Source organism: Xyrauchen texanus, chromosome 29, assembly GCF_025860055.1.
Source record: "Xyrauchen texanus isolate HMW12.3.18 chromosome 29, RBS_HiC_50CHRs, whole genome shotgun sequence".
NCBI lineage: Eukaryota > Metazoa > Chordata > Actinopteri > Cypriniformes > Catostomidae > Xyrauchen > Xyrauchen texanus.
This window is the reverse complement of record NC_068304.1, coordinates 27,817,463-28,073,014: the sequence shown is the minus strand read 5'-3', so window position 1 is coordinate 28,073,014 and position 255,552 is coordinate 27,817,463. Positions and strand designations below refer to the sequence as shown.

At 39.0% G+C, this 255,552-nt stretch overlaps 4 protein-coding genes across 6 annotated transcripts; 1 reads left to right on the top strand and 3 right to left on the bottom strand.

Moving 5' to 3' along the window:
- Positions 1-6,807: 6,807 nt before the first annotated feature.
- Positions 6,808-9,205, bottom strand: LOC127623213 (U1 small nuclear ribonucleoprotein A-like). Its single transcript, XM_052097543.1, has 7 exons — positions 9,124-9,205; positions 8,608-8,684; positions 8,343-8,515; positions 8,080-8,247; positions 7,787-7,951; positions 7,626-7,714; positions 6,808-7,476 (listed from the first exon to the last, which is right to left on the bottom strand). Exons 2-7 carry the CDS (start codon positions 8,678-8,680, stop codon positions 7,317-7,319), a joined length of 828 nt encoding a protein of 275 aa, XP_051953503.1. The 5' UTR covers positions 8,681-8,684; positions 9,124-9,205; the 3' UTR covers positions 6,808-7,316.
- A 15,073-nt stretch (positions 9,206-24,278) lies between these two features.
- LOC127622937 (inositol-trisphosphate 3-kinase C-like) lies at positions 24,279-49,313 on the bottom strand. The gene is made up of 7 exons (XM_052097127.1): positions 48,316-49,313; positions 36,421-36,520; positions 36,120-36,333; positions 35,658-35,862; positions 33,939-34,040; positions 27,341-27,412; positions 24,279-27,157 (listed from the first exon to the last, which is right to left on the bottom strand). Exons 1-7 carry the CDS (start codon positions 49,198-49,200, stop codon positions 26,936-26,938), a joined length of 1,800 nt encoding a protein of 599 aa, XP_051953087.1. The 5' UTR covers positions 49,201-49,313; the 3' UTR covers positions 24,279-26,935.
- A 623-nt stretch (positions 49,314-49,936) lies between these two features.
- LOC127622932 (ryanodine receptor 1-like) lies at positions 49,937-194,299 on the bottom strand. Of its 2 annotated transcripts, XM_052097115.1 has the most exons (108): positions 194,083-194,299; positions 157,137-157,256; positions 155,539-155,640; positions 154,956-154,976; positions 151,609-151,683; positions 150,792-150,870; positions 147,136-147,248; positions 146,923-147,022; positions 145,727-145,823; positions 145,306-145,380; positions 145,049-145,205; positions 143,986-144,153; positions 140,614-140,735; positions 139,945-140,131; positions 139,052-139,187; positions 138,514-138,609; positions 138,263-138,381; positions 138,030-138,163; positions 137,607-137,848; positions 137,329-137,521; positions 135,609-135,825; positions 135,394-135,498; positions 135,167-135,270; positions 134,977-135,060; positions 134,716-134,875; positions 134,413-134,560; positions 133,982-134,187; positions 133,655-133,829; positions 132,852-133,060; positions 128,797-129,149; positions 128,033-128,162; positions 127,788-127,948; positions 126,203-126,362; positions 126,000-126,086; positions 124,335-124,561; positions 123,321-123,765; positions 118,739-119,296; positions 118,326-118,526; positions 118,108-118,219; positions 114,878-115,021; positions 114,475-114,748; positions 114,165-114,279; positions 113,886-114,018; positions 113,625-113,719; positions 113,391-113,526; positions 113,094-113,277; positions 112,711-112,822; positions 112,125-112,245; positions 111,171-111,340; positions 110,789-111,009; positions 110,601-110,691; positions 109,949-110,089; positions 109,696-109,859; positions 109,467-109,545; positions 109,293-109,382; positions 109,015-109,149; positions 108,832-108,909; positions 107,990-108,065; positions 107,737-107,860; positions 107,514-107,629; positions 107,334-107,401; positions 106,153-106,274; positions 105,703-105,752; positions 105,145-105,205; positions 104,915-105,041; positions 104,718-104,826; positions 103,814-103,895; positions 103,502-103,632; positions 103,045-103,365; positions 99,547-99,787; positions 98,502-98,589; positions 98,238-98,330; positions 96,986-97,000; positions 93,029-93,199; positions 92,850-92,909; positions 92,633-92,767; positions 92,402-92,514; positions 92,191-92,287; positions 91,582-91,688; positions 91,420-91,471; positions 90,601-90,681; positions 83,795-83,894; positions 83,515-83,594; positions 83,254-83,330; positions 80,839-80,912; positions 76,304-76,384; positions 76,007-76,095; positions 75,164-75,292; positions 74,910-75,014; positions 72,902-72,928; positions 71,174-71,203; positions 70,840-70,921; positions 69,431-70,737; positions 68,994-69,073; positions 68,590-68,758; positions 67,651-67,737; positions 66,972-67,262; positions 65,798-65,928; positions 65,643-65,685; positions 65,419-65,552; positions 64,750-64,810; positions 64,491-64,637; positions 62,885-63,019; positions 62,649-62,805; positions 60,922-60,986; positions 59,293-59,393; positions 59,119-59,170; positions 49,937-58,564 (listed from the first exon to the last, which is right to left on the bottom strand). In XM_052097115.1, the coding sequence occupies exons 1-108, from the start codon at positions 194,128-194,130 to the stop codon at positions 58,469-58,471; spliced, it is 15,279 nt and encodes a 5,092-aa protein (XP_051953075.1). In that variant the 5' UTR covers positions 194,131-194,299; the 3' UTR covers positions 49,937-58,468. The 2 variants fall into 2 exon arrangements, with proteins under 2 accessions (XP_051953075.1, XP_051953076.1); XM_052097116.1 differs by lacking the exons at positions 71,174-71,203; positions 72,902-72,928; positions 154,956-154,976.
- Positions 194,300-197,915: 3,616 nt separating this feature from the next.
- On the top strand, positions 197,916-242,989 carry LOC127622934 (RAS guanyl-releasing protein 1-like). 2 transcript variants are annotated; one of them, XM_052097121.1, is made up of 17 exons: positions 197,916-198,410; positions 206,491-206,666; positions 212,724-212,833; positions 213,152-213,210; positions 213,295-213,426; positions 223,668-223,809; positions 224,445-224,618; positions 232,986-233,102; positions 234,386-234,661; positions 235,056-235,136; positions 236,551-236,655; positions 236,841-236,950; positions 240,259-240,409; positions 240,514-240,550; positions 240,650-240,787; positions 241,436-241,632; positions 241,829-242,989. In XM_052097121.1, the coding sequence occupies exons 1-17, from the start codon at positions 198,388-198,390 to the stop codon at positions 241,937-241,939; spliced, it is 2,139 nt and encodes a 712-aa protein (XP_051953081.1). In that variant the 5' UTR covers positions 197,916-198,387; the 3' UTR covers positions 241,940-242,989. The 2 variants fall into 2 exon arrangements, with proteins under 2 accessions (XP_051953081.1, XP_051953080.1); XM_052097120.1 differs by having other exon boundaries at positions 206,488-206,666.
- The last annotated feature ends 12,563 nt before the right edge of the window (positions 242,990-255,552 follow it).

Here is a 255,552-nt window from a genome sequence, read left to right as displayed (position 1 = left end):
AAGTGTGGATTCGCAAGCCGGTTGATACTGAAGGAAGGTTCAGTACCAAGTTTATTTGGATCAGCTTCCTCCTCCGAATCACAACCTGTAAGTATTATTAATAATTGTTGCTTTTATGTGTTTTTTAGCATGCTTAATAAGTATTTGTGTGTGTTGTGTAAGTTACGCTCAGCGCAGCTTCTAGGTCTCCAATGTCAATTCTTTTGAAATATGTGAAATGTTTGTCGATGTTATTGGAGTTGTCATATAGAATAGAGCAATAACTTGTAGGCTAGTAATGCAGTGCTTTACCAATATGTTTATGCGTTGGGCTAACGCAAACAATAACTGATTGGGTGTTTACCACCGAAATTTGGGCTATGATCACTAACATAAATCAACTCAAATTCCTTGTCTGATTTAGATTTAGATTAGAAGCGGTGATGGGCGTTCTGTTTCCGACAATCTCTGCACAGAGTATACAATCACAACTGACTGGGTCATCTGACCAATCACCGCAGATTAGCATCACGCAAAGGAGGGGTTTGGAAAAATTAGTCGTTGAACGAATCATTTGGGAGTCGGTGAGCAAATGATTCGAAAAAAAACATAAATGCATTTTATAAGACAACAAAAGTGTTTTTTGTCATTGCATGCATGTAAAACTGTTGTTGGGGACTCCCAAAACAATATTAGGAACATTTTAAATGCCATAATAGGTGCCTTTAAGGTTCTTTTTTTTTTTTTTGGTAAGACACAAATGTTTATTACTATTATTATTATTTTCTTTACAGAAATACGTTTGCTTACAAAAAAATTATATAATCTAGAGTTCTGACAAACTAATTTCCCACTCATAATTTTCACATGCAGATGAGCTTGCGATTTGCCATAAATGTTTACCAGAAGTTTGCCGCTCTTCAGTGGAGAACCTGCAGCAAACCTCTGGCGACAATGAAGAGTTTGACGCAAAGCTCGTTTCGAAGTTTGCCAGAACTCCCTCTTTTTGTAAGGGTTTGTTTTAAGGTGTGCATAATGGTTCCACTAACGTTGTCTTCACGGCTGAATTCCAGGAACCTCCCTGCAACTATATTGCAATATTACATAAATAGTCCTTGCAAACAAAGAATGTTCCCCTAAAATCAGTGTATTGTTCCCATATGGTAGACCAACTATTAACGTTATAGGAACAGTCTTTTTAGGTTTCTAACCTAACCTTCCCATAACAATGCATGGAGGATTTTTTGTGACAGCCTAATGATAGATTTTTAAAGAACAATAACCAATTTATTGGTATAACAAGTAATATTTGTAGGTTTTATTTTGCACAATCATGTTTTTTCCAGTAGCCTACTTTTCTTTATCATTGCATTATATATTTAATAATGTTTTGGCCATATGCAAATTTTTGACGATGCGGAGAGTCCTTACATAAAATCTAGAGTCAAGGCAAACTAGCCGCAAACTTGCCACAAATATGCCACCCATAATTTTCACATGCAAATGAGCTTGTGATTCGCCACAAACGTTTGCCAGAAGTTTGCAGCTCTTCATCGGTAATGAACCTGCAATAAACCTTTGCAGTAAATTGTCAATTGTTTCCAAAGCTCATTTGAATGTAAAACCGATCCGTGGCGAATATTGCTGCAAATTTGCAATGAACTATCGATTTTTGTAAGGGAGCTGTTTGACACTACAACGATGCTGTCAGATTTGTATTAATTTTCACAATTTATAACTGATTGAACTTAACAATAAACTTTAAATCGATTTTCTGCTGGCATGTATTCAACACAAGGGCGTAGATTCCAGTGGGCTGGAGGAATCAAGCCAAATATGCCCTTGATTCAACAGATGCTATCATGTAATGCACAGGACTGGTAGGAACATTATTGGTAGGGTTTCATTTCATGTGAACTCCCATGGTAGGAATATTGGGTCTCAAGCTTCACTTAATCTTTGAGCATGATCAAAGTGCTGCAGCGCCCATTAAGACCCTGTCAAAGGCCAGACAAAAGACACGGACAGAGGCCTGTTACATGCAAGACTCATGCGCAGTTAGGTTACTGCCGCATCATTAAAGTGGAGGCAGTGCGCATTCTCTGACTTAATGATTAGGTCTTAGGGTAAAGACAAAGCAATAAACACAAACTGGCTATTCAGGGTTTGGGCTGCTAAACTGTGTTCGTGAGGCCCTTTTACTTCCAAATTAATATGGATGGTTGAGCATTTTGTGAGAACTGACAATGTTTTTCTGTTTACAGTAAGATGTGTGTCCTTAGAGAAGACCACACACATTGTCTAGGCTCTTCATAGTTATACTGCTGAAGAAATAAACTAATACTGATTGCAAATAAAAATGAACTCTTTAAACAGCAGTTAGTCCTGGTCCTTGAATCTGATTGGACGAGAGGGATTCCAAGAGTGCTAATATACATTCCAGCCAACAATACTGGGGCGCTTCAAAATTTCTTCACTGCTACTCCATGTTCATGACTTTCCAAATAGTGGCAGAGATTTTGATTGTTGTTCATTTTGAACAGTCACCATTTCTGAAGATTGCATATTTATGGCAGTAGGTGTTGACAAATGAGCCCCTTTTCTTTAATGAGTCATTCAATGATTGACTATTGATTGATTTGTTAAAAATGCACCTTACAAATACGAGATGCTTTACCATCTCCCCACGCTGTCTGAATATGTACGTTATTTGACATTCACAAGTGTTGAATTGAGGTTGGCTAAAGTTGGCGTCACACTGGCAGACTCCAAACAACTTTACTTGTGCCTAGGGTGTCATACTTGCCAATACAAAATGATGGAGGGGTGACAGACTCCCCTCAAATATCTTTCTCTTATTCCCAATTACGCAAAGCTCACCAGAATAACAACAGGAGTACCACATGCGCATAAACAATTGTAATAGAGTGATGCAAATCATGGACTAACTTTACCTTGGGAAAGTGTGTGATTGTGTATTTATCCTTGAGGCTTGCCATAAAACGTGCATGTCCATATGCAGATTTTGGTGAATAATTAAATTACGTTCTGTAAAAACAGACTGCAGTGCCTCCACTTTCTGATTTCATAAGACATTTAATTGTAGATGAACCCCAGGAAAAACGCTTGGTGACAGAATCACTGTGGATTACAATCTGCATTTGCGATTACAGATGAAACGTTCAGATCAGCATGAAGTCTTCTCAGTTCGTCAGTAAAATAAGCGCATTGGTCACTTGTAGAGAACACAATAGCCTGCCTCTGTGACAAAGATTTTTTCAAATCATTTTGGTGTACTTTTCCAAGTGCTTGACCCATTAATTTAGCAGAGTCCCAATGGTCAATGGATTAACAACTTCCCAGTGGCACATGGTGATGCGTTCTCCATCTCTCACCTATTGGACAACTATTATATAAATGAAGCTTGCACTTGAAAATCACTGGAGACGTCGGCAAGAAGTGATTAAGCTTGTGGTAACATATTGCATGCATTCAAAACCTATGTATGTCTGCGGAAAAACAGTGAATGTTTACATCTGAGACAATCTTTCCTTTGAAAAGTTCATACACTAGATGGCCCAGTACATATGTACACAGTGAAAGTGCAGTGTAGCTACAGCGTGTATTTTAGGACACTAGTCATTCATTTCTAAAACTAGAATGCTATATATTGACCCATGTTTGAGCATTATGAGATTAGCGTTATAGGCTATCAACCGTATTGTACCTACTTGGCCAAGAAGTTTTTTTTTTTTTTTTTAAAAATTGAGTGAATCTTCACAAAATATTGCTCAAATTTGTAATAATTTAATTTCAGCAATTTTGTGTACAAATCATACAAGCTATACTAGAAGAATAGCCTATGGCATTGTATCGGCTTTTATTGAGAAAAAGAAAAAAAAAAACACCATCTATGAACCACTAGTTTCCACTGTGTGCACACATGTCGGCATGGATACACAGACCACTTCACAAAGAAACAGCTTTATGCTGAAAATATAATGAGACTGACGTGCACAGCCCTGGCAACCGGTTATTTCCCAAAGTAGAGTGACCAGGGGCCAGAACAGAGGGCTCTTTAAGTCCGGATGTGATTAGCATAGTGGCACTGACCTTAGCGAGAACTGAATTTTTAATGTATTTTAATCGCTTTATTCCCAGAGACTCTAAATCAGCCAGAGTTAAGAGCTGTTGTTGGGAGTTAATGTTCTGGAAAAAAAAAATCCTTGGGTTTTCATGATAGCGGGTTTTTTATCATTATCATTTACAGCCGTTGATGGGAGTTTCAACTGAACCCAACCAAGGGTGGCGCTGTGCTTTGAGAATGTGCCGCCATCTGGTGGCCATAGCTTGAACAGCAACTTGGTGCTTATAAACGTCAGAAAGGACAGATGCCCCCAACATTCTCACCTAAGATCACCTGCAAGCACATCCATTTGCTCATAATTTGGCGTGGTAATCATGTACACATTATAGCACATAAATTATCTAATTATAGTAGAAGCCTATATTTTTCACACATTATACTTTTGCATATACACAGTGAAATTATTTTTTTTTAATTTTCTCTGCATATCTCTGCTAAGCTGTGGTCAGAGCACAGGGTCAGCCTTGATACGGTCAAGGGCCTTGCTCAAGGGCCAAACAACCCCTGACCATCTGGTCAGTAACCCAGAGCCTTAACCTTTGTGCCACCACTGCCCCAAGTAATAAACATTTAAAATAAATATAAGTTATAAACATAATAAACAAAACCCATTACAGCTAATTTTGGAGGGTTCTGTTATGGGTGTAATAGGAATTATGACATAAATGTGCAGTGATAAAACAATGTACATATGTCATTTCTAAAACTAACCAACCTGTCATTTGATCACATGATCTGTGTGGGAGCAACTTTGTCCCACACATTGCTGGCATAAGATACAGTATGTGTCTGTTCTGTGACTGAAAAGGGGCAGTGTTGGTGGACAACAAACTGCTAGGCATGACGCCAATCACATGAAACACAACTGGCAGTAGTTAAGGTCAGTTTTTTCTCAAGGAAAAACAGCATAGCATGCAGATGCTTGGGAGAAATGCAGAGGAATGCACGTTTGTGTGCACAAAAAGAAGTTGACCTACTCATTTAGGTCACAGCACAATGTAACTGAAGGCAGCCCTTACTATACAGCTGACAGTCCAGAGTTCCATGAAAAAATGTAAATTACCTCTTCTTCAATACAGAGAAAGACACCTGGACCATGAGACTCGTTTTCTTTCTCTCACTGATCATTCACTACTAAAAATTAAAGTATAAGCTCAAATAAAATAAAAAATTGTGAATGTATTAGATTAATTAATTTCACTTTCATTCATCCAGAAATGGGGAAAAACTTCCATGCATTAATTATGTGCATTTGTAATCTTGGGGTTTTGGATACAAACTCAAAACACTTTGAATGCAACATAAATGTGGGAAAATGTAGAGAGAGAATTCTAAGTAAATAAACATGTGACATGTTTCACATCTCTTACAGCTGCTCTGAAAACAAAGTCATGACCTACTCACATTTTCACTTTAACACATTTAAATGCCTTTTCAGTGTTTGGTTGTGTCCCCACCTCCGCCTGCCCATAAGCCAATTTAGATGTTGTTGATCACGGAGATGGGGAACAGAGAACATCCCGCAAGCTGGCAAGCACTTCAAAAGGATGAATGACAGACAAGGACAACCACAAGTAACAAGGACTGGCACTTCTTACAGTGGTCACACACTAAAGATAGACAGGCCCGTGGCTGACATCTTTGTGAACTATGGTTAAGTTTCAATGGAAATGACGACTGTTTTATCACTTACTGCTTCTGAATACATGTAAAAAGTAGAAAGGTCTTGAAATACTATACCAAATCAAGGAAAGGAATGATCACCGATGTCGTCAGCCAAGACAGTAAGTGTACTGCTCATGAAGTTCAATTCACATTTGTATAAAGGAATTTTCTGAATGCAATCCAAGTCAGAAGTGTTCGTTTTGTTGGGCCACTGTGTAAATGCATAAAACTTTGTGTTCCACAATGTGCAAAGACTGGTTCACTTCCCTGTTCTGATCCATCTGAATGCCAACTGCATAAAAAGATCAGATCTAAACCTAAAATTCTATATGAAAACTACAAAGCCAGCATCAGTACTTAAAGGAACAGTTCACCCAAAAATTATTATAATTTTATTATAGTAAATGAGGACTTAAATATTCATCGGTTTCTCACCCACACATAAATTCACTTCAGAAGATATGGATTTAACCAAGTTCTATGGATTAATTTTATGTGCCTTTTGGAGCTTCACATTTCTGACCACCATACATGTTGTATGGACCAACAGAGCCGAGATCATACACATCTGGGATGGCATACGGGTGGGTAAATGAGAGAATTTTTGGGTGAACTATCCCTTTAAAGAAAATTAAACTTGTGTACCATTTAACTTTTTGAAAGGTACAGAATTAATTTGAAACAAAGAAAGATGAACAAACTCAAACGTTAAAGATGAAGTTCTGCACCACGAATGTCACAAAACAGATTTGCAAAAATACGTTTTCAAACAGCTTTTTCACCCACCTGCTGTTGATGAAATAAACAGCGGGACAGAGTCCTGCCCCAAACTCATGCCATTGGTCAAGCCAATGTAGTCATGTCGGGCTGGATGAGCCCCTCAAAACAAACAGGGCAATGTTTATAATGCCAAAAAAAGCACGGTTTACAGTTTAAGGAAATAAACCTATGAATGGCTTACCTATAGTCATGTCTGCATAATAAGATGGAATACTAGAAAGTATTTTAAAATAAAAATTAAACACCCTCATCTTTAAATTGTCTTAATTTGCAACCAATGATTCTCTTAATGTTCTGTACGCCGTGTCAAAAGCCACAATATTAAGTCTGAGTGAAACAAGCAATTAACAAAACAGGTAAAATGCAATATGTAAAACAAAGTAATTTAATTAAAACAATAAAGCTCCAGGTACAATGTCTGGGGACCAGACTCTGGGTGCAATGCTTTTCAATAATCAGAGTAAAAAAAAATCCAACATACTTACAAATTCACCAAAGCCGATCCTCGCAGAGAAGAGGAAATGACAACAAAAAGACGAAAATTAACATTTCACTCAGTCTTTACCTTGCATTGCGGAGTATAACTAAAATGACAATGGCAAGACTAGCCTAGTCACTTCCAAATAAAAAGGCAAATTTACAAACTTTCCTTTCTAAAAAGCCTGAAACCTGGTTAAAAAAATGCAGGCTTGTGTAACTGGCATTTGTCATAGGAGCTGCATGTAAGTGTGTGTGCGCATAGAGGTTATTTCTTTGCAAAGGAGATTTTCATAGCATTGTTCTGTGTGATCTTGAAGCCTTGCAAAGCTTCTCTGGCAGCACCCGCCTGCACCTCATTGTCAAACTCCACAAAGGCAATATCATGACGACCAGGAACAAGACGAACTTCTTTGAATCCAGGGAACCTGAGAAGACAGACATAAGAGAATATATTTTTTAAATGATCTGGAATTCAGAGCTATAATATGTTACCAGCCCCACTTTGATTAAGGTTCAACATCCACAGCTTTGGGAAAAAGCACAAGATTTGCAAACAAAGCATGCAAACACTCACTGGTTGAAAAGCATAGATAGCATAAGTTCGTTTGTCTCCTCTGGAAGATTGGTAAGAAACAGGATGTGGTTGGGAGGGTTTTCCGAAACCTACAAACAAAATAAATGTTATGAGAATGTATCAACTGAATACAGGGGATTTATTCTATTTGTAATACACACCTGCTGAGGCATCTGGCCTGGCATCATCTGACCTGGTGGCATGGCACCAGGAGGCATCTGACCGGGTGCCATGCCAGGTGGTGGCATCATACCAGGGGGAGGCATGTAGGGAGGCTGGCCGGGCATTTGCATCATGCGAGGGGCTTGACTCATCTGTGGCATTCCCTGTAAAAGACACACAAACATTAAATACGTACATCAATAACAGCCTTAAAAACAGTCAAGTGACACAAATTGAATTCTATATGGTTGACCAGTGAAGTCACCACTCCAAAGATCATAAATATACTAACAGGCACAGCTGCAGACACTCCAGCCATAGCAGGTGTGGCAGATGCATTCTTTTTCCCAGCAGCATCAGGGGCTTTAGGCTTTTTCTTCTCTTTCTTACGGTCACGCTCCACAAATGTACCCTTCATCTTCGCAATGATGTCAGAGTCCAGCTTTGCATACTGAATATGCTGTGAAATGGATTCCATAAATGCCAGACATTGTTTAATGTAATCAAACACAGATTGCTTTATTAGCACCTTATACAGGATTAATAAGATCATACCATAGGTTTATCATAAAATGGGAAGCCCTGCATAGAGCGGAGAGCGTTGGAAGCACTGTTGATCTCCTTAAAAATCACAAAGGCCTGACCCTTCATTTTCAGTGCAGTGGAAACAAGGATGTCCAGGATTTGACCAAACTGGGAGAATATAGCATAAAGTGACTTCTTCAGTTCTGTTAAAGGAGAAAAAGGACAGATCCATCAGAACATTAGTGTAAAATCAATGTAAAACAAAGTTAGATTACAGCCGAAGGAACATCCATACCATCTTTTTTGATCTTCTCGTTCAAATTGTTGATGTAAATAGTGTGGTTTAGACGCATCTCCTGGCCAGCCATGATTCTGTAATAGAAAAACACATATTGAAAACTCTCCTGGTAATATGAAACATCCACAATCAACCATCAAACAGCTGAAATGTAAAGAGAAAAGCAGCTCAATAAAACGACTTCTGAATGGCCAACTAAACTTCCCCCAACTTTATACTGAGAACACAGCAAAAGCTGGAAGCCAATCGAAGTATAGTCAAAAGTAATGAATCATGAAGATATAGAAAGTGATTTATTCTTAATTAAACTAGAGTAAACTGTAAAACTGCATGACCGACCGACCGACCGACCGACCTCGTTGCTAAAAGAGGAGCTAGCGAGTTAGCTAGCTGATTAGCACTGCAATGTTACTTTAATGAAATGCCATTTATCTAGCGAAAGCAAATGTGTATTTTGAAATAAAATAAGACAACGTGCATTCCATTGATTAAACATAGACTAAATGTACTCACATTATTAAACGAGTTCCAAACAGCGAGACACTCGAATAAATGAAAGCTACACTCAAAGAGAGGGAAAAAAAGAAGCATAGAAACCCCGCCTTCCCAAAAATATAAGGATCCGATTGGACAGAAGGTCTTTCAGAGAACCCGTCGATTGGTAGCCCAGTAACTTCTGGGTATTAGACCGATTTTTATTGGCTACTTTGGAGGAGGCGGTTCGTGTTGCTGTGAAGTCATTGGTGTATTGATAGCAAAGCGCTTTATTTGTTCGGGTGTCACTTTGAACTAGGGCTGTTCGATTGCAGACATTTGGAGATCGACTCCGATTACTAGTTTTGGAATCAATGGAATCGATTCCAAGAGTCGATTCAAGACTCATTTTTTTTAATGAAAAATTCCGGGAAAAAACTGGAGGTAAAGTTAAATCTCATAATTAATGGCATTTTGTACATTCACAGACATGCATACTTCCCCTCAATGAAATACACTCTCTACCAAAACATATTTTCTTAACGCTCAACTCATAAGGAGAAGGACATTTTCCCTGTGCGCCATCACTACAATTGGTGTTCATTGCACTATTTATAATATAATGAACAACATTTACTATTAATAGGTCCATTCAAAAAAAATTATCAGGGCCTATATGAACATACCAAATCCCATGAGGTACATTTGAGGGACGTTTGAGTAGATGCGTCTGTATTTCGAAGAACTACCACATAAAATCTTAAAAGCACCATCCTACATTGAAATTGTCAGTTATCACTCATGAGTTCTTGTTTAGAAAGATGTTTAAATGATTATGTCCATTTTATACACTGCATAAAATGTCCAAACAATACACCTTAGTTTTATTTATCAATCCAGGTTAGGCTATTGTGATTTATTTCATACATCCATCCATCCATCGTCAACCGCTTATCCTGTGTACAGGGTCACGGGGGGCTGGAGCCTATCCCAGCTAACATTGGGCGAAAGGCGGGGGACACCCTGGACAGGTCGCCAGTCCATCGCAGTTATTTCATACAATATATAAAATACCGGCCAACTATACTGAAAAGTAGAGGTTTTGAAGGGCTTGTGCTTCAAACAGATGAACAAATGGAGCGGATTAACAGATGCTGACGGACTACAAATTACTCAAGATGCAGTCATTTTCTAAGAAGTTTGTAAATTGTATTAGCGCTGTTGGGCTTCTGATATCAGTAGTAGATCAGTGGTCGAGGAAATAAACACAGTCCGTAAATATTAACCGGTTTCCCCGAAAGAAATCGAGTCGCCTTGGAGGCCATTCCAACGTTTCGAGTCGATTCTCAATTCCCAACGCCTCGGAATCGATTCTATTTGGAATCGATTCCCAGCCCTACTTTGAACAGAAACGTATAAAATGCTGCTTCTACGAAATATATCGTTCCATATATTGCATTTAACTTTATTTGTTAAGAGAGGTATAGTAAAATTTAAATATGTTAAACTTACATAGCCTGTATTTTTTGTAAATTGTTTGGACTCTCACGACCATTGGTTGATGTCCTTATTAGTAAATTCTCTAACCATTTACTCACTCTCATGCCATCCCAGATGTGTTGGACTTTCTTTCTTCTGCTGAACACTAACAAATGTTTTTTTAAGAATATAGGTCCATACTGTACAAAAGCAAGTCAACAGAGTCCAAAGCTCAAAATGCACATAAAGGCAGCATAAAAGTAATCAATATGACTCCAGTGGTTAAATCCATGTCTTTAGAAGTGATATGATAGGTGTGGGTGAGAAACATGAATATTTAAGTCCTTTTTGTAATATAAGTTCTCCTCCCTGACCAGTAGGTGGTGATATGCATAAAGAATGTTAATTTCTAGAAACAAAAGAAGAATGTGGAGGTGAAAGTGGAGAATGATAGTAAAAAAGGACTTAAATATACTTCAAACTGTTTCTCACCACACTAATCATATCACTTCTGAAGACATGGATTTAACCACTTTAGTCTTATGGATTACTTTTTTTGCTACCCTTATGTGCTTTTTGGAGCTCCAAATTACTGTTTACCATTCATTTGCATTGAATGCACCTACAGAGCTGAGATATTCTTCTATGAGATATTTGTGTTCAGTAGAAGAAACCAAGTCATTCACATCTGGCATGGCGTGATTAGAGAATTAAAATTTTTGGGTGTAAATATTAACCGGTTTCCCCAAAAGAAACCAGCTTTGGAGGCGATTCCAACAATTCGAGTCGATTCTCAATTCTTTCCCAGAACTTTCCCTTTAAGAATATTTGTGGTTTTGTAAAACATGCCAGTGCTTTTTTAGACATTTAAATGCTATAGCTTTTTTCCTTGTTTTTCTGTTGCTGTTTGGAATTAGCCAGTAACATGGACAGTCTGGCAGATGAAGTGTGTGGGTGTTGAGTTCAGAGGTTATCAGGGGGCATGACACCTCACTGGCAGGCAGCCTGTCCTCATACCGTATCTTTACTGCTTACGATTTTGATTGAGTCCATATTCACACAGAAATTTTTCATATGCATATTACACTGTATAATATTTATTTTATATTTATATATATTTATATATTTAATATTTTATTAATTATATTTTATTGTAGTTCTTTCCTTGACTGCTATGTCGATATGATAAGGATTTAAATCATGAGCCCTGTTTATGCAAAGGCCACAAAGCCCATTTGCAGTTGTCTCAGGTGAGACAAATTAATCAACCAACCAAACAACCAAAGACACAATTGTGGTGCAACCGAGGCAGATCTCTTGATTGGTTACAGCTATGACCAATCAAGTGCTTTGCTTCAGCGGTGCATGCAAAGTAAGAAGCGGCATTCATGAAACTTCTCATTCATAAACAAACTGAATGACCTGGTACTTGTGCCCAACTGGGCATGTTGTTTGTTTACTCTAGAAATGCAGCAACTTTGATGGTTACAAATGCAGATGGAACCTCAGTGTAGCCGGGATTCCTGAGTTTGAAGGGGAAAATGTTAAGATGATCATCGATGAGATATTCAGAAATCTCTCTCCATACAGCACAGAGAAGCTCCAGGACATGGTTGATATTGCACATCTGCTCGGTCCAAAGTTTAGTAACGTAAATCTTCGAAGCTTCATCGTGCAATTTCTATCCCGCACATGTCACGATGCAATATGGGCATCAGCCAAACGTTCAGAACTTTTGAAACAAAAGAGAATCTGTATCTTTGAAGATCTTACACAAGAGGACAAAGAGGCAAGAAATATACTTTGGCCGCTAGTGGAAAAGGCAAGGAAGGAAGGAAGGAAAGAGAGCTGGATTTAGTGGATCTGCGTTTATTAACGGGAAAAGTATTTCTGTTCACAACATATAGTATGGCATTGCAAGCTTATTAAACAGGCTTCTGCTGACATTTTTTTCCCTTAACAACTATTTAATTTAAGTTATTATAATTTCTACCATTTTGATTGTATTATTTTTCTTGTACGGGTCCATAATAGGGTATGTTGATCTGCCTTATTGCACTTGGGTTGGAGGTTTGTACCCAAAGTTTTGCATATCCTTTAAGAAGGGTTACATTAATTGTGTAAATTCATTAGACTCTTTGTAGTCTGTACTGTTCTAATGTAATGTTCTCGTTAAGTTTTTCTTGTTTTTCATTGAATGTTCGGGGACTACGTGATATTAACAAACGAATAGCCTTATTTTTGTTTTGTAAATCTAAGAAAAACGCTATATACTTTCTGTAAGAAAGGCATTCTGATGTAACCAGTGGGGGAGCACTGTTTTGTTCTGTCATGGGTCCAGTTCATCAGGAGGGGTCGCAGTGTTACTTAGTGGGTTTAAAGGAAAGGCCACTGAATCTTTTATTCTGGGACAGGGAGATGGTTAATTTTAGTGACCTATATAGATATTAGTATTTTTATAATGGTAAACCTATATGGGTTCAACAGATCTCCATTAAATGTAGCTCTATTTGATGATATAAATTCTAAAACAATTAATCTAAAAATGAAATATCCTTCTGCCTTTGTTTTACTTGGTGGTGATTTTAACAAGGCACCCAATTCGGTTGCTGATAGATATCCACCAAGAATGGTTTCTGATGGTGCTAACCCCCTTGTAGGAAAGCTTTGTCAGAGTTTAAACTTATTCAAATCTTATAGATGCTTACACCCTGGTAGTTACACGTACACCTGGTTTAAATCAGATTTTTTCAAAAATCATGAATAGATCTGTGGCTGATATCTGACTGTTTAGTACCTTATTTGACTTCTGCATAAAATTCACCCTCTTCTTTAACAGACCATGCAGCCATTGACATTATTCTGATGTCTGATGTTAGAACAATTCAAAGAAACAAGTTAAACCCCAGCTACTGGAAGTTAAATTGCTCTTTTCTTTTATCTGATACATATTTTCAGGAAATTGAGAAAATCGCAGAGAACATTAAATCTCTGGCTGGTGTCTCGGCCATCACTAAATGGGAGCAATTTAAGTACAAATGCAGGAAATTCTCTGTTAAATTTTGAAAAAAGAGAATGATGGAAAAAAATAAGGAATTTTCAAATGTAATTAAAAAGATGAATGAGATCCTGAAGAACACAACTCTTAGTGATGATGACAAGGAATCTCTTTATATTTTGCTAAATAGACTGGATGACATATATCTAGAAATAGCAATGGGTGAGTTTATCAGATCAAGAGCAAAATGGCTCGAGTTTGAAGAGAAAAATTCTGCTTATTTTTTAGCCTAGAAAAGAAACATACAAACAATAAGAAAATGTAATCTATTTACATTAATAATAATTTAACTAATGACCCTTATTTGATATCCTCTCATGCTTTTGAGTTTTATCAAAAACGTTATTTGACCCTCATGCTTCATCCGTTTTCTTTAGTAGGATTCAATCTGTCATTCCTAAAATTAATGATCACAACAGACAGCTCTGTGAGAAACCTTTTACTAAAGATGATCTTTATAATATAGTGAAAATAATGCCAAACAATAAATCTCCAGGGCCATATGGCTTACCTTTTGAGTTCTTTAAAGTCTTCTGGGGCTCTATTAAAGACCTTCTCTATGAAGCACTTAAAGAATGTGCTGTGAATGGCAAATTGGCAGAATCAATGAAGTAGGGTCTCATATCACTCATACCCAAAACTAATAAAGAATTAAAACACCTAGATAATTTTCACCCAATCACTCTCTTAAATTCAGATTATAAGATATTAGCATTCATGTATTCAGACAAACTCAAACCTTGTTTAGCAGATATTATGTCTAGAACCCAATCAGTTTTTTTTAAAAAGGTAGGCACATCTCCAACAATATTAGATTAATTTGATATATTCTAGATTATTCTGAATTAGTTAATAAGAGGCTATTATCTTTTTTATTGACTTTTATAAAGCCTTTGACACTGTTGAGCATTCTTTTATCTTTGAAGCACTGTCTAAATTTGGTTTTGGTAGTTCATTTATAAATATGATACGCACTCTTTATAATGGTATTAATAGTTCTGTTTCTTTAGCTTCTGGCACTTTTCCCCATTTTGCTTTTGGTCGAGGTATCCATCAGGGATGTCCCATGTCTCCCTTTCCTTTTCTTCTGGCCACAGAACTTCTTAGCTTATACATAAAAAATGTGTCCATTGAAGGTATAAAGGTTGGAGAAAACACTTTAACAATCAGTCAATTAGCTGATGATACATGCTTCTTTCTTGGAGATGAATCACAGGTTTCATTTGTTTTAAGTAGCTTTGATATTTTTTCTAAGGCTTCTGGGCTGGTAGTGAATCCCAGGAAGAGTGAACTCATTTATGTGCATGATTCAGACAAAATCTGTTTGTGGAATTAAGGTGAAACGTTGTGTCAGGTATCTTGGGATTGACATACAGTGCTTCACTTTTTCCACATTTTATGTTACAGCCTTATTCCAAAATGGATTAAATTAATTATATTCCTCATAATTCTACAAACAGAAGTTTGTTTGAAATCTTTGCAAATTTATAAAAAAAAAAAAAAAAAAAAATTCACATGTACATAAGTATTCACAGCCTTTGCCATGACACTCAAAATTGAGCTCAGGTTCATCCTGTTTTCACTGATCATCCTTGAGTTGTTTCTACAACTTGATTGGAGTCCACCTGCGGTAAATTCAGTTGATTGGACATGATTTGTAAAGGCACACACCTGTCTATATAAGGTCCCACAGTTAACAGTGCATGTCAGAGCACAAGCCATGAAGTCCAAGAAATTGTCTGTAGACTTCCGAAACAGAATTGTATCGAGGCACATATCTGGGAAAGGGTACAGAAAAATGTCTGTGGCATTAAAGGTCCCAATGAGCACAGTGGCCTCCATCATCTGTAAATGGAAGAAGCCAAACTGAGCGATCGGGGGAGAAGGGCCTATGTCAGTGACGTGACCAAGAACCCGATGGTCACTCTGACAGAGCTCCAGCATTTCTCTGTGGAGAGAGGAGAACCTTCCAGAAGAACAACCATCTCTGCAGCACTCTACATATCAGGCCTGTATGGTAGAGTGGATAGACGGAAGCCACACCTCAGTAAAAGGCACTTGACAGCCTGCCTGGAGTTTGCCAAAAGGCACCTGAAGGACTCTCAGACAATGAGAAATACAATTTTCTGGTCTGATGAAACAAAGATTGAACTCTTTGGCCTGAATGGCAAGCATCATGTCTGGAGGACAACAGGCACCGCTCATCACCTGGCCAATACCATCCCTACAGTGAAGCATGGTGGTGGCAGCATCATGCTGTGGGGATGTTTTTCAGTGGCATGAACTGGGAGAGTAGTCAGGATCAAGGGAAAGATGAATGCAGCAATGTACAGAGACATCCTTGATGAAAACATATTCCAGAGCGCTCTGGACCTCAGACAGGGGCGAAGGTTCATCTTCTAACAGGACAATGACTCTAAGCACACTGCCAAGATAACAAAGGAGTGGCTACGGGACAACTCTGTGAATGTCCTTGAGTGGCCCAGCCAGAGCCCATCTTGAACTCGATTGAACATTTCTGGAGAGATCTGAAAATGGCTGTGCACTGACACTCCCCATCCAACCTGATGAAGCTTAAGAGGTCCTGCAAAGATGAATGGGAGAAACTGCCCACAAATAGGTGTGGCAAGCTTGTAGCATCATACACAAAAAGACTTGAGGCTGTAATTGGTGCCAAAGGTGCTTCAACCAAGTCTAAACAGCACTGTTTCATTACAATTAATATTATTATTAAAATACTAGGATGATGTGAGCTCTACCATCTTTTCTCATATTGGCTGTCGCCCCCGAAAGTCGCTCTTCATTTGCATAAAGTTCAACATTTCTCAAATTTGTCACGTCGCTGGACATGCCGGAAGCTCATGTTGCCGGAAGTCACCAGCTCTCATTGAAAATGAATGAAATTGTTTTGTCACTGTGTGTTGCTGGCAGTGTGAACGCAGCTTAAGGCATAAGCTACGCCTTAACCACCAAAGCCTATACCGTAAATTTGATGTAGAAGTATAAATTGGCCTTTAGGGTACTTACTCACTAGGGCAGGGGTTTTCAAAGGCTGTGTCACGTTTTGAAGGCTGCGTCCTCCGGAGGTCGCATTTGTCGGCCGCATACGTCATCGAGGCTCTCTTGTTTCAGAAAAGCGAGTGGGACACTTTGAATGCGAATTTCTTTCACAGGAATTCAGAGGATGCATGAGATGTATCCTTCGTGGGCACTCACAACCCACAATTCTTTGCTTAAATGGAAATGTAAAAAAAATTATGCCAATTTGCCCGTAAATATGATCTTCAAATGCAAGGAATGTTAATTCCCAAGTTGAAGTACCTCAGTAGATGGGTGCATAGTATATAATATCCATCCATCCATCGTCAACCACTTATCCTGTTCAGGGTCGCGGGGGGCTGGAGCCTATCCCAGCTAACATTGGGCGAAAGGCAGGGGACACCCTGGACAGGTCGCCAGTCCATCGCAGGGCTAGTATATAATATGTTTAATTATATTAATATATAATTAAAATAAAGTATTTGACTAAAAGTACATTGTAAAGGGAACAATGGAAAGGAGGTGGTGAGAACCGGTTTGACAATATAAATAATATTTTAATGTAAAACTGAAACCAAAAGACACAGACACACACATAGGACGGAGAGCTGCCCGTAAACGTTCTCTCTCTGTTGCACCACCGTCCGCAGTCGGCCTTTATCCCTCTCGAAGGCTTGATTAGCCTGATAAGGGACCGGGTGTGTAAAATCACAACCTGGCCCCACCCTCCGCCCTGTCTCATTCCTCCCTCGTTCTCTCAGGCCAGGGAGCCCCCGGCATGATGTAACCCCCCCTTTCCCTGGAGGATGCCTTTATGCCCCTTCTGCCGGCAGGTCATCCCCACCTTCCTGAATCTGGGAGGGGACAAGGGGAGGGAAACAATAATGAAAAATAGGGGGTACTCCCTGTAACAGTGCAGTGCCCCCAACAAAAAAACAAAGTCAAATTTAAAAGAGAGGGAAAAGGCCAACGCGGAGCGGCAGTAAGAGAGAGAGAGGAGAGACACTTACTTGCCGGTTCTCCGATATGCCATTGCTTGGACCTCGGCCACTCCTCCACCCGTCTTCGTCCCTCCGACGTACCATCCCCTTTGAAATCAATGCATTCGTAGCATTCTCTGACGCAGCATAAACTCTAATCAGTGTGTAGGCACCCTAATGTGGATGACAAAGCGACATTTGAAGCTGGTGTTTAGTAGAGCTTTGACGCCTAGACTCAACTCATGTGAAATGCACTTTACAATGACGAAGGGACATCACTGAAACTCAAAATTATTGTTATTATGCTATTATTGTTGTCTTTTCTGATAAAAGTCATGTTCAGCAGTTTAAATAATGTAGGAAAACTATACAGTACATCTGCTTTGTTCTTATAATGCTTAAACATTCTACTGAAGTCAGTAGGTTTGACATGCAAATTTTAATATTGTAGAAGGTAAGGACGTAACTCATTATTATTAGACTATTATCGTTGTCTTTTTGGATGTAAAGTCAGGGTCGGCAGTGTGGAAATTATAGATCTGCTTTGTTCTTATAATGCTTAAAGTCTCTTGGCAGATTTCAGTCATGAACTTTTCAAATGATTCAATCATAGCACATTAGACTTTCTTTTTTTCCATCTTGTGGCATCTCAAGAAGGGGTCACTAGACTAATCAATTATTGAATCTAAACATATTTGTGAAACAGAAGCAAGCCACACCAAAATAGCCTACCCTTTATTTTATATTTACAGATAATTCTACACAATTTTGCAGATAATATTCTATAGTTGAATCATTAAAAAAGCTAAGTTGGTGCTTTTAGCTTATTCTTTAAAAAAATAACCCCAGAAAACATGTCTGTGGATTAGTGATTGTCTCAACTATTTGGACCCTCATGAGTTTGCATCCCTGTTAGTTATAAACTTTAGACAATGATGACAGTAGGACCTGTAAGGCGGGTGCCAATGTGTTTGCATTCAAAGGCAAAGAGCAAATGTATGATGTGTATTCTGTTTGGATATTTAAGGAAAGCTGGCCCAGAGCTCAGGGTTCTCTGTAGTCAGATGATCCCACACCTCAATGTGTGTAACTGTAATAATAGGAATTTGCATTCAAATTTCCCATGTTTTGCAATTACATGTAGTTTTCTCAACTGTCAGGTATGTTCTTTGACTTGTTTCTATAACTTATGTTTTAAATCCTACCTGGCAAATAAATTGTTACTTTTTGATTTATTCTGTATTCCTCTGAAATCATTTATATCAATACTGGGTCTTTAAAATAGGAGAAACTGCTCCGGAGGAACCGAGCAGGAGAATACCATTTTAAGAATCATTTATATCATAACTGAAGCTTTAATGTAGGAGGAAGCCACTTAAAGACTATCAGTTTGAATCTCATTAGAAATTGATCAAAAGGTAAATGAATAGAAGAGGATTTAGAGTAATCAATAACTGAAAAGTTTAAAATAAAAGAATGATCCGTAAGTAATTAGAGCCTTAATCTAAATTATAGGTCAACTTAAAATTGGAGTAAGATTAATATAAAATTGGAGTCAGATAAAAATAATAACGGGATGAATTCGTAAAGTGCAAATTATTAACAATAATTGCTTTACTTTAGTGCTCAGAAAAGACAGAACACCGCAGAGACCTTCAAGGGGCAAATCTATCTATTTTTAGCAGTTTTCCCTGCCTTTTTACAGACCACTGATTAAAAAATAAAAACAAAATTCACACAGGGTTCGTAGTGTGATGATTCTGCCTTTCTGTAATTCAATGATCGGAATCAGCTTATTCCGCAGTTACAACATGTATTATGCAGAAAACATGGAATATAGAAATGTAAAAATGCCATTAGCAATAAACCGCAGAATGTCATGGAACATGACATGCTGTATTTGGACGAAAATGAATGTTTGAATGTACATGTAAATTTGAAATATTTCCTAGTGTGATTATTAAACTAAAAAAGTGTCTGATTTAATTGAATAAATAAATAATCTGCAAGTGATGCACGCTTCAAAATATAGATCCGGCCGCTCATACACTGAAAACACCTCATCATGATCATCGTGCATACACTTGTGTGTGTGTGAGATGACAGAGAGCACTCTGAAGTGCACAGCACATACAGACTATGTATTTATTTAATTAAATTACTGATTTACGGGGATTAATGATCACACTATGCCATGGAGCATACTGCTTATATGGATGTGAGAAACTTAATAAAAGCTTGATTTAAATAGACACGTGTTTCCCTTAAATATTACACTTGTTGTGAGCATAAAATGTCCTTGGAAATTGTGGCTTGAAAAGAGTGGGAACCCTATTAGTTGTGTGGTGGTGCCATGTTTGAGTCAGTATTAGGAGTTAACTCAAGAACTTCTCTGACCAATTCAGCCAGCAAATAAATGTACTACTCATCTAGGGCAAAATAGCAAAATAAACAATATGAATTAATGGTGCGTCTAAGAATGATCATATTTACAAGATGAGCGCAAATGAACGCTACCACAAAGCCGTAATTACCAGTGCGATTTTCTTGGAGCCCCAGTTTCTAAGCTGAGGGCGTGTCAATTATAGAATCATGGCAAGAATCAAGCAAATTGGTATTGGACATAATTCTGTCTTGTGGATTTTGACTGTACAGTTAAGATTTTATGCATTTTTGTACCATTGATGAAGAATAAAGCTTGACATTGAGCTGGCTTATGAGGTGAGAGGCTTGTGAAACAAAACATAATTTATCAGTTTATGTAGTGGCACAAGAATTATAATATAAGGTTGATAAAGCAGCAATTAAACGCATTTAAACTATGTGAATAATTTTATTTAGTTGCAGTGGTGCTAGAAAAGGAAAAAACGGGTCTATTCTTTCCTAATAAAATCACTTGAACGAACATTACATCACAATTATAACTGCTGAACTCATAAGCAACCACCCACCCTAGCAACTAAATAGCAATGTTCTAAAAACACAGAGAACAACTTAATAACATCATAACAACAACCTGGCAACCACCCAGAATAGCCTAGCAACTGCATAGCAATGTGCTACAGACATAGAGAACAACTTAGCAACAGCATAGCAACAGCATAGCAACCACTGAGAACACACTAGCAATCACATACCGTAGCAATGCACTAAACCACACAGCAGAGCACCTTGGCAACTGCATAATATGCCCCAGCAACCACCTAGAACACACTAGTACCACACAATAGCAAAAGGTACTGAGAACAACTTATAGCAACCACACAGAACACCCTAGTTTTGCTTAGGTAAGCACCATTCACATCATCTTTAGAAAAATGTAGGATAAAAACAATTATTCTCCTGTTACTGTTTCAGGTTAAATGCGTTTCACAAATATTATTGTTAGAAATTTGAAGGACATGAGCACATATGGTCATTATTATTATTATTAACCTTTATTTAACCAAGATTAAGAGGAAGCAGAGGAAGTAATGACAGTATGAATAACTCCAGATGCTGTTTTTCTAAGTAATGACAAACCTAGACATGACATGTAATATATAATGGGCTTGTGTGACCATTTTTACAGGGATTATTTAAATTCAGAGTTGTTAAAACATTGATAATGATCTTTAATCCTTGTTAATAAATGATAAGTTTATGAGTAATAATTGTAGTAATATTGTATTAGCATCCACGACTGTGATTGCTAAAAACCATGTTTTTTTTAGTTTTTGATACAATTACTGTAGTATACATATGGTAACTTGGGTTTAGTAATCATATAATAATATAATAATAATATATATATATATATATATATATATATATATATATATATATATATATATATATATATATATATATATATGGTGTATTTTGAAGTTTTATATGTGGCTTATACTAACTAATTAAAGGGTAAACAAAGCAGCCTAATAATTTCCTGTTTAGGCCCATAAAGATATTTAAAAAATTAAGTAATAATAAAGTTACACATTTTATTCTAACAATTCATAAAAATTCAATTTAATTGGGGTATCGTTATTGCTATCGATATCGGCGATATTGACCTAATAGTACATGGTATCGAATCGGAACAAAAATAAGTGGTATCGCCCACTATCGTATCATCTGCATAAAGATACAATTTAGCTGTAGACATGTCCCTCCCAATGATGTTTATAAAAATAGAAAATAACACAGGGGCTAAAATTAAACCTTGGGGGACTCCCTTAGAGATTTCAAAAAAAGCTTGACTTCTATTCATCTGTGAATACAGACTGTGTTCTATCTGCACAGCAGTTCTGAAACCACTTTATAGTCTTGTCACCCAACACAACATCACTGAGTCTGTCTAACAGCAGCTCATGGTCAACAGAATCAATAGCAACGCAATAGGCAGGCTGGGTGATGAACATAAGCCAGGTCTCTGCCATCTCACTAGGTCTTCTAGAACCAAGCAGCTCCAGCAATAAATTCCACTCCGATTTGAACTGTTGAGAAAAAAGAAGAAGAAGAAAAAAAGAGAGTCCACCAAGCACTAGATATAAAATGGCCTTGGTTGGATTGTCACTATAAAACACATAAAACAAAAATCAAATGTAGAGCTCACATGCAGGCACACAAACAAATGACAGGACTGGCAGCCATATTGGATTATACTGTATACACACTGTAACTTGATTTAATGTAACAGCTAACTGCATTGAATGACTTGATATGAACAGGTGTCCTGGAAAGGTGGGAGACTGATCACACACTTCATTGTAATTTCACAGCATTCATAATTTTTAAATTAAAACTTTTCAAAGTCAAAACACAGAATAAAACTTACATGAGCATTTTCTTCTCTTCTCTAGTGGAGACGATGCAACAAGCATTGTTCGATGTGCACTTCCTTGTGATTTTGATTCAGATTTGTGATTCGCAAAACAAGTTTTGATTCAAATCATTTTTTCGTAAATCAAAAATGTACGCGGTCAAAGCACATAACTGGTAATCAGAAGGACACTGGTTTGAGCCCCACAGCTACCATCATTGTGTCCTTGAGCAAGGCACTTAACTCCAGGTTGCTCCAGGGGGATTGTCCCTGTAATAAGGGCTCTGTAAGTCACTTTGGATAAAAGCATCTGACAAATGCATAAATGTAAATGTAAATAAATGTAAACATCACTATGACCGATCCTCATGCTATTTACACATATAGTTGTCTTTTTGTTTTGTGGTAAAATTATGCATTTTCTCTTTAAAATGTAAAATGTTTATACTCAAGTAAAGTACATACAGTATATTCAAAAAACTTTACTAAAGTACAGAAATGTAAAAGTATTTGTTCTCGGTTACTATACACCCCTTCTGATCGCTTCAGAAGACATGGATTAAACCACTTGAGTGTTATGAATTAATTTTGTGATGCTTTTATGTATGCTTTTTGGAGCTTCAATGTTTTAGTACATTCGCATTGTATGGACCAACAGAGCTGACATATTCTTCTAAAAATCTTCGTTTGTGTTCTGTGGAAGAAAGTAAGTCATTCACATCTGGGATGGCTTGAGGATAGAGAGGGTATGAGAGTAAATGATGAGAGAATTTCCATTTTTGGGTGAACTATTCCTTTAAGTTCCTTCAAAACGTGGAGACACATGCAAAAGAGTGTAATTATATTATTTGCTCATGGACTGTATTCAAATTAGCGGCATATTACATTTTTGACTGTAATAAAAACAATGCTCTGAGGCACGTACGGTCTCTTCAATAGGTTGTACTGTTGTTTGTGGTGTTGATTGTTCTGCTGAAGAAACACTGAAAAAAAAAAAAAAAAATCTAGTACATTAAAAACTGACAAAAACACGGCCTTTGTACAGCTTTATACAGCTCATGCCATTGAAGAGAATTTACTTCCATTCCTTACAACCTGGTTTTCATTCCCATAAAAAAAATTATATTAGAGGGTTCAAAATTAGCTAGATTATAATTATTTTAGTCATAATCCTATACTTTTTTTTTTGTTGTTGTTGGTGTTTTTTTTTTGTAGAGGTTGTATTGAAAAGGAAATGCAATATTAAAGAACAAACTGGCCTTTTCTCCCATTTTCTCATTTGGAGATGCAGATGCTTCACTTTTATATTTGTGGTCCCCTGATAACTCATTAAAAGGTTGTGCAACTATTTGAACCTTTGACCATTTTATACATTTAAAAAAAAAAAAAATCTTTAAAATAATTTTATGACGTGTAAACCAGTGTTACGTAATCCCACTTGAACGTAAGGTTCAGCACAAAACAACCGGTGTTATGCAACCATTTATTTTTCCACAAATATGTTTGTACATGTCTTGCACTGATGACCTTCTAATAGGACAAAGTGTTATGATAATAGCTGTAATGCTATCCTGAGGTTTCAGAAATATTTCAGTTATGTTTTGCAACTCGAGGAAGTGCTCCTCTGAACAGGATATTATGACAGAGGAAACATCACATGGCAGGAATAGAACATTTACGGTAACCAGGTCAGTCATCAGTATCCTTGTAATTAAAATCTTAGTTGTTTTGATTACACTCTACCACTTATTCTCAAAAACCTTTTATTAAACAGCAGTCTCTCTTATAAAGTAATGTTGAATCAGGAAGAGCAACACATTAAATTATAATAGTTCCAGTTTATTGGATTGGCTTTGAAGACAACAGAGATTTAAGGACATTTGAGTACAGAAGCACAGAATGTCCCTATTGCAATTAAACTTTTGTCTCACCCTACAAAATAGGCCAAGACAATCCACAGAGGCAGTACACTAGCCAGTTCTCTTCCACTCATAAACCATCCATCCTAAAAACATGCAGTACAGTAGTTTGAAACAAGTTTGAACAATTTGAACAATGCATAATACTTAATATTATCAGTAAACAAGGCAATGGATCTCAGAAAGGAATGTTTGATTATGAGCACTGCCTCCACATTCAGAATGAACATACTAGAATGTTGACAGATAAACCAGCAGACAGTGTGCAGGTCTTCACAAGTCTAAAGATCTGTGAAGCTATAAATCTCTAAAGAAAAACAAAAGGTGGTAGAACATTATGTTTTATAAACAAACGTCAACATAACTCAAGCTGGCTAGGTGAGATTCTGGATTACAGCCTGTGGCATGAAGCTAACAGGAAGTGTCGATTGAAAAAAAAATTCTCTTTCTTTTTTTCCCCACACTTACACAGCACCTAATTTGAGCACAAATGTTGACAACACACTCACGGCTAAATCGTCAGCGTTCATATGACTTTTCTCAATTTGGCTAATTCGTATGATATCCGCGATTGCGCTTGTTTGAATTCCTACGACTTTCACTACAGCCAATGACGTCGCTGGACATCGTTTCCATCTAATACGTGACAATTAATTGCTTCTGTCACACACAACAGCTTCCTATCAGGTTTACACACTCTACTGATTGGTTAAGTTTGGATTTGGGAAAGGACATAATATAAATAAGTATGTCCTCAATGCCTCTTGCGCGGAACTCACGCTTACTTCCGCATTAGCCATCTGGGAATTTGCAAGTGATGAAGTCGTATGAGATTATGCGACCAACATCGTGTGAGACCATACAAAATAGCCAACTCATCAATTATGTATGAATTTTCATGAGATCAGTGGCCACAATTTTCATCAGCTGATATGGTACACAGTTTTCCATTAGATAGTTTCAGAGATTAACCTGTCGGAACTGGTCTCCAAACAAATACAATTTTTTTATGTCATCATGAACATCAAGCTGTATTCCAGGAGCGCCTGCTATGATGTGGAATGTGATGATGGTCGGAGATCATTTGGGCTAAGTGATGTACTAAACAAAAGCTAAGAAAGTGGTCTAGAAACATTTTGGCTTCTAAATGGTTGGTGGTGCAGATAAAGTGGGCGAACCTTTGAAACCCAATTATACTACATTTTATACTGCACACATTTGGCTAACACAGAAACTAATCCATGACTAAAACTGTGCTCAGCTATCACTGCAAACAGTCAGTCTGAGAGATCACCTCAGAAAACAAGTTACCAAGTGTAAAAAACAAAACTTAATTTAACAGATCAAACTAATCCATTGAAGGACATAGAATTGTAGAGTGTTGATGAGATCAATTATACTTGTTAGCTTATGTATCTTTGTTACTGTGGCTAGTTTTAAGAACTATAACACTGTACTATCTACTTAGTAAATAGTTTAAAATACAATCCTGATAAAGTCCTCTTTCTTTCGTTGTCATGGGAAAAGCTGTTAGATATAGAGCAAGAATGTTTCTTCTGACAAATTCTAAATCGTTACATTTTTAACTTCTATCTAGAGTTATATTAGTAATGTTTGGACAGCTATATAGACTGAACTTGTTAAAAGTAGAATCTACATTCTTTGTCTATAGGAGATATATGCATCATGGAAATATCTCACATCACCGGTATCAACCAAAATGAAGGTATCAAATAAATCTGGCTTGAAGTGAGAAGCTACATTGCAAACCTAAGGCTTCAGATAATGTAATGTGTTATCTCCCATTTGTTTAACCTTAAAACTGTTATTTAAAGCAGTTAGATACCATCTTTCAGAAATAAATGAGGTACTAAATTAGAGATTATGGGAATAAAATAAAATTGAAATGGAAGTTAACTTGCAGTTTGTCTTAACATCCCTCTGGTAAAAAAGAATCATATTAAACCCTGCTGTTTCAATATCATTAAATAAGTATTATTTACACAACCATGGAAACCCAGAGAGAAATGTACAAGAATTGCATTGAAGAAAAATAAATTGAGTAAAGCACATTTCCAGTAGTGTTTTCAACAAACCTTTTGGTAAAAAGGAAATAAAACTTTGCAAGAATTCAAGAATACAAATGGCTGTGTGTCGATAAAACAGTTCTCCATTGCCACTCCATTCCTAAAATGTTAGTCTCAGTACTAGTTAAAAAAGAAAGAAAGAATAAAAAGAAAGTCAAACAGTTTAATTTAGTTTTTCTTAACTAAATGTTTTGGTTCCGTATCTGAGTATTTTGACTGTTGAGGCATTTCTGTGTACAGTACGTGCACGGCCACTCAAACAAGAGAAAAATGCAGAACATGTGAACTTGCTGACCCAATTCCAAAGGATGGTCTACAACTCCAGTTTTTTCACCCTTTTGGGATTTGTTCTCACAACACAGAGAAAAGAGCACTGTCATCTTAGGCCTTACATCTTCTGTTTTGTGCATCTATTGAGAAGCAGCCATCACTCAACCAGCATGTTCCTCCATGTGATCTTTAGTGCTGGAGTAGGTTTGCTTTATCCATCAGGGTAAAGGACAGGTGGTGTCCTGTAGCATGTCACCAAAGATCTGAATTAGGTTGTCCAGACCCCACAGGTACCCATCCTCCCGGTTTCCCTCAACCCAGGGCGTGCGGTGGTCCAGGGTTTGGGGAGGTGGCAGTGGAACCGTTTTACCAAAGTCAATCATCCAAACTCGGGCCAGACCTGAAGCATCATGCACAAAAAGCAAAGAACTCCCAACCACCTGGACAGAAACAGAAAACTTTCTTAAAATATAATTTTTTAAACAAACAGGCCAAAGTTTTTGAGATTATGATAAATGACTTATTGTTTTCCAGAGATGAAAATTATTTGGCCCTGGCAGGAAAAGATTTCACCATATACGGATATCAGATTACAGTGTTGTAAATCTGAAGTATCTCCTCACCTCATGTGCCCTGAAGAAATCAGAGGTCTCCAGAGCGCTGCACAATTCCTCCAGTCTCTGCAGGTAATTCCTCTAAAGAAAGAGTATAAGAGCACTGAGAATCTGTGTATAATCAACTATATTTGATTTTATATTAGATTTTAAAACAGATGGCAAGTAGCTCTGGAGTGTGTAAACCTCACTCCCCTGGCCTCAACTGACGCTAGAGGCTATAGCGCACCCGCCTCCTATGCCAGCTGACACCGGTTCGAATCCCGCTCGGAGCGAGTCGAGCATGACCGGTTGAATTAGCCTCATATTGAGATAACTGCGCTAATTCCCTCAACAGAAATAACATATAACAAAAAAGTATCCAAACAGAATGACCCATTTTACATATGTGTGTTTGTGTGTGTGACTTCATCGCGAGACACACTTTGAGTTCTTTCGCATCTGTACTCTTTACAGAAAATAAAGTGATTTCTGGATCAACTTTTTCCTTGGATGATAGATGTAATTAATCAGATGTTTATCAAGAGTGGGTAATTTAACTTTTATTATACACTAAACCGTCATTAAATCTAGTTTACATGAGGGGAATATTGCGGGCCTGATACTGCGTGGTTAACTTGCATCAAGATGTCTTTAAGTCAATGAATGAGTATTTCAGTACAGTAATTTATGTTGAGTCATAAAAGCCTTTATTTTAAAAGATTGTTTTGATAAATAGGTTTTAATTGCATTTTTAACATGTTTGCGGAGTTCAGCATGTGCAATGTTGTTAAAGAGCGCTTTTTGGCACCTCATCTCATCTCTCCGGCTGTAGCACGGCGCACCACACGCGTGGCTCATGTGACCCCTTTAAACTGTAACCTGAAGACAGGCTACGCCCGAATACTGGAAAATGCTGCCCAACGAGGCATTATAAGGATGGATGAAGGTACGATGGTACTTTATGAACTCGAAGGCAACAAGGGGAAATGTCTCCTCGAATGCTCCATTCCACATTAGAGTTCTCATCTAGAAAGTTACTATGGGAAAAGTACCAGAACTGTAGGTGGAAAAGGGCCTATTGTTTAATACAGCATTCCAGCTGTGCTAAAGTAACAGATTTAATGTGAAACACCGGTTCACCTAGCTACTGTGTATAAAACTGCACAGCACCAATAGAGGCAAACTATTAACCCTAGTTTACATCAAGGACAATGGCGAGAAGTCACAAAAAGTGACAGCTTTATGTATTTGCACAAATATGGTGTTTTAGCACTCATTTCACTGAAGAAATTATGCAAATCATTTATCAGCAAACAGACTGTTATAAAAATTAGTGCTGAATGCAATTTGCATGCCGCAGTTCTCATCTTGTAGGCAGCTTCAGTGTGCTCGATTGTGGAGAATATAGCAGACTACCACCATCTGAGATGTTTTGAGATATACACACACACACACACACACACACACACACACACACACACACACACACACACACAACGTAATCACCTAGTCACTTATTTTTTATTTTTTTTACATTTTAGAATAATAGTAAAGTCATCGAAACTATGTAATAACATAAATGGAACTGGGAATTCTGTTGTGACAATAAGAATCCTAAATAAAACTATGTTATATTTTAGCATCTTCAAAAGTAGCCACCCTTTGCCTAGATTTTGCAGAAATTTACACTTGGCATTTTCTCAACCAATGTCTTGAGCTATCACACTGGGATGCTTTTTAAACAGTACTGAAGTAGTTCCTATCTATGCCTGGCACTTATTGGCTGATTTTCTTTATTATTCAATCAGTCATTCATTTCAAAAATATATATATATTTTTTAATACAATTTTAGTTTTGTAATGAAATCAATTAATATGTTGGCACAATTATATTTGTTGTATACATTTGAAACATTTAAGCATTGCCTTCAGATCAAAAGTTTTTAAGATCATGAGAAACATTTCAGTCAAGTGACCCCAAACTTTTGAACAGCAGTGTATATAAATGAATATTTGGTGAGACCACCCAATGCATTTAAAACAGCACCAATTCTCTTAGGTACATTTGTGCCCTGTTTTTCAAGGTTGTTGGCAGATATGTTGCTCTAAGCATCTCTGAGTTTTTGCCACAGTTCTATGTATTTAGGGTGTCTCAATTGCTTTTGTCTGATGTTGAGATATGGGCTTGGTGGGGGCCAAACCATCTGTTGCTGGACTCCCTGTTCTACTTCTATTATATCATTTTTTTCTCTTTTCTTTTTTTAAGAAAAGGAATGTTTGGAAATCTAAAATTGCAATTATTAGGGTTGGGCAGATTACTTTAAGAAAATATTCTGGGCTGAATACTCTCTCTTAAATGTATTCTGTAAAGTGTTCTAAATGCCTCAAATAAAAAGTATTCAGAATAAAATTATTCAGAATACAAGAATACTTTTTGAATACATATTTATAAAAGGCAAGGCACAATTGGAGGAATTAATTGTGATATGTCATTATTATCTTGCTACACCTCCACTATTAACTAAGTGAATCCGAATAGCTTGTTTCTTTAAATTAGAGGCAGTTTGTGGTCAACTACAATATTTTAACAGCATTTTAATCTTTTTCCAAACCCATTATTTGACTGGACTGATGACAAAATACATTTTGATAAACAATTAGATAAGAAATGCAAATAAACTATTTTTGAGATGATAACTGGATGCCATAAAGTAGTGAGGTCATGTGATAATGTAGTATAAATATTAGTATAATATTTTGGCCAATTTAATAATTTGGTTTTCTATCCAATTTATTACCTACACTTTTTTTTGGGTGATTTTGATTCTTTTAAATCTTCCTTTGTTTTGTTTTTAATTATAATTTATAAAAAACATTTGCGCATCACTTCGTATGAGATGTTTTTTGAGAAGTGAAAATTAACAATTTTTACCTATTCTTAATAGCCCATTATTGTCGTTAATAACTGCTATTTCTTAACAGATCTGCAAGTTTCTGACGTGGACGTGACTCCCCAAATGCTTATCATGAGCCATCTGTATTTACTCCGCCTATACACAGAAGCATTATCTGAAGCTGCATAAATGTATTTACACAGAAACAATCGTTTATATATATATATATATATATATATAATATTGGTCCAGCATCATTTGCTGTAGATGGACTGCAGGTCAGGGAGTTTGATGTGGGTGATGCAGTCAGCTGATCGCACCACTCTTGGTCATCAATCTTGTTTTGTGCAGTTTCCAAACCAGACTGTGAAGTTTCCTGTCAGTGGTGCAGGTGTAAAAGTTTTTAAGCACCATATAGTGCAGTTTAAATTCTTTTTAAGCACTTGAGGTAGTAAAGATGCTGACAGGTCTTCTTCACCATGGTGTTAATGTGGCAGGTCCATGACCAATCGTGTGAGATATGTATGTGTATATGTTCCTGTCGAAGCCATTTCCATTTTTATTAAAGTTGTTTTTAATAGAGGAATTTCTGTTGAAGACCTATACTATCCATGATCCAGCAGAAAAAGATCCACATATCAGAGAATCACAGCTAACAAAATGCACCAAAAGAGCCTGTAAGTGACCGCCCACTTCCATGATGCTGTACACAGTTTTGTACCTTAGTCTGATCATTTTTGTCTGATTTACAAATATTTTGCTTAAAATCCAAGTTTGTAATGTTGTGATTCACCTTGGAGCTGCTTATTTTGGTTCATAGCTTTGAACTCTTATTAAGGATTTTATGACTCTCTATAAAACAATTAATGGGAATAAATAATTCCAGAACCAAAACAGCAGATACTGTTGCACTTATTAATGTCTCCCCATTATTTGATGAGTCACTGCTGCCATGATCACTTAAAAGCGTATATTTTTTTATTTCTCCATGTTCCTCTGTGGCTGATTCTACAGTAAGAATAACTTGATTCTACAGAATAAAAGAGGCATCTATAGGTGAAATAAAAACAATTACTGACTGACAATATTCATCCATATTTTTATCCACGATTCATTGCACATTTGGTTATTTGTGTTGAAGTGAGAAACTATATTGAAATGTGCCCCGTCAGCAAATGCAGTGTCTACAACTTCATATCTTGTGAATAATAATAAAAAAAATTGTGAAATTTATATACAGTAAACAAAATCCTTATTCTGGTGAATATAGCAGGCTATAAAAAGCTCTATTTGGTAAATACTTAAATACAAAGCATTGTAATGGAGCCAAGTCTCCATTTCAAGATAACATCCTGAAATAAGTAAGTGCATTTTGGGCTTGTTCATAGTCCCATGATATGCTTCAGATAGTTATTTTCGGATATTATTAGGGCTGGGTATTGATACGATTTCGATTACAATTCACATGGGGATATTTCAGTTATAATGTCCCTTTTGCTTACATATGAAAGACATTATTTACCAGCTAATGCTGTTAATTATACCGGGGACCTTTTTACTATAGCTACATTCTGAAAATATACATTTTACTAATTCAATTTTATTAGTTTTTCATCATTTTATTCACATTTTTGCTTTTTAAAAATCAACAAATCCATGTATTCAGACAATAAATAACATATTATATTTAATATATTATTTTGTTAAATATATATATTGTATAATTTGTACTATTTACAAGTATTTACATTGAGTTGTTTAATGCGCTAAAACCGGCATTTCTGTAAAGAGCATCTGTAAATGAATGCATTTTAATGAAACGGCTTTATCTCATCTGTGCTATGCATGATTAGAATTAAGTTTTTCTTTTTTATTTAATTAATTTATTTTTATCCCCTTTTCTCCCAATTTGGAATGCCCAATTCCCACAACTTAGGTTCTCAATCTGGTGGCGGAGGACAAGCATCAGTTGCCTTCGCTTCTGAGACAGTCAATCCGCATATCTTAACACGTGGCTCGCTGTGCATGACACTGCGGAGACTCGCAGCATTTGGATGCTCATGCTATTATCCACGATTCTCCACGCACAACTTACCACACGCCCCATTGAGAGTGAGAACCACTAATTGTGATCACGAGGAGGCTACCCAATGTGACTCTACCTTCCCAAGTAACCGGACATATTTGGTTGCTTAGGAAACCTGGCTGAAGTCACTCAGTACACCCTGGATTCGAACTCGTGACTCCAGGGGTGGTAGTCAGCGTCAATTCTCGCTGAGCTACCCAGGCCCACCATCATTAGGGTTTAATGTGATCTCATGTTATGTTAAATGAGATCAAATGTCTATTCAACAACAAACATTTCTGTAGCCAATTTTTTGTTATTCTAATCATTTCAGCCCTACCTCAATATGATAGAAAATTTGTGGGCAGAAATTCAAGTATGTGTGAGCAAGGAGGCCTAGAAACCTGACTCAATTACACCAGTTCTGTCTAGAGAAATGGGCCAAAATTCCAGCAACTTATTGTGAGAAGCTTGTGGAATGCTACCCAAAACATTTGACCCAAGATGAACAATTTAAAGGCAATGCTACCAAATACAAATATGTAAACGTCCGACCCACTGGGAATGTGATGAAATAAATAAAAGCTGAAATAAACCATTCTCTCTACTATTATTATTATTATTTCAAATTCTTAAAATAAAGTAGTGATCTAAACTGACCTAAGACAGAGTATTTTTCTATGATTAAATTGTCAGCAATTGTGAAAACTGAGTTTAAATGTATTTGGCTAAGGTGTATGTAAACTTCTGACTTCAAGTGTAGCTTTGTGTCAGATGACATTGAGAGCATTGATGAGATGTGCATGTCAATTGCTTCAAAATAAGCTGCAGATGCCCACTGTAAAACTAAAAATGTCAGCTCTGCAGCAGGTGTTTCATCTAGGCAGCTGTTTTAATCATGAGACTGACGAAACATTATTGATAATTCTGATGCAAATCGGGATGACTCTGTATTCACAGTGATTAATTTTTTTTCACTTTGCTGAGAATGTACGGTATACTCATTGCAGAGAACTATTTGCCTTTAGCCTATTAAACACCTAAACCTTTAAACTCTAGGCCTAGTTTAAAATAGATTACATTCATGCAATGACTCCCTTATCGTTTATGTTCCCTGTTTGAAATCAGACGTTTTCAATTTATTTAGCCTATTATTATTGTTGTTGTAATTATTATATAAAAAACATATCTGATTATTATTGTAATAGATTATTTTTTTTCTCTGTTGAATATTTTCTCTGTAAAATAAAGATGAAATACCAAAATAATTGAATAATTGTAATAAAAACTAAATCGGTTCTGCAAATCGGTTATCTGTAATGTAAACATACAAATAATCGTTATCGTATCGGCCAAAAAAAAAAAAAAATCTATATCGGTTGATCTCTATACTTCACTACACTTTGTAGCTAGAAACTCTGTCGATGTTCACAAAAAAGTACAGCCTCTCATACTTTATTGCTTAATACTACAATGTCACTGGAGGTCAGAACAGCCCTTCACAGAGATATAGTAGCAACCCCCAAGCAAGCAAATCAACATTGCAGATTAACGATAAAATAGGTTACACACGGTTTATCCTCCAATTACTTAATCTAATAGGAAAGTCATTGCCTAAAGCTAATGAAATTAAAACTGAAGAACAATTTCCTCTTAAGCAACATACCAGTAACTGCGTGTTGCCATCCACAAAGTCATTCAAGGCCTTCATCACCTGCTCCTTATGCTTTGTTGTTTTGAAGTGGGTGTTGCATGTACCGTCTGATTTCTAAACAGAGAGAAACAGAGAGTGATGAGAGAGAAAATATTTTAAAAATGTGTAAAACAAATACATCTCTTTACAAACAGCATGCAAATTAACTATATAGCAACCTGTATTCATGCAAGTTGCTGTGACATTCATTTGGTATTTTTTTCTAGCCACCATGTATTTTAATATACACTGATGGCCAAAAGTTTGGAATAATGTACAGATTTTGCTCTTATGGAAAGAAATTGGTACTTTTATTCACCAAAGTGGGATTCAACTGATCACAATGTATAGTCAGGACATTCATAATGTGAAAAATTACCATTACAATATAAAAATAAAATAAAAAAAAAATACTTCAAAAGAGTTTATCAAAAAAATCCTCCACGTGCAGTAATGACAGCTTTGCAGATCCTTGGCATTCTAGCGTTCAGTTTGTCCAGATAGTCAGGTGACATTTCACCCCATGCTTCCTGTAGCACTTGCCACGTGGCTGTCTTGTTGGGCACTTCTCACGCACCTTACAGTCTAGCTGATCCCACAAAAGCGCAATGGGGTTAAGATCCATAACACTCTTTTCCAATTACCTGTTGTCCTCTCTAACGTTTTATTTTTGTGTTTCAAAAGTGGCTTTTTCTTTGCAATTCTACCCATAAGGCCTGAACCCCTGAGTCTTCTCTTCACTGTTGTACATGAAACTGGTGTTGAGCAGGTAGAATTCAATGAAGCTGTCAGCTGAGGACCTGTGAGATGTCCATTTCTCAAACTAGAGACTCTGATGTACTTATCCTCTTTTTTTAATTGTACATCTTGCCTTCCACATCTTTTTCTGTCCTTGTTAGAGACAGTTAACCTTTGTCTTTGAAGACTGTAGTGTTTTTTTTCAAGCATTGTAGCCTTCATTCCACAAAACAATGTTTGACTGATGAGTTTCAAGGGAAAGCGGTTTCTTTTTTGCCATTTTTGACCTAATATTGACCTTAAGACATGCCAGTCTATTGCATACTGTAGCAACTCAAAAACAAACACAAAGACAATGTTAAGCTTCATTTAACGAACCAAATAGCTTTCAACTGTGTTTGATATAATGGCAAGTGATTTTCTAGTACCAAATTAGCATGATTACTCAAGGATAAGGTGTTGGAGTGCTGGCTGCTGGAAATGGGGCCTGTGTGATTTTTTTACATCAGTAATGTCCTGACTATACTTTGTGATCAGTTGAATCCCACTTTGGTGAATTAAATTACCAATTTCCTTTCGAACCCAAAAAATCTGTACATTATTCCAAGCTTTTTGCCACCAGTGTAGATATATTTGCATGTTTTTCAATAGACTATTTTACTACATACAGATAACATCTCATTGGTATTCATATTTAGTCTTTACGGTTATCTCATTCATATTTAGCTCAATTAAAAAAAGATTTGATTGCAGATATTAAAGTTCTATTTACTAATAAAGCATCTGTCAACAGAACAGATTATATATATATATATATATATGACTACTTCAGATGGTTAACACATGAAACAGCCTCAAATCAGTAGATTAACTGATAATAAATGCGTTTAGCACAACTTTGGAGGATATTGAGGTTGGTGTCATAATCATGATGTAATTGCTCTAAACTTTCACCTTGATGCCCTCTATTCGGAAGCCAAGGGTGGTGGTTGAGCTTAGGGTCTCTCTCCACTGCATGTAGCGGGGTTTGAGAACAGCCTGCTTGCCTCTCTCCTCTGGAGTGGGCGCTCCTGGGTCCACAGCCACCATTTTCTCATACATGTCCTTTCTCGGACGAGGACGCTCACGTGCCTTTACCAGTTCTTCTTCCATGTATGTCCTTTGGTAAAATCGAAAATGACCCATTATTCACACCATTCATAGCCCTCAAATCAGTTTCTCTAGAACTCCAACCTCACACCCTGTCACTTCCTGCACTGTATCATATACAAATAACACATGGGTATTTTTTCCAATGCAGAATGGTAAAACAAGGTTGTTAAGGTGTTAATTACAAGTAACAACCAAACTGTAACCAATGGGACAGAATTAATCCAAATGACTACAGTAGAGTAACCAAAAGCTTCTCTCTCTCACCTGCTTCCCATCTTACAATCCATGATTGAAGGGGAGTCAAAGTGCACAAGCAGATCATCCATCAGGTTGTAGTCCTGGTCATTTTGCTGCACTACACCATAGTAACCAGGAACAAATGGCCTGAGTTGGTCATTCATCAGCTTCTGGAGACATTGATGCTCACATTCACAATACTTCTTCATTAGCTTTCCATACTCTCCTGCCTGGAAACTACCTGCAAACAGGCAAACACATTGTTTATTCCGTCAGGTCAAAATAATGAGAGTGATGGACTCAGGAATGGGACAGAAAGTGTCATTACCTGCATGACCGGCCAGCTGAACCCAAGGATATTGTTTATTTAAGGAAAACACAAATGGTGAGCATTGTACCATGGTCTTTAACTTCCTCCACGATTTAGTCTGAAACCAGAGGGAACACAGAAACATGCTCAGATAAGACCAACATACAGCATTTTCTTTCATTTAGGAGAGTCTACTCAAGCACAGAGCTCTGCAGTATTAAAGGAATTCTTCACCCAAAAATGAAAATTCTAAATGGCGTTCATTCACTAAAGGCGCAGTCACATTTATCATTGCACAGCGAAATTCCGTGGGCAAAGAGGGCATTGGTGGACGTTGAGCAGAGCATGTGTGAAACCAGCAAAAAACGAACTGACAACCATCCTCTTCTGAGAGAGAGAGAGAAGTTAAAAAGAAACTTGTTGTGAATGTTCACTGTAGCCATGTACAAAGTACCGCCCACACAGATGTTATTGCCAAACCTAGCAACTTCCTACTGGTCAACACGGCAAATTCGCCAGTCTAAGTTCACCAAAATAGAACCCCATGAGAAATCTGCTGGGGGAAATTCGGAAGTGCATTGCACGAAATTCACAATCGAACAGATTTGCATTGAGATGACTGCAATTCGCCCACAGAGTTTTGCTGTGCAAAGGTAAATGTGACCATGCCTTAACCCCATGTTGTTCCAAACTCGCATGGCTAGCTTTCTTCAATGAAACACAAAAGGCAGAATGTTAGCCTCAGTCACTATTAACTTTCATTGGCTAACATTTTGTGTAACATCTCATTGTGTGTTTCACAGAGGAAAGATACAGGTTTGGTACATTATGAGAGTAAATGATGACAGATTTGTAATTGTTGGTTGCTTTTAAATATCAAATCACTATTTTTCTGTACATGGATGGACTAGGCCTATTCTTCACTATATGCATAATACTTTATACATAATCTATTACCTGCTATATTAGTTGTTTTTTTTACTGTACTTTTTCAATTACAATGAAAACGGAGCACAATTAAATTTCATATTGAATACAAAAATAACACATTCTGCATCATTTAGGTGGTTGAAAGGCAAGGATCTCACAATGAAATCAGTCAGGTTCAAATACGTCACTATTATCAAGACAAAGTGCACATCTGATTGCACTTAGGTAGATTTTATCTAGCGAGCGACCAATAGATAAATCGGCAGATATTCAGACTTTTTTAATTATCGCATTGCCCACTAAATGTTCCTGTTTGGCCGATTTGTTTCTTGAGGGAGCGGAAAATTACCCACTTGCAAGTGAATCAACTGATATGTGTAAACGACCAGTCATGGTTCATTTTGTTGTTATGTGCCATTGGGTTATATACACAATGACAACAATAATAGACCGGTGTGCAACAGTCTCATTTAAACAAAACTTGAACAGATCCAGCATCCTGTGGAGCACTCATTTATTTACCTTTAAAGCATGTATTCGATAAGCCTCGCCTCAGCAGTTCCCTGTCACTTTAAATTCTTTTGTAATGATAAAAGGCAAATAACAATAAACCTTCTATTATATACCGTTTGCAAATATGCAGATATCTCATTTAAACAGATGTAATTCACGAACCTCACGAAAATCCACGAAAACCTGTTGAGTGCTCATCTAATATCTTCCTCTGATGCGCGTATTCAATCAGCCAGAATCAAAACTTTAGGATCAAAAGTCCCTCTGATTCACAAATCATGACAGTCACTCTGTGACAATCCAAGCAGGCGATCCAGGCCATTTAAACAGTCAGGAGACTGCTGCTCTCACTGGATGCACACGAGTGCAACTTCAAAGTAAAAGTGCTTCACGTGTGCTGTAAGTAAATGTCATATTCACTATGCACTGTATGTACAATTGGTTTGATTCAGTATTTTTGAGAAAATGTGATTGCTAACATGGAGATGCCATCCATGGTTGCTGGACTACTGTGTGTACTGTGTACTGTAAAGTTTTGTGTGAAATTTTGTAAATATAGTGTTAAATAAGATTTTTAGGCAATGTATTCGCCACCCTGATTTCTGGATATCAGCATCAGCCATTAAAAAACCCATATTGGTCGACCACTAGTTTTAATATTACTGGTGACTTGATTATTTTGACCCATTTTAACATTACATCTATCTTCCAACATGTTCAACTTCTATCAGATGAGGAGATTCATGTACAGACAGTTTATATGAGGTGGCGGAAAGCAGGGAGGGAACTGTAGCAGAGAGAGTCTCTGTATGTTGCACAGTGAGAATGGCCTAAAATCCTCCCACCAATACTGATTTTGTAAACAAAATCAAACGACATCTTTTTTTCTCTAATCAAACATTTAATGTCAAATTAATTTTTTTTATAGTTTCTTTATAAAAAAATACAATAAAACAGGACACCGAACATTATTGTCTAGGCATGGGAACCACAGTTCCAGGTGAGGAGTTTATTTATTTCTATTTTTGATGCCATATCAGCAGCAATGGCTATATTCATGGCAAAGGCATGTTTACAATAGTTTCACAGACACTAAAAAAATTAAATGTATATAAAACCAAAATAACAGCAGTAGTACTATCAATTATATAGAGTTTTTCAGTTTAGTATGTGAAAGGAATCCTGGGTATGTTAGTATGTGAGAGGGTCCTGGGGAGACCTTTTTAAAAATATCCATCAATATATTTTCTGAATTAAAGCATTTTCTAATATCATTTAGATATGGACATTCTATCAAAATATGTTTTATACTCAAGAAAGTCTTGCATAAATTATAAACCGTTTCCTCTTTCCCTTTCAACAAGTATGAATGAGCGAGTCTTGAATGAACAATTCAACATCTTGCATATACAACCTGGTCATATCTATTTTCAAAGAGGAAATAATAAACTCCTTGATTCAGTACTGGGTTCACTTCATGTAGTTTGTTATACATACACACATTCATTCCATTCGCCATTTGTTGTGAATGTACATATTCAATATGGGTTTAACATCAGATGCTGGTATATTACATACTGTCATGTCCAACTGAAGTGCTTCCTTAGCTGCTTTATCTGCCTTTTCATTGCCATTCAATCCCATATGGCCTGGTATCCAACAAAAGACAATATTAAAATCTTGTTTTTTTTAAGGAGTCCACTTTTACTATTATGCTAATAAGTGTAAGGTGTTCTGTTTTCAGAGCTTCGAATGCTTGCAGGCAGGATTTAGAATCTGTACAAATTAGAAAATGACGTTGCTGTTCCTTTTCTATTTGTTCTAAAGCTTGCAATAATGCACAAGCTTCTGCTGTGAAAATGTAACTTTGTCTAGGAATACACTTGCCATAATGTTTTAACCAATCACTACTGCTGCAGATCCATGATTATCTGACTTTGATCTGTCTGTGTACACTGGTACATTAGATGGTAAGCTACAGCTTATGTCCAGGAATTTCTCCTGGTAGATGTTTGGATTGTTTATCTTTTTAGTATACTGAGCCAGGTTCATCATGATAGTTGTTTTTTTAAATATTCCAGGGCAGTACAGGGCACAGATGTGTCGATTTTAATGTAGGAGTTGTGATGCACATGTTCTACAGATTACAGATATTTCATTAAAAACCTCTGATCGATTGGAATGTTTGAGTGTGGGAAATGACACAGCAAAATTGTTTGTAGTAGCAGATAAACCTCCTAAATGATGTCATACGATGACTCTCTTTCACATACACAGTGCCTGGCTGTTCTTTCACAGAAATAAAGAGAATTTCTTTCTCTCTTTTGAAAACAAAAAAATAAGCCCTGGCCAGAATTAATAGTTTCCAGGATATGCTTTGAGTGTTTTCATAGTACGTACCTATAAACAGGGATAGTTAAAGGAAATACTTTTAAAAAAATTGTGAATCTCCTGCAATGTGACATTTTATACTCATACAGCATTCTGCTAATTCTTTAATAATTATTTGGCATTGTGTTGTTTATCAATGAAATACTATTGAAATATTAATAATAATATTAAATGATATTAATCTTGAATAAAATAATATATTTGTCACATGGAAGAACCATTTAAACTTAACTAGTTACTTTGGATAAAGGCATCAGCCAAATTAATACATGTAAACTAGAAGGCAAAATGTTGATTAAAAACATATCCTTATTAACATTTATATAAATGTTCACCAATTTTTTTTTTTTACAATTATTATTATTTAAAAAAGGCTCATGGACGTGTTAACTGTCAATTACCCACAGACAGATGTGCATGCATAAATTTCAAACAGATGTGTTCACACTCAGTTCACCCACGTTCAGTCTCAATCTCTCCTCTTTCAGGCCTCTTTATCCCTCATTTATACTCCTCTATTCCCTTCCTCCTTCAACGCCATTCATCTTTCAACATCTACTCTCCAAAGATGATAGCTCGCTCTCCACACTTGGATGTAATTCAGTCACTCCTCTCAGTTAATGGCCCCCTTGATGACACTTTAGCCAATGGGGACAGATGACACCTCATCCAGCCACCAACCCTCTCTCTCTTTTGCCACTGAGTTCCCAGGTAATCGAACCCCAACTTTATAACTGTTGGAACTGCGGTCTACCAGCTGGGCTACAGGAACACAAGTTGAAGTTACCTTCAATTTCACGTTACACACAGAAACATTTTACATCTTGTATTATGGTCGCTATATACCTAGGTTATAGTGCACATGAAAAAAGTAAATAAAACCACAGTAACATTTTCTGCCTGAAAACTTCCTCGATCACATAGAACCCACTCATAGTTGCCACTTCAATCCTGATAATACAACAATATTAACTGTTCTCATGGTGATAATGGCCTTATAAGGTGTCACAATGAGATTTACCCACGGGTCAAAGGTCACACCCACCATGGACAAACAGAGCTCTCTCTCTCTCTCTCTCAAAAAAAAAAATTCTTACAATTGCCCTAACATAGAAACCTATGCAGAATTGTCAATTAGACACAATATCTCAATAGCCTTGAATGTGTGAGTGTCTCTCATCTGGCAAGTAACAGCTGTGACTAAGCAAGTAACTTTTTCAAAGCCAAATACACAGAAAACCAGTCTGCAAAACAGTCATGTAGTTCTACATTAAAACACACTTCACACAAGCATTGATACCCTCAAGTCCAGCACTGCCATGCAACCACACACACACACACACACACACACACACTTCTGGGAAGCAGACTGAGCCATTTAACACACTCGCATCATGAGCAGTGGAGCACTGATCAACTTACAATTCAGATAATGCATCTCTCTGTTTTCTGTTATTTCCAGGTCTCTCTCTCACATGGAATCTGCAGCACAACTGTCTATCTTACCATCTCTTCATCAGTTCTCTGTCTCTCCCTCATTAGTCAATCTCCTCCTTTATCAGATGTCCCCCCACACACAGTCTTACATCCCCAACCACCTTTGTTACCTCTCAAATAGCACTCTGACTCTCTATTTACACACCCACACAGAGGAAATGTGTAAAAGAACATGTAAACAATGTCATGATTTAGATCTGAGAAACAACCATTTAAAATGTTTTGAAGAATATGCAAATGGTGTCGCAACTATGCTACGGCGGATACTAGACTGGTTGACAGTCAACAAGCCATTTGATTTGAGGTAGGGATATCCCGATACCAACACTGGATATCTCGCTCATATACTTGAACTTGTGCTCGTAAATATATTCCAATATATATAAAAAAAAGTCTTAGTTTGATTTTTAAACTGCAAAGGCTGCGATTAAATGAGATTAATATATTCAGTAGTTTGCAAGTGCTGCGTGCTTCAAATGTGAGCACTTTGAACATGTTCAGCAAATCAGACTGCTCCTTTTAGAGCTCCTTGGGTCATACACTGAAATAAACACTATCATGAGCATCGCACACTCAGTTTTTTAGATGTCAGTGTGGCGAGTACTTATTCACTTTGTAGCACAGGGCACATACAGACTACATGTTTATTTAATTAAATAGCATCCTTTTGTGGTTTAATAATCACATTGGGTCACGTGGTAACCTGCTTTTGTGGAAGTGAGTAGCTACCATTAAAAACACACAAAAATGTAAAGGCCTTCAAAATAAAATCTACATTAAAATAAGACATACATATAGCACTAAAGTATAGTTATATAATATGCACTGTAATACTACTACTACTAACAATAATAGTAATAATAATAAATAGTAATTTTTAAGTAAAATCTCATATTGAAAATATATTGTTCCATTTAAAAAATTAAAAAATAAAATGTTTTAATGAATTCATTTATTAAGACACCAATATGATGATATATTGAAAAACTGTTGATATGGAATTCAGAAAAAAAAAAGAAATTCCATTAATCACATACAGTACAGGACAAGTTAAAAACCAGAAGTTTGATACTCAAGATTAAGGATTTTGTAAAATCCCTTATTGGTAGAACAGTGATACTAGTAGAACATGGTATAAATAATAATAATATGTTTATTTTATATAGCGCCTTTCCAGAGCTCAAGGATGCTAAAATGTTTTTTTTCTGGTCTTTTTGTGTTTAAACTCACTGTAAAAACCCCACCCACTGCCATCACCCACCTCCTGCCTCACTGTAGCTAGCAATTTTCCACTTCTTCCTTCCCTCTCTTTCTTTTGATCTCTCTCTGGCTCGCTCTCTTTTCGAAAAAGTTCCTAAAGCACACTGACATACATGGACACCAGAAAGCGTGTTATTGTGAGAAAGCAGCTTTCTTAATTACATGCACTGTAAGTGGCCTCCTTTTTTCTCCTGTATACATGTGGCTGTAAGCAGCTTTCTCCACAACAACGTAATCAACCCCGCAACGCTGGTGTAAATAAAAAACATGGTATGAGGAAGACTACACTATTACATTATCTGTTTCTTCGCTTTATTTGAAGATATTCCAGCGTTGTTGCTGTTTGTTTCCTTGCCTTTCTATCACTACCTGAGCGGAAGAACCCTGGAAATATCAGCCAGGAAGAAAAAAAAAACCTGGAATAACACGCTTTCTTAAGTGCATGTAAATGTGGTCACTGACACAAATAGAGGAGACAAACCTGTCCAGCAACTCAACACCCTCTCTGAGAGCAAAAGAGAGATCAGACCAGTCAGAATGTGTAAGGAAAACAGAGACAGCAACATGTATTAGGCTACATTCTTCTTGTAAAATGTCTGCATAACAGTATTTTGTTTGGAGTGTGTTGATTTATCTAAGAAGTGGTGGACTATGAGAAGGCGCATGGCTAGCTGTGATGTGCTTTGTTTAAATCCAAATTAAATTCTGTCATCATTCACTCAACATCATGTTGTTACAAACCAGTATGACTGACTTTTTTCTGTGGAACACAAAAGGACTATGGCTGTAAATATTTTTTTTTTTTTATTGAATACCAAATTAAATTTGATTCTGTTTACTAAATATGGGGCATGTGTCATATAGACTACTTTTATGATTTTTTTTCCCTTTTTAGAAGCTTGACAGCCCTTGGTCCCCATCCACTTTAAACTATAAAAAGAAAGCAGTTTGGACATTCTACTAAACTTCTCTTTTTGTGTTCCACAGAATATAGAAAGTTATTTTTGTGTGAACTATCCCTTTAAATCCCTCTCTCAGTGTTGTGTGTGATATTTGTATGTGTAATCATATTTCTTCTATACTTGTCAAATCAAGTCATTTGCTTGCACACACACAGCTGTAAACAAAGCAAACAAATAAATAAGAAAATATTCTACATCATGATCACTGAAGTAAGGCATGACACAGATTAAGAAAGAGATGAAGAGACAGACATGAGAAGCAACACCATATATGGCTTCATGGTTACTAAGCGACAAAGGAACCACCCACAATTCAATTTTCCATGACACGGTTGCAGTGATAGCTCAGAGACGCATCAGAGTGTGCATATGTGCATAGAGGTCTCTGTGGATGTCAGTGGCTGATTTAAAAGAGTCATGTTTGGTCATTCACTCACAGAAACCGAGAAACAAAATAAAGAAATAAAAAGCCCCAATTGGAGGCAAATACAAAGTAACAAGGCACAATGTACAGTCAGCATGGCATTATCGTAAAATAAACCCTAATAGTGTGATCAGGACCCTGACATGGAATGGATCACTCTGTAGGGTTTATATATTGTGAAAAACACTGGCTGATCAAACATTATACAACTTTTTGCAAGGCTACTTACCAAATAAATAAATGGACAAATAATTTATATTGTGTTGGGAGAAAAGGGACAGAGTGGGTGATATGAATGACATGAAACTAGCAAATACATTTAGAAAACTGGTTGAGTCAATATACAGTTTAGCGGTCATTACACAGTATATAATATTTGATGCAGAATGCTGTGACTGACTAATCAGAATCAAGTATTTCAGAGAGCTGTATGATAAAAAAAAATAAGACTAGGAAAAACAATGAGTGTGGCAAGAATGGAAAAAAATAAGGAGCCAGCAAACTTCCTGAGTCATTGTCTTCAGACTGATTCATCCTAATTCACAAAATACATACAAAGATGTTTATTCATTTGGATCATTGGGAGTGTGCAAATGGGAATTAGCACAGTATTGATGAGGAAATGACAACATATGTCAGAGTATTGAATGAGTAGTCTACTGAAACCATTCATATGACTCGCTTTGCTCTACCAATAGACATATAAATATCAAATTTCTGGCCTTTGGAACGCGGAAATGAACGATTGGAGGGTAAACTTCTGTAGCAGTGAACAAGAGACCACAGCAAATATTATTTTTGCTTACCCGTTGCCCAATAGAAAAAGTAAAAAATACACTATTACAATTCCTTGCCTTTCTACAGAAGGAAAAAAACACAGCAGTGGATTACAGCAGTCAAACAGAAGATATGCCAAATTTAGCCAACTGTCACTCCCTCAGAAGCCGGGTATACTTTGGTTTTGTGCGTTCCAGATCGAACCGCCCTCGGTCGACTGTGTTACCTTTCAAAGTATACTTCTCTAACCACGAGCGAATACGAATGCGTTCAACGCACACCCACTACAACTGATTTGTAATACTTTTTTAGTACGATCAATGGCAAGTGCGTGCACCAACGATGTACACAGATGAGAACGGTCTGCATGTTGAGAAAATCTGGGCTGGAAACATGTCATTAGAGTCTGTGAAAAGGGCCCATTGTGGTGCAGTACCTGACAAGCTTCTTAAATTCTGCTACTTCAATTCTCTGATCTTGGAATCATTAGGTCAATTTGTCTGTTTACATCAAGTTCAAGCTCATCAGAGTTATGAAGTCACTCAGAGTTTCAGTCTGCCAAAGCAAGTAAAAGAGGCCTGTAAATGCAACCCAGTTTTAGACAGATTTGTATTCATTTTAATGGATATTAAGACAGAGAAACTGGCTAAGCATTTTGTTTATGAGAGATGTAGGTACAGAGTACACAAACACCCTGGATTTTGGGAGTATCTGGTATTTTTGTAAGTACCTTTGTAAATAATGTGACAATTGAATTCCTCTAAGCCCTCAGTTTCAGACCAACAAAAGCTTTGCTCTTGATTTAGAAACAGCCCAGCTTAAATTTGGTTTATCTTAGTCACATTTTCGTTAACATTTAAAAAGGTACGTTTCTTGGGTGGACAGCCTACTACATTTCCACAGAAAAATCTCCAGCTTTCAACCGTTCCAGGAACATACAAATACTCGAAATATAATTCTGAAACTGTTTTACATGTTTACCAAACTGGAAGATCTTTGTCAGATAGAAATGAAACTACTCATTATGTCACTGATCTATATGTCTATCATGACTTTTGAAAGGACTTACAAGACATTACAATGGCTTTGATTTGCAGGTGTATGCCAATGCAGCCTTCAATCACCATATAACCAGCTCAACACTTAGAGCCATAAAAGATCACATGAGATTTTTAAACAGATAAGAAGCTAAAAACACAGATTTCTAATGAACAGGACACTGTATCACTGTTTACTTCAAGCATCATTATAATCCTCATCGTTTTACATGTAAACTAAAGCTATATTCCAATAACAAGTGCATTACATTACAGAGGTCGACCAATAGTGGATTTTGCCAATACAATAACCAATGTGGTAGAAAAGGCAGACAACCGATTAATCGACCGATAGTTTTTTGTTTTTTTTAATCAATTTATAGAATGCCAAAAAAATACAATTCTTAGTCATTCCTTACTATGACGGCTACAGACATAGAGGCTAAAAGAGTCCAAAGTAAATGAAATCCCAGATGCAGTTTATTCAGCAAACAAAATCACGCTAATAACCATAAAAACGAAGAAGTGGTGCATAACACGGGACTTTTATCTATAAACAAAAATGTTTTGTTTGTTTTTAATGACGGAGACTTTGCTCAGTTACAATGCTCTATATTAAAGAAATTACCAAGTTAAGCTTTCTCTAGACTCTATATTCACCAGATTAATGCATAACTAAAAGGAGGGCAGCCACAACGGTTGAACAAAAGATACCATAAAATGGACGTGGGCCCAAGGGGTGATGAAAAATGACTGAGGCCCCCAAGGAGGGGGCATGACAGGTTCTTTGCACTGGGGTATGTTAGATCCAACTTTACACTGGCGGCCATAAGTTACGAATAATGTACAGATTTTACTCTTATGGGAAGAAATTGGTCCTTTTATTCACCAAACTTAACTATACCACTTAAACTAATTCAAAGAGTTATCATCAAAAAAATACTCCATGTGCAGCAATGACAGCTTTGCAGATCATTGGCATTCTAGCAAACTAGAGACTCAAATGTACATATCCTCTTGTTTACTTGTACATCTTGCCTTCCTCATCTCTTTCTGTTCTTGTTAGAGCCAGTTGTCCTTTGTCTTTGAAGACTGTAGTGTACATCTTTGTATGAAATCTTCTTTTTTTTTTTTTTTGCAATTTCAAGCATTGTATAGCCTTCATTCCTCAAAACAATGATTGACTGAGAGACAGCCATTTCTTTTTGGCTATTTTTGACCTAATATTGAGACATGCCAGTCTACTGCATACTGTGGCAACTCAAAAACAAACAAAAGGCAAAGTTAAGCATCATTTAATGAACCAAATTGCGTTCAGCTGTGTTTGATATAATGGCAAGTGATTTTCTAGTAGCAATTTAGCATGATTACTCAAGGATAAAGTGTTGGAATGATGGCTGCTGGAAATGGGGCCTGTCTAAATTTGATCAAAAATGGCTTTTCTTTTTAAATAGTGATGGTGCTGTTTTATTTACATCAGTAATGTCCTGACTATAATTTGTGATCAGTTGAATGCCACTTTGGTGAATTAAAGTACCAATTTCCTTCTGAAAAATCTAAATCTGTACATTATTACAAACTTTTGCTGCCAGTGTATATATTGTATATCTATCTATTATTTATATCTATCTATTATTTATATATATATATATATATATATATATATATATATATATCTCTGTATGAGAGTAAGTTTGTATCACAAGATGAGTTTTTTTTTTTTTTTTTTTTGCTTAAAAGATGTGAAGTTTGAGACACGATGTATGTGGAGGAACAAGGAATATAGCTATAATGTATAACGCACTGGATCTTTATGTTGTTGTTTAAAAGTTCCTTAATGCAAATCATCAATCCCTAATCAATGTGCTATCTTGAAGAGACATTATTGGAAGACAGGAAGCACTAGATCACATGTCTGGCACAGGACTCCAATGTGCAACATGTGAATATGTGTCTTGATAATGAAGGTTGGCCCTTCCCCAAACCTTTGACACATAACACAATTCATTATGGAAAAACACACATACAAGAGTAAAATGTATAATGGGATCGTTAAATCTGAAGAACTAAGATAAAGTTATTTGAGCAGCATTTTAACAGACACGGGAAATTGGACACCTACCCCTGCCAGTTCATCAGGACTCCCAAACATGCTGCATATACTGGGGGACAGACTGTTGGGCTCAATGTCACTGCCTATGAAATCATCCTCCGACTCCTCAAACGATGAAGCAGAGGATAATCCAGCAGAAGAGGAGCTGGAAAGCTTTCGGTGGAGCAAAGAGGGCACAGGGGAGCCCCCACAGCCACTGTCCGAGCAGGGCGAGTCCTCGTCGGGATGCAGGTCCAGTGAAAACCCGCCCATGCCAAGCGTCAAATCACTGATACGTGGATTGTGCGCGCAGTCTTGGCCAGGACCCACATCATCAGAAGTGACTATTAGTTTAGGAATAGTCCCAGTAAACGGGCAAGAGGTTTGTTCCAGAGGAGTGTGGTGATTTGGCTCCTCTTCCCTCTGCGTAGAGGTGCCACTCCGCCGTCCTTGCACAGAGGTTTTCAGCGCACTCGTTTTGGTCATTTCTTTGGCTAATGTAGACGAGAAACTGAACATGCAAGCGTCTGCGGATTGCTCTAACTGGAGAAACTCTGGCGTGTTCAGGCATTGGGTCACACTTTCCTCCGCAACTGTGCCTGGAGTCACGGCACCTCCTTCCGACACTCTTTCCATGTCCCACCGCGAGACGCAACACTCATGGTTCTCCTCCAGCACTCCTTTCTCTCTTCTTCGGGAATCCGAGACGGAACCGAAGCTCGCATCGATGGATAAGTCTGTCTCCCGTCTCAAAAGTGTCAAGTTTTCGGGCACATGTTTTCGATTACCGGAAGAACGCTCGTTTGAAAACTCTCTGTTTAATATTTTCGGCTCATATACACTTACGCGAGTCTTCCCTACTGTAAAATCGTCCCGCCAGCACGTCTGAACGCTTTGCAGCTCCTTAGTTTTCATCGGATTCGCGTCTAAACTGTCACTGGTATGTGCCACTCAAACAACTCTAACGTGCGCTTGTCTAGCGCTCGATGTGCAGAGTGAATCACTACTACTGCTGTTGAAATAGAATGATTGGCCCATACCGCATACCGTACAGATCAGTCACACACAGCCCTTTAAACACCACACCCAATGTTAACACCGCTAATCTGTCTGTCAGATAACAACTGTGACGGACACTTTTTTATGTTACGGTATATTTACTTAGGGCACTTTTAGCTCTGTTGACTTACAGAAAGTAAAGTCTCATAAAAAAATAAAATAAATAAAAATTAAAAAAAATCACACTCTTGCTACTTTAAGTTTCAAATAATAATGTATTGGTACATGCATTCTTAGGATATCTGTTATTTTTGTTTTGAAAGTCGTGAAAGCCACCAGTGTTTTTTTCCACCACATCTCAAATTCTGTGTGCTGTTGACAGCCTTCCCGCGCAACCACTGGGCGGCGCCATGATGATTCTGATTGCCGCCAAAGAATGTTTAGCCCAAGACGGACCACTTGTAATAACATTTTTGGAAGAAATTGGAACGCCTAATATGGCAGATGTAGAAAAGTGTTTGGGGGTCACACTACTTTTCGTGCTGCATTCACTCCCACTCAAATGCATCCAAACGCGGGAGACAGGAAACGCAAGCTCATGCGAAGAAATTTTGAACAACGCTGCATACCAAAGTTCAAGCTTGGTAACCGTATTGCGAATCTGTAAGACGAGAGGATGCCTGACCAAAAGAACATTGAAACGTCATGCACTGACCTCTTTGAACCACAGTTCAAAGGATACATAATTGAAAGTTGTGTGTTACTAAACCAGAAACCCTCCATGTGACATCATATCCTGGTCTTTTGCTTCTAAAATTAGTTTTTTTTACATGTTCAAAGGCTAGTGTGACTGCCCCTTTACAGGTAAAAGAGCTAATCGCCTTTTAGATACAGACATTGCTAGTCTAGTCAGTCAACTCGAGAACGCACATGCGCATTAGCTGAACCAGCCTGAAAAATTGTTGTTTTAAGCTTGATCTAAGACAAAGAAGCACAATTTATGATACCATTGTTGTTAGATTTTACTGCTGGTTTGAAATATGTTTGATATCGGTCTACCCCATTCAAGCAGATAGAAGCTATATTTTAATGCTGCTTGTATCCCCAGAAAATTGCTGCCTGGTAGCATTCCAAAGATGGCCGCCAACACAGAGTGGACTGTCTTGCATTGAAGAAAACTTTGTTTCCGCTGGACTTTTTTCTCCAAGCAATGTAAAAACTAACAAAACGAGCTATCCAGATGGACAGCAGCCAGGTCAAGTATTAGTTAGAGTAAAATTAAGTTCAGGCTCAACTTGTGCAGTTGTTGGCTTTCATAACAACTCAAAGTAGTTGAAACTTTCGTGGGCCAGAACTTCATGCCAACTACCCACTACATAAACATTGACAGGAGAGGCACAGTCAAATGTATCACGTGCTTTTTATTTGGCATTTATCTACAAGTGTAATATGCTAAACCTCACATTATCTGCTAAAAACATACACTGAAAACACTGGATAATGGAAATGCCGGCTTCAACACTTCCGCGTTCCAGAAAAACAGATTATCTACACAATGAAATAATAGTTTCGTACTTTTTGCATTATTTGGCAAAATTGCAGCTTGATTGGAAATGGCACCCTATAACATAAAGAGATATTCATGTTTAGCATGCTTTTCACTGACACTTTAACAAGCAAGCCAACACTAGGCCTAACTTTTGGAGAATTTTTCATTTTTTACAATTGACAATATTGTTTGATGTAGTGGAAATTATGCCATGACAATTGTAGTTTTTGCTAATATTGATAGAAATCACTTTCCCGCTATAGCCTATTGTTTATCATTATTTCACTCTTTGTTTAGATTTTCATAGTTTTAAACATGTAATAACGTGTATTTTCATAGTGTAATTTCACAGTTTAAAATTAAAAGTCTGGGTAGGAGACATTTCAAAAACAATAAAAACTATATATAATGCATTTGAAAAGTACCCCAAAAAATTATGGAGGCCTGGAATAAAAGTTTCCAAGTCAGTTTTAATGTGACTTTCATATAAGGAAAGAAAATACTTGAAATGTGTTTATTTTAATAAAAATTAACTCATTAACTCAAAGTTAAACATCTCGTAATTCCTGTAACACACAGACTGTGACAAACCAGAGACTTCTATTGTTTTAAAATTATACAAGTATTTACAAGGGAATACGATTCACACTAACCCAATAGAAAACCTTTTGCATGTTAGGCAAAATACCCATAGACCAATGTTCATAAAAGTAAGCTAGTAGGTTAGAAACAAACAGACAAACAAAGCAAAGTGCATTAAACGTGACTCACCCAAGCATAATTACACACATGGCTTCTTTTTTTAATAAACACAAAGGTTGTAAAGATTAATAAGGGACTTTTCAATCCAAATCCAACACTTGTCATAAAATGCCATAAAATGTGTTGGAAATGTTTAACTAGCTTTGTCATTCGATTCTATAAGATAATGTTTTACTGCATGTTATAAACATAGGCTATATATTTTTAGGCCTGGGATTAGGACTGACGTGTATAACTAGAACAACTTTATATTGTTTTATTGACTTTTGTTACTCGCAATCCAGGTGTGCAAAATAAATAAATACATAAAAAAAAATCGGCATATTTGTCTCCCTCCAGTGTTTTAGGAGTGAAAGTACGACGTTTACAATGTGAAGAACTGTTAGAAACTGAACAGTCTTTGTAAACACTGCACTGCTCTGCACACATATAATCTACATAGACAGACATAATACAACAGGTGAAAAGTGCTGTTTTTCAACTACAAAATAACACAGGTATCAACTAACTTTTACAGTAAAGTCTAGTTTATGACTCGACAGAGAGTTTGACCACAGGGCTCTCTCAAGACCACATTTACCACAGTTGCACAAGTTATTTAATATAGGCCACAAAGGAGCAAGAAAATCATTCTGTAACATTTATAAAGATGTGAAGTACACTTGAAAATAGATTGCATTTTTTTTAAATATAAACTTTTTGCAAAATTCTAATTTAATCTAATAAAAACTTATGTACGATTTCTTTGGTAAGCTTTGCTATACTGCTGTAAGATTGTAACACAAAACCCACTGAGAAACAGGAAGTGAAAAGTGAATAACAGCTGTCACTTGCTGTGAGGTGCACAGACCACAATTATGACAAGCCTTTGTACATTCCTCATTGTCTGACATATAAACCCTGATGCTCAGTGAAAAAATCGGGGCACATCAATAAAAGTGTTTTGTTAGTGGGGAATCAAACACTTGTCACTTTCAGCAAACAGTCTAATTTCTAAAAACATTTGAAATGAAAACACAGAGAGTTAACAATGACTTGGAGATTAAATACCTGTTCTCAAACAAAATTGTATGTAACTTTGACCCGTATCAGGCAATCGTATGTTTTGCAAGAGAAAAGTTTACTAAACTGATTCATGAAAGGAATATTCCGGATTCAATACAAGTTATGCTCAAAGGACACAAATCAAGGTTATACAGTATTGAAGCTTTTAAAATGGAAGTAAATGGGGTCATTTTTTGTTGGGTTTAAAAGCAGGAATTTGAAGCTTAGGCCTATAATTTTATAATAGTACTAACATAAATAAGTCCCCTTTCTGTTGTTCAGATTGGATTGTGAAGGGGGTTAATACACTCGTGACCTATATGAGAGTGGAAAATTTGGTTCACCATTTTGGGATTCCCAGATCTCTAATTTATAAGTATTTACAGCTGCGCCACCTACTCTGCACTGTTTTTGGGAGTAGCATGCACCCCCCCTAGTGCGGCAGATACTCTGGGAGTGGTGATTGCTGCTTTTGGGAAGGGTTATGAGGCATCAGTGTATTACTCCCTGCTATATCAGAGTCTGGGAGATGGAGCTCTAAATTCTCTCAAAAGATTATGGGAGGAATATTTAAATTAGTTTTTGGAGGAGGGACAAGATTTTATATGATTTTACTGGACCCAAACTACATAGGCTTGGTCTTAAAAGACACACCCGCTTTGCCAGTCAGAAGTTGGAGACACAATTCATGTCTTTTGGGTGTGTGTTAAGATTCAAGATTTTTGGGAGAGGGTTCAAGATATTTGTGTGACTCAAGTTTTACTTTTTCATCAGACAAATTTATAGAAAATTGGATTCTGACAAGTGTCATGATTGGCAGACAATCATCGGACGGACGCAGCACCATCATTTCTGGGGTGGTGTGTGGAGATGGTGAGGGTGGCAGCTTTTGAAGAAGGGGTATTTAGAGGATTGGATAATTTGGATTTGTTTATGGGAAAGTGGGGCAAATATCTGGCATTTTTGGAGGGCTCTCGGGGAGGGACAATGGAGAGAGAGAGAGGTGTAGATGTTATGTGTGTGATTATTATATTTTATTTATTTAATATTTGTTTTTGTGTGTCTATAATCATGTGGAACCACTGGGGTGTTCTTTTGGGTGGGGTTGGGGATTGGGAGGGGGGTTCTTGCTTTTATTTGTTAATGTATGAATCAATAAAAAAAAATGTTAATCCAAAAAACATAAATGTTTTCAATTATCTATTCTCATTTGAGCTGTAATGTTGTTTAAATTATGTCAACAACACTGTAAAATTGGATATAAATTTAAACAGATTTTTTTTAAATGATTCCATTCACTTCCATTCTAAATGCCTCACTATAACCCAGATTTTCGGAATACTTTTTTGTATTTGTATTTTTTGCCCCACGATTGAGTTGAATTTGTATTGAACAGAGGTGGTGACATATTTATGTTATTAATGAACTCTTAGGGCTTGTTGTATCATGCGTGTTTAATCCCCATCTTCCCTATACTGCAAGGATGATACAAAATCAGAAGCTAAATCAAATAAAAGAGATTTTTGTTCTATGATGTGAAAACTAATGTGGAAAATCTATGACGAACAAATTCTCACAGGTCACAAAAGCAAGGATGACATGGAGATGATGACTCACTAGAACTTTAGAGACAGTTTCCTTATGCATCAGGTAATGTACATTATGTTTCATTAGAAATATCCAAAGTTACTCAACAAATACAGACATACTGTATATCGATGTCAAACGTGCATTAACATATTAAATGGATGGTGAAACAGGTCAATCACAGTGTCTCAGCAGGGAAGATCCAAGTCATACAAACAAATGTATCATCACCTCATTAATCCAGTTAGTTTTAAGAATAATTGAGAAAACATATTTAAAAATGAAAGTCTAAAATTAAAATTAAAGTCTAAAACAGTTAGTGACATTTAGTTTTAATTATAAAGTTAAGGATATTACTTAGTGTATTAGTGTCTTACCTTACATATTTCAGTCAAATGACATTTTTATTATTATTATTTAGTTTCCTTCCAGTTTTGTAATAACAGCTGTTTTGGGGGCCTGGGTAACTCAGTGAGTATTGACGCTGACTACCACCCCTGGAGTCCAGCCAGGTCTCCTAAGCAACCAAATTGGCCCGGTTGCTAGGGAGGGTAGAGTCACATGGGATAACCTCCTCGTGATCACTATTAGTGGTTCTCGCTTTCAATGGGGTGCTTGGTAAGTTGTGCGTGGATCGTGGAGAGTAGCATGAGCCTCCACATGCTGAGAGTCTCCGCAGTGTCATGCACAACGAGTCACATGATAAAATGCGTGGATTGACGGTCTCAGAAACGGAGGCAACTGAGACTTGTTCTCCACCACCAGATTGAGGTGAGTAACCGTGCCACGAGGACCTACAAAGTAATGGGAATTGGGCATTCCAAATTGGTAGAAAAGGGGATAAAAAGAAAAACAGTAGTTTTGTTTCAAAAGATAATTTTGGTCATCCTCTAAAAGCTAAAATGCAAAAAGGAAGAAAAAAAATAATAATTGTGCATGAAATTTAGATTAACATAATGGTATGTACTTGAAGGCCATTCATTATTTTTGTAATGTACGTACTTTTGATATTAATAACAAATTGTTGTTAATATTTATTTACATTTCACAATTAAGATTCAAACAGAGATGATATTTAAAGTGTTTGCAAAGCAGGTGAAACTACATCTCTCTCTCTCTCTGTCGATTTAAGAAGAGCTTCATCAGAAGTGGATGTACAGGAGAGCTGAATGTCTGCCACAATCTCCAGGATGTCCACCTAAGAAAAGGGTGTGAACTGGTAGAAGAAATATAATGAATGCCACCAGTTTACAAAGACCTTTAAGATCCTCCCATGAACCTCCCGGAGATACAGAGTGAGAGCAAACTGGTAACAAGCAGCAACACGTACAACCATTTATTTTCAGGGATTTTTTACAAGCCTTTTGGGAAGGTCTGAGAAACAGTCCAGATAACTTTTTATTTTAATTCTTTAATTGTCCTCATGTCAAGTCAGCTAGTTATGTAAGTGTTTCATCATGAAACTGTGGCATAGCTATAACAATAGGAGACAACACCCCTAAAAATAGAGCCTGTACTTTTTTCCCACTCCTTCCATTCGTGGTTATCAGCAACCGAAATACTAGAGGGATGGAACATTATGAAATGTCTAATATTATTATTTCAATTAATAGACTTCTTAACTTATTAATACACTGACTAGCTGGTCTGAATTGCTATGGTGCAGAACTGCACATAAGAACATTCATAGGCTCTCACAGAAACTACAGCAAACAACAAGGATACAAAGCTAAGACACAAAGTAACTTTTATGAGCTTTCATGGCTAAAGAACAGAGTTCAGACAGAGGTGCTCTTAAAATATTGTAATCTGTTTAATGTGCACTGAAACCGGATTCAGTCTGATACACAGATAGATGTAAAGATGATGATGGATTTCTTCCCTCTGTGAGCTTTCAGAGCAAAACACACCAAAAGACCTCAACACACACTCTTAATGTGCTGTTAAAACATGTCCGCAGAACACAAGGTGAAATATTACGCATTAGTTTATTTGCTCAAGTTTCGGTCGCTCTGAGACTTTTGATGCACAAATATCAGAGACCTACATCTACATACTTCATCTATATTTGACAGAAAAAGATTTGCCAAAAAGAAAACAATAAAAATCTAATGGCAAAACACATTGTCTTTGTTAATTCTACATGTTAACAATCTAGTTTGCACCCAACATTTCTAATTTTTGCCCAAAAAGGTACATAAGAAATACTCAAGAGCATCCAATTAATTATTTATAGCTTCAACAAAAAATATATAATCTATGTATTTAAGTTAATAAGTTGCAGTATGAACAGAATCATTCATGTCAAGGTCTTAAATGACAGTATAGATCTATTGCTTTCTGCACACACATTTGAACTGCACTGGTAATACTGAAACACCTGTGCATATAGATATGATAGTGTTTCTTTCCCATAATCAGAGTAAGAAGTCATTGTCTGGTATATCTTGAGAGGAATATTTGAATAAAACGAACGACCCACAAACTATCCCCACCTCTATATTTCTAATACAGCATTGTGTAGCAGGACACCAAGTGTATGCTTGGCATGGATAGAGTGTCCCACTATAAGACTATAGAGTGCAAAACAGGTGGCTTAACATGTTTTAAAAGTTAAAATTGCTCACAAGACAAGAACATACCTAAGACAGTTGCAAAAGTTGTTTTTGAATTTTCTGAAACCCAAAACAGAGGGGGAAAGAATTTTTGGGACTGTAATACTTTCCTCTCAAGAATAAAATAGTATTAAGATACACCGTTCAGCCTCAACATTAAAACCACCTGACTAATATTATGTAGGTCCCCCTCATGCTGCCAAAACAGCGCCAACTTGCATCTCACCACAATTGTACAGAGTGGTTGACTGAGTTAGCGTAGACTTTGTCAGTTCAAACCATTATGGCCATTCTCTGTTGAACTCTATTATCAACAAGGTGTTTCTGTCTGCAGAACTGCCCCTCACTGGATGTTTTTTGTTTTTAGCACCATTCAGAGTAAATTTTAGAGACTTATGTGTGTGAAAATCCCAGGAGATCAGCAGTTACAGAAACACTCAAACCAGCCTGTCTGGCAACAACAATCATGCCACGCTCCAAATCACGGAGATCAAATGTTTTCCCCATTCTGATGGTTGATGTGAAAATTAACTGAAGCTCCTGACCCGTATCTGTATGGTTTTATGCACTGCACTGCTGCAACATGATTGGCTAATTAGATAATTGCATGGATGATTGTTGGTGCCAGATGGGCTGGTTTGACTATTTCTGTAACTGCTAAACTGGGATTTTCACATACAAAAGTCTCTAGAATTACTCTGAATGGTGCCAAAAACAAAAAACTTCAAGTGAGTGGCAGTTCTGTGGATAAAAATGCCTTGTTGATGAGGGAAGTTAACAGAGAATGGCCAGAACGGTAACTCAGATACAATTAGCTCTGAACAATTGTGATGAGAAGAATAGCATCTCAGAATGCTATTCTGAGATGCGGGTTGGCGCTGTTTTGGTGGCACAAGGGGGACCTACACAATATTAAACAGGTGGTTCTAATGTTGTTGGTGATCAGTATATGTTTGTTGCACGCATTCTCACATTCGCACGAGGTCCCAGGTAAAAAGCCTGGCTTAATACTTAATAGCATGATGCTACAACTCATTTGATATATTTCTGTGGTATACATAAATAAATAAATAAATATAGACATAAAACCAAGCTATACTTTATAGGCTAAATTAAAGGTTCTAGACAGCTAGTGCTCAACACATAAAAAGATAGGTACAGACGATCAATAAAATCATCATACTTAAATTCTCACTGTAGTAGTAGATTGATATTAGGCACTGTGATACTTTTATGATTCAAAGTGACAGATAGACAAAACAGAGAGAGGAAAAGAAGGCTTTTTTAGGGGTGTTAGTTCATTTTAGCTTCTTTTATGGAGAAGTAAAGGCCATGTAGTGTATAAAATACTTTCTTCCTTATCTCTGAAACACAATGTTTGATCATTTTTCTCTCATTTAGTTAAACACAAGGGGAAATTGAAAGGGTTTAAGTATTATGAAGGAGTTTGTGTGGTCAGTGTGATGTGTTGGCTTATGATGAGGGTCGAGAGAACAGAATCAAGGCTACAGTCGGTCATTTATCTCTTGTTCCCTTCTTTTGGCTATTTTTCTAAATTTTCTCTCTGACCAGCGTAGCTGAAGTTATTTTCAGACACACAAACACACACACTTTCCAGAATGTGGAATTAGCCAAGTTGATCCTCATATTGCTTCCTGAAACAGTCACCAGCCGGGAAGAAGTCCCAGCATCGTTCCTGGTACATTTTCCATACATATGACTCCTGCAAAGAGAGAAAATAAAAGAATCAAAGAAAGAATACATTTTAAATTCAGCATTTTTTTATGTACCAAACTGTAAACATAAAGGGATGGTAATTCTCCCAAAATGTACAATTCTGTCATCACTTTCTCACCCTCATGTTTTTCGAAATCTTTATTACTTTCTTACTTCTATGGAAATCAAAATTTGTTAACATGTCAATGTTAGCCAGTTACCATTCACTTTGAATGCATATTTTTTTCTCTAAATACAATGAAAGTGAATGTGAAAGAGACATTCTGCCTAAAATCTACTTTTGTGTTCCATGGGGGAAAAAAAGACATACAGGTTTGGAACAACTGGAGGGTGGGTAAATGATGAGTTTTAGAGAAATGTGGGTGAACTAACTTTAAAGTTAAAGTTAAACTTTAAACATTTTACATTTTATTTTATTATTAATAATGTATACCTATTATTTAGAAGTAAACTGAATTTTGTGGTTATGTTTTTTTTATTTATTTTTTATTCAGAAAGACAATGAGATTGAACAGTGATAGGAATATAAACAACATTAACCTGTCCTGTGTGCTCGGTTTCATCTTTGTTGATTAAATACATCAGGAAGAACCTGCAAGGCAGAATAGAAAAGAGATTCAAAATAAGAAAACAAAATATTTCACAAATGTCACTGTTGTAGTAAATTATTTAAATGTCACTGTTGTAAATTTAATTATTTTGTAATCCACTTACATGTAATTGGCTAAATTGTGCTCCTCCAACGTATGCGTTTCAAAGCCATGCGGAGTCGAGTCAAAGTAGTCACTTCCAATTCCACAGATGAAGCACTTAGTCTATGAAAATACACACACACACACACACACACACACACACACACACACACACACACACACACACACACACACACACACACAGAATGGGTGGATTGAATACAGTATACATTAAATATCTAAAAATTGCAATCAGTAATGTAATCCCTTGGATTATTTATATATATATATATATATATATATATATATATATATATATATATATATATATATAGCACAGAGCATAAATGTGTGTGTATATTTGATGTCACATGCATTCAAGTGGTATAATCTATACTGTTTTGACAAAATATTCCATTAATGAATTAATAAAATTTATATAATCCAATTTTTTTTATTTATTTTTGTGTGCCAAGATAGCAGAAAATTATTCTTATTTAGAAGAGGATTATTTTGTAAAACTAATGCCTTCCAGGTTTAAATTTTTTTTTTTGTGTAGACTTCCAGAAACAATTATGAAGGTCACTGGAAATGATGAAGACAGAATTTCACAGCTATACATCAGCAATTTTTACTAATTAAAAGTATTCTTCATAAAAAGGCATGTGTGGTGATGTGGGCATGGCCAAGCGACGTCAGTGGAGAGCGAGGCAGGGAGAGGAAGAACGATAAGGATTGACACCTGTGGGAAATCACCTCAAACAGCTGTTTTTTGTTGCAGTGAGAGCTGGAGGGGGATAAAAAGGCAGTCCAAACTGCTGGAGGGGAGGGATAGATGCATGCAGCAGAGCTTATGTGTGCATTTATGTTACATTCATTAATTTAAGTTTGGTGTCACTGAAAAGTGTATTAAATAAAGAGATAGGTTGGATTGTTTAACTGGCTCCTGCTTCCTCCTTCATGAGAGAGCTAGTGATCTGTCACAGCATGGTCTAACGTTTATCAGCGGGCTAATTTAGAATGAAAAATGTAAAATATTTAAAAAAAGAAGAATAAGGGGAATCAATAAATTATGAACAATTAACTTATGTTGCCTAATTAATATGTGATCCATAAATGAGTAACTGTAATCTGATTATGAGTATTTTAAAATGTAATTGAATCTAATTACAAGTCTATGATTTTTGTAATCTGATTATGTATCAGATTACATGTAATCCATGACTACCCAGCACTGTAAATATATATTTCTCTCTTAAGATTCTAAAAGAATACTTTTTTCCTGATTTAGACTAAATGGACAGAATACATTAAACCCATGAAATGCTTTTGCACTGTGCTTTTCACTTAAGATTTATAAGGTTATAGCTCCCCATGTTAGATTGTATATAGTTGCTGTTTAATGTGGTAAAACATGTAAAACCTTTGGAATTTTAAGGATTGATGTTATTATTATATGCTAACAATGTGGTAACCGTGTCGCTCGTTCTGTATTGCTTTTGGCAAAATATCCTGAATTATCAAAATAACGATTATAATCCATTGTAGGAAGAATTTTTAAGACAGTATTTATTCATATTGGACATTTGAAATGTATAATACTGTGTGATGCTTGGGATGAGGTGTCTAAGTGTATAGTGAGCTGTTGTACCTCCATGTCTTCTCGGACCTGCTCCTGCTGATCTCTCAGCTCACCAAAGGCATCAATGATCAGACCTGCATAAATCACAAACATCAATTCACTCTGAAAAAGATAATGTCAAATCACCTGAACAATCATATTAAACACTACAGTCTGACTGTAGAGATACATGGCAATACATGTGTAAACACCCAAACATACAATTGGATAATTCATTTAAAAAACTATAGACATTAATAGGGTGTTGGTCATCCATTTGCTGTTATAACAGATTCCACTCTTCTGGGAAGGCTCTTGATGTTGGAACATAGCTCTAGGGAATTGTACCCACTCAGACAAAAGAGCATCAGCGAGATCAGGCACTGATGTTGGCCGATGGAGTCTGGGGGTCTTCAATTCATTGCAAAGGTATTCAGGTCTGGGATTTGTACAGGTCAATTTCTTTCACACAAGACTCTGTAAATTAATTCAAAAGAATGTCTATGGATATTGCAGGACTCCATTGTGAAAAAGGCCCAGCAGAGGTTGTACTTCCTTCACCAGCTGAGGAAGTTCAACCTGCAACAGGCGCTGCTGATTCTGAGTTCTACTCAGCAGTCAATGAGTCTGTCCTCTGAACTTCAATAACTGTCTAGTTTGGTTCAGCTATGCAATCGGACATCAGAAGACTCCAAAGGACAGTTCGGACTGCGGAGAGGATTAATGGTTGCCCCCTGCCCTCCCTTCAAGAACTGTAAACTTCCAGAAAAGGGCAGGAAAAATCACTCTGGACCCCACTCACGCAGCCCACTACCTTTTTGAACAGTTGCCTTCTGGATGGCGCTACAGAACCATCAGGCACAGGAACAGATTTTTCCCTCAGACTATCCATCTCATGAACAGTAAAAATGCCCTATTGAGCAACAATTATGTGCAATACACAGCTTAGTCTATTTATATTATCCAACATATCCTACCGCTTCTGCCATAAATTCCCTTGCATCTGTATATAACAAACTTGTATTTGTACATACATTATATATATATATATATATATATATATATATATATATATTTATTCACAGTTCTGTGCAAATGTCTTAGGCACATAAGATGCATAACAAAACCATTTGTCTTCAGATGGTTATTTATATTCAGCTTTAGTGTGTCAATAGGAAATATAAATTTTAGACTCCCAAACATTTCTTTTGCAAATAGAATAGAATAAAATAGAATAGAAGAACAGGGAGCCCTGTAACAGATGGCATGGTCATCACAGAGCCCCCCACTGAATATTGAGACATTCTGGGATTACAAGAAGAGACAGAAACAATTGAGACTGCCTAAATAGATAGACAAGAACTGTGGCAAATTCTCCAAGAAGCTCGGAACATCCTACCTACCAACAACCAAGAAATATTTTATCCAGGTGTACCTAGGAGAATTGGTGCTGTTTTGAAGGCAAAGGTGGTCACACCAAATATATATATATTATTTCGTTTTTTTTCTTATTGTGCATTTCTATATATACTTATATTTTCTATTCACTTTTTATTTTTATTCACTTATTTTTTTATTATTATCTCTGTCTTGTTGATGTACTGTTTCTGATACTGACACGCTTATTATAATGCACATATTCAAAAAGTGTGAAGATGAAATATCCATACTTGTTAATTACAGGGAGAATATTTATGACCATGTAGTGTAGATAAGGCAGAGAGTGATCGATTTTCTATAAAAATTCTGTTCCTCACCCTGAATGATGGCCAGCAGGATGACGATGACAAAAAAGAAGAAGGTGATATCAAAAACCACACGATAAAGCTCATACTCGTCACCAGCCGGATCTTCGATCTCATCTCCTATACCACCACCGGCCCTCACACCCACATACATATGGAATAGATAACACTGAGATAGAAGACAGAACATTAGAACGACAAGCAAAAACAAGGGAACTGGAACAAATGTTGGCATGTGTAACACTTACAGTCATCATGTCGTCACACTTCATATCCGGTTCACCTTCATCCTCACTCATGTTGTAGAACTTTCGGAAGAAGTTGAAGGCCACTACGGTGTAGAGGTAGACCACCACAGCCAGCAAACCAACAGTCATCATCAGCTAAAGCACAGACACAATCAACATCAAGCTCAAGATCAACTGATTTAAAGGAATAATTCACACAAAATTCTCAATTCTGCCATTATGTACTCACCCTGATGTCACTCCAAACCTGTATGACTTCACAGGGTTTATCTGCCATTTAATGCAAGTGAATAGTGACTCTGGTCTGTCAAGATCGAAAAAGAGGAAAAAAAACGCCCCACCATAAACCACAGTATAAGTAATCAATACAACTTGTGCAGTATATTCCAATTCTTCTAAAAAGATACATTTACATTGTTGTGATGAACAGAATTACATTTAAAATGACCCAGTGAAGTCTGAGGTTTGATGTTATCAATGTAAATGTTATATTTGATATCAGCACTGTATTAATGATTTGATTTGATCTAAGAGTAAATAACGACTTAAATTACATTCTGTTCATCAAACAAAGTGATCATATGGCTTTAGAAGACTTGGAATATAGTGCATGAGTCCTATTAATCAATTCTGCTTTGTTTTTATGTGGCTTGTAGCTTGACAGACCAGATTCACTGTTCACTTGCTTTACATGGCAAATAAACCCTGTGACGACTATTTAAAAATGTTTACCTTTTGTGTTCCACTGAAGAGAGGAAGGGGGTTTGGAGCAACATTAAGACAAGTAAATAATTACAAAGTTTCAATTTAGGTGTAAACTATTTCTTTAAGATAATTCACTACCTAATATTATATACCCAAAAATGAAAATTCTCTCATGATTTAATTCCTCATGACATCTCAGTGGTGTATGGCTTACTTTCTTCAGCAAAAACACAAAGATTTTTAGAGGAATATCTCAGCTCTGTAGGTCCATACAATTCAAGTGAATGGTGATACAGACCTTTGTAGCTCCAAAACTCACAAAGGAAACATAAAAGTAAACCATCTGACCATATCGAAGTGTTTAAATTCATATCTTCAGAAGCAATATAATAGGTGTGTGTGAGAAACAGAACAATATTTACTTTTTCACTCGAAATCTCCACTTTAAATTTCACTTTCAGATGTGAAACTAAATAGGCATCGCATGTGACTTTCAGATGTAAAAGTGGAGATTTAGAATAAAAAAGGACTTACATTTTTATCTGTTTCTCACCCACACCAATTATATTGCTTCTGAAGATATAGATTTAAACACTGGAGACTTATGGATTACTTCTCTGTTTCCTTTATGTGATTTTTGGTGCTAAAATGTCTGATCACATTCACTTGCATTGTGTGGACCTACAGAGTTGAGATAATCTTCAATAAATCATTGTTTGCATTCAGCTGAATACAGAAAGTAATACACATCTGGGACAGCTTGAGGGTGAGTAAATGATGAGAGAATTTACATTTTTGGGTGAATTATCCCTTTAAAACCATAAGTTAGTACAATAAGTTCATTCTGGGAGAGGAGTTCTATAAAATCTCAGTCAAATATGACCATCTCTCAGAGCTGTACCTGCTTGCCATTGTGGGTTACAGAGGACAGGATGGTGCGCAGGGTTTTGACACCCATTGCGATGTCCAGCAGATGACAGGCAAAGAAGAAGTTATTGTAGTGACCAAGCAGTGACATAACCGTATACCAAACCAGGTACAGGAAGGTCTGAGCAGAACAAGAGAGCACAACAAGAAACCAATGAATGACACTTAATTTAATTGTAAATATCCTTAACTGATTGAATTGTATATGAAAAGGTACATTTGCTGGAACTTACATTATCAGTGAACACAACACCAAATTTCCAGATGTGGTACTTGATATCAATAGACGTCAACCTGTGTATTCATGAGGTAAGATTTTTTTATCTTTTATAATGAGAAACAGAATCTCCATCATGTTACTAACACTATCATATCACTACCGTGCAGTACAAACTTATTTGAGTGATTATTCAAATTATTCTGAATAGACGATTGCATATGCCATGTTAAATGCAAATAATGAGAATAATTCATTGCTACTTTTATTATGTATTGTGTTTATTTTGAAAGCTGCAATGAAGAAACCGCATAATTCTATACTTCGAGTATATCATAAGTGTGCAGAGGCACACATGGACAATGCATCACAGCCATGTCAGTTTTCCATTTATTTTATGTATCTAAGTAAGCAAGAAAAAATAACATTCATCTCGTCTCATCATTTAGAACTTTCACTATAACCTGAACATTTGTGCAGGTCAGTCATGTTCATCCATACCACCACGTTAGTAGTCAATGAGCTCTTTGATTCTTTGAAGAAGATTGTGTGGCTGAATGCATGATGTTGTGCAACTGTTAGTCACAGTGTAGATGAAATGGCCAAACCTGTTAATTAGAAGGGGTTGTTCACATATGTTTGGCCATGTAGTCTACTTATCAGTGTGTAATGCATAAATCTTTACCAAGTAAACATTGAGGAATCAGGCTGAGCTTTCTTCTCGTGTGTCATAGCGCTGACGTCTAGAGCGGCTAGGTCCATTCCCAGCAGTTCAGCGATTCTCTCTCTACCGTAGATGTCACCATACTTCTCCAGCACCTGCAACACAAACAACCATAGAGACCCTCACCTAAACCTATCAATGCATGAATGAAATGTTTACACACACAAGTATAGCATGCACCTGACCTTTCTCTTCACAAATTTGTCCCAGTAGTTGTTGGGGAAACTCCTGGAGGGAAATAAAAGGGAAAGACATTTCAGATTGCACAATCGTAATGAAGACACCTTTGTTTACATCTATAAATTAAATACAGTATTATACAGTTTTTTTTTTTACTTACGGTGTATTGAGGACCAGTCTGTCCCATTGGCCCTTGATGTCATCATCCTCTGGCTGCTCAGTTACATACAGACCATCAAACTCCAGTTTACGGGCCAGCTCCTTCTCTCTCTTGAAGATGACCAAAGGAACCTGGACATATACAACACTTTAGCAATGTACACTGGCTTACTCACCTGTTTGCTTTTTAATATGCAGAGATATATATAGTGGCCCCAAGAAGTATTTGAACACTTAGGTCACACTTAAAAAAAATGCATTAGATAACAAATTATCAAACCAAGTGGCACTTATTACAAGAAAGATAGCACAAGCACATTTACCAAGCAAAAACATTTTTCACAAAAAAAGTTTTGGATTTTAAATGACTAAACAATATATTTATATAGATTTATATCTATATATATTCTGTTCAAAATGAGAGAAAGATTATGTGGACACTTGACACTTGTCAAACTTAGTGGAACATAATGTGATGAATTACACCTGTGGTTACTCTGCTAGGTAGGAAATCTGTGTGAACTCACTTCTTATATCCACTACAAATGACATTGGGACAAGTTTGTTTAAAGTAATTGGCTTGAAGTATACTCAGTTCTTAGAAAAGTTCTATCATAATTTATTTGCATATGCTACTTTATTTTATTGCAATGACATTTATACATTTTGTAGTGTGGCATAAGTGTTCAGATCCATTTTGTAACGATGCTGAAAGGCAATGACAGGCAGACGAAGATGATGATGATTATGATGATGAGAGCCCAAGTGCAGTTTATTTACATAAGTGTTAACCAAAAACATGAATCCAAAACAACCATAAACGACTTGACTATAAACTATGTTACACAAAACAATATCTGACAAAGGACGATGGCAAACATGAGGGTTTAAATACAAGGAAATGGGTAACCACATGATATAAACAACCAATGACGAGACTGAAATAATAACAAGATAACGAGACGATAAAACATGAACCAATGACATGACAAGACTGATAATGAGTTAACAAGACAATAAACCAATGAAAACAAGACACATGAACATGGAGGGAAACAGGACATCACATGACTAGGAAACCACATAACATGAACAGGAACTAAACTTACAAAATAAAAGACATGAACACAAAACTTGAACAAAACACATAAACGTGACACATTTTGGCTCCTGACCTTCAGACAATTGTAGCCGATGATACACAGAAAGGAAATAATGGTGTGTAAAATTGAAAAGAAGGCCATGGCAGGCTGCATATATCCAGTGCTCTCTTCCAGAAAGTAATAGACAAAACCTTCTTCATCATCTTCCTCTCCATTCTCCTCCATTCCGGAACCTTCAGCCTCTCCACCAGAGCCCTCAAAAACACCTGAGCCTTCAAATACATCAGAGCCCTCGAATACACCAGAGCCCTCAAACATAGCTGATCCCTCAAGCTCCTCCTCACCAGGGGGGCTGTCAGACACCTAAAGAAGTACATGGGTCATTACATTTTCTTAACTAAGATAAATTGATGTCTTATCACAGGGAATATTTTATTTATCGGATTTAATAAAGATTAAAAGGATTCGTGAATTACTTACCCTCAAGTCGTTACACACCTGTATAAATTTCTTTTTTCCATGGGACACAAAAGGAGAATTTAGGAAGAATGTTAGCCTCAGTCACCATTGACTTTAATTGTGTGTAAAAAAAAAAAAGATGCAATGAAAGTATATGATGACTAAAGCTTTCAATCTGTGTAACATCTCCTGTATCCATGAAAGAAAGAAAGTCATACAGGTTTAGAATGACGATAGACGATAGACCTGCCTTTTGGACAAAATAGCTGCTAATGCAAAGTATTGCACTGACCTTGTAGAAGAGTAGAATGAAGTTCAGGGCAAATGCAATAAACAGAGCCAGGAAGCGCAGGTTGTAGAAATTGCGAGACAAATAATTCTGGAAGAAGAGAAAGTTTGAATTTAAATCAATGTATATATTCTTTGGGGGCCTCGGTAGCTCAGCGAGTAAAGATGCTGACTACCACCCTTGGAGTCATGAGTTCGAATCCAGGGCATGCTGAGTGACTCTAGCCAGGTCTTCTATGCATCCAAATTGCCCGGTTGCTAGGGAGGGTAGAGTCACATGGGGTAACCCCCACGTGGTCACTATAATGTGGTTCTCGCTCTCGGTGGGGCGCGTGGTGAGTTGTGTGTGGATGCCGCGGAGAATAGAATGAGCCTCCACATACGCTATGTCTCCGCGGTAACACGCTCAACAAGCCACGTAATAAGATGCAGGGATTGAAGGTCTCAAACGTGGAGGCAACTGAGATTTGTCCTCCGCCACCCAGACTGAGGAGAGTCACTACGCCACCACGAGGACTTAGAGCGCATTGGGAATTGGGCCAAATTGGGGAGAAAAGGGGAGAAAAAATTTATATACACTTTGATTCCATACAAAACCCTTATATTAATTTTATGTACAATAGATAGCCAAAAGTATGTGGACAGTCTACTATACCTTTATGAAGCAAAGTCAAACCCATCAATTAGAAGGGGTGTGAACACACTTTTGGCCACATACACTGCAAAAACATTGGTACTGTGCAATTGTTACCTTAAGGAGCTATTTCTACCTGATCTAACTTAGTTTTGTTGGTGTAATCTAATGTAATCAGGTTAATTCAGGAATGTTAAATAATATGTTTTTTCAGCTTAGTGTAAATGTTCTCTATGTAAAATATGTAATCTAGTGTAGAGAACGGAGAGAAAACCACAGAATTTCAATAACAGACTTAAAAGAAATTACCATGAATTTGATTCTTTGGACTTCAAGTTCATTCCAGAGTTCAAAGCCCTTTTCTGCCTCTTTCTTGCCTTTCTTTGCTTTAGCCTTTGTCTTTTTCTCCTCTTGCTCATCTTGTTGTTCCTCTGGCTTGGCCTCTGCCTCCTTCCTAGCCTTCTCTCCATTTTCAGCACTTTGAAAGACAACGAGAAAGAGTTCTAACTAAAAAAACAATAGTATGGCAGAAAACAGCAAGTATTTAAACTGACATGAAAGTGATTTTGTAACTGTTCAAATATGAGGCACTGTACATTTACATTTCTGCAACATAAAATGCTCTTTGAAAAATGAATGCTGCTATTATTTCAGCACATGTTACAATGCATTCATTTATTGGACAATATATATCATAGTTCTCCATAACTTACTCTGCTTTTTCTGTTTCTGGGGCTGCTTCTTCCTCTACTTTCTCCTCCTCTACCAGCTCTCCTTCTCCTCCTTCACTCAACTAAAAAAAACACCCAACAAGCATCCAGGAGAAGACAATAATACTTAGATTAGTGTGTCTACAGAGCAATGGTGAAAAGTATCTTTCTATTTAAAAGTACAGTTCATTTCAGTACTCCATGGAAAAAAGACAGTTATCCGGGCTTGTAACATCATTTTGTTTGAATTTAAATTTTTGTGTGAACTATCCCTTTAATAGAACTAATGGATAACGGTGTGGATTATGCAAAGTATGGTGAGGAACAATCCACAAGCTGGATGCTCATCCAGATCAAAAATAGGAAAATATATTACAAATCACATATTGCATGGTGTATTGTGGGATTACAAGCACTCAACACTTCTGCCTTTGTCTCACCAGTTTCCTCTTCAGTAGTGGGCTGCCTTCTGGAGTTGGCGGCTCCTCTGGCTCAGTCTCTCCCATGTCTCCGAGTCCACCATGCGGACCAAACCCAGGCCTTCCTCCATCAGCCTCTTCTCCATCTTCTTCTTCTTCCTCTCCTCCACCTGCTCCCTCCTCGCCCTCCCCAGTTCCACCCGATTCTTGAACATTTCTTGCTCCAGGCTCAGGGGGCAGGTCACCGTGCACCTCATCCTGAGTTGGGTCGGGCATGTTAGTCAAAATCTCTGTCAACGTCATTTTCTTTGCTCCCTCCACCAGACCACCTCCAAAGAGTGTGTTCCAGATGAGCAAGAAGAAGCCTTTGCACACACTGTAGATGAAATGTAAAATGCCAAAGAGGACCGTATAGAGGAACATCACCAAGCCAACAATCATATCCTTTATGGTCATCTTCCTGATTTTGCGGTAACGGCGCCTGAGATTATGGAAAGTGAACAGGTTTAGGAATTTCACTATGCTCTTGATGAAATCAGCAAATGCTGAGCTGGATTGAGGTGGTGCTTCTTCTCCATTGCCTTCCTCTCCTTCTCCTTCTCTGTTTCCTACACCACCGCTCTCCTCTTCTTCCTCATCCTCGTCTTCCACAACCTCCTCTTCCTGCTCGGAGATCTGTGAGGCAATGTTCATCTCAAAGATGGTGTCCTCGCAGAAGTTCACAAAGAGCTCCATCTTCTCAGATTCCCCACCTTCGTTGACCACATCAAAGATGAACTGCCGCTTTGACTCTCTGACCTGAGGCATCTCCCACTGGTTGCGATTGGCCTCGCTGATCTCAAAGTAGATGCGCTCAATCCTCTTGCTGGCGCCCATGATTTCGATACGGCCCAGGAAGGGGCGGAAATAGTTCAGCACACTCTCAGCTTGCTCCAAGAAGTTCTGCAGGCGAGTGTCATGTGGAACATGCTCAGAGAGGTTGGTGAGCAGCACAGCAATGTTAAAGCCGATGTCTTTTGCTGGCTCTTGGAAGCGATCAGCATACTCCTCAAAATTTATCATCTCATTCTCGTCTGCCTCGGAGCAGGACAGCAGGAACTGAATCTCAGATGGTGTGTACTGCTTCTGACTGTCCATAGCCTTGGAGAAGTCCTTCTTGGAGATGAGGCCACGAGGGTCCGTCACATAGTCACGGAAGGCATCTGATGCCACAATATCCTTCAGTTTGAGGAACATGTCGAAGAACTTGAGAATCATCTCCACATTGCTAGATGACTCAACCAGCATGTCAACCATCTGGCGAGCGATTGTGCCATTCACAATGTTGCCTGTAAAAGAGTGACAACTTAGCACATAGATCATGACTCAAATGGCTCTTCAGGATTGTCAGTCATCACAAAACTTGAATTAGATGGACAGATATCTCTTACCCTCCAGTAGAGAAAGAAGCATGACCACCATGTCCTTCTGTAGATCCAGGAGCTCCTTCAACAGACCAATTTGACTGGAATCCTGTGATCAATGTACCAAATTCAGACAACAACAACAAAGTTATCCACAAATTCCCTCCGAGAGTCTGAGAGTATAAGAGTACCTTTTCCTTTAATTCACATTTTGTTTATTGCCTAAACCTGGCACACCAGCAATTTAATATAATATGCACCATCACCATTAGACAAGAATTCAGTTAACATTCTAAACAAAGTTTTTGGGGGTATAGAAGACAGCCCTACAAAGACAAAGTCCATCCTACTCTCAGCTTACCTCGGAGTGTGTTCTACTCCAGAAATGATCCTGAGTTTGCATTTATAAACAGACACAAACAAAGCATCACATATTGCAACCTATGGCAGAACTTAACACATGGATATCATATTAATAGGGTATAAAGATATAAAGCCAGGCAAGAGTCAAATGTACAAACATTTCCTCAAACAGTTAGATGCCATCTTATGTCATCAGTTTTCATGATGTTGTCATTAAGTGCCAAATCATGTCCCTATTATTTATTTTTCTTATTATACATATTTAGGAAAGGTTCTGTTGAAGCATATTTTATATGTGCCTAGCTGACCGTCGAAAATGCACAATGAAGAAAAGACGGCAGACACATAAACAGACCTATCACACAGACAATAGTACACTCACCTACATGTAAATACATAAGGGCAAAAAAGGTCTGCATGTACACATTAAGGATAATTCTGAGAATCTCAGAAAAATGAAAAAAGAGAAGAAATGGAGATAGGGGTTATTCGGGTGCTTAATCGCCATGAAAATGCAACAATGACAAAAATCTCTACAAAATGCTTAATTTTACTTTCACGGGGTGAAATACGACCCAGACCTGTTCTTGAAAGGCTTTGTGCTATTCGCCCAATTATCATAAATTTCCTAAAGAATGTTTGGCACAGGCCAAGGGAAATAAATTCCCTTTAAAGAAAGCAGGAACAAAATCATAGTGACACCTCCCTCAGCTCCAGTAATTCAAAATGTGAACCCTTTAAATGTCTGCACGGGACATTTTTTCCATTCCGCACCACCCCACTTCCGCAAGTTTCTATCCCGCACCTGAAAGCTCCCGCTGAATTTTCTCCATGTTCACCCATTTCTCTGCCCGCAGTGATTTTCTTACCATCCTCTCCCATTGACACAACCTTGCATTTGTTTTCCACATTGCACAAAAGCAATAAAAAAATACAACCAAGTGAACACAAAGAACGTTTTATTTGTCTGTTATTGCCATTATCAGATAGCAATGATAGCAGTGACATGATGCCCATCTGACTTGCCTGAGGTTGACTTCTTAACACTAAATTGACCATTTTCTAGTCCAAGTTTCACATCCTTTGATTTCACAGGGTGTCCACGCTTTGCATTCATCCAATCTAAAGCTACCTGCATAGCCTGCTCTAAATATTCGATAATTTGATGCAAGAGCTGTGTGCACATTTTACGATGCATTTTCAGTTTTTTGTTATTAAAAATAAATTCATTGTAAAATAAAATAATAATTCTTGTTTTTTTGCATTCATAAATTAATAAAATAAAAAAAGATATCCAAATCAGATTTTTCAGGCTATTGTCTGACCACCGCTCCAACCCACAACTTAATCCTGCACCATAAGAAATCGAATCGGGTCCCGTGGGTCCTGCGGGAGTTTTACAGGAATAAAGACCTCTACATTAAGGCTGCTTTGTAATGTTTTAAAATTAAAATTTAATCAGAGGAGATGTCAACGATAAACAAAAATGCAACATTTATAGTGTGGTGGGCAAATAAAATGTAAAGCACAGACAATGTCTTTTTTTCATAAAAAATAACAAATTAACGATGTTCACTATTAAATTGAGATAACATTTACAGGAAACGTGCCAACACATAAACTACTGTACATTGCAGGAACAGGAAGCAGAGAAGAGAAAGATGAAATGGGTGTGTAGGAAGCAGTGCAAAAGTGTGTAAGACGGAAGCAAAACAAGTATCCTTACGCCATTTCGGAGTCCTGGGTCAGGGATCTGGCAGGGTTACACATCAGAATAAAAATGTTACCCTTCAACATTTTTAATACATTTTTGTATTGATCTCATCTCTCCCTTTAGGACGCATCCACTTATTCTTGGCTAAAAAGAATTCAAATATAATTTAAGATACTCTCTCTGCAGATATCAGAGAATATCTAAAATGATATGTAGATTATTTTTTTATTAACCTATAAAATAACCCCTAAAAAGCACACATACAGTGGTACTTCTATGCAGACCATGGGCAAAGCTTTGTATTCAACTGAAAAATATCAAATAAAAATGTAATGATGAAAAAGGACAAGGAACGGAGTACATTGCAGTTAAGTTTGCTTCATCTCCAAAATAAAGCCCAAAGATGTCACTGTGTGGTTTTAAACACAATTTTGACATTTGGGAATGAATCTGTCACATTTCTGTATTACTATCACATATCACATTACCTGAATCTTAAAACTGGATAGGAGGAGGTATTTGATATTGAGAAATACAAAAATGCAATGGCTAAACAGGGCCAGTTTGTGTTACAAACGTTAGAACAAAATTAAACATCATGGCAGAAAGGTTTAGAGAAACAAAACAGTTAGAGATTACTCACAAGTGCAATAACATTAAAAATCAGTCCATACATCACACTACTGCAAATGAGCACAGTCAGATTCCACACTTGCTTTGTCAATGCTTTAATAAGCAGTAATTCTGCTCCAAATAATTATACAATAAGAAAGCCTACAGGGTGAATTACAACCCAATCTGACAGTACAGGTATAATTCAGAAGCTGGGGCGGACTGGCCATTGGGAGAACCGGGACTTTTCCCAGTGGGCCGGCTGTGAAACGGGGCAGAACGGGAATTGATAAGCTAAAACAGGCCGCTGCGTTATGCCGAACGGGCCGTGACTAGCTGAAGAGGGCCGCAAAATGGCCAAAGACAACAGCGACAACCCAAACAAATAGACTACACAGTTGTATTACCAGACATTAGTGAAAAACGCTTAAAAAAGCAACCTCCAAGGCAGAGAAATACTTCCTCATGGATATTATTCCACTCTGATAATACTTATACAGAGAATATAAATATGTTCATATATATATATTTCTTTCTCTCCCATTTTTCTCCACAATTTGGAATGCCCAATTCCCAATGCGCTCCAAGTCCTCGTGGTGGTGTATTGACTCGCCAGAGGAGGACGAATCTAAGTTACATTCGCGTCTGAGACAGTAAATCCACACATCTTAACACGTGGCTTGTTGAGTGCGTTACCACAGAGGCGTAGAGCGAGTGAAGGCATCACGTTATTCTCCATGGCATCCACGCACAACTCATCACGCGCCCCACCGAGAGCGAACCACATTATGGCAACCACGTGGAGGTTACCCCATGTGAATCTAACCTCCCTAGCAACCGGGCCAATTTGGCTGCTTAGGAGACCTGGCTGGAGTCACTCAGCATGCCCTAGATTAGAACTCACGACTCCAGGGGTGGTAGTCAGTGTCTTTAATGTTCATATATTTTACAAAATGACATGCATTTGAATATTTGTCTGTTGCACAAATCAATGGACCACTGTGGACTAAAAACATTTGACATGGGATTCTTGGAACATCTGACCAAACACTGCACTTGTTTGTTTAACTCACCTTTTTAATATTCTTATACCTCATTATCTTTTCACAAACATCTTTAAAGCAATACTTACTGACAAAGACCATGATTTTCCCCAATAAGATTTCCCTTGTAAAAGGATGGTGAGACTTCTGTTTTCCTTTTAGATTAGGCAAGACTAGGCATGACTGATGAAATATTTTAATGCTAAATTGACTATACTGATTCACTCTGATTAATTTTCAGTCAAGACAGAACCAAATGAAAGAGTTAAATTGTCCAGGATCTTCTAGCTGAAGGGAATTAATTAATAAGATCGCTTGCTCAGTATTGTAAAGGGGTTGTTTGCGCTCAATAAGTAAATGCCTACCTGTGCTAGCTTCATCATCATGTGTGCAAACACGTGTAAGAAGCCCACCACGGCATCCCACAATCTGCTGTGAGCCAGAGACTGCTGATTACCAGTGCAAGGACCCTATAGAATATAAACATTTTACAGAGAGAGAGAGAGAGAGAGAGAGAGAGAGAGAGAGAGAGAGAGAGAGAGAGAGAGAGAGATAATGATACATTCATAAAGTCTGAGACAGCTCAATGTTAAGTTTACCAAAATGGTGATGTTAGTACCTGAATATACTCTGTAAGGCTGTTGAAGACCTGTTTAGCAACTGTCATTGCCTTAGAGAAGTTCCTCTTGCCTGGTTCATCAATAATATCCTTCCCAGAGTAATACCAGTAGAAGTCACTGATAGACTCCTGTGATGGAACAGACAGAATGATGTTAAATCCATGTTTTCAGAAGTAATATGATAGCTGTTGATAGAAACAGATCAATATTTAAGTCCTCTCCTCCTATAAATTCTCCTCCCAGACCAGTAGGTGGCGATATACACGAAGAATGCACATCACCAAAAACAAAAGAAATTGAAAGTGAATGGATATTTTATAGTTAAAAAGGACTTAAATACGTATCTGTTTCTCATCCACACCTATCATATCGCTGATATCGCTATCATATCGCTTCTGAATATATGGATTTAACCACTTGAGTCATATGGGTTACTTTTATGCTGCCTTTCTATGCTTTTTGAGCTTCAAAGTTTTGTACCCTGTTGACTTGCATTGTATGGACCTACAGAGCTGACATATTCTTCTAAAAATCAGCAGCAGAAAAACTATTAATTTAGAGTATCCACAGGTGTAGGTCATCACATTATCTATGGATATGTTCCCCTAATGTTTGACCACCAGAAAGTGTCAAATACCCTTTGTCTAAATTTTAAATAAAACATCATGTCCAAGAAACTCTACATTTTATTTGTGCTATCTTGCTTTCAAATAAATGCCACTTGTTTGATAATTTGTTATCTAATGTAATTACATTCATACTGTATATTAAGTGTGGTTTAAGTGTGCAAATAGTGTTTTGATTAGAGGACAACAGGTGAGCGAAATGAAGCCAGGCTGTACCTGCAGTCTGAGCAGATAGTCAACAGTGCAGATGATGATGTTGATTGTGGTTGTACTACCTGTCTGTGTTCGCAGATAGTTCTGGAAGTCTGGAGGGAGATAATGAAGAATAACAGGCCAGTGTTGAAATACTTGAGTATTTTACACTTTTATTTGTAAAGAAACAAGGTCCATCACAAATAATCCTTTGGAAAAAAAAATACTGTCTGGTAATTAAATGTTTTTGTGAGAGAACAGCAGTGGAGGTGGAGATATTCAAATGCTTTAAATGTGCACCTTTGATCTCAGGAAACTCACCGTTGTTGTGGCCTTCACAGAGCAGTTGCAGGAAGCGGAAGATGTCGCAAGTGAATTCATCATCCGCCATCACTTTCTCCTCTAAACAGGGACAAATTGCAAACACACATGTACAGCATGAACGTTGGAGATCATTAGTCTAGACAGGGTGCATTAATGTGTGTATGAGAGTGTGAACTACAGTTGTCTTCTGAACACGTTGAATAAATTGGTGAGTTAGTAGATATATCATGAAGTTGTACAAGTATTAAAATAATTTTCAAAGATTTCAATGGTTATTGTGTAAAACACAATGAGGAAAGAGCTACGTGGTTGTGTTGACATGAAAATAAAAGTAAAATGTCTCTAGAGTAGAATAGCAGCAGTCTCATGGTGGAGATATTCTATATTTTAGATTTAATAAATATATTTATATTAAAGATATTCTGTCCTTATTTACTCGCCTCATATAATTCCAAACCTGTTGGAAAACATTTATTTTCTGTGGGATTTGTGAGCAACAACAGAGTGCACATTTTTCAAAATGACAACTTACATTTTGATCTGTTTCTCAAAAAAGCTATTGTAGGACTTCAGAAGACTTGGAATAAAGAGCACAAGTCCTATAGACAACTTTTATGGTGTTTTTTTCTCCTTTATGGAGTTGACAGCTGAGGCCACTATGAACTGTCAAAAAAAAAGGGTGTGTACACTCTTAAAAAGGTTGTACAGATAAAAACAAAAAACAGGATATGAGTTTGGAATGAGACAATGTTGATTGAATTATGACACAAATTTCATTTTGGGGTGAACTTTTCCTTTAATATATATTCAGGATGAGTGTGTTTGTGTTCTGTGAGTTTAATTACTTCATAGCACTCCGAGGCCCCATTAGCATGTTAGTAGAACCACAAAAACCTGCTATTGCACATCCGTTTAACTGTTCACTGCACACAAGACTTTCACCACTGTTGCATTTGTGTATATTGTCGTGTGACAAAGTGATTTGATCACTGCAGAACAGACCAGCAAAGTGGGAAGGGAGAGGCAGAAACCTGACGACCACAATTCATTAACAGACTAAAGCCCTCCACTCTCCCAAAATGGCAACACTAGTAGACACATAAAGTCTGATGGTTCACACATCGAAAAAACACTTTGAAAGGACAAATATTAAAGAACAGACACACAAAGAAAATGTCAACATTCACAGTTTACACACATATATATATATATATATATATATACATACATATATATATATATATATATATATATATATATACATATACATACACATACACACACATACATACACATACACACACATACATATACATATATATATATATATATATATATATATATATATATATACACACACACACACACACACACACACACACACACATGTGACCAAGACATGAAACATGGAAAAAAACGCAGACACTAAATTGGGCATTCCACGATGAGGCCTTCATGAAGAACAGTGACAAATATACAGAGAAGATTTTAGGTCTTCTCAGACAGGACCCAACCAAAAAACAGCACACAGACACAATCATGCAAAACAGATTTACTGAACTACATATAATCGTGGAGGTGTGAAAGAGGAAGTGGAGAGGAGCCAGAAGAGTTTGGTGCCCTGGTGGATTGAGGGTAATGTACATTGTTACAGTATCTATACTGTATGGCATGACATGAGAGTGCAGATGAAAAAAGAGAAAACAATGACTTAACAAGACTGATAGAAAAAAGTATTACCATTTCACCATAGGGAGAAAAGAATACACTTATATTCTGACACATGTGAATTGTGTGTGGAATTTTCCATAAACGGTAAAAGAGGAATGAAGGACTTAAAAAAGGGGGGGAATTAATACATATCATATACATTTCACCCAGGTTTGGTGTACAAGATACAGTATCAGTCTGATATTGAAAAATGAGGTTAACTAATTAAAACATGAATTGAACATATAAAATCAAAAGTGGCATTGAAAACCTTCACCAAAAATAACAACTAGATTAAGAAAAACAGACGTTACTAGTTACATTTTTAAGAATACACCAGCTGTGTTGTTAAAACAACACCAATTAAAATCTCCAAATTTGTTATGTCTACACAATATCCATGTTTATCCTGCATTCAAATCTAAGATTGATCAATTGGTTAGGAGGATATACACCATACTGTATGACTATAAAACACAAATGATAGTTAATGAATTATTATTTAAAAGTCAATTCAGTTCTAGTTATTTTCTTTAAAAAGACCTTCACTTTGGAAAGCCCTCCATAAAGCTGAAACTTAAATTAAGTAAAAAGTCAAACAAAATAAAATAATAATAATTTTTAGAGCAAATCTGGGATATGAATGGATGGAAGAATAAAATTAAAGATTTGTAATTTTTTTGATGACTAATGAATTAAACTAAACTAATTTCTAACATTGTCTATGCTCTATTAACATTAATATTGTCTACTATTTATATTATTCATGCACTGTGCCATGTCAGATGCTTTGATTTTTAAAGTATCCATGGCACCTCATTATTTAAGGGAGTATTCAAATAAGGATATATGACTCATCTCAGTGGATAAATGTGTTTAGGAGTTATTAGTTTATTTAAACTGCCTATTGTTTCATGGGTTTGTGATCTCCTTAGAGAAAACTGATCAGAAAAGAAATAAAAATATATTTCTCTTTACTTTCAATCAGTGATCAGCCAATGAATGTAGGAGTTACAGCAGATCTGTCACGGTGCACTTAAGGGCAAACAACAAAGAAACTTTACAGCCATTGCATTTCAATAAGATTTTAATAAGAATTTCATAATAAGAATGTAATAAAATTGAAAGATGCATGATAGATTGTATGGAATTTCTAAAATGTGATAAGGAACCATCTGTTTTTAAAGACACTTAAAGATATTGTTTGTAAAAATAACCTCCCAAACCATGGCAATGACTGAAGAGTTATATTTTAAAGGATCATTTGAAAGTGAAAATTAATCATTTGCTTATGTTGTTCTAAACCTGTATGACTTTCTTCGGTGGAACACGTAGTGAGATGCTAAGCAGAATGTCAGGGACTGACAACTTCAGCCAGCATTCACTTTTATTATGTCTTTTTTCCATACAATGAATTAGAATAATGACTGATGCTAACGTGTTTCTAAACATCTTTCTTTGCATTCCATGGAAGAAAGAAAGTCATATGGGTTTGGAACATGAGGTAGAGTAAATTATGACCGAAAACATTTTTGGTTGAACTATCGCTTTAAGTTCCCTTTAGCACAAAATTAAATGCAGGAAAACTGCACGCCGAAAAAAGGACATCTTCACAATGTAAGAGCTGAAAAAAGGAGGAAGACATGTGGAGATGGGACAGAAGGAACGAGGTACTGATGATAAATATTTAGAGAGAAATTATTATTTACCACGTTCTAGCCTGATGTCTGAAAAACAAAAGGGAGTAAAGAAGGAGAGATAGAGGCAGGTTGGAGATGGAATGATGGTGGTAGAGAGAAAGAGAGACAGGCAGTGAGTTGGACACTGAGGACTGTAGGCTTCTGGCTTGGGAAACATTACAGATTAATATGAATGGATACACTTATGAGGGTTCTGTATGCATCAAATATTAAACAGTGGTAACATTCTCTGTGGGGCCAAAATAAAATTGAAATATAGACATGAAACATTTGACACATGATGTACAATCTATCAATCTTTACTACAGTAGTATATATGAAAATATGAACTGTATTAATACAAATAAATAAAATTCATTCTGATCACTACTATGCAGCTTTTTGGCTATTTCACACCAAGTCTATGAATAAACAACTAGAATGTATTAGATTTTGGCTAACAATATACTAACAAATTTGCTAAAATCACATCATACTCTAAAAAACTTTATGAATGTTCAGCATCCAACATTATAATAAAAAAAAGATTGCTGTAGTAAAATGTATTTTGTGTTACATCCTCTCTGTCTGTGTTAGTTCTGAGGTCAGTAACTTCATATGCAGTTTGTGATTTAACACTTGAAACCACGACAAGTGTTTCCGCCTTTAAAGTAGTCAGGTTTGTAGGAGTAACCTGCCTGTTTAGTTGAATTTAGTTTACATTCGTTTTTGTTAGAGAAGGTAAGTTTATTTCATTTTCATATTGCCAAGTTTTTTTAATTTATTTTTATTTTGCTAGATTATTTTGTTCCAGGGGTCACCCTGAAGTCCTTTTCCTGCTGCATATTGAAAATATCTATTCACAATAGAAATGATTGTTAAATTTATGCTCTGTGTTCTCAGGTCTGATGGTTGAGTGGAAGAATTTCCCATTTATCTTTATTGCATCCTAGCCCTAGTGGAGGAAAATACTTGCCATGAATGTTTCAGCATTGAAAATTCAGACTTGGTGTGAATAGCTCTTGCACACAAGGATATATATTTTTTTCAGTTCTAAAAAATATCACGAGATAAAAACTGTGGAGACATGCAATGGGAAGGTGATGTTGGTCTGTGATGTCAGTGGTATGTGATAAAACTCACTCGAGCCCTCCTCAGACACCATTCCAAGCCCCTCAGCCTTATTCTGCCTCTCAAATGCATTCAGGTCCAAAACACTGTCAATACACATAATTCCATATTTATACAGTATAATATCAACAGTCGGCCAAATCCCTACAGCAACACTTTAAAGGGCACTCTTTGTTGCAAATACTGTTATCCTGTAGTTCACAACAATAAATAACAAAGAGACATATAGAGCGCATTTACATACAGGTTCTTATACTAATTATGGTTAATAAGCCGACAACGTGAGGTCATGTAAATGCAATAAACTGCTTTCCTTTATCGGTGTAAGGTTATAAACTGTGTTATATCTACTCAGGAACTTGTTACTTCCACCTCCCACCACAAGAGGTCTGCATAACCTGAGTTTTGAGTTCTGTTTCCTTTCCAGCTGTGTCTCATTATCTGCTCATTTAGGACTGTATTTAAGGACGCCTCGTTTGTTGTATCATTGCAAAGTATTGTCTTTCCATTCGATTGCAATTCTGAGTGTTTACTTTATGCCTGACTTATTCCGTGTCTTACACTTGCCTTGTTCTCCAGTGTTTGCCTTTTGCCTACGTTTTTTTGGATTATATGAATCGTTTGTTTGCCTACCTGTTTTGACCCTTACCTGCATCATCAACGCTGTTTTTGCCTTCTCCATTAATAATAAGAGTCTTCCACTTCTGCTTCATTACAAACGGCTTAAAAATAAACCAACAGACGATGGTAGATGTTTGCCCATTACCCCCATTTCGTGTTGCATGTAAGCACCTTTACCATCGATCTTACCAGCTTATCCTATGTGTGCATGCCTTTTCACGGTTTGACATCAAAAGCTGAGAATAACAAGACTATTTCAAATCTCATGTCATTTAATATTGGTGTGCATGTAAATGGGCTAAATCACTATTGACCTGTTTCAGTGATGTCACTTTTTCTTTGCAGCCACCATATTGTGACCATCAGTGGGAGGACACAATGGCGGTGAATGGGAAAACATCCATGAAGCGATATCAAGAAAAACATTAAAAATTGCTTTTGATCCATGGCAAGTCCCATGAAAAACTCAGAGGTCGGAAGACAGCATAAATATTGCCAAATGGGAATTTTACTGACATTTAAATTTATTTCATTCCCGATTCATCTCTGTACATGGTGAATCTGATGTGTGACCAGCGAGAACACATTTACGTTTACATTTATGCATTTGGCAGACGCTTTTATCCAAAGCGACTTACAGTGCACTTATTACAGGGACAATCCCCCCAGAGCAACCTAAGTGCCTTGCTCAAGGACACAATGGTGGTGGGGATCGAACCAGCGACCTTCTGATTAACAGTTATGTGCTTTAGCCCACTACGCTACCACCACTCCTATAGAACACATGCCCACAGGTACATCACCGTAAACATCTCTCATTCAGAAGTTACAAATGTTTTTGTGTTGTTTTCTGGTCTGATTTGGTCACAATATTACACAATGTCTGTAATGATCCTATCTGTATTAATTTAAGAGCTTCATTTAACTCCTGAATAAGGCTTTTGTCGCATCCCACAGAGCAGCACATAAAAGGTAAAGTATATGAAATTTGGGTCACAAACATGGCGACACGTTCATACAGTGATGTCACATGAAACAGGTCAGTATGGCCAAAAGTATGTGGGCACCAAAGCACCAAACCCATATGTGCTTGTCTTTTTCATTTTCATTTAATTATAAAAGTAGTAATCCCTTCATTTAATGCTATAACAGCTTCAACTCTTCTGGTAAAGCTTTCTACTTGATGCTGGAGCAAGGCATCAGGTATCTGCTCCCATTCAGACACAAGAGCATCAGTGAGGTCAGGCACTCACAGTCAGTGTTCCAATTCAACCCAAAGGTCCTCAGAGAGGCTCAGGTCTGGACCTCATTATGTGCACAAGGGCACTGACATGTTGGAACAGACAAGGACCCATCCCTAAAACGTTGCCTCAAAGTTTGAAGCACACAATTTGCTAGAATGTCCTTGAATTGAGCAGAATTAAGTTTAGTTCTCACAGAAACTACTGGAATAGCCAAACCCATTAATAAGAAGGGGGTGTTCCTTTTGGCCATATAATGTTTAACTTAGAATGTTAATGTGACAGGGTGGAGGGTGGGGCCGGGTTGTGATTTTACACACCCGACCCCTTATCAGGCTAATTAAGCCTCCGAGAGGGATAAAGGTCGACTGCGGAAGGTGGTGTGACAGAGAGAGATCATTTACGGGCAGCTGCTCCGTCATATGTGTGTTTGTGTCTTTTGTTTAAGTTTTTCATTAAAATATTATTTATATTGTCAAGCTTCTTCTCCTTGCCCGTCTATTCCCTTTACAGTTAAAAACTTCAAAACAAAATACAAAGTAAATGTAAAGTAATGGACATTCACCTGCAGGTTTGCATAAGGGCCTGTAAGCTCAAAAAGAAGCCGACATCTTTCTTGTCCTTCAAGTAGTCTAACATTCTCTGTTAAAAAGACATCACGTTTGGTCATGCAATGCGAGAACCATTTTATTTATTATTCACAACCATTTTAGCATTCATTACCAAGTGGGCAGACACATTTGTCCTAAGCATAGCATGGTAAATTTGTATTTGACATTACACAAGTGTATTATTTGCACAAATAGGGAGAATGGTATCAGCTGACCTGTTGAACATCACAATTGCCACCATTGAGGATGGAGATGCCAAGTTTGAGAGTAGAGGACACCATGGCTCCTGTTTCACCTATGACACATTTAAAGAGACAATTCTAATATTTGACTAAAGTCTGGTGCAATGGTTTAGCAATGATGGTAAAGACACAGTGTATAAGCTGTATGATGTACCTATTTGCTTTTTACAGATCATGAAATTTAAAATCTTTTGGATGTGTGCTATCTTAATTCACTTGACATGGTTTTATTTGTGTGTGTGTGTGTGTGCACCTTTGCAGGCACTGATCATCTGTAGCACCATTTCAGCTGCTCCACGATCATGTAGGCGTGACTGTTGGTAAAGAAGCCTCTGTTTTTCCACCTCCTTCTCCTGTTAGACCAGACAGAGTCGTCAACAGGATGCCAGGGTACACACACCCCCGCCCCCCATCACCAACATAAACGCACACAAAGGCTCACAAACATTTAGCAAGCAGAAGTGTGTGTCCTAAATACAAAAAAAATCTTCAATTTAAAATGTTTAACTTAGACACTATATACAAACACAATAATTATGAGAATCTTATCTAAGAATGATGTTTTTTAAGGTCCTTTATGCTGTTTTGCATTTGGTAGCTCTCTGAACATTTCCTGAGCAAATGTTTTGTTATTAAAAGATGAATTCTACCAGAGACAGTATAGGGAAGAGACATGCCACTTTTAGAAAAATGAAAGGGAGAAATAGCACCACTCAACAGTAATTAATAACAATAATAAAAAAACATCCTTAAAAACTAAGATAAATAAGATAAAAATACTTATTTTTAGAGAAATCTAACAAAATTTTGCAAGGTTTATGGTTAATTAAGAAAAACGATTTCCCATTAGGGTAAGAAAAATAAACTTATTTTAATTTAGGTTTAAGATTATTTTTCTTACCCCACTGGCAAACAGAGTTTTTTTTTTTTAAAGCAGAAACATCTTGGTTACTGTCGTAACCTCCATTCCCTGATGGAGAGAACGAGACGTTGGCAAACAGGGCTCTGCATAGGCCTGAGAGGACCACGGAGAGATCCTATGAGGGGAACAGGCATGGCCTAGGAGGGTTCAGCCTCTGGGCATCTCTAAGGAACTTGATGATCAGGTCATGCTTCCAAATGACTTACTGTTCACTGCGTCATGGTAAGACGCTATGGTGGCTACATAAAACTTCAAGGTGGAGTGGGACAGCCGTCCCTCCAGCCTCTCCTGCAGGAATGAGAGCACTGACCTGATCGCGCACCTCTGTGGGTCTTCAGATCGGGAAGAACACCAATTTGCAAATAAGTGGCACTTTAGGACATAAAACTGCCTGGTAGAGGGAGCTCTGGCTTGAGTGAATGTGTCTACGATGGCTGGTGGTAGACCGCTTAGATCTTCCACATCCCGTCCAAGGGCCAGACATGGAGGTTCCAGAGGTCTGGGCACAGATGCCAGAGGGTCCCCCTCCCTGAGAAAGAAGGTCCTCTCTCAGGTGAATCCGCCAAGGATGTCACGAGGAGAATGAGATCTGAGAACCAAGTCCGAGTGGGCCAGTAAGGGACAGCAAGAGTGTCTTCGTCGTCCCTTACCTTGCACAGGACTTGAACCTGCTCTTTTCCCAGTTGACCCGAAGCCCTAAACGGCTGAGGTGCCTGAGCACCAGGTCCCTGTGTGCAGAGAGCAACTTTCGAGAGTGTGCAGGCAGCATTGCGTCGTGGAGCATTGCTTCATACCGTGGTGGTTGTGCTGAGGAGAAGCTCGAAGCACTTACCTTGCTCCACGTACATGGCCTGGGATGGGTAGGCGACTGAGGAGGAGGTTCTGTAGAGACAACCTCTAGACTTATCACCACCTGCCGGCCTGGGGTGCGAGTGTGGTGGCAGTTGGGCAAGTGAAGGCAGAAGGTCCTCGTTCATGGGGGCCCAAATGCAAGTGCTCACGTCTGATCGCCATGAGAACGGTGGTTGTTGGCACCGGCTTAGTGACCCAGGGAGTGAGGAAACTGCTTTTTGTGTGACAATATGGGAATAGCAAACAAAGAAATGAAACAAAATATTCTCCACCCGGCCCTCCACCGAGGGATGGAGTGGTCTGAACACCAGCTCCATGGCAGACATCTCTCTCCCTGGGTTGCCCGTCTCAGGAGCATTTGGGAGCCTTTCGGGTCCGGGAGGTGGTTCATGACATGGGGGACATCCGCCTCCTGCGGGGAGCTCTACGCTGGGGCTGAGAGCTGGGCCCGGGCTGGTTTCCCCGCCCCAGGGGGATGCCCTCGGCGAGCAGACGGGGTGCGGGATCTTGAGGCGATCTGGGAGATGGGGGAGTTAAGAATGCGAGCCTTGTCGAAGTCCTGCATCTCGACCAGATTCAGCAACAGGTGGTGTTCCTGGACCACGAGGGTGGCCATTGCCTGTCTGAGTGCGCACGCTGTGACCTTCGTGGCCCGGAGGGTGAGGTTGGTCGCCGAGCGCAGTTCCTGCAGCACAGCAGGATCAGGACTACCCAGGTGCAGATCTTTTAATACCTTGGTCTGGTGGACTTTCAGGAGGGCCATGGCGTGCAGGACAGAGGTGGCCTGTCCAGCGGTGCTGTAGTCTTTGGCCTCAGAGATGACGTCAACCTACAGGACTTGGAGGGGCGTGCCGGTCAATCCCACCAAGTGGCGGCGTTTTGTGGGCACAGGTGCACCGCAACTGCCTTATCAACCTGGTTGAGCTCCGTGTACCCGTGGACCCCCTCACCGTCAAGGGTAGTGAGAGCGGACGAGTGAGACAGTCGGATTCCAGCAGTGAAAGGTGCCCTCCACGACTTCGTCAGCTCATCATGCACCTCCGGGAAGAAAGGAAAAGTTGCCCCAAACCCAGGACCAATCGTCTAGCCGTGAGGGCTGAGTGGACGACGGAGGGTTCCAGTCCAGCCCAATACTCGCAGTTGCCTGGGCAAGCATAGTGGACAGCTCGCCATCGGCCTCAGACAGGGCCGGCACACCCGAAGGCACTAGTCTATTCGAGTCCTCAGAGTCAGAGTCCGCCATGACATTCTCCGATGCAGCGGCAAAACTCTTATCAGCTCGGGGGCTCAGAAAGACACATCAGACTGGCCCTAAGGCAAGCCGGTCTCATCTCGGAACCAGATGGGGGCAGACGAGTGTGCTGGGGAACGGGTAGCCCACGGGGATTTACACTGCGAAACCACGCCCGTTAAACTCCCAAAATCGGCTCCAGTGCCAGCCGCGCCGGCCCTATACACGTGGGTAGAAGGTGCGATGTGGGGGGCTAGAGTGGCTTTCCAGAAGGAACGCCGTGACCGCAACATTGCCATGGTCATGTTCTCGCAGTGAGAACATGAACCATCCACAAACGCTGCCTCGGTGTGATCCCTGCCCAGACACGTGAGGCAGTGCCCATGGCCATCAGAAGCGGAGAGGTAACGGCCGCATCCAGGAATGACACATCCAGGAATGACACAAAGACGGAAGGGCATCTTGAGAAAGATGCATCTTTAAAAAGACGTTCAACGTCAATGTGTACTCTTTTAAAGAAATATATACTCTTTTAGAGGGCTGTCAAAGCGCCCAGGGGCGTAGTCTGCACTTGCGTGCAGAAGAAGAGAAAATCAGCTGAAAATGCACCGTATCTCCAACAGCGTATGCTCTTATAGAAGTGAGTGGAACAGCAGTGGGTTTACTCAGCTCGCTGAAACCCAACCGGTCAGCTCCAAAAAAAACAAAAACTGTCTGAACAGATGCACGCTTCCCTCCTTTTATACCCGTATTTCTGGGGGAGGGGCACGCAAATTCTGCTCACCAATTCTCATTGGCCTTTTCTCAAAGATAACAGGTAACCGAGGCTCTCAAGAGAGACCCCTAGTGTCACTACATCGACAAAACATTGAGAGAGTGACAGAAGTGGAACCCTAATATCTAATAAAATGTTTTTATTTATCTTGTTTTAAGGATGTCCTCTATCTATGATTCACTTATATGTTGCGCTGGGAACTCCAATGCATTTGTGTCGGTTCTTTCAAATGGTTTATGTAAATTAACTAGTTCACATAAATGATTCACTAATTAATTTGAGCCTTGCACAGCCATATGGGGACTGTAGCAGAAGTCACAGTTGTCTTTTTGAAGCAAACAATTTAGTGAATTGCCGCAGTTTATCACTATTGTCTTGATTCAGTTACATAAAATAGAGTGTTTTCTAGATTTATTAGTGTATGTTAAGCATACATTTAGGTTCAATTTAATGCTGTCAATATTTATTTTATGTTACCCTAATTAAATGTAGTATTATCAGGAATTCTGATCAGAATCAGAACTTCTAATTGCAGAATTAAATTAACATCATCCGAATGTTATGTTCCCAAAAAGACTTTCTTTTTTAAATTGCGTCAAAGTAAGAACATTGTACTTGTAACTACATTTTGTTAGTAGCTCATATTTTATTTTTTTTAAAGAGTAGCTTGACTGTATTTTAACTACTTCAAGTTAAGAGTAGCTTGTAGCTTGGAGGCTACAGTTTCAATTAACTTCTTCAACACTGAACAGCTTTTATTTGAGCATTAGCTGGACCAAACAGAAAAATGCTGTTTTTAGCCTGATTTAAGCTAAAAAAAAGAAGAAAAAAACCCTCTTATTTGACGTACACTGGTACATACATACACACACAATGCACACAAATCTTACCAAAACACAAGTGCAATTAGTCATGTGCCCATTTTTGGAGAAGATCACGTTTGCTGACTGACACAAACGTTAGACTACAGCAAGCACACCTGCTCTCCCTATAACACTGAATATACTGTATCCATAGCATGAACACACTGGCTTGTCCCTCTGTTTTAACCACATTAGCTGGGTGCTGCACTTTCTTACAAATTTCTTATGACATAACAGCTAAGCGTATGGACGTCAGGCATAAGAAAGGCATTTTCATTCATTTTCATATAATTTATATTTAACATGAAACTGTTTAAAATTTACATTTAAAACTATTTAAAATGTACTCTTATATTGTCCTCATATATTGCTGTAGCACATCGATTTATATCATTTGAAGTATGAAGAAATAGTTCTCTGTAGTGTTTGCAAAATGTTTACCGAAATTAGCCATTTGAAATTTGGAGGTGATGATATCCTGTTGACAAAAAGGATTAAACAAGTACATCCAATGCACCAACCCATCAAGCTAGCTACTTTTAAAACTGAACCCACTAATAAAAGCACCCAAGCATTTTACCCACTCAACCCCAGCAAAAAGCCCCACCCACTCCCACCCTGCCCTGAGAGCCAGGCCATGTCCTACAAAATGTTTGACTGAATTATTAGTTGATTGTATTTGAAATGTATGGAATGTGTTGTTCTTAAGTGTTTTTATACCTGTTTTCAAATGTAAGGTAAGCAGAATATGTTTTCATTTGCATAAGTGATGTTGTGTGTGTGTCTGTGCAGGCTTTTTCTGTAGTCTTTGGTGAGTAAAGAGGGGAAGACACACAGTTTTGGAAACACACATGGTTAACATACAGACCTGATTTAAATCCAGAAAATATAACTCCCACATTTTTTAACATGGATCTTGCATCTTTTTGGGGAGGTGTAGTTTTATTTTTTGAATTTGAGTCACGTCAGGGCTTAAAAGTCACTGTCCACTGGGTCAGTATGTCAGTAAAGCGGTGAGACATGTAAGATGCAAAAGAAATTCAAACTACAAGCGACTGGCGACAAATTAATCGGACAGGGTTCTGAAGAGGTGGGATTGATAATGTATTATGAGACCAGTTAAGGGTAACGGTGTGTGTATGTGTGTGTACTTGAGTACTTGACAGATTTTCACACAAAAACACACACTGCAGAAATCATCTGTAAGAGATCACCAATGCAGTTTTGAGGGCTGAGTCAGCCTGTTGATAAAAGAGCCAATATTTTGCATTATTGGTCTCCCAGTTTGGCAGGAAAGCAAAAGAATAACTAAATCTATGGTCACATCACACCTCTGTTAGCTTCCTTTTGTTTTTCGGCTACAATTTTGTCAAATTGTGATGTGTTCAGCATGTCTTGTTCTGTTTTTATCTGTTTTGTGTTAAGTCATGCAATACAAACACTTTTAAAACTGCTGAAAAGACAAAGGGGCAAATTCACTAAACAAACAATAAACAGCGGCACTTTTGCATGTGGTATTTAAACACAAAAATCTGCATCTTCTTCAAAAACCACTCACAATCAAATTTAACCAGGCTATATCTGAACCGCACCAACATATTTAAATTAAAATCACTGTCATATTTTTTTAGCACCAACACGCCTCTCTACTTAAATTAGGCTTATTCTAGATTATACCTAATTCACAAAAGTCAGCTCTATTTATCTGGAGCAATTAATACTGTGCTATTAACACTTGCTTTACATTGTGTTTTGTGTAAAAGGGATATTTGCTTGATGGAGAAGAGCACTATAAAAGGGCATTTATCCAGGTGAGCAGTGTAGTCTGGTGCACGGTTGGCATTTTAAATAGCCAATTCAGGTGTTTGTATTGCAGTGGGATGAGTCTGTAAAGCCTATGTATAGTATACCAGACTGTAGTAGTTTGTTGCATCCTCCACAACTTGGCATTCAGATCTGGCCTGCAAAATGAGAAATTGTTCCATGCAAACAGCATCCAGCAATACGTTTTTGGCTATGTTTGCACAATTACCTGATTTTTATAATTCTGGGTACTAAAGCAATGCAGACAGCATGCGCAAATAAACAACGCTATCAGTGGGCGCAATTCATTCTTAGTGAATTCCCCCCAAAAACTCAGAGTCAAGCAAAGGAGTGCACAGATAAGTCCACAACAAGTATAGGGAATAACAAGTAGAGAAATGGAAAACAGCTAGAGAGAGGTGTGGAAGGAAAGGATGAGTAAAAAAGACAGTAAGAGGCAGAGACAGACAGATATAGATGTAGGAGAGTCATGAGTGTTCAGGGTGCAGTGGTTTTAGGTGTGTTCACTCAAGTGCATGGCAGGAGCTATAGCTGTAGCTGTTGGCTCCACTGACTCCCATGGCCCCAGCCCCAGCCCCAGGCCCCCCCATACCATCTCTGTCTGTCGCACCTCAAAGGATGACTCGTCACCCCCCTCCTCTCCCCCTTCGTCCTCCTCACCAATGTGGCAGCTCTGTGCAGAGAGACAAGAGGAGTGAGCTTCTTTAGCACTTGATCGCCAGCTTGCAACCAACATAAATAAGAACATATATGGTGGGTTTTAAAAGTCTTGAGTACACTTATGAAAATGTTTGTATTTTCCTAATTTAATAATAATAAATAATAATTACAAATTATATTATCAGCCTTAACAATTTGAGTGAAATTTGAATTTAAAAACATATTTTAATAAATTTCGAAATTTTCGAATTTCTTAGTATTAGATATGTCCCCCTTTTGCTTAAATGACAGCATGCTCTCAAGGACTACACTTGTTTGAGCAAAAATTTTAAAACTTTTTAATGAAATGACTTAAAAGTATTAAATGCCCTGAGTATACACAATTCCTTTAGATTTAACTTTTCCAGCATTTTTATTATTATGAATTTCTTGATTTTTAACATAAAGAAGACTTTTGTATGTAAGACATGTTTTGTCCCTTATCTTAAGAATCCGTTATTTTATGTGTATGTGTATTGGTATGTTATTTTCTTAAATTTGCTTATTTATTAGTGAACTAGAAAAAGTGTTGAATCTTAAATATTTCATTTTACATGATTACATTTCATTGTTTAAATTTTTTTTAAATCCAAAACTTTTTGGCATTTCCAGGTTTTAACTTAATACTTAGAATCCCAGATTTTAAATGTGGACTTTGAAACCCACAGCACATACTTAAAGTCACAGCCTTCAAAAAATATATGAAACTTACTTTTGCCATAATATCAGCATATGACATGTACAAATGATCCACTTCAAGTTTGCTGTGGTGGGAATGAAACAAATTGTGAGACTACATAAACATGAGAATTGAAGTAAAACGCAATGCAACAAACTGTCCGTTCACCAAATGAGAACGAAGGGATTTGCTCACGTTTTCTCGGTGAGAGCGGTGCGGCTGAAATGAAGGATGAGCTGATGAAGGGGGTCCGGTTTTTTTTCAGGTTCTTCCTCTTCTTCCTCTTCCTGCTCCATGGCTTTCTATAAAAACCAGCACTACATTATGAGCAAACTAAACCAGAGACTATTTAGCAGAGATGGGTCACTTCTATTAAAACGAATGGGAGAAATTGGAACGGTCAACAGATGTAGAAATGAAGCCCAGTCTTACATGTAAAAGAGCCAATCACCTTTTAGATACAGACATCACCTGTCAATCAACTTGAGAATGTGCATTACCATTAGCTATACAAGCTGGGAAATGTTTGGTTTTTTTAGTTTAATCTGAGGTAAAAAAGCACAATTTATTATAACAATTTTGGCAGATTTTACTGCTGATTTGAAATGTTCTTTAATCTTAATCTTGACCAAATGTTTTGGAGATTTTGGTCTTTCCCAATTCAAGAAGATAGGAGACACTTGATTATATAGAAAATAGCTGCCCAGAAGCATTCCAAAGATGGCCAGTGATTGAACTTACTTGCTAAAAAGACATTGACTGAACTCAATCTGCAGCTCAGACATACAGGAAGAACAGACTTACAGATAAGTCATCTATCATTTTGTCTTCAAACGAGTAGCCCTCATTTTCAATCCAGTTGCGCTTGTATCCATCAAGGAACATGTTAGATGCCCGGTGCCTGGAGGTAATGAAAGATACAGTACTTTGTCATAAACAACTGATTGAGAGGAATTACGTTTGTGACAATGACCCATTTTACTCCTGTGAAGTGTAAGGCTGTGTGTGTTGATACCTAGGGATGTTGTACAGTGGTGTCATTCTGAAGCAGGCCACCACCGCCCTACGACGCTGTTTGGACAGAAGCTTGTGCCAAACCATCTTCTTAGACTTGTATGGGTGCTCAGTCTGATGGAAGGATTAAGAGCAGGGACAGAGAGAGCAAGGAATGCCATGACTTCATCACATACTTGGCATGGAAATAAAAGTTTGTGAATAAAATTTGGAAACAGTGAACGGGCCTCACAAGCTCAAGGTGGTAGAGAACAGCAGAAACTTCCTGGACTCTCTTCACAACTTTATCTGGTGCATCAGCATCTTCAGCTTTACCTGAGGTCTCTTTATACAGAGCCATCTGCCAGCGCATGGAAGGGTCCTCCACCTACATAGAGCAATGATTAAATGCATTCACCAATATTATACTGAATGAGATTGATTCTTTACTTGACTGTGTATGTTCTTACTTTGCCCTGCAGATGAAGGTTATTCTGCAGAAACTCCCTTACTTCCTCATCTGTGTCTTTCTATAACACACATAAACAAGATGTCGAAAAATAATATGATTCAATACAATGTATTAGAGTTACACATTTGGCAGTGAGCACATTTAACACTACACAAATTATGTTTTTTTCTTTTTTACCAGGGAATAGCGGATCTTGGCCATGTTTATGAGCTCTTGGTCTGCAGGAGAGCACATGTTGAGGCCAATGGGGAGCAGTTTCTTCAGGGCTGCTACAATCAATGATGTCTGCACGGAGTAACGGTCCCCACGCCGCTTCTTCTTGGTCCGCTCAACATCTGAGCCTCCACCCTACAAAAAGCCTGAAAAGTTAGACTGACACAAGCATGCTCCCTTCTTCAGGAAGAAAGGTTTGACCAAAAATGTCTGCTTTTTAAAATAGGCTGTCTGGTTCCATTCAGTACAAATTGGTTTTATTGACAAATTGTATGTAAAGAATATTCTGAATATAGAAACAATTCTCTGTAAACATCTCCCTTCAGTAAGCTTATTTTTGCAAGGCAGCTAACAGATGACCATTAGCTACAGGTTTTAAATAGTTAAAGGGGTCATGTCATTAGGGGGTATTTACACTTGGTCACATAATGCTTTTTACTGATCGGATTGCTATCCGATTGAATCAACAAATTCCATTTACACTTGGCCACACATCAATGTTTCTGCCAATTGGATACAAATCAGATCTACAGTTCCCGGTCTTCATGCAAATAAAACAGTTATTTTCCATAATTTTATGCTAATGCCAGGGACCAAATTTAAAAGATGTGTTTTATTATTTGAGTCCAAGTGACTGTCCCGTGCATACATACATTATCTGTGTGTGAACGCACAATGCATTTTTGCCCTCAGGGCTTGTCATAGGTAAGATATGTCCATGCGTGTCAGTTATGCTTATAGCGTTTAGTTTAGTTAAGTTTTTTGTTTTTGGTACCATTCTGGTAGAGTAGATTCTATGGACTGTTGTGTTGGAAAATCCCAGGAGATCGGCAGTTACAGAAATACTCAAACCAGCCCATCTTGCCACGATCGAAATAACTGAGATCAAAAATGTTCCACATTCTGATGGTTGATGTGAACATTAACTGAAGCTCCTGCTGCCACACGATTGGCTGCTTAGATAATGACATGAATAAGTAGGTGTACAGGTGTTTCTAATAAAGTGGTCAGTGAGTGTATATCCATCTAGAATCCATCATTTACACTTGGTCTTTTCATGACAGGATGGCTATCCCAACAGTAAAAATGCATGAAGTGATCAAGTGTAAATGCCTCCTAAGTATCAATATTTTCCTGATCTTTGGAGATAAGAGAGCTAGATGTGCTTTGAAAACATACTGTAACCTTTAGAACACAAACTTCCTCCCCAGTCCAAAAAGAGCATTTATTAAAACTACAGTGAGCAGCAAGAACTTCTGCAACTTTCTGACTCCAGACAGGAGGATGAATACATTGTCACATGACTGTCCATGTTTGAAAATCAGCTGTTTAGAGGTGATAAGAAGCAATTTATGCAGCAAATATTAGCATGGACAGTTTTACGAATCTATCACAAGGTAACACAGGTACAGTGGGTAAATAATAAGAAATATGATATGACCCCTTTAAAAATGTGTTAAAAATCTTTAAAAAAGTTATAGAAGATTGCATTGTGAAATATCTGTGAAATATTACCGAATAACAAGGAAATGGGGAAATTTACCAAGTAACAGCATGCTTCAAGTGCAGGCAATAAACTCAAACACTACAGATACAGCTTCATACGCTACAGTTATTCAAAGAGAGTTATCAGTCAGTTTATTAGGAGATCTTTGAAGCTAAACATACAGCAGTCACATTGTTAGTAATGCAATGTTGCCCACCCTCCAGCACAGCACACTAGAAAACAGCACTAAGCAATAGGGCTGCTCTGTCTCTCAAACTCTCTGGATCTATAGCTGTAAGTGGCTATTACTGACAGTTGCCTTTTAAAACAAGAGCTCCCTCTGAAGGTGAGAGAAGAGTTGACAAAAAAGGAGACAAAAGAGAGTAGTGGAGTGGAGAAAAAAAGAAAAGAGCGGAGAGAGGCAAAGTAGAGGAGAGGGGAGAAAAGGAGAAGAATGTGCTGAGACAACACTTGATGCTGTAGTAATAGCCGTCTCACAGCACAGCCGGAAGTACTTTTTAATTGGATATAGTAAATGAAACAAAGGGAGGGAAATATTAGGTGAGAGATGTAATGAGAACTGTTCCCCAATGGGAGAATGTCCCCTCCCTACATTACCAATGATAAACACTAACAATGTGCTGTAATGATTCCCTGAATTCAGTAAAGATTAGATGATGGGTGATAATGGGTTTGATAATGGAGGATTACTATTGCTGCTTTTGAGGGAGCATCACCACCAGAGCTTGTGGGGAAAAAAGATGAAACGTTATCAACAAACAGGAAAAAAGAAAGAAAAGAGAAAAAGAAAAGTCTGCAAGAACTTGCAGCAGTCAAACTCTATCAGAAGACACATCAAACAAAATCACTGGCAGGGTGATGGAACTCAGATTCAGCCGGAGTTACTGTAAAAGCTAGCTGAAGTGAGTGCCATGATCCTGACACTAAAGTCTAGAACTGAGGGCTTTCATTAAACAAGGTACAAACATATCTCACACATACTGGCAGTGACCATGTTTCTGTACTCCTTTAAGACTACGTGACTAATGTAAAGTTGGCATTTGAGGTGAGATATTGACTTCAATGGATGAACGTAAGGACATAGCTTACCCTTACACTGTGGTTTATTTTAAATGTGTATATAGGTGAGTTTACAACCCATTTGTATAGGTATGTGTCTATCAGTGTGTATATGTGACTATACAGTTGAAGACAAAATTATTAGCCCCACTATGAAATTTAAATTCTTTTTCAAATATTTCCCAAGTGATGTTTAACACAGCAAAGTGGATTTTAACACAGTATGTCTTATTATAATTTTCCTCTGGAGAAAGCCTTATGTATTTAAATTTGCCTAGAATAAAATAATTATTTATTTTATAATATTAAGGTCAATATTATTAGCCCCCTTAAGAAATTATCAGTTTGATTGGCCACGGAGCCAACCACTGTTATCCAATGACTTGTCTAATTAACCTAACTCACCTAATTAACCTAATTAATCCCCCAAGCCTTTAAGTTGTACTTCAAACTGAGGATTAGTATCTTGCAAAACAACTAGTAAAGTAATATAAAACTGTCATCATGGCAAAGACAAAAGACATTTGTTTAGACTTGAGAAAAATAATTGTTAATGCTCACAAAGCAGGTGAAGGATATACACGTTTATCAAAGCGTTTTCAGGTGTCAAGAACTGCCATGAGAAGTATTATCAAGAAGTTTGAAGAGTCCCACACAGTGGAGAACAAGACTGGCAGAGGCAAGAAGTGAAAGATGGAAATAAAACTGGTGGGAGAGGTTTCTAAAGACCCAAGAACAACTGCCAAGACACTAGTGAATGATTTAGCCACGTCTATTGATGTCTCAAAAAAGACATTCACTAGAGCTCTGCACAGGAATGGACTGCGAGGTTGCAGACCAAGAAAAACTTCAAGCACATCCAAGCTAGACTGAAGTTTGCCAAGGACAACCTATAGAAAAATGATGCATACTGGAAACGTGTCCTTTTGTCAGATGAGACAAAACTAGAGCACTTTGGCCATAGAGATGTTGCCTATGTTTGGAGGAAGAAGGGAGAGGCGCTCAACCCAAAGAACACCATTCCCACAGTGAGACATGCTGAACATCAGAGGGCTAATAATGTAGATTTGTTTATTCTTGGTTATAATTTTGTTTCTATTTGTATTATAAACACTTTAAGTTGCCTAAATAAACTATTATGTTTAGAAATGCTATGTTGAAAAAAAGCTTTGCTCCATTAAACAGCACTTGGGAATTATTTGAAAAATAACTAAATATTTCATAGGGGGCTAATAATTTTTTCTTCAACTGTATGTATCAATTTGCCAGTGTGTACGGAAGTTTGATGAAAAGCCTCAGCATTGAGTGCCATGCGATCAGCACAGCTTTGATTTCTTGCAGAAACACGGTCTGACCTCTGCGTCCCCGGCCTACAAGCCCCGAATCCACACAGAGACAGAACAGAGAGAGAGAGATAGCACTGTTAAGACTGTACAACAATCCATCAAAGATAAAACATAAAATAATTTAAAATACACCCCGAAGCGACCAAGACCTGGAAAGAACATGAGGTCAGCAGTCTCCTGGAGAAATGGAACTCTAACAAACCATACAATTTTTATTTGTTACAATTATTAATAACAATTAAACATAATTTGAGATGGAAGTGGTAAATGAAAGAAATAAACATATGAAGTCAACATGACATAAACATTGTGCCAATTTAATTTCTTAATACCATTCCTGGTCTTATTCACTGTAAAAAAAAAAAAGAAAAAGAAAAGGACTTTGACTTGTAGTTATCGTAAAATGGTAAAGTTTTGGAACTAGTAAAACTATTCAGCTGAAATCAAGAGAACTATGCGCATGTATTTGAATTCCCAGCATGCACTGCAGCACGAATAAATTATGAAAATTGCAGTATTACTGTTTTCCTTTTCTTATTTTACTGTTTGCTGTTATGCTGCAGGTTATGTTGATTGTTGTCACTTTTAATTATCTGCCATGCAGAAATAATTAAAAGCTCATCTTTTTACTCAATGATGCGTTTGATGTCACCACCATCATTGTGATTTGCGTGTAAAGGCATGTTGAGGCCCATGAGTGTCTCCATGTCAAGCCTGAATATGATAAAGAACTAACGTAAATCCTCATGAAAATGGACACCTCACGATTCATACATATTTGAAAGGCAGCTGATAAATACTGTATATTTCTGAAAACTATATCATAATTCAGGCCACAATATATCACTGGAGGGCCGTGTATTGCATAGCGCTGATTTAAGTAAAATTTATTTTCAGTTTAAACAAATTTTCCTCTTAAGTTTACACTTAAACTTAAAATTTGAAGGTAGTATGAACACTTTTAAGTTGAAACAACAATATATTTTTTTACAGTGTTGTGCATGATTCTTTGGTTTACACTATTCCAAGTAACTAAATGTTTGCCTTTGTAATTTTTTCCAAATGTAATAACTTAAAAACAGGATGAACTTAAAAAAATTAACGTTGAATATCCTATTAATTCGAAAATATGTCAGATTACAAAAGTATACTGGGATTAAAATGCCATTTCCCATTGACTTTAAAGTTGTGTTCATTTCACAATGCCAATGATGAGTTAGGGTTTTTGTCTGTGCAGATTTTAAGTGGCAATTAAACTCACCTTGCTCATCTTGCTTTTACTGTCAGCAGTGAGGAAGGACATGTTGTTAATCTCATTCATCACCACAAAGTTCTGCTCCTCACGCTTGAAGTTCTGTAGAGTGCCAAAATCACAGGAAGCATTATTACAGAGGGAAATAATGTAGAGTTATTGGTTTGTTAAACCAATCTATGGTTTGCAGTGGATCATAACAGAGTTCTAAACAAATACCATTACATTTTATTGAAACAGAGCAAACTGGAAAGAAACAGATCTCATACTTACTTGAGATTTAGACCAGAAAATGAAGACCTCTCCAACCATCCTGAAGAGGTCCTCAGCATCAGGGTCAGGACACGTCAACCATCTCGCCCTTTAAACAATCCAAATCACAGAATCAGAGGAAATAATTGTACTTTAGAGCATAACACCATGTCCTATCTACACTTGATGAGATAAGATTGCAGTAGGAATGCCATAAAATATCGATACATCGATTACTGATCGTCACACCATTTTTTCTATATGCTTTTGAGACATTGATATATTAAAATCCGCTGACATTTAAATTAGAATAGTTTGCTCTCCAATTCACAGTCAGTTGGCCTTCCTTTTAATGTAGTCAGGCATAATAGCTTTGGGAGACCTCAAGGGGGTGATATAAAATTTACTGTACCAAATACTAAGTTACCGTCATCTCTGTCACCCCTACATTGTGCAGCTGGTGATTCGCATGTCCTTTCATTGTGGGTAATGTTATGGAGGATGAACAAATTGGAGAGTTTTGGGGAAGGTTTGGTGTAGCAACAAGTAGCCCTATTTATATCTCCAAAAATGCAGATATAGATTGATAATCATCTGGAAAATGTTCTGATAATCAATGCGTGAAAAAGGCATTGATCTCAAACCTAGATTCCAGCAACAAAAAATGTATCTGTCGACACTGAAACCAAAACTGCTGAGCGAAAACGTATTTGACGTGTAGCAAACAGATATTATGTTAACATATGTTAAGTGGGATTTTAGACCAATGAAATTACACTGTGGGTCTTCAAAGCATGACACCATAGAAATAAAATAAGCCACAGAAAAAATGCTCCGTTGCTTTTCACTTGTCAAGCGAAGTATTGACTACTTTTATTGTAGTTTTGTATGGCTATTATATGGCAAAAAGTCATGATTCATAAAATTTTGCCTTTTGTGTTACACAGATGACAGAAAGTAATACAGGTGTGTAGCAACATGAGGGTGAATAAATATTGACAGAACTATAACCCTTCCTTTAACCTGCAGTAAATGTTTATGTCCAATACATAAGCGCTGCACTTACCTGTTGTTGTCCACATATCTGATGAGCAGTGGGTAAAGAGCATACAGATCCCTGCAGAGCACAGCAAATTCATCGCGAATGGTTCCCTCCTCGCTGTCTACCTCCGTCTTCCCTTCCATACGCAGCTGTTCCTCCTCAGCCACCACCTTTCCACTGCGCTTCTTAAGCTTCTCCATGGTGGGGATGAAGTGGGACTTCAGCATCTCCGGTTTCGCTCTGCTCACGATGGGCTGAGCAAACACTGGGGAGGAATATCAGGAGTAAGCAAATTAGGTAAAAGATCAGTAGTGATTATTGATCAGTTATTTATTTTGCCGTGCAGATCTGATGTGAAATTCTACATTTTAAAAGTATCACTGTGTGTAAAAACGGAGATGAAGGGGATTACAGTGTTGCAGCCCATTGTTAAGTACAATGTGAAATGTACACCTTAACCAAGGAAAATGTCTAAAACACATGGCTTTGGGGCTTTACTACTGTTTGAAAACTGTGACAAAAGCAATATAATTAAATACACCAATATTAAATTTACAATTATATTTATTATAATAATAACAATAAACAATTCTTCTATAATGTAAAACAATCCATTAGACTGACGGTAGTTTACTGTTGCCAAGCAATGAAACAGCTTGGTGCATTAAAGGGATAGTTTACCCAAAAAGGAAAATTATGATGAGAGAAATTTCCTTTTTGGGTAAAATATCCCTTTAAATATTACATATACGATGTATCATAGACTATTTAATGAAGTTTTTAACATATAGTCAGTTTGGCAGGGGCTTCATGCTTAAAGGGATAGTTTAAATTTAAAATTTTCATAATTTACTCACCCTCATGCCATCCCAGATGTGTATGACTTCTTTCTTTTGCAGAACACAAACAAATATTTTTAGAAGAATATCTCAGCTCTGCAATTCCATATATTGCAAGTGAATGGTGATCAAAACTTTGTAAATCCAAAAAAGATATGACATAAAGGAAACATCATAAATTAAAAGTTTCTGATTGACTAGGCACCAAGAAGTCTAGTGGAGTCCTGCCTTTGGACAATAAAATGGTCAAAGAGACTGAAACAGCATGATTTAAACAAAAGAGGCCATTGGTCAGATGCCTCTCAACCTATGGGATGGTGACATGGGGCAGACTCAGCATGACCTTCTGAATTTCCATATAGAGCTAAAGCAAGATTTCTTTGAAAGGTTTTCTTGTTAAAGGCCCTCGTGTTTGCACAATCCTAATATGAAGACCTCTCATTTTAATCCATGAACATTACACACAAAGTCACTGTACATCGCTGATCTAATCCTCTAAAATGTACAGAATGTATTTGGACCCAAAATGTACACAATTCCTAGCCTTGCTAGATAATTCTTGCTTGAAAATTACTTTGACCTATGATTACTTTTATAACTGACAAATTAATGATTATAGCCTGATGTACATTTTAAAATGTGTAGTGATTTGTAATCACTTACATCTGACAAATCGATAAGTATAATCTTTAATCTTGTATTATTCATCTCATTCTACTAAGAATGGTAACTACTCAAGGCTTAACCTGATAATATACCCTGACAATCAGGTTTCTCACAACATGTATTATCCATGTTGAAAAAAAACAAAAACAATGAATTAACCAGTATGATTTGTAATCAGGGATTTTCATGTTTTGTTACTTACACGTATATTATTCACGAAAGTACGTCATATTTAGTATGTAAATGCTTGCTTGTTTACGTAGAGAATGTTGATGACAACGAATGTCATTTTTCTTGCACCATTTTCAAGCCATACAAGTTCATGATTAAACATGCATTATAATTGTACATTTTAACATGTAAGAATCCTCCACACAAATGATTGTAAATCAACTTTGAAAAGGACAGACCCGTTGACCATGTGACTCTGAAAAGCCACTTCTGATTGGCTCAGGACACCTGTAGGGTGCGGCCAATTTCAGCTCAAAATTCCCTACCAAGGATGAAATCTTCGGTGGTGGTGATGTTCTCCTCTCTTCTTCGGCTCTCTTGCTCTGAACGTTCCTCTGCAACTCCTCTGCGCTCTTGCCCTCGTGGCTTGCAGCCTCCAAGCCATGTAATGTCCAAGGAAACTCGAGGAAGCCTCTCGCTCTCACACAACAGGAGTTGCAAGTCTTCCTTGCGGAAGGCCTCGCTTCAAAGCCCACCTCATCATCCATCGACACAACATATATGCCGATCTAACAGATGTCCAAGACATTGACGGAACTAACTTTCTACAAAGAGCCAAAGAACCAAGCCATAGCAAGAAAAAGAAACCCAAGGAAAAACAACGACAAGCAAGTACATTTCCAGACCTTTGCTGAAAGTGCTGGTGTATTATTTAAATACTTTGGGTAATCCGATTGTAAATCGATTTATACTCAAAGAAGGATGAATGGTTCTTCAGGCTTTGTCTACAGACTCCATAAAGTGACATTCTGTCACTTTACTCACCAACCTGTTTCATGTTGTATTAGATTAGTTTATGTTTGAATAGCAATAAAGTTTGTTTGTATTCAAAGTTAATCTGACTGTGGTATATTTTGATAAATAATCTCATCCTTGTTTTTAAAAGATCTAATTTCAAAGCTATACCTAAATATGTGTGATATTATTTTCAATAAGCAATGAGAATAATATCACTCCAATAAGTGAATGAATCATAATTCAATTATTAAAGCTAATTCCTTACAATAGAAATTGTGAGCGGATACAACAAGATGTTGTGTTATGTTTTTAATGGTGGAGAATTTTGTTTATTACAAATAATAAAATTATTTGTCATTTATATTTCTTATAATGGTTGTCGAACGTGACCAATTCCATTATACATTTCCTTACATAAAAATGATGTAGAATAAGGACCGTTTATATTAATTCCTAACACACATACTGTTCCTACACATAGAAGTAAGCGATATGACTCAAGAGGTTAAATCCATGTCTTTTGAAGCAATATAATAGGTGTGGGTGAGAAATAGATCACAATTTGAGTCCTTTTTTTACTCTAAATCGCCACTTTCACATCTGAAATTGAAAGTTAAAGTGGAGATTTAGAGTTAAAAAGGATTTAAATATTGTTCTGTTTCTCACCAACACCTATTACATTGCTTCTGATGATATGGATTACTTTTATGTATCCATTATTTGATTTTTGGAGGTACACAAGTCTGATCACCATTAACTTGCATTGTATGTACCTACAGAGCTGACATATTTTTCTAAAAGGTTATACACATCTGGGATCGAATGAGGGTGAGTAAATGATAAGAGAATAAAACATTTTGGGTGAACTACCCTTTAATGTGAAAATCAAGTGATGTACTGTCACAGTAGTGTATTAATCAACTATTTTACAATGGCTTGGAATGTGGCTCATCCAATCAGTATTTAGAGCTAAAACAACCTGTTTTATAAAACGAGTATCATGAAGTCTGTTAAAAACTTGCAGACTGCATGTTTTGTTTCCTTTCACCTGCCAGTCTCTTCATCCAGGAAGCTTCATCAATGCCCAGGTTATTGACAACGATCTTCATGATGCTGCCCAGCAATTGATTAAGTTGCTCAGAGGTGACATCAGTGCAAAGTTGACCCTCCTGCTCTGGGAAGTTCTCTTGTCCCCTCTCCCACCAGCGAGGCAGATAGTTACACAGCATGGGCAGGGTGATCTCAATCACATGTGGCATCTCTGTGTAACGGGCCCCAGATTCTGCCAGATGCCCGATATCCTTCATCAACACATCGAGCTCAGGGATGTCTAGACAAAGCTCCTGTACTTGACTGGGCAGACCCAGGACTAAAACATGAAGAATGGCGGTTAAGGAAGCTCTATCGTTGTTTTAAATCCCCTTACAAATCTTGAGCAGGTTATAAGCCTCTGACAACATCACAACAAACAACTGATGAAAAAGAGTATAGATTGAGCTACTGACTTGTTCTCTCTCGAGCGGTTTTGGTTGTGTACACAGAGTAGGTGTTGAATTCATTGAGATTGGGCTCCAGGAAGGCAACAGGCATGGCAGCAGCCAGATGAGCCAGACACTCTCCTAAAGCAGGTCTTTGGCTGTTTGACAACACACCATAACATTCATTAACACATAACTATATTTTCAGATTTAAAATTATATATTTATAATTATATATTCAGGATTTATAACTATTTATTTGGATTTTCAAATATATTTTGGACTTGCAACAATATATTCAAAGGAGTCAAACACACATCCAGAGAACAGTTTGCTTACTTCTCGGCATGAGGGGTCTTTACAGTGCCCAGGGAGTAGATGCTGCACATGATACGGTAACAGGATATCTGCAGATCATCCACTGAGTGATGGAGAAGGAAAAAGAGAAAGAGAGAGATAATACGAGGAACAGCGAGCATCTATTACTATACGTATTTTCATTAATTAAAATTACATCTTTACTTTAATAACTCCTGTTTAATAAAATGCAATTTTATTTGATCATACTACTTGTTTACTCTTTTCATTATTGTTATTATTTTTATTTTTTTACAGCTTTTTTGCAGTTTTTGGCATGACAATATAGCGCACTAAATTGAATTGAATACAATTGAATTCCTGCCACCTATTAATTTATATAATCTGCTATGTACAGTACATTGCATGTATTTTTTTATTCATCATTTAACTTTATACAAAATCATAAAAAAACTAAATCAATTGTATGTTAATTAAATATTTATGTTACGTCTACTTTTATTATTCCTCCTTCTGTACGTCCAATGTATCTTTGCCATATTTGGAATGCATTTTTTGTATCTGTTGTGCATCTGTTTGAGCGTATTATATGCAGACCCCCCCATTTTTCATTATTCATTTATATTCAATTATACTTATTAAATGTAGTAATCTTTGTATGTGTGTTTTTGTTGTTTAATGTGAAACCAAATAAAAATAGTATACACAAAAATAAATACAAATAAATATTTGGTGTGACCACCCTATGCCTTTAAAACAACAGCAATTCTCCAGTACACTTGCGCACTTTTTGTCGTTGGCAGATAGTTGTTCCAAGTGTAGCCATATGTTTTAGAATTTGAAACAGTTCTATGTATTTAGGCGGTCTCAATTTGTTCTGTCTCTTCAAATCCTAAAAAATCCTTTTTTTTTTTAAATAACTCACAGATGACATCATCTCCAAATTGGTGCTGTGCAATGTGGTCAAACAGAGAGGTGAGCACTGGCAGCAGAGCTTTGGTGGTGTAGTTTATATTCTGAGATACACCTTTCACCTGTAAGAGAGAGAGACAGTGTACATTTAGCAACTTGAACACACAACAAAGGAACATTTCAGAGAACAGGATTATTTTTTCATCAGACCTGGTTTTTTGTGGACACCTTCCCCAATTTGAGGTTCTCAACCATCTTCTCAATATCATCGGCAGCGCTCTCAAAGAAAGAGCGCAGACCAGCCTTCACAATCTCTGGGCCAGATTTCATCACGGTCCTTGAGGAGAGAGCAAAAGACAAGACAAAAATAAAAATTTACAAACATTCAAAAGTGAAAACATCAGTAAAATGCAGGGAATAATGTGAATACAAAAATGTACCTGGCATCCAGCGAGCGGGAAAAGATATGAAGACAGTTGACCACTGCTGAGGCATCAGTGCCTGCGCATATACACACAAATATAGAGACATGACAATAACCTTTTATGTTGCATCCTAAATTACAATTAGCATTTTAACATACACTACTTCCCTGGTTTGATCATCTTACAGAAGTAGGACTGCTATGCTCAAACATGATACCAATATAGCATGAAGTGATTAAAATTACAGCCAAAGCAGATATTCTTCTCATTTACTGATACAAAAATGGCTCTTATTTTAGGGTTATAGAGCAAACACTGTGAGAAAAAAATCAAAGCCATTTTGCAAAGCAAACCACAGCCACTCAGAGAGAGAGAGAGAGAGAGAGAGAGAGAGAGGAGAGAGAGAGAAAGAAAGAATGAAACAAAGAAAAGGGGGAAGTGAGAGGAGGGAAGCATGGAAGGAAATAAAAAGCAACTATTAAGAATGGGTGTGTGAATGGTGTAAAATAAAGAAAAGGGGAATGAAGTTGAAACAATGAGATGTGTCATCAGGCCATCATGCAGGATTCTTACCAAAGAGGGAAACCCTGTGTCTCACTAGACCAGCCAACTTACAGAAGATACTGAGGCAAGACAAAAGTGAGAAAGAGAGAGAGAAAGACAGAAAAGGGAGTGAAGGGTTCAGAAAGAGAAGAAGGTGTGGAGAGGAATGAAAGGGTGAGGTTAAAATTATGGAAAAGTAGGAGTAAAACAATGTGGTCCACAGAAGATAAATAGAACAAATAACAAAAAGATGAAGGGACCCGTGAATACTCCGGGAAGGGGCAAAGAGAGAGAGCCATAGGCAAGAAGTGTGAGGAGCAGGAAGGACAAGGTCAAAACTATTTTCTGGAATAACTGAACATCACTTGCGAAACTTAAAAGTCTTCAAGGTGCAAAAAACTGAAGATATATTTTGTCTACATTCTATCATGTAACAATAAACTCAGAACAATGGAAATCTATAGCATAGATCTTAAATACCTAGCAATCATCTCTTTCTCCTTGTTGGAGGCGTGGCCACCACTGCCTAGGACTTTAGCTGGTGTGGACAGGAAATACAGGCAGTGATTCTTAAAGTATTGGTTTATCAATGGAAGCAGAATCTACAGAAAGACACAAAAGAGAGAGAGAGTGAATAAGGGACTTTAGACCTTAGACATAACCAAAAGACTGTCATTGGGGTTGCACTAATAAGGATTATGTTTAAGACTAAATAAAATCCAGGCTGAATAATGACTTCACAAAAAATGGTTTCACACAAAAAGGAAAATTCTCTCTTCATATTCTCCCCAGGGGAGGATACAGAATACACAAATATTTCTGCAGAATACACACAAACATTTCAATAAGACCATCTCAGCTCTGTAGGTCCATGCAAGTCAACAGGGTCCAAAACTCTGAAGTTTAACAAAGCACATACAGTATCACAGCATAAACATAATCCATACAACTCTAGTGGTTAAATCTATGTCTTCAGAATCGATATGATAGTGGTGGGTGAGAAACAGATCAATATTTAAGTCCTTTTTTACAATAAATTATCCTCCCTGCCCAGTAGGTGGCAATATGCATGAAGAAGAACTCCTCTTTGGAGAGAAGAGCGCTTAGGGGGGCTGTTTAAAAGTTTAAAAAAAAGAGATTTATAGTACAAAAGGGACTTACATACTGATATGTTTCTCACCCACAGCTATCCTATCACTTTTGAAGACATGGATTAAACCACTGGAGTTGATATGGATATGGATTATTACTTTCATGCTGCTTTTGTATGCTTTTTGAGCTTAAAAGTTTTGGAACCTGTTGACTTGCACTGTGTGGACCAACTGAGGTGAGAAATTCTAAAAATATTTGTTTGTGTTCAGCAGAAGAAAGAAAGTCATGGATATACTTAAAATGGCATGACAGTATGTAAACGATGAGAGAATTTTCATTTTTGGGGGAACTCTTACTTTAAACTTGTCTCTGTTACTCACAGCTATCATATGACTGTAGAAGACTTGGAATACAGTGTATGGGCCCATATTGACTACATTTATGATACTTTTATAGTGTTTTTGCATCCATTTTGAAGCTTAAAAGTTCCTTCCTGGAGCAGTCCACCCAGTGTCTAACAAATAATTCCAAGTGAGAAAGAAGTCTTGCCTAGCATTTACATGTCTCACCTTGGCAAAGAATTTAATCTCCTGTTCATGAGGAGATTTCTCAACTCTTCCACTGCTCACAACGGCCTCTAGTGTGACAAACACATGAAACACATCAATCAAAAACAACTGCATCAAGTGCAATATAATATCTGCAATGCTTTGGATCTAAGAAATAGCCGCTATGAAACTATACTGTACCAAGATGAGCAATAAACTCCTGTGAAATCTCCATCCACTTCAACAGCTTCTGTAGGAACCCGTAAGCAAAGCGCTTCTCAATGGAGGAAATTTCCTGCTCCATGTCCTTCAAACCTCTGGAGAACAAAACATGCGTGATGAGACACAATATAAAGTAAATGTCTGAGCATGTCTCTTTTATTCTCCTTATACATCACTACTCGTTTATTTATCAGTTGGTCACCTGGTGACAGCATATCCATTGAACTGGAGGAATTTGAGCAGGTCTTGTGCTTTCTCTCTGTCCCTTGCCTTCTCCTTGGCCGTCAACGTATCGTATGGTACCAGCAAAGGGTGGGTGCCACCACCTATGAATACAAAAACCACAAGATACAAGGAAACTCTCCATGGATCAACACGGTTTGTCTTAACAATAAATTATTTTTAAAATGGTGAGCATTTAGGTCACATACTGATTTGAAATAATAAGATCATACCCTTGGCTTGCAGTTCCATCTTCTTCTTGCGGCCCCATGTGTTGTGGTAATTTTCAGCGAGCTGCTCTGCCATGGACTATGGACGGAAACACAAAGTACTTTATTACCCTACTGAAAAGGCCAGCTTACACTCGCATAATTTTCCACGCTGGTTTGGTTTTGGTCTACCTGGTGGACCATGTTATAAAGATGTTATGTCAATTACAGGAATATTCCGGGTTCAATTCATGTTAAAGCTCAATCGACAGCATTTGTGGCATAATATTGATCACCACAAAAATTAATTTTGACTTAAAAAAAAAAAAAAAGAGCAAACATCTGGGTTACAGTGAGGCACTTAAAATGGAAGAAGTGTTGGGGGCCAGTTTTTGAACATTAAAATACTCACTTTTTCAAAAGTATAGCCACAAGACATAAACAATAAATTTGTTTAACATTATTTTAGTGTGATAAAATCCCTTTTCTGTGTAAAGTTATAGCCAATTTTATAACTTTGCTGCCATGACGATGTAATGTCATTAAACCCTAAAACCTTAAAATGACTAAAAATGTCTATTTAAACCATTTTACAGCTCAAATAAAATATGGTTTTAACAGAAGAATTAATGTAAGTGCTTTTAGAAAATGTTAAGCTTCACATTTCTGCCTTTAAACCCTCCAAAAATTGGCCCCATTCACTTCCATTGTAAGTGTCTCACTGTAACCTCGGTTTTGCTTTTTTTAAAGAAAAGGAGGGATGAGTCAAAATTAATTTGTGTGGTAATCAAAATTATGCCACAAATGCTGTCAATTGAGCTTAACTTGTATTGAACTCAGAATATTCTTTAAAATAAATTATGTACCTGTAGCTCTCTGGACAAGGCCATGCTTGTTAGGTCTACTGGCTGGGGAGAGTATCCCTGGCTTGGGTCATAGGTGGCCTGGATGAGACAGATATAAAGTTGTACATACAGAATTATGTTTATCAAATATACAATTTCCATCTTGTTCCACATGAATTTGAATTTCCCTCATTCCTCTTTTACCTGAGCAGTCTGAGAGATCTTCCTAGTGGCCTCTGTTTTCTCAGTTTCTCCATCTCTGGATTTCTCAAGAGTCCATTCCCATGCCAGCATAGCCTTGATGGACTCTTTAAAGGGCCAGCGATAGATCTCCTTATCCTAGAGAGAGATAATATGAGAGGCTGAGATCCATTCTTTCTTTAAAATACTTGCAACAAAGGAACAACCAATGGTGTAAGCCAAGTAGATATACATTAATAAAGATTAAGAATAGCTTGTGAACAGCATAGATACATTCAGACCTTCTCTGAGAAAGTCTTGTATGGTCGCAGCATGGGATGGGTTTTGGCATTCTCATCTAGAACCTCTCCATATGTCCAGTTGTTTTGGATCTGAAGAAGGCAAAAGTTACAAGGCTATTCCTGAACCCACAATGCCTTTGCCATTTAGAAATGAGCAAGAGCCCTGATACTAACCTTCTCAAAGGCCCATTTATCATGTGTGTGCTCAGCATATTTGTTTATGAAGGCATCCAGCCTCTCAGGGATGATTGTGCTGCAAAGTACAAAAATGAAAATACTTTAAAATGAGGAGATATTTAAATGATGTTCATTGGAACGCAAATCTTTTGATGGTTTTCAGTAAACTATTGAAGCACACTTGGCATTGACAATTCGCTGATTGTTTTCCCTATTTCTCACTTACTTGGTTGTCTCCACTGGCTTGGGATCAAAGTTGCCCTCAGCATCAACAGATGCTTTTTTCTCAGTCATGGATGAATAGCTGGCATCAACGTAGTCTGGAGGGATGGCACCCGCAATGGCACAGATACAGGGCATGGCGATCTTAAACAACTCTGCATCAAATTTCTAGAGAAATGAGATGGCAAGTAAGTGTTTAAAGTATATGCATGTTTCAATTAGAATTCCTCCATTGTGAGTATTCATGAATGTCACACCTTGTGTGCGAGGGACTCAAAGATGCCCCAGAAGAGTTTCCGAGAGAGATGCAGCTCCTCTTCTGATGTGATTCCAAAGTTGGCCCATCCATTAGGTAGACAATAATACTTCCAGCAGCGCTCATAGTGATTGGTCAGCAACTAAACGGATTAAGAACAACTTAACTAAAGCACACTGGCTCAAAAACATGAAGACAGGAACCAAAAACTGAGCATATCTAACTAAAGTAGGGTACATTTGGGTAAACTGAATAATGTGGGACACCTTAGCAATACTTTGTAAATTTGATGCTCTGTCACAAGGATAATGTTATAGATCACCCAGGAATTAAATTCCTTATGTTATTTACTTACACTCATGTTGTTCCAAACACATATGACTTACTTTTTTCTGTAGAATACAAAGGAAGATATTAGGCAGAATGTAAGAGCCAATCACTATTCCTTTCATTGTATGAAAAAAAAAAAGGTCATACAAGTTTGGAATGACATGAGGGTGAGTCATTTTTGGGTGAACTAACCCTTTAACATGACCACTTTGTACCTGGTTTGCCATGTGATTGGTAGTGTTGGACTGACAATATCAGTCAATTGCAGAAGTTTTATGGCATGTTCCAGATTACCCTAATTTACACTTACTATACTTGCATACCTTGAGAGGCATCTTGGCATACTCGTTTAGGATTGGCACATCAAATACTAGCCTCCTCAACAGATGCTGCAACATAGATGGCCGCAAATACCTAAAAATACACAAACATCATTATGTTCAAAATAAATTACATTTAAGAAAATTGGCTTGTCCATGTTGAGTGCTGATGCCAAGTAGGAATTACTAACTTGACAAGTGACATGAGGCAGTCCTCAATTACGTCTCTCTGAGCTTTGGTAAGAGCACGGCCACGGGACAGCCTATAGATAGTGTGCAGCATAGAGTCGATCATAATGGCACGGTGGTCTGTGCCAGCAAACAGTGGGGCACACTTAGTGAGCAGAGGCAGCACAGCAGAGCACAGGTAACGGTTCAGAGCCAGTGCCATCTCTGTGGTGCTAAATGCCGCCTGTATGAACATAAGAAGCAATATTATACAGATTCTTGTTAGATGAGTTATCATGGTATGATTAAATTACCAGAATATAAATTCCAACATAATGGCAATACTCATATTATGAAAGATAAAGAAGTGTTGATGAAATATTATTGACTGTGTTAAGAGATTACCGTATCCAGAGAGGCTCCAGCTCTCATATCGGGCAGAAAGCCCACTTCCAGCACATGTAACAGGAAGTCCTGGTTATCAATGCCGTACACTCTGTCCAAGAAAAGCACCATGGAGGCTTTGTGGTCTGGCACGAAACTCGCTGACATTTTTGGCTCAACTATCTGCCCATCTATCAAAAATGCCACAGAGAAAAGTTGAGTCAGGGCTCCACAGTGCGTGCATTTTACTCACATTTGATAAAAAATAATAAAAAAGTGTGGTAGTTCATGTGTGCATCAAAGAAAATGTATTGTTAAAATAATAACTTTCATGAATAACATAATCATTATTGCATTACACATTACTTAACAGATTATTAACTAAAACTTAAAAACACTAGAATATGAATGAATGTCAAAGAAGTTTAATCCGATGTTTTTTCATTTATAGTTGAATACTCATAACTACTAATCAGAAGAATTCTATAATATTTGTTTATGACTAATGAAAATATAAAGTGTTATCAATCTATATTTTGTTTATTAGATGCACATTAAGGTGATCAGTCAAACAATAAGTGTTTTTTTATGCATCTGTAAGGTTAAAAGAAAAAAGAAAATTTGAAAAAAAGTTTCTGAAGGTGTCTTATTTCATGTATCCAGTATATCTATTGTTTATTAATTCTGTAACAATTCTTAACTCCTGCTTGTGCATATGCATGCTATATTGTGATACATTAACAGTTACACATAACACTCTTTAAAAACTGAACTCTGACTGTGCCCTTACATTTTTAATGTGCCCCTAAAAATTTTAGAGTAGAGCCATATGAGTGTAAGCAGTATAAATGAGGTGTTTTTTGTTGTTGCAAAAAACATGATAAATTTACTCAGCCATCATCTGCAGTATTCCATTCTGATTCTGATGTCTAAATTATTCAAAATTATTTAATATAAATGTCTTTAATTATGTACCTTTGCCAAATGTGGGAATCTGAACAGGTAAGCTGATGACTCCCACTAGATCTTCAATGGGCACCAATGACCTCAAGATGGCTCTGATTCTCAAAGCTTCACCTTTACCTGCTTGGATCAACTGTGGGGAAAGAACAGGTGTAAAATCAAAGATCAGCATTCCCTCATTACATATAGCTCACAGTAAATATTACATATACAATGTATCATATATATTTAGTAAGTGTGGCAGGGGCTACATGCTTAAACGGATAGTTCACCACAAAATATAAATGTCATCATTTACTCACCCTTATGTCATCCCAGATGTGTATGACTTTCTTTCTTTAGCAGAACACAAAAACATATTTTTAGAAGCATAGCTCAGCACTTTAGGTCCATACAATGCAAGTGAATGGTGATCAGACCTTTGTAGCTCCAAGAATTTTCACTTGCATTCTATGGACCTACAGAGCTGAAATATTCTTCTAAAAATCGTTGTTTGTGTTCAGCTGAAGAAACAAAGTCATACACATCTGGGATGATATGAGTGGGGAGTAAATGATAAGTGAATTTTCTATCCCTTTAAATTCAAGTTACTACTTACGTGCATCTCAGGGGCACAGCGACCCAACAAGTCAATAAGGGCTGAGTAAAATGACATAATGGCATTCCCAAGATGCACTCTGTTGTCCTCATGTTGCTCCTCCCCTCCAAACCTGTAAACCAATAACAAGGGGCAAAAATTAAAACAGAATTACTAAATTATTAAAATGAATATGCAGTTGAAGTAACAGGAGAACAATTAGTGATATTACAACAATAAGCACACATATGCATATATATATATATATATATATATATATATATATATATATATATATATATATATATATATCTGTACAAAGGTTCAGTGTTTGAAGTCTGTACGAATGAATCTGGAATAGTATGTGCATAGTAACACACAGTATATTCATTGCAGTGTCTTACATGAAACGTCTGTCCTTTTTAGGAGTGGGTCCATCTCTGGCAGGGTCTTCAGAGATCTTAATAGCCTCCTCAATGGCAGCTAACAGACCTGCACCACCCTCTCCTCTCAGGGCGGGGCCGAAGCACTCAGGCCGACGAATTAACAGACGAACAACTACATTGGCGTTCTCTTCTACGCTCTCACCTTAATTGGGAGACAGAGAGGCAATTACTGACATCGCCACCAACCAACATTAACTACAAATACCTCCAAAAAGAGGCATCATTTAGAGATGGAATTAAACTGAACATGCTGACCATTGACAAACACAGCAAAGCGCAGAAAGTCCAAGTATCTCTCTCCACCACATGGATTCCACCCTATGTCAGGGTAGCCTTTAGACAGGAGCATGGGACACATCCGCAGGCCGCAGCCAGCCAGGTACGTCACCACCTGTGCAGCAGGGAGAGCCAAAGAATGTTTATGAAAAGTTAAAAGAAATGTATCACACACACACACACACACACAAAAAACAATGTACAGAGCACTACCATCTCAAGGTCTTGTTCTTGAAGAGCCAGGGCCAGCTCATTGTTGTCAATGCAGGATGCAGCAGCAACATCAAGAGGCGTGGATCCACGCATTCCTACATCAACATATTAAAAACTCAAGTTAAAACTATTTATTAGTAAAGAGTCTCACTTGTAAATATACTTGGTCCACTTCTACCCTTGTCTGATTTGTAGTGAATGGTATCAATCATTGCTTCATATTCTACATCAGTGTAAATGAAGAGTTAGAAAGGCACTGACCCAGTCCAATGCCACTGTTCTGCAGCAGGTATGAGAGATGGTCAAACATGGATCGCTGGTTCTGACGGCTGATCCTACAGAAGTAGCACAGGAAGCGACAGCAATTGGTCACCATCTGTGGGAATCTAATTTCCTGAAGACAAAGAAAATAAAATTACATTTACAAGACAGAGATTCCATTTGTTTCAACTCTATTTGAAATATTATTTCAGATAATTGTATTTTAAATCTTATTTCAAGCATTCAAATGTTCAGTATATAACATAAACGTGTGAATACCTTAGAGTCTCCACCTCCCAGCACGTTTACCATGACCTCCATGACTGTCTCATGCATGCCCAGGGCTCGCATAAGATTAGGGTGCTGGTAAAACACTTTGTTGTTCATGAGGTTACTACAAGATAGACAATAAGAATATCAAATGTCACATTTCAGGTAAACATACAATGAGTCTAGACACTTTTGTAACAAGGCAACAAACAAAACTTGCATATCAAAGAAACAAAATTTGTATGTGTTGACCTTGAATATCACTTGAAGTACTAGATGGGCCAGTAATCTGAATCATTCCAATATTTAAATTACATACCTAATGCTCTGGATCATAAGCCTCTCCTCTTCTGGGCCCATCTGGACAATGAGCAGGGAGCGGATTTGCCCCAGGCACTCCAGCAGGTCCATGGTGTCCTGTATGGACACAGCGTTGATGGCATAGGCCTTAGGCAATGCTCTGATCAACTCTCCCAGAGCATCATATTGCCGATGGAGAAGACTGAACATCAGCCGCACCAGCTCAGGGTTCTGAATGAAGGATTCCTGAGCCCAGTGAATCATTGTGTGGGAAATAAGCTCTTGTAATGTGCCTGAGGGGTAGAATGTTCCAGAAATGTTAGAGTAATAAAAGAAAATAACTATGTGAAAAGAAAACCTTGATCCATATGAGAGGAAAGCAGGTAGAAAAATTCTGAGGTTGATTAACTTCTATTACTCACTAGGTTTGGGTTCTTCTTCTGGTTCTGGCTCCTCTTCCTCCTTTTTCTTCCTGAGGCTCTTAACCTTCTCCACCAAACTGAGCAGTCTTCCTCTGAGAGACGTGTCCACCTCTTCCTCCTCCTCTTCTTCTTCAACAAGGACACCTGAGGTACAGAATCAAATATTGATAATCAATTATAAAATCAATCAAAATGCAAAGATGGACTAAAATAACTAATTCGTCTTCATAATTTTAATATAACACACTGATCCATGACATGATGTAGACAGACTTTTTAGACATTTTAACTATTCATGTTGAGAGAATACATACAACCACCATGTGTTTGACCCTTAGCCATTAATATACTGTATATGACTGCCTCTTCATACAGCATTGTGTTTTTTATTTATATACTCAAATTAGGGTTGTCGATTTAACGCGTTAATAACGTGCGATTAATTTTACAAAAAATGACGTGTTAAAAAAACGATCGCATTTAAATCGCAATGCTTTCCTGAGAAATTCAATATTTTAATACCACCTGTTTACTCCAGAGGGCAGTAAGTGAAATTTCAGCTGTGTGAGCAACACAAAGTTTATTACAGTGAACAAAACATTAACAACCTTTCAGCGGACACACATCACAAACGTGCGTTACGTTCTTGCATTCAAAACACTTGAAGGAGCGCAAATGCGAACCAATGGATCTCAAGATGTGTTTAAAGATTGAGTATTAAACTATATTTAACTTGACACAGAGATCTAAACATTTTACTTTTATGATGCAACACACCTGAGACGCGACACAAGCATGTCTGACGCAGGTTGTATGGTCTTTACCTCACAAATATTTAATTACCAACAAGGTTAAGGAGGTGTCCATTAAACTGTTACACAGTTTTTACCCAGTCAATCTTTATTTAAGAAACATGCTCCCTGAAATAGATCCACTTTGCTCCTTCTGTAATGCTGTAGATGAATCTGCCCCTCACCTTTTTTGGGAATGTGTCCGCGTTCTAGTAATTTGGAAAAAATTTTGTTTGTTTGTACGTACCTCTTTTTTAACTAGTTTTTCTTTGCTTTATAAAGACATTTTATTTGGTTTTCACCATTTTGATAACTTAAGTTAATATTTTCTGATTAATCTGTTTATTTTTCTGGCCAAGTTTTTATACATAAGTGTAAATTTATGTCTAAATATATTTGCACTTTTTTTGTAAAGACTTGAAATATTATTTTAATTCTCTTTGTACCTCCAACATCTCCAAAGCATTGAAAACCATTGCACTATGTAATGAATATAATGTCTTGGCATTACTGTAAAATATATCTGTAGTATTGTGTTCTATGTATACCCCTGGCTTGTTTAAAAAAAAAACTAAAAAAAAAAGTCTCACGCAGGTGTACATTGACGGGTCCTTAAACAAGCCCCCATAATAAATCTCCAACTGATTGACAAATTCACTTGTGAAATGGATTGCTGTGAACTGTATGTTCAATCATATGGTAGTAAACAATACATTGTATTCTAAAGCCACTTTTTGTATTGTCTTATCAATGATTAACCCTTTTGCAACAAGAATGTAATGCATTTTAATTATCTGAATATTTTTTTATTATACACTCGCCTAAAGGATTATTAGGAACACCTGTTCTATTTCTCATTAATGCAATTATCTAATCAACCAATCACATGGCAGTTGCTTCAATGCATTTAGGGGTGTGGTCCTGGTCAAGACAATCTCCTGAACTCCAAACTGAATGTCAGAATGGGAAAGAAAGGTGATTTAAGCAATTTTGAGCGTGGCATGGTTGTTGGTGCCAGACGGGCCGGTCTGAGTATTTCACAATCTGCTCAGTTACTGGGATTTTCACAAACAACCATTTCTAGGGTTTACAAAGAATGGTGTGAAAAGGGAAAAACATTCAGTATGCGGCAGTCCTGTGGGCGAAAATGCCTTGTTGATGCTAGAGGTCAGAGGAGAATGGGCCGACTGATTCAAGCTGATAGAAGAGCAACTTTGCCTGAAATAACCACTCGTTACAACCGAGGTATGCAGCAAAGCATTTGTGAAGCCACAACACGCACAACCTTGAGGCGGATGGGCTACAACAGCAGAAGACCCCACCGGGTACCACTCATCTCCACTACAAATAGGAAAAAGAGGCTACAATTTGCAAGAGCTCACCAAAATTGGACAGTTGAAGACTGGAAAAATGTTGCCTGGTCTGATGAGTCTCGATTTCTGGAAGTAGCCATCAGAGGATGGGTACATGGTGGCCATAAAGGGATGGATATGGTCAGAAACAATGCTCAGGTAGGCCGTGGCATTTAAACGATGCCCAATTGGCACTAAGGGGCCTAAAGTGTGCCAAGAAAACATCCCCCACACCATTACACCACCACCACCACCAGCCTGATCAGTGGTAACAAGGCATGATGGATCCATGTTCTCATTCTGTTTACGCCAAATTCTGACTCTACCATCTGAATGTCTCAACAGAAATCGAGACTCATCAGACCAGGCAACATTTTTCCAGTCTTCAACTGTCCAATTTTGGTGAGCTCTTGCAAACTGTAGCATCTTTTTCCTATTTGTAGTGGAGATGAGTGGTACCCGGTGAGGTCTTCTGCTGTTGTAGCCCATCCGCCTCAAGGTTGTGCGTGTTGTGGCTTCACAAATGCTTTGCTGCATACCTCGGTTGTAACGAGTGGTTATTTCAGGCAAAGTTGCTCTTCTATCAGCTTGAATCAGTCGGCCCATTCTCCTCTGACCTCTAGCATCAACAAGGCATTTTCGCCCACAGGACTGCTGCATACTGGATGTTTTTCCCTTTTCACACCATTCTTTGTAAACCCTAGAAATGGTTGTGCGTGAAAATCCCAGTAACTGAGCAGATTGTGAAATACTCAGACCGGCCCGTCTGGCACCAACAACCATGCCACGCTCATTGCTTAAATCACCTTTCTTTCCCATTCTGACATTCAGTTTGGAGTTCAGGAGATTGTCTTGACCAGGACCACACCCCTAAATGCATTGAAGCAACTGCCATGTGATTGGTTGATTAGATAATTGCATTAATGAGAAATTGAACAGGTGTTCCTAATAATACTTTAGGTGAGTATATATATATATATATATATATATATATATATATATATATATATATATATATATATATATACACACACACACACAGGGTTTGTCATGTGGTTAATCAGTTTGTGAGATGTTTTGAACTTACCGCAGTGATTCATGAGGTCAATATGGAAATTCTGAAGGGTTTCTCTCACTTCCTCAGGCACTGGGCAGTCCTCCTCCTCTGGGCTGTGCTTGAAGTTAGTCAACAGGAAAATCTACATACACACATATGTATGTCTACATAAATGTATAATCTACATAAAACCCTGAAAGCAGTTGAAAAGCACATGTGGGTTTATAGTAAATCGATGGGTATAGCACCTGTTCCTGCGGAGGGGAGCGGAACTCTCGGGTCCTGCGAGCAGTTTCTGCAGCGGACATTGTAAATGCTCTCATTAGCGTACTGTATCGTTCACGCTGGTTTGTTTGGATCTGCTGTATGAAGTTATTGGAGAATGCCAAAATAGCCTCCACTCTGTGTCTGAGCTCACAGTCACAGAAATACTGCAGAAGTGTACACATCTGAAAAGGGGGAAAGACAGACAGAGACATAAAATAAATATATTTTTAAGAATAAAGAATAAACAGAGAATTAAAAGATTTCCAAAAGTAGTAGTACAGTCTTAATTTGATTCCTTTAAGGCTCTTTAAAATATGTTCTACTTCAAATTTCAATTTCAAAAGGAAATAAACATATGAAAAAAACTTTGTTTAATGACATCTATGAAACTTACCTGCAGTTTTACAGACTCTGGAAGCTTCATTTGGAGTAGCCCCTCCTCCGGTGCTTCCTCTTCCTCCTCTTTGGCCTCCTCTTGGAATTCTGCTGCTTCCTCTTCCTCTGCTTTTTCCCCATCAACCTTCTCTCCTTCCTCCTCCTCCTCCACCGCCTTCTTGAACTCTTTGCCTTCCTCTTCCTCCTTCTTCAGGGCTTTCAGCTCTTCCTCCTCCTCCTCCTCCTCCTCCCCTACTCCTTCATCCACCACCTCCTCTACTTTAGCCAACTCTTCTTTCTCTTTTAACTCCTCTCCCTCCTCCTTGGGTGCAGCTGCCTCTCCTGGTTCCCCTTTCTCTCCTGCCTCCTCTTTTGCTCCAAACACACTGGGTTCGATCATCTTGAGGATATGCTTGACATCCTCATCATTGAAAATGCCCATTATGAGGAGGGTGCTGATTAGTTTAAGGATTGGAACAAAGTGGAACTCAACGCTGCCCCCTACAGGATCGCGCATAGCATGACTGCCGTCAAACACAGCTTCGGTCAGCATGCTCAGAGCCTGGGTCTTCAGCTCCTGCAAGGGAATTGTTCAGATATTAATAGAAGCATAACTTTGTGCTTTTGGTCTTAAATAAAAGTACAGATTTTCCTACCATACGAGCAACTCATGCTTGAAGTACATCTGTTTTTACGAGCTGAATCAATAGGTGGCAGCGTACCTCAACAAACCTAACGAGCAACGCAGCCACAGAATGAGAACCGCTCACTTAAGAGGAAGTGATACAGGAATCTTGAGATGTGATTTTCCACTAGTTTTAACTTGATAAAGCATCCAAAACATTTGCCGTTTATGATGCTGAATACCAGTGAGATGCTCCAAATGTGTTCTTCTGAGGCACATGTATATAGAGCGACAGTTAAAAATTGCACAGCCGCAGACAGAACATAAGATCACATTTGATAACTTTGAACAAGAACACTTTGATAACTAGACACACTGACAAACTCAATGCACAACAGATTGCGGTCAACCGTAGGCTTGTCCAATGATATGAAAATAAAACAAACAATATATTGAGTTCTGAACCCCCTCAAAGTAGCGGCTTCCAGATGCTCCTGAAAAAAAAACAAGAGAAAACCCACAAAAAACAAAAACAAAATAGTCCAAGGAGTGAAGGGGGGGAGGGGCAGGCAGACCATGGAGGGCACAAGGGGCCAACAGACAGTCCAAGGGGGCACAATGGGCAAACAGACAGTCCAAGGGGGGCAAAAAGGGCAAACAGACAGTCCAAGGGGGGCACAAGGGGCAAACAGACAGTCCAAGGGGGGCACAAAGGGCAAGCAGGCAGTCCAAGGGGGCCACAAGATGGGGACTGGGTCAGGAGGCCTGAGTGTCGGCCACAGGGCAAGGACAGGTTCAGGAGGCCTGGGAGCCGGCCACAGGGTAGGGTCTGGGTCTGGAGGCCTGGGAGTTGGCCACAGGACAAGTTCAGAAGGCCTGAGAGTCGGCCACAGGACAGGTTCAGGAGGTCTGGGAGTCGGCCACAGGGCCACAGCCATGGAGAACTCCGAGGGCGGAGCCGTGGTAGGTGGAGCCATGGAGGTTTCAGGTGGCGGAGCCATGGAGGGCGGAGCCGTGGAAGACTCGGGAGGCAGAGCCATAGAATCCGGAGACAGGTCCGTGGTAGGTGGAGTCATGGAGAATTCTGGGGGCCGAGCCGTGGAAGGTGGAGTCATGGAAGGCTCAGGAGGCGGAACCGTAGAAGGCTCTGGAGACGGAGCCGTGGTAGGCGGAGCCGTGGGAGGCTCAGGAGGTGGAGCCGTGGAAAGCTCAGGAGGCGGAGCCGTGGAAGGCTCTGGAGGCGGAGCCCTGGAAGGCTCGGGATGCGCTGGCTCTGGGACGGTCGAGGCTACAGGCACTGGCTCTGGGACGGTCGAGGCTACAGGAGCTGGCTCTGGGACGGTCGAGGCTACAGGCGCTGGCTCTGGGATGGTCGAGGCTGCAGGCACTGGCTCACTGACGGTCGGGGCTACAGGCGCTGATTTGTTGATCGTGGCATGCGTGAGCTGTGGTTCGTTGAACATTGGAGGCAGAGCCATGGGAGGTTCTGTGGACGGAGCCGTGGAAGGCGCAGGCTGGACAGCAGAAGCCTTTCCTCTTCTCCTCCTCCTCCGCGTGGACGAGGCTGACAACGCTGTCTCGCTGACCGTGGCAGGTGTGGGCTCTGGCTCGCTGACTGTGGCAGGCGTGGGCTCTGGCTCGCTGACCGTGGCAGGCGGAGACTGTGGAGCAGAAGCCTTTCCTCTTCGCCTCCTCTTCCTCCGGGCAGACGAAGCTGGCAACGCTGGCTCTTTGGCCGAGGCAGGCGTGGAGGGACGAGCCATGGAAGACTGGGGGAGGAGAGGTAGGGCCCTCTTCAACTACGCCCACAGTGAACGGCGAGCCGCAGACTAGTAGAGTCTCCTTGAGCGAACTGTTCAGATTAGCCCTGAAGAACATCACCAGGGAGTATTCCGGAAAGTCCGCTACCTTCGGCAGCTCCAGGAAGTCGTGGATGTGATCCTCCATTGGACGGTCCTCTTGTTTGAGGCAGAGAAGTTTTTAATTCGCCTGTTGAACCGCTAGATCCATCTTGCGGTCGATCGTTCTGTTATGAATGCAGACGCAGGCAGACGAGGAGTGGGGATCTAAATGTGGCTTTATTGAAAATAATAAGACAAACAAGACTGGAACAAACAAAACATCCACGAGGGGAAACAAAAGATCTAAACAAGGGAAAACATCCACGACGGGCACAGACCAGAATATGCAAGGCATTAACATTTACACAGGAACATTCACATTCAAACATCTACATTCAACGACCGACCAAGACTGACCAAACAACCAAGGTTTAAATACAGAAACACAATGATGACTAAACGACATGCAGGTGAGAACAATGAAGTGCATGGGCAGTGATGAGGGCAGGGAATCATGGGAAGTGTAGTTTATAACAGGAGAAACACGGGGCAGACAACAGGGAATCGTGACAGTGATAAGGTAAAGTAGGCATCGATGTGTTGTGGAGGTTGTTGGATGCAAATGTCTAGGAAGTAGGAAGTAGAAAACGAGTCATTTTGGCAGCTTCGTTTCAGCAAATGCTCTTTTTGCAGTGAGGAGGAAGTTTTGAGTTTTGAAACAGTGTGTTGTTATAGTACAATAACCTCTTAAATTATTATTATTTTTTTTTATTAATATTTGTTTTTTTCCCCTTTCACCCAATTTGGAATGCCCACTACTTAGTAGGTCCTCACCTCAATCAGGGTGGCGGAAGACAAGACTCAGTTGCCTCCGCTTCTGAGATCGTCAATCCACACATCTTATCAAGTGGCTCATTGTGCATAGGCTCACAGCATAGACTCTGCATGTGAAGGCTCATGCTACTCTCCACGATCCACGCACAACTTACTGTGCCCCATTGAGAGTGAGAATCACTAATCGCAACCACAAGGAGGTTACCCCAAGTGACTCTACCCTCACTAGCAACCGGGCCAATTTGGTTGCTTAGGAGACCTGGCTGGAGTCACTCAGCACACCCTGGATTCGAACTCGCGACTCCAGGGGTGGTAGTCAGCGTCAATGCTCACTGAGTTACCCAGGCCCATTTGCCATCACTCTTAAATAAACACTCTGAACACAGCCATTATCCATTGGTCAGACAAACAGAACTCTTAAATTTTAAAAGATTAAGGAAAACTTGATTCCTAATGTCATGAATCCTTTTAAAACATTATCCATCCATTTACCCTGCCATATATCTATCCATTTCTGTAGTATATGTATATACTGGGGCTGTTAATCGATTAACATTTTTAATTCAAATTAATTACATGAATATTATTGCATAAATCAAAAGGCCCCAAATTAAGATCATTTAAAGAAATTACATTATTTAGGTTAAATGAGTTACACCAGTTAAGATGAAGATGTCTATATATTGTTTGTTTTACTTTGTTTTTTTTAAATAAATGTTTATAATTGAACATACAGTAAGCCTATTATTGGTCTACAGCAATCCATTTTACATTGAGATTGTCAAAAGGCAGACTCAGAATGCATTCACACAGGATGCTTTTACACATTCTGTTGGTTAGTCTATGCACACATGCGTCATACAGATGTCTTTGACTACAGCGCAATTCGTCTTGCTGTTTTTTGTGTCTCGCACCATGAGGGCTGCATTTCTATGGGACCATGTTGAGGCAGAAGTAGTTCAGCATTGAAATTGTGCCTTGAGACCATTGCATTCTGTTCCAATCCATTGTGCTCTGTCTAGCTGTTTTTCAATATAAGAATACACGTGAACGGCTTCTCAGAGATTGCGTGCTCTCAGTAAATGTACTTTGGTGATGCGCATTACCTATAGTAGTAGATGGAGCTGTGTTGACTACTAAAAATGTGCTTTGTATTTTGGTGGTACTTCAAGCTTGAATTGCTCTGATGGTAGGAAATAATAAGGGAGTATGAATAGTTAATTTTAATAGTAAATAGTACCAAATTAAAGTGTTAAATTGCAAGCCCAAAAAATACAGTATACATAAATACATAATTGTACCAGCAGTGGGATAATGGGGCTGAGGGTGTACAGGTCTGGGTCAGTGCCCACAAAGTTGATGGGGGAGAAGTGTAGCTTGGGTCTGAGGCAGGTAGTGAGGCCCACTCCAGGCAGGTCATGAGCTGCCTCTGCATCCGGGAAAAGTGTAATACTGAGGGTCTCTTCCGACATGGGAATGATGAACTCCCGGTTAGTTCCTAAGCGGCTGCGTTTGGCTGACTCTAGGTGGATACTGATGAGAAGGTCGTAGTAGCCGCTGCGGAGAGGGCCAGGCAGGTAGGTGTTTTCGATAGCATAGAAGAGTTGTGATTCGTCCACATGACTGCAAAGAGCATGGGCCACACGATTGTTGCCCAATGCACATACGGCACAGTAAAGCATCAGAGTGTGATAGTGAAATTTCAGTAGATCATGCTGCTCAGAAAGTTCCAGGATATCAATACACCTGCATATGAAAGAGAAACTCATATGTCAGAAAATACTTTGCACAAAAACTGGATTCTTACATTTTTACATGTGTGGTGCTTGCCTGTACATAAGTTGCTTCCACAATGCTAGGGTGTTGTGGGTGGTTTCCAAGGCATTGCTACAGTATGTGGTTGCTAGGGAGTTATGAGAGGTTTTAAGCACATTGGTTTGCAGTTGCTAGGGTGTTCTGGGTGGTTGATAGGTCCTTTCTAGGTGGTTACTAGGGTGTCTTGTGTGGTTGGTTAACAGTCAAAAGAGCCCACTCCCAAGCCATTATGATATTCTGGTCTCTACATGTTGCTTATATCCCTGCTTTAATGCAAGTCCACAAGACTGTTCATCATCCATCACGTGCAAATCAAAAGTCAAATTATTTAGAAAGGTATTAGTACACCTCACCTCAAAAAGTCACTTGATTTAGGGTTAAAAAAAACGAATCTAACTATGAGCAATGGTAATAGTGATGCTTGCCTTACCATGCACTGCTAATAATGTAGACACAATGGAATATAAGGCTGTATGATGGTGATTCTTAACTTCCCCTACCTGTTCTCTTCAGGTATATGCAAAGCCATCATGGTGAGAGGCTCCGTACATTCCACCATCCAGCCATGCTTTTCGCTGGCCCGTCCTACTTCTGGTTTCAGGAAATGGTTTGGCATCCTGCTCCAGATCACTGGGGTCAGCATCTCTACGTCCAGCCGAGGTGGACACTGAGGCACCGGGTTCGTACGCTCACTACGGAACATGGCCGCTGAAAGAGGCATGATATTCTAAAGGACAGAGAAAGCAAAAGTATGTTTAGTTAACCCTTTAATGCATGGGTGTTTTCCCAAACATTATTGCAAACTGTACCTCTGGTCCTTAGCGAACCGGTATATCTATTACAAATGGATATACAAAATGCACATATACTGAAGAAAATAATAGAATACAGTCTGATATATTTTTTATGTTTTATTTTTCTAATATCAAAAAGACGATACAACAAACATAAAACAGGATTCATTACTTCCACACTGAAATTTCATTAGATACAACTGTCAGTCAAACACATATTGAGCTACACATAACACATAAGCTACACATATGTATTTTCTTTGGCATGTTTTGAGTCTAAATAGATGCGCAACTAACATAATTTCAGTAGCAAACCCAAATAGCAATAGCCAAATCATATTGTTCATGTGTTACACTTGTGATAGTTTATTCCACATTGCTTCTTTGTCAAATAGCAATGCCCTTGAGTAACAAATAGCATGTATAATATGTATGTATACACACATATGGAATACTGATAATTCATCTTTGTCACACAGAAAATCAATGAGATATAGTAGTCATTTGCATGAATATAGTACCATTTGTCTTGTAATAAACAAAGAATTATATATACTGTGATGGTAATCTTATATAGATAAGAAATAATCATAAAAATATGGATTTATTGGAGCACAAAAAAGCAACACTATTACATATCTTGGGTCTTAATGACCCTATAATGTACACCTTTGGTATATATTTGATAATATATATGATATATATTTTGCAATTTTGCTAAAGATTTTGTATTTTTTTACACTATTCAGAAGAGGTTTAGGCATAACTCCAATAAAATTGAGGTTCAGGGGTAGAATGAGGTCCTGGGTCGAAACCCCACCTGAGGTATGCATTAAAATGTTAAAAACATAAAAATTGAAAACTATTAAATGAAAATTATGCCATTATTCACTCACCCTAATGTCGCTCCAAACCCCAATAAAAGTTTGACATTATCCACATAGCCGGCATGTTTGCTTTACCGATTATATTAGTGATTTTATTTGAGAGTGAATAATGATAGAAATGTAGTTCCATTTATCAAACAAAGGGTTTGTAGGCCTTTAAAAGACTTGGAATATAATTAAATACATTTGCATAATTTAATTTTAATGTGGTTTATGGTGTTTTTGTCCTTTTTCGAGCTTGACTGACTGGAGTCTCTATTCACTTGCATTATATGGCAAATAATCCTGAGAAGGAGTTTTATTTATTTTAATCCACCTTTTGTGTTCCACGGAAGAAAGTCAGACAGGTTTAGAGTAAAATTAGGGTGAGCAAATAATGACAGAATTATCATTTTTGTGTAAATTACCCCATTAATACAAAGTGACTTGCCTAGATTCATGCAGTTTAAGTATTTCAGATGCATAGTGAGAAGACAGGTCTGACCTTGAGTTTTCCCAACTCCAGTTGTAGCATGTTCTGGCTGCCCGGCAGTGTGAACACAGCTGGGAACAGTTTTGTGTTGGGCTCCACCTGAGAAAACACATAGCCACTGTCCTTAAGTTCAAAATCACAAAAAGCACTCTTTAAACAGTCAATACATTGACTGCATGGAACTGAGTGCCTACAACTACATTACCAGCACTAACCTGATAGAAACGGTTGATCTCCTTCCCGTTGGCAGTGAAAGTCATGAGACCTGTTGCCAGATCAATCAAGCAACCAATCACTAGATCCTCCTGGCTGAACTTCTGTTGGGAGTTGCCAAACTCTCCTCCCCACACCATGTAACAGTTACTCCTCCTTATACTGATAGAGAAACAGAATATCAGTAGTCACACATTCATGGGTGATGAATAAAAACAAATTTGCATAGATAATCAAAGATTGGTAAACAACAACCACTGCAGAACTTTGGATGTGTGGTGTTGATTAATAATAAGGCCATGTACACACTGCAAAACATTGGGAGTGACATCTTCATTTAAATGCAGGAGCAAATCTCCTAAATGAAACTGGTCATAACATGCCTTTTTTATCATTTTAAAACGTTCCTTGAAGTTCACTTATAATATATGTAAAGTGTTTTTGCACAAAAAATAGTCATATATTTGTATAATATGATAATTTTCCACCCTCATTTTGACCCTCTGTCAGAAACGCTCAGTATTGATGCTGCTTCTCCTTTAAGACTTGACTGTAAATGCCCACTGTAATGATTGGCTCTCTGCTCTTGACAGACCTGCTCTCTCCTTGCATCTCACTGATTACCGCTACTGGGTGGGGCTATGGTAGTAATAAGGTAAAGTAGGCGTTGATGTGTTGTCGTGAAAGCAGTCAGATGCATATGTCTATCACAGTGTGACATCACAATGTGGAGGAAGTAGATAACGAGTAGTAACAAGTTTGGCAGCTTGGTTTTTTCCAGTGAGGAGGAAGTTTTGAGTTTGAAGTTTTGAAACTTACAGTATGTTTTTATAGTACCTCTTATATGTCAAAAGATCAAGGAAAATGTGATTCCTCATGCCTCATGTTAACAGAATACAGGAGTCACTACTGAAAATACTATGTTTGATATACAGTAGAGGTAACCATAGCAATGTTTTTAGCTATTTTTACCACAGTAATCTTAGTTACCAGAGACATATTATTTTTTTACTTGTTTTAGTAAACCTCAATTGCTTTGGTTTGCAACACAGTTGCAATAACGATTGGTTCAGTTTGGTTCGGTACACTACATAGATTTTAAGTAAAAACAGCTGTCTCTACCTGATTATTTCTGGAATACATTTGGTTGTAGAGTTTAGTTGTCACTCTCGTAAATAACTAAACTAAATGTGAACAAACTCAGAAGAGAAGTGACAACTGTACTTAGGTACAGTGTGTTTGTGGCCTAATTGTACTGAATTTATTAAAGCTATTAAAGACATTACAGCTTTTTCACTTTCAGATAAAAAAATTCCTTGTGGTGATAACTCTTACTTTCTTTTCAATCCCAACAGATTCTGACAGTGACTAAACTGGGTTGCCATTGAACTGCTCTTACATCACCACTATCATTATTTCTGTACATCTCGTGACTATACTGAATTTAATTTTTAACTAAATGTCTCTCCGCATTGCAGCCTTTTATGTTTGTCTTCATTCACCTGCATTTCAATTGTTTGACTTGACATAAAAATTCACCACGCTGAAAAGCATTGTGCCAACAGTGCTACTCCATGGTAATCTCACCTGTCGTGTACATTGCCCTTGTCGTCTCCAACTGTCATAGTGACAGTACGGACCTTAGACAGGTCAAAGTTGAGGTCATACATGTGGAAGTCTGGGGTGACCCAGCCCACCCACACCCCACTAGGCTCTTGCCCGGCAAAGATACGCACTGAGTAATAGTACTGCGCAGAGAAAAGGGGGAGAGAGAAAGAAAATTAGCGGAGTGTGTCAAATGTGAGATGTGGTACTGAATATGTTGGACTGACTGTGGTTGTATTGAGGATGATCTCTGGGTCGTCACGGTCATCGGGCACCACATCTTCAAACAAACGGGGCATAAGAGGAGCTGGAGGGGGAGTGGTGATCATGGCCGCCTTTTTAGCCTTAAACAGGAAACTGGGGAGAAATTATAATGAGTCTATTAACGTCTATAATTGTTCAGGATGATAAGGATTGTGTGCCATTCAGAATTGAATTGAGAATGGCTTTTAAATAATAGATTCCTGAATTTGACTTGAATTTAAATTGAGGTAGTTAACAGTATGAACCTTTTTAATTTAAATTTGAATTTATAGTTGTCTAATTAAATTGGAATGAAATTTTAAGAAATGTATATAATTCACTCATTTTTCAGAATGAATTACCCACAAATGTAATCATGCACACAACATATGGGATATTTCCAGAAACATGAGGTGATTTAATAATCATTAAGCATTTTCTGAAAACAACTGAACAGATTTTAAAGAAATATGTTGAATAATTAAAGGGAAAAAATTATAAAGTTAGTTAAAATTAATGATGTGATCATTTGTGTTGTTGTGTTGGATAGATACATTTTTCTGTCATGCGACATGGTTGAATTTCTTTGAATTGCAGTTCAGTAAATTCCTCAATCTGTCATCCAATTCAAAACCCATTCAACATCCTGTGGGGTGTGGCCAATTCAAATTCCAACTCATGAATTGAAATTAAATTCTGAATTTTCCCAACCCTACAAAACAGCTTTCATAAACTCCTCTGATCTCACCCTTTCTTCTTTCCTTTCTCCGATGCAGTGTCTTTGTCATTTTCTTTTATAATCTGTACATCTTTGGGCACTGATGGCTCCTTTTCCTTCTCCTCCTGCTCTTTGCGACTGGCTGACTTTTTCAGCACCTCAAACTCAGAGTCAGGGTCTACCTCCAGCACCTCGTCCTCTGGGATGGTGAGGGAACGTGTAAGAGGAGTGGTACCTGCAGGCACCTTGAAGGTCAGGTCAAACTCCACAGGCATGCTCAGTCTGAAGAACAGCATGTCTGTGTTAGCGTTTTGGGATCCAAATGTCTTGTGCATTATTTTCAGACAGGGGGCACTGTCCACAGTTCCATCCACACGAGACACCTACAGGTTACACAAGAACAATGCAGAGGATAAATAAAACTATCTGCGCTAAATGTAGCAAACCTCTCAGTATAGATGGATTAGTGATATTTACAGTACAAAGCACAGTGTTCATTATCAAGTTATATGCATCAATCGATCAACTTGTGTATAATTTTGAACAAATATATTATTCCTTTAATATGCATTAGAAATGTCCTTAATTGAATGAAACATAATCTCATATGATATAAAGTATTTTGACTCTTAAGCTATACAAAAAAATGTATGGTCACACTTAAAAATGGTGGCCAGGCCTTTGAAGCTCCAAAAAGCAGATCAAATCAGCAAACATAACCCATCAAACTCCAATGGTTAAATCAGTTTTCTGAAGTGATCCAGTTAGTTCTCTTTTGATCGACTCATTCAACAATTCACTATGGGACACACCTCTTGCTGGTCATTCATGAAGCCCTATGCAATCACGCCTAACAGGCTGCTGGCCAGTGCACCAGGGAAGACCCTTCACAATATAATCAGTAGCACTGGCCCAAAATGGCATTCAAAATCTACTTTACTTCACATCCACTGCAAGCCCTTTTTCAGTGCACTTACAGTTTATTACAGACGATGATGTTGACATCGAGAAGTCGTTTGTTTCTTTATCCCCTTTTCTCCCCAACTTTGGAATGCCCAATTCCCACTACTTACTAGGTCCTCGTGGTGGTGCGGTTACTCACCTCAATCCGGGTGGCGAAGGACAAGTCTCAGTTGCCTCCGCTTCTGAGAGAGTCAATCCATGCATCTTATCACGTGACTCACTGTGCATGACACCGCGGAGACTCACAGCATGTGGAGAATCATGCTACTCTCCGCAATCCATACACAATTTACTACATGCCCCATTGAGAGCGAGAACCACTAATTGTGACCACAAGGAGGTCATGTGACTCTACCCTCCCTAGCAACCAGGCCAATTTGGTTGCTTAGGAGACCTGGCTGGAGTCACTCAGCACACCCTGGGTTCGAACTCGCGACTCCAGGGATGGAGTCTACCCAGGCCCAGAGGAGCCGTTTTTGTCCCAAACGGTGCCATCTGGAAACCCTAACGGGTCAGATGAACAGCCATCAGCAGTGGGAAATGCAACCCCGACGGGCGGCGGCAAGACTGGGCATTGAGTGGCCGGCTTTCATAAACCGGTAAATGCTCAAGACTTGATGGTAAATTTCTCCTCCCCACCACCCTGGTATATCATCAAACCCTCCCACTTTTCCAGGATTGTGTGTAGTATCTGATGAAGTATTGGGAGAAACCGCTGTCATCAAGTGTCCCACTGTATGGCTTCTCCTCGCTTGATATAGCGGGTATGGAGGAAAGGGGCTGATCTAACAAGCAGCTGATGGAAGCATCTTTGGTGAGTCATCTGGATCTGAGATTGGCCTTAGGTTTATCCTCCATTGCCCCTATGCTGCCTCACAAATCGGATTGCTTCTCAGCCTCGATTTTCAAAAAACTTTACAAGTCTGCGGCAAAGATGGGGTGGGCTACAAACGCAGTCACGCTGCTTTTGGCCTATATTGCTGAGTTGGAAGAAGATATGTCTGTTTCTCTGTCACAGGGCAATGACATCACAGAGCTATGGACAGAGATTTGCACAGTGACGGATCTCACCTTACACTCATCGCGTTACCTGGCTCAGTCTATGGGAAGAACTTTGGGTCTTGCGGTGGTGGGTCAGAGAGGCTTGAGGTTGAATTTGTTCACAATGGTGGAGAAAGATATAGGACAATTTCTTGACCAGCCAATGGACCCGAAAGGCTTGTTTAGTCTGGTGGTGGCGGCGTTGTACCACGCATAGCTCCAGTAGCGATGCAGCCTCGGGTAATACAGCAACCGCTTTTTCCCAAGGGGTGCAGGGAAGAGGACAGACATCAAGGCAAGGACCAAGAAGGATGAACCTATCTTCTTGGGACATGATTCCTCACCAGGACGAGGACAGATCTTCTTGGCGGAGAAACATTTTCACTCAAGCAGCAGCTCCAGCTCCCTCCATGGATGTTTTTTTTTTGGATGAAACATACAGCTTAGTACATTCCGAAGTTTGCTATCTCAGCTAATTCTCTGGAGAGCAATACTACAAAAAAAGGAATTAGTTGTGTTTCAATTCCTGCACAAACACCAGGATTTAATCAATGAGAAGTATAAAGCACGTTCAAACATTCACATCCCCTGTGTTGATCAGTCAACACACAGAGCATTGTCACACACACACATATCCCTTGTGTTGATCAGTCAAATGCATAGAGTGCTGTCACACACACTCGGCTGTGTGTATCGGTCAACACACAGAGCACCGTCACAAACTCTTATCCCCTTTGTTGATTAGTCAAACGTATAGAGTGATGTCACATACACACTTATCGCCTATGTGGATCAGTCAAATGCATAGAGTGCTGTCACACACAATTATCCCCTGTGTTGATCAGAGGGGAGATTGGTTCACTTCATGGGAGTTTATCATTAACCAGAAAAAGAAAATCCCAGCTTTTTACCCTCCTCTTTCACTTCACCAGAAAAGAAGAAGACGCATGTTTTATGTCCTGTTAGGGCATTGTAAGCATATGTGAGAAAAACACAAACTTTGGACAGTCCGAGAATCTCTTCGTGTGCTTTGCAAACCCAGTGATGGGTAAGGCATTGTCAAAACAATGACTTTCTCTCTGGATAGTAGAAGCCATTAAATTGGCTTACTCAGTAACAGGACAGTCATTATCATGGTGTGTGAGAGCCCATTTCACGAGGGGAATGGCTGCTTCTTGTGCTCTATTTAAAAGAACCTCCATGGAGGATGTCTGTGTGGCAGCAGATTGGGCCTTCCCGCACACATACGTAAGGTTCTATAAACCGGATAAGGTAGGCCTGCTCTAATGACTGAATATATGGGTGTTTTCTACATCCAATAGTGAGATGTTAGTTGAATGAGTTGCCCGAAAGAGAACTTTAGGTTACAGCTGTAAAATTGGTTCTCTGAGGGAGAAGAGTGAGACATCTCACCATAGGGCCCAATACTCATCTGCTCAGAAGAGCTGTAATGTATGCCATTTTGGGCCAGTACTACTGACTATATAGGGAAGGGGCTGGGCTTCCCTGGTGCACTGGCAAGCAGCCTGTTAGGCGTGATTGCATAGGGCTTCATGGATGACCACGCAAGAGACATGTCCCATAGTGAAATGTCTCACTCTTTTCCTTTAGAGAACCGAGGTTACAACCGTAACCCAAAGTTTTGGGTGAGAAGTGTAATCAAGCTTGAAATCATGATCTTGCCTTAAGACTGCAATGGCATGTGAAAAAGGAGTTATATTTGGTTACTGTATGTTCTCACCCAAAACCAACTGGATCGCTTCAGAAAACATTGATTAAACCACTGGAGTTATGGATTACCTTTATGCTGCCTTTATCTCCTTTTGGGAGCTTCAAAGGCCTGGCCACCATTCACTTGCATTAAATGGACCTAAAGAGCTGAGATATTCCTCTAAAAATCTTCATTAGTGTTGTGCAGAAGAAAGAAAGTCATACACATCTGAGATGGCATGAGGGTGTGTAAATGATGAGAGAATTTTTTTTTTTTTTTACATAAGTGTGTAAGTGTGATTTTAAGCTTTTTTGGGGGATCATGTAAATAAGGAAAATAAGGATTGCAAACACAGCAACCACTCCAATACCTCAATGTGGTTGTGGTCAGTAGGCACTGGAACAAACTGAGGCAGGCTCTTACTGAACCACATGGTGATGTCTCTCTTCATGTTGATGGCGAATGGCTCAAAGCCTTCTTGAAGCCCACAGATGGCAAAGTAGCGTAGACTGCTAACATTCTGACCCAGGTTTATACGACCCACCTGAGACAGACCCAATGTGCAGACTGGAATAAAACCTGGAGGGGGGAGAACAGGAAAAGAGGCTTATAGAGGACATAAGCTATTGTGCATTTCCTTAAGATGGCATTTTGACAACAATTTCCTCTTTTTAGTACCTTGAGTCTGTTTTCTACAAATAAAAAACTTGAAGAAAAAAAAAAAAAAAAAAACCCACACACAATCAGTAATTGTTTTTTTAATTAAAAAGCTTTATAAAGGAATAGTTAACCCCAAAAGGAAAATTCTGTCCTTATTTACTCCCCATTATTTTGTTCCAAACATAAAGAATCTTAAAAATTCTCCTTTTTTCACAGAAAATAGAATACAGGTTTGGAATATTAAATTGGTTACTGGTGAGAAAATAAGGGCATAATCATTATTTTTGGGTCAACTATTCCTTTAAATCCAAGAGTATGTTTGATTTGTGTCCTGAAAACGAATCTCTTGAGACAAAACCATAAATAACGGCAGACGTTTCCCAACCAGATTAATGGCAACAGCAGAGCTTATTAAAGCCATAGCTGTGCAGCATTACCTTGTAGAACAACCCATTGAACCCCCTGTAATTACCTCCACTGCCTTAAAAAGCCCTTTATAGCACAAATCCTCACCGTCTCCAATCTCAATGTCTTTGAAGGCCATTTCAGAGCCAGAATCGCTGATCAGCATCTCTCCGTTAAGAGTGAACATGATGTTCATTTCAGTGAGGTCTATCATGCAGCCCACCACATCACCAGACATCCATTGACGCCCAAATGGCTCATTACCAATGTGCCATCGCTGAGCCTGCAGGGAGATAGAGCTTTTTTTTTTAGTGATTTGTATAGTACGGTTTAGCTGTTTAAATATTTGTGGGTTGATTTAACAGAGAATACACCATAAAACAACATTTAACAAAACTATAAGCAATGAAATTAGATTAAGTTGACACCACTGACCCTGTTTCCATTGAAGACATAGGCCAGCTCATCAGAACCAAGCTCAACATCAGCGCGGACGTTTGGTCGGGACCAGCCTACTCTCATCTCTCCTGTGGTTACAGCCTCAAACTCAAAGTACCACTTTCCTGAGGTAACGGCATACTGCTTCTCTGCCCTGAAGATACGCACTTTATCTCCACGTGCATCGTCAACACCATGCCCACCTGTGGAAAAAGAGAGTTAAGAATAATGTTAAATATTAAATGAAAAATCATGGATTGCACAAAGATAATGTAAAGTTTTCCTGAAATTCTCAAACATTAAATCAATAGTTTTGCACAATATGGTGAATCTAGTTGACTGTGAATTAATATTCAGGAAAATACTGCATGGCATTTCTCACGTAAGCTAAAGTAATGCAACTAAATCAAAGACTAATGGACACTCACTGCTCTCCTGATCTGGGGGCTCAATGTTGTATCCATAACCAATCAGAGTGCGTACTGCATTGTTCACACTGTCTCTGTTGGTCTTTTTGGTTCTCTCATCCAGCAGGATGTATGGCACCAGACGAGGATTTCGCTTATTCATGATGTCCTGAAAGTAAGAGTATGAACACTTAGGCAATGATAAACCTCTTTTACAAACATCAATGATATAAACATTTGATATTAATAGGAAATGTATCCCCTGTCTTAATCAAATATTTATAGTTTATAATAGAGTGAGCATAGTATCCATATCTACTGTACCTGCACAATGCTGTAGGTCCAACCCTGTCTCACTCTGTCTCGTGCCCACACATTGTGCCCATTTTCGGCCAGCTTCTCCACCAGCTGATTCTGATTAGGCGTCAGTTTGACATGACTGAGATCCAGGGGAGCAGGCTTATACCCGCTGCTCATCACATATCTGAAAAACAAGCAGAAAAATAGATGAAAACCAAGAGGATATACATTATCCATGATAGATATAGGACATAAGTTTGTGTTTTGAACGTGTACTGTATGTACGTTTTGGGTAGTTTGATCTTCCTCAGATTCTCTTCTGCTTTTTCATCTCCCATGCCTACATGGCAGCCAAGAGCTAATAGGGTTCTGGAGAGGAAAATAAATTTATGAATAAATTGGACAGATTAATGGATGAGTAAGCAGATGGACATATGTCTGGACAGTGAACTTCAGTGTTTTTATAGATACTCACTTCAAGGTCTCTCCAGACATCTGAAGGTTATAGTTCCTCTCAGGTTCTGGAAGACTCTGAAAGTCCACCAGGCATGGGTGCAGTTTCTTATTATCATCCCTAAACTGAGAGAAAGAGAGCATGTTCATACATATTGTCACATTGATATGGATCTTGAGTGTGTATCTGTCAAAACCTGTGTGCATTGTGAGTGTGTACTGGTCTGAGATACAAAGGCAAGCACTTACCACTCCATAGGTCCAACCCTGCTCAATACGGGTCACGGCCCAAAGTTCATGGATGTTTTCTGCAAGCTTCTCTCTGATGCGCTCCAAATGAGGAGGTAGCACAATCTACAGATCACACAGAATAATTCTTAATAATTATGTTGATTCAAAGTGTTATTTTGGCAAGCTGGAGAGCAAACAAAACATAAAGCCAGACGAGACGCTGGGTGGGTTACCTGGGCAGTGTCAACAGGGCAGGGAGTAAATGAGGTGTGCGTGAGGGACTGTGTGGGACCCAGCAGGTTTCTGACACAATCAAAGTCGTGTTTATACTCCTTAATGGGCTCAATGTGCATCCTGTCTTTGGGGAGAAGAGCTTCATGACACGGAGCATAGCCGGGAGGGGGTAGGAACTTAAAATCACCGTGACGACCACCCAAAAGAAAGCGAGCTCTGAAAAATGAAAGCGAATGCAGTTTAACAAAATGAGAAACACTACATATGCAAATGAATTAATCATATCATCAAAGCAAGCTTTTCAAAGTATAAGTAATTTCTGCACCACTAGCAACATCAAATGGAATTAAAACATGTTATTTATTTTTTTAAGTTTGCCGAACACACTTTTTCTTTTTTTTTTTTTCCTCCCCTTTTCTCCCCAATTTGGAATTCCCAATGCTCTCTAAGTTCTTGTGGTGGCGTAGTGACTCGCCTCAATCCAGGTGGCGGAGGACGAATCTCAGTTGCTTCCGTGTCTGAGACCTTCAATACATGCATTGTATCACGTGGCTTGTTGAGCGCATTACCGCAGAGACGTAGCACGTGTGGAGGCCCACACTATTCTCTGCAGCATCCACACACAACTCACCATGTGCCACACTAAGAGCGAGAACAACACATTATAGTGACCATGAGGGGGTTACCCCATGTGACTCTACTGTTCCTAGCAACCGGGCCAATTTGGTTGCTTAGGAGACCTCGCTGGAGTCACTCAGCACGCCCTGGATCCGAACTTGCGACTCCAGGGATGGTAGTCAGTGTCAATACTCACTGAGTTACCCAGGCCCGTTTGCCATCACTCTTAAACAAACACTCCGAACACAGACAATACCCATTGGTCAGACAAACAGATAGTCCCACCCAAAACTTGAATTGAGCCAATGTTACAAAGTTTTTTTTATAGCATATCAGAGCCACAGTTTTTACACTTTTCATGGATATTAAACTACGAATGGTTTACTTAGAGTTATTTAAAGGAATAGTTCACCCAAAAATGAAAAATCAACATTTACTCATGCCATCCTAGATGTGTTTGACTTTCTTGCTTCTTTAGAACACAAACAAAGATTACAATGCAACTGAATGGTGACCACAACTTTGAAGCTTAAAAGTAATCTACACGACTCCAGTGGTTTAATCCATGTCTTCTGAAGCATTCCAATTGATTTTGGATGATAACAGACCAAAATATAATGCCTTTTTCACTATAAATCTTGACATTTGCATTTTCCTTGGTGATAATGATTTCAAGCTTGATTACATGTGTCTAGCACTAGGATGTGTAATCAAGCTTAAAATCATGATCATGCCAAGAGACTGGAATGGCAAGATCTAAATTTTAAAAGGAATTTTACTTTGGTCTGCTCTCGCTCAAAAACAATAAGATCACTTCAGAGGACATGGATTAAACCACTCTGCTTGTATGTGCCTTTTGGATCTTCAAAGTTCTGGCCACTATTCACTTGCATAGAGATATTCTTCAAAAAACGTTTTTCATTTTTCATTTCATTTTGAATAGGAGAAAGAATTTTAACAATCAGAAAATGACACTACAGTTGATATAATGGCATATTTATAATTGTTTATGGTAAAAATATATAGAACAGCACAATCAATCGCATTGCTATCATGAGTTAATTCTGTTGATTTTGAGATCAAATAACCAAAAGGTCTTACTTTACTCCAGCAGAGAAGCTAATAACAGGGAAGAAAAGGCCGTCAAGATTGAAGTTCTCAAACATCCCCTGGACTGGATGACCATTGATACGGAAGGAGATACTGGGCACACTCAGATCTAGACAGCAGCTCACAACATCTTCTGCTGCCAGGATGTGCTGGTTGGGTGAAGCGACCTGACGCGATACATGGCCTGAGAGAACAATAAACATCCTTAAGAACTGTCTAAATTCAAACACGCTGGTGAATATAGAACATATTAAGATCACCACATTTACCTGACCACAAGTGAAGGCCATCAAAACCGTAAGAGTAGAGGTCATCACCCACACCATTGCCACCCCAACCCTCTCCTCCTCCTGGGTAAGGACTGTAGCCTTCATTCATTGCCCAGCCCACACGCAGATGTGTAACCTGTGCCGTCACATATGCCTCCACATAGTCCACCATCACCTCAAAGTACCACTTTTTGTACTGTGTGGAACCTTCACATGTGCCCATGTAGACATTGGGCCTCACACTATAAAGATAATTTTTTTTTATATATTATTTTGAAAGTTATTTGGATTCAGATCACTTTCTGTGGAACTCTTTCAGTGCTTATATCAGTAGTTTTATCAGTCCTTGATGTTAAAAAGCTGTAAATAAGGTGCAATATAGCATTTTGAAACAGGACAAGCTTTATACGTCAAAAATATTACCTTGATACGTAGTTAATGATGTTAGTCTGTAGCAGAAGGTCACGACCCGGAAGCAAATTTTCTGTGATGAGGTTTTGATTGGACCTCACAGCTACACCATTACACACACACAGAGAGCGAAGCACATCTAAAACCTGACCACACATGCACAGAGAGTGAGATCCTATATATGATAAATGATAAATGTCACTGAGTGCTGTTTATTGATCTCAGTCACTTGATTGCTGTCAGACCTTATGGTTGCGACCGTGTTTGTCCAAGAGAGAAATTATAGACTTGATGTGGTTCTCCTGGATGATGTTCAAGACTTCAGGACTTTCAATCAAAACACAGTACAGCACCTCTAGAATGCCTGGAGACAAAGAGAGAAATAGTGACAAAGATGTCTCTTGTAAGGTATAAGGCACAAGAGAAAAAAAAAATTATTGGCTGGTTGTTTTGTGGAGTCTGTTGACATTGTGTTGGGGAAAGGTGTTGCGTATACCTGAAGACGCTTCTAGACGATCCAGTTTACTGACCAACCAGTCCAGATTATCGCAGAACAGAGCACAGTTTGCACGGTTTCCTCTGATCAGAGATGCTATGAAAACAGACAGTCACAGTCATTCATAGATTGTAATCAAACAAAATCCTTACAGAATAACATGATTTGACTATTCATTGGGCCTGGAATTTTAGCAAATGTCCCGATATATATTGTATACTTTGAAGTGCTTCAGAAATCTCAATACCATGGTACATTATTTTCATATGTCATGCAGTGGAATTCCACTGTATATATACAATTATATGATATGTGTGATATACTGTACATTAAAATACAATAACTTAACCATATGGTACCATCACTGTGTCAAGGTAGCACACTTTACTTTACTGTAATTTCAGTATATGACTAATTTCTGAATGAACAGTGCTACCTAACTGAGAAAACAGAACATAAAATGCACACTGAACTGTGATAAGTGCATGAGGTCATTTAGTAAAGAGAAATAGTAAAGGCTGTTATGAGACTGTCTGACCAAGCAGTTCATAGAGCAGGTTGACAATCTCTTTCCAAGACTCTGCTGCTTCCTCCCCGGCAAATTCAGAGAAGTGTGCAGCAGTGTTGTAGACATTCAGACGATCCACACACTCCAGTACGACAGTGATCATCCCCTACAACACAAATGCAAAACATCAGGGCTGTTTTTCTGGATATCTTGTCTCGTGTTATGTCTGGTACTCTGGACCTTACTGCAGTTTATTCTAGCCAAGAACAGCACACTTACACAGGAAGAGACTATATGATCATCATGTACAGTAAAGTGACCAACCACAGTGCGTTTTGTTTCAATTATGTGCCATATAGGGGCAGAGTTATCTGAAATAGATTATACAATGACAGTAGACTGCTGTTGGAAAACAAAATCAAATAATGGCACAGCAGGTCCTATGAACAGTAAAATGAGAAAACACAAAAAATTGCATAAAATGTGTTTAGACTGTCCAAAAGTAATAAATACTCATTATTTCACAGACGTTATTCAGAATACAAAGTGGATGTAGTTATATACTGAAATAAGATATAGTAGATATGTAGTTCTGCTTGTGGAGATTTGCAAACTTTGGCAAATCCAGTAACTAGTTATTCCTCAGCTCACTCATTGTATCGATTTGGTACACTGACATGACTTTGTTTTCAAGTAGACTAATTTAAAAACCTGTGCACCTTTACTCTCGGAAGTTGCATAAATCCAGCCAACCAAACAGGAATTTGCCATTTTAGTCACAACTTGTGATTTTTTGTGCAATTTTCATCAGAGGGTCAGCAAACAGATTATGGGCAACCTGTGGGAGTGCCACCTGAATCTGGGACTACTGGCTCTCAGACAGAAAGGTATAAACCCACACACACACACACACACACACACACCTCTTCTTGGAAGAGGTTCTGCCGGTTACGTAGAGAGCGCAGCTTGGTCTGCTTCTCTTCGTGTTCCAGCTCCTCCTCTGGAGGTTGGAAATAGTGGATCAGATCCTGCAAGGACAGAATTACTGCATCCAGTGGCAGGGACACTGGACTGGGGGATTTGTTCTTCCCACTCAGAGAGTCAAGGCCTCTGACATACAGGAGACAGATTATCGGATAGACACACACATGAGAGAGCGAGACACAGAGAGAGAAAGAGAGAAAGAGAGAGAAAGAAAGAGAGAGAAAGAGAGAGAGAGATGTTTGTTTAATGACATGTTTACTGTCTATTTTAGCATGTTCTTTGATTATTAGCTGATTGGAAACAGATCTGTTGAAGACCCCTGTTTTAGTGTTAAATAGTTCTTTATTTTCTACTATACTGTACATGATAATGTTTTGATGCCTGATTTTAACCCAAAAATTTTTTTTACTAATAATATCAGCCATCATATCTATTCTCAGCAATCGTGTCAGCCAAAATATATATTTGATCATACAATAAATTAATGTTGTTTAAATTTCACCACAATATTTATATTCAGTATAATACAGTGTTAATATTCTGTGGTGCAATATAATACAGTATACAGTAAATTAGTGTTGAATCTTGTAAGTATTATACAGTCGTACTTGATGAACAGTGCAAAAAGGCCAGTGGTGCTGTAGATCATACGAGCAGCCTGAGATTCTTCTGTCTGGGAGCGAGACATAGTCAGTGCGTCATCCATATGGCCCTCTTGATGCAAAATGGCCTGAACAACAGAAAAAGAGACAGAACAAGAAAAAGATAATGTTATGCTGGAAGATCATAAAGACAACATTTTGAAAAACATGTACACTATCAGTCACACTTGACTTATATTTTGATCTCTTGATCTTAAAGACTTAAGCTTAAAGGATTATAGGCGGTGGGCCGAGTCCGTCTATCTCGTTTAGTTTTTGATTTGATAGTTACCCAGCAGCTGTCTGGCTCATTTTTTTTATTTGTCTGTATGAATAATTCACAAAAAGATTACCGATTGTTTCCAACGCCAATTGTTGCACATTAAAGTATAAAAATAGATTTAATTTCGCTAGCTGATCACAAACGTTGGCCGGAGTGAGATCCAATCAACGCTTGTGTTGTTACCTTGTTGAATTGATTTGGCCAATCACGTTATTCGTTGAACCGGCGTCGCGTGACTCGCTTCAGTCTGAAGCCAAATGACTCTACAACCCAACCTGGAGAGACCGTTGTGTCTCGGCAAGACAACGTCAAGGTAAGATTTGTTTTACAATAATTATACACCCCTATATCTTAATGCTTTTCATATAAGTTGTATTTAAGACTGCAAGCTATACTTCGTCGTGAATATATGCGTTGTCGTTGATGAGAACAGTAGCCACGAAAGAATGTTGGTAGTGGAGCAGTAAAGCTAGGTCTAACGGTATGTTGCTTAGGCTAATCCAAATCATTTGGTACATACACAATGAACTAAGCAAAGATTATTCAAATACGGGATAATTACGGGTAAATATTTAAATAATTTGGAAATAATTTGACAGGTATGTCAAGGTTGGATTGGTTTATAGCAAGCTACCTAGGCTACAAGTAAGCTAGACTAATTATCAGCTAAAAAGAGTGCAAAGCAAAACAAAGAAATGATTTCAAATCAACTTTATAGTGGTAGTCATGGAGTTATATAAGCCATTTATGGTTGATTGTCACAGTTTATACAATGACACAATTCTGTGCATGGTAGCTTATGCACATATGGTGGAAAAATATTTTATTTAAAGATGGCTGTTTTTGAGCTATTTAACAAAATAATTTGTGGTCAGAACTGCAGTAGTCTTGTCAAGCTCGTTTAAGATGGTTAGCATCTTAAGACAAATGTCAAGATGAAAAATGTGATTTAAAATTATCTAGTAATGTGTGCTTTCTGTGTTTATTTATCTGAATATAATTCAGTTGTTTATCTAACACACAGACACAGACAGGACAACATCATATCTCTCCACACCCAAATGACTACAGAGGTGATCGTTGACAATCATCACATCAACAGCACCATGAATGGAGCAGGTCAAGATCACGGAGTTGCTTAGTATCCACATCACAGATGACCCATCTTGATCTATCGACACCACCAACAGAACCTGGCCAAGAAAGTCCAAAAACCTCTGCACTTCCTCCCACAGCTGAGGAAGGCTCATCTCCCACAAATCCATCCTCTTAACTTTCTATAGGGGAATCACAGAGAGCCTCTTCCTTCCACCCCCACCCTCCAATAACCTAAGGGCAGCTGATTGACTCTTGCACAAATACACTGGTAGTTTACACTATGATGCTGCTACATTGGTTTAGTTTTTTTATTTTTTAATTTGCTATGAAAATTTGACCCCTCTTACACACATATTGCACTGCCTTTTGCTACTTGTCATGTCATCCACTTGCACTGAAATACTATATTAATTAGGGATGAGTCACGATTTTCGAATATTCGATTAGTTGATTTTATTATAGAATATTGAATAGGATGTGCGGGATGATTGTCTTTAAAAAATCCCCATGTTTTAGTTGTGGTTATAAGTTGCAATCCTAAATTCACATAATATTTTTATACATTTTATAAATATATTCTTAATATTTGTTGTTTTTGTTTCTATGTTTGAGCTTATATATCTCAATATTAATAACAGTCTGGTTAATTTTGAGTCTTAAAATGTAAACTCTCAAGGGTTGGCTTTCTAAATATATGTTGGTTATGTGTATATTTAGAATGACTTCTGAGCAGCAACCTTTTTATTTTGGGGATGTCATGAATGCATCACTTGCCAAAATTGGGGCTGATAGTAAGGGGTTAAACGTATATAAATGAAACGTTTTATATAAAAATTATACATTTGATACAAACCTTCACTGTTGTTAGCTGCATTTTCTATCTTCTTACGTGCTCTTCTTATGTGTTCTTTGTTGGTGAAGAGCATGTAGCATTCTCTGTGAAATCCAACATTTGCCGGCACATCTTGGACGTCTTCGGAATTTAAGTTAAATGCCAATACGGCTTTTTCAGCTACTGTACTCTCTGTGGTTTGCAGGTTCACCCATAAATTTGTACATTGAACAATCTTTGCCCAACTTGTCTGGGAAAGGGGGTTACAGGGCTTTTTACATTTGAGGCTAAATGGATAAAACACCTCATTTTTACCTCAGTATTATTGAACTACAGAACTAAATTTACATTTTTAATGATTTACAGCAAAATTGTAATTTCAAGAACGCAGCTTCCTGGTCATCTGTGTTCATTATTTACATTGGTTGTCAAGGAAACGGGAGGTTTTCTAACGTTATGATTAGTACTCCTGCTTATTTGCCGGTTTAAAAAAGAGTTTGTAAGGACATTTTGCGTCAAATGTGCAAACAACAAAGTTGGAAACAATGTCTGTAGTACTTATACGATTTTATTACATGACCTCAGCAAAAAAAGACTTACACAGCTGTGAGGTAAGTATTAAATTCATAATTTCGAGGTCCGGCCCACCGCCTATTATGGTTAAATGCTTAACAATTTGTAAACAAATATAAATTATGCCTATTTATGAATTTCCTTCCATAACTAACGTAAAAAAAATAAATGGAACGAACACATTGAAAAAAAAGAGCAAACAACAAGTGCCCATCATTTATAGGGACTGTTAAAAAAGCACCCCAGGTGGACATCACATGAAGTTGGTTGAAAAAATTCCAAGAGTGTGCAGATCTGTAATCTGTAAGCAAAATGGTGTCTAACTTAAAGAAGCTAAAATATAAGAGCATTTTGATTTGTTTAACATTTTTAGGTTACAGAACAATTTACATAATTTCATTTGTGTTATTTCATAGTTTTAATGATTGTACTATTATTTTAAGATATAATAGTAATTAAGAACAAGTAGGTGTGTCCACAATTTTGGCTGATAAGCAGATTAGTTTGCATCATGTAGTGTGTATTTCAGTCAGTGTGACTCTTGGCTTCATACCCTTCTCTTCATGGTTCCCAGGCGAGCTGCTTTGGCATCTAGAGCAGCATATGTGAGCCACAGCCCTGTGGAGAGATGCTGCACAAAGCACATGGACTCGCCATACTTGATCTCAGGAACACCCATTCCTTCCACATCTCGCTTCTTTTGAGCCCCCTCCACCTTCTCCTGCTCTCCAGGAATAAATACAACACAGGAACACAATAAATAGACAGAATGAGAGACAGAAAAACTATTAGAATTTCATAACTGGCTAGTTAAACTGGCAAAATACCAATGAGGGTAATATTGAAGTCACAGATTTTATTACATTAGGTGTGGGTGAGAATCAGATCAATATTAAGTCCTTTTTTAACAATAAATCTCCACCTTTGACCAGCCCCAACCAGTGATTTAGGCGGCAATATGCAAGAAGAATGCAAATTGCACAAAAACAAAAGAAGAGGAATGTAGAAGTGAAGGTGGAAATTAATAGTAATACAGGACTTACATATTCAACTGTTTCTCACCCACACCCATCATATCACTTCAGATGACGTGGACTACACTTGAGTCGTATGGATTACTTTTATGCTGCCTTATGTACGTTTTTGAGCATTGAACACCATTCACTTGCATTGTAAAGACCTACATAGCTGAGAAATTTTGTAAAAATCTTTATTTTTGTTCAGAGAGAAAGACATACACATCTAGGATTTCTTAAGGGTAAGTAAATTATGAGAGAATACAAATTTGAGAATAAAACTATTCCTTCAAGAGCAAATTGCATTTTGATGAAGGTAACACCTGTTTGTTTACTATAATGCGCCCCTGAGCCTTAGCTGGAACAACCTAAATAAAACATTTTTTAGTGTGATTTGAGGTAAAGAAGAAAATGTTTTCCATTGAAGTAGATAGGAGCTGATAGGAACTTGAACAAGCCTATTTCCTACACAGAAAATTGCCTTCTGAGTGGTATTTGCCTCTGAGTGAAAAATAATAAAACACGACTTAAATACAGTAGATATTTACTTTAAGGGAAGGGTGATGTTTTGGTTTTGTATTTATAGAAGCTCAAACAGACCTTTGATGCACGGAAACAGAAAGCAGACAGCTTGGTGTTGGCTTTCTCTGGATCAAGAACCATCAGTCCCTTTTCCTCATCCAGACACAGGTATCTACCCGTTGTGATGTGACGTACGCGGAAGGCCTGGCCCCACTTCATGTGGCTACCGCTCCAACTACACAGAAATAACACACACATACAGTATGTTACAAATTCATATGCAAAAAAGACAACAATGTCACAGTTAATGAAGGTGAGTTGAGAGATCGTCTTACCCAATTCTCAGAGGCTCAAGTCTCCACAATGAACGGGCCTGATTACATACAGCGCCTCCTTCATACTGTGCAATCCTAGAGAGGGATTGACATAGCAACATGAGCTCATTAACATATGTCAACCCACGTTAATACAGTGTGGCCCATTCATATAAGTCATTGTAACAAGGTTTAAAATGGACAACGAGGAGGCGGGAACCGGACGAAGCATCAAAGTAATATATTAGTGAAAATATTCACAAAACACACACATGATAGCTGCACGTGGCTCTCTCTCTCCCGAACTGCCACATCCGGCTCGGCTTTATCCCTCTCCTTGGCAAGTTAGCCCAATTGGGGGCCGGCCATGCACACTCACTGCCCGGCCCTGTCCTCCTCACAGTCATATAAGAAGAAGAAAGATTAACAGTTTTTGTCTTACTTGCGCTGTTCCTCTCCCTGATCAGGTGTTGAGATAGCCAGACATTCGTCCATGTGACCATGGAACAGTCTTAAGACTTGACCTCCGGTTACGTACCCTAAAATGTAAAGACCAGAAAACAATCATAGATAGTTTAAAGTTTCTGGAGTTGCAGTCACAAACTTCAGAATCTTTAAAGACCCCACGTATTAAAAATTAGAGTTGTGGAGAGGTCATGTGACACCATGCGAGGAGCAGACGTGTGTGCGACGAGCTCTGCGCACTTTTTTTGTATTCTGGGGATGTGTAAAGATCCAAGAATTTTGGTTGGGGGTTCAGAAATTTATGTGTGAGGTGTTGAACACTGATCATTCATTTAGCCCCAGGCTCTGTATCCTGGGCGATGGGTCAACACTTACCATAGAGGACAAATATTTTAAAAGATGGGTCATTGTCGGAGTTATGATTGGTCAGAAAATAATCCTCAGGGGATGGAAGTCGGGTGGGGCACCCTCATTAAGGAAATGGTGCGGAGAGATGGGGGAAGTGACGGCGTGGAAATGGGATTTGTTCGTCTGAAAGTGGGGGTGGGGGGGGGGGTTTATTTGGCTTTTTTGGAAGGTTCTCGGGGAGTTGTAGTTTAGTTGGGTATCTGTTTTATTGATTTTGTTTGAATGTATATCTTGGGAGGGGGCGGGAGATAATGTGAATGATTTTTTATGTTGTGTTTTTATGTTTTATCTTTGGAATCAATAAAATTGTTACAAAAATAAACATGAATAACATGAATGAAACTTGAGATGTGAGGCTTTTAATCCATGTGTTTACTTGAACATATATCTGCTAGTGTTCTTCTTAACAATTACAAAATTCCCTTTTAGAAGTTATACTTATTAAAATTTACGGCATTCTCTTCCAGGAAAAATTACTAAAATATTGATTACTCATGCTGCAGGCAGATTTTTGTCCAATCAAATGTTCTCTAAAATAAGTATGTTCCTCCCCCTGCAACTGACCAGCAAGTAGCAAATAATGGTTCATGGCTGTGACAGACCTAAAGCTATTTTTTTTTTTTAAAGGGGAACTTCAATGGGTCCCACCCCAAACCACTTCCTGTTTCAACAAGAAATATGTCAACACAGGACAGAAAACTGTCAAGCCATTTCATGTGGTCTTAAACATTTTGATGTCAGATTTGATTGATTGGGAATTCTTACCCTCTGCCAGCTCACAGCCTGAGCAGACCGGATTCATGTTCCATAAAGTCTGCATGAAGGATGCATCTACCATCAGATCCCCACTAGCATAGGATAGATGCTAAAAAAATATCACACAGATATCAGCTGAAAAAATAATTACAAAGAGAATGTATATGTCATAGAAAGAGCATGTTCGATGTTAGGTCATCACTAAGGATCTCGAAGTATTACCAGGTATCTCTCTGATGACACGCTAACAAGGATCAGGTCATCTCCTACTCTGACCTTCTCACCCTCTGACCTCTGCTTGGATGCAGGATGGATGGTCCACCAGCATGCTTCCCCTGAGCATACAGAGAAACATATTAAATGATTGCAACATAAACCCTAATAGGGTGATGAAGAGGACCCAATGTAAAATGGAACATTATTCCACTAACATACTACAGCTGAGAAACTAACACAGCTATTTAGGAATAAGTTGTTTGGGGCAATTATCAATTATAGAGGTATGCACCTATTAGGCAAAAATATTTCCCTACAGAATGCCACAATTGATCAAAATCAAGTATTCCAGAAATTCATGTAATAATGTATAATATTATACAAGCAAATTAAGCACTATTTATTAATTTAGTTTAAATTACAGTGGGCATCCATTCAGAATAGGATTTCTACCACCGCAATCACTGTGTGAATGAGTCATTACCAACTTATTAGCAGCTCTAAACTGCTAAGGGGGCGCCATGACCATAGAATTTCAACAGGCCAGAGCTGAAAGCCTCAGAGCTCTTTCTCCCGACATAACAACCATTAAGTTGGAGACAGTAAGGGCAAGTTTTGGTGGTTTTGCCAACCGCCATAAAAAGAAAAAAAAAAATAACGAAGAAAGAAGAATGACAAGCTTAAAAATACCTCAAGATCACCTTTACATGATACGAGCATGAAGCAGACTGCGTAGTATATAGGGAGCGCCGGTACTATATTGTAGGCCTAATATTGTAGTAACCATGATTTTTGGTGGCAAACATAGATTTGATGATATTAACAATGGTGTTACTACAGTAATATGGTGTTAATATAGTAACCATGTTTAATTTTGTGGTAACAATTATTTTACTACAAAATACCATGGTGACACTATGGTTATTTTATCTGTAGAGGACATCAGGACAGATCCATGTTCCAATCAGTTTAGTGCATTATTTAGGACACTTTTTATCGAGATGTTTTTCAAGGAACTTTTTTTTAACAGACATACGTACACCCAGCGCTTCAGTGATTCACATCTTAACTCGACGGGGGGAGGAGGTGTTTCAATCTTTTGTTTGAGCTGAAAAAGTTGCAGTGGGGACTCACTTGTTGCCAGGCAAGAACATGATCTATTACATTAGCAACATATATTGAAAAATATATTTACACTAATAACAAATAGGGCTTTGTTAATTCTGGCAGTTTGTTATTCATGAAATTACTGATTGAATTTATGATGATGTCGCATAATATTTGGGAGCAGCGTTTCGATGAGAAAAAGGCAATTGATTGGATTTCACACAATGTCATAATCTGACAAGACCATTAAGCTGTGAATGTGAAGCACAAATTTACATGGTGTTAATATTGCTTGATAATGTGGAACATTAAGATGCTCATTGCTATCGTCACCGCCTATTAGCTCAAACTGATAATGCTGTGTTAAGTTGCGCTGATCATTTTGTTTTTGAACCAGATCGAATCTCCTGCCTAAAATATATACAGTATAATATGAACAAATGATCAACAATGATTTTACAGGACACAGTGTCAGTTATAGCCACAGCGCAAAATGGCTTTTTGTGAATCTGCTGAATCCACGTATCAATCATTTATTTCATATTCAATTAGAAATTCAAAATTGGAAAAACAAAAATCAACTTATTTCATTATTAGTTTACAAAACCAATATTTTAAAAAAAATTAAAATAATGACTTATCTTTCCGGCCCCTGCAATCTTTTTTTTTAATTATTATTATTATTACATGTATCAATGGGACACATACACAGGTACTACAAAATCATACAATGTTATTAAAAATAAGAATTATATGTAATAGACAAACTCCCAGTCAGTATGTGGCCAAATAATGTTTAGGCATCATGAACATGGGTTGGAATGGACATAAGTCCGTCGTGACGTGGGACAAGGCATGTAAACTCAGGACTGTCCCTGTTATTGGGATTTCTAGTCACCCTATCGCCATAAGTGCAGTGTTAATTTCTGCAAGCCGTAGATTGCTGATAGAGTGTGTTGCTGACATAATTGCCTAAACCTGGATGAACATTTAGTAAATATATTATTACATTTCCAAAATAAACTTGTGTTAGCTCATATTAACTCGTGGGGCTTTTATACAAAGTGACGCAACTTTTTTTATTACATTGTACATTGTACACATGGTATAAATATGAGGTAACACACAAGCCAAATTCCCTTAGTCATCAATTACAATGGGTAAGACCCAAGAATATAGCTATGATGTGCAGCAAAATGTTGCTTAGCTTTTCAAAATGGGAAGTGGCTATAAGAAAATAGCTAATGCATTGAAGATATCCATTTCCACCATCAGGGCAATAATTAAGAAGTTTCAATCAACTGGAGAAGTTATGAATGAGGCCTGGAAGAGGACGTGTGTCTATATTGTCTCCACGAACGGTGAGGAGGATGTTCTAGTGGCCAAAAATGGTCCAAAGATCAAAACTGGAGAATTGCAGAAATTAGTTGGGTCAGAAAGTCTCCAAAACTCAGACATCACCTAAATCACCACAAGTTGTTTGGGAGAGTTTCAAGAAAAAAGCCTCTGCTCTCATCCAACAACAAACTCAAGAGTCTTCAGTTTTCCAGACACTTCTGGAACTTCAAATGGGACGTGGTCCTATGGTCAAATGAAACAAAAATAGAGCTTTTTGGCAGCAAACACCAGAGATGGGTCTGGCACACACAGAGAGGTGGCCATATGGAAACGTACCCCATGCACATGGTTAAATATTGTGGTGGTGGTGGTGGTGGTGGTTAAACTTATGGGGCTGTTATTATGTCAGAGGTCCTGGTCATCTTGTTCAGATACATGGCATCATGTACTCAAATCCAACAGATAAATTAATTAAAACCTTACTGCCTCAGCCAGAAAGCTGTGTGGCCATGGTTGGATATTCTAGCAGGACAATTATCCAAAACAAACATCAAAATCAACACAAAAATGTTTCCTTGACCACAAAATCAAGGTTCTGCCATGGCCATCCCAGTCCCCTGACCTGAACCTGATAGAAAACCTGTGGGGTGAACTGAAAAGGAGAGTCCACCAGCGTCGACCTCAGAATTAGAAGGATCTGGAGAGATTCTGTATGGAGGAATGGTCTCAGTTACCTTGCCATGTGTTCTCCAACCTCATTAGGCATTATAGGAAAAGACTCCTATAATGACTATATTATACTGATATTTCCTTTGATACTACTGTTATGATGACAAAGCTAATTTTAAAAGTATTTTAATGAAAGAAACTACTAGCATCAATACATTTTAAAAAAATAACCATGATACATTTGTAATTCCAGAAATGTCTAGAATTGTATATTCTTAAAAAAAAAGCAAGGGTGCTAATATTTTTGGCCACAACTGTATATCTATAGTTAATATGATTACTCCTGAGACATCCTATTAGTTTCAGAAATAAATCGCATGGATACTGGGTCGCAGACAATTTATACATAAAGCAACAGTAAAACCACAATATGTTATTGCTCCCTAACCTTAGGGCAAGGAAACGCAATCAGAAGAAAATGTATCTGTATTAAAAAGGTGGCTCTGAACTAGATATTTATAATTCAGGAACTATCACCAAGTTTGTACCTGTTGAATCCTCCTGCAGGCCCACATCAAAAGCCAGTTTGTCTGTAAGTGACCGGGATGATGTCAAGCAGCTCAGATACTAGAAATCCAGGATAACACACACATTTACCAAATGATTCCTCCAAAGTGCATGTCTGGGTATTTGACCCTTCACTATGCCCCACCGTAAAAGCTCATCTGACCAATCCTGTCTTAGCAACTTTTGCCCTACCGCCATTACTCAGGCACGTGTTTGCTATTTTCTACTGACACTAATGTTATTAGATGTGTAATCGCTATTGAACAAAATGTTCCTCTTTTCAAGTGACTGTAATAATCGTTTGCCTTGATTCTGATTCACAGTCTCCACAGATTTTGATCAAATTAATTAACAATTTATTTGACAAAAAACAAAGATAAATATGCATTACATTCATGGCAGTCTCCCATTCATTCCAATGGGGAGTTCTGCAGAGCTTGTCAGAGGGAGCAACCGTAACCAAGGGGGGCAGAGCTTAGCAAAGGGTCAATTGATGCATAACATGAAAACATTTTTTTAACCAATATCAACAATTTTGGTTACAATTTTATGTTTAAGGGAAAGTGTATATCTTTGGTCCTGTGACCGGTCACATTTTCTTTCACCCATTTTCTTTATTTATTTTTAACATTTTTAATCACTGTTTTGCTTTTACCAATTCATTTTACATTGTCGTGGTGTGAATAAAAAAATAAATCTTCAATGTAATTCAATTAAAAGTCATAAAAAGAAAATTTATTATAATTTTAAAATAACTGTCAAAATGTTGTTTAGACTTAAATTTTGTGTGTCTCTCACCATGCCAGAGTGGTAGTGTCTCAGGAGGATGGCATGACCATAGAGCAGCGTTCGGTGACCCCCTCCCTGAGATGACTGGAGGTGAAGGTACAAAATACAGAGAACACAATGTTTAAACAACTTTGCAGGCATAAAAATTGCTGAGAGGGTTTTGAGGTAGACTTTATGTTTGATTATATAGGTAACCACATTAAAAGGAAAGAGCTCCACCTCACATGACGACAACAGAGACACAAATAAAGAGGAAGTTTTAAAACAAAAACAGTGTTATGTAGGGAGAGGGAAAAAAAAGAGGCATTGCATCAAAGATTTCTTCACATCAGTTCACATTCACACAAAGTGGGTTACAGTATCATGGAGAGAACACACCAAGTATAGAAAAAAACCAATGAACAGAGTCAAAGGGTCACACCAAACCAGGTGGATTCACATTCGGCCGCCATGAGGACAACAAACACATCCTGCAGACAGCTTACCTTTTCTCAACATCCAGTAAGGTTTAAAAGCAAGAGAACATGATTATTGTTGCTATTAGTGAGTATTATCATCACTACCATCATCATCATCATAGGTTCATGGTCAGAATGAGTACCACAGCACACTTTAAGGCTGTATTCACACCTGGTTTGATTGCTTGGTCCAAACCCAAGTTCGATTTGAATCCCCTCCCCATGGCGTTCAAATCTCCTTTTTCTTCATTGTACTATTTGGATCCCAAACCAAAGAACGTTTGTGTCATTACTGCAAGTACAGCATATGTTCATCACTGTAACTAGGTAACAAGAGGAGGAGAGGACACCAATCTTATTTGAAGTCTGTTACACACACAGAACGGTCCTTACATTGGTCTGTCGCGGATCCATTGCAAAAGATGCAAAAATGTGAGCAGCATTTTGAAGATAATTCTTTGGACACAAGCAGCTGTGCAAAATGCATTATGCTATAATTGGTTTAACCGGAAGTATGCAAAGATGTAAATTATAAGTCATCAGCAACTAAATTTTGTGATTCAAGCTGGACTACTTTCATAGCAATTGCAAACTGAATCAGATTTTACATGAATCACATCTCTGTCCTTTCCAAGCGGATTCGGGTGTGTTTAGCCAATGTGCACCTGGATTTGAAAAAAACGGTTCCACACCAACCAAACAAACCGAACTGTGACGTCAAATTGACTTGGGTCTGCACCAAAAGCTCCAAAGTGAAAACAGCCCATTTCATCACAACAGCTGTGGCTTTCCAGGACGGGTCAGCGTGTTACTCCCTCTCTTGCCTCACCACATTAACACTGGCTTAGGGGCCCTCTCAATCCCCCAGGTGTCAGATTCCCCTGTTGCCATCAATTATCCTTAAGTCCCCCATGCCTTTGACAGGACTGCCTACTGGGCTGCATTCTACATTATTCTTTTGGCTTTCAACTAATTGAAAATATGGCTAAGGAGAAGTCCCTAGCTTACAGGGCCATGTAAGGACTCACCCAAACTGAGGCAGACTTGTTCTATCTGTGCAAATAACACCCATCTAACTCCCACTTAATCAGATCTCACATTTGTTATCTCCACCGGCATACTAATGACCCTGATAAACTGGATATAGAATCAAATAAAAAGTAGTGCAGAGGTATATAAATGGAGGGGCATGGAGGGGGTCACACTCTGTTTGATTTTATATGTAAAAGAGTCACAAAATTTGTGATCCTGGTGTAAGTGATTTAGTAAGGTGAGATTAAAGGTAATCATTGCGAAATTATGTCAATCGAGTCATTCTAAATGTTCCAAAGCAAGTATGAGAAATTCCACATGTCATAATATGTATATATATTTATTATCAGAACAGTAATGAAGATGTTTGTGACTACTTATTTTAAGATTAGCCAATAGAAAATAAATCTTTTTCTTTTTTGTAATTTCTTCAGTCAAACTTTTGCAGACAATTTTATAATTTTAAAAGTATATAGTATACATTTATTTAATTTCCATTTTATTTATTTATTTATTATGGCAGTGTCAGAAATTAACTTTTCCATAAAGTGGCAAAAATTGCCCCTGAATTAGATTTTATGGGGCATTTTTACCTATATGAGGGCATTTTTGTAAATATATAAAAATATTCTGTTTCAAGTTTAATTCACATAAGCTTTTAAACTGAATAACTAGACTGATAATATATTTTCTCCTACCCATAAAATTAAATCGACATCAAATAATATTTTATGTTATAATATAACTAGGATAAAAATAGAATATTAAGAAGTATATCAGAAAAAAAAAAGGTGCAATGTGTGTGGTTACCCAACATATGATGTCACTTAAATAATAATTACAAAGAGCTTTTAAAGGTTAAGTAGTTAACTAAAATGTCTATTTTGGTCATTTTTAATGTTATCTAAGATTTTTTTTTCTCATCTGGCTTGTAAATGTTAGTATAGAATCACACACATATGATGGCAAATACAATGAAGAAGAATTTATTCAAGGTGAGAGGAAGTGAAAAGGTTAATTTTAGAGTAATGACAATAGTATGGAGGAGGCTAGTGGTTGGTTGTCAAAGAAGAGTTTGAAAGATGCATTGTAATGTGGTTTTCATTATGGACTTGAAGCCTAATTGGCAGACCCAGACAAAATCAGCAAATTATTACTTTTTTTAATCATAATTTTTTGTATTGATTTTGGAGGAAAATCTATGAAATAATGTGGAATAAATACAAATATTGTAAATTTTTTAAACAGAGTTAAGAGTACACTACACTACTTAAAGCATAATCAAATTAGCAAATATATATTTAAAAAAAATTGCATGCAAAGGGCAGGGCATGTGTAAAACTGTGTGAATGACATCAGATCAAATTCTGCAGAAATCGACAGCTTTTCTGTGGAGTTCAACAAGCACAGATTTAGTATGGGTCTGCTTATCGGCTTTCCTGTTGGGTAGGGATGCATGTTGGTTTTGTGGGCTGTACACAAATCTTAAAGTGCAGTGAAGATCATAACCTTAAGCAGGATTCTGTGGTACCTCATCTCACACACTGGAATGCACTCTTTCACTCTCTCTCTCTCTCTCTTTCATTCTCTCTCTCTCTTTCTTATACAAGTACACATATACACACACAGACTAGCTCTCATTTGAAGCCAAATGGGATTCCAACTGCAACCAAACAAAACAAAGTGAGGAACAGGTGACAGCAGTCAAAGTTCAGACAGAAGTAAAGGGTTTAATGGGTGAATAGGAGCAAAAATATTATTTTATCCACACCGGACATTGAGTAGGAGATTTAGGTAAAGAGGAGAGGAAGGGTGCTGAGTTTTGAGGGAATAGAGATATAATACAGTATGAGACATGAGACATACCCATTTATCCAAATCGACTGCCTAAAGTTGGCAGGAAGGGGATGAAGGTTCAGGAGAGAGACAAAAAGGTACAAGAAGTTAAGGTCTACGAACAGTAAACTAACAGATCTACGTTTACGTTCCTTAAAAACCAGAAACAGGCGTGTACCAAAGTTCACAGATTTTCCGATGACCCCATGCAACTAAAACGTGCATGGTGCATATAAAACAAAAATAAGAGAAATATGGAAAGCTGTTGGTACAAATAATTTTTTTAAACTACCTTTTATTGCAGAAAACTGCTAAAATGTTGTTCTAAAACTTTTAATTATATTGTATAAATTCTGTCTAGTATAACAAAGCGGGCACGAAATAATGCATTAACTTGCCTCTGCTCATATCCTCTTCCCTTACCACTACTTTCTTATTTCTTTTAGTTTTTAAACCACAAATATTAATAATATATTTGAATGTATAATCCCTGTCATTCTTTACAATTATGACCCTTTGCTTTTCAAATCCCTCCCAACTCTCCACCACTTTGTCCCTCCCTCTCTCTCTCTCTCTCTCTCTCTCTCTCCATTTTCTCTATCCCAACGCTCACCTCCATCATCTCCACGGTGTTTGCCAGCATCTCTTGCAGGGCTCGTACGGAGAGCGACTGCTCCAGTATAAAGGCACAGATTGCCAGATCAGGGGGCACATTCTGCAGAGGAAGACAGAGGGAGCAAATTGACTTCTACAATTGCACCACTTTTGCACAAAGTATTTCAGCGCAAATACCTGTTTTATTCACTAACCACCTGCAATCAGTTTAAGAATCCACAATCATCGCTGAAATTGCAATGTCTTGAGTTTTTAATTTATAATAAGTCACTGTTATTCCTTTCCATGCAAACATGCCTCCATTCATGTAAATTATTCTCATTACATATTGCGCTTCATTCACAAATCTCAGCTATTTGCCCGGCGCAATTAACAGTGCATTATTACTGCCCAAGGGAAGTAGACGGTAATCTTAATTTTATTAAAAAGAGATGTTTGTGTACATTTTCTATCAATATCGACAGTAGAAATTCATAAAAAAATATAAAATGATGGAGAGGACGTTATAACCTGGCACAAATTCAGATGCGTGAAGTAGTGATAATGTACAGTACCGGTTGAATGTGACAGATCGGGGTCCTGTGCTGCGTCCTCCACAATATAATAAAAGTCAGTGCAACATTTCATTGCACCACTAGATCTTAATGCAAGACTTAGCTAGTCGCTCAGAACCTCTCCGTAAAGCAATGTATAGTTGCATAATGTGACATTTACCTTTATACCATGCATCTTGTTATGGTTGATGTTCAAAACTTTTTGTCTTGCGTTACTGTCAAATGTAATATAAACAATAGTATATTCAAATATGTAAATAATAATATTCAGAAACTGTATCTAAAATTAATAAGGGTAATAAATAGTCTACTAATACTGACTTAAAAAAAAAGTTTTTCGTTTTAATATCATACATATATGCATGTCAGTGACACCAGGAAATGCACCCCAGAGACTGAACCGTTTAGATCAGCGATATGCTTGATAAGCCGTGCTTTCTCATAAATGTAAATTAATGTAAATGTCAACATCATCATATTTGTCTAAAGGATTAGAGTCTGTCACACCAAACATAAGCTCACTGATGTCATTCAATTAGTTTGCATTTTTATTCTAACCATTACATCTGGTCGGAGTTTAATGGTGCAATGCTCAAATATTTAGTAAGTTGTAAATTATGCATGGATGGTGCAATCGGCAATCGGAAAATGTTAACAAAATAATCTCTCTTAAATAATAGTCTGTTTACCACCTGTGGTGTAAAATGTATAAAATGTGCGCCAAGCAAATAGTATTGAATTTTGTGAATCAGGAAGTCAAAGAAGAATCATAAGAATGATTCAATTTAAACAGCCTACCATTTAGCACCTATTTAATTAAATTGTGAGGGCTTAGTGAATAAGATCCAGGTTTTGGCACTGAAATACTGCATCCTACAATGGTGCAACTATTTTGTAAATTCATCCCTATGTTTTGGTTCTGTGTTGACAATAACCAGAACAATCTTTGCTGTGTTAATATTTCAATTCAGAACCAGATTAAATTTGTCAGATGCACACCTGGACTAAATAATGACACCCTGACACCTTTTTGATGGCATACCTGTGCGTTTGACGTAGTCTCAAGAAAGCACAGACGGTTCCCGAACCCTTCACAGGAAAGGCATAGTTTGATCTGCTCCTTCAGAACAGTCGCACTGCACTGGAGCACAACTTGGTCTTCCTGCAGTCAAAGTGGGTCATGGGAAAGAGACCAGGATATAAAGTGAGATGATGAATAGAGTGACAATGTTTACAATGACTTGTGCCAATGGGGTTAAATCTGATAAATACTATCAGATAAATATAAATAGTGAGACGTGTAAATATGTTGTATGATAGCATACTGATTAGTGAGACACAAACACACATGCACAGGCTGGCCCATCCATGGCAGAGAGCTCAGGGACTGGAGTGTAAATACAGCAATAAACACAACACGCTTCCAAACACTCTCCACCTGTCACAGGGCATTCTCAGCTGTTCTCTCCATTGACTCATGATGTAGCCATATCCTGCACTTCCTTCTCCTCTCTTGCTTGCTCTTTCTCTCATCAGCCACCTTTTCTCAAGCATTTGTCTTCCATATTTTTCTCTCTATCTTCATATTTCACTGTGTTTCACTGTGTCCTAGAGTCTGTGTCAGTATTCTTTCTGGTAAAACATTTTTGTCAACATTCAAACCTCACTATTTGTCTTTTTCCCTCACTCATTACTGCTTCTCCTTCCCTCTCCTCTCTGTACAGTATATTGCAGGGACGTCCTGTCCCACAATCACCTGCATAGAGGAAATGGGGGCAGTCTACCCTTTGTTAAGTGTAGGGCACAGAGCCCCTTAATCAAACTGCTTCCTTCGTCCTTCTTGGAGTTGGCCAGTCTTCTCAGATCAGGTGAAAGACGTTTAGTCACAAAACATACAGCCGGGCAGAAAGAAGGATTAATTTAAAGTCTGGAATATAAGGTTTTGTCACATGTACAGTACTGTGCAAAAGTCTTCATCACATAAGATGTTTTACAAAAGCATTTGTCTTAAGATGGTTATTTATATCTTCAGCTTTAATGTGTCAATAGGAAATATAAATGTTAGACTCCCAAACATTCCTTTTGCAAATAGAAAAGATTAGAATAGAAGAACAAGGAGCCCTGCAACAGATGTCATGGCCCCCACAAAGCCCCACACTGAACATCGTGTCTGTCTGAGATTACATATAGAGACAGAAGCAATAAACAGAATAAATAGATAGAAGAACTGTGTTGAATTGTCCAAGACGCTTGGAACATCCTATCTTCCAACAACCAATAAAAACTGTGTCCAGGTGTACCTAGGAGAATTTGTGCTGTTTGAAAGGCAAAGGTGGTCACATACATTTCAAGGTGGTTATTTCAGTGCCACTATCATCACCTAACGGAAATGCAAAGATAATGACTGTTTTCAAGCAGGTTTCTTGAACACTTTCTTCGTAATGGTAGTGTCAATGTTGGTGGTGGGCTGATTGGTATGCTAAAACAATCAGAGTAATGCTCAAACAATCAGAGTAACGTTTAATAATGCCACAGAATTTTGTTGTGTTGTGTTGTGTTTTGTTACTTATTTTTAGTATTGATAGAGGAAACGAGACGTCAGGGCACGGAGGTTACAATAGTACCCTAGACGTACCCCGTCTGTCGCTCACTTCGACGTTGTGTCGAAGAAGCGACACTAGGGGTCCATATTTAATCACGTCATACGCTGAACCGTGTACGCGTGCTGCTGACGCAGGTGCGGGCAGGCAGTTGTGTGCCAAAGCGACAGGCCATGTCAGACTGCACATACCCTTCCCCAACACCCCATAAAATCGTCATAACCTTCTGGTTCCCAACACCCCAAAGGGTGGAACAAGGCAACGTGCCAAACATGAGAGCAAGCCACGCCAGCCGCGCCTTTTTTCTCTCGGGGCCATCTTAACGCTATCATGCATCGGGGAAGGCATTCTTTTCCAACTCCCATTCTTTCAGGGGGAAAAGACCCTGCGGAGACCACCACCTGCCCAGGCTGGGGGGAGGTAAAGAGTGGCAGAATACATCACATGGATTTTCATGCCACATGTGGAAATGAGGAGGTGGCAGATCCTACCTGCTGAGAGGGAGAAGTTTCTAAAAACACGGCGACCAGAGGGCAGCGAGGACTGCCAAAGTAAGACACGGGTCCGCTCGCAAAGGGACCGCACCGCGGAAAATACACACAGGGGGATTAATCCACACTTGGTCCCTGAAGGGGGTCATAGGAACCTTGGGCACATAGCCCAGTCACGGTCTTAGGACGACATGGGTGTCTGCCGGACCGAACTCCAGGCAGGTGTCGCTGATAGAAAACGCTTGAAGGTCAAGTGGCTCGATGGTCCGAGAGGACCACTGAGAGATCCCAGGAGGGGAACAGGCTTGGTCGGGGAGGATTCAACCTCCAGTGCCTCTAAGGATCCTGATAATCAAGTCGTCCTTACCCAAGGACTTGCAGTCCACTCCATCATGGTGGGCCGCGATAGCGGCTACATGCACCTTCAAGGTGGAGGAGGACAGCAACCTCTCTTGCAGGGATGAAAGCACTGACCGAACTGTGCATCTCTGAGGGTCTTTAGACTGGGAAGAACACCAATTTGTGAACAAGTGCCACTTTGGGGCGTAAAGTTGGCTGGTAGAGGGAGCTCTGGCTTGGTTGATCGAGTCTACGACGGCAGGTGGTAGGCCAATTAGATCTTCCGCATCCCATCCAGGGGCCAGACGTTGAGTTTCCAGAGGTCTGGGCGCGGATGCTAGAGTATGCCCCGTCCCTGAGAAAGAAGGTCCTCCCTCAGGGGAATTCACCAGGTATGGGCTGTCGCGAGAAGCACGAGATCCGAGAACCAAGTCCGACTGTGCCAGTAGGGGGCCACCAGAATGACTTGTTCCTCGTCCTCCCTGACCTTGCACAGCACCCGTGCAAGAATGCGGACAAGGCACAGGTATTACACAGAGAGCATTTGTGTGCTGAATAGTGGTGGCAGTCCAAAACAGTGAATCTAATCACCATGCAGACAAAAGTTGCATATGAAGGCTTTTGCACTTCTTCAAGAATGAACAAAGTGACATTAATAAGTTTATAGCCTGGTGTATGAGAACAATGTTGCAACTACGCAAACTGAAAGATTATAAAGGGCAACTTTATTGAAGCAGTCACACCATAAAAATAAACTTGTTTCTGAAAAAAAAGTGAAGACAGAATGTAAATAATTTAATGGAAAACTATGAGAGTGACACTCAATGGTGATTCAGAATATTGAGCAGCCCCCAAAGTCATTGTTGGGCACTGCATTTCTAATTTTAGGATGCAGTGTTTTGTCCACCTGATGCATCCATTGTGCGACACCCTTGACACTGACTAAGAATGTGCATTTTCCAGTAATTTTGCAGTGAGTACTCTAATCCACAAAATACAAGCAAATTATATAAATAAGTAAAATTGCTTGAAATATTAAAGAAATGGGTCATCTTTAACTTTATGCTTTTGGAAATCAGGCCATCTTATGCTCGCTTAGCTATTCACAGCAACAGACATTTTTATCATTGTGTCCAAACTTTTGCACGCCACTGTAGTTTTCGTGGCAAGGAGAAGGTGGGAGATGGCAAGATCTGACTCAAAAGGGGCTTTATTTCCCACACTTTTCACAGTCTATAAATCAAATTTTCAGTGGACACCATCAAATAAGGCTTTTCAGCGGAACACAAATATTGCTCTCTGCTCCGTGCAGCTTTCTCTCCCTCACTGGTGTCTGGCTCGCTCTTAAAAGCCCATCTACACTCTCACTGCAATGACAAACAGCTGTTAGAGGCAATCGATGCCAGGTGATGATCCTTACCTTTCTCATCTCCTGATCTCACTCTCCATTCACAAACCGGCACTTAACCACGGCCCCATCACCACAGTAAGTTAAAAATAATAACCATTATACGTAGGTGAACTTTATATTTTGTTTTGTTCACAAATGTTAACAAGAACGGTTTTAAAATAAGGTAAGTTCAACAAACTATGCTTTTTCTTTGGGAAAAAAACGTAATGAACAACACGCAAGATGGCTTTTTTATAAAATGCTCTCTGTCGTTTTTCAGAGATTTAAGCTACACACACATACTGGTCTGATAAGCTTCCAATTTTTCGCCCCACTTTGCATTGTCTTTCCACCATTAAAGCAGATAGAAGACTAGATTGTATATGTTTATCAGTATTACTGATTATCATGAGTATCTGTAATGATTTGGTAAAATTATTTTTTAATTTTTGCATTATATTATTCGAATTTTACATCATGTGCCTTATATGCATTCTCATAGCAGTTAAAGTTCATATTATACAAGTTATTATGCAAGCCTTACATAAGTTCTTTCAATACCTCATGGTAAATTTGGAACTTTCCACAGACACATGTGGATCAAATTATGGGGGGAGAGTGGGGTATGCTTTAGACAAAGGGATGGATGGATTCCTATGGATGTACTTAAATACGACATGTTTGAGTATGCTCTTCAGAGAATGAGTGCGCTTCAGAGAAAGATGAGCGAGACCAAGAAAGATGGGAAACGATTTGTGGCATGTGGGGCATGGTCATGTGTCTGGCTGCGGGAGAGGTAGAGCGGTAAGGCTCGTCACCTAGGTTGTGATTTCTCTAACACCTGTCTCTCATTATAGTGATGGCGGAGGGAGACCTGATAAGGCATTCCAGAGCATCAGAGTGTGAGAGCGAGAGCAACACATTAGTATGCAAAGTCAACAGCGTTAAAGAAACTAAAGAGTGTGCAACGAGAAAATAAACTCTGACCTTGAATCTGATTCATTGTCTCCTGACTCCATCATTACCCACAAACTCAGAATTATCACAGTGGTGCCAAAACCCAGCTTTGGAGGAGAACACCATTATGGAGTCCTCACCGCTGGACGAAGTTTTCAAGACCCTCGCCAGCATACAACAAAGTCAGCATCAAGCCCTCATGGAGGTACACCTGGAGCAGGAATAGCATTTCCAAGTCTTGCTCCAGGCACAAGCGAAGGACCGGCAGGTGATCCGGAGCCTGATAGCCAGAGAGGGGGCTGGCGCTGTGACCCCCCGGAGCCCACGCCCCCATGCCACTACATTGCATAACACCATTATAAAAATGTTTGCTTTCTCTCCAATGTCTCATAATTAAAAGGAATTTATAAATGTACTTTTTCTTGGCAAATGTAACTGGAGTGGCTCCATGACTTTCAAAAGAGGAAAAAGGCATACATTTTAAAGTCATCAAAGATACTTGTCTGCTGGTTTGCATGACTCAAACAAGAACTGAATATCAATACATTCAAGTACTCATTCAGCTTTAAAGCTGCACTACGGAATATTTTTTGGTTAAAAATGTACAAAATGTCATTATTGATTGAGTACATAAAAAAACAGTATTCAAAACAATGTCCTTACCTTACCCCAGTTAAGACTACAAAAATTATTTGTATTTTAAGCGTCGGGTCGGATTTGGCACAAAATCACAGGCTTATGTCACACTCATCAATGTCATTACATCATGTCCATAAACATAGAAAATAAGTACCAGCTGTCACATGTTCTGCCTGGGGAAACTAAGTACAATGTACTGTTCAGCCAGTCACTGTCACACAGTTCAGGACAGCATAACAGCCAAGTTCTTGCTGTAATGCTTGGATATGTTGTCTGATAGGGTTGTTGAAGCTTATATTGCTTGTCATGCTCGTTTGAATCATACAATCATTGTGTGTTAACCGATCGCTATGTTTCTACATTGGCCGGTGAAGTTACATGTTTCCTAATATTCATGACTTCTGAGTATCTAACCGTTACTTTAGTTTTCAGGTTCCCTAAGAGTCTGTGCTGCTTTGTTCTCATTTCTTTTGCCCCAGTCACAGAAATGCACAAGCAATCACTTATTGTCCTTTTAGCAGATTTGTCTGTTTACAATGTATTGTTATCTAGTTGTTTAAAATGTACTGATTTCATAGCACAGTAATGTATTAATTTTAATTTTGAATGAAATTGTTATAATAACAATTGATTTGTCTGTGTAACCATCTATCTATTTTAACTTTACTGAGAAAGAAATTATTAAACGTATCATTGAAATTTTTCATTGCACATTTCTACACATTATTTTCATGTTTAATTAAGTATATTTCATCCCCCTCATTATTGAATCCTTGTTTTTCATTTTTGTATTACAGTGTTATTTTGTGTAGTGCATAGAAATACTACTATTATGTTTTTACTTGCATTGCATCAACTGAGGCTGTACAATACAATATAAAAATAATAAAGTGTTCCATTGAACTCATATCAGCCATATCACAAGTTTCAACTCAAATTGATAAGTGTATTACTATGCAAACATTAATACATTTAATTAGTAGATAAAATATGTGAATTATCATATTAAAATATACTGGTAACTGGTGGTGGTTTGTTATCAGTACAAAAGTGCTTCGAGTGTAGTGTCAGAAATGCACTATACTAGATGTGTCAAATTATTTAATTAATTCAAAATATGTAAAAACGACTGTTGCTTATCTTTATCAAAGCAAGTAATATTTTGGTTTTAAATGCTTAATAGAATAACATAATATCAGCATGAAAATAGAACATTATGACTCCGGTTCTGAATATCTCCCAGTAATGATCACAGGCAATGTCCATGTACATGATATTGTTAACCTTTTAGCCAAAAATAACATAATTTAAACTTAAAGGGATAGTTCAGCCGAAAATGAAAATTCAGTAATTTTTAACTCACCCCTATGTTGTTACATCCCCATATGACTTTCTTTTTCTAAACACAAAGGGTGAAATCGTAAAAGAAAATTGTGCTCACTGATGTCATACAATGGCAGTTTATGCTAACCACCTCTTCAAGCTTCAAAAGCACGCAAAAGTATAACACAAGTCTAAATTATTCAATAAGACTCCATTGTTATGAAACCATACAATGAGGTTTGGTGAGAAAAAAACTGAAATGTAATGCATTATTTAGTGAAAACGTTGACCGACTGTTGATCTCCCCTGCCCGTTCATGAGACTGCACGAGAGCAAGTTCAAGCAGATCCACTCGTAAAATGGGGCATTTAAGCAATAACTTGTTTTGTTTATCTAAAAACAGGTCCACCACAGCAATAGAAACAACAGAACACAACACAGCTGCACACAAAGCAAGGAACAGTAATTACAAAAATATGTCTGATGAGATGAGTTTGTTGTTGGAGAATAGATGCATTTCTATGCCCAGCCTTATTTATTTGAAACAGATTTCCCAATCAAACTGAGATAGACAGAGGAGGTTGAACTAACCTGACACCAAACAACATGATAAAAGGTATATTTTCTAGAGCTGCCACATATGATTATTTTGATAATCGATTAATCTTCGATTAATTCTACGATTAATCAGATTAAAATGGTATTTTATCAGAATAAGCTTTAGAACAGTAATGTTCTGTGTGGACTTGCTTGTTTCTTCTATCACCAAAAAAAAAAAAATCATTGTGTACGTGAGCACACTTGGCATTGTGCTCATGTACACAATTATTTTTTATTTTTTTTTGGTGATAGAAGAAACAAGCAAGTCCACACAGAACATTACTGTGAGACAGAATATAAAACAAGGTAAGAGTATAAATAGACATACAAATAAATAGGACATATAACATAGGACGGCGTATGTACATGTGCAAGTGATAATATATGTGTAAGGTAGGGATATGTACAGTTATTGAATTTAATACAAGTGAATTTACATATGTGCATGACATATTTATACATTATTGCACTATGGGAGTCCTGAAGCCAGTTTAATTGTTCATGTAGTAAATGGCCTGAGGGTAAAAACTGTTCTTGTGCCAGGTTGTCCTGGCGCTGAGTGCTCTGCATCGCCGACCAGAGGGCAACTGTTCAAAAAAGGTGTGGGCAGGATGTGTAGTGTCCAGAGTGATTCTACCTGCACATTTCCTCACTCTGGAGACATACAAGTCCTGAAGGGTGGGCAGGGGGGGCACCACTAATCTTCTCAGCAGTCCTGACTGTCTGTTGGGGTTTCCTTCTGTCTGACTTGGTGGCTGAACCAGACAGTTATAGATGTACACAGGCCAGACTCAGAGAAGGCCGAGTAGAACTGTGTCAGCAGCTCCAGTGGCAGGTTGAACTTCCTCAGCTGGCGAAGGAAGTACAACCTATTCTTCACAATTGAGTTGAGGGATTGCAGGGGGACTTCTCCTGAATACCTGTATTTTATTTAAGTATGATTTTTCAAAAACATTATATGATAAAGGGCATAAGGATTTGGTTTTATTAACGTTACTCAATTCACGATTCTATACTCTCACAAAACTTTGAATAAAGCCTGAATCTTGAAAAGTTACATTTGAATTTATTATTATTACTACTTTAAGGACATATGCGAAACAGTTAATTTACTTGTAAAAATTAACTAAAAATTCTCATCATTAAAGAGTAAAATTATCCATAGGGCATTGAGTGGAACAAAAAAAAAAATCAGCCTAGCAGAGGGCAATAGTGACACAAGAATAGAAATATGAATTATTCTGCCAAGCTGAAATGTCAGGATCCACTGTTGTCTGCCCTGTGTTTCTCCCCTGTCATCTGTTCCCAGACTACACTTCCTATAATTCCCTGCCCTCAACACTGCCAGCTGTCCATGATTGTGTCCTCACCTGTGTGTCATTAAGTCATTATCCATTGTGTATATATGCCCTGTTGTTTGCTGGTACTTTGTCAGTTGTTGTATGTGTTTAGACCACCCGTGTTTGACAAGTACCCGTTCCAGTTTTACCATCGTGGATGTTTTATTTCGTACTTGTTTATTTTTCATAAAAATTCATAGCCGCACCTAGATCCAGCTCTCTTGACTTCTTCTTCAGCGTTACATGAAAAATACATAATAATGTTAGATACATTAGATAATGTTGAGGCACCTAGATTAGATGCTGGCATAGCGACTCTCCAGGCCTACACACACATGAACTCTTACACATATATACAGATATGCAATCATCCGCCCGATACCCTATCCCTCGCCTTCGCCGCTTTGTACCCCCAGTCTGACAGGCGGGTCTGTGACCAGCGCCGAACATGGCTGCAGGTCCGGATGGCTGCTTGCCTGTGCTGGGCCACCTCCACCCCCCAATCCCCTCCCCTGTTGCAAGTCTTGTTCATGTTGTAGAGTGTACTGATTATGTGCTAATGTTGCTGAGGTGTTTTTTTTCCCTGTTCCCACACTGTACTTCTTAAGGAGCATAGTCTGGGGGCTGCCTTTTTTTTTTCTCCTCTCCTCTCCTCATGTCATGCTGTATTTCTTCTAATTCCCTGTCTTCCTGTCCTGTCTATCCCCTTGTCATATGTATGTTTGTATGGACAGGTCGATGGCCAATTTCACTGGTTTACTATGTGACAATAAAGGACTACTACTACTACTACTACATATGCTTGTACAAGGCCACTGCTTGCATACATTTAAGCGTTTTAATATTATAGCTTTTAAAATAGGATATTCACTGATTAAATTATTCTTTTCAAAAAATTGTGCATGCTTATCCAGTAAAATAATGTTTGCCATAGTATACATTTACTAGTGAAATCAGGCATTACATGTGGCATTATCAGGAGGACTTTCAAATATCAGGACCCTTAACATTATTATACATTATATTCAACATTACATACAGTTTAATATAGTACAATTATCTGTAAACCCAGTGCTAATTCACTCTCATGCTGAAAAGACATTGCTCACTGTATTACATGTGCAGAAAATACTTTAAAAATCGGCACACTCTGACTGCTGAGACTTTAGTCTGATATCCATAAAAGCAGCACAAATTATTGGATTGAAACTGAAATCATGGTATGATGTTGGATTATTGTGCTCCTTTTCTCCATTGTGATCGGTTTGATTGATGCAGATGCACATGCTCACTTGCTCATTAGAGTTTAACGGAGAATCATTTGTGGTAAAAACAAACAGTTTTGAGAAATACACGGCTGATTTTGTATTCATAACAAGTTTAAATTATAAAACATAGAAAATCAAACAGCTCATCACACAGTACAATCCCTCTTTCAACACATCTGACACAGCAACCACTCTACAATAAACGTAATGCTTATATTGATATTCTTTGAAGTGTTTATAAAGTGCTTTTGTGCGCTGGACAACTTGGGTCAAGTTTTTTTCCGCTTCAACTTGTCTCTGCTGTTTTTCAAATGAGTTTCATCATGCAACACATTTATTTCACTTGGCTGAGAAGTGACATCACTGAAGGGGCTTCACCATGCTTACTACAAATATCAAACTAATCCATAATGAAATTCATTGTTGATGATTTCCATTATCGATAATTATCAATGAGTTATTGCAGCCCTACTATTTTCTCTGTTAATCAGAGTTTTTGTCCTAACCAGCCGTGACATACGACACTACATTCTGTAAACCACTTGGTTTCTATTTTCGGCATTGCACTGGTAACTTGACCCCTCTTTGAACTATCCAAAAACTTTCTCATAACAGTATAATGAAGCCAGCATCTTACTAGACTTGATTTTGGCCAATAAAGTTTTCGCTGAGGTATCGCAGTCAGTGGTCTGACACAAATACTCACTGGTTCAGAATGGGGAAGAAGTGACACACATTCCCACCTCCTCTATCTCTTTGTTTGATTGAAACAAACAGAGAGATAGATGTTTCAAACAAATGAGGTTGTGCATACAGTTGAAGTCAAGAATATATATATACACCTTAGCCAAATACATTTAAACTCAGTTTTACACAATTCCTGACATTTAGTCACAGAAAACATTCCCTGTCTTAGCTCAGTTAGGATCACTACTTTATTTTAAGAATGGAAAATGTCAGAATAATTATAGAGAGAAAAATTTATTTCAGCTTTTATTTCTTTCATCACATTCCCAGTGGGTCAGAAGTTTACATACACTTTGTTAGTATTTGGCATCTGTAACGGGGTTCAGGAAAGGAGGATGCAGGAACCAGATCAACAGTCAACAAATCTTTAATTATAACACAACATCAAATTGAACTGGAACACAATAACACACGTCGACGCACACACACACACACACACACACACACACACACAGTTGTGTTTCCATGTTTTATGGGGACTTTCCATAGACATAATGGTTTTTATACAGTACAAACTTTATATTCTATCCCCTAAACCTAACCCTACCCCTAAACCTAACCCTCACAGAAAACATTCTGCATTTTTACATTTTCAAAAAACATAATTTAGTATGATTTATAAGCTGTTTTCCTCATGGGGACCGACAAAATGTCCCCACAAGGTCAAAAATTTCGGGTTTTACTATCCTTATGGGGACATTTGGTCCCCACAAAGTGATAAATACACGCTCACGCTCACTCACTCACTCACACACACACACACACACACACACACACACACACACACACACACACACACACACACACACAGCTCTGTGTGTGTGTGTCTCTCTCACAGTGGCATCCCTGGCTCCTCCTCTTATCTCTCTCCAGCTAATTGGGCCACTCAGCACCAGGTGTGCACATTCACGGCCCGGCTGTGCCCTCCTCCTCGTCACAGTATTATTGCCTTTAAATTGTTTAACTTGTGTCAAACATTTTGGGTAGCTTTCCACAATCTTCCTACAAAAATTAGCTGGAATATTGGCCCATTCCTCCAGACAGAACTGGTGTAAATGAGTCAGGTTAGTAGGCCTTCCTTGCTTGCACATACTTTTTTAGTTCTGCCCACATATTTTCTATCGAATTGAGGTCAGGGCTTTGTAATGGCCACTCTGGAACCTTGACTTAGATGTCCTTGAGCCATTTTGCCACAACTTTGGTAGTATGCTTGGGGTCATTTGTGACCGAGCTTTAAATTCTTGGCTGATGTTTTGAGATTTTGCTTCAATATATCCACATCATTTTCCTTCCTCATGATGCCATCTATTTTGTGAAGAGCACCAGTCCCTCCTACAGCAAAGCACCCCCACAACATGATACTTTCACCCCAGTGCTTTACAGTTGGGATGGTGTTCTTCGGCTTGCAAGCCTCACTCTTTTTCCTCCAAACACATCAATGCTCATTATGGCCAAACAGATACATTTTTGTTTCATTAGACCAGAGGACATTTCTCCAAAAAGTAAGATCTTTGTCCCCATGTTCACTTGCAAACTGTAGTCTGGCTTTTTTTTGTGGTTTTGGAGGAGTGGCTTCTTCCTTGCTGAGCAGCCTTTCAGGTTAAGTCTATATACAGGACTTGTTTTACTGTGGATATAGATACTGTTTGATATTGAATCATGCATGCAATAATGTCAGACGAAAAAAGGTTGATACTAGATGACGTCACTATGGGGGTTACTTTTGTGAGTGGGAAAATGTCTCCTTGGTTGTCTCATTCCTCTTAAAGAGTTCTCATCTAGAAAGTTACTAAGGGAAAAGAACCGGGACCGTAGGTGGGAAAGGGGCTCATAATTCAGCATTGCCCATGGCAGGCAAATGCATAAAGGAAAATCCAAAATACTAATACTGACCAAAAATCATCCAAGACAAGAACTGTATTAAAAACAAAAATAATGTTGAACACCCTGCCCCAGCTGGTTTGCTGATCAACCAGGTTTGCTGATCAACCAGCCTGTTTGCTGGTTTTAGAGCATGACAGGAGGGAAAGAGTAAATGCAAATAGCTGCATTAAAACACACTACTCCATTTCTAATTAAAAAACAGTGTTGGGATTCCCCTTTCAACTTTAGTTTGCTGATAAAGACCTCCACATGCCAAAATTCCATCATTTTGACTACAGCCTTGACTGACCACTGACAATGATGGAGGGAGGGAAGGTGTGGGTGGATTAGCACAGGAGAGAAATACAGTATCATGACAGGAAGAGTCTATAGGTAGAAGGAGGGGCTGGGGCTATATAAAAGATTTTTCTTTTTTAAATGCTTTTGTCTGCCTTGACTACCCAAGGCCACAAAGGCACATTACCCTTTGCAGGCAGCCCCCCTGCCTCTGTTTCCAATATAAAATGTCACGTCCTCTCTAGGTGTCCTGCCTGTACTCGTACAGCCACTGTGGTATTTATGGTGGAGACAGTTGCTATTTTCCTTTTGGCACAATTAAATTCCAGAGTTCCTTGTTAACTATAAACTCACTTTATGTCATCATTCAATAGTTACGTCAACAAGTACCGGTACTTTGGTATCTAATGGGGCTTTTCCGCTGCACGGTACAACTCGACTAAACTTGACTGCTCGCTTTTTGGGGTTTTCCACTGCAGATAGTACCTGGTACTATCGAGTTTCCAAGTGAGCCGAGCCAATACTAAATATGATGTAAAAATCCTGCAGATCACTGATTGGTCAGGGAGAATCATCACTACCAGCGTCACTGGATTTCTGACATACAACATCAACCCGCTAGTTTTAAAGTTAGCAACAGCGATAAAAGTATCATTTGTTCATGCAAAATTTCTAATTGTGAAAAAAGAAATGGCAGTGGGCAAAACCACGCCATGGTCAATAAATGAGGTGCAGACGGTCCACTCGTCAGCAATGAGCGAAACGCAAAAGTCTTTCAGGAAGTGTATAAGTGTAGGGAAAACTTAAAAAAAAAAAAAACTTAAAAGTGACTACAGAATCATCAAGGAAAAGTGGAAGTGATTCGACCAAATGGACACTATCTAAACTGGTGAGCAATGGGAGGGAGAGTGCCCTGGACTGGCATTGATCCACGATGGAGGATGGTATGTTTTATGTTAAATCTATAATCTGCTTGAAAGCTTCATTTTAATTAGTTGACCAGCTACTGGAAGCTTGCTTCTAAAACAACCAGGCCAATTTAACTGTTAAACTTGTGTAAAATTACCATGCAACAACTGCTTTATGCATCACAATGAGCTAGTAGCTAACACCTAACAGTCGTGTTATTGTTTTGGTCAGTTTGTGTCCTATTTAAGATGATGTCACGGTAGTAGAGGCAGCGCAACTATGGTGATCAGCCTATAATCCCACCCACGTTGATGTGGCACTAAACTGCAGTGGAAATGCAAGCTCAGAAAAATAAAGCGAGTAGAGTTAAGGCGAGTCGAACCATAACAAGCTGTGGAAAAGTGCCAAAAGATGTCACGATACCAGTATTTCTGCAGTACAGGTAAGTAGCGACTCAATTCGATTCCAGCATGCTGTCTGACTGACACATGACTGTTTCCAAATGCTCACACAGAAATTTGACATATTTCACACAAAAAAATTTTTTATGCATTATTAATCAAATTAAAATTGTGACATATCGTAGTGTGATTATTAATCAGTGAAAGACTGCAATCCTAGTCTTTATGAGCTGCGTACTTTAAAGTGAATGTGTGAAGCACACCACTCCGTAAATCCAAACTCCACTGAATCATGTGCTGTGTTATATGAGATCACAGAGCAGAGCACTTATACACTATGAAATGTGTAGCACATGCAAATTATATATTTATACAGTTAAATCATAGCATTTGTGCTTCAATGATCACCCTGGGATATGCAGCAAATTGTTTATCTGGAAAAGTGAATCTTCCACCAAAAAGCATGCGTCAAAATAAAAGCTTAAAGTAAAACACTGTAGAGTAAAATTTAATATGTACTGTAGTAATATTAATAATACACAATAATAATGATTTTTTAACAACAATTACAATTATAATATACAATTACAATTTAATAATTCTACTAATACTACTACTACTATTAATAACAAAGCAATATATCACAAACAAAAGTGCTGTTTATTCTACATTCATTTGTTAAATGTTTTAAGAATTAATTTGAATAGACAGTATTTGGTGATGAAATTAAAACTTTAAAAAAATGGAAAAAACATTTATGCATACTTCATTGACGCATACGTTCTTCGTTGAGAAAGGACATGCATTTTTTTATTTAGATTGAAATGTAACTTTTTAAATATGCTAGAGGTGTGTGTTCAGTAGCATATTACCATATTAGCATATTTTTGTTTCTGTGGTATCGATACTGGTATCGAGAACATTGATATTTCACTGATATCTGTACTGACTACTGAAATGTTTGTTTCGTGACAACACCAGTGTCTCTCAAGGTCTAAAAATTACATAAAGCACCATGAAAGTAGTCCATACAACACCCTGAAAAGGTATTCGCTAATAATCTTCCTGTCCAAGGCTCTGTCGTAGCTCTCAAATCTTGTGCTTGCATTCAATTCAAAACATTCAAACATGAGAATTGCAATTGGTCACAAGATGTGCAAAAATCAATCATGTCTAACATTACTGACGTCAGACCTGGTGAGATATATCTTCACACACCATGTTTGAATGCTCACAAGCAAATTTTCAGATTTTCAGCAAATAACAACCAAGCCTAATTTCAGGCTATTCCTCTCACTAAAATACTGTATTGTTTCAGAAGACTTATACAGAATACAGTGCATATAAACTACATTTAGGTTGCTATTTTGTCCTTTTCATTACTTGACAGTATAAATCATTTACTTTGACTGTATTGGAAAAAAGCATCTCTTTTTGAGTTCCATGAAAGCATTACATTTATACAGGTTTGGAACGGCGTAGGTGTGAGAAACTGATAACAGAATTATAGTTTTTGTCAACTAACCAGCGTGGTCTCATGAAATTTACGTAAACAGGACAACATTTTTGCAATTCAAAATGTATGTGCGGTATAAAACATACCTCCCTAACTTAAAACTTTTGCCTGAACCTAACCAATAGTGTTTTAAAATATAAAAAGACATCCTTACTTTATAAATGCCTAAATGTAACCATTAGTGTTTTAAAATGCAGAAGCGAAATAAAAAAATTAAAAAAATTCTGAAGCAACCATCTAATTTCATGCCTCGTCTATGACTCCATCTAATGTTACGTGTCAGCTTCATTTCATGGCTGAACTTGAACCTCAATTCTTAGTTTTAAAAGCTCTATCGGGTGAGATACCGCACAAGCTAATTAAGTTGGAATAAGTGTATATATGCAGGTGAGTCTGTAATAAAAGCATTAAAATATATGCTTTTTCAAAATAAGTGTTTGAGTGAAAGTGTGTCGATATCATAAAATAGCAGGTTCTGAATAATAGAGAGAAAAATAAGAATTTATAAAGTCATTATCAGCCATTAAAGTCATGATCTGAGTGAAAGTGAATAAAAAACATAGTTGTTGTAGCACCACTCATTTTTCCTGGAAACTGAAGGAAATTTTACCTGGTGACACGTATAACAAGTTTTGCAAAAATTTATATAGAGTCAAGTTTTCAGTATGAGACCAGGTTGCAAATAACCCATTAAATCAACTTCTAGTAACTGATGAATGTTATCTTGGTCTGCTATATGGTCGGAAAGAAAAATAGGGCAATTGATGAAAATGAACTAGGATGCAGCACCTTCTCTTCTAAAAAACATATTTCTTTGCTGGAATTTTTGCGACAACTAATAATCTTACCATTCTAACAGCACCAGAATTAGATACATTTGAAGAGCTGCATATATCTTCTAGCATCAGAGGAACATGTACGCAAGTCATGTGCAAATACATCTACTGATGCTACTGGACACATCTTCAGTGATGTTCCTGGAATCATTGGGTGTTTCGGGTCTCTCAACATCATACACCCTCATCCAGGCGACCCAGCTGTGGCTGATCAGACCCCAGCTTGTGTCCAGTTGGCAAATCTAGCTACCCTGCCCCCATGGATCTCCTCTCTTGAGCCATAGCCATCTTGAGGCTTTCTCTGCCGCTTCAGTGGTATTGCGGATGGCTCTTCTCCTCCGCACTCCATCAATGCTTAACAGACTAAAGGCTCTGGACAGGGATCGGGCTATAAAGCCCCTGCATCCTACCTCTATTGGAAGACACCTTGCTCTCCATCCGGCTTGTCGACACTCGCTGACTAGTCCTTCGTACTTGGTAAGCTTCCTCTCAAAGGCCTCCTCCAAGCGATCTTCCCAAGGGACTGTAAGCTCCAACAGAACCACTTGTTTGGTGGACTCAGACAAGAGAACGACATCTGGTCTTAAGGAGGTCGTCACAACGTGGTTGGGGAACTTGAGTTGCCACTCCAAGTCCACCAACAGCTGCCAGTCACTCGCAGTGGCCAGGATGCCTGCAGATGTATTTGCGGCTGGTTTTGGCTGCTCTCCAGCTCTGACGATGGTGATGGCTTGTTTGGAGGGGCGGTAGCGCTTTGCCCACTCGACTCCTGTAGCAATGGCTTCAGCAATGGCCTTCAGTACCTGGTCATGCCTCCACCTGTACCTTCCCTCTCCCAGTGCCTTTGAGCAGCAACTCAGAATGTGCTCTAGGGTTCCACGCTTGGAGCACAGTGGGCATGCTGGAGACTCCACTTTGCCCCATATGTGAAGGTTTGATGGGCTGGGAAGCACATCGTATACTGCCTGGATAAGAAACTTGATCCGATGTGGCTCTGCCTTCCACAGCTCCGCCCATGTCACCTTCCTCTCGATCGCGTTCTCCCATCGTGTCCAGGCGAACTATTGCCTCATTCCTACTGTCCTGCAGGTTCTCTCCTCCTCGACCACTGCTCTCACCTCCTCCTGGACAAGGCAGCGCCTTTCCTTCCCTTTGGTGGTGTCAATGTGGGGAGTTGAAAAGGAACCCAGTCCAGCCCTGCCTCTTGTAACCACCCCCACCAGTCTTTTGTGGTGTAATCTTGCCTCTGCTTGTCGAACAGCCTCCTCAGCCTTCCACTTCCGACCAGTCCTCACTTCAACCCCAGCCGTTGCCACCTTTGGATCACTTGAGTCTCTGTATATCAACACTTCCCTAGCTCTTGTTACCTTGAACTCCTCCTCCAAGGACTTGAGCGGCAGTTGCAGTTTGTTGCGGTGCCCGTAAAGTGCGATGCTACTTAGACTTTTTGGAAGCCCCAGCCATCTTCTGAGGTGGCTGCTGACCTTCCTCTCTAGGGTTTCCACAGTCGAGATTGGCACTTCGTAGACGAGTAGTGGCCACAGGATCCTGGGAAGAATGCCATGCTGGTATAGCCAAGCTTTAAACTTCCCTGGCAATCCAGACCGGTCCACTGACTTCAGCCACATGTCCAGCTCAATGCAGGTTGACTGAATTGATGCAAAATCCCTCAGGGTGCTGTCAAACACCTTGCCTAAGCTCTTGACAGGCTTCTCAGTGATGGTCGGGATTATTACACCTCCGACACTAAACCGGGATTTCTCATCCACCTTTCCTCTTCTCAGCACCATCGATCTTGACTTGGCTGGTTTAAAATGCATCCGTGCCCACTCCATTAGCTTTTCGAGACCCTTTATAATCCACCGGCAGCCTGGAACTGATTCTGTGGTGACCGTGAGGTCATCCATAAATGCTCTGATCGGTGGCTGACGTTGAGCTGACTTCGTCTTTGGCCCTCTGCACTCTGGTTCAGCAGACTTTGTGAGCATATTCATGGCCAGGGAGAACAGAATAACGGAGATGGTACAACCTGTAATGATTCCGATCTCGACCTTGTGCCAGCCTGATGTCACTGCTCCTGAAGAGGTTCTCATCCTGAAATTGTTGTAATAGTCAGCGATGAGGTCTCTGACTCTGCTGGGGATGTGATATTTTGTCAGAGTGAGCTGCACCAACTTGTGTGGTATTGAGCCATAAGCATTTGCTATATCGAGCCACAGCACTGACAGATTGCCCTTGTTCTCTCTGGCCTCTCTGATGAGCTGTGTTACCACTCTTGTGTGTTCCAAACATCCAGACATTCCTGCTATTCCACCCTTCTGAACTGATGTATCAATAAACCTGTTCTTTGAGAGGAAGGTGCTCAGCCGGTTAGAGACAGCACTGAAGAAGATCTTAGGTTCAATACACAACAGGGAGATGATGCGGAACTGGTCTATCTTCTTGGAGTTCTCCTCCTTCGGAATCCAGACCCCTTCGGCAACTCTCCACTGTTCAGGAATCCTGCCCCTCCTCCAGATGACACGCAGGATTTTCCACAGGCGCAGCAGGAGTTTAGGACAGTTCTTGTACACTTTGTATAAAGTACCGCTTGGTCCTGGAGCAGAGCTTTCTCGACAACCTCTCGAACCTCCTTTAGCTGCAACTCTGACATGTTGAACTGCACACTTGGCCCAGGAGGATCTATCAGAGTGCTGCACTCCCCCAACTCTTGCTCTCTTGCTGGGTCGCTGTATGTTTCCTTCAGGTGATGATCAGTCTCCTCCTGAGAGCAGATCAGCTGGCCGCTACGCTTCTGCCCTAGCAGCTCCTTAGTGAACTTAAAGGGGTTGGCAATGAATGCAGCTCGCTTTCGGGCTCTTTCGCGGCGGCGCCTTCGGTGCCACTCTGCCCGACGGAGGATCCTGATCTTTTTTCATAGAATGCTCATCAGCTGCGCCAAGCCAATTCGCTCCTCCTTTCCTGCCTGCCTGTACTGCCGCTTCAGGATCTTCATCTCCTGTCTGATGTTATGGATTCTCTCCTCACGTTGGTTATTTGAGTGAGATCCTTTGGAGCCTCCTTCATTCACCTCTTCTCCGAACCGTTCATATGCAATGCTGATGATAATCGTTGTCATGGCTTGCAGTTTCCTGTTGACGTCTCCCCTGATGGTGGTCTCCAGAATCTGGTCGACATCAATGTCAAACTGGTTCCACAGTGAGGTCATGTTAGCTGCTGGCCACTTGATCCGCCTCCTCTCAGACTTGATGCTAGTTGGAGTCATTTGCAACACTTGGAGGTTCCGGGCACTGTGGGGTGACTCCGGGCCTGGCTCCTCCTGCGTCTCACCAGGTTGAACACCTGTGCGTTGTGTTGGTCCTGTCCCCACCAGACACTTCATCCTCCCTTGGTGGATCTTTAGGCCTCGCTTGTTCTTACAGATTTTGCCACATGTACACTGCTGTCTCGTAGTCGTTTCTCCGTTGCCTTGTTCTAATGCCGTTGTGTCCGTCCAGTTGGTGTGCTCATCCTCCCCCCCTCTCGGGCACCCCTGGGGGTATTTTTTCATTAGGTTCATCGTAGCTTGTTGTGGGAGTCCCCCTCACAAAAGACACAGATTGGGTTGCCAGCCCGTTCTGCCCTGGTTGCCGTCTCTCCGAGCTGTCACCGACTCTCCGGTAGTCACCACACTTTTCGTGGTTGTCAACCAGTCTTTCCTGGTTGTCACTGATTAGATCAGGTTAAAGCTGTGCAAATACATCTACTGATGCTACTGGACACATCTTCAGTGATAAGTCACTGTATTTCATTTGACTGGGATTTGATAGTGCACCAAACTGCAGGCATTCACTCCAGGAGATATCACTTACTGTGAAGACAGGACCACAGCAGGTGAAGAGGATGACAAATCCGACTATCCGAGTCCTACTTCACAAATTTGTAATGATTGTCACCCTTTTGAGAGCCACATACCTTAAATACACTATAGGAATGTGAAGAGTAACAGATAGAGTGTCAAGAAAAAAAAAATCTATTATGTCCATATATAAAAAAAAAAAAAAAAAAAAGGAAATTAGAGGAGATACACTGGAAAGATAAATCTGGCCAATAACTTTATGGCCTTAAAAACTATTTGAACACTTAACCGACACTTAAAAATATACAAATTAAATTGCATTACACAACAAAATATCAAACCAAGTGACTTCTGCAAACAAGTGATGATAGATTTATCTCAGAACTAACTTTTCTTTTTAGATTTGATAAAAAAATTACAAAAAAATGACAATGGTTTGTAAACATATGTTCTAAGAATATCTATTATTTTGCTAATTAAAACCTAACAAACATCATCTTGGGAAGTAATATGCTTGAGAAGTGTGCTTGTGCTATATTTCTTTAAGATAAATTGCACTTGGCTTGATATATTTTTATCTAATGTAATGACAGTGATTTATTTTTAAGAATGTCCTAAGTGTCCAAATACTTTATGGGGCCACTGTAGAAACAAATAATGACAAGAAAATAGTGCCTCTCTCTCAAATACACAAACCTACATTCACCTGCACAAACTCCACACTTCTCGATTGTTTAATTTCCCTTTTCTGCGTTTTTCCAGGTATACAACATTTAACAAGACCTGAAACATTATTGCATTAGGTCCTTAACATATTTTGCTGATTCAATTTCACCCATCTTTACACACTTCCTCCTCCTCCTCCCTCCTCCTGCTCGCTCGCTCTCTCTCTCTCTCTCTCTCTCTCTCTCTCTCTCTCTCTCTCAGCCAAGGGCCTTCCCCCTCTAACCAACATTGCTATTTTGGGTGAGTGCACCTGTCATTCTCACATTCCCCTCTGCTGCTGACTGGCAGATAGTTTAGAGGCTCATTCAGAGCAGAAGAAAATACCTGATCCCCCAGCCAACACAGAAAACCAACTTATTTCTCATCTCATTAACAATAATATCCCACCTACAACTATTTCAATCATTCAGACAAGTTACACAATGTACTACGACTACAGAAAGGACTTAGAAAAGGACTTAGTTAAAGAAACAACACAATAATTTATTACACACAGTACAGCTATAAAAATGGTGTGCATAAATTGGTTGATGATGTGGATTAGGGATGCACCGAAATTTCGGCCGCCGAAAATTTTCGGCCGAAAATGGCACTTTCGGCACTTTCGGTTTTCGGCCGAAAGAGAAAAAAGGCTGAAAATATGAGCCGAAAATATATACCTCCTCGCTCCGCCCCTCAGTGCTCAGATTTCAATCTGGATCGATGTAGCCCTTATCACAGCTGTTAGATAATTCCACAACGGCGCTACCAAACAAAGGCGATCATGTCAGCGGTGTGGAAATTCTTCAAAGTTTCTGATAAGGACATCAAATTTGCGATCTGCAGTGTTTGTCACAACAGAAAAATGTCACAACTAGCGCAGCTACACCACAACTTCAGACGTATTTATATCTGAACTATGCCAGAAGCGACAATCCCCTTGACTACGGGCGCATAAACAAACACCGCTTTCCTTTGATTGCGCACAGGTATTTATCTGCCCAAGCACCAGCACAGAGAGTGAGAGACTGTTCAGTGCAGCATCTCATGTTCTTGATGAGCTTTCTGAAAGGAGAGACTGTCAGAAAGTTTAGCAACTTTTGTTCTTGAAGAGAAACCTGTCACTTGTAGTTAAATAGAAAGCGGTCCAATATGATGTGTATAGCAATTACATTACACTTGTTCTTCACTTGAGGATACATCTGTCGTTTACAGTTGAGGTTGGATTTAGTTCAATTACTGCTGTTTTGCACAATCATTTTCACTTAAAGTGTACATACGTTTACATAAACAGAATATAGCACTGATCTATATATATAATTATATATTATAGTTATATATAGATCAGTGGAATAGAGGCCATTCTGTGTTCTGCCTGTTGTTTTAATTAAAATTACTGTTGCATAACTTTTTGAAAGATGCTAGCTAAGTTCATTACTTGACTGTTGTTGTGCATATAATAGTTTTCTTAAACTTTACATTATTTGGATAATTGTTAATAAAATCTGTAAAATTAGATTTTTACAGAACTGAAAGAAGAATAATATTTAATATAGTTTTAATATATTTTTTGTCCAATTTTGTTGTGCTACTTTCAATAAAAGTGTGATTTATTTTATTGGTTTGTAGTTTTTCAATTCAGATTAATTAAATTCATGAAATTAATGAAAAAGTATCAAATTAATACAATTATACACAAATTTTTTTTTTTTTTAAATAGGTAAAAATTTCGGTTTCGGTTTTCGGCCAAGTGCATCCTGGATTTTCGGTTTCGGTTTCGGCCCAGAATTTTCATTTCGGTGCATCCCTAATGTGGATATACAGTGAACTGTAATTTGCATAGTATGTGATAAAATTGCCCATTGGAAAACCAAACGTCTGACAAAACTAAAAAATATTTTTATATCAGGTATAACAATGGACTTAAAGCACAGTGTACCACAGTGCAAAATGTACCCAACCTATGTTAATTAAATTCTTTCTCACAGCCTGATCAACTTTACAGAACTATCCTATCTCTCCCGGAGTCAATGGTCTACATGAGAGGCACTTATGAATCTTCTCAACGCTGATGCAGTTACACCAACAGTTGAAAACATCTATAGAGCACTTAAACACATCTGCAATTGTATGAGTCATAATCACGACTGCAAGTTAATTCAAAGTTAGTATTTTCATCAGATTTATTGAACATGGGGTGGTTAAGTCTTTGTTTAGATAAATGTAAAAAAGCCTAATGAATCATTGTTTCAACTTTTTCAAGAGTCTCACATGGATATTAATGATTATTAATTCCATATGAAATCAAAATGTACCCTATTTTGCTTTCCTAACACATACTCTTGGTCTTATTGTGAATGATTCATGAAAAAAAAATTGTCTTCATAAATGAAATGTTACCCAATCCACCCTTTAACATGAAATTATTTTGTCTGCATCACTAAACCCTTTTATTTTTTAACCTCTTCCCTGCAAAATTCTAAGTTACTGTTGTAACCTCCATTCCCCGATGGAGGGAAAGAGACGTTGTGTCAAATGAAGCGATACTTGGGGTCTTTCTTGGAGGCCTTGGTTACCTCTGAACTTGAGAAAAGGCCAATGAGAAATTGGCAGACAGAATTTGCATGTCCCTCCCCCAGACATACAGGTATAAAAGGAGGGAATCGTGTATCTGTCCATTCAGGTTTTGCACTGAGTCGTCGAGAATAAGGTTCAGCCATTACAGTGGCTCGGTACAGCGTCGTGGCCGGGGGGCATCAGGGTACGGAGGTTACAACAGTAGCCTAGACGTTCCCAGACTGTCGCTCGCTCGACGTTGTGTCAAACAGAAGTGACACTAGGGGTCCCTATTTAATCACGCCATGCGCTGAACAGTGTACGTGAACTGCTGGCGCAGATGCGGGTAGGCAGTTGCGTGCCAAAGCAGCAGGCTACGTCAGACTGCAAGTACCCTTCCCCAATGTCACATAAAAACATCATAAGCTTTTTAGATTCCTGGCATCCCGAAGGGGGGGAACAAGCGACGTGCCAAGCATGGGAGTAGACTGTGCCAGCCGCGCCTTTTCTCTCTCCATGTTTCTCGCATAGAGTTAAAGTGACCATTTAACGCTATAACACGCATCGGGGAAGGCGTACTTTTCCAACTCCTATTCTTTCAGGGGGAAAAGACCCCGTGGAGACCACATCCTGCCTTGGCTAGGGGAAGGTTAAATGTGGCGAATACATCACATGGGAATCCCCACATGGGATTTAAAAGGGTATTTAAAATAATTAATTCCAGTCCCACCACATTGATAACAAGTATTTTGACTTCATTAAAACACAGTAAATACATGAATAAATATAGTGAACATGACCAAGTAATGAAAGAAATTGTCTTTTGTCATTACAAATAGAATGTGGCATGAACATGAATCCATTTTTTTAACATCAAAATACTCCTAATGAACAGTGTATAATTACCCAGTCAAATGTAATGATAAATGACTTATAAACTACAAAAGTTAATAACTACTAAATAAATAAATACAAAAATTCAATTACTTTGTTTTCATGTATTCATGATAGTGTCACGTAAAAGCTATGAGACTGGGAAATTTGCATTCTTATTTGAGTGATAAGTAATATACAGTACACACATTTTGAAATACACATACACCAACTCGCACTGTAGCATTACAGTAATGGACTCATTTGCTTGACATCGTGGGGAAATCAAAAGAAATCAGCCGAGTACTCAGAAAGAAATTCTGGACCTCCACAAGTCTGGTTCATCCTCGGAAGCAATTTCCAAACACCTTTAAAAATTCCTGTACTGAAGAATGCCACATTCATCTGTACAAACAAAAGTATTTAAGTATAAACACCATGCAGCCATCATACCACTCAGGAAGGAGAGGCATTCTGTCTCCTAGAGATGAGCTTAGTTTGGTGTGAAAAGTGCAAATCAATCCCAGAACAACAGTAAAGGACCTTGTGAAGATGCTGGAGGAAACAGGTAGGCTAGTATCTAAACTCAGCAAAAAAAAAGAAACATCACATAAAAGAACATAAAAGGTTTCAACAACTAAGACATAAACTAAACAAGATTCACAGACATGTGACTGACTGAAATAGAATAATGTGTCCCTGAACAAAGGGTGTTTCAAAATCAAATGTAAAAGTCAGTATCTGGTGTGGCCACCAGCTGCATTAAGTACTGCTTTGCATCTCCTCCTCATGGACCGCACCAGATTTGCCAGTTCTTGCTGTGAGATGTTACCCCAGTCTTCCACCAAGGCACTTGCAAGTTCCTGTACATTTCTGGGGAGAATGGCCCTAGCCCTCACCCTCCGATCCAACAGGTCCCAGACGTGCTCAATGGGATTGAGATCTGGGCTCTTTGCTGGCCATGGCAGAACACTGACATTCCAGTCTTGCAGGAAATCATGCACAGAACGAGCAGTATGACTGGTGGCATTGTCATGCTGGAGGGTCATATCAGGATGAGCCTGCAGGAAGGGTACCACATGAGGGAGGAGGATGTCTTCCCTGTAACGCACAGCATTAATAATTCCTGCAATGACAACAAGCTCAGTCCAATGATGCCGTGACACACCGCCCCCAGACCATGAGGGACCCTCCACCTCCAAATCAATCCCACTCCAGAGTACAGGCCTCGGTGTAATGCTTATTCCTTCGATGATAAATGCGAGTCCGACAATCACCCCTGGTGAGACAAAACCGCAACTCGTCAGTGAAGAGCACTTTTTGCCAGTCCTGTCTGGTCCAGCGAAGGTGGGTTTGTGCCCATAGGCGACGTTGTTGCTGGTGATGTCAGGTAAGCACCTGCCTTACAACAGGCCTACAAGCCCTCAATCCAGCCACTCTCACCCTATTGCAGACAGTCTGAGCATGGATGGAGGGATTGTTCATTCCTGGTGTAACTCGGGCAGTTGTTGTTCCCATCCTGTACCTGTCCCGAAGTTGTGATATTCAGATGTACCGATCCTGTGCAGGTGTTGTTACACGTGGTCTTCCACTGCGAGGACAATCAGCTGTCCCTTCCTGTCTCCCTATAGCGCTGTCTTAGGCGTCTCACAGACCGGATATTGCAATTTATTGCCCTGGCCACATCTGCAGTCCTCATACCTCCATGCAGCATGCCTAAGGCACATACACGCAAATGAGCAGGGACCCTGGGCATCTTTCTTTTGGTGTTTTTCAGAGTAAGTAGAAAGGTCTCTTTAGTGTGCTAAGTTTTTATATCTGTGACTTTAATTGCCTACTGTCTGTAAGCTGTTTGTGTCTTAATGACCGTTCCACAGGTGCATATTCATTCATTGTTTATGGTTCATTGAACAAGCATAGAAAACATTGTTTAAACCATTTTCAATAAAGATCTGTAAAGTTATTTGTATTTTTACAAAATTATCTTTAAAATACAGTTTCCTGAAAAAGTGAGTTTATAGCCACAGTAAATCTAGATATAACCTGAAAGGCTGCTCAGCAAGGAAGAAGACAATGCTCCTTCCACATTTCAAATCTTTTAGAATTTCCAAAAAAAAGAAGAGATAACAAAATTCTAAATAGTCTTTACAAAACTGCATTGGAGCCCAATCCCACAGACACCAATGCAGTGGTGTCTGAGGGATCTTCTATGAAAATATTACAATATTTTATAGAGCTTATCAATTGAGTGCAGTTGGATATGAATGTTATAAGATGATCTGTTCATTTTTAATCATAATAACAGATATATATATATAGATAGATAGAGAGATAGATAGAGAGAGAGAGAGAGAGAGAGAGAGAGAGAGAGAGAGAGAGAGAGTAACCATCATCATGATATCTTGCATCCGGAAAGCGGTGACCTGCGTAGCAAATAGCAACTTCATACAGTCTGACGCTGCGTTTCCACTGGCGCGGAAGAAATCCGCACAAAGCCACTCTCAACGGCTAGGGAACCTTGACACTTGGCTTCCATAGGAAGGAATTGAAAGCGCATGCTCACATTCGCTCAGCAGTGGAAACATACTATAAGAAAGCCAAACTGCTGGTGTTTTTAGCAACACAAATGTCTAGATGTAGAACACAGGCTAAATATCGAAAATTACAAAAAAAAGCTTATCGTCGATATCGTGGAGTTTATCACGATAAATATTGATATCGTTTTATTGCCCAGCCCAAGCTCCAAAAAAGCTACAGTTTGCAATAAAAGATCTTTATTTTTGGAGAAATTACCACTGGAAAAGGGTGAGGCTTGCAAGCCAAAGAGCACCATCCGAACTGTGAAGAATGGGTGTTGCAGTGTGTTTCTGTCATGTTTCCAATGACTTTTATTTTAAAGTAATTTTTGTCCTCTGTCTTCCGTTTCCCCCAGACTACATTTCCCATAATGCACTGCCCTAATCCCTGCCATCTGTTCCCCATTGTTCTCACCTGTTCTCCATTCCCTCATTAGCCCTTGTGTATATAAATATCCACTGGTCTCCCCCCCCAATTGTCAGTTCTTGTATTGTGATGTTTGTTGCTATTTTAGTTCACGTTTTGAACCACGGCTCTGCCCTTTGAGCCTCCCAAAGCTGTGCTCATGGACAAGGAGAAGAAGGACTCCTGCTCCCCAGTCGCTGCCAGTGCTCACGACCACGGAGGTCAGTTCCCCAGTCGTTGCCAGTGCTCATGACCACAGAGGTCAGTTCCCCAGTCGTTGCCAGTGCTCACAATCTGAGGTCATTCCCCAGTCACTGCCATTGCTCACGACCACGGAGGTCAGTTCCCAGTCGCTAACGGCTCTGCCCTCAGTCTTTCACAGCTCCACCCTCAGTCTTCTATGGCTCCGCCCTCCTTTCTATGAGTTTGCTCAAATATGCTGACCAGGCAGCTTTTAGTGCCTGTTTGTAGCTACGGACACTATCCTTATTAAGACAATGAGCAAAATTACTAGAGAGGAGAGCGGCACATTCCCTGGAGGGATGGAGTCTGGCTCACTTTAGCAGGTCAGGTCTAGTCCAAAAACTCTTCCAATTGTCTATAAATCCTATGCTATTCTCCAGACACCCCTCAGACATCCAGCCATTCAGTGAGACTAATCTACTATAAACCTCGTCACTACGATGAGCAGGGAGGGGGCCAGAGCATATTACAGTGTCTGACATTGTCTTTGCAAGTTCACACACCTCTTTAACATTATCTCTACTGAAATCCGACTGGCAAAGCCGGAAATCTACATTTAGCATTAGCCAGCACTTGTAAATTTGATCTGATGTCAGATGCTCGAGTCCCAGAAATGCATTTAACAATAGTGGCTGGAGTCTCTATTTCCACATTCTTTACAATAGAATCACCAATTATAAGGGCTTTTTCAACATGATTCTCAGTGGGTGCATCACTGAGTGGGGAGAATCGATTGGAAAACCTAACAGGAACGGGATTGTTGTACTAGCCCCATCTGAAACACTATCTACCAGCTTCTCTTTCTCACTGACCTCAACTAGCGTTCGGATGCGTGTCCCTAACTCATTAACCTTATCCGTCAGCCAGACTAATTCCTCACATTTATCACATGTGATTCCCTCACTGCTGACAGAAGATGCTATCATAAACATGGGATATGCAATGCAAGAAGAAATAACATGAGCGAATGCCATGACTTAACGCAATTGTTTGTTGTTGTTGGTTGTTCCTGAGAGGTGAGGGTATGAGATCGATGTGAATCCCTCAAGCAATTGTTTGTTGTTATGGTTGTTCTTGATAAACGGTCATTTGAGATTGATGAAATAATCCTTGTGACACAGAGGATCAAATTGGGTGTGTGCTGTAAAGTGCAGGCAGTTTAATCACGCTAAAAAAAGAAAGCGGATGCACGTAGAAAACGCACACAGTTGAATCACGATAAGAGAATAATATGGGGGAAAACCCGATGCTCGCTGAAAAATTTTAAGGATTACCAGCTGAAAACAGAGAGATAAGCGATGCTAAAAAAGTCAGCAGGCTACAAACACAGACTCGAGCTAGGTGCCAGCACCAACAGGTAAAAAACACACAGATGATACAGTAGAAAAGTGGAAAATCCCAAAACACACAATAAAATGACAAAGCACAAAACTAGGAATGTATGAGAATAAGAATAAGCAATGCTAAGCAGGCTAGCAGGCTACAAACACTTGTGCTGCGTGCCATCAGCAACAGGAAGCGTTGAGGCTCGGTTGCAAATGGGTCTTTCAAATGGATAATGACCCCAAGCATACCTCCAAAGTTGTGGCACAATGGCACAAGGACAACAAAGTCAAATGGTAAAAGGTCTGCACTTATATAGTGCCTTTGTTAACCTTAGAGGTTACCAAAGCGCTTTACACTGTGTCCCATTCACCCATTCACACACACATTCACACTCACACTCATACACCAATGGCGGCAGAGCTGCCATGCAAGACGCTAGCCTGCCATAGGGAGCAATTTGGGGTTCAGTGTCTTGCCCAAGGATACTTCGGGCCGGGAATTGGAATGCCAACCCTGCGATTAGCGGCCTAGCCGCTCTACCACCTGAGCCACAGCCCTGTATTGGTGTACACCAAGGTATTGGGTTGGCCATAACAAAGCCCTGACCTAAATCTGATAGAAAATTTGTGGGCAGAACAAAAAAAGTGTGTGCGAACAAGGAGGGCTACAAACCCATGACTCAGAATCAGTTACACCAGCTCTGTCTTGAGGAATGGGCAAAAAGTCCAGAAATTTATTGTGAGAAGCTTATGGAAGGCTACCCAAAACGTTTGACCAAAGTTAAACAATTTATAAATAATAACAAATTGTATCTAAACTTCTGACCCACTGGGAATGTGATGAAAGAAATAAAAACGGAAATGAATAATTCTCTCTTCTATTATTTTGCCATTTCACATTCTTAAAATAAAGTAGCGATCCTATTTGACCTAAGACAGGGAATATTTTCTATGATTAAATGTCAGGAATTGTGAAAAACTGAGATAAAATGTATTTGGCTAAGGTGCATGTAAACTTCTGACTTCAGCCATAGTCTGTTGGGGCCGAGGTGTAGATTTGTTCATCTGCGGGCTAAGTAAAACATAAGCCTAAGGGAGACTGTTGCTTTACACAGTCAAGACAAGGAATCTTCTAAATAGCTCATGCCCTAATCCTACTTTGGACACAAACACTGAAAATAAAATTATTCACCATCTCGCTCTCTGTCCATGAAGGGTCTCCTGTGATGGACTCCCCCTGTGACCCTCTCTGCATAACTAAAAGTGCTTTTAGATACTTTTCTCCACATTTCCTCATTTCTGTGCCTTTCTTTAGAGACAAAACTTATATACGTACAACATTTTAAAGGCTGCCGGTCCCTAACATTCAACAGGACAAAAAACAAACATTGGAACAACACGAGGTTGAGTAAATGCTAACAGAAGTTATTTTCTATTGAACTGTCCCTTTAAAGAGAAACACATCATATAAATGCGAGCTCCAAAGCCCTGGATACTCAGATATAAATGAGGATGAAATGATGCTCCAAAATGCCAGCCTCCAAATTGCTAATGATTTTCTAAACTTATCTCTCCTTTTGCCCATCTTCTATTCACTATTACTCAAGCACATATCAATTCACGTTCATTTATGAGTGATTACATAGTCTAAGTCACAATAATAAGTTGCTTTTAAGCCTCATGTGCAAGACACGTGCACACACATGTAAAAACACATGCAGGCCTTGTCCTCCCTATGGATTCAGGCAAAGACGAAGTAGGACACAGACTCTCTCGCTCTCCCTGAGTGTCAGGCGCTTATAGTGGTGAAACTATAAAAGGAATCTGCTTTTGGAGCCTGGAATCCAAATACCCCCTGGAAAAACACTCCAACACCCCTGATGCTATTCTCGCAACTCCTCTATCTACCCCTTATTTTCATCTCTCTGTCCTTAGACCTTACACCATATCTAAACCGCAAGCAAGATATGTGTTGTGACTTGGCAAACAACGTTAATGTAGCCATCTTCATCCATTTTTATGGACACAATGAGCATTCTAGTTTGTTTTATTGTGCCACAAGCAGTGTAGATGGGGTGTAACTTTGCCTTTCTTATTATGGAAAATGTGGGGCTTTCCTTAAAGCAGAGGTCCCCAACCCCCCGCGACCCAGTACCGGGCCATGGAAGAGTGGCTACCAGGTTACGAGAATGTTCTGGGAAAAATTTCTGTGCAGCACTGATATACACACTTTGCTCTTTATGAGGCACTATCCAAATTTACATAAACGGCACGACTTCAGAAAATATTGGTTCCACTCTTCCTATAGATGAATTTAATGTTTACAAACAAACGCTCCACCCAGCCCTTTCCTTGTTCTTTTGTTGCCCAATAAGAACTGCTGTCTATGGGCTTAAATTGTGCTGAAACTACCAAAAAAGTGCTGTTTTGGGGGTTGAAACACCCCGTTTCCCACAGACTGTTAGAGATTAGGGCTTCTTTAAATTTCCACTATATCGTTACATCAGGAAAACAATGGATTTTACATAAATGATGATAATCCACGGATCACCGTTATTGTTATTGTCATTGTCTGCTCTATTAGACTGAATTGACCCACAGCAGCTGTTGGTGGATATGAACTTTTTACAAAGAAATCACGCAAACTCTGATCGCAAACGGTTTTTAATTTCCAAAGTGCTGCTGCTGTGACAGATAGGAGGTAAAATACGATCTAAAGATTATATGATCAACACCACCTACTATGATATAACAGGAGGAACAGATCCTGTCTCCACCACTGCAGAACATGGACTACTGTTTGTGAAAGGATAAGTGAATAAAAATAATGTCATACATCTAAAATTATATCTTTGCATTTTTTTAATGCAGTAAATAATATTGTTCAATCTAAACAGCTGTTATGTTATGGAATATGATCATATTGAAGAATATAATTATTCATGCTTTTGTATGTGGGTTAATAATTTAAGCAGTAAAGACACATATTGCATGTCTAGTGGTAGTTTTTATTTTTATATATCACATTTCTTAGGCTTTAAAATTGTTTTAAACATGTGAGGATGTTGATCAACCTGTTACATGTTCGACATGATCATACAGGCTCATTGAAACAAGTTTAAACTTGTTTTGCCGCTATTTCAGAAAAAAACCCACATACTTTCTTCACTGTAAACCATAGATATTCCTTTATAATAACTTTTATTAACATTAAAATACATTTTTACATTCTATTAAGCTTAAAAGATTATTTAAACTGCAGCGATGCCTATTTCCACAATTGAAATATGCTGCCGGAAATGGGGTTTCCTGCGGTGTAACGTCAGAGTAATTTAATCTATAGCCAGTGTTAACATGAGTGTGAAACTAATGTCACCAGCAAAATATGCAGCTTAAAGGAATAGTTCACCCAAAAATGAAAATTCTGTCATCATTTACTCACCCTCATGCCAAATGAAGATTTTTAGAAGAATATATCAGCTATTTGGATCCATACAATACAAGTGAATGGGTGGGTGCCAAAATTTTAAGCATCAAAATCCACATAAGGGCAATGTAAAAGTACTACAGATGACTCCAGAGGTTAAATCAATGTCTTCAGAAGAAAAATGATAGGTGTGGGTGAGAAACAGGTCTATATTTAAAGGTTATTTTTATTTTAAAAAGATGTACTCCTTAAAAATGAATTGTAATTTTGAAACCAATGTCTAAAATCATGACCACTCACATTAAACTTAAAACTCCTGTCATATCAGTAACCTTATAAAAGCTATATTATTCTACATGGAGAGGGTCCGCACACGGGGGCTGCCATGTTAGCATCATGCGACCAGCTGAATACTACTGGCTTTGATTTGACTTCCACTCATTTATTTAATTAATCATGGCTTACTTTGAAAAGTGAAATTCTTCAATGACATCAGTAACTGAAAACAATTGCATTTGAATGATGCTGCATCCACACCACTAGGTTTCACTGGAAGTCCATGACAACATTAACAAAAACTTACTAAGTTCACCGTTAAGTCATTTTTTCAATATAAATGTTCCTTCCTGCTCAGTCAATCTCCATTTCAGTTTCATTTTCCCATTCGTCTTAATGCTTATTGCACCCTACTGGGCAGAGAGGAGAATATATGATAAAAATTACTTAAATATTGACCTTTTTCTCACCCACACCTATCATTTCATATCTGAACACATGGATTTAACCACTGGAATCTTATTGATTACTTTTATGCTCCCTTTATGTGGAATTTGAAGCTTCAACATTTTGGCACCCATTCACTTCCATTGTGAGGACCTACAGAGCTGAAATATTATTTTTTAAATCTTCATTTATGTTCTGCAGAAGAAAGAAAGTCACTTCTGGGATGCCAGGAGGATGAGTAAATCATAAGAGAATTTTCATTTTTGGGAGAACTTTCCCTTTATTAAACCCTATAGTATGTCCTGATGAAAATCTGAAACTGCAAATAGGTTTCTTTGAGGGTTAGCATGGGGGATAGAAAATACCATTAGCACAGAATAATAACAAAATAGAAGTAAATGGAAAGTCTCCACCATGAAAGAAGAAGAGAAAAAAAACAAGCATGAGTGTGTGCTCTTTGAGTCTAGGGTATTATGTTGGCCAGACCAGGGTCAATGTGTGTATGAACGCCTGTTAGGCTATATTTATTGGATAATAAGAAGATGTCTTTAAAGTTTTGCACACCATCTGATACTGAACATCAGGTGGAGACAATGAAACACTTTAGAAACTAAATACTATCAATTTATACATGAGAGCAAAAAGAAAGCCACTGGTCAAAGACCACTATTCTTAGCTTTCATTTGGAAACTTCTGATGCCTGCAAATAATAGCTTTCAACTCAGACAAATCAATCTCAACTAGTCAACTAGTTACCTTCCCGGAGACAATACAAAAATGTCTGTTTATGCACGTATGGGCAGAACAGCAAAGCTCTGTTTTGGCGTCTCATGAGGAATATAAAAGTTGACCATTGATCATTAAGGCATGAGAGATTCTTTGCTGCATTTTCATCCACATCACTCTCTTATTAGCTTTCCTAAAAGAGGCATGAGGGTGTATTACCATTATCCTAATGAGATATCTGTGGTTCTGAGTGGACAAATGGATTGACAGCTTTCCAGACAGACATCTCAACAATGTTGTTAAGCAATTACGTAAGGGATAATGTAGTCAGACAAAGTCAGAAGTTCATTATCACAAAATAAACCATGAGTTTGATCAGGACCACGGACCAGTCATTATAGAAAAATATTGCTCATTTATTGTGTAATTTTTGTGACTATCTTAAAGGAATAGTTAACTCAAAATATTACAATTCTCTCATAATTTACTCACCCTCATGCCATCCAAGATATGCATGACATTCTTTCATCTACTGAACACAAACAAATATTTTTAGAAGAATATCTCAGCTCTGTAGGTCTTGCAAGTGAATGGTGTGAGAGCTTTGAAGATCTAAAAGCACATAAAAGCAGCATAAAATTAATCCATACAGCTTCAGTGGTTAAATCCATGATTTAGAACAAATATGATAGGTATCAGATATAATTCGCTACTTTCACTTTCTTCTTTTGTTTTTTGATGATACACATTCTTCATGAAAATCGGCACTGTCTGGTCAAAGGTTGAAATGTTTTGTAAAAAAGGACTTGATTCTCACCCACACCTATCATTTCGCTTCAGAATCATGGATTTAACCACTGATGTTGTATATATTACTTTAATGCTGCATTTATTTGCTTTTTGGAGCTTCAAAGTTCTGGCCACCAGCCACTTGCATTGTATGGCCCTACTGAACTGAGAAATTCTTATAAAAATCTTCAGTTGTTTTCCACAGAAGAAAAAAGTCATGCACATCTGGAATTGCCTGAGGGTGAGTAAATGATGAGAGAATTTTAATTTAATTAAATGAAACTAACTCAATTCCTGCTTCTTTGTTTCCTTTTCAAAATTGCTGTCCTTTCCTTTTCACTTTCTTTCACTCACTCACTCACACACTCAAACTGTTAGACCAATATTTATCACTAACTTTAAATTCCTGGTCATCTCCCTTGTGTTTGTCCCCTTTCCTTATAACTGTCCTTTTTTATTATTATAATTTTTTATTCTATAGATGGTCTAAGCAGCCCTTCCTTTGCCCTGCTCTTTCTCTCACTATCTCAGTTTGAGAGATCAGAGGGCAGAGGCCAGCTGTTCCCCCTCAAGGTGCAGGCCTGCTTGTTGCATCTTCCTCACCCATTCTAAAAGTCTCATCTTTCCTAATGTAAAAATAGATAATGATGCAAAGAGATGCACCAGTCACTGTCTATCTACACACAGTCATATCCTTCAACTATCCAAATGACAGATTCTTCTAGCAGAGAAAAGGGGAAATTAATTTACAGTCATCAATGAAAAAAGCAGGGCATATCCTTCATTAAAGATGTCATCCATCACGGAGTTGTTAGGCAGATTATCAAAGCCCATAAGCAGGTCAAAAGACATGTGGGCCACAATTAAAAATAGTCAACTAAATACATGGTGAGAACCAAAATGTAATGCAAAAATGACCATCGCAAGTTGTCCAAAAGACCCAGTGTAGAAGAGCAGTAACAATTTAATAATAATTTTATATAGGCAATGTGCAAATAGCAATATATGCTACTTACATTAAGTATAAATAGGAACAAAAGTATCTTCTTTGCACTAAGTGCAAATAGTGTTAATATTAGTGTTAAATAATTTAATACTACATTCAGTATAAGGGCATCATTGCAGCTTCATTATTGTGTTTATTGAGTTCAACAGACACCCTACAACAATCCCTACCCCTAAACCGAACCATATTTTACTAAAATTAACCATGATTTTATAACAGTAACCATAGTAATACCATGGTATTTTGTAGTAAATTCAAAGTAACCACAAAATTAATCATGATTACCGGTACTATAATAACTCTATTTAATATTCCTGAAGTAACACCATGGTTAACTGCATTAAAACTATAGCTTTCACCCACAAAACATGGTAATTAAAATATATAGTAAACTAGGTTTAATTTGACCTGGATCAAACCCTTCTCTCAACTTCATGACCTTAACTGTGATCAAATCACAGTTTTTTTTTTTATTCATTAAATGATTTTTTATTCACAGTTTTTTCAATTTGTATTTATTATTATAAGTATTATTAAAGGAAATATATAGTTTGTCTTCAATTACTGAGTTTCCATCAGACTACTTGAGTGCAAATAGCCGTGCTGTGTGGCAGGTGCTATTTATACCTTGTGCAATCAATCATTTAATATAATTTAATAACCCAGCCAATCTGAAAAAACCACGAGGGTTTGGATCGGGAATTCAACATTTAAAAATATCACTTGGGGAGGTAGCATGTGTCAAGCGTTTGACAAATAAATAAGCATGCACATGAGCAAATGAACAGATCTTCAAGCACATACACATGCAATAACATTCCTAATATTTCTATTAGATTGATTCTGAAGAACTGTTTCAAACTCCCTTATTAATAGGATAAATCACCCAATAATGAAAATTCTGTAGAAGCCTAATTCATACACCCTCATGTCGATCCAAAACAGTATGACTTTTTGTCAGTGGAACACGACAAGAGGTGCTAGTCTCAGTCACGATTCACCATTTATTGCATCTTTTTTTTCCCATACAATGAAAGTCAATGGAAACTGGGAACATTATATCTAACATCTCCTTTTTGTGTTCCACCGACGGAAAAAAAAGTCACTCAGGCTTGGAATAACACAGGGGTGAGTAAATTATGACACAAGTTTCATTTTTAGGTGAACTATTTTTTATGATTCAACTTTAAGCCCCCGCAGACCAGCAGTCCATTAAAAAAAAATATCATTAAATCAGAGCAGGTTCAACCAACCACGCGGGACAGCAGGTATCACTCACCGTTCGTAGGAACTGTATCTCCTCATCTCCCCCCTCTCCCTCTGCCATCCTTCTCCGAGGGTTATTTGCAGCTCCTCAGGAGAAATCAGACAATCCTTTCCGTTTTGTCTTCAGTGTATATCAGTGTGAGCGTGTGTGTGTGTGTGTGTGTGTGTGTGTCTCTCTTTCTTTCTCTCTCTCTCTCAGTGTCTGTGTGTGCTGGAGGACAGCATGAGTCCTGTAGCTCTCACGGTGGAATGAGAGAGTGACAGAAGATTCAGTGCTGCTCGTGTCTCAGTCTATCTGTCTCTCTCTCTCGCTTTCTCTCTCTCTCTCTCTCTCTCTCTCACCCTCTCTTTCACCTTCCGCCTCAGATCCTGAGGATAGTGCTGTACCTCCTTACACATTCACACCGCTCCGCTGCACAACCATATTTGCACAACTGGCCCACCCCCTTTCTCAAAAACTGATCCTCCTACAAGTCCAATAAACTATAAATGGAAAATGTGTATTTGAGCGACCGAGCGTGTGTCTGGAGGTTCTAAGATGTTAGAACACACACACATACATGTTCATACATCTATAAGAGACATTTAAATTACATTTGATCCAAAATCTGAGTTGTTTAGTTTTTCAGGACCAGTGGTATCCCATGACAGTATTTGTAAAAAACACACAGAAAACTGCTTGAACAGAGAGTCCTCCAGATCTGAGTAGAACGCAGCCGGATATGGGGTACATATGTGTGCTCAGCACTCGCTGTGACTCAAACAGAATACCATAAACAAATTAACAAAACAAAACAAAAAAACACTCCAAAAATATTATATTCCTAAAATTAAACGGCGAATTGCTGAAGCATCACTAATGCCTTTGGTATTTGCCTTTCTCAGTCTGTGCAAAATATAAGATATAAACAATCCTTGTAAAATTAATGTGACTGAATATTGTAGACCACAAACAAAAATTTATAAAAAATAAAGCAATAAGACACTCCAACAGGGTAGCAAGCACAGATTGTGACCTAAAACATTCATTTATTCATTAGACAGACAGACAGACAAAGAGAGACAGACAGACAGACAGACAAAGAGAGACAGACAGACAGACAGAGAGAGAGAGAGAGACAGAGAGAGAGAGACCTCCTGTTGGCTAGACAGTCTGACAGCTGCATAAGCAACACACCCCTAAATATTACTCTAAGAAAATACAGCCAAGGTGCTGCAACCAACCACACACACACTCAAGTGCAGGCCACAAACAACATGACAACAAGCACCACTCCTCACCTTCACAATCTCCATCTAAGTGTCATCTGTGATCATGTTTCTCCCCTCTTCTAACTCCACCTGCAACTGCATCTGGGTATAGAATCACAAGGATGCTGATGGATTTTAGGGGGATCTTCTTGGCAACCGAGGACTGAATTTCATCGAGCATGCTCAGACACCACGTAACGAAAACTGGGATCCTGAGTGCATTTGCTTGGTACTTGAAACATGACCACTAGATGGCAGCGTAAGTATGGCTTCTTGGCTGCAAAAGAAAAAGAAAAAAAAAGAATTATTTACGGTGTACTTTTACTTTATATAATTAAACGTGAGAATAATGTACTAGGTGTAAAATTGAGAGACTTATAATCATCAAAAATATTAAAATGTAATAACGTTTTTATTTTATTTTATGCATTTAGCAGACGCTTTTATCCAAAGCGACTTACAGTGCACTTATTACAGGGACAATCCCCCTGGAGCAACCTGGAGTTAAGTGCCTTGCTCAAGGACACAATGGTGGTGGCTGTGGGGTTCAAACCAGTGTCCTTCTGATTACCAAATTACCAGTTATGTGCTTTAGACCACTACACCACCACCACTTTTTACTACACTGCAATTTTAATACAACGCAGTGCGAGGGTAATTGTTACCTTAATTGACATGGCCTTGTCTTGTTTCATTTTAAAAGCGAATCATTTATTCAGCCTTAATAAAGCAACATTAGTCATTTTACCTCTAACTCCTTTGGTGACTCGAAAGTAGCACAGGTGATAATATTTTGAGTTTGTTTTAGGTGACATGGCACCTGTCCCGTTAATGCATTTTTCACCTCAACTTACGTCTTCTATTTTCAGTTGGAAACGGGATCACGAGCGGTCGTTTCAAGAAGCTCTGCCGAAAAGTCTCGCGAGAGTATTTAAAACTTTTATTAGCCAGCAGTTTAAGTTAGGATCACATATGAAAGGATTTGCGCAACGACAAAACATTCCTAAAATATTCGAGGGTAGCTACATATCGGTGTCAGGATTCAACAAACCACTATGAATATTTCTTTTGATGGACATATTTTCCTGCCAAACTACCAAATTTACAGTACAAAGTTTTAGGAACTAAATTTATATAGAATCTCCTTCCAATAGTGTAATTTTTTAGTAATTTTAAGATAGTGACACAATTCCAAGTTGCCACTTTTCACAGTATTTATATATGTCTATAATAATCTAAAATAGTCTATAATAGTGCATTGGTCATTTTAAACACTACAAGGCAGATACAGGGTACTGATGTGGTTTCATGTGTTACGCAATCACACTTGCAGAATTTGCAGTGCAAGGCTTACTGAAGATGACATGGTCAGAGGCGAGAATAAATATACCATGCTATCAAGGGATTTAAGTATTGTTTCACCTATTTCTGATAAATACACCTCCTTCCCTTATAAAAGTAACATTTTAAGTCTGTAGAACAGGACTGAACTATGGGCAGTGATTTGAAAAAACAATGCTTATTTGCTACATGAAACCTTTAGGCTAGTTTAAAATATTAACCATTTTGAGGAAGTAAACAAAGGTGGAGTAATGAGCAAAGAGCCATGTTGCAAGTTCATCTGGGCTGAAAACAGAGTCAAAACACACCATGTTTATGGTGTAGTGTAGAAACAGACCTTCAACGCATTAATGCATTTGCAGCAGTGCACAAATGACCCAGCGATATCCGTGTACCCTTTGATACAGAACAGAAGAACCACATTTTGACTGAATTGATATTCAAGGTGTCATTCTGAAAGATGGCAGTTGATTCATTCACACCCATTCTTCAACTGACAGAAGCCCCCCTCTTCTGGTTTATATGAGAATCCCACCTCTGTGTGAAGACACACTCTCACACATGGGCGCAGGTTCCCACTGTGTTTGCATGCAGACACATACACGAACACACATGCACCAGTCTTTCCTATCAGCTCCCCTCTCCTCCATTTTTAACAAGGCATCCTTTCTCCCAGTCCAGCTGCACGTTGACGGATTCAATCCTAGAGACACTACCTCACTGTTAAAGAGAGATGGAGGGCAGGAATGAAGAAGATGCAACAACAGATTTAATTGAATGAAGGCTAACAAATAGAAGACAAGCAGCAGGTGAGCCCATAGAGACACGCAACAACTACTCATGTACTCGGAAATTAATCGAAAACGCACCCGAAGGCTGGCTCATTTACCTGTGCCCTTAAGGCAAACTACACCAAAGTATATATGAAAATATTTGAGCATATATGCTAGTGAGAGAAAAACTCTTCATGCAACTCTGCTAGAGCATGGCACTAGCAATCCCAAGGGAACACGTGATGTACTGATTAAATGTATACCTATACTAAAAGCACCTATCAAATGTGTTAATGTACTGTAATGTACTCAATTCTTCTTTGTTTTCACTCCCCAACAGTTTTCAAATGGCCTTTTAATGATTTTAATTTGCATCACTCACTCTCACACTGTTTCCAAAGAGCTCTATCTCAGCTGTTCCCTCCTTCTCTTCTTTCTCTCTCAGTTTTCCCCTCCCTCTGTCACACAGATGACAGTTCCCCTATCTCTCAGAGCCAGTGCCTGTATTTCAAATAGGATCTTGTTTGTATTGAATGCAGATAGCTGTTTGTTGTGATTATGCCCATTTTGACAACCTATTTTTAACCTACAGTTTTACTTTTTTCATATTTTAACGTACAATTGGCAATTTCTTTCTATTGTCTATCATTTTTTTATTGTTATGGTTAACTCTTGCTCTGTGGTTTGTGTTCTCTGGTAATTATCAGACAGAGTGAGTGAGTGAGAGAGAGAGGGAAAGAGAGAGAGAGAGAGAGAGATCCACAGCTCTTCGGAATTTAAGTTTTGACAGCTGCGGGTGAACGCCACTGCTCGTCCCAGCCTGTAAAAGGTTACTTAGTTCCTCCAGGTGTAAGGTGTGGAGGAGAGAGACTACAAGGTGCCCAATGGGACAAGTAGGGATTTAATTTCCCCAGTGGAACAAAAGAGGACACCGGAGGAAAGGACTTGGCACAATGATTCGCAAAGATTCAAAAAGGTACAGCTTCTCTTAGAATTTGCTTCCATTCTGACTATGCTTTGACAGATGCCCACACATTGGAGTCACTTTAGAAGTGATTTCATTTCTTTTAAACACAAAAGTCTGCTTTAGCTCTTCATGTCACAGAGTTAAGTGTGCACTTGAGGTTTGATAGCCTGCTGGTGCCTCATTTTGCAGCGCACTGCAAAGTGATCACTGTGGTTATCTGACAAAGCTGTGGTTTCTCTTCATGTTCTTTAGAACTTTGTGTTTAGGTTTCAGTTCTCTGTGAGAATGGTACACTTGTCAGTAACAAAGCATTTCAAACTGCACATTCATCATTCAGACGGTCCCGTTAGGGCTCAAATAATGTTTACATTTGCAATGTTGTATTCAAAGATTTACACGTGTTCTGAGGTATCAGTGGTACTTGTCTCTGATCTTAAAGAGGGGATTTCGCATTAGAGAGATGAAATACTTTTGACCTATATTCTTCTGTGACCTGTTGTGGATAGAGGTATGTTCACTCTTTGTTTATAGTACATAAGAGGCATTAGTAGGAACATACTGGTTGGTGTTGTGAAGAAACACTGCAAACTTATTTTAAACCATAATAAGCTAATTAACTACTGCTACTGTAAATTAAGTCAGATTTAAAAGAAGATTAAACTCTGTGCCAACATGAGTGGCGATTTTCTGCACTTCCTAATGACTTATTATGTACAGCAACTTGAGAATTGAAAATTTATATTTTATAAGGAGGAGCTTTTGGGGCCATCTGCATGTTATCTCTGAGGTCTTATCTGATTGCTTGGAAATGACTGACATAGCAGTGGCTAAAGAAGATGCTATCAGCATCAGTCTCATAACAGAAAGCTTTTGCAAGCATACCAAATTCACATGTAATATTCATGTATTACCATAATCACAATTTACTTACACAAATCATACCACAGTAATACAATAAATACAGGATATTAGAAAAATACAATGTTAACACGATTCACAATATACTCCATGTTTGTGGGCAATGGAGGAGTCAGGACACAATGAACAGTTAAGGTCAGTCTCTTTATTTCTATACAATGTCACGGCTTATAGCAAACTTAACAAAAAGTATCTTTAGCTTTTGGGTTCTCTTGCTCGTCCCTGGTGCTCTCTCCCCACTATGATGCTCTGGCATGCCTTTTCAGGTCTCCCTTCACCATCACTATAATCAGAGACTGGTGTTAGAGTCACACTTGTGGGACCTCTCGTACTGCAAACAACAGGGGCTCGAGCCACTCATCCCAATTTTTTGCGTCTTTGTGTACGAACTAACAAATCATATTTTTCAAGGTTGTGGCAGGTTGGAGGGTGGGGCCGGGTCGTGATTCAACACACCCGGTCCCTTATCAGGCTAATCAAGCCTACGATAGGGGTAAAGGCCGACTGCGGAGGATGGTGTGGGAGAGAGAGATCGTTTACGGACATGTCTGTCATATGTGTGTGTGTGTTTGTCTTTTGGTTAAGTTTATCATTAAAATATTATTTATATTGCCAAGCCGGTTCTCACCTCCTCCTTTCCATTGAACTGCTTTACACTGGTGCCAAAATCCGGGAAGGAGGAGGGATACGCCGTAGTAGAGTTCTCGCCACTACCGTCCACCCTAATGGAGCAGCCGTGGCCATCTGCCGGGGACGAGGAGCCCGGCCGCCTGGAAGTAGAGGAATGGCCACTGACCACGAGGGGAGAAGGGGCTCCTAACCAACCGCCTGGAGTGGTCAGGGCTGCTGCCAGGGGCGGAGGAGTCCCCTACCAGCCGCTAAAACACGGCGGGGTCTGAGACCACTGACCACAAGCGGGGAGGGGCTAACTGCCGAACGCCTGGAGCAGGAGAACCACTACCAGGTGCGGGGGGAGACCCCTAATGACCCACACACATTACCCTCAATACTTTTTTTAAACCAGGCCAATTGGTTCCCAGAATTAGTAGATGGGGGAATTAACCACAGCCTCGACTCTATACCTTTTTCCCCTGAATCGTATCTCAATGGTAACCACTGGATACTTGTGAATGTCACCATGCACATACCTCACCCGTTTATTCCTATCCAATGCCCCATGGATAAAGGTTTGAGAACAACCAGAATCCACCAAAGTTGATGTGTATCCCCTTTTATTCTTACCAGTATCTGCTATGCCCCAGTCCGATCGGACAGACAAGGGGAGGGGTCCCCTGGACCAGGAATGGGGTTTGGGAGGGGCTCCTTCCCACTTCCTGGGAGCCAGAACTGGGCGAGACGGGAAGGAATGAATTGGGGGGAAGGGGAAGGAACATGAGACACAGGCGTTGGAGAGAGAACAGAGAGAAAGGTTGCAGTGCCAGTCCCCTCTCTGGTGATCAGGCTCCGAGGCACCTGCTGGTCCTCCGCTAAAAAACTGGGCTAAAAACATGGCCTTCAAAGGGCTCTGGCATCAATTAATCAATTAATGGGAGAAAGGGAGGAATTTGCATGTTCCCTGGCTCTGTGTGTGTTTGTTAGAGAAGAGAGAGAGACGGAAGAAGAGGAGGCAGGAGAGAGAGAGAGGGTTGGGGTTAGGGTAAACTAGCTAGATATGTAGCCAGGAACTGGGAGTAAAACACTGGCTGTGTGTGTGTGTGTGGGGGAGTTGTTTTCCTGAATGACATGAATAGAGCAAAGGGTGCAAGAGTAGAGGAAGAGAAAGTGATGCTCGAAACACTCATATAATATGTAATTGCAAATGTATCATTGGATTATGATATACAATCCCTGGATGTCCATCTCAAGTGTGGACAAAAAAAAACAACTAAACAAATTAAACTGTTTTTCAGAGAATCTTTCTCAAAAAGCAGTAATTCTAAGTAAGTAATTGGACTGAATTAACCTGACTACAGGTACAACACAGGGTTACACCAGTCAAAGTAGATGTTTTTTATTTTATATATGTATATTTATTTATGTATGTATTTTATTTGATAAGAATGTGAAGAGGGAGGTAGAAAACAACTGTGGAGAAAAGGGGTAATTGGGAAAGGTAATTTGGAATGGTCAGTAGCCAGTTGCAAGAAAAACCCTCTCAAATTGCTCTGATTTTTTTTTTAAACAGAATCATAAATACATAGATAACTCAAGTAACCACTTTTAAAAAATGAGTCAGATAACCTAAGCATTTGCTTCATGTGGTAACCTACATTAACAAAGGGTTTTCTTAACCTACAGGGATACTTCACCCAAAAATGAAAAATTCTCATATAATTTACTCACCCTCATGCCATCCAAGATGTGTATGACTTTCTTTCGTCTGCTGAACACAAATGAAGATTTTTAGAAGTATATCTTCGCTCAGTTGGTCCATTCATTGCAAGTGAATGGTGTCCAGAATTTTTACACAGGCTGAATGAAACAGATTAATATTCAAGTCTATAAATATCCACATTCAAGAAGCCCTCCAAAGCAATCTTCACACATGGCAGGAAATATAATTTATAGTAAAATAAATTATATTTATAGTTTCTCACCCACACCTATCGCTTCTGAAGATATTCATTTAACCACTGGAGTCATATGGATTACTTTAAAGATGCCTTAATATGATATTTGGACCTTGAAAATCCTGGTCACCATTCACTTTCATTGAATGGACAACACAGCTGAAATTCTTTTTCTAAAAATCATTGTTTGTTTTCAGCAGAAGAAAGTCATACACATCTGGGATGGCATGAGGGAAACTAAATGATGGGAGAAATTTCATTTTTGGATGAACTATCACTTTAATGGCATAATTTTACATAATTCAAACACAGTATTTTTCAGTTACCAGTACCATTGTAGAAATTCACTATGCACTGTAAACCATGATTAATTTAATCCATGAATGAAAGTGTCCAATAAAAGGGCAGTTACTAAGATAACTTTGATTGCACAGTTCATGCACAATGGCTTAAATTTGTTTAAAAATAAGCACAAACAAATGTAAATTTTAAAATTCCTTTATATAAAAATGAATAAGGAAAGAACACGAAATAAAAATATTGTAAAAAAAAAAAGGGATAAATATTAAGGTGAGTAATATTCAGCTGGTCATGTGATGCTAACATGGCTGCCCCATAAGAGGACGCTGCTCCATGTAGAATAAAATAAATAATATAAAGTTACTAATGTAACTGAACTCTTCATCTCACATAAGTGGTCATAGGCCCAGATCAGGTAGCCTTACAGATACAATTCTGCTGTTTCACGTTTTACAGTGTAGTTCCTATGAACATTTATTTACACACAGACAGCATTTACATTTGCATAGACTTGTTTACAAATTCATTTACATTAACCAAGTGTATTTTCCCTCATTTGTATAATGTCTGTAGCTGTGTGTTTGTGTATGTGCTTCTGTATGTGTGGGGTTTTCAGGCATGGGAGATCTGAAGAGTGTGTATTGTGTATTGTCATCAGCTGTAGAGCAGGTTGATGCAAATAAGGCTCAGAGAGAGATGTGAAAATATGATGGAGAATTTGCATATTGAAAACACGTCTACTATTCTGACAGAAAGAGAGTGAAATGCAGGGAAAGGAAGGCAGAAACAAGGAAATAGAAATACAAGATTACTTTTATGACTAAGATATAAAAAGGAAGGTGCATGGGTCAAACGTAAAGGTAAGTCTTCTAGTGTCTTTTATCTACACAGATGTCATTCTGGTCTACAAACTTCAACTGATGTGAATTTATGCACTTGGGTTGAGTGTGTGTATATGTGTATCCCTTATCTCTGTGGTTGGACTTGCTGTTTTACTGTATGTTTAATGAGTTGAGAAGGTAAACTTCAGTGCGTGTATATGCAGAGAGAGAATTGAAAAAGAACGTGCTGAACTGGACACTGAGCTGGGAGGAATGGAGAGAGTGCTTGGGAGGGGTTTGGTCATTCTAAGAACTCCGCTAATTCTCAGCAGTCATGGCCAGCTTCCTGTTCGTGTCAGTTCAGTCACACACCACAGTGATTCTTGCTGATGATCACAGAAGCAAATCAAACTCCAAGTCAGACACATATAGTCTTTGTTATATGTACAGTGGTCCCAGAATGTATTTGGACACTTCAAATCTATGAATGTCTTAGCAGTAGGCCAGGAAAGTTTACTGGGATTGCACAGTTCGTGCACAATGGCTTAAATTTGTTTAAAAATAAGCACAAACAAATGTAAATTTTAAAATTCCTTTATATAAAAATTAATAAGGAAAGAACACGAAATAAAAATATTGTAAAAAAAAAAGGGATAAATGTATTTTTCTAATAAAAAACAAACAAATAATACATCAAAATATAAGTGGAATTAATTTATTATTAACATTATTAAAACAAAGTAATAATGACAATAATTAATATAATTTATGTTAATTCATTTGAATGCTATTAATGTTAAAACTTTATTATAATTGGTTAAAAAAAAAACACTTTTCAATCTAATGATTTTATAAAAATAAGTTTAAAATTATAATAGGATAGACAAATTATTAAAAATTGAGACAAAGCATTTGGATGCTTTTTGGTTGTCAAACGTTAGTGCCTTAATAGTGAACATGTCCATATTGTTACTACAACTGTGGACACCAGTGTGAACTCGAGGGGACTGACTTCATAAATCCACAAAAATGACCTTAGGACCAGTTTGTTAAAAGTTATTGCAAAAATACCTGAGAAAAGTGAAGTGAGCCCTGAAAAATACAAGCTTATTTTCATTCAAATTATACAGCAGCTGTAAAATGTTGTTGCTTTATGTCTGTATCTGAGAAAAAGGGCCAGAGAGAGAGCAAAACATAGAGAGTGAGAGGGAGTTAGAGAGAGAGAGAGAGAGAGAGAGAGAGAGAGAGAGATGCTTATCTGCGTTTTCTTACTCTCTTCCTGTGACATTGACGACACTGAATAGTGACATCCACTGCATGTGTACTTAAAGGATGTTTCTGCTATGGCTACAGTGGCAGGCCATGGCACATGAACAGATACAACAAGCACTGTGCACAGAGCAGGGTGGCAGATATTAACACAAAATACACACAACCTTACATATAAACATAAACATAACTGAACTACAGGTAGGGCTTGCAGAGCATGAACAGACATAAGCAGATAGTACAGTACATACACAGACCTGGCCTGCAGAATACTTCAAGGGAAACTCATAGTCTCATGTATGGACAAGGCCATAACCATGTCTTCAACATTTGGGGGGACCAAACCGTTTTTGGTGTGGGGGGTCACAGGTGTTGATGTCACAAATATAATGGTTCTATTTGGTCCTTAATATAGTAAAGGCACTGAATGCAATCATTTTCTGAATAAAGGCTTGAAATGCAATAAAGGCCCAACTTTTTATAATTTTTGGTTTTAAAAGATAAATGCATTTTTAAAGTTCACACAGTACAAAACAAACACTGTGTCTGCATTGCTAGCAATTTGGCTGTTTCAGTCATCTTTTCTTTCTTTTTTGTGCTTTCTCAAAGAAAAGACAAATATAATTAGATTTTTTTTCATCTTCGATGTATCTATAAAATTACATGACTGTGTCAGCTGGCTAGCAAAAAGAAATAGCCAAAATTATTTACTGCCCTCAGGTTGTCCCTCATTATTTTTTTCCTCCCAGCACAATCTTTATACACAATATTTGCAGCGCTGCAATCTTCCATACAAAAACACCTAATCTTGACCACTGCTGTCAAGGTACAAAGAGAAAAAAAAAATCATTATAAAAATACCATAAAAGTAGTCCATACAACACTAAGCTTTTCTATGGAACCAGAAAGCTTGGAATATAATGCATGAGTCATATGGACTTATGATATCTTTATATTGAATCTTTAATAGTGCTTTATAGCATTTGTCCTTTTTGAAGCTTGACAGCTCCTGCTCACTATACTGATATTCTATGGAACAGAGCTGCTTAAAATATATTTTTTTATGTTCTAATCAAAATCCCAGCATATTGGTTTTGAACAACATAATAGTGACTAAATGAGTGAGTACAAGTCAATTTTTAGGTGAACTACTCCTTTAACTGGTGGCTCGTTTTTAAGCACAGGCCTGACAAGGACACACTGAAAATAAAATGGTCTCATTTTTCAAAATTCAGATTAAAATGTTTTCTGAAGAAAATGTGAGTGGTCGTGTTGCTAGGGTACTTCAAGGGTGTTCTAGGTAGTTGTTAGGTCTAGGTTTTGCTTACTGCCCCAAATCAAAAGAGCCTACATTGATCCCTCATTCAATTTAATCAAACATATATTTTTTTTATCGCTAAGCCTGAATACATAGAAGAGTAATAGCTCACTCTCAACAAGTCACATATTTTGAGGTATTATTCATGTAGCATAAAATTATGTGGAACGAATTAGGTGCCAGAGTTTAAAACTTTGCAAAACTAGCAAGCACCCCTAATAACAACACATAACACTGCTTTTCTCATCAACAAACATTCACCACCATAATTGCTGTTCTTTGAAACACTGCATGACATAATCACAATTATTTGGTCCACAACATCAACATGTTTTATTATATTAAATAAGAAATGAAAAATAAAGACAATAGGCCAAAATTTAAAAATATTGTCAATGATCTATCACATTTTGTATAAGACCCATGGTCTTTTGTGCGACTGATAATACATCTGTTGTGTAAACTGACTGTTGCCAGGGACCATTTTTTGTTTGTATGTGAGATCTTTGTCCTGATAATGATTAGGCTATTGATTGCGTTAATAAATGTTTGTGTGTATACCAACAGGATGCCACATTTGCACTATTTTCTCACATATTGGTGATTTGAATACAGATACTGCACATTAGTGGGGCTATGTGTTTCTAGGCTTCATCAAGGATTGTTTACAATCCAAATATTTAATGCAAAATGTTTTATTGCTAATGATTAACAATGATTTTCCAATAATAATAATAATAAATGTTTTTTTTTTCTCATTATACTCTTTATCTTTTTATTTAAAACTAACTTTTGGGTGGGTTCAAATGTTGGGGTGCTCATCAAGATTTAAAAGCATTGAAGACCTCAAAACTCCAAAAATCTAAATTTCTCCATGTGTCTGACTCCAGTAGTAGAAAGTCCCGTCAGGAGGTGGGAATTGTGATAAAGAACAGAAGACCGGTGCAGAGGAGGATGACATGCCCCAGCCCGCAGGAGATCAGTCGGGCTCTACAGAGTCCACCAGCTCACCCATCGTTTCGTGCTGCCAGCCTGGATGAGCTCATCCTCCGCTGCCTCCACTGCTTCGGTTAGTGTCCTGCTTACCTCTCTTGATCTGTCCAGCAGCTTTTCTCTCTTTTGATCCCCCTTTTTACATGCACATGAATATTCGGATCAATATCAGAATTTGTTCATATTCTATGCATGCATCATGCAAATGTATTGCAACCAGATTAAGCCTATATTTTGGTTTCTAGGAATCTGAATAAGAGAAGTGACATAATTTGGTCAAGCTAACATGCACTCAGTAATTTTTTGAAGTATGTCGAAGAATGGCTTACACTGACACCTAGTGGCCTGGATGCTGCATCATTCATACACAGTAGTTTTCAGTTACCAATACCATTGTAGAAATTCACTATGCACAGTAAACCAGGATTGATTTAATCCATGATTAAGTGCCCAATAAAATGGCAGTTACTTAGATTAAGTAGTATTCAGCTGGTCATGTGATGCTAACATGGCTGCCCCATGTAGAGTATTTATGGGGTTACTGATATGACTGAACTCTTCATCTCACATGAGTGATCATGATTACTATTCATTTCTTTAGATGTACACATTTTTAAATGAAGAATAAAAAAAATACTAAATAAAACACTTTATACAGTAAGGAATAATCATTCTTCATTTGGAGTACTACAAGACATAAGCAGTTGTGAAAAGTGCAGTGATAGAATAATAATTGTTTTTTTTTTTTACAAACATTTAGAAGAAATGAAAGTAAATCAGTATTCAGATAGGTAAAGGACATATAAATAAAAATAAATGGCTATTGCAAGAATTTCCAGTACTTTCAGAAGAGAATAGTAGGAAAAGGACATGTATGCATGATCAATGGAAACATGTAAATTCTTCATACTGTAACCCACCAATGTTCAAGCCAAATCTATGCCATTGCATGCATGTCTTAGTTTATTTGAAATATGCTGATTACAAGTATACAAGACTACCAATAAATGTTAATGATGTAAAGAGCAAACAATGATTTTTGGAAAAAAGGCTTAACTAGAATGTGGATCATATTTAGTTGATGATGTGCAGGTAAATGTCTCATTACTAGCCAACCCTGCACCACAATGATTTTGCATTTGCTATTCCTGTTTCAAAAAGAAAATTTAACAGAATGTTGACTTCTGGGTAGTAAAAGGAAGTACAACTTACGTCACTTGTCAGACATGAAGAAAGTCACTTTTCTTTCACCTGATCAGACAAATCTCTCCTACATCCTTCTTTCTTGGGGTTCTCGGCCTTGTCTCAGGCCTCATGTGCCCACTGCCCTTTCTCATTATACCCAGTGTCCATGTGCTAGGCAGATTGTGTAAGTCTGTGGAGTAATGTGAGGGAGAGAGGGAAAGAGAAACAGTGGGACAGAGAGAGAGGCAAATCGTTTGGTTTACTAGCATTCAGGGCCTGGGAATGTGTTTGTCCCTCTATGCTAATGAGACAAAGCCTGATTGTGTGCCTCACTTTTGCAGACCTGCACAAGACAGAACAGCATGCAAAAAAAACAAAGTATACCCTAACCTTTAGTGATTTGACAAAAACTAAACAGAAACAAAACAACCTAAACTTAAAGCTGAAGTATATAACTTTTCCTGTTTTAGAATAGTTTTTCTTATCCCATCTTAATTTGCAGAGATAAATTATCAATGGCAGACAGGGCCATAATCAGAAAGATGTTTTGAAAACAATGTTTATTTTTGAAATTCCATTTAGTGGCGCAGAAATTACCCAATTACACATTGTAAGACTTTGGCATTTATCTCAGGCTGCACTGTTTATGCAATGGACATTTCAATGTGCTGGAGTTTCGCTTACTGCCCCCTGCTGAAAACAGGAGTATTCCTTACAGTCTGGGGACATGATTGACCCTTCGCTAAGCTCCGCCCCCCTTAGTTACAGTTGATTGCTCTGACAAGCTCTGCAGAACTCCCCATTGGAATGAATGGAGATTGCCCTGGACACTGTTTTTTTTTTTTTTTTGTATTCTCATAAACGTAATGGATAATATTTTACGTGGGCTGGTATGAAGAGTGACAATGTCAATGAGTGGCAATCTTATGTTTTTTTGTAAAAGAAATTGTTGAATTTATTTAAAACTGTGAAGACTGAATCAGAATAAAGGCAAACTGTTATTACAGTCACTTGAAAAGGGAAAAACTTCATTTAATAGCGATTAAACATCTAATAACATTAGCGTAAGTGAACAGAGCAGTTTATAACATTTCGTAACACTAATTTTGATGCTGGGAACTCTTTATTTACTGTCACTTTTACTATGACTTGAATCAATACATAAATAAATTAACGTTCAGTTATTAGCTTTAATTTACCTTTAAGCAAATGTAGGTGTAAAATGTAATATGTTCATTTTGGAATGAGGGCTCACACAGTTTAATCCATAACATGCCCTTCTCCAGATTTATTTAAAGATAAAATTTTTTTTAAAAGAAACAAAAACACTGCGTATACCCTCTCTGGTGTCTAACTGTGTCACTATTATAAATGACCCAGCAACAACGTGTTTTAAATTTTTTTGATTATTTTGATAAAATTCTACTTAAAATTATTGAAACACACATTACTTCCATAGGCTCTCATTGGAAAATATCAAACGCATGTCAGAGGTATGGTGGCAAGGCAACAGTTGCTCGGACAGGATTGGTCAGAAGTGCGTTTAAGATGGGGCTTAGCGAAGGGTCAATTGCGTTAATGTTTTGATCAGATCAATCAAATCAAATCAAATCATTTTATTGTCACACTACCATGTACACAAGTGCAACAGTAGGTGAAATTCTTGTGTGCAGTTCCGAGCAACATAGCAGTCATGACAGTGACGATACATATACCAATTACAATAAACAACATACTTACACAACAACAATTTACATATCAAATGTACACATACTTACACAACACAATAATTATATACAATCACAGTAAACAATACACACAATATAGAATACACAATATACAATAAGTGGGAGTATATTAAATATATATAAGTAGTTTAATTGAGGAGAATATGTTGACAGTCCAGTGTGAGATTATAGATTAATAAAGTGCAGTGCTAATTATTGATCCTGATAGATCAAGTGTTCAACAGTCTGACTTCTTGGGGGAAGAAGCTGTCATGTAGTCGGCTGGTGCGGGTCCTGATGCTACGATACCGCCTGCCTGATGGTAGCAGTGAGAACAGACCATGACTCGGGTGGCTGGAGTCTCTGATGATCCTCCGAGCTTTTTTCACACACTGCCTTGTGTATATGTCCTGGAGGGAGGGAAGCTCACCTCCGATGATGTTTCTGGCAGTTCGCACCACCCTTTGCAGGGCTTTGCAGTTGTGTGGCGATGCTATTGCCGTACCAGGCAGTGATGCAGCCAGTCAGGATGCTCTCTACAGTGCTAGAACCATGTGAGGATGTGTTGGTTCATTCCAAACTTCCTCAGCCGTCTCAGGAAGAAGAGGCGCTGGTGAGCCTTCTTCACAATGGCCTCAGTGTGGACGGACCATGTGAGTTCCTCAGTAATGTGGACACCGAGGAATTTGAAACTGCTGACTCTCTCTACCGGTGCTCCATTAATGGTGATGGGGCTGTGTACTCTGTCTTTTCTCCTGAAGTCCACTACAAGCTCCTTGGTTTTACTGATGTTGAGGGAGAGGTTGTGCTCCTGACACCAGTGTGTCAGAGTGTGCACCTCCTCTCTGTAGGCTGTTTCATCATTGTCAGTGATCAGACCTACCACCGTCGTATCGTCAGCAAACTTAATGATGGCATTGGAGCTATGTGTTGCCACACAGTCATGCGTGTATAGGGAATACAGGAGAGGGCTAAGAACACAGCCCTGCGGGGCTCCAGTGTTGAGGGTCAGTGATGAGGAGGTGTTGCGGCCCATTCTAACCACCTGACATCTGCCTGACAGGAAATCCAGGATCCAGCTGCACAGTGAGCTGTTTAAGCCCAGAGCCTGGAGTTTCATATCAAGCTTGGAGGGCACTATGGTGTTGAATGCTGAGCTGTAGTCTACAAACAGCATTCTCACATATGTGTTCCTTTTTTCCAGGTGGGAGAGAGCAGTGTGTAGTGTAGATGCAATGGCATCATCAGTGGAGCGGTTGTTACGGTAGGTAAACTGCAATGGGTCCAAAGAGGGGGGCAGAACAGAGCAGATGTAATCTCTGATTAACCTTTCAAAGCATTTGCTGATGATGGGGGTCAGAGCAACAGGACGCCAGTCATTTAAGCAAGTGATTGTGGCTTGCTTCGGTACAGGCACAATGGTTGATGTTTTGAAGCATGTGGGGACTACAGACAGGGAGAGGGACAGATTGAAAATGTCCGTAAAAACACCAGCCAGTTGATTCGCGCACGCTCTGATGACACGGCCCGGAATGCCGTCTGGACCCGCGGCTTTACGGATGTTCACCCGTCGGAAGGATCGGGTTACATCTACAACAGAGATGGAGAGTGAACCAACCTCTGTAGCATCAGCCGCGAATACTCTCTCCGCGAGGGCGGTGTTATTGTCCTGTTGTTTACGCTCCTCCGTGTTAGGAGAATTAAAAGCGGAGGTCCGCGCATTGAGTGTCGCGCGAACATCGCCGTTAACCCATGGTTTCTGGTTGGGGTATATCCGTATTGTTTTGGTCGGAACAACATCCTCTACGCACTTCCTGATGAAACACGTTACGCTGTCAGCGTAAACTTCGATGTCGTCATCAGAGGCGGACCGGAACATCTCCCAGTCCGCGTGATCAAAACAGTCTTGTAGCGCAGAGTCTGATTGGACCGACCAGCACTGGATTGTTCTGAGGGTGGGTGCGTCCCGTTTCAGTTTCTGCCTGTACGCGGGCAGAAGCAGAACGGAATTGTGGTCCGATTTGCCAAATGGGGGGCGGGGGAGGGATTTGTAGCCATCCCGGAAAGGAGAGTAACAATGGTCTAAAACCTGGTCCCCTCGTGTGTTGAACTTTATGTGTTGGTGGTATTTTGGAGCGATTGTTTTGAAGTTGGCTTTGTTAAAGTCCCCGGTAACAATGAACGTAGCCTCAGAGTGCGCGGTTTCCTGCTCACTTATACTCCCATTCAGTTCCCTGAGTGCCCGGTCTGTGTCGGCTTGTGGGGGGATGTACACAGCTGTGACAATGACCGCTGTGAATTCCCTCGGTAGCCAGAATGGTCGACACAGAAGCATCAGGAGAGCAGAAAGACTTGATGAAATGTACGTTCCTCTGATCACACCATGATTTGTTGATCATAAAACATACACCACCACCTCTGCTTTTACCTGAGAGGTCTTTCGCTCTGTCCGCTCGGTGCACGGAAAAGCCTGTGATTTCGATGGCCGAGTCTGGAATCTCCGCAGCCAGCCAGGTTTCTGTAAGGCATATAACGCAGCAGTCCCTCGTCTCTCGTTGGAAAGAGATCCGCGCTCTCAGCTCGCAGAGCTTGTTGTCCAGAGACTGAACATTTGCCAGTAGTATACTGGGTAGCGGGGGTCGATTTGCACGACGTCTTACTCTGATGAGAACGCCGGCTCGTTTTCCTCTTTTCCTTCTGCGTTTCCGCGGCCGAGCAGCCCAGACAAAGGGCTCCGCCGGCGTGTTTGTAAACAGCGGGTCGGCATTAAGGAATTTGAAGTCAGGTTTTCGATGTGTAATTGTAGAACCAATGTCCAAAAGCGTTTGTCTGTCATAAACAATAAGGCAGACAACATCCAAGACAAAAAAACAAAGAACTGTAAACAAAACAAACAATAAACCGCAGTGTTGTATCGGAACTCGCAACGCAGCAGCCATACTCGGCACCATCTTGAGTACATCTATCTAGATGAAACAATCTTATACTTTAAAGGACATTAAAAGAGGGGCCTGAGCCATATCTAGGGTTAAGAATGTCATAGAGGCTTGGAGATTGTCTCTTTTGTGCCAGAAACCAAATAATGCCCTAGCAACCAATCTGAACACTCCTGGCAACCATCCGCAACACCCTATCATCATGACTGTATATTTTGCATAGTAAGCACCACTCATGTTCTTCTGAAAATGTAAAAATCTTATTATAAATACTTTGCTTTGCAGAATTAGATGGGAAGCTTACCAAAGGAACTCAGCTTGTTCATATGACCATGATGATGCATAACTGGGTGGTACCATCCAACATCTTCGCCCATAAACTTCATTCCTTATATCCTCCATCAGAACTCACTGCACTGATGTAAATGTGTCTCCCTTGAATTTATCTGTGCCTTAGTAGCAAAAATGTATCTGTGCCCCTAGTATCTTTTTACTCAGCAGATCCCAGAGTAGCTGTGTCTTTCATCCATAGAACAGTCTTGGGACACAGTCAGTCACAGCACCACACAGCCCTCACATGGCTCTTAATCCCACTGACAAAGAACAAGAGCTGCCCTGTTGTGGTTTAGCCTATTTATTGGGGGTGGATTATTTAGTCTGAGATTTTGTTGTCTCGCTTTTCTGTCGTTCCTCCTTGACTTGTAATAACATATAAGGATTGTCCAGCAGAGAAGAGAGCACAGAGGTGCCCACAAATCTGCCACTTCATCAGGTTGGTGTATCCACTACATTCATATGTATTTCATATTAATGTATTTCATATTAAAGTGAAAATCTCCTCTCCTCTTCTCTTTAGGCATTGGATTAGAAAATTTAGGCTGATGTTTGAGGCAGACCCTCTATTAGAAGAAGCGATGGGAGATCTTTGGGCTCTGGTCAGAGTTGAGGGGAATGACATGCACAATCAGCTTTTCAACACACCTTACATGTGAGTGTCTGTTGAACAGTATATGGTATATATAACTGGTTGGTATATATCAGTGTTACTTGCTAAGGCTATTATTTTTGCTCATACTTAGAATGAGGAAATTAATCAAACCTCCAAACCTATGTAAACTTTACCTTATTTATAAACTGAAGCCTATTTTTGGGGCCATTAAGATTTTTTACTTTGTGAGATTATGCGCATATTTTACCCCCCAATTCTCATTAATGCAAAGCGAAAAACAAAAATCGAATTATTAAAAATGTCCAGTATTTATACATCATAAAATCATATACATCATTGGTAATGCCTTTCATTTTAGCTGATTTTAATGTAAAAAAACCCAACAAAATATTTTTTTTGTAAAATTTAAAAATTACATAATTATTGGAAACAATGCCCAATATAATTACACTTTTTTTGACATGAATGATACTGGGCGACTTGTTGTGAAGAGGTATGCTCTTACTTTTGTAGGCAATCAGACTTTCATTTTAATTTCAAGTCTGTGGAAAATCTAACATTGAAGGAGGGACCCAGGCATAGGAACCTAGCAATGCCCAGCACCCAAAACCTCATAGCAACCAAAAACATCTCAGAACACCTCAACAACTGCAGAACAACGGCTTAGCAACCATTCACAACATCCTTGTTACTCACATTTTCCCCCTCAAATTTTCTCTGATTAACATTTTTATAGGTTGATTCTCAAACACAACACAGAACAAAGCAAAATACACATGCACAGGGTCAACCATTATCCCCCTTAACCCCCATTAATTCCCTAGCCCCTCGCAATCTCCAACTCACAACAAACATTCCAGTGGTCCATGCCTGAGTATACACATTGTAAAAGGTTCTTAGCTCTCTTGGAAAGGAGGAAGCAGGAGACAGCAAATCCAACTCAAAGATGTTATTTATTTTGCGAAACTCAAAACTATGCTTTCCAGTGTTAAATACTCAAATGCGCTTTTCAGTGGCAAACACTCAAACACATTGTTTATTTGAACAGCTATGTTTCGGGGTGTGTGAAGCTCTCTCTCCCTCACTGGCATCTGGCTTGCTCTTAAATTTGTCTCCAACTCTCACTGCAATGACAAACAGTTATTAGAGACAATCATTGACAAACAGACGCTCAACCACGCCCCCACTACCACACACATATAAACATGAAGATTGAAAAAAAAAGTGTTAATCTCCACATGGCCCTCACCGAGAGCCTTCCAGAAAGTGAATGTATTTGTCCCATTTCTTACTATATGCATCTGTGGCAGGGCGGAGGGCGGGGCCGGGTCGTGATCCTGGGCACCCGGTCCCGTCCTCTGCCCTGTCACAGCATCTAATCTGCCAAGCTGTTTGTATGACATCTTTTCAAATGCCGCCACTTTGCCCAATTCGGAGAACCATTCTTGAAATGAGGGAGTGCCAATTGACTTCCATCCTCTAAGAATTATTTGTCTGCAAACCATAACACTAGTTTGGACCCAGCTTTTTGTATTTTTGTCACCAACTTTAATAACCACCCCATCAACCAATATAGTCTGGGGCAGTATGAAATTTGAGTATCTAAATCCTCACAGATTTCTGAACTCTTAATCAGAATTACTGAATCTTTGTGCAGAACCACAGAGCATGGGCTATGTCTCCATCCTCCTACCGACATTGCCAACAGGTACAGTGGGTACGGAAAGTATTCAGACCCCCTTAAATTTTTCACTCTTTGTTATATTGCAGCCATTTGTTAAATCATTTAAGTTCATTTTTTTCCCTCGTTATTGTACACACAGCACCCCATATTGACAGAAAAACACAGAATTGTTGACATTTTTGCACATTTATTAAAAAAGAAAAACTGAAATATCACATGGTCCTAAGTATTCAGACTCTTTGTTCAGTATTTAGTAGAAGCACCCTTTTGATCTAATACAGCCATGAGTCTTTTTGGGAAAGATGCAACAAGTTTTTCACATCTGGATTTGGGTATCCTCTGCCATTCCTCCTTGCAGATCCTCTCCAGTTCTGTCAGGTTGGATGGTAAACATTGGTGGACAGCCATTTTCAGGTCTCTCCAGAGATGCTCAATTGGGTTTAAGTCAGGGCTCTGGCTGGGCCATTCAAGAACAGTCACGGAGTTGTTGTGAAGCCACTCCTTCGTTATTTTAGCGGTGTGCTTAGGGTCATTGTCTTGTTGGAAGGTGAACCTTTGGCCCAGTCTGAGGTCCAGAGCACTCTGGAGAAGGTTTTCGTCCAGGATATCCCTGTACTTGGCCGCATTCATCTTTCCCTCGATTGCAACCAGTCGTCCTGTCCCTGCAGCTGAAAAACACCCCCACAGCATGATGCTGCCTCCACCATGCTTCGCTGTTAAGACTGTATTGGTCAGGTGTTGAGCAGTGCCTGGTTTTCTCCACACATACCGCTTAGAATTAAGGCCAAAAAGTTCTATCTTGGTCTCATCAGACCAGAGAATCTTATTTATCACCATCTTGGAGTCCTTCAGGTGTTTTTTAGCAATCTCCATGCGGGCTTTCATGTGTCTTGCACTGAGGAGAGGCTTCCGTCGGGCCACTCTGCCATAAAGCCCCGACTGGTGGATGGCTGCAGTGATGGTTGACTTACTACAACTTTCTCCCATCTCCCGACTGCATCTCTGGAGCTCAGCCACAGTGATCTTTGGGTTCTTCTTTACCTCTCTCACCAAGGCTCTTCTCCCCCGATAGCTCAGTTTGGCCGGACGGCCAGCTCTAGGAAGGGTTCTGGTCGTCCCAAACGTCTTCCATTTAAGGATTATGGAGGCCACTGTGCTCTTATGAACCTTAAGGGCAGCAGAAATGTTTTTGTAACCTTGGCCAGATCTGTGCCTTGCCACAATTCTGTCTCTGAGCTCTTCAGGCAGTTCCTTTGACCTCATGATTCTCATTTGCTCTGACATGCACTGTGAGCTGTAAGGTCTTATATAGACAGGTGTGTGGCTTTCCTAATCAAGTCCAATCAGTATAATCAAACACAGCTGGACTCAATTGAAGGTGTAGAACCATCTCAAGGATGATCAGAAGAAATGGACAGCACCTGAGTTAAATATATGAGTGTCACAGCAAAGGGTCTGAATACTTAGGACCATGTGATATTTCAGTTTTTCTTTTTTAATAAATGTGCAAAAATGTCAACAATTCTGTGTTTTTCCTGTCAATATGGGGTGCTGTGTTTACAATAATGAGGAAAAAAAATGAACTTAAATGATTTTAGCAAATGGCTGCAATATAACAAAGAGTGAAAAATTTAAGGGGGTCTGAATACTTTCCGTACCCACTGTATGTGTGTCTTTTAAACCAAGCCAAAACAATCTAGAGGGAGTTCAATAGAAGCAATGCAAAATCTTAAACTGAATAAGGTGTACCCTTGCATTCCAAATGATCTCAAAGTTCAGCTTTTAATAAAGGCCACCAAGTGTAGCAACACCCCTCTCCATCCATTCTTTCCAGCAAAAGGGGGACTTGTTAATATATCATTTGTGGTTTAGCCATATGCTTGATGACACATTTATGTAAGTATCAAAATTGAACATACGGGAAATCCGATACTGAATGCACTGAAAGTGTGAAATAATGGGATGCATTTTTACTTCTCTAGGTAATGTAATAGAAAGACTTTGGAATGGTGAAATTTGGGCAAGGACCACTTTGTCAATGTTGAACCAGGGAGGGGCTCTCTCAAATGGAAGAGACCAATGGGCCAAGTGTCTAAGATTAAAAGCACAATAATAAAACAAAATTATGGGGAGGCCTAAATCTCCTTTGTCAATTGGCCTACGCATCTTAATGAAATGTTAATTTAATTTATCATTCCAAATAAAAAACGTAGATATTCTATCAAAATGTTTAAAATAAGAAAGATTAAATTCTAGAGGGCGTGAGAGCAGTAAATAATTGAATTTGGGGATACAATTCATTTTTATAACATTGACCTTCCCAGCCATAGACAAATGTAATGAAGCCCACCTACCAACATCACACAAGAACTTTTTCATTAATGGGCCAAAATTAACTCTAATAAAACTAAATCTCTCAAATTTGCTGGAGATAAAATGCCTAAATACCTAATGCCTTGCTTGGGCCATTGAAAGGCACCAGGTTGGAAAGCTGCGGCAGGGCAATATGCTGTCAGAGCAAGAACTTCCGATTTAGACCATTTGTCTAATATTTTCTCCAAATTTGGAGAAATAATTAATAATTCTAAAGAGCCTAGGCATAGATATTCTAGGTTCTGAGACAAATAATGATATGTCATCTGCATATAGTAAAAGTTTATGCACCACACCTCCTGCTATAATATCAGGAAAATCATCCTCTTTTCTTATTGCTGCTAATGGTACCAGAGCAAGCACAGCAAAGGGGAGAGAGGACAGCCTTGCCGCATTCCCCTATCAAGACAAAAATAAGCTGAAATTAATTTATTAGTTTGCACTGCCACTGACAGATATGTAAAGAGTAACTTAATCCACCCAATAAAAGTGTTCCCAAGCCCATAAAATTCCAAAATCTTAAAAAGATTGTCCCATTACACCCTACAAAATGCCTTCTTGGCGCCAAGTGAGATGGCAGCAAGCGAGGTGTGATCATTAGCTACTGACCACATCATATTTATAAAACATAGAATATTATCAGAACTATGAACACAAATAAACCCCACTTGATCTATATGTATAAAAAATGTAATTTCTATGCTTAATCAATTATTCCGAATTTTAGACAATATTTATGTACATCTAACTGGATCAGGGAAACTGGATGATATCTTTTACATTCATTTGGGTCTTTATCTTTTTAAGAATGAGACTGATCAGGGCTTGTGTCATGGTTTGCAGTAATTCACCTTTCTATAATGACTCTGAGTAAACTTCTAAAATAAGTGGAACAGGTCTGTGACAAAAGATAAAACCATCTGGCCACAGTGCCTTACCTGTTGGCAAGTCTTTAATTACCTCAACAAGCTCCTCCAAAGTGTCTGATTTAAGAAGTGTTTTTGATATTTCGCCAGATTAAGAAGTTCTAATGGCTCTACAAATTAGAAACTATAAAGATCTAAATATAATTCTTTAAAGGCCTATTAATATCTGTGGCAGAATTAAATTTATTGCCTTAAGAAGACTTCACTGAAGGAATGGTCTAAACAACTCTCTGTGTTTTATGTTTCTGGCAAAAAGTTTCCCTGTCTTGTCTCCCGACTCAAAGTATGTCTGTATAATGCCTTGCATAAGCAAAACTTTACCTTCTGTAACAAAATAGTATTGTACCTATATTTTAGCTGAGTCAACTCTCTAAGAATTTTGTGTGATGGAGTGGAGGGAGGGCAGACTCTAAGGGTGCACCAATAACGGCAGACTAAATCAAAACAATGCCAAAATGTGGCTAATGAAGCAAGGGAAAAGACAAACAGTCCAGAGGATGCCAATAGTGGCAACAGCAGTCGACTATGCCACCCCGGAATATACCAGGGAATAACAACCCCAATAAGGGCACACAAGTACGTTACCAGAAAATGGGCAAAGAGACATGGGTGTGAATATAGAAAAATAAACAACTTTATAAAATCACAAACAGACAATAAATAAATAAAGCCTTTAAATTAGCAAAATCATTGCTCTGCTATCCAACAGCAAAATTATTTGATGGCTGTGGCTCAGGTGGTAGAGCGGGTTTTCCACTAATCACAGGGTTGATGGTGAGATTCCCGGCCCACACGACTCCACATGCCGTAGTGTCCTTGGGCAAGACACTGAACCCCAAGTTGCTCCCAATGGCAGGCTAGCGCCTTGCATGGCAGCTCTGCCATCTTTGGTGTGTGAATGGGTTAATGAGAAGCAGTGTAAAGCGCTTTGAATAACGCTATGGTTAAAAAGGGGCTATATAAGTGCTGACCATTTACCGTTTATGACTCCCCTGCTCTTACTCAAAACAGCACTGCAAAACATATGCCCAACCCATGCCCTACCAAGTTTTTCTAGCTTCCAGCTTCCTGTGCAAAAATGTGAGTTTCTTGATGGAACACTATGTAAAATATTTTAAGCTTAAGAAAAGAAGTAACCTTCCTTTGTTTTAAAGGGTTCCCCAGGCCCCGTAAATGCATAAAAACAATTTGACCTATATTAAAGTGTGACATATTGACATGCAAAGAAAAATGATGTACCCAAGGCTAAATTATATAGACCACAATTCAACATTGATGTAACCATAAAATCCTTAATAACCCACAGAACAGAAAAAGAAAAGTGCTCCAACCTCACGCATAACAGTACTAACAGGTGTCCATCCCCCGGAAATCCGATGGTCCATGCATGCACATGAGACCCTCTGCAACACCATTGCTACAAGATTATTTCAGACCGGTATTTGTTTTTTGTTTTTTAACATACACCATACAAATGAACTCCACATGAAAGTTTACAATGAAATAGGCCCCTGTAAATAACAACATCAAACCCACAAAATGAACAAATAAACTCAGCAATAAGCCAATAAAGGAAAAAAGTAGACAGAGATAGATAGACAGTGGGCAACAAACCACATAACAAACCCTCTCAGACCGCATCAGCAAAATCAGCACGAGGTGGTTACCCCAAGTGACGCCATCCTCACTAGCAACTGGGCTAATTTTGTTTCTAAGGAGACCTGGCTGGAGTCACTCAGCACACCCTGGATTCGAACTCGCTACTCCAGGGATAGTAGTCAGCGTTAAGACGTAAATGCTTTTTAATGACCCCACAGGATGACGAATATGAATTCTTCGACATCCTACACTCCCCTGCACTTTAACAATCAAAAATATAACAGTTCCCCGTCTGTTGCTCACTTTGACGTTATGTCGAGTGAAGCGACACTAGGGGACTTTTTTGAAGGCCTCGTTTACCGCTGAACTTGAGAAAAGGTCAATGAGAATTTGGCAGACAGAATTTGCATGTCCCTCCCCCGGACATATGGATATAAAGGCAGGGAATCGTGCCTCTGTTCATTCAGATTTCTTCTTCGGAGCGGAGCGGTTGTGCGATCAGCAAGCTGAGATCACTTACTGTTCCACTCACCTCTGCAGAGCATTTGCTGTTAGATCTATGGTGCATATGGCACATATTTCTCTGCACGGCAGAGCAGCTTTGCCCCTGGGCACTTTGACAGCGCTGCTAAAAGAGAATATTTTGTAAAAGAGTTTATTTTCTCTAAAAGAGCAATACACAGCTGGCGTTCAGCGTCCTTTTCAGGATGCATCTTTATAAAGATGCCCTTCCGCCCCATGTAGTTCCTAGATGCAGTTGATTTCTCTCTGTTCCAGACGGTCATAGACGCTGCCTCATGTATCTGTGCCGCGATCACACTGAGGCGGCGTTTGTGGATGGTTCGTGTTCTCACTGCGAGAAATTAACCATAGCAACATTGTGGTCGCGGCTTTCCTTCTTAAAGAGGAATGCCACTCTAACTGCCCCCAGCGTCGCTCCTTCTTCCCACGGGATTGAGGATGACCCGGCTGTGATGGAGGTGATTTGGGGATGGCAGCAGGCTCTGTTTTGCCGGGTAGATCCCCACAAACCACTCTCCCCCTGACATGCTCGTTGACTTCTGTCCTAGCACCCCAAGCTGGATGATGTGTTCGTCGTTGCATCAGAGAGCGTTCTGGCATCTGATGCGGAAGACTCGACTGGACTACCACCTTCGGGTCGGCACGCACAGTCTGAGGCTGATGTCCAGATGGCCGACATGCTTGCCCGGGTCGCCATCAGCGTGAGGTTGGACTGGAACCCTCCGTCCTCCCCGCAGCCTTCATGACAAGACAATTGGTTACTCGGGTCCAGGCACTACTCACAGCCACGGTCCCCCCAGTACCTTTCTTCCCGGAGGTGACAAGGTCGTGGAGGGCACCTTTCACTGCCCGCTACTGACCTCCTCGCTCATCCACTCTAACTACCCTCGACGGCGAGGCGGCCCACTGGTACTCAGAGGTCCCCAAGGTGGACAGAACGGTTGCGATCTACCTGTTTTCCGAGAACGCCGCCACCTGCAGGGATCGCCCGGTGCTCCCTTCCAAGGCCTGTAGGATGACGTCGTCACTGACCGCAAAAGGCTACAGCGCCACTGGACAGGCTGCATCCTCCTTGCATGCCATGGCCCTCCTGCAGGTTCACCAGGCCAAGGCACTCAAAGATCTGCACTTGGGTAGTCCTGACCCCAACGTGTTGCAGCAACCCGGTGCCACACTCCAGCAGTTCTGGCACCCCGGATGTGGACCCCTTGCCTCCGGACCCACAACTGCTGCCCCTAGACGACGCCTACACGGGACCCTCTCCTTGAAGACAGCCCTCCTGAACACGCTCACTTCCATCAAGAGGGTTGAGGACCTGCAATCGTTCTCTGTCAGTGATACTTTTCTGGAGTTCGGTCTGGCAGACACCCATGTTGTCCTAAGACCGCGGCTGGGCTATGTGCCCAAGGTTCCTACGACACCCTCCAGGGACCAGGTAGTGAACCTGCAGTCGCTGCCCCGGGAGGAGGCAGACCCAGCCTTTTCATTGCTGTGTCCGGTGCGTGCTTTGCGTACCTATGTGGATCGCACACAGAGCTTCAGATGTTCTGAGCAGCTCTTTGTCTATTTTGGTGGGCAGCGGAAAGAGCTGTCTCCAAACAGATGCTTTCCCACTGGGTCGTTGACACCATCGGCCTATCACACCCAGGCCGTGCCTGCCCCCTTGCGGGTTCGAGCACATTCGATGAGAAGTGTGGCATCCTCGTGGGCACTGGCCAATGGCACCTCCCTAGCAGACATCTGCAGAGCAGCGGGCCGGGCAACACCCAATACCTTTACGAGATTTTACAATCTCAGGGTTGAGTCAGTCTCGTCTCGTGTTCTCGGTAATGCGGAACGTCTGACCGGGTGTTCCGCTTGCACATAGCGCCTTTCTCCTCCACTGAGGTGATCACGTGCGCTCTTTTTCCCCTGGAGAGTCCACTAAATTTGCGCTCCCTGGATGTTCTTCCTCCCTAGCCCTCTGGTCCGCAAATTCAGTGGAGGTATTCCCCGACCAGACCCACTACGGGTACTAAAATTACTCTGTACTGGAATAGGTGCTCCACAGGCTGGGCCCTTGTGGATTAATCCCCCTGTGTGTATTTCCCATGGTACGTTCCCCCTACGGACGGATCTGCATCTCCCTTGAGAAGTCCCAGCTGCCCCCCCTGTTGCCGTGTTTGAAGTAACTCCTCCCTTTCAGCAGGTACCTCCTTGCCATTTCCACATGTGGACTGAAAACCCATGTGACGTATTTCACCACTCTTTACCTCCCCCCAAGGTGGTGGTCTTCCCCCTGAAAGAATAGGAGTTGGAAAGAACGCCTTACCTGATGTGTGTGATAGCGTTAAGATGGCCCCAGCCATGCGTGGCCTGCTCCCCTGCTTGGCACGCCGCTTTGTTCCCACCTTCGGGATGCCGGTAACCTAAAAAGTTTATGACAATTTTATGGGGTGTTGGGGAAGGGTAAGTGCAGTCTGAAATGTACACAGTTCAGCACATGGAGTGATTGAATAGGGATCCCAGTGTCACTTTGCTCGACACAACGTCAAAGTGAGCGACAGACAGGGAACGCCTAGGTACTGTTGTAACCTCCGTTCCCTGATGGAGGAAACGAGACGTTGTGTTCCCCTGGCCACGATGCTGAACCGAGCCACTGCAGTGGCCAAACCTTATTCTTGGATCCTCAGTGCAAAACCTAAATAAAGAGAGGCACGATTCCCTCCCTTTATACCCGTATGTCCGGGGGAGGGACATGCAAAGTTTTCTGCCAAATTCTCATTGGCCTTTTCTCAAGTTCAGAGGTAACCGAGACCTTCAAGAAAGTCCCCTAGTGTCGCTTCACTCAACACAACGTCTCGTTCCCTCCATCAGGGAAAGAGGTTACAACAGTAACCTAGACGTTCTCACCGAGTAATGTTGATTGAAAGGACAATTGTAGCAAAATGTAGAGAACGCCACTAGGCTGCTTCCATTCGCATAGCGTCACAAATTTTCTTCTGAAAATGGTTAAATCTAGTTATTTATTACTTGTACATATCAAGTAATATACATATCAATTGTATGTGTTATAGTCTCATATAGTCTCGTCTCATGACAGTTACTGTTTCTACTTATTATTCAATATTATTCATGGGTCTGATTTGTGACAAAGTCTTTATTTTCTGTCTGTCTATCACTATCTCTGAAACCAGTAATCCTCCAGTGAATGTTTCCCAGACTCCCTCTCCCTCAGTAAAGAAAAGGAAAGTTTCCCTGCTGTTTGACCACATGGAACCAGACGAAATGGCTGAACATCTCAGCTACTTGGAGTTCAAAAACTTTTGCAATGTCTCAGTACGTCAGTCACCCCAAATGCTCAGTTTTGCTCACATTTAATGCAGAATAATTTGTTTAGATTTTTTTTATTGATTTTTATTATTATTATTTTGTCAGAATATTTAGAATTTAAATGCCAAATTTAATCTGTTTACTGATATAATTTAAATATGTTTAGCACCATTATATTTCCAAGGGCCATCTAGTGTTATTGCTATCAGTATTGCTGATTTAAAATTTTGGAATATACTGTGTAACTAAAATGTATTTGTGGTCATTATTATTTAATTTTAGTTTTAGAGTCATGAAAGTTTCATTTTTTTTATTTATTTATTTCAGTAAATGAAATATTTTAATTCAGTTTTAGTTTTCGGTAACATAACAGCACTAGTACTCTGAAAAGATGTTGAAAGAAAAACCAATGTAAAACTGCTGTGTGAGTTTATCTGACAGCCTAACCAAAGTAGAGTGTTATATTGAAAGTACAGACTCATACCAGTATGACTGACTAATGAATCAACCACGATCACACCCACTCTACTCATAGCTGGACGTGTCATTTCTTATCAGAATATGATTGTATGCATTTGTGCGTACTTTGCACACCTGGATTGGAGTTGAACCCCTGACATTTGTTGTGTGTGTTATGTTAGTTCCTAGACTACCGCAGTTATGTGGTTCATGGCTCAGTGAGGGATAATCCAGCCCTTGAGCGCTCTGTCATGCTCTGCAATGGAGTCTCCCAGTGGGTCCAACTCATGATCCTTAACAGACACACCCCACAGCAGCGAGCAGAGGTCTTTACCAAGTTCATACATGTAGCACAGGTAATTACAACACACAAACACATGCAACAGACTACAACAGTGGGGCTTCAGAAACAAAATGCCATTCATTTTCTCCATTGAGAATTAGATTTTTATAGATTAAATTGAAACATTTTAAGACAGGCATACTATGAGCTCTGAGATCGAAAAAGATCTGAGATCTGTAGAAGCCTTAAGTCAGTGTGATGTTTTAAAAAAAAAAACTATTGTATGTAATTTTCAAATTCCTGGTGAAATACTACACTACCCATAAACCTAAAGAAAGATCTACCAATCAGTGATGATGCTGTTACCATAGAAACTGCAGTAAATTGCAGACTACCCATTTCCATAAAGCATTGTGAATTACATATTCAAGTCTCCCTACACTTTCAAACAACTTGCAATATATATTTGTATATTTTTGACAATTTAAAAATAACCTTCTTATATATATTTTTAATACTATAATAAATTGCTTATAGATTTATATATTTTTTAAATACAGTATTTTTTAAACCATAATTGATCCATTAATTCCAACATTTTTAAAACCTTTTGCACAAAATCAAAGGTTGTAACGTTTTGATTGATCCTGGAGCTAGTTTGTATGGTTTAAGGCTTAGAACTCTTTAAAAAATAATTGAAAAATTGCCTATGGAGAAAATGAATGGGAATAATACATCCAGAACGAAGTCTGCTAAAAATGTGGCCAGTCACTGTTATGCTCTAATGTGGATATTAAAATGAAAGAACTGTACATGCCGAAATGCATGTTTCAGTAATCCTCTGCTCCAATATTGCAGTATCTTTCCACCAAGACAATGCTGTAAAATGAGGCCCTAGCATGACAAAATATGTGGTTTCACTTAGGCCATGCAGCAATTTGTTTTTGACATTGTCTGTGATTTCTGTTTTGAAGTGGGCGAATCATTCTAAAAACAATTTTGAACATGACTTTGAGGCAAGTGCCTTCATACTCATTACAAACTTCAGTGTCACGGAAATGTATGATATCAGTTGATGACCAAAACCTATTATGACATGCCAATAAGGCAACTCACTTTTAGGAGACATAAAGTAACCAAAGCTAACATTTGATGTATTTGTTCAGAGGAAATGATTACATCATATGTGCTTTTTGTACTGCCCAGGATTTAACCACACAAACACAAATGTGCAAACAAGTCAGCCCGAAGAAAACACCTAGGAAATAGGCAAATGCGTCAGTTGCTGTTATAGTGAAGAAATGTTATATGTGAAGTGTGCCATCAAGGGTAATGTTCCTGTATTAGGACATTTTCTGGGAGAACTCTTGCATAACTCTTGTTTTCAAGTGCTATTTTACTGGAAAGAGGATGTAGGCACCCCAATGGTGCCATGCATTCATTGAGACAATTTAATGGTGTATTTAAAAAAACCTCATGTATACTATAAAATAGTATTATCAGGTAACCTCAGATGTGCTTCACGTGGTTACATCTAAATTAAATAGTTTAATTCAAGTATATAATCAACATATAATTTAATATGGCTGAATTAACCTGAATACACCAACCAAAATCAGTTTTAAGTTTTAGGGCAGGTAGAAATAGCTACTTAAAGGAAAAGTTAACTAAACAATGTCAATTCAGTGATCATTTACTCACCCTTATGTCGTTCCAATACAGTATGACTTTCTTTTCTTATGTAGGACACAAAAAGGAAATTTTTTAATTTGAGCTGTTAAGTTTAACCTGTTAATTATTCACATGAATAAGCAAAAACACTGTTTGAAGTAGGGCAGACCCTTTTTGATATGTCAGCCCAGAGTCATTACACTGACACACGCCACAGCTAACACACACACAAACAACAGCAATTCCATGTCAGGACCTCTTAACGCTATTTGGGGTCCAAAAACAGAACAAATGGGACTTGTTTTCAAAAATCAAGTACTTTATTACCACAGAAGCATGTAAAGTCTTAACCATCACCAAAACTGAAAAAGTTTCAGACATTGTCTGCAGCACTTTTCATGTGGAGTTCAAAGTGTCGCTTGACGCTGGCATTGACAGTCTAACGTGAATTGTGAATGCGACTTCTCGAATGCTGTAGTAGCAATGTGGATAACCACAGTCTGCCGGCCGGTTAGTATTGTGGAGGATTAAAGTTTAAGACATTTAATGTGGATTGCAATGAATATGCAACCTATGGGGTGGGGGGTTCATTTAGTCTACCTCCCACTTAGACTTTGGGAAATGTTTCATCAGAGTTGTGGACTTGAGTCGCATGACTTGGACTTGACATGTCACAAATTTGATGATTTGCGACTCAACATAATCAAAGAAGACTTGCTACTCGACTAGGACTCGTGTCCTCTGGCTTTGAAAGACTTTATATTTTCTAAAGCCAAAGACCAGAGTTGTACATTTAAAAATGTGCAGCAAATCAACGATTAATTTCCCCAAAACGCTCCACATTCAACCAGTAAGACAACCAACCAATCCTTCCACAGATTAGGACTAACTTTGAAGACCAAAGGTAATATCATTTGGATAAAAGGATACAATATCGAAGGCAATAAAAGGATTGCAACATGTAGAGCCTTTGGCTCAAATATTACAGACACTTTATCAACAACGTCCATGTGACAACCGCCAAAGGGAGGGACGGAAACAGGCGTCAGCTTAAGGGGTAAGCTTTTTATTTTTTCACTAAATATATATATATATGTATCGCAGTCTTTCTTGGACGGGTTGTCCGGCGCCTCATGCTCCGTCGCTGCTGCACTTTTATGCCGCTCTCCTCATGTTACTGAAATCAGACACAGGTGTTAGTCATCATTTAGCTCAGGTGTGAGTGCCCTTACCGCTTTTCTCTCCCGGACAGGCGCTTGACCATGCCCCCGCTGCCACATACCCCCACCGCCCGACTCAGGCCGGGGCGTCATCCGGCCTGCCTACCACTCCCCCCCCATTTCTGGAGAGGAAGTCAGCGGCAGCCATCTGCATCCCCGGTCTGTGGACCACCTTGAACTTAAAAGGCTGGAGGGCCAGGTACCAACGGGTGATCCGGGCGTTAGTATCTTTCATGCGGTGGAGCCACTGCAGTGGGGCATGATCCGAGCAGAGGGTGAAGGCCCACCCCAGCAGGTAGTATCGGAGGGTGAGGACCGCCCACTTGATGGCCAGACACTCCTTCTCTACGGTGCTGTACTTAGTCTCCCTCAAGGAAAGCTTCCGGCTAATGTACAGCACCGGGCGCTCCTCTCCCTCCACCACCTGCGAAAGTACGGCCCCCAACCCTCTGTCTGAAGCGTCTGTCTGCAAAACAAAAGGGAGAGAGAAGTCAGGTGCATGCAAAAGCAGCCTCCCACAAAGTGCAGCTTTAATCTGTGTAAACGCCTGTTGGCACTGCCCCTACCATTGGACCAGATCTGGAGCCCCCTTTTTAGTAAGGTCAGTCAGCGGGCTGGTGACATCCGAATAATTAGGTACAAACCGTCTGTAATAGCCAGCCAGCCAGCCCCAGGAACTGCCTCACCCCCTTTTTGGTCTATAAAACCGAGCAGTACCTAACTGATCGAGCAGTTCATCAACACGGGGCATTGGGTACGCGTCAAATTTAGACACCGTGTTGACTTTTCTATAATCCACACAGAAACGTACAGACCCGTCGCTCTTGGGAACAAGAACGACCGGGCTGGACCAATCGCTGTGAGATTCTTCTATTACTCCCATGTCAAGCATCGCGTCCAATTCTTCCCGAACTATTTTCTTTTTATGTTCGGGCAAGCGATAAGGGTGGCAACGTACCACTACGCCCGGCTCGGTCTCGATGTGGTGTTGTCTGATGTCTGTGCGGCCCGGTAGAGGAGAGAACACGTCTGCAAACTCCTTTTGTAGTTCGGAAACCTGTGCGAGTTGGCGTGGTGAGAGGTGGTCTCCACAAGGAACCGGGGTGTTAGGATTGCAGGCTTTGTTTACCTCCGGTCCGAGCTCCGCCCTCTCCGGAACTACCGTTGCCAACGTCACAGAGGCCGCCTCTTCCCTCCACAATTTCAGGAGGTTGAGGTGATATATTTGACGCGCGCCCCCTCTATCGGTACATTTAACTTCATAATCGAGGTCCCCTACTCGTCGTGTGACCTCAAAGGGTCCTTGCCACTTGGCGAGTAATTTCGAGCTCGATGTTGGGAGTAATACAAGCACTTTATCTCCTGGTGCAAATTCCCGTAGCTGAGCACCCCTGTCATACAGCCAGTGTTGGCGTTCTTGAGCCTGGAGCAAATTCTCCTGTGTTAATTGCCCCAGTGTGTGGAGTTTTGCTCGAAGATCAAGAACGTATTGAATTTCATTTTTAGCATTAGAAGGTCCCTCCTCCCACGCTTCACGGATGACGTCGAGGACCCCGCGTGGGCGTCGTCCGTACAGCAGCTCAAATGGGGAAAATCCCGTGGAGGCTTGCGGAACCTCTCATACTGCGAATAACAGGGGGTCCAGCCACTTATCCCAATTCCTAGCGTCTTCGTGCACGAATTTACGAATCATATTTTTGAGTGTTTTATTAAATCGTTCCACCAGTCCATCCGTCTGAGGATGGTACACGCTAGTGCGAATCGACTTAATGCCCAATAGTTCGTAAAGTTCGCGAAGTGTTCGTGACATAAAAGTAGTGCCTTGGTCAGTGAGGATTTCTTTCGGAACCCCCACCCGGGAGATTATCTTGAAGAGTGCCCCAGCAACACTACGTGCTGAGATGTTGCTCAGAGGCACTGCTTCCGGATACCGCGTTGCGTAATCCACCAGGACTAACACAAAGTGATGTCCGCGTGACGTCCGTTCTAATGGCCCGACGAGGTCCATTCCAATTCTCTCGAAGGGAACCTCGATCAATGGAAGGGGGCGCAAAGGCGCTTTTGGGGTGGCCGGTGGGTTTACCAGCTGACATTCGCAGCACGCCGCACACCACCTGCGGACGTTGCCGCCAATGCCCGGCCAATAGAAACGGACTATTAGACGGAAAAGTGTTTTCCGTTCCCCTAGGTGACCGGCCATAGGATTATAGTGAGCCGCCTGGAAAACCATTTCCCGGCGGCTCCGTGGAATCAACAATTGTGTCACCTCCTCCTTTGTTTGAGCGTCCTGCGTCACTCTGTACAACCGATCTTTAATAACTGAAAAATACGGATATGAAATGGCGATACCCGGCCGGAGTTGTTGACCATCGATTACTCTCACTTGGTCAAAAGCATGCTTAAGGGTTTCATCCCGTGACTGCTCCAAGGGGAAGTCCCCCTCAGGGAACTCCCTGAGAGGAGGGGTGACCCCCTCGCCCCTTCCCTTATCACTCGGAGCAGCCGAGGACGGCCCCGGCTCTGCCTCCCCTGCCAAAGCATCGCACATCACACACCTCTTCACTTTCATGCAGGACCCATCCACACAAACTCCCTCTAATACATTTCTAAAATTTGGCCAATCAGTACCCAATATTAGCGGATGGGTGAGGCGGGAACTAACCGCTGCCTCCACACTATGTTTTTCTCCCCGGAATTTGATCGCCAAAGTCACCATGGGGTACTTGTGAATATCCCCATGCACACACCTCACCCTCACCCGTTTAGCTGTGCCCAAAGCCCCGGGTTGAACCAAGCGTTGGTGGATGGTGGTCTGATTACAGCCGGTATCCATCAATGCTTGGTATGTACCCCCCTGGATCCTTACCGGGACCCGGTACGCTCCAGCCCGACCGGGGGCAGCCTGCGGGACATCGGAGACCCGCACCACCGTCCCCACCTCCATCAGCGGACACTGATCCCGGAAGTGGTCCGGGTCTCTGCACCTCCAGCAAACCGGCCCAGGCGCCACGGCCGCACCCGTGCTGGCGGGCGCCACCACCTGAGGAGGAGAGCGGCTGAAGGACGGGGAAGGGGTAGGCGGGTTCTCCCACGGCCGGGAAGTTGGCCTGGTGTATCCTCCACGCCTGCGTGGGGCAGGAACGGGCCCTGGGGAGAGAGCAGAGCGAGAGGGAACAGGGGGGAAGGGAGAAGTAGGGGAAGACACAGGGGAAGGGGAGAGAGAGAGAGAGGGGGAGGGCTCATCCGCCCTTGGTATCGCCGCCAAGTGGTCCTCCGCGAGCTGAACAGCTGCCTCCAGCGACGCCGGGCGGAGGCACTGGACCCATTCCGCCGTTCTCCTGGGCAGTCGTTGTGCGAATTGCTCCAGTACCACCTGATCGATGACTCCCTCGACGTCGCGGTCCCCCGCGAGCAGCCACCACCGACAGGCGTCCCGGAGCCGTTGAGCAAACGCAAACGGGCGGTCTGACTTCTCAGAGCTGGCGATTCTCTTCCGGGCTCCGACCAACCCGTTGTAGAATGGCCCTCTTCAGGTCAGAGTAAGCCAGGAGGTTAGTCGCCGGCAGTTGTTGTGCCGCGAGTTGTGCTTCCCTGGACAGGAGAGGAATTAGACGGGCTGCCCACTGTTCGGGCGGCCAGACCCAGATTTCAGCCGTCTTCTCGAACAAGTCGAGGAAGGCCTCAGGATCATCTGCTACCCCCATCTTCTGTAACGTGGGCGGGGGCAGCGTAGCGTGGGTGTCCGGGGTCGCGGCTGGGGCCGACGCAGCCTCCTGGCTGAGGAGGCTCCGGATAGTGAGTCGGTCCTCTGCCTGAGCCCGCATGATCTCTAAGAACCGCCGATCTTGATCCTGCCGGAGCTCAAGCAGGGATTGTTGGTGGCCTTGATGGAGAGTAGCGAGGACTGGAGGATTTCCGCCAGCTGGGAGGACTCTATGGGGCGATCTTGTTCCATAACTAAAAAAAAAAAAAAATGTTCCCGGGTTTCGGCACCAATGTGACAACCGCCAAAGGAAGGGACGGTAACAGGCGTCAGCTTAAGGGGTAAGCTTTTTATTTTTTCAGTAAATATATATATATATATATGTATCGCAGTCTTTCTTGGACGGGTTGTTCGGCGCCCCATGCTCCGTCGCTGCTGCACTTTTATGCCGCTCTCCTCATGTTACTGAAATCAGACACAGGTGTTAGTCATCATTTAGCTCAGGTGTGAGCGCCCTTACCGCTTTTCTCTCCCGGACGGGCGCTTGACCATGCCCCCGCTGCCACAGTCCAATTATTATGAGGCATATGAAAACCCACAGATTGAGGTATACTGAGATTGTTAACTGTTACACGTCAGCTATGGTTCAGTAGCACTTAACTTATTGTGTTAGCTAGCTAGCTACTAAGGATATGACAATATATAGAATTTGATATCGCAAACCAAAAAAAAAATATGAACCATAGTGAGGCAAAACTTGAGATTTCAACATTTTTAACATACATCAAGCATAATCTTTCTATTGCTTGAATTTACCACTATTACACTTTCTTGCTACACTGTTTACAGGGTTCGCACAAGGTCCTTGAAGTATATAAAGTTAGCTTTAAGTACTTGTAGTGAGTACTTAAGTAAGTACTTGAATACGTGGAAAATCACCTTGCTTTGTTGAAAAGTGCTTGAGATTAAAAAAGAAAATTTCTTCCGTGTAATATGTCCATCAAAGATGAGATCCCACACTCCACTTTCATTGAATAAATTGTCTTTTAATATCCTTTCTGCTACTTTATAGTCAGATTAAAAAAAAGTTTAAAGAAATATTAATTTTAATCTCAAATATCATGGATGCACAAAAAAAAAAAAAAAGAGACTTTTCTCTCATTAATAAACCGGACACCTGTGCAAGTCTGTGAGATAATCCTTGCTCTCTTAAAGTGACAATGACCATTTTTGCACTTGTTAGGACACACTTGTAACTCTCAAGCACATTCCTAGGCAGACAAATTGAGCTGAGATAGTTCGGTGCCCTTAGTGAAAATAGTCTATACTTCATCTTGCATAAAATTGAGCTGGGAAGTGATGGCATACTTTAAAAGCCTTCCTGATATAAATTTACTATAGTAATTAATACTCGAACAGTAATTCGGCAAAGAGCACTAATTACTTTTTTAAGGCTTGATGCCTAAAGCTGAGGACTTGACTTGGACTTGCCTGTCATGACTTGACTTGAGGCTTGAATGCAAAAACATGAGACTTGTGACTTGTAAAACAATGACTTGGTCCCACCTCTGCATTAAATGTTACTTGAATTGGTGCTATTTTAGTGCATTTCTATCTTTATGATAAAGTTAAATGTTAATAAAGCAATATTTTTACACTATTTCTGTCCTAAGAAGGAAATAAATGCACATTTAGTTATAAAAGAAGTATATACAGAGTCAAATTTCAGCACTTTCGCTTTCATGGAATATTCCCACATATAATCAAATTGAATGGTGACTGAGAATAACATTCTGCCTGACATCAACTGCCCTTTCCTCATCTGTACTTCTGTTTGTTTGAGCAGAAGCTGAGAGCCCTGCAGAACTTCAATACACTGATGGCTGTGATAGGAGGGCTGTGTCATAGCTCTATATCTCGTCTCAAAGATACAGCCAGCCTGCTGTCCTCTGATGTCACAAAGGTCAGTCTCACCATAGAATTGCTTTCCACACTCACAACTGGTCTGCTATGCATCACACAACCAAAATATTTATTAAAGAGTGTGCAAAATGTATACCAATATACCTGTAATTGTAATATTTTTGCTATTAATCTATATTGATTTTTAGCACTGGAACATGATTTGACTAATTAGAAACACTATCATTATCCAATATTAGAGGTCATGAGATACACAAACTGTTCTACTATTTATCATTATCAAAACTAAAATTAGTAGGGCCTACTAAAGCTGAACCTTAATAGGCATTACAAGCATCCAAAAGTATATATCTCAGTCTGTGTGAATGCCACTTTATACTACTGAAACGTTTTACAAAGCGAGCTGGTGGTTGGTGCTATTCTGATTTGGACCGGAAGAGATAACAATGCTCTATAACTATTTTGCCTTGAGCAAGGCACAGCACAGGTTGCTTCAGGTTGCAACTGCTTCCTCAAGTTGAACACTATAAATCACTTTATAACTATAAAACTTTTAATCAAAGTGTATGCTATTTGGCAGACTGAAAATTGCAGTGTTTGATGAAGGTGATATGTTCTAACAGAATGATCAAATATCAAGAAATGTAATAAAATGACAACTACTTGAGATTTAGACTACTCCCAAATGAAAATTCTGTCATAATTTTTCTCACACTCATGTTGTTCCAAACCCATATGACTTTCTGTCTAATGCGAAACACAAAATTAGATTTCATGAAAATCACAGTGACACAAGTCACATGGACTGCTTTTATGCTACTTTGGGATGCTTTTTAAGCTTTAAATTGAGGATCTATTCAATTTTATTGAAAAGTCAGTTTACGATATTCATTTTAACATCTACTTTGTCATATGAGTTTTGGAGGTAATGAGGGTAAATTATAACATAATTTTCTTATTTGGGATTAACTACTCCTATAGGCCATTCTTAAAATATATTTATCTGATTGCAATAGATATAAAAATATCAAACCAAGTGGCATCGATTACCAGAATGTGTATTTTTCACACATTAGTGTTTTTGCCTCTATTTTGAACATTTTTTGTGAAACGTTTTTTTTTCTTTCTTTTTTTTCCAAAATGTTTTTGCTTGATTAGTATGCGTATCAAGGATGCTCCTTTGAAATAAATGGCACTTAGTTTGATATTTAGTTATTTAGTAACATGTGAATTGACATGATGCATTTTTAAGTGTCCATATATTTTTTGGGCACACTTTTTTCAAAGGCTGTGTCTCAAACCATTTTTTCCTCTCTCACACAGACTCTCAGTGAACTCACAGATCTGCTGTCATCCTACAGCAACTATTCAAATTACAGGAGGGTATACAATGAATGCACTGGATTCAAGGTGCCTATCTTGGGTGTTCATCTTAAAGATCTGATCTCCCTCAACGAGGCTCTGCCAGACTACCTGGAGGATGATAAGATCAACCTGGGGAAACTACAGCATTTATATAGCAACATTAGTGACTTGTTGGCCATCCATGACTGCACCCCACCGTTTGAGGCCAACAAAGACTTGCTGCACCTGCTAACGGTGAGCTAGAGCAAGAAATGTTGGTGTGTGACTGATTTGTGGTTGGAAAGGGGGATAACAAGGCCATTATTACTGGAAATCCACTGTTCTTGGAAGTGTTTGTTTTGCAGCATGCTGTGGGGATAGCTAGTGTTGTGAATACTGTGAATACAACAGTACACGGAATGATTGTTTTAGAAAGTGTACACGTTTAGAGGCATGTAAATGTCTCTACTTCATTTTCATAGAGTTTCTTCATCTATTTATAAGTCTACACAAGTATTTTTAAAATGTCACTGAGAAGACCTCTTCTTTGTGGTTACGGTCTGTTGTTTGTGTGTGATACTGAGAGATGTGGATTGCAAACAGTGGGCGTCCTCTCATGTGTAACGGTTCTGCCCCACCTTACCCACAGCTCTCGCTAGACCTGTGTTACACGGAGGATGAGATATACGAGCTGTCCTATGCCAAGGAGCCCAAGAACCCCAAAATTCAGGTGAGGCACATAAACTTTTTTTTCTTGTATGTAGTGCTTACTAAGGCAAGCATCACAACTACTATTGCTCATACTTGGGGTTAAACATTTGATTAAGCTTCTAGCCATGTTATACTGTGGTTCATAACTCTTCCCTCACTGTTTGTTATTATGCTATTACTTTTTTAGACTGATCATAATCTGAATTTGACAACAAGAGGTTGAAATGTTTGCTGCTGAAATCAGCCAGTGCTCACTAAAAATTTAACCACTGCCCCCAGTGGCCAAAGCTGGAAATGGTGAAGTGAAATGTCCACAGGGTAGCACCAAAAGCAAGTTGTATTTTTGTTGTAAATGATTTAACATACTCAAAAAGAGTCCCAACCCTGAACCTAATCATCAGTGGAGTAAAAAAATTCAAATTTTAGAGCGAAAATGCAACCTTTGAATCACTTTATGGGAAATTGATTACTTCCTGGTTTTCATGGGACATGAACCCTTGTCTCGAGTGAACACGACTACTTCCTGGTTTCCATGTGACAAAAACCCATGTCTACGAAATTGCTTGCGCAACATGCTATCAGTAGCGCCACGTAGAATGGTGAACTCTTTTGAATTGATGCAAATGTGTGATGGGGATGCAGCTTGTCTCTAGTTTGGGAGATAAGGGATGGCACTTGTCAATTTTGAGGTACATAAAAAATTGGAAGCGGCATGTTGACTGCACATGTGATCATTTTGTACTTTTTTCCTGCTGTATGATAAAACAGGTGAAAAAATCTCTTGGATTTATTTTGATGGAGGGACCCGAGACTTAACGAGGGACCAGAATATCAGTGACTTTAGGGTTGGCTTTTTTTACTTGGGCCAGTAACCAATAACCTAGAAACCACCCAGAGCACCATTGCAACCACATAAAAAACAATTAGAACACCTTAGATACCACATAGCAAAGCCCTGGCATCCACCCACAACACTCTAGCAAGAAAATCTATTTTTATGGAGGCATTAAGTCGCATATTACAGATTACTGACCAAATATATGCATAGACATAAGCAGACATTGCGTTAGTTGAAAGTATGGTTGATATTATTCTTGACCTTGTATTGTGACCTGTTTATAGATGGAGTATCCTGTCTTAATGTGTGGGTACAGTGCACAGTGCACTCCTCTTTGTGCAAGCACACTTCAAAGAAAACCACAAAAAAGACATACGTAGCTGAAGACGTTTGGCCGTTATCTTTATCCCGTTCAGTGTAGGTGGTGTTACGTACAAGCATTTTTGTAATTGTTTCCTATAAAGCTTCAGTCTTTGAATGTATTTGTGTGCTTTACAAATAAACCAGGTTCACTAGTTCAATATTTTTGCACTAACATTCAGGTCTGAGGTCTCTTGTTTATTTTATTTTTTTGTCTCCCCCTCCTTTTCTCTAGCCCGTAGCTCAAGTGAAGTCCCCTGTGATAGCAGAGTGGGGATCAGGAGTTACTCCTCGCCTGGATCCGGCTACCATATCTAAACACGTTAAACAGATGGTTGATGTAAGTGAGAAACATATGCTCATTCCCACTGTAAGTGCCAGTTCCTTACTGTGACACTCTCATTGCCAGTTCCTAGCTGTCCATTTTCACTTCCTTTATAGCATGTAAGCCCTTCATGACCAAATGTCACAAGTGGATTTCAGACATCAGTTTGTTAGATAAAAATTATTGTGTCGCCCCTACAGTCCATCATGAAGAACTACGACTTGAACATGGATGGCTACATCTCTATGGAGGACTTTGAGAAGATTGCTGCAAACTTTCCTTTCTCTTTCTGCACACATGAGAGCGATAGGTATGACGAGGAAAGGAACAATTAAAAAATAATTTAACACTCAGATAGAGGTAACTACCTAGATGTCATAAACATAGATTTCGTGTTTAGGATAATGAAACTAAAACATTTTAAAGACTTCAATTGTGATGATCATTCCTTTTCTGGATCAGGGACATAAATTAATCTTACTATTACAGGGCAATATTTTCCCCCTGCATTTGATTCTATTAGGCTTTTTTTTAAATCTATAAAATACATTCTTTGAGTCATCCTTTTAATACTTAAATGTAACCAGTTAATTACATTTATTAATTAATTTTTGTCACTTTCAGTGGCATTTGTGTGCTCTTATTTACTTACCCTCATCTGGATGTATTAAATTTAGGGCTGTCAATCGTTAAAAAATTTTAATCGAATGAATTACATGGTGTCCTGATTAATTAATCGTGATTAATCACATTTAATCGCATATACAAATATTTGCTGAGAAAGCCCCTCATATAAATATAATTCAATATATAATTATGAAATAATGATATGTAGTTATCTTTAAATATTTAAAAATGTTATATATACACACTCACCTACAGGATTATTAGTAACACCATACTAATACTGTGTTTGACCCCCTTTCACCTTCAGAACTGCCTTAATTCTACGTGGCACTGATTCAACAAGGTGCTGAAAGCATTCTTTAGAAATGTTGGCCCATATTGATAGGATAGCATCTTGCAGTTGATGGAGATTTGTGGGATGCACATCCAGGGCACGAAGCTCCCGTTCCACCACATCCCAAAGATGCTCTATTGGGTTGAGATCTGGTGACTGTGGGGGCCATTTTAGTACAGTGAACTCATTGTCATGTTCAAGAAACCAATTTGAAATGATTCGAGCTTTGTGACATGGTGCATTATCCTGCTGGAATTAGCCATCAGAGGATGGGTACATGGTGGCCATAAAGGGATGGACATGGTCAGAAACAATGCTCAGGTAGGCCGTGGCATTAAAACGATGGCCAATTGGCACTAAGGGGCCTAAAGTGTGCCAAGAAAACATCCCCCACACCATTACACCACCACCAGCAGCCTGCACAGTGGTAACAAGGCATGATGGATCCATGTTCTCATTCTGTTTACGCCAAATTCTGACTCTACCATCTGAATGTCTCAACAGAAATCAAGACTCATCAGACCAGGCAACATTTTTCCAGTCTTCAACTGTCCAATTTTGGTGAGCTCTTGCAAATTGTAGCCTCTTTTTCCTATTTGTTGTGGAGATGAGTGGTACCCGGTGGGGTCTTCTGCTGTTGTAGCCCATCCGCCTCAAGGTTGTGCGTGTTGTGGCTTCACAAATGCTTTGCTGCATACCTCGGTTGTAACGAGTGGTTATTTCAGGCAAAGTTGCTCTTCTATCAGCTTGAATCAGTCGGCCCATTCTCCTCTGACCTCTAGCATCAACAAGGCATTTTTGCCCTCAGGACTGCTGCATACTGGATGTTTTTCCCTTTTCACACCATTCTTTGTAAACCCTAGAAATGGTTGTGTGTGAAAATCCCAGTAACTGAGCAGATTGTGAAATACTCAGACCGGCCCGTCTGGCACCAACAACCATGCCATGCTCAAAATTGCTTAAATCACCTTTCTTTCCCATTCTGACATTCAGTTTGGAGTTCAGGAGATTGTCTTGACCAGGACCACACCCCTAAATGCATTGAAGCAACTGCCATGTGATTGGTTGATCAGATAATTGCATTAATGAGAAATTGAACAGGTGTTCCTAATAATCCTTTAGGTGAGTGTATATATATATATATATATATATATATATATATATATATATATATATATATATATATATATATATATCAGTCAATCAGTTGGAGATTAATTGTGAGGGCTTGTTTAAGGACCAGTCAATTTACATCTGCATCAGACATGCTTGTGTAGTGTCTCGGGTGCGTCGCGTCATAAACATCAAATGTTTAGGTCACTGTGTTAAGTTAAATATAGTTTAATACTTAGAACACATACTGAGATCCCTTAGTTTGGATTTGCGCTCCATCAAGTGTTTTGAACACAAGAAGGTAATGAATGTCTGTGTTGTTCTGCTGCTCGAGGGTGTTTTTCTTCACTGTATAAACTCTTCACTTACTGCCCTCTGGAGTAAACAGGTGGTACTACAAGCTTGCGTTTCCCAGGAATCTTCTGTATTACGGTCCGGGGGAATTGCGATTAATGGCGTTCATTTTTTAAATGCGTTATTTTCAGTAAAATTAATCGAACTGAATTAAAACATTAAATCGACAGCCCTAATTAATTTATTAATTTTTTTTACTAAACATCCATTTCATAAAGACAATGGCTTGAATACACATCTTGAATGTTTTTTTTTTTTCATTAATAAAATTAATTGATACATTTAAAATTTTATAATAATGGTGTAAATGCTCTGAGATCATAATCATTAATGACTGAATTTTTCATTAGGTTGACCATCTTTAATTATTATTTTTAAAGCATTTTTGAATATTATTAACATTTGAAACACCGTCATCCATCAGATCAAATTAGTTCTGAAAATCAGAAAAGTCTCTCTGTATGAAAGCAAAATGTAACCCTCAAACTTCTTACATTATTTTTAAGGCTTTTTTTTTCTCCCCAATTTGGAATGCCCAATGCACTCTTGGTTCTCATGGTGGTATAGTGACTTGCCTCAATCCGGGTGGCAGAGGACAAATTTCAGTTACCTCCGAGTCTGAGACCGTCAAGCCGAGCATCTTATTATGTGACTTTTTGGCTCATATCCAAGACATAGTGCATGTGGAGGCATCCACGCACAGCTCACCACACGCCCCACCAAGAGCCAACCACATTATAGCGACCACAAGGAGGTTACCCCATGTGACTCTACCCTCCCTAGCAACCGGGCCAATTTGGTTGCTTAGGAGACCTGGCTGGAGTCACTCAGCACATCCTGGATTCGAACTCGCAACACCAGAGGTGGTAGTCAGCATCTTTAGTCACTGAGCTACCTAGGGACCCCAGACAAGGCTTTGTTAAGCCAACATTTAAAGTTTGTTCTGACAAACTTTCCTTTTCAAGTTTTTATAGGATCTCATTTAGGCTGATTGGATAACCTATGATATTAACAAGGTAACAGACAATCTGGAAATACCTTTAAAAGGCATGGGAAAAAACATAGAAATCTCTTTAGTGAATATAATCTTTCCTCGCTAGGCACAGCACTAAAACTGGAAAAATTCGTGGAAATTTAAAGGTCAAATATTAATCAAATCAGGTCATCATATTTTGCTCTTTATTTTTCAGAGAAGGAGAGATCAGCAGAGAAGAGATTACTTCCTATTTCATGCGTGGGATGTCAGTGTGTGCTAAGCTTGGCTTCAACCTCCACAACCTGCATAATTTCCATGAGACCACATACAAGAGGCCCACATTCTGTGACACCTGTGGAGGCTTTGTGAGTGTTTAATGAACCAATGTATTTTTGCAGTATAAACAACACATTTGTACATCTGTTGGATGTGTATCATCTAACACATTTTTTTCTCTACCCTCCAATAGTTATGGGGAGTGATAAAGCAAGGCTACCACTGCAGAGGTTTGAACATACTAATAAACACATTTATCTGTATCAAAAGATATATTTGACACCTAGGCAACATCTTAACTCTGCTGCCCCCCTCTCACTCTCTTTAAGACTGTGGAGTGAACTGTCATAAGCACTGTAAAGATGTGGTGGGAATGGAGTGTATCAAGAGGTTCCAGGTGTCCAGTAGCTCTTGTCCCTGCACTCCAGGTCCTTTATCAGGCATGCACATTAAGGGCAACAGCTGGAGTGAGTTTTCTTATGTCATTCTAGTCTTATCAGTTAAGGAACATTTACAGTACAGTCAGCGGTCATTATTGCAAAATGAATCCCAACAAGGTGATCAGGACTCTGATCTTGTATCACCTTGAATGAGTTTAATTTGCAATAATGACCTGCTAACTGTACATTAACAAGCTTGTCATACAGCTTCATACCAAAATAAATAAATAAATGGACATTATTAATATATTAATTTAAGTTGAAATTATACCATTATGTGTGAAGAAAGATACCATGGAGTGTAACGAAAGATGTTAAACTTGCACTGCAATGTAAGAATTGGTTGCCTGGGACAATGGTCTATTAAACAACTTAGCAGTCATTATACAAAATTATTACATTGCTCTCAATAATTGATTCTGATTTGTCAAATATGCATTGAGTGGTCAAATATTTTTGTATAATGTCCACTCAACTTTACTTGAATGTACATTGCAGCTAAATAAACCCCTTCAAGTTTATCCCTTATGTACCAGAGAGCTATGTAAAAAGCCCATGCATGTATTTAAAGATCAGCTAAACATGGCACTTAGCTTGCTGAAGTGAAAATTGTAACACAGGGTTCAGCTGGCAGTTGGTTAAGCAGTTTGTTTTGTTATTATTATTTTCAACAAGGTTCTGAGGAGGAAGCATTTTTCTTCCCTAATGGAAATGGATCTGAACACTCAAAGGGCCAAACCTCGTCAGATAGCGACGCAGAGGCGGCTACATTATTAGACAGATCCACCCAGACAGACCCAGCAGTGTGGACACCAGTGGCAAAACGAAAAGACCGACTTAACTCTCAGAAACAACATCCACCCCTTGTTAAGGTATTGCCATGAAGTATAGGGTGTTTTTACTCCATTTCTTACTTTTTAACTGGAAGTATGGTGGATATTTGCAAAATATATTGCATAGAATGCTATTTTGGTGAGTGAGACTGCATAGCTACACAGAACATAAGTCTCGAGACTTATGCTAATTGCTAATCCATACTAACATTACATACCTGTCTTATCACCCCAGAGCGCCACTCTACCAGTAAGGGTGCGAGGTTCCTCTGCCCCTAGTTCTTTCCTACAGGAGAAAATGGATGAATTGAAGTTGAACAAAGATAAAAGAAGAGAACCAGACTGAAGCTGTTGTTGATGTGGACATGTGTTTGTGTGTGTGGTCTCACCATAAAACCAGACAGATATTACCACTGGATTTCAATGTTTCTCATTAAACAATAAAGGAACTGTTAAATACCCTGGACTGAACAGACATCCCCTCATATTTCTCGCAAACCGTCTTGTTCTATTGTCTTCAACAGATTGTCCATGACGTTCATTAAATGTGATGAAATTCTACCCAGAAGGACTAAAGCAAGGGATATTATTTAAGGAATTACAGAGGGTCCAATCCCTCATGGCTCTTTTAAAACCCTATCAATGGAACTTTATGGTAAGAACTTTCTATGCACCAGCATCAACTGCCAGGGAGGACCACATCAATGGACCTCACATTTTCACAGGTACCCAAAGGTGGACTGTCTGCTACATCATTCACCTCACTACCACTCATCTTTGTAAGACTTACAGACTTTCTTGACTTTTTCCACAAAGAGGTGCTTTCTGCAAGAACTGTTTGAGGGCCAAACCGTGTTGTCTTTATATTCACATACTGTATACACTGTGATTAATTGTGTTGTTCAGTTGAACAGCAAGAATGTATCTCCTCTGTGAAGGGACTTGTGATTTTGGTGCTGATTTAATACTCGCAATGCATCACTGTGCCTTATGCAATGAACAATTCACTTATAGGAGACAAAGGGTATTATATCACTGGTTATATCAGACAATAGTCCTGTCCCAATGAGCACATTCTGCTTCATTAGTGATCAATTTTGTGAGTTGAATAGGTGAAACCAAGATCATGATTGGCTCGCACTCATCCAGTGCATTTCGAGCATCAGCACTAATAAATAATAGAGTGAGGTTACGGTTAATGAAAACCAATTCAAATGAACATTGTGGACCTATTTTAAGTTGTTTTTCTAATGTATTGATCTTATCTTTGACTTGAATGTCTGTTTTAGTAAATCTTGCATTTAGGCTATAGATTTTTATTTATTGAGGAATTGTAATTCTGAAGTATTTTCCATAATAAAGCACTGCCTGATGTGATTGAAAAATAAATGTGAAAAATGACAGAGGAGTTTTATTTTTTCATCACAGAGGAATCAATGTTTAATTTCCAAGAGTTTGAAGCGTTGCAATATGTATCTGGCAGTAACAGCACTATTGTCCACTTCAAATCATCTGCAGAGCCATTGTGGTGTTCTATGGTTTTATTTTCATCTCAACATTCACTATGAATGCTTAGTATGAACTAAACAACTGAAATATAGGCAATACTTTGAGCCAGTATAATGAATATTCTTAAAATCAGCTAGCAATCAAGAAGAATAAAGCATTTTAAATGTAAACAAAAATGATACAAATTCACTTTATCATACTGTTTTTAATCGGTATCTATTATCAACAATTAACCACCTAAATTTTAAGAAAACTAAAAATGGGAGCAAAAAAATAAATAATAATCAACATGTGTTTTGTTGTCATAGTTATATGAAAGGCATCACCTTTCCAATAAAAATAATTTTGCAATGTTAGGTTAACTCACGAAGTAGTTTTGGCTAACATTATCTGAACAGAGCTTGCACAACTGCACAATGTACAGTAGAGGCACCTGGTCGAAAGATCATTGTGAACTTGCTCCACCTGCAGGATGTTTGTGGTATTAAATGCTTTTCAAATAGTCAAAAATATTTTGTACTGAATAAACAGTTAAAGAATAATAAGCTAAAGAATGTTATATCACCCACTAGTTCATGAAAACAAGACATGAAAGAGAAAAAAAAAGATGGTATTTAAAAGCAGTGTTGGGTGTAGAGCGTGAAAAAGTGACACACTACTGTAATCCAATTACATTTTGCAGTGACACGGTAATGTAAAACGTTTCTTTTAAAATTAAGTAATCTGATTTGTACAGGAGTTTTCAACATATGGTGTCTATCAAAAGAGGCATGAGAGATAGGCTCGAACTCAAGTGAAGCGAAAAAAATAACTGGAACTGCTGTCAATTATATAAGTCCATATCAAGATGTGGAAACATCCCCTCAGTTACGGTATTGTTTAGAGCGGAAAACCCACCACCAATCGGGACTTTGTGAATCTGTCTGGTTCTTTCTCCTGAATAAATTAAATTTACATAACCGCTGTATTACATCCGGATACAAATAACTCTGTGCTGATGAGCCAAAAGACCATGGGTTTCTTTATTGCTATATCCTAGGGCTGGGCGATATGGCCAAAATTGTTATCATGATAATCTTTTTCATATTGTTCGATATCGTTTAAAAAATGTAAAAAAAAAAAATTATATTTTCATTAAAGTGAAAGACTAGTCTACCAATTAGTAATTTTAGTCTTTCCTTATCCATTCCAGACATCTAATTAATTTTCACAAAATTAGAACAGAAATAAATTTGTTTATTCTATTTATTTATTATTAAAGGCTTGTAACATGCTAATTAATAAAGATACATTTAGAAGGTGCTTTGAAACCACGTTAACTTATGCGGCGCTTCATGTCTACACCCAGGGAAAAGAAGCAGGGAAAAGAAGCAACACATGCGGAGCGGGATAGGGCAGAAATGATGCATGTTTGTTGCTAGAGAACATTATTAAGATTACAGTACAGAAAGATCAGAGCTGTTGTCCACATCACTGTTGTTCTGTCACGCTCTTCACTAGAGACGATGAGAGGGCACAACCGCTGTCATGAAGTCTTGCGGTGCGGATGGAATCAATCTGGTGTACCTAATTGTTAGCAAGGCAGCTACCATTAGCAAGTTCATCCAGTCTGACCCTACGTTACCACTGGCGCGTTGTGAGCGAAGCTGAGAGCATTTTCAATTCATCCCTATGAAAGCCGTGCGTCGTGCTCGCAAGGTGGATCGTAGGATTGGCAGTGGTGTGGAGCAAGCTCTCTCCTAGCGCTGTGAGCGCTTTTGAGCGGATTTCTTCCGCCCCAGTGGAAATGCAGCCTGAGAAAGCCGAACTGCTTGTGTTTTAGCGACACACAGTAAATATCGAAAATTCCTCAAAAGCTTATTGTGGATTTTCTTTATCGTGATATATATCGATTTTGTTTTATCACCCAGCCCTACTATATCCTAAACAAAAGTAGGCCTATGATTTAACTACATCCTCCACATCAACCTCTTGCATCAATGAAGCTGCAGGCTAACCGTCCATTCTATTGTTGTGATAATGATGCTCTGTTTAGCCTAATATTGAGATTTTTTTCTGTAATATCTCTACTTTATTCACACAATATAGGTTACTACTTTATTTTCACAATGCTACGACTTCATTCTAAAAACATTATGACTTTACGTAAGTGACTAAAACGTTATTATTGTAATTTTTTATTTATTTGCAAAATATGACTTTACAATTGAAATGTCAGGACAGTGAGACAAATAGACCCAAAGGCAGAGGAACAGTTCAAAGGATTTATTAACAATAAATATCTACTTCAACTGTGCTGTCAAAGAATGAAGATCCCAGCACCAGCTGCAGTAGCGGGAGTGGATGGATGGGTGCGGGTGTTACACGCTTTTGTCCAGATGGCAGAGGCACAATTGCAGTCTAAAACACAGGAATAAGAAGACGGATATGTGCTGCTTTCATTAGCGTGACCGCTCTGGTAATATTTTATTACATTTAGCAAAACAATCTCTTATCAAGTTTCCTTAACATTGTTCAACATGTTATTGTTCAACATTTGACAGCCTTTAACAATTCACATGTGCATGTAAATCACATAATTCCTGTTTGTTACCAAATTATTTCAGGGTGATTCTTTTAAACCCTCATTATACACTAATACACACATATGTTATCTTCAAAGAATTCATGAACCTTCACCAGTTACTTGAAAAGATTGACATTTCCCCTCAGTAATAGTTCACAATGTTTACCATCTATCTTTAAGGATTAGATTGTACATTTAAACCAAATACATCAGCAAGTCACTCTTAAATGTTATATAAACACAAAACTCAATTATCTAAGCAAACCCAATGACTTTAACTAGTCATCAATCATTTCCTCTGATTACTATTATTATCATTACCACCTTAACTGTGTAATATAAGCTATAACTATACATTATATCAACACTACAAACAAACACAACAATTGTAAAGGGGTTTAAGTGTGCAGGAGCTTACCATTGTAACTTAAGTATAAGTTTACAAGTTACCTTCTCATGGCCGTCAACAGCGTAATGCCTCAGTGAAACAAACTCAGAAAATCAACTCTATTCACAAAGCTAAAGTGTCAAATAATTCACTTTGACAGTTTATACACTTACTTAAGTAATCGTGATGTTATACCACCAAAGCCTTTGCTTTACAACAAGATTTACCCACCTAAAACACAGGAATATGAAGACGGATCGAATTGTGCTGCTTTTATTAGGGTGACCGCTCTGTTTCAGATTCAGCGTTACACGATAAAACTCCAGTCACTAAACAGCACACCGCCCCCTCTACTGTCCACTCAGGGAATTGCATGTTATCAGTCCATAAGAAATAATACAGTTACAAAGCATATTATCACAAAAATAAACAAAAAGATCATCATATTCACTCAAAACATTAAGGTTGTCACACCCGCCATGGCCGCGCAATGAGAAAATCCGTGAATAGTGTTTGTAGGCAAGAGTGTGTGTTGTGGTCGACAGGAGCAGATCTGTGATGAATCCTCCGTTGAAACATACTGAGGTGCAGGGAACAAGTGCACAGCAGACAGGAAGGCAATCACTGTGACCCCACTGTAGGACGTGCATCCAAACTGATGGTGGAACAAACTACCAACCTGTGTAGAGGGGGACGTTGTGTTTCGTAGCGTAGCACGGACTTTAGCCTCCACCTCCCAGGCTACCATGCCCACCACTCGAGTGGTGGGTAGAATCATATCTTGTGGGATGGTGGAGGTGTCGACCTGGAGAGAACAAAATTGAAACGAGTGAAAAATAGTTGCCCAGAGAGCCTGTCTAAAGTTAAGATGGCGCTATGAATGTACTCTAGGTTTTTATGATCAGTCCAGACCATGAAAGGTACCCCTGAACCCTCTAACCAATGACTTCACTTGCCCAAAGCCAGCCAGACAGCAAGAAATTCTCTGTTACAGACATCATAGTTGCTGGTGTTTAGTGGTGGGAGAAAAAAGCAAATGGATACATCTTTCCATCTGAGGAAGAGTGCTGCGACAGGACCGCTCCGACACCAACCTCAGATGCATCCACCTCCACCACAAACTGACATGCAAGGGTTGGAATTTACAAGAAGGGGTGCAGTAGAACACCTTTTCTTTAATTTAGAAAACAGCCTAGGCGCGCAGGGACCGACAAAAATGCAGGTAGAAGTGAGATCTGTCAGAGGTGCGGCGAGTTGACTGTAATTCCCGAAAAAACCTCCAATAAACATTTGCGAACCCCAGAAACTCTGCAAAGCCTTGCAAGAATCTTGGGTTGGCCAATCAGAGATGGCTCTGACCTTGGAAGTGTCTATATGCACAGTTTCAACGCTTGATGAAACTATGTACTCCAGGAACAGATCCTACTGTGAATGAAAAATGCACTTCTCTGTCTCGATGAACAGCCGATTCTCTCTTGCCGATTCTGACATGCTGAATATAGTCCTGGATATTCTGGGAAAGATCAGAATTTCATCTAGATAAACAGACACAAAACAATCATCCATGTCTTTATGCATGTTATTTACGAGAGCCTGTAAGACAGCAGGGGACTTGACCAATCAGAAGGGCATGACCAAATATTCAAAGTGCCCCCATGGATGTTAAAAGCCATCTTCCACTCACCCCCTCCCTGATCCGAACAAGGTGAGTAGTAGGCCCAACTTCGAAAAGACAGACGCTCCCTGCAAGAATTCGAAAGTTGAGGACATCAATGGCAAAGGATAACGATTCTTCACTGTGATGTCATTCTGCCCCCGATAATCTATACAGGGTCTAAGCAAGCCATCCTTCTTCTCAACAAAGAAGAACCCCACCCCTGTCAGCGATGAGGAAGGGTGGATCAGACCGGCTGCCCAGAGAATCATTGACATACGTATTCATGGCCTCCCTCTTGGGAGCCAAGAGAGAATACAGCCATCCCCGAAGAGGCCAAGTACCAGAAAGTATTTAAATCACACAGTCGTATGGGCGATGAGAAGGAAGGGTAACGGTGCTGGACCAGCTGAACAATGCCTTCATGTCATGGTATGTCAACTGTACTCTGGATAAATCCACCGGTTCATCCTGAAATGAAACACAAGACTGGACAGGGGAGACAGCAGTGTTAAGACAGTACAACAAACAGTAAGGACTTCAAGCAAGAACAGTGTTGGTTGACCAGTTTATGTGAGGGTTGTGTGTTACCAACCAAGGATGCTCCAACCCTACTGATGGAGATTGGATCAGGTAAAAGGACAACTGCTTGTATGATTTCCAGAGACAAAGGTGACTGGCTTAGTGGACTGGGTGATGACGGACAGGGGCATGCCACTGAGGGTGTGGGCGGTGATAGGTTCATCCAACTAGACCATAGGATCCCGCCATTCGGAAGCCAATTCGATGTCCATAAAATTCTCTTTGGCTCTGGAATCCACCAGGGCTGAGACTGCGTGAGTGATAGATACTGCAGCCGGGCCGGGAGAAGTGTGCGTAATCTGGGGGCTTTGTTCAAGGGTGTTGTGCTTGCAGTAATCCCCTTCCTACTGATGATTACTGGACAGGAAGTGGAGATATGGCCAGACATTCAATGAAAGTATAATCCTTGAACGAGGCTTCACTGCTTCTCCTTATGCGATATCCGAGTTCTCCCGACTTGCTTGGGCTCTGTGTCGGGCTGTGATTCTGGAGACCAAGCCTAAGAGGTTTCCCAAGAAAACACTGTTCATGCATGCCAGCAGCACCTGCGAAACATAAGGGAGAGAAATAACACAACAAACAGCACAAACCGACAAACTGAGTAAAGTTAAAAAATTACTTTTTATATACATCTCAAAACTCTTGCATTGGGTTTCATGATTCCAGGTTGTTTTTAAAAAAGCACAGTTTCATCGCTTGATAAATGTAAGACAGTGTTTTTTTTTCTCTTTTGCACAGGTGTGCAAACTTAAGTACAATAATTGGAAAAGTTCAATGTCATTTGATTTTAAACCATATAAAAAACAAGGTACCCAAAGAGGCTATTTAAACACAGCAGTTTAACTCCACACACATGACATGGAAATGTGAACTACACCCCTGCACCCCTGTGATAGAAAATAGAAAGATCCCACTTGCACGAACAGCAGGTAAAATTCAAAGTGCAAACTGTCAATTAATGCAAGTTGGGCTCACTGATCGGAATTAATTTACATTTGAAGCCAGAAATGCAGCCTGCCTTGTTGCTTTTGTACCCTGATGCGATGAAAATTAAGCCTTACTTCTTCTTTTTTCCATCACAAAAAATATTCAGGGCTATTAACAAAAGATCCATCGTTCAGCCCTATCAGCCAGGGTCTAGCCACACAGTTGATATTCACACCGAAAAGAAACAAGCATTCAAATACACAATGGTTTTACTATCACAGCTGTTTGCAAATATGCTTTCAGAAATGTTTTCAGTTCATTAGTATTCTTTTTCTGTCTTTCACACCAACACAATCACAGGTAAACGAGCATACTGTACACATACATGCCACACACAGCTAAGAAGGTTGTAGATAGCGGACACAAACACACCTGAAAATACTATAGCATTTGAGATAAGAAAGTTAAGTTGCATTTTTAGAAATGTATTGGATCTCTTTAGCCAAGTTGCTGTCTTTATCGTGTTGCTGTAATTTTATTATTGTTCTCAGTCAATAATAAAATACTAAATGAGCTATTAGTGTCACGTTTGTATTTTTCGCAAGTTTGATTGGTATTAGAAAGTAATTTAAATGTAATTAGTAATCAGATTACTTTTTCACATAAGTAATCTATTCGATTTTTAGTTTAGGTATCAGTAATCAATAGTGGATTACTTTTTTTGAAAGTAACTTACCCAACACTGTTTAAGGACCAGATGCATATCAAGTGAGCAAGTGTGGCATGATCTGTATGTGTTTGATTTACAAAGATGATCATGTTAGAGCTTAGCTGCCCATTCACTGCAAAGAGCCGTATATACTCTGGATGACCTGCTGTCCATAGTAGTTCCCGTAATGGCCATAGAACTCCACTGGCTCTGATTCTCTTAATACTAATGATGCACTGCTGAGTTACCTGGGGGGAAAAATACAGATGAAGCTTCAGTGTAACTAAAACTTTTAACTGTTCAATGCTCTTTATCAAATACATTGTTTAAATTTAATAATACAAAAGAATAGCAATATCTTAAAAATATATTTTCGTGTTAAATTCAAGTGAAGAAATAGTAATAGCATCTGTGGCATGCTTTTGATTACCATGGAAAATGATTGACTCATCCCTTAGTTTGAAAAAGGACAGCGTTCCAGAGAGTTTTAGAGCAGATATGTGAAACTGTTTGTTATTTCAGTTGTCTAAATCAACCTTTTGGGACTACTTTTCTTGGTGGGTGAAAAATATTCACTGTAGAAATTTCCATGACTTTTCCAGGCCTGGCAAACAAATTTAAAAATAATTCCCAGATTTTTCACAGCTGTAGGAACCCTGTAATACTACATCTGTGTGTAACAGATGCAGCCAAAAGAGCTTAAATTGTATTTAACCCAGAATATTCTTCTAAATCTCATCCACATGAGCCTTTTAACTTACCTATTGACATTGTTGACTGTAGTTTTGCTAGCTGTATGACTGTCCAAAACCTTGTTTGCCATTGTAACCTTGTCTATAAACTGGCCTGGGTATTGGCTGTAGCTGCCGTAGACTAGTTATAGCCTTTATTGTAGTTTATGGAGCCTTATATTTATTATAGATAGTGAGTAGGTCTTCCAGGGGGACTTTATTCCTGGCCATCACAGATAAGAAATTAAATCTTGCTGAGGCTTTTTTACAGCCTGATCAGTGTGATAGTCATTACTTACAGTGTGAGGATAGTTTGTTCTCCTAAACGTAGGGGAGGAGGTGAGGGAGGGCTTTTGGTGTAGCAACGATATCATCAGAGTACCCAGTGTCTAAGGTAACAGTGAAGATTTATGGGCTGATTTATGTAGCAAAAACAGGTAAGGAGACACAACCCCACCTTGAGGTACTCCAAATGTGACTTCCTTTCAAGAACTAAAGATGCCATTTGAAATAACTCTCTCTTTTCATCCAGTTACATAGCTACACAACCATGCTAGAAACTGTGGACAAATATCCATACTTTTTAGGTGCATATCAATGCGGTATGGTCTACAAAGTCGAAAGCTATTGACTTATTGAAAACATACAGTACTTATTGCTAGTAGGACAAGAACCAGAGTAGGTTCGGTTGATGAGCCATGTATGTGTGGACCATATGAGAGCATATGTTGTGCTGTTCTTTGGAAGGTAAGCATTTTGATTTGCAAACCTTTTAACCACTGTGGGAGTTTTTTCAAGAAATTAACTTTTCTTGTACTTTTCCAGTACATAAAAGATAAAGATATTGTTCTCTTATAAATTTTCTCTGCTGGATGAGGGACTTTTTGTAACAGACTCACATTAACATCTTTTCAAATGATGGGCACCATTACAGGGCACCATGGGGGCCTTGGTGGGATTGCATTAGGGCTGCAGGCCTTGCGTGGATTGAGATTGGACAGAGATTTCTTAACCAGCCCAATCTCAATCCATGATGATGCCATCAATATTTTTTTTTTTTTTTAATGACCCAGTTGTTTGTTGATATAATTCCACCACTCAATTGTCAATTGAGAGCCTGTACCTCTTTCTCATAATAATCCCTGCTGGCATTTCTGCTTTGTTTCCAATTTTCCACCTCTTGAAAAAAGTTTGTCTTTTTTTGATGGCTGTATAGATGTTCTATGTCATCCAACATTTATACTTATTTGTGACCTTTTTAATGGGTATACAAGTATCAAGAGCTGTTTGTATATAGGTGTTAAAAACCTTCCATCTTGTTGTCAATGTTTTTTATTTTATACACTGCTGAACAATCTGTTTGATCAAGACAGATGGCTAGTACTTCCTTCCTCTCTTTAGTTACTTTACACTCCACTCTGTACTTGATTTCTGTATTACAGCAAATCTTGGTTGAGGCTAAGTGTAAACTCTGATGATCACTTGAGTCTAGGGGACCCATAACTTTCTATGAGATTATTATTATCAGGTCAATTAATGAGCTTCCTCTTATCACTGTCTTCTCTACTTGTTTTAGTGATGATTGTGAGGTATAGAGAAAGTTAAAAGGAAGATAGTTAAAATCCCCACACAGGATAATTCCTGCTTCTGGTGATTTCATCTTCACTAAATCGATGGTATTAATTAAGTTGTCCACAGTATCTTGTTGTGACTGACTGTCTCTCATGTACTATGATTCAACACTCCAACTATAATAGATTGAGACATTTCTTGAAAGTCGTATAGGGTGTATTTGGATCCACATACACTCAATGTTATTTTTCAAGGTCTAATCACTTTTTGGCATGTAGATTGTTTTGGGCATACAATGCAACACCTCCTTTCCATTTAAATTACCAATTTCTGTCTTTCCTGAATAACAGAAAGGCTCTGATGTTCAAACACTCATTGGGCAAGTTTTCACAAGCCCAAGTTTCTATTACACATTCAATTTGAGAATTTGTAGACCTCAAAAGCAGATCAAACTCATCCACTTTTTTAACAGAGATCTAGCTTTGCAGATCAACAAGTCTAGCAAATGACACCCAGTCTTTATTTGTTTTTGTTGTTTTGTTGTTAGGTTTATGGACTAGTTTTGGCCACTAGAGGCCCTCATTGCATATTATTGTATCATGTGTCATTGTTTTCACCTGTGCCTCATTTTTTGTGAGTGTATTTTAGTTGCTCTGTTTCTCTGTTCTTTGCTCAGTGTTTGTTATGTTGAGACCAGCACCTCTAGGCTTTAGTTGTTTTGAGGACACGCTATTACCCTTGGAGGTTTCTAAACTTAGTTTTGATTTTTGCATAACATTTGGGGTCTTCTGTTGATAACTTAAATTTTTTTCCCCTATTGACTTTTTGGGACATTTTTGGACTTTTCAGTTTGGATTAACTTTTTGTATTTTTTGTGGAATTACCTTCTGGTCTAGACATTGAATGTATTCCCTGACTGAGCTTCATTTCTGCAACTGGGTCCACTTTCCCCAAGCTCAGTTCCCTTTGTTTCTTTATATCTAACAGAACTCTTGTCACTCCTTTTCTGCTGTTCAAGGTCCTGATTGGGTCGGTGTCCTTCAAAAGTTTGATTTGAATTTGACCTTTTCCAGCTCTATACCCTCTTGTCTTTTCAATCGTGTTCTTCTGTAGAAGTGGGGACTGTTGCAACAATGTTATTCCACAAATCAGAAAAATGCTAGAGTGATTACATTCATACTGCACATCTTTAGTTAGACACCCCCACGAAGACAGAACACTAATTCAACATCTGCCGCTTCATTTATTGCAAAAAAAAACAAATTTTGTATGAAGGAATTAAAACTTCGTTTGAATCATTGTTTTGTTGACTTCTAATCAACATGGTTAGCATTAGGGCTGAAACAATTGGTCGACGTTAGAAATGTTGGCAATAAAAAAAAAAATGTAGGCAAAAATTTTCATTGTCGAATAGTTGTGTGATCTCAATTAATGTAACATGGGATCACATTAAATTCTAATGATGACTAACGAGAGCAACACTGCAGTTCACCCTTGACTGAGGAAGAATTACACAGCTCACAGTCCAGATGCACTCCGCTTCAGGTGATGTAGATTGCAAGTATGAGGGTTTTATAATGCAAAAATACAAAATAAGTATATACAGAAGCACACTCATTGTGGAATAAGTGGAGCCGGAAATCTTTAAAGGGAACACCCTGGCGTTACATCTTAAATGAAGTTACATTTAATGCATTACAGCTTTATTAAAGTTCAAATAATATGGAAGCAGATCATGTAAATAACTACAAACTCTGAAACAGGCACTTCTCTGTGCGATCAGCACCTCTTATGAGTTGCAATAAGTGTCCCAATCTATGGGGGAGAGATTGAAACTGCACCCAGCTGTGACACACTCGCATTGCGAGGACCCTCAAGCACGCCTAAATGCAGCTAGATTATAACATGGTGGCTCACGACTTACTGAATCATAATATATGCCACTGTCCATTCCTTATCGTGAACTTTATTAATACGAGAGTTTGTTTCATTTTTTAGTTAAAGATGGATTGAAGTGAACAAAAAGGTGAGAGCGGGTAGTCTTCGCCCCATTATACACTGCAACAAAATACGCTTTTGATTTTTTTGTGTTTTGGCTTGTTTTCCAATATAAATATCTAAAACTCCTTTAAAATAATGCACATTTTCTTTAGCAGCTATACTGCAGAAGAAACAATTGTATCTGAGAAAGTATTTACACATCTAAAAATCATTTTAAAACAAAAGATGCATTCACCTGAGAGCGGATAAGAATATTTAGACTTGCTTTTAGAGAATATATCTTGAATATAAGTATATTTGTCTTTACTTCAATCGCAGAAGTATAATCAAGTAAAAAAATACACTTATATACAAAAAACACATTCTCTTAAAAATAATAAAAATATGTTGCTTCTCAGGTAAATGTATGTTGTTTTAATTATTCTTTAGACAATTTTAAATGGAAAATTAGACAAAAGCACTTGATAACAATATGATTTTTTGCAGTGAATTTATTTACTGAATTAATAAAAAATATTTTTCCCCCTTTAATACAATGAATGTAGAGGTATTTGTAAAAGATGATTTTGTCCTCTTTATTTTTAGTAAGTATGTTTAATACAACGTTTAGGAGTGGTGGTGGTTTAGTGGTCTAAGCACATAACTGGTAATCTGGTAATCAGAAGGACGTTGGTTCAAGCCCCACAGCCACCACCATTGTGTCCTTGAGCAAGGCACTTAACTCCAGGTTACTCCAGGGGAATTGTCCCTGTAATAAGTGTACTGTAAGTCGCTTTGGATAAAAGCGTCTGCCAAATGCATAAATGTAAATGGCAAGGCACAAGCTGAATAATCAGTTAAGAGCTAATTAATAATAGGTGCAATAATCGCAGAACAGTCGAATAATCATTCAAATAATTGTTAATCGATTGGCAAAATAATCATTAGTTGCAGCCCAAGTTATCATGTGTCAATGTCAGTATGTATAGCTAGCACATGATGTTCTGTCATGGCTGATAGGGTTGGGGATGGTTGCAACAAGTTGTTCTTGTTTTTGTTGTTGCAAATTGTTCCATTCTTCCTGTTTAACACTGAAATATGGTGAGATTGTACAGCATCTGCACATTGTATCAAGGTAGGCCTACGTTCTACGCATAAACAAAATGTTATTTTATAAATATTACTAATAAATAAATAATACTATTGTATAAATAAATAATACTATAATATTATTATTGTAAAACAACATATATTTTCAGAATACTATGCACATTGAGACAAAAAACAAGTAACAAGTAAATTAGTGAAATGTAATGTATTTTTAACATGCTGCAACTGTCC

Excerpts from the sequence above, each read along its gene's own strand:
- LOC127623213 (XM_052097543.1), bottom strand. The coding sequence starts at position 8,680 with ATGGCTGGCCAGGAGATGCGTCTAAACCACACTATTTACATCAACAAT. Across the intron at positions 8,248-8,342 it reads CATTTTATGATAAACCTATG|CATATTCAGTATGCAAAGCT; the intron begins GTATGATCTTAT and ends TCCATTTCACAG. Across the intron at positions 7,715-7,786 it reads CAGGCCAGATGCCTCAGCAG|GTTTCGGAAAACCCTCCCAA; the intron begins GTGTGTATTACA and ends TTTTGTTTGTAG.
- LOC127622932 (XM_052097115.1), bottom strand. The coding sequence starts at position 194,130 with ATGGCAGAGGGAGAGGGGGGAGATGAGGAGATACAGTTCCTACGAACG. Across the intron at positions 145,824-146,922 it reads AGGCTGTGAGCTGGCAGAGG|GGTACGTAACCGGAGGTCAA; the intron begins GTAAGAATTCCC and ends TTTACATTTTAG. Across the intron at positions 65,929-66,971 it reads TCGGCTACAATTGTCTGAAG|GTTCCTTTGGTCATCTTCAA; the intron begins GTCAGGAGCCAA and ends GTATATGTCCAG.
- LOC127622934 (XM_052097120.1), top strand. The coding sequence starts at position 198,388 with ATGATTCGCAAAGATTCAAAAAG. Across the intron at positions 233,103-234,385 it reads TGTCCTCTGATGTCACAAAG|ACTCTCAGTGAACTCACAGA; the intron begins GTCAGTCTCACC and ends TCTCTCACACAG. Across the intron at positions 240,410-240,513 it reads GTGACACCTGTGGAGGCTTT|TTATGGGGAGTGATAAAGCA; the intron begins GTGAGTGTTTAA and ends ACCCTCCAATAG.
- LOC127622937 (XM_052097127.1), bottom strand. The coding sequence starts at position 49,200 with ATGAAAACTAAGGAGCTGCAAAGCGTTCAGACGTGCTGGCGGGACGAT. Across the intron at positions 36,521-48,315 it reads GTCCTGATGAACTGGCAGGG|ACTAAATCGTGGAGGAAGTT; the intron begins GTAGGTGTCCAA and ends CTCTGGTTTCAG. Across the intron at positions 35,863-36,119 it reads GATTGTAAGATGGGAAGCAG|GACATACATGGAAGAAGAAC; the intron begins GTGAGAGAGAGA and ends ATTTTACCAAAG.